The sequence below is a fragment of the Mugil cephalus genome, chromosome 8 (assembly GCF_022458985.1).
Source record: "Mugil cephalus isolate CIBA_MC_2020 chromosome 8, CIBA_Mcephalus_1.1, whole genome shotgun sequence".
NCBI lineage: Eukaryota > Metazoa > Chordata > Actinopteri > Mugiliformes > Mugilidae > Mugil > Mugil cephalus.
This window is the reverse complement of record NC_061777.1, coordinates 24555795-24842650: the sequence shown is the minus strand read 5'-3', so window position 1 is coordinate 24842650 and position 286856 is coordinate 24555795. Positions and strand designations below refer to the sequence as shown.

General features: G+C 40.0%; 17 protein-coding genes and 2 long non-coding RNA genes across 36 annotated transcripts; 8 read left to right on the top strand and 11 right to left on the bottom strand.

The window, feature by feature from the left end:
• Positions 1–15239: 15239 nt before the first annotated feature.
• LOC125012412 lies at positions 15240–25638 on the top strand. Of its 2 annotated transcripts, none has more exons than XM_047592357.1 (5): positions 15240–15390; positions 19192–19404; positions 20737–20971; positions 21837–21978; positions 24234–25638. In XM_047592357.1, exons 2-5 carry the CDS (start codon positions 19216–19218, stop codon positions 24247–24249), a joined length of 582 nt encoding a protein of 193 aa, XP_047448313.1. In that variant the 5' UTR covers positions 15240–15390; positions 19192–19215; the 3' UTR covers positions 24250–25638. The 2 variants fall into 2 exon arrangements, with proteins under 2 accessions (XP_047448313.1, XP_047448312.1); XM_047592356.1 differs by having other exon boundaries at positions 20732–20971.
• LOC125012050 lies at positions 25568–29275 on the bottom strand. Its single transcript, XM_047591654.1, has 4 exons — positions 28947–29275; positions 26929–27038; positions 26622–26840; positions 25568–25704 (listed from the first exon to the last, which is right to left on the bottom strand). Exons 1-4 carry the CDS (start codon positions 29273–29275, stop codon positions 25568–25570), a joined length of 795 nt encoding a protein of 264 aa, XP_047447610.1.
• A 1130-nt stretch (positions 29276–30405) lies between these two features.
• rpl35 (ribosomal protein L35) lies at positions 30406–32859 on the bottom strand. Its single transcript, XM_047593156.1, has 4 exons — positions 32654–32859; positions 31985–32121; positions 31494–31575; positions 30406–30595 (listed from the first exon to the last, which is right to left on the bottom strand). Exons 1-4 carry the CDS (start codon positions 32654–32656, stop codon positions 30446–30448), a joined length of 372 nt encoding a protein of 123 aa, XP_047449112.1. The 5' UTR covers positions 32657–32859; the 3' UTR covers positions 30406–30445.
• A 193-nt stretch (positions 32860–33052) lies between these two features.
• Positions 33053–50392, bottom strand: golga1 (golgin A1). Of its 4 annotated transcripts, none has more exons than XM_047592532.1 (24): positions 50209–50392; positions 48779–49079; positions 47097–47187; positions 45824–45898; positions 44242–44339; positions 44118–44150; positions 42483–42611; positions 42059–42228; positions 41650–41761; positions 41484–41567; positions 41115–41240; positions 40793–40888; positions 40408–40503; positions 40220–40315; positions 39451–39591; positions 38969–39043; positions 37797–37886; positions 37494–37596; positions 36918–37078; positions 36449–36607; positions 36254–36313; positions 35472–35696; positions 35274–35360; positions 33053–35081 (listed from the first exon to the last, which is right to left on the bottom strand). In XM_047592532.1, the coding sequence occupies exons 2-24, from the start codon at positions 48905–48907 to the stop codon at positions 35001–35003; spliced, it is 2517 nt and encodes an 838-aa protein (XP_047448488.1). In that variant the 5' UTR covers positions 48908–49079; positions 50209–50392; the 3' UTR covers positions 33053–35000. The 4 variants fall into 4 exon arrangements, with proteins under 4 accessions (XP_047448488.1, XP_047448489.1, XP_047448491.1 ...); XM_047592533.1 differs by having other exon boundaries at positions 41671–41761; XM_047592535.1 differs by lacking the exon at positions 42483–42611.
• A 1185-nt stretch (positions 50393–51577) lies between these two features.
• Positions 51578–57375, bottom strand: LOC125012589 (serine/threonine-protein phosphatase 6 catalytic subunit). Its single transcript, XM_047592600.1, has 7 exons — positions 57187–57375; positions 54542–54637; positions 54350–54415; positions 54127–54268; positions 53959–54038; positions 53350–53559; positions 51578–53019 (listed from the first exon to the last, which is right to left on the bottom strand). Exons 1-7 carry the CDS (start codon positions 57259–57261, stop codon positions 52771–52773), a joined length of 918 nt encoding a protein of 305 aa, XP_047448556.1. The 5' UTR covers positions 57262–57375; the 3' UTR covers positions 51578–52770.
• A 1349-nt stretch (positions 57376–58724) lies between these two features.
• Positions 58725–88072, top strand: LOC125011836 (multiple epidermal growth factor-like domains protein 9). Its single transcript, XM_047591249.1, has 6 exons — positions 58725–59403; positions 63363–63567; positions 74366–74505; positions 78202–78351; positions 84416–84682; positions 85983–88072. Exons 1-6 carry the CDS (start codon positions 58863–58865, stop codon positions 86501–86503), a joined length of 1824 nt encoding a protein of 607 aa, XP_047447205.1. The 5' UTR covers positions 58725–58862; the 3' UTR covers positions 86504–88072.
• Positions 88073–89138: 1066 nt separating this feature from the next.
• LOC125011837 (tumor necrosis factor-like) lies at positions 89139–93711 on the top strand. Its single transcript, XM_047591250.1, has 4 exons — positions 89139–89570; positions 90578–90608; positions 90733–90810; positions 91255–93711. The coding sequence occupies exons 1-4, from the start codon at positions 89352–89354 to the stop codon at positions 91668–91670; spliced, it is 744 nt and encodes a 247-aa protein (XP_047447206.1). The 5' UTR covers positions 89139–89351; the 3' UTR covers positions 91671–93711.
• An 18875-nt stretch (positions 93712–112586) lies between these two features.
• Positions 112587–143522, bottom strand: sh3glb2a (SH3-domain GRB2-like endophilin B2a). 6 transcript variants are annotated; one of them, XM_047590870.1, is made up of 14 exons: positions 143244–143522; positions 142631–142772; positions 139218–139229; positions 134669–134797; positions 132131–132264; positions 131154–131246; positions 131027–131038; positions 127129–127191; positions 125953–125976; positions 124835–124924; positions 123673–123773; positions 122780–122794; positions 119041–119242; positions 112587–114136 (listed from the first exon to the last, which is right to left on the bottom strand). In XM_047590870.1, the coding sequence occupies exons 1-14, from the start codon at positions 143304–143306 to the stop codon at positions 114029–114031; spliced, it is 1188 nt and encodes a 395-aa protein (XP_047446826.1). In that variant the 5' UTR covers positions 143307–143522; the 3' UTR covers positions 112587–114028. The 6 variants fall into 6 exon arrangements, with proteins under 6 accessions (XP_047446826.1, XP_047446828.1, XP_047446827.1 ...); XM_047590872.1 differs by lacking the exon at positions 139218–139229 and having other exon boundaries at positions 143244–143518; XM_047590871.1 differs by lacking the exon at positions 131027–131038 and having other exon boundaries at positions 143244–143516.
• A 317-nt stretch (positions 143523–143839) lies between these two features.
• dph7 (diphthamide biosynthesis 7) lies at positions 143840–149982 on the top strand. Of its 2 annotated transcripts, XM_047590868.1 has the most exons (10): positions 143840–143871; positions 144133–144305; positions 145113–145246; positions 145329–145416; positions 146332–146426; positions 146504–146664; positions 146856–146928; positions 147018–147083; positions 147198–147370; positions 148228–149982. In XM_047590868.1, the coding sequence occupies exons 2-10, from the start codon at positions 144174–144176 to the stop codon at positions 148626–148628; spliced, it is 1323 nt and encodes a 440-aa protein (XP_047446824.1). In that variant the 5' UTR covers positions 143840–143871; positions 144133–144173; the 3' UTR covers positions 148629–149982. The 2 variants fall into 2 exon arrangements, with proteins under 2 accessions (XP_047446824.1, XP_047446825.1); XM_047590869.1 differs by lacking the exon at positions 143840–143871 and having other exon boundaries at positions 146507–146664.
• mrpl41 (mitochondrial ribosomal protein L41) lies at positions 149960–151220 on the bottom strand. 2 transcript variants are annotated; one of them, XM_047590876.1, is made up of 2 exons: positions 151088–151220; positions 149960–150563 (listed from the first exon to the last, which is right to left on the bottom strand). In XM_047590876.1, exons 1-2 carry the CDS (start codon positions 151215–151217, stop codon positions 150145–150147), a joined length of 549 nt encoding a protein of 182 aa, XP_047446832.1. In that variant the 5' UTR covers positions 151218–151220; the 3' UTR covers positions 149960–150144. The 2 variants fall into 2 exon arrangements, with proteins under 2 accessions (XP_047446832.1, XP_047446833.1); XM_047590877.1 differs by having other exon boundaries at positions 149960–150559; positions 151088–151177.
• A 219-nt stretch (positions 151221–151439) lies between these two features.
• pnpla7b (patatin-like phospholipase domain containing 7b) lies at positions 151440–172301 on the top strand. Its single transcript, XM_047592122.1, has 35 exons — positions 151440–151537; positions 152409–152452; positions 153030–153104; positions 153362–153449; positions 153942–154021; positions 154447–154541; positions 154789–154929; positions 155659–155818; positions 156292–156372; positions 156506–156634; positions 156765–156845; positions 157236–157356; positions 157443–157523; positions 157885–157967; positions 158271–158420; positions 158615–158692; positions 159021–159226; positions 159315–159446; positions 159688–159811; positions 159925–160114; positions 162260–162409; positions 162915–162978; positions 163200–163368; positions 165209–165391; positions 165484–165602; positions 166454–166610; positions 166826–166942; positions 167216–167285; positions 167381–167497; positions 168184–168332; positions 168444–168596; positions 168700–168816; positions 169098–169182; positions 169383–169513; positions 170096–172301. The coding sequence occupies exons 2-35, from the start codon at positions 152411–152413 to the stop codon at positions 170159–170161; spliced, it is 3984 nt and encodes a 1327-aa protein (XP_047448078.1). The 5' UTR covers positions 151440–151537; positions 152409–152410; the 3' UTR covers positions 170162–172301.
• LOC125012271 lies at positions 159100–159842 on the bottom strand. Its single transcript, XR_007113255.1, has 4 exons — positions 159712–159842; positions 159564–159600; positions 159308–159475; positions 159100–159220 (listed from the first exon to the last, which is right to left on the bottom strand). It is a non-coding gene; the product is annotated as an uncharacterized LOC125012271 (long non-coding RNA).
• Positions 160300–162234, bottom strand: LOC125012270. Its single transcript, XR_007113254.1, has 2 exons — positions 161026–162234; positions 160300–160872 (listed from the first exon to the last, which is right to left on the bottom strand). It is a non-coding gene; the product is annotated as an uncharacterized LOC125012270 (long non-coding RNA).
• Positions 172302–174426: 2125 nt separating the features above from the next.
• LOC125012268 (tetraspanin-4-like) lies at positions 174427–180481 on the top strand. The gene is made up of 8 exons (XM_047592125.1): positions 174427–174598; positions 175293–175377; positions 175974–176162; positions 178367–178441; positions 178542–178649; positions 178733–178840; positions 178940–179023; positions 179969–180481. The coding sequence occupies exons 2-8, from the start codon at positions 175315–175317 to the stop codon at positions 180038–180040; spliced, it is 699 nt and encodes a 232-aa protein (XP_047448081.1). The 5' UTR covers positions 174427–174598; positions 175293–175314; the 3' UTR covers positions 180041–180481.
• Positions 180084–195911, bottom strand: araf (A-Raf proto-oncogene, serine/threonine kinase). Of its 2 annotated transcripts, none has more exons than XM_047592124.1 (16): positions 195841–195911; positions 194066–194260; positions 193117–193220; positions 192042–192144; positions 191745–191899; positions 191222–191320; positions 190990–191134; positions 190813–190846; positions 190572–190702; positions 190207–190409; positions 189065–189241; positions 188722–188768; positions 188243–188361; positions 187326–187457; positions 186695–186829; positions 180084–186331 (listed from the first exon to the last, which is right to left on the bottom strand). In XM_047592124.1, exons 2-16 carry the CDS (start codon positions 194174–194176, stop codon positions 186191–186193), a joined length of 1836 nt encoding a protein of 611 aa, XP_047448080.1. In that variant the 5' UTR covers positions 194177–194260; positions 195841–195911; the 3' UTR covers positions 180084–186190. The 2 variants fall into 2 exon arrangements, with proteins under 2 accessions (XP_047448080.1, XP_047448079.1); XM_047592123.1 differs by lacking the exon at positions 195841–195911 and adding an exon at positions 195282–195498.
• A 286-nt stretch (positions 195912–196197) lies between these two features.
• On the bottom strand, positions 196198–203402 carry imp4 (IMP U3 small nucleolar ribonucleoprotein 4). Its single transcript, XM_047590802.1, has 9 exons — positions 203274–203402; positions 200144–200252; positions 199978–200061; positions 199788–199897; positions 199017–199149; positions 197556–197710; positions 197354–197448; positions 197192–197265; positions 196198–197109 (listed from the first exon to the last, which is right to left on the bottom strand). Exons 1-9 carry the CDS (start codon positions 203274–203276, stop codon positions 196997–196999), a joined length of 876 nt encoding a protein of 291 aa, XP_047446758.1. The 5' UTR covers positions 203277–203402; the 3' UTR covers positions 196198–196996.
• Positions 203403–204088: 686 nt separating this feature from the next.
• Positions 204089–209164, top strand: si:ch211-102c2.4 (uncharacterized protein LOC568178 homolog). 2 transcript variants are annotated; one of them, XM_047591521.1, is made up of 4 exons: positions 204089–204153; positions 204473–204760; positions 205886–205976; positions 208065–209164. In XM_047591521.1, exons 1-4 carry the CDS (start codon positions 204117–204119, stop codon positions 208090–208092), a joined length of 444 nt encoding a protein of 147 aa, XP_047447477.1. In that variant the 5' UTR covers positions 204089–204116; the 3' UTR covers positions 208093–209164. The 2 variants fall into 2 exon arrangements, with proteins under 2 accessions (XP_047447477.1, XP_047447476.1); XM_047591520.1 differs by having other exon boundaries at positions 208062–209164.
• rabl6b (RAB, member RAS oncogene family-like 6b) lies at positions 208175–226675 on the bottom strand. 5 transcript variants are annotated; one of them, XM_047591515.1, is made up of 17 exons: positions 226530–226675; positions 222566–222941; positions 222317–222451; positions 221935–221982; positions 221720–221749; positions 221264–221316; positions 221014–221102; positions 219215–219355; positions 217758–217863; positions 217535–217638; positions 216578–216963; positions 214862–215015; positions 214483–214686; positions 212309–212570; positions 211977–212163; positions 211459–211517; positions 208175–211377 (listed from the first exon to the last, which is right to left on the bottom strand). In XM_047591515.1, exons 2-17 carry the CDS (start codon positions 222693–222695, stop codon positions 211186–211188), a joined length of 2280 nt encoding a protein of 759 aa, XP_047447471.1. In that variant the 5' UTR covers positions 222696–222941; positions 226530–226675; the 3' UTR covers positions 208175–211185. The 5 variants fall into 5 exon arrangements, with proteins under 5 accessions (XP_047447471.1, XP_047447472.1, XP_047447473.1 ...); XM_047591516.1 differs by having other exon boundaries at positions 226405–226652; XM_047591517.1 differs by having other exon boundaries at positions 222566–222938; positions 226405–226652.
• Positions 226676–227826: 1151 nt separating this feature from the next.
• Positions 227827–242602, top strand: LOC125012733 (TNF receptor-associated factor 2-like). Its single transcript, XM_047592850.1, has 10 exons — positions 227827–228331; positions 230148–230226; positions 230651–230749; positions 231787–231948; positions 233326–233400; positions 233537–233611; positions 235164–235649; positions 236315–236492; positions 236577–236725; positions 237967–242602. Exons 1-10 carry the CDS (start codon positions 228144–228146, stop codon positions 238183–238185), a joined length of 1710 nt encoding a protein of 569 aa, XP_047448806.1. The 5' UTR covers positions 227827–228143; the 3' UTR covers positions 238186–242602.
• The last annotated feature ends 44254 nt before the right edge of the window (positions 242603–286856 follow it).

Genomic DNA, 286856 nt, shown 5'->3' with positions numbered 1-286856 from the left:
ATACTCTTCCAAAATAGATAAAAGCAATCTTTTTAATATGTTGGCAAGGAAGCGAGCCCCAGCTGTCCCATTCTGGTGACAGGGAAATACATCTGCCATCAGTCAAGAACAATAGAACTGTGCATCTGGATGAATACTTTGTATTGCTATATTTACATTATAAATTATGAAAGTAACAGATTGAAAAATGAGCAGATAAACTGAGCATTTAGCGATGTCTTGATTGACATTTATTCTTTCAGATTCTTTCAACAAGCTGTAACCACTGTCAGTGTAGCACCAGATCCTGATTTACTGCTGCAGGTGGAGATGAAGGCATTTGTCTTCCACATTTTTCCATCAAACATACAGTACTCCTTTATTGCTTTCCAGAAGTCAGAAGCTTGGGATTGAGTCCAAGGAAATTCTAATAATAAATTTTGAGTCAGTCATTTTGTCAAGGTTTTTATTTTGTGTATACTGTGTATCTAGTTATGGCAACTATACCTGGCTTTTTATATATATATCATAACAATGGCATGCGTCAGAGTGACACATGATAAGTGAATAATACTTTCTCGTGGATGGATTCAGATTCAGGTGTATTTGTCAAGTGCAGGATTAACAAAGGGTTAACAGTGAAATGAAGTGTTGTGGATGACACAACTGGTCAGGCCAGCCATAAAAATTAAGCAAAAACAAAAAACAATAAGAGAATTAACAGCATATTTACATGGGTTACAAGTGGGATAGTCTGTTGGATGTAGGAGAAATAGGAGAATCCCCGACTTCACACTACACCAGAGGTCATGCACTTTAGAATGTTATTCCAGAATACTGCATTCATGCATTTCTCCTTAGTATGTTTTTCTGTGCATTCATGTAAAGTTAGTGTGTTCCCTTACATGTTTGAATTGTGGTTTGTTGTATGTGTAATACCCCCCACCATCCTACCCCCATCTGCTCTCAGTGTTTTGTTTTTTTGTTCTGTTCTAGCAATGACCCATGTTCCCCAGAGCAAGGGTTCAAGTTTCATTGCACATACCCCGTCATAAACTCCAGGTCTTCTCTAAGTCTAAATGTTATTTTTATCGGTGTCTCAGTTGTTGTACTGTGTAACACACACACACACACGCTGGTGCTCAGAGTGAACAAATTGGTATCTATCAGTGGGATCACATCATGCGACTCTACCAGGGCTTTTCTTCTCTTCTCTGAACAACATTGATGACTGTTTTACAAGTCGGGCGCTGACAGAGAAATCGCCTTGAAAAAAAAAGAATCGACAAATTACTGCCAGACAACGTTCACACTGGCAACACCTTCACTGCTTATTTTTGACAAACGAAATAACAAATACATAGAAAACTATATTTATATTATGTTGGCTCAGCATGAGACGGGAAAGAGAACTGAAATGTGTCGGGACAGGTAACATGATGATGGCTGTTGTGGAGGGTTCAGGAGTGACCTGAAGTTGATTTAAGGCCAACAACAATGTACTGCAGGGTTCAGTCAGCATGACGCCTAATGCAACCCACGCAGTCACTCAGTCCATCCCAACAGCTGCCCATGCCTGGTACACACAGAGCTACAACACCATAGTGACTTCAACCTCAATCAGCCCCGCCATCCGTCACACTGCCACACCCAGCACTTGTTGCCAGCTCCAGTGAAGCCAGATATCAACACCACTTTGCAGCTGTTGGGGGGTGAAGACGTGTGTACGGGTGATTAAAGAATCAAAACTGCATAACTTCAAACCCAACCTAGCTAGATTATACATATGTGGCCAAACTATGGTGTAGGTATGCTGTAGATGCAAGCTGTAGGCACAGCCTGTCATGTACCTCCCCTGCAATGTTTACAGTAGTGTGGCCGAGTGGCGCAGAATTAAGGCTCCAATCTCCATGGATACGTGGTTTCAAATCCCACCACTGCCATGTTTGTGTCAGGATGTGATGCTGTGTGTTTCGGCAAGAGTGGTAGTTAGTTAAGCAGCTTTAGGAACATAGGTTCACAGGTTGATGATGCTGAGGTACCTCAAGCAAGCATCCACCCCCTGGGTGCTACACACTCCTGTATTAATGGATGAATAGGTTAGATGAAGAGAAGCAACAGAAGAATCAATAAAAGACAATTTATTATGTCCTACTTTTAAACAACAACAACAAAAAAGTTTCACACCCATTCCCACTCTATAACACTTTAATTCCTAATTACGTCTTTCTAAAGGTTGTCATGCATTTGTATAGCTTCACTTTGTGATGTTTTTGTCAAACTGACCCTCTCTGTCCAAAGTGAAAATCAAAGCTTTGATTAAGCTTTGTTTTTTTTTTTTTTCTTGCAGTCCCAGACATATTTGACATTCAGCACAAAGCCAGTCTCTCGCCCTTGAGGAATGCTGGCTGGGTCACAGAAGCCTGAATCTAGGCAAATAAAGAATGAGACCATTGTAGTGATGATCAGATACTCCTTTTTTTGTCCAGCGCCACCGCTGCATGCACCACAGACAGCTGTTGTCTGGAGGCTAAAGGCTACGACACATATTTCTCCTGCGTGCATGTGCACACTCACAAAGACTGCATTAATCAGGCCGGACTAGAGGGGACTTCTGGGAATAGTTTTTGAATATCAATACAAAATGACGAGAAATCTTGGAGGGTGAAAGACTCCTCATCAAAGTGGTTAAGACTCAGAGGGTGAGAAAAGGGAGGCTATTGTCATGTCTGCCATCTGAGAAGAATCAGCAGGATGAAAGTCATGTGTGTGATTTAGCACTGAGTCACTCCCAGCAAAAACAAAATACTTTTTAAATTAAAGAGTGCCGTGACTTAACCAATCAACAACACATTAGACAAACAGAGCTCCATAATATTCTGTTAACCAAACTTCCTCAAGAACATGTACTGTAGTTTTCTCATCCAGTCCATGACGGTGCTTTCAGAGAGCAGCTGATAATAGTTTCCACTGCAGTAGTGTTGGATCATTTACCTAAAGCTTGATTTTTTTTAAGGCTCAAGCGACTACAAATTATGTAGATAATTTATGATTGCATGTAAATTGTGGACTGGCATATACAGTACATACAAAATCTGGTTTATTGAATCTTCTCATTAGGGGCTTTTACGAGTTAATCAACAAAAGAAGGTTGTCTAGTGCCACTCTTTACAAGGGGAAACAAGGTCAAACACCTACGTTGTGGGTAAAGACAAACTAGCATTTCAAATCGGATGATGGAAAAAGGACTCATTTACTGATGAATCCAAGTTTGACATCTGTGTCAGAAGTAAATGTTTGCGTGGAGACAAACAGGAGGAGGCAGTTATGCCACAGTGCATCAAACTCACAGTGGTGGGAACATTTAAGTCTGGCAGTGTTTTGGAGTTGGACATCTGCAATGAATCAACTCCACCCTGACCAAGGAGAAGAGGTGCTCCATTCTTCACTCCATTCTTCAGAGACGTGCTACACCCTCTGGTTAATGCCTTCGTGGAGAATGATTCATACAACAGTAGGACAATGAATCCAAGCACACCTCAAAGCTTTGAAAATTTTGAAGACAAGTGCAGACCAAGGAGTGCTGACTATCTTGGTCCCGACCTCAACACCACTGAACACCTCAAGCTTTGACTTGTGGACCACACTGTCAGAGATATGGAAACACTGCTCCTTAAATAGCGGCATTGTTAGTGCAGCTATTTTGTATCTCTGGGTAACTAACATGTGGTGCATACACCATAAAAAGTGGCAATGACCTAATCGAACAAAGTCACCAAATGGTGAGAAATAAGGCCATGTGGCAAATGAGGAAAATCTGGACTGCTGAAAAGCAGAATAAAGATAGCACAGACAAGACAAGCAGGCAGAGAATATTATTTGTTCTTCCTCAAAAATTATAATTGTTTCAGGCATGGTAAAAATTGCAGTTGACTGTCTCCTGTGATGTCAGCTTTAGACTGGGAAATGGATTCTGGCTGATTTAGAAAATAACAAAACCAGTGTGTATAATGGGGGTCAGCAGGGGCCCTAACAACTAATTTTGTCTCCTCGGAGGTTAATTGAACCATGCTGGTAGAAAAGCTTTTAAGACTGAGCCCTTCCAGCTGATGGTAACCATTTAGTCACCAGGTCACTTTTAAATGACCCACTTATGAAGAGTGCCACTACTCTGTACGAACATGGCATACTCTTGACAGTAGACATGATACATTGAGGCCAACTGCTGTTTAAATCAATTCCACTCCGGTGTCAGTGGTGAGGAGACCCTGTGTAATCCCCTCTGGCTAGTTCACATCAACACCCATCCAGCGGCGCAGATCAGTTTCACCACTGGATGTGTCGAGGTTTGGCATTTTTAATCCACTTAATGCCTTCAGATCCACAGGGACCTGCCAAATATTTAACACCTAATGGGGCCTCTAAAAGATGTCAAAGAACCAGCTCTCAAATTGTAAACATGAAAGAAAAAAAAGCTGCCTGGACAACTGACCACTGATGATTTAGAAAGACATACATTACCTCCATGGTGACTTGGAGTGCTTTGTTTAATGGATCATGTGGGCTGATGCATCTTAAAACCATTCTTGCGTCATGTTCTAAAATGAAATAATGTTTACATTTGTTTTTGTCTGTGCTCAATGTGTGGAATGTGTGGTTAATTTAATTAGTGAAGAATGTATTTGACTCCCAGAAAACACATATGGAGAGAAGAAAAACAAAAGGAATCATATTTTTCCCTTTAACATGTGGACTTATGCATTGACCTAAGAGTACGAGCATTCGGAGTAAAAGAAAGCAGCCTGTAGTCATGTCCGTGCAGAGGTCTCACAGCCCTCTAAAGGCTTACACATCTCCGCAGATACTCCTGAAATTAGTTCACATGCAAAGCCTCAGTTCAAGGGATAAAAGTGTGCTGTAATTCTTCCTCTGGAGATGAGAACAGACAAGCTCAGACTTCCTTCTTAGCGGTGATTTCACCCACTGGTTGGCTCTGCCAAACATATCAGTGAGAAGAATCTAGTTTCTGCATCCTGCCGTCCTCAGAGTCAGGGATCATGTGGCGGATCCCTGCACGCTGAATGATAAAGAGTCAAATATGAAAGCAGATTTACTGCCAGATGTTGGCAGAGCATGCTTCATTTCACTTGTAAAACAGAGACGGTGAGAGTGAAAGCTTGAATAATTCCACAACTTTCTTTTTTTCTGGGGAATTGTCTGAGTTATGGAGTTAGGATACAGAGAACCCTGCAGGTTTCAGAAAATTGCAAAAATACTTTTTGTGCTTCTGCAGAGAAAGTGAGCTACAGAAATAATCTATAGCCTCAGATCACTTTCTAACTTTTATGATACCTACCAAACATTAAATAACCTGAAGAACAGTCCTTCAGCCTGTAGTCAGCATGCTGTATGTCAGCCGTCTGATCTTCGTCTCAAAGGAAGGAAGGTTCACAGGAAGTGATGTGTTTTTGTTGAGTTTGCAGAGCCAATTTTTTTCTTTTCTTCTGGAAATATGTTAAATGTTCCTCAAGTGCAGCAGTAAAAATAAGGTTTTTCATTTTCTGCTACTTTGCAGATTCAATTTAAAGATTAATACAACAAAATATAATCATCAAATCATTTTGATGTGTTAGATTAAGATCAGGTTTCATTGATGCTGGATGTCAGTCACAAACACTGCAGTACTACATCAAATAGGGAATATTTGGTTACTCCCATCTCCGGATGTTTGTGAAAGGTGGGATTATTCATGGTCCCCAAAGGTTGAAGGTGAACTGAAAATCAGTCACTATGTTCTGATGACCCCTTCACTGGCCTCTAGCAAAACACTTACAAGCCATACGTTTAAGATGCCCTATGATGTTTTCTTGTACATAAACTAAAGTTTAGTGTTACTGAAATACAATACACTATGCATCCTTTCCTCCTAAAACACTTCCAAAGCCGGCCATGTACTTCTGTGTTTACAGGCAGTCTCCCTCTTTCCTGATTTCACTGGTGCTTTTATTTATTTAATTTCTTTATTAGCCTTTGTTTAACCAGGTCGATCCCACTGAGATACAATGACCTCTTTTCCAAGGGAAGCATGGCCAAGACAGCTGCCTAGGAAAGTTGCGACAATTAAGAACGAGCTCCAACTCACACAACGACACAAATAAAATACAGGGAAGATAAAAACAACAGGACTTATAATGAAACAATAATTTGACCCTAAAGAAAAAGACGACCAGGAAGAGGCGGAGATGGGGAGGAGGAGAGTTGCACAATAGATGACCTGAAAGCAGATTAACAGATACACAGGGAATTTAAAGCACAGTGAACTGGGATTCAGTGGCCTAAAGTGTGCGAGCGCATAGATCATTGAGACACAATGGTGACATAGAAATTGAATGTAAAGTGATTTTTCATAGAAGGAACATACTTGTAGACGAATGGAAACAGTGCGTAAGAGTTTTGCTTTGGCAAAGAGACGTTGATGATGGCTTCATCGACATCTCTTTGCCAAAGCAAAAGAAGACACTAAATGTATAGATATGAACCACTTCAGTCATTGTTCAGGAAACAAACAACACAAAACAAAAAATACAGCAAAGACACAAAAACAAATTAGATTTCACGTGTATATTAGATCTACAGTATGCATCAATAAGTGTACACATACGTTATTCAAATCATTATAAGACAATTGCACAGTATATATGTAGATGAATGCATTTTCTTCTGCATCTTATCACATCATGTGTTTAAATTGTGTTTATTTGAAAAACATTTGCACACAGTTGTAATACAATTAAAGGGGGATAATTATACATTGAAGGTACTTTCACAAGTCAAAAAATAACTGTAGTGCTTACATATCTATAGCATGGAAGAGTGTCATCATTTCAGGAGCACAAATTGTTTATTGTATGATACAGACCTGACAGTTTTGGTTAACGAACAACTGTTAAATTGTAAGGTCATTTCGGGCAACTTTTTCATGGTGTGATTTGCCACGACTGTTCTTTTCAATTCAGGACATTTAGCAGCTTTTTGCAGTCTGCTGCTTTTCCTCAGGTTTCTTCTAATGTTTGTCCCTTTACACTTACCAAGAGTTGCACACAATAGCACCAGTGTATTGTGATGAAAGATTCGGCCATATAAAAGAACATTATAGGCAGATGGTTTGATGGTTTTCATCAGGAGGCCTCAGAGGCCTTGCAGCTTTTTTTTTTTTTTTTTTTTTTTTGCACCTTGTGTTTCATTTGCAACAGACACTAATGAAAATCCCTGCATATGCTGCCAAGTCACTATTATGATAAGGGATTTATTTGCTATTATAATTATTATAAATATTGTTTGTGGTTGAGTATGTTTGCCTTAAAAATAAATAGTAACCAACAGCTGCAGGAAGTTTGTACTAGAAGAAACTCATCATTAGCATGCATTTGTGCTGGATTTCTGAGTTTTTTCTCTATGCAGGAACATACCAGACAGTACAGAAACAATGTAAAAAAATTTTTTAAAAAAAGCCATTCATGGCACTGAAATGTAAAACAAATACATCTACCGTATGTTTAGATGGTCAGGTCAACCGCTGGGTGGGCCATACCATAGATGTTTGTGTATTTTCATTTGCATCATTTCCATCGATGAATCCTTTCATTTCTCTCCTCTACTACCAAAGCATACAATAACCACACAAAAGCCTCAAAAAGCACACAAGAAAATATTTTTGACATGTATATTTCCAAGGCACCAAGAAAGAATAAGCTGTTATGATATATGAAGAATTGTAAACACCTATGTATTAACATGTACAGAAAACGAAATGAGATGCAATCCTCGTAAAACCACAGTCTTTGGAATTATCAAATTAAATGTGAAAGCAAAAATATTAAAATCAATTGCTCGCTTAAGACATCCTGTATATGTTGCAATGGCAGCTCCATACATCACAATATATTGTGGTGAGGTGCGGACAAATGACCACAAAAAACAGCTGATCAAATTTTTACATTTAAAAAGTTAAAAAAGAGTGAAGGCCAACAAGTAAATACGACTAATAGATGGAGCAAGTAAACAAAAGTCCAAGGGGAGATACGCAAACACACTGGCACACACTTGCCAAAATCCAGGAAAGCAACTGAAAGGCACAGGGAACACACGTAGCCAAGGAGGAATGCAGGAAGGAAGGTACGCCACTAAAAGCACATGGCTGAAATACACAAACAGACCAGCTGCTGAAAAGGGAAACTTCTGGACCAAAAATAGACAATGAACTGACAGGTAACAAGACACAGGGAAAAGTAAGAAGAACAGGAGCAAGAAGGTGGGAGAAGGGACAAGACAGGAAGTTAACAGTCATGGACACATGAAGAAAATGATCAGCAGCTATCGTGGTTCATTCCGTATTAGTATCAGTATTACTCCATATGGCTACGTGTTTACTTGTTATGGTAACAGGCTTGAGAGGGCCTTCAACTTTTTTGGCCACCTGGACTGAAAACACTAGTGACACTTAAACCTTCTTTATCCTTTATAAAATCAACTGCATTACATTTGATGTGACCTGATCATATACGATTCATCATACTAGTGTTGTGGTGGCACGATCAGCACGTGACATCAGACTCTGACCTTCTAATCAAAACTTACAATACATCCAGTATCTACACTTTAAGGCTAATATTTCTTTTTCTTTAGGGTTGACTGTGTATAGAGTGTTTTTCTGTGGGAGTAACTCTTTGGGCCGTGAAACCAAGGGAATAAATTGAGAAGATCCTCCCAAGAGCTGGCAAATTATTTTCATTTAACACTTTTCATTACACTAATACATAATTTGATCCACATAAAAAAAAAAATCACATCAGCATTTAAGAATATTTATATATAAAGTGTGTATGTATGTATTGTCTGCATGTGTGCAAATCCACAAGAGAGTATCAGTGGGACATGAGGAGTTTACTTTGGATTGCCGAACAGTTTCAGACCCATACACACAGTGTTGGCTCATTGTCAGAAACTGCGACCTCAAATCTCCCTAAAGACCTGACCTCACAATGAGAAATAAATCAAGACTGTGAGATTTCTGTTGGATTCTGCTAAAGGTTATTTTCTCAGAGCTTCCAAGTCATGGGCAAAAGCATTCATTGTTTCCGTTTTAAAAAGAACTACAATTCCACACACCCATTCCTTTCTGGGTCCAGAGCATATCAGGGGGTTTATAACAGTCATGATATACGGTCCACAATGACAAGAATGCGTGGAAATCCTTGTCTGCTCTGTTCCTCCCTAGAGAAATGTCTTTCTCCACTGATAAAAACTTCAATCTGTCCTCAACAAGTGCAGGTAGCAAAGAGAGGCTTGATCAGTCTCACATTCACAACACATGCATCTACACAGCTCCAAGTAAACATCTGCAGCCAAGTAACAACACGCACCAACCAGTAACATTCATGGGATTATGAAACCATTTAACAGTAACTTGGAGATATGATGCATGTAATGAGATGAGCTGAGAGCAAATGTGTCAGAACAGAGCAGATGTTTAACTTACATTTGTAGCTGTTCTTCTTCAACTTCATTAGTGGTCCCCAGCCTGGGAGACCAAAGGCTTACAAAATAAGTCTGAGGGGGATGTGGGAAGATTAAGGACAGCAAAGACAATAAAGCAAGTATTTTAGTTTATTTTATCTGTACAGATTAATAAAAAATTAAATCCTAAAAATAACTTGAAGAGACCACAACTGCTGGGAAAAATGCAACCCGTGATGAGGGCTCATAAATAAGTATTGATTTGTTTAAGACGTTACAGGTCAGAAAGACTAGGACTACTACTGGGACCACTACTTTAATGGGCACTGAATGCCAAAAAAATTAGAAAAATATGATGATCCTGTGATATAATACTACAAACAAAAGCATATGGTCCTGTACATGGATTCTTTTCTGAAATGTATGAGTGGTCCAAACCTGATATATGAAACAATCTAATCTGCATGAATCTTAAATTTAGCTGACCCAGAATAAACAGTACACTGACAAACTTAATTCAAAATGTCCAGCTTTTCCCATCCTTATCCTTTCATTACTGTCTAATCCTTCCAACTGTCTCATCATGTTTTTTTCTTTTAGTGTTTGTCATGCTTGGTCCAAAGAGACACACCTTCCGTGTCTCTCATCGCCAGCCCTGCTTCAGATTAACACCACCTTTCACGGTGCTGCCTTCACCCAAAACCTGCAGCAACTGAAAGGGCGTAACAATATAATGTTTCTCACAGCTGAAGTCACACAAGCGTACATGAGGTGTAATGAAACACCTCATCAGTACTGTGGGGATCCAAGAGGAATGGGTGGGAGTCCTGACCCAGTGAAGCTTCCACAGAGTGCAACACATCCAACATGCTGAGACTGAGAGAAATCACAATGACATCATGGTTCAGAGCAGGAAACCCCCCGAAATTATGTTTGGAAGGATAAAGCATGAAGATCATTTAGACAAGTGCAACAGTGTGATGAAATATTTCCACATTCTCACTCCTCAGCCCACACTGGGATTCTTTTCACAGAGGGGATTTCTCAGGAAGAGGGGACGTTAGGGAGAGAAAAATGTCAAAAGGGTCCGGAGTGAAACTGTGATAATTGAGGATTCACTTGGATTTTCCAGACATAAACCATTTCATTGGTGCAACAAATGCAAGAATTGCATAACTGATCATGCAAAGTACTGTGAAAAATGCTGATCTCAGAATGAGCTTCATCCAACATTACTCAAATCTGAAACAGTTGGGGGGAGAAATGTTGAGTGGCAACGTCTTTTTCCAGCGTTGCAGCTGACTTGGAGTTGCGAGGGGGCATTGCATCAAATACTGTATCTGTTTTGGAGAATGTTTGGTTTCCAAGTGTCTTTATGTCAGTGGGAAATTGGTAACATTTCCAAAGACTCAACTAACATTCAGGGAGAGGCCACATTCATCATCATCCACTGGTGACCTTTCAGTGTACATTATACAGCATTTTTAGGAACTGCCAGCAGCAAGCCAAGTGGCTAACAGTGTCCGTGGGAACATAATCTACACATTACAGTCTCAAAATAGCCATGTTTCTACTAGGCCATAGGTACTGCAGGTTTTAAAATCTCCCAGTCAAATGCATTTGCTAATCAGTAAGTATACTGGCATGCACCACTGGGCCTGAATACAGACAGAGCGAGTGGTGTTAGGTAAACCTTGATGGGCTAGTTTACTTTTTTTGTCTGTTAAATGGCTTTCATGTACAGGCCACACTAGTGATTACAGATCATACATGTTCACCGTGTTCTGATGATAACATAAGCACATCGAGGTGTTACCAGAAGTCCTGTTTCTTTAAGAACTGATTTTTCAGCTTCACAGCATTTTAATTCACATTTGCCATTAGACTCCCTGAAAACTGACAGTATCAAACTGGCAATATGTCATCCAGAGTAGGCCTCATCATCACCACACCCTTTTATCAGACAACAGTCTCTGCGTCTGAACTCCATAGACGGCCGCCGTTTACACATCCAGTTTAAATTAACAAACACTTTGCTAAAGAGTTGCTGAGTAGTTGGTTGCACCAATTATAAATCCAAAAGTGCTGAGACTTTGTCTCTGAATGGAATTATTGACAAGATCATGACAGCAATACTGGGAGGTCTTCTCATTTTATTTTCTGAAGCAGACAGAGTGGCTGGACATTTAGCTTAGAAAGTGTCTTTAGGTAATCTATCAACTGAGTAAATCATCCTGGTGGTTTCTGGTGGTTTTGTGTTGATTTTGTTTTGTACTGCTATTGTGTATTAAAGTGTATGGCACATGTAAGGGGCATGGACATGTGGCAAAACTAAAGGTCCCGGAAATGTTGGCCTGGCCTGATGTATGGCTGAAAGTACAGTAGTGTCGTACAACTACAAACTTTCATCCCAGTGTACAAATGGAAATGCTGATGCCTTATTTTTCAGTGTTGACAGAGGAAAGATTCTTTTCCCCCTCATTAAGTATCCACCCATATTAACAATCAGGGTGTTGCAGCACATTGCTGTTTTGGGACATCACTGTGTGTAACCACGGGTAACATTTTATCTAAAATCCTTATGCCATGGAAATACTACTTACTTACTCAGTATAAAATTAATGTTCACTGCACATTCATTTTCCATAACGTACTTATTCTTCACAGTAACAACAAACCGCCAAAGAGAAAGTTAAAGTAACTCCAGATTTTATTACTCTTTATTGTTTCAGATTTTCTTTCTATTCTCCTTTCTTTCTTTTCTTTTTTTTTCATTTTATTTATTTGTTTATTTATTTATTTATTTATTGTGATCAAATATCTACGTTTGACATTAGCTTCAGATAAAATTTTACCTCAGGACGAGTCTACTGGCTTCTCAGTCGCAATTCCATTAGCAACGTCCAAATCAATATCATCAATCACAGCTGTCTATTTAAAGAAGCTGACCTAAACTTTACAAAGTCAACATAATCTACCAGAACATGCTGGCATGTCATTGTGAGCATTAAGGCTCAATGCACTTCAGAGCTGAGTACATGGCTGTACCTATGATCTTTCCGAACATGACATGGTCCTGAGTAATTTATGGGGCTACGTAATAAAGCCCCTGGCTAATCTGATATGATGTCCCCTCAGAATATATAATGTATACAATATACTCTAGCACGTAGAGGTAAAGGGATACTTTTGACCAAGCCAAGAAACTATTCTTTACCTTTAGAGTGACATTTAACTGTGGGTCACCAAAATGGATACCCAGTGACGAAGCTCATACATTGTGTTTTTGCTAACAGCATTTTAGAATGGCTTTAGGTTGGAGAGGAGATAGGGTTTCCTAAAGGTTGACAAACTGAGCAGGGAAGATATGTATTTAATTTATAAATGGAAAAAATGATGAAGTGAATACAGCGAATTGTGGCTCTTGGAGGTTTAATGGGTCAAAGAGTCTGGAGGGAGAGAGAATAATGAGGGAAAACTAAAGTATTTATTGTTACTATTTATTATTGCTGAAACCCAGTTTCCCCACAGGGATAATTAGTTTCCTCTTTCAACAATACATAAAAAGAAAAAAAAATGCAGTTCCAGAAAGGAGCAGAAGACTGATGACATCTTTCCCCTCAACAAATGTTATTGAGCTGTCCTTCAGCACTGTGGAAGCTGCGCAACACTAAACTGTCCGGGCTAGTTAATAGCAGGTGAGAAACATTTCAGAGCTTTCTGCTTGCGGCCACAGTGGTGAAAGGTTGCGTAAAGTATTATCCCCAAAGGCTTGTGGAAGGCAGACACACATGGTTTCTACTATAATGTTGTAGATGAGGCTGACTTTCTAATGTACTAAACATAAACATCCTTCTGAATCAAATCTGCAAGCCTTGTTTTTAGTCGGGCAAGATTTAAGGCTAGAGATGCGCTATCACCACTGTGAGGCTACAATGTATAGTGCACTTGGCAGTATCAAGATGGAATTGTTAATAGTTTTGTTGTTCTGCCCCACCATGTAGACCTATAGCTACTGGATAAGTGAGTGAGTTACTCTGTAGCTTTTTTTAGGCACATAGAGACGGTGAGGCTGTAATGGAAAGTAACTAACTGCAGTTATGAATGTGGACCGTGACTAACCACCAGCAGTATCTTAAACAAGATGTCCGCCTGCCCCGTATATCTTGTTTGAGACTGAAGCGGGACCAGACAAACCAGCAATATCATATGTGACCCTTTTGTCTCTAATGGGACAAAAACAGAGGTGAAAGGGACAAACATAAAGCAGGTTATACTGTAGATGCACATGTCCTACAGGCAGTCCTCCTTTGGATTGCAGAACAGAACTCCTGCTCAGTGAATTGTCTGTGGATTCAAAGAATAAACACAGCCCTGTGATTTCGGTGTTTGTACTGTCAACTCAGCTTCTGTGTCGTTTGCCAGATCTCACCTGGATGTCATCAAAAAACGAGTTCTGTCCCGCCAATGTAATTTATGTGTAAATGAAAACAGACACCAGCCACTGAATGCCAGAAATCCTCCTCTGTTAGATCCAGTCCCAAGTGAAACTAAAAGTGAAGACAGGCACAGCACAGACTGTATAAATTCCTTCTGCACCTGTCCCCCTTTTAAGTTCTAACAGTATGACGTGGTGATAAAAGCACCGGAAATCCACTGAGTAATGTAAAGCTGGCTCCCCACGCATGATCTTTCAGATTTAGATCCTCACCTTTATGGATTGCTACCTTGGCTGATGAAGGCTTGGATTTGTGAAAGAGCTGCTGTCTGCAGTGGAAACGAGTTCATGTGGACCAGTGGGTATTTGAATTCCACTCATTCTAAAGACTTTGCAGTTGCTTCACACATGTCCTTGCAACAGCTGGAGCCACAGTGGAGCCTGAGATTTAGTTTTCAGAAATAGGATAGTGGCCTAATACTGTGGGAAGACAACCACAGACAGACAGACAGACAGACAGACAGACGGACCGACAGACAGACAGACAGACAGACAGACAGAGAGACAAAGCGACAGACAGACATGTGAAAGAAAAAATAAAATGTGTTAAAAAAAATGGTTCCATAGTTTGTCTCACACTGGATGAAGAAGGTGCAATATAACTGGATAACACACACACACACACACACACACACACATATATATTATCATCATTTTTACTAACATTTTTGTAACATTTCTGGATTTCAGACAGATCTACTTTGATTCCTAATAACTGTTTTCTCTGCTGTTTACATCATAATATCACAAAAAAGTAAACGAGCATCCACATATGTTTTATGTTATTATATCTGGCTCGTATGAGCATCTTCATAAACTCTTGCACTTATGGGATAGTTTATTTCAGTTGGTTTGGAGCTCATTTCTACTCTTTAACGACTATTACCACAGTTACCTTGGCAGAAGAATGACAAGCATTTCAGCATTTCTGCCATGTTCTAGCAGCACTGTTCCCACCAAATGACCTAAGGAGAAAGAGGAAACCAGAGATCAAGTAAACTGCTCAGTCTGGCCATAAACGCACACTGATTAACTCCATCAGCTGTTTTTAGCACATCACTGAACTGGACCTGCAGATGTTCGTCATGATAACCAGTCCAACAAAACCTTGTTAGAATATCAACTGCAATACCATCGTGTCATACAAACCACGGTTTGTAACTAGAAAACTATGACACCCCCTCCCCCAACTCCCCTACCAACCCCAAACAAACCCAGAGAGTGAGCTCACGGTCCCTTAGCAACAGTGGAGTGGATCTACAGTAACAGACCTGCTGGTAAAATCAGAATTTGGGTGTGGATCTTTACTCAGAGGAATATGACAAAATGGGATTTCATTCAACTCTGCACTATATGATTCCTCAGAGACAACTGCTGAAAGACCTGAATGAGGGCAGGTAAGAGCTGTCAGAGAAATATTATCAGTGCAAGAGTCTTGCTGAAAAGCAGTGTAATGAAGTGTAACCCAAACCCTAATGACACACACATGCTTCTTGTTAAAATGCAGCTGATAAGCCTGCTTGTCCAAGTCAGTGAAACCAAACGGACGAATCCGTTCCAGAGGTGTGTGCCTTCTGTTTTTCTTTAAAATGTGTCAGGCGGTTAAAATGGGCTTGTAAAACCTGTGTGAACTGTTGTGCAGAATTGTCCCAGGATAGAAGGAAACATCTGCCAGATCCTCTTAGACTTTACACAGAGCTATTCCCCAAAGAGTAAATCAATTCAATATTGTGCTGACAGTGTGACCCACGATGTTAGGTAGAAATATACAGCTAGGTCCATCTATGGGTATTTGTTAAGGTCTGTACTGGACCAGATTTATACTGGCAGTCTGAAAACAGCCAACGCTGAAAGTCAAAGAAACATTTGGAATTTACCCTTTAATTTTTCAGGTCAGGCACATTCTGCACAAACTGAAATGCAGTTTTATTGGTCATCTCTATAGGAATGTTCACATTTAATTTTTATGAGGCTAAAATTTCCCACTCAAGAGAGGGTGCAATTCAAAACTGTACCTGTATTCAGTAAAAGTAATAATCAGCAAAAAACAAAAAAGGAAGTGTACATAATGTAGAGTCATACAGTCATATGAAAAAGTATAATTGTTATTTTTTTTTTGTGACAGATGTGGTGGCAGTAATCAGAACCTCCCATGATACATCCACACCACAAGCAATTATATAAATAATATTGTAACTATTTGTCGTTCAGAAATTGTAAGTACTATTTAATTCTCTAAAGAACACCTGGATGTCAGAGATTTATATAGTGCACATCTTTCTGTGAACAAATGTAACTAACTGCCATTACAACACAGCTGAAAAGATCATTTATTTTGAAGTATTGTGATCTGTAAAGACAAAGGGCAGATTTTCACAAAACAAACCTCACACCGCCTGTGAAGCATAGTGGTGGAATTGTCAAGGGTTTGCAGGTGCTGTAGGAAATGCAGGACACCAAGAGTTAGAAACAAAAAGTATTTAATGACAACATAAGGAAAACAGAAGGCACTGTAGACATGCCAGGTAAATCCAAAACTCATTGTGTGAGGATGACAGAGAAATGAGTGGGCAGAGGGTGACGAGACACAGGTGACACTAATGAGGGTGAAGCACACACAGAGACAGGAGACTGGAGGCAACCAGACAGGAAACCAAGGAAGAACTTTCTAAAATAAGACAGGAAATTCAAAACATCTGTACATGACAGGAAATGGATTGTAAATCCAGGTTGCCTTGTTTAATTTCAACTATGAAAATAATCAATATCTCATCAAGCAATGGCTCCAAAAGAAGAAATGGAGGGTTTGAACTACTGGTGGATCTGTACAAGATTGGGATGATCCACCAAAATGAATGTCTTCAGAGCTAACGACATCCTCTGTACTCTTTTTTTTTTTTTTTGGTGCCTGTTATAGCAACACTGGGAGTGTAATACAGTAATACTCAGTAAAAGCACTGTGAAACCATTAATATTTCTCTCATAGCTTTGTGTGTGTGCTCTGTTGTGTTTACTGCAAAGCTGTACACTCTTAGACCTGCAATGTTAGTTGTTTGAGTTTTGTTGTTGGATTTTGTCCTTTAATAATATGTGTCTTTCTCAGTAAGCACATAAATAACATAATCCAGCGAGTTTCAGCAGTGGTGTCTTCAAAAATTAGCTCTAAGGAAAACACATGGTTAACATTACGGCACAACTGCTTGTTTTGCATCTGACATTACTATCAGTTAGGCAATATGCTTTTGACACACTGAAAATTGTCTGTTTTTTTGGTAGATTGTATGTAGAGGGTAGGATTGTTTTTTGCAAACACGGAGGTGTTGCAGAAAATCATTTTATGATATTTCACAAGCAAAACCGCTTAAAATGAGGTGTTCTCATGCTATGCATACAACGCACCACGGGCTACATATTATAAAAATGTCTCTTCAAATCAAAATGAGTCTGGAGGTCTTATTTGCCCCTCTCTCCTATCATAATTGTTTTCACGGCTCCGCAAATTATGTGGTTTGGCATTCACGCTGTCAGACACGTCAGTCACTTTCTTTTTCTTTGTGTGCAGCTACAGTATATGGTGTACCGTATAAGCTCATTATATTGCTTTGAATAACCTTCGTCCAGCCACATACACTGTAAACTTCATTCACCGTAAAGTTGTGGTAGTTCTCGAAGCTAGCCAGAGGGACAAAAATACAACAAGCACGCTGTTATTGCACAGGGAAAAAACAACCATCTGTGTGCAGTTTTAATTTTTTAGATGAGGTCTGTGTGTTTCGAAAACACATTGGGTTTCCACAGACAACTATGCTGACATTTATAATTGTTCTGAATAATGTTTTGGTGCATTGCTATACTTTTGGGAGTTCTCATAGCAGACAAAGACTAAGGGAGAAAGGTGGATAATGGTATTCACAATCATCAGAATCAGAATCACTTTATTGATCCCACTTTGTACTTTTCGTTACAGCAGCTCCTACTCAAAGTGTACCAGTGTTAAGAACAAAGAACAATGTAGCCAATAACAAATATATATATATATATATATATATATATATATATATATATATATATATATATATATATATATATATATATATATATATATATTCCTTAGAGCTATATATATAGATATATATATATATACACACACACAAGTATAAGTGAACCTGTGTTCCAAGTTGTTGCTCTACAGTGACGGTGATTATGGGGTACTGCCCAGCGGGGAAAAATTATTGCACATGGTGATAATATATATACAAGTATATGAAAGTAATGAAGTGAAACATATGTTATTGCACAATATCAGGATCAATATAGTTATAAACATGGGTTATTGCACATACTAAAGACCAGAGTCCCCTAGTATGCAAGGAATATGTACTGATATATGAGATGAGGTGAACATGAGTTATTGCACGTTATCAGTATAAATATGTTAATAAATAAATATGGGTTCTGCACACTCAGACTGAGGACTTGTACAGGTTGATGGCCACAGGCAGGAATGATTTCCTGTGGCGCTCTGTGGTGCATCGTGGTGTAATTAGTCTGGTGCTGAATAACTCCTGTGTCTGACCAGCACATCATGGAGTGTATTCAGCCCATTCCTAATAATCTCATTGAACACTTATTTATGAGAGATTTTGGACCTACAGTATCTGTGAGGCAGCCCTCCTTTATTCATTCACCGTCACAACCATGATGGAACAACACATCGCTGAGACACAATATGTTCTTTTGTTTGTCATCCATCTGTAATAGATCTATGAAAAAATGATAATAAAAAAAGGAAAAGCTTCCTGTTTGCAGAGTAAGAATTTTTCAGGCCAGCCATGTGGACGACACGTTATGTTGTAACATAATGCATCCAGTGTAAATTCTGGTTTCACTTAGAGGTGGTAGGTTTTTTTTTAGGAATGTTGCAGCTCTGTAACAATAAATTCAGTGCAGATTTAAAACATACTTTGAAGTACTGTTTTTATCTTTACGTATTACATTAATTCCATATTGCTGCATCAGAAAACACAGGGAACACCCATTGGTAAAATTCTATCATCTCAAGCTTTGAAATCAATATAGTATAAATTTTACTTTTGACTTTAAAAGACAAATAAACTCACTGAACACATTGCGTGTGTGTGACTCTCACGGTGTTGCTCAGTGGCCTTCCAATGACTGTGCACCATCTGTATTTGCAGATAAACATGTTAGATGCATGATGAATGACAGGACGAAGCATCAAGGAGAGTGGGATGCAGATGAAAGGATGTATGTCCACAGCTATCAGGGAAGGAACTTTGCATCCAAACACTTTAATGACAACACACCGTTCACTCTGCTTCCACCAAGACCTGGGACCTCAGGCAACAAGCAGCTTTACTCCGGAGACTCTGAACGTCTGGGTCTACAAGGTGACTATGATGTTAGTCAGTTCAACATCAGATTAAACCCTCAACACTGTGGAACCTTAAAAAGAAAAATGTCATGTTACACCAAGTCAGGACTAGACAGAAAATTTCAAACTCATTTAGTGTTGCCATTCTTATTTGTGCTGTGTAATTTAATTTCTTGGGAATCATGTCTACTTCTTTGTGTCCAAATTTATTTATGTTTGTTGAACTTTTTTGTTGTTGTGTTGTGCTACTGAATCGTGTCTTCCCCTTTTGTCTTTGGGTTGGGTCGTGTCATTTATGTTTGTGTTGCGAAATGGAATGGCAAGTTTTGTGTGCTGTTTTATGTTAAAACCCAAAAAGTTATGAGTACTCACAATTCATGTTGACTATCTAATTATACTGCTCAAGGCCAGATCTGTGATATATTAAATGGTAAGCAAGCAGTCGGTTCTCATTGCCACCGTGTTGACTGTGGAAGAAATGAGTAGGTGTAAAGACCTGAAAGACTATGACAGTGGCCAAATAGTGATGTCCAGACAATCAGACAGAAAGAAAATCTCCTAAATAGCAAGACTGAGGAGCTTCCTGTTGGCAGCACTGAGCACCTAGTAGTAGTTGTCCAAGAGGAGATAAACTTTACCTCACCCTGGGCTTCCCTCTGGCACTCATGAGAAGTGGAAGTTAAAGCAATGGAGGAAGATGAATTATTTCTTTACATTATGTAGGCAGCCTGGTACATGTGCGCTGTTCACCAAGGAAAGTGATGGAATTGTGATGAACAATGAAAAGAAGACAAGGTGATGCAGGATATGGGGTGTTCTATTAGACTGAAGCATTAATCAGTCTGTGTACTGTGCCACTCAGCTTGATGGAAACGCTAGTCCCTAACGGTAATGGTTTCTTTCATATTTCACTAGGGACAGATCAAGAGGTAGCGCAGAATGAACATTTGTTGTGGAAACATGAACAAGCAAAGTGTTTTGAGTCCAAAGAGCATCTGAGCTGAGCCCCAGACCAAGAAAGAAGATGTGACAGGACTCCTACAGAGTCTAGATGCTGATGGTGGTGAAACAGCATGGAGACAGGGAACTGAGACAGCAAGCACTGGACAAGAATAATGATGTTCAGAAGATATTGCAGTGACGTTAACAGGGCGGAAAGAGGAAAAGATGAGGAAATAGAACAGCATTTTTTATGGTTTGTCATGTAATTGATTCCTTCAGCTTCTGTCATTATTTCATTTCATTATATTTCATGTTAAGCTTAAATATGTGAAGATGCCATCCCTGGTTGTGGTGCTAAAGACTGTTCGATAAATTATTAATATGATCAACCACTGCCATAGTACAGGGGTCCTGTTGCACCCTCCAGCAGAGGCCCAGCAGTGGGAGGGCAACACAAAGGGTGAGGCAGCAGAACAAGGAGGAAGGAGATGGGAGGTCGACACTGCTAAGCTGTCTCAATGTTAGGCTGGAGAACAGGGCAAAACCACCACCAAGGACAAGGTTCAGGACTGGGAGCAGACCTGAGATGACCCCATCCAGTGGAGCTCTCACTGTAAACCACTGCAGAAAAGCAGTCACAGGTGAGTCAATCACATTATTATTGGACATTCAGTCTCAATGAATATTCAAGTATTGTTGTTAGTTGTCTTTTCTTCTGATTGCATGTTTTCCATTTCCTTTCAATAATCGTATTGTCCATCTTCTGGATCCAGAATACCTCCAAGTATGCCCGTCAGTACGGGAATGCGACTGCAAGACAATTAAAATGTAATCGACAGGATAACTGAGGAACAACCCTGCATCGAGGGCTACAGCTTTCATTTAAGATTCTAATATAAGTTGATGTTTTTGCATCAAACCAGCCTGAGGGAGGTCTTTCACCAACAAGAATGTGACTAAATGATCTAACTGTGTAACTGTGACTAATGGGTTTCTTAGAGCTGCTGTTTATTCACACTTTGAACCCACTTGAAAAGCCTTTTTGATCAATACACATGCACACAAGCACGACAGCTTCCATCTGCCTGCACATTTCTATAATCACATCCAGACAACATGTATATATGAAATTTTCTCCTGGCCATGGGCAGGAACAGCTGTGTTCATTCGTGGTGACTCAACTGAGTAACCCAATTTCTTTGCCAATTGACATGAAAGTTTCTCTGTTTCGACTTGTTTTGTGTATAATTCAGATTGGCATCGACATTATTTGGATTAGTGGCTGCTTTTCACTACAGTTTGGGTAATTGCCTTTTGGATATCCTCTAGTGATAAGCAGACACAGTTGTTCAGATGTAGTTACGCTCAATCTATCATCCAGTTCAGTCAGATCATAGTGTCTGGGTTGTTGCAAAGCTCTAAATGACATCTGCAGAGTAGATGTAATAAAATCTAAAGCAGCATCTTTGAGAGTGGTTAACTCTTATAAAAATATTATCATTCCAGAAACCCACACGACCTCCTGTGACTATAAGAATCAGGCTCGTCACGGACAATCTGGCGCCCCAAAGGTTTCACAACTCCATCTGTATCTGCCCTCATCACTTTGTGAGGATGAGGAGCAGGACTCTGAGACTCAGGAGATGAGGTACGAGCTCTTGGTGGCCGTAGGGGCTGCATCACTTTCATGAAACTTTTCTAGTATAAAAATTGTGGGTTTCACCCTCCTTTCTAAAAAATAAAGCAGGCCTCCAAAATAGGTCTCAGAAGTAATGTCAGTAAGAGGGTGGGGAAACAAAAACTATTTTCCCAAGCAATTACGACTTACGAATTACGACTGCAGTGCATGTAAAGTCATAACCGCTGGGTCTAAGTAGGTCTAAGATCTGTTATATTCATGTAGGAGTTCAGTGCAACAGAAATGTCCAAGAGGATGAAGTTATTCTATGTTCTGTTAAATATATAAAATCTGTGAAACTAAACAAAAACAAAAAGTTAGGGCAGATGGAGATACGGGGATGTTTGGGGTATTTATCATTCAAGCTGCACTTCAATAAGAAAGCTATAACAATAACAAAGCTCAAAACTCAAAGAATCCCGAATAGAAAACTATGCCAAAGTTGCTGTGTTCCAAACGCCTGCATTCTAACATCTGAACTTAAAAACATCAAACCATTCATGTTGTTGCACTGAAGCAAGCACATGGCTGGGGTTTAGTACTGTTTCAAAGATGTGGTGGTGGAAACAGGTGGACGTCTAAGTATCGTGTAAGTGTTCTTATCATTTTTCTTGCATTACAGAATCTATAACATGAATTATTTGGCATTTACTCCAGTGGTCTGCTGGGATGAGCCAGAGGTGTTCTTCATGCCATGTCAGAGATGTCAGTCATACTACTATAGTTCTATACTACTGTACTTCTCTGGATAGAGCCATAATAGAGAAAAAGTATTACCTTGGAAGCAAAAGACTTAGTTAGAGACAACGGCAGAGTGGAGCTCAGATTTTCTTTCTCAGGACTTGGTGGAGACCAAGACAGAACTGGAAGCAAAGAGACAATATTGTACTCGTAATTTCAAGGTGGACAGAAACATTTCATGCTATGTTCATGTACTTGGGACTATTGTTAAGTTAATCAAACATTTATTGAATGCACATTAAAATGTGTGCAAATTATTTCCACTTTGGACAATGTGGACGATTGTCAAGCTGCAACCTCTGAGGCTGAAAGGTGAAGCCCAGGGGTTCCACGACCCCTAGGGGGTCCGCAGCCCAACATATTTTAGTAAAGGGAAAAATGGAGGTATAAGATCCTGTCGTTCAGTTAGCACTTCTCCCCTTCAGCGATACAGGAGCTGTCTCAACAGCACACCGTTTCACACATAGTGCCTCACTAGACCTGTCAGTCTAAGCCTCCTGTGCATGTACAACACAAATGTTCACTTTTTTTAGTAATATTTTTAGTAATATGCTGTAAAACTAAGTGGAAATAGAAACACCTTGATGATAGAGGCAGCTCTCCTGTGGACTCTACACTGGTAGATGCTGGTAGTCCTCAGCAGTCTTCACCACTCTCTGCAGGGATTTGTGGTCCATGATAGTAGTCAGTTGTACCACATGTTGATGAAGCTGGTCAAGCTCCTTTCAACAATGCAGCTGTAGAAGTTGCTGAGGATCTTTGGGGGATATGCCCTCGGCCTCCCCAGGAATGGTAATTGGTCTTGCTTTTATATAGCGCTTTTCTACCTACTCAAAGATACTCAAAGCACTTTTACAGTCAGAGACACATCCACCCATTCACTCACACAAGCACCCACACATTCACACCAGTGCCACTTGCACTGGGAGCAACTGGGGGTTCAGTGTCTTGCTCCAGGACGCCTTGGCGTATGGCACACTAACCCTTCTGTTCGTGGACAACCCACTCTATCTACTTAGCCACAGCCGCCCCACAAGGGGAAATACAGCTGCTGTGGAGCCTTCCTAACCAGCTGTGTGGTGTTTAGTATCCAGGTGAGGTCCTCACTAATGTGGACACCCCAGGTACTCTCATCCACTATCATACCACTATCATCTCCTTGCTCTACACAGTTATTGCACTTATAGGTGATCACAAAGTTGTGTTTTGAGAGGCAGTGTTTCTCAGTGAACAAAGAAGTACAAAATTAAGCAATATGTGTTCGGAAACTGTGATTTAGAATGATAATTCTGGGGAAAGCTGTAATGGTAAGGTTGCTTTAAACAAAAGGTGGATGCTGACGCAGGTGTTTAGCTGTCTGCCTTGGTTTCCTTGATATATCAAAGCTGCATTAACATTAACAGTGGGTGCTGGAAGGAAATAGCCGCTGTTGTCAAATGACAGAATGTGACTCTTTGCTTATTGTGTTTCTGTGTTCATTGCAGGATTTCAGCAGACTAGAACTCAAGAATGTATGGTCAAACCGAATCGACTCAAACCTTTCACAAACCAGTGGAGACCTGAGCACCACAGCCATTCTCTGATGATATCAGACTGGAGACTGCAGAGTTCAGAGCTGAAAACAGATTGAGCACATTAAGCCCTAAAGAGCCTCCACATGGGCAGGATAAGACACAGCGATGACCAAACAGGCCTGCAGCTGTCTACAGAGACACCTCACCACACGCACATGCTAAGAACATAATGACATGTTGTAGAAACTGTGGAAAAGACATCCATTAAGACAGGAGAATAAGTGTTTATGTACCACATGGCCACTTGATAAAATTTTGAGTAATATTACTAATAGGGAACTGATGCACCACAAATGGCTTTTGGTGGAACAGGTGTATTTGTTTCAAAATAAAACTGGGATAAAGCACAGCTGTATAGACAAGATGAGGCCACATGGGAGAGAAACGACCAATATAACATTGCAGAACTATGAAATCATTGATCTGACACGAACATAATTAGAGGCTGACTTACGAGTCATGAGACGCAACGCCTGTCAATATGTTTTTGTTCTGAGTGCGTAGATGTCTCCAGCATGACATGACGCACGCACAATACCACTGACATACATCAATATTTAGATTTGCTTTAACTGGTAACACATGTGGTATGATTTTGTTTTTGATATCTGAAATTGATATGTGTGATGTATGCTTTACCATCTGCCTTTTTCCATGCACTCATAGATCTTAAAAAAGGAAAGAAAGAAAGAAAGAAAGAAAGAAAGAAAGAAAGAAAGAAAGAAAGAAAGAAAGAAAGAAAGAAAATTTGTATAAAACCACCTGTTAGGTTGTCACTTTTACTGAATCTCTCTATCTGTCTTACAATTGCTGAAGAAATAAAAAGAGGCAATGAGGAAATTGCTTCATTAACGATGTGTGGATCTTTTAGTTATTTAAACCAGCTATAATTGATATTATAATATGAATCACAGCAAACCATAAGAACAAGAAAAGTTAATTTTAAAACAGCAATTTCAACACTTAGTATTAAGGATAAATAATAAAAGCAAAACTTCTTATGCCATCTTGCTTTTTGCCGTTCACTTTCTCAAGAATAGACTGAGATTGTGTGGCAAAATACGTTCCACAGAAGGCGGCTGATGGCTTGTTGCCGTGGTCACTACTTGTCTCTGCCGCCTCCAAGTGGCCAAAACATCTCTAGTTCAATTCTCACTATTCAAACGGTAGAACAGAGCCCCACCTCCCCATACTGCCTTACAGCTTGAGTTCAAAAGGCTTCACAAGCTGCAGTCCTCCAGTGCTCAGTGGGTGACGTCTGTGTAGTGTCTTCTTGCCGGTCTTCTCTCAGTACAGAGGTAGCAAATCATGCACCACACACTGTGCTCCGGAGAGATCTGGACTCCACTGCTGCTCCGAAAAGGCCTCAGTGCACAGGAGCCTGTCAGCAGAAAGGGAACTTACTAAAGCACTGAACTAGTTTTGTTTTCAGGCATATCTGTAAGCCAGTCTGCCTTAGAATTCATAGTCAAAATGTCAGAGTTAGAATCAGTCCAAGTAATGAGATGAGACGTTTCAATGTGAATGTGATAACCAAACTATTTTTAAACTAGACATTGTTTATTACTTTAACTATTATCTAACTATGTTATCTAACAACTTGGATAATAAACATCTACAGAAATGCATGCTTCCATGATGTTCACAGCAGGTAACACACTACTACACTATATGCTAGTACAAAAAAAATAAAGGTGTTGTTAAGGAGCATTTGACTTTCTTTCTTATTATGTTTCATGATTAATTATTGATTCATTATTAATAGGTATATTAATATATAATATTAATTGTTAACTTTTTTGTGGGAACTATGTGACTTTCCTCAGTCAATGAGATTATTTTGATCTTATTTTGTCATGTTTTGTAAAAAAAAAAAAAAAAAAAGATTACATCACATCACCAACATCACCTCTTAAAAGTAAGTTCTGGGAAACTAATTCAGAAATGCAGCCATTTTCTGTATTTTTTCCCCTTCATCGTCCCTTGTACTCTGCACATGACCTGAACACAGTACAGAATGTGTACTGTCTGAAAGGTTAAAAGAAGTAAATATAATCCACAGTCGGAAAACTGTTAAGGTTAAGTAACGGGCATCCATTATATGCAGCTAAATTTCTATTAAATTGTCTGTGAATATCTATAGATACAGATATCTATAGATAAAAATTTCTCATATGTTATGGAACATCTTTTTTTTTACAGGCACTTGGAGAAAGAATAAAGAATTTTTGTTTCTTTTATTTTGATGCTTTGTTTTTCTTGGTCATACCTTGGTTCCATACAACACAGAAACATTACCGAGGATGAAGTATGCAGCAGCACTGACAGAGAGGACGATGAGGAAGATGGTGCCCAGACCCAGGTCTCCCATAGCACAGGCGTTTGGGCAAGCACAGGGGCTCTCCACCCAGATCTGGAGGGGCTCCTCTGTGCTGAAGATCTGCTCTCGGATGATGGACACCGACTGGTTTGGGTTACAGTGGTAATGCACTACTGTCAGCGGCTGTTTGTCTTGAGCTGAGACAGGATGAGAAGAAAGATACACACTGTGAGGTCATATCAAAATGATCCGTGACATGAATCGGATGTTTTCTGCTCAGCCTACCAAAGTATGAGACAGACAGCGTCTTCAGAGTGTCATTGTAGTGGAATTCATTCCCCTCATGTCTTCCATAGTTGATGTAGTGACTGGTGTACTGGTTGAGCCTGTGATGCCTGTTCACATCAGCACAATATAAAAAAAGAGCGCTATTTAAATCACGTAGTCACCAGACAGCTTAGCAAAATAAAGTTGATTGGGAATTTTTGAATTAACAATATAATTAGGAATAAACAAACTCAGTTTTTCAGACTTATCCTTGAAAATAAAAGACCATAAATAAATTGAGTATATCTCAGCAAATACAAGGTAACAAGGTAGGTGGGCCCAGAACATCATTTCTGCCTGTTACTGACCAAGCTATCATTACCTGTACCAAGAGTGATGTTAATAAAGCGAAGCAACAACTGGTTGCGTGTTATGCTCATCTAGCTTAGCTTCTAAATGTTAGGTGAGTATGCTGCAGGTATCGGCTGTGACATAGTTAGTATGCCTTTAAACAGTTCACCTCTTCTCATTCTGCTTCTTCACTGTAATATTTCCATTTTCCAGATAATGTTAAAGTAAACTTCCAATCTACTGCGTGTGCGCCACAATTAGTGTAGGAAATTGAAAACTGAGAATTGTTTCTCTGTTATGTAAAGTGCTGATTATTTAAACATTTAAATGTCAAAAGTAGTAAACACATCTCATACAAAATGAACAAAATCAACGACTGCAAATACAGTTGTGCTCAAAATATCATCAGTCCAACGTCACCAACAATTGTTTGTTTGTAGCAGAGCAGCAGAAAACCAACACACCCAACAGTCATGATGTGCCTGCTGCCGATTTTCTGTAATTGAATCATTAATTAAAAGGGGCGTGTTCAAAACAATAGCAGGGTGCAGTTCCAACTAGTGAGGTCACTCATTGTGAGGAAAAAACAGATGGTTCTAATTTAATGACAAAGGCATCATCCAGACATCGCTCAGAAGAACGACTCGTTTTGATTGAAAAGTTTATTAATGAGGGGAAAACATATAAGAGTGTAGACGTGACAGACTGCTAAGCTAAACTGATCTCATATGCTTTAATGTTACCTGCAACAACTGGAAGACCCCTATATGAAGCCAAGCTATCAGCAAGAAGCCCTGCAGAAGTTCAAATGATGTAAAAACATACATGTGCTGAAGAGGTTATAGTTTGCCAAAGAACACGCTGACTGCTCTGAAGAGAAATGGTGCAACATTTTGTGGACTGATGAAAGCAAGATTGATTGTTCTTTTTGGGTCTACGGGCTGCAGACGAGACCCAAACACCGAATTCAAGTCAGAAAGCATTTCTATCAGAAATCCCTGAAGGCACACCAACATTCAGATCAGTGCTCGTCATTCTGGAAGAAGACTAGCTAGGCTGCAACTTCTCAGGCGAATTTATGTCAAACATCCAGCCATGCCGTTATGTCTGTACATCTGTATCTCATCTTAATTGTCACGATGGAAGTGACACAGGCTGAAACCAGTGTGAACAAATAAAGCAGACACGAGTTTTGGAGCTCTACACAATCATCCTGTGGTCCAGAGAAAACAAGTTTTTATGTCCAGAAACGGGGCCTTTTATTTTCTCAGCCTAACAAGATAAATTACCCTTTGACACATGCTGTCCAAAATAATTTCATCTGAATAAGGCCAGTAGAGCATGATCAACATGCAAAATAGGACAAAAGTTCAAAGGCTGGTAATATTCAGTAGATTTTTTTGTCAACAAATAAACTTGCGGTGAAACTTTCCACAGACACTGTCTGTGTCAAAGCCGGAGATCTCCACTGCTCCAGAAACTATTCAAATTATGACTATTACTAGTGACACACACACACACAGGTTTACTTTGACTTAATGTCTTGATTTAATTTGATTTAATCTAGTGGCACAGAAAGCTCGAACAACCTAGAGTTACTAAGAAAGGATGTGAAGTGCAAATGCATAACCGTATGCAGCTGTAGGCATAAATCATAAAATAAATAAAATATCTGCTCGTTTTACCTGACAATGAGGCACGCAGCAACGTTGGTACACTCAGTTCCTATCAGGTCCTGGGGCTGTGAGAAATGCTGGCATGGGCTGAAGGACAAGAGGACCTCTGCACTGGCCGGCGTATTGTTGGTTGGCACGTGCATCAAATGTCCCAGGAAGCCATCTCCATCTCCCATAGCTTTCATGTCTATCACTCCACTGCCATCCTTCATGATGCATTTGCATTTGCTGACTTTGAAGCAGCCTGACTGCTGAGCAGAAACCAGGTGAGGGGAGAGAGACGAAGAAAACACGCTGAAACTAACGGATAGGGTGAGGAAGGCAGCCTGGAGGCTCATGGTGACAGTGAGCACCACTGCAGAGGATAGTGACAAGTTATGTGTTGTAGGAGACCTAAAGAGGCGCTGACAGCACGGTGAGGGTAGGAAAGTAATTAGAATAAAGGTGTTTGCAATTCCAGGCATTCCTGAGGACCACTGCACTCAGATCAGCATTTCAAAAACGCACAATAAACCACCGCGCAGGCCCCTAGTGGCCTGCATTGAAAATTGAAAAAGACATGAGCTTGAATATTTCCAAGGCCTATGAATATTTACAGCCATCGCTTTGGGTTGAAGACAGAAAGTGTCTGATGATAAAAACTAGATGTCAATATGGGAGATTGATTTTGTGATTGTGTTGAACTGACTCTGAGTGTGGATGGGTTTGTCTCTGTGATAAGACTGCAGACCTGTCTACCCCAACTCTCACCTGATAGACAGCTGGGATAGGCTCCAGTCTATCACAGGCCAACACGCAGACAAACAACCATTCACACTCAAGAGTCAGTTCATCACAATCACAAATTCTAAGAGGTCAAGGAGTTACAGAAAATTATATGAACTGAAACTTGAGCAAAGATTCTCTTGCCACCTTTTTTTTGCCACCTTATTTTCACTGAAGGTAAACGGTTTATTTCCTTGATTTTGATTAGATATTTGGTGGCAGGAAAAGCAAAGTTATCACAAGGGTCCGCAGAGAAAAATCCCATTTAGACCCCTAGTTATACATCATTTGTTAACTTAATGTTAGAGTCTGTGGAGGAAAAATGTTTATTGGTTCCCTTATACAGCCTTTGTACTCATTCTTTCTAAAATTGGTATGTGTTCAGTGAAGTCTGTCCAGCTGAATGTGATGGACAAGTGATAAAGAGGCAGCTAGGTTAGATATTTGATTTCAGGTACCCGATGCATTCAAATATTGCAGAAATACAGAAGATGCATCTCTCCTAAACTACTACTATTCAGACTACACTGCTACAACCTTCCACCATGTGACTAGATAAACCAAATTAACATATATATATACTTAAATGGTCAAACTATTTACAGGTCTTTAGAATGAGAAACTCCTGCAACCACATGGAATGGTAGTTTCTAGTATTAATTGATTCATGTTGTTTGAGGAGAAAATACTACACAACAAATAGTCTTTTTACACAGATTTTATTTTGTCCCTAGAAAAAGCTTTTAAGCTTTGACAGCAAATTTGCGCATGGAGTACAGGAGGTCTTTCCTCTGCTGTTTCTTTGTACGCAGACTCTCTTCATGCTTGTTGAGCCGGCGACGCAGAGCTCTGGTCTTCTTGGGTCTCAGATCCAGGGGCTTGTACTTCTTGCCCTGAAAAGAAAGGTTCAGTGGTGCTTTAAAATCCATTATACCAGAATAAAACACTTCATCTGCAATAGTTGACAAGACCTAGGATTAAATACTAAATTTATACGCAACAGTGTTGCATGCATTTTCTTCCACATGGAGAGAGCAACCAAGGCTTTGTTATTCATGTAATATTCAGTGCTAGAAATAACACTTGTTAGTAGGTGGCTGGCTCAGGACGAATGACGTCTGATGCATCAGAAAGGGAGAGCATCACACCGTCATCCACCATGCTCACGCTGACTGCAATGTTCTAATATACAACAGTGAATGAATAGGGATGTTGGCCTCTTTTTGAAGAAATTTAAGGCTGGAAAAGATAATTCAAGCTTTTTACATTTGTACACACAATAGTATCAAATGAACTTGGAGCTTTGAGGATGAACAACTTTATCACTTCCAAGTGATGCTATTTTCAAGCAAATAAGTGCAAATTCCTCCTTGCTACCATTTTATGATGTCAGATGATTAATAAAGATTGTTTGTCCTAAAAATAATAAAAAAAATACCTTCCAACAAACTGAACACAGCTGATGAAAAAGGGCAGCTGCAATTTTTTTTTCTGTAGTGTGGGAATTAATAAATTAAACTGATCTAGTTAAATTCCAAGGAGCAGACATCTCAAAACACTGTCTTAACTAGAATCATTGCAGTCCAGGTAAAGCCCATTATCAAAACTCATTCTGGTCATCAAGTCTCAGTCTTTTGGTAAGCAGTTGTGAATGCATCAGCAAAACATCAGCTCAACAAGTATCATCTTAGACGAGAAAAACCAAAGGAGAACAGTCCCAAGCAGGCACGATATTGTGTGCTGAATAACAAGCTGTACTTGACAAATTCAAAGATAGCTTTTTGAGCTCACCTTGTAGAATTTCCTCAGGTTCTCCTTTTGTGTCTGGTTGATTACAGTCAGGACTCTGGCGATGGACTTGCGAACAACGCGGCTGAAAGGAATAAAAAGCAAAGTCAGGTACTTATGCAACTGAATTTTGATTTAAGGGAAATGTAGCTGAACACAAGTCACGTTTAATCACTGTACAGCTGAAATGCTAGGAATTATTTGTCTTCTGAAGCCAATGTCAATGCATGTCTTTTTTATATAGCAATAGACGTGTAGAACCCCATCAGCAACAATACCCGAGTGTTCTTTACATATCAAAAAGCAGTAAGCTTAAAATGTCCATAGGAGTCTTGTTAGTAATATTCCGATCACAACATAGAGGCCGTCAGGCTGAAAATGAATCAACGCGCCATCAACCGTCCTCATAGCCGGCGGTCGTGATGTCAAATCTGGACCAGTCCGGCCCGCTTTAGCTATGTTAAATTATTTTCCAAAGTATGTCCACTACTTACATCTTGGAGAGCTTGGAAGCAGCTCCACCGGTAACTTTGGCCACACGGAGCTGGGACAATTCATTTTTCAGGTCGTCCAGCTGCTTTAGCAGCTCCTCCTTTTTCTTGCCCCGCAGATCTCTTGCCTTGATCTTGGCCTGGACAATTGAAGAAAGTTGTTTGTTACTGGATGCGCTGCATTTGTTTCAAAAGGCACCGCTACGGTCGACAACCGCACTTGTGCCATGAGTGGAGCCTACAACCAGTCACTGCCGACAGGAGCGGGCCTGGCCTAACCCAACTAGCTTGTTTAGGTTAAAAAACGACACATTTAAGTTTCAAGCGATTCTATCTTTAGAAAATTCACGATCCATCTAAGTTGTCGGAAACATTTTGGTACAAAGACGCGATGTATGTACATGAAATGTCAACCGTACTAGCTTGGAAGCTATCGCTAGCCTGCCATATTTTCATTAGCTTCCGATTAGCAACGCAGTACAGCAGTATCGGTCGTAACTAGCGCTCCGTCATTTAACATTTTATTCCACAACAGTAGAAGACTGCCTATCGGCGTATGCACAAACAAGCATCAGAGAAGCTTATGTGTACGTATAAAGCGGTTTGAACGCATTTGGCTGACTACTTAGCGTCAAAATAAGCAAATTTAAGAGAAGAGTGTGAGCTCCGCACCATGTTCCTCTCGCTGCCCTGTTGGAAAGGCCGGACGCACCGCGTGCTCAGAAAAAGTAGCTTCCGGAAAATTCTTCTTCGACAACTAAATTTCGCTTTGACAAAAAAGCAGACAGCGCCCCCTCGGTAAAAACCAAACCACACGTGGAACAATCGTGGACGGAAAAATAATGTATCATCAATGCGGAAGTAGAAAGTACTTTCCACTGGTAATCTAATAGAAAACACGATATACATTTAAATACTGGGAAAAGCAAGAATGTTGTATATTTCATATGTAAATCAAATGTATACTAATGAATTAATTGTAATTAAAAAAAAATTAAAATTAAATATTCTGATAACATTAGAACGCACATTATGTGAAACTGATGTGAATTTACAATTAAATATGCAGCATTTGAAGATGTGATTCAGGGTTTATTTGTAATAAATGTGGGAAAGGAAACAACAGCAGTAGGAGCAATCATTGAATCTTTAAAAGCAGAAGACAGAAAAGCTGTAGTGATTGTACCGTTGTGTTTCAGGGTTTAGTACAGCAGAATCAAACAGGTTAAAAAGTGCATTCACCCTTTCTTTCATTCTCATGGAGACAGTATATTTACCGAAAGGAGTCTGCATGACTATATCAGTCTGCTACTTGTCATTAGTAACACATGATGACAATTCTGCATCCAAAGACGTGATCCCATGCCTCAATATACAGGGAACACATTAAATAGATACGACTTCAAATGGCAGAGGAACACATGGTGTGTTATGACTGACATCAGGGTTGGAGATGGTGACTGCCGTAGTGTGAAAAGCTGAGGCAGAAACATAAAGGGTTCTGGTCTATGTTGATGATAAATACTGCAAACTGACCATGTCAAACCATTTACATCCACTGATTTATAAAGTTCTCAATGCATACAGTATGTACATATTTGTATATATAAATAGACATGTGGAATGTACTTTCATTTACATCAGCAAAGGCAGGTAAAGGTAGAACATATCCGTCATTCATCATTTACATAGCATTCACTTTTTTTATCACACTTGTTATTATTATTGTCCAACTGCACAAATACAGTTCATACATTCACACTGGTGTTAAAGGACCCCAAACAGTATAGATGTACATATTGCATTTTTTACTCAGAACAGAGCCCATGGACAGTACTTCTAAAATATGTATGATACAGAATTTCTACTAGTCAAGACATTTTAGTTGAAATGTGGTTTTGGTTGGGGCCATTCCTTGATGCTCGTTTGCCCAAACTAATTTTAAAAGACTGAATATTGTAGTAAATGAATTCAAATGTATTGCACTGAACTGAAACTGAAAAGAATATAATAAAAATAATTAAAGTTTTTGCATTTAATCTAAAATATCTACATTGAGTCTTAGGCTTAGTCAAGCTTTGTCTAGCTTTAGTTCAACCTTGTTCAAAAGCCGATATCGATCATCTAGTAGGATACATAAAAAGGCAATATTAATGTCACGGTATATGATTGTTAAGGAAATGTAAGTAGTATCACGTCTATGAAAACTTCTGGGATTTGGTAATGCTACTGGACATTAAAGCCAGTGTAGATTCTGCTGTTAGTTAAAAGACCTTTGTAATCCTGAAATAATAATAATAAAAAAAATGACTTAAATTGATATGTTTTCACAAGTAGACAATTTGGTTCCTTTGACACCAGTGTGTGCTATTTATATCTATTTGACGGGGACTATTAAATAAACTCTTATTGTCACTGAAGCCAAGGCAGCTTCAGTGTCCTGTACATCTTCCTTAAAGAACCCCTCCATGATTTTAAATTAAATAAGAACCACTTAACAAGTAAAGAGGCTCTTCAGCAATCCAAGACTGTACCATCGGTCTACTGATGATAGTCGCATCAAGTCTCAATGATGTCTGTTCTCCCAAAAAGAGAGTAGAAATGAGGCAGTCCCAAGAATAACAGTCAGATCAGCCTGTTATCTCATCCTGATGTGTCTCCTTTTCTTACATGCCAACTACTTTTCACTGACTAGAAAACATCAGATCTGTTTCATATGACAAAAAAATGGTCTGTCACAGCCACTGACAAGAAAAAAATGTCAATTTAAAACCAACAACTGATTATGAAAAAGCCTTTGTCCCTCAAAGATACAGTGCAGCCCCTTCTCCGTCCCCACGGAGCAGAAAACAACAGTCCTTCCCACACAGAATCAGAAGAGAGAAACCGTGGGAGGCTGTTCAAAGGTTCAAGTCAGAGTCCTGCTCAGTGATGGGAGCCACACAGGAAGGACTCTATCCTCCTGGAGTGGGTCCTCTCTTTAATTTCTTTCCATCTCTTCAAGTTTTTCTGCTACTCATCAGCTCCAGTTGGTTGAAGCGCCTGAGATGGAAGGCCTGATGATACCCTTTGGAGAAGGCTTGGATCCAAACCAGGACATCTAGAGCACAGAAAACAGAGCGGTAATTGTCTGAGATCAAACCATTTACCAATTGCAAAACGCTTTTGAAAGCAATTTTATTAGCAGTCATTAATATAATGCCAATAGCTGCATTTAACAAATGAGGAGATAAAGCCAGTAAAAGGTCTGCAAAGGTGAATACTGAATACAGTGAGTTTATAAAACACAAACCTTATACTCAAGCGTTTGCTTCAGCATATCCTCTTCCTCACGAGTGAAGTTCAGCAGCACAGATACAGCTCGTATTAGCTGATACGCCTGACACATGGTGACACACAACACAGATTCAGTTTGAGTTTGTAACACATGCCACACCCCTCTAGTGCTACACACAACAGAATCAGTATCAAAAGTGCACTGATGACTGACCTCAGCATCTCTGGATGACATAAACTTGAGGACGACGTGCTTCAGATACTCAAAGTTGATTTCCCGTGAGTCGTTGAGGTCTGAGGTGTTTGTAACTGTGGTGTTGGAGGTTGGAGGGCTCGGCGTAGATCTCGGTAGTGTGTCTGAATAAGCACTCTCTAGTTTTTCTGCTCGGCCCTCTGGAAACCTCTCCTTGCCTTCGGTTTCTGGTTCGGGCTTTAGTTTCTACACAACACAAAGAAGGAAAGGCAGACTTTTCTTTAAATACTGAGCTGGGGCTTTAGGCACTTCAACTGCACAAGGTAACAGATCTTTATTTAGAATTTCTTCTGTTAATATAATAATTTATAATGATAATAATAATTGGTCATATTTTCATCTTCTACTACTAGCCCCATTAAAGCTACTACATTACATTATTAACTCTACATTTAGTGTAAACATTTCACAATAAAAATCCATCTGATGTTTTAAAGAACTGCATCCATACCTTTCATTAAAAAACGTATTGCAATATATTTGGAGGTGCAATATGTAGCAAAGTCAAACCAAATGAAAGACTAAAAATAACACAATGACACTTTAGCTGAGTGATGAAGGAAAAATTATACATTGTTAAACTATTAACTGTCCACTGGTATCACTGTCCATCATCTGATGCCTGTTTTTCCTTGCATTACAATTGAAAGCAATACATCCTCCCTTTATGAAGTTTCTCATGGTGTCAAGTGAGACAGACCTGATGACAAACACAAGCACTGTAGGGAGATTCACTGTCTTACCAGTTCTTTCTGGAGAGTCCTCTTCAGTTCCGCCAGTCTCTGCTGTAGCTGCTTAATGGTCTGCAAAACAACACGTGTGTTTCATGTAGAAGAATACCTGCTTCATGTACAGCATGACTCCATCTTTAATGTAAAGTAGATTTTTTAAAAAGCCAAATGACCGACAGACTTTAAAAAAGAAAAAAGGTGACTGACCTTGTTCTTATCGCTGAGCTGCTGCTCCAGGTCTCGGTTGACTTTCTGGATGTGATCCAGATCATCCACAGTCACACTGCCATTCTGATCTTCCTCACACACTTCAGGGCTGTGAAGCTGTTCTGTCAGAGTTTCAACCTCAACCTCCAGGTACGAGATCTGGACAACCCGCAAAAGTCAACACCAACTATTAATTCACATTCAAATTTAAGCTCTTTAATGTAAGATGTGTATACAATAGAAGATTATTTAATCAAGAGTAAGCATAAAAAAAATAGGTGAAAAGCTTTGGACATTGGTTTTAGCTGCATAAATGTAACCACAAAACCAAGCAACATATTTTTCCTAACTTTCCTTGCATGATCAGTTGAGCTGACCAACATGGGAGTGTCTCTGTCATTGGTATGTTCCATGTAAAAACATGTAGGTGTACATTCAAAGGTTTCAGACTGTGTGCGTAGGTGCTGACCCGTGCTTGGCAGCTGTCTAGCTGCTGCGTCTGGCTGAGCAGCTCCTCTCTCAGGCTGCTCAACTGGGAGTTTTTATCCAGCTCCATCTGCTGCAGCTGGTCTCGCAGCTGCACAGCCTCCTCCTGAAGCTGGACCAGAGACGCCTGCCGACTCTGCACCTCTGAAACAAACACATGTAGTTTTTAAATTCAAACCGGAGACAATGGGATGAACAAAATCAACCATGTTACACAAATTCCTCCATAGTAGAGTGTCATTTCAGTTTTACAACAGAATAAATAGTATTCGTGGAGAGTTGTGTGGAATCTACTACTATTACATGCAGTAATATGTAGTCAGAAATGTCAGTAGTATCTCTCACAGCACAGACCACATCTGATTTGTGTTTAAAAGTTAAGCACATATTTAGTCTAAACTGTAGTTCGCCATTTAAGTAAAGTATTTCTCAGTTTTTTATGCCTTTCTTTTGACATGTAGTAGTAGAGAGATGATGACAAGCAACAAAGGGTGCAGATTAAAATCACACCTGCGCCCCACAGAGTATTTTGAAAATGAAGGATTTCTAGTGCGAGTACCACTTTGTAGTGTTAGGACATCCTCCTCTTTCAGTGTTAGCTTTCTAGTTGCAGTGGACAGGTCCTGCTGCGACGTTTGCAGAGCTGTGGTCAGTTCTCCAACCTGGCAGCATACAAAGACAAAAACCTTTCATCACACAATAAACTCTCCCACTCATACAAATAACGACAACCAACACCTGTGTCACAATCGCAAAATAAAGGTCTAGTTCACTGACATACATGTCCAGAGGGAGACTGCTACATTATTGGTAGAGGAACATCTATCTATTCCTGGATAGTGGCTGTGTTTAACCAACACACCTGTGTTTGCAGCTCCTCCTTCTGTCGTCTGGTTTCTTCCAGGGCTTTAGCAATTTCCGTGCTTACCGTCTGCCGGCTGCTCAATTCAGCCTGAGGGAACACATCAAGTCGGGGGTGAGGACGACAAATACATTCTTTACTCTGTTGAAAACATTCCAGGAGGGTCCTCAAGAAGTCTGTTTTTTGAGATTTTGGATCTACTGTATGCGCTAGAGCAGGGGTCAGCAACCAGCGGCTCCGGAGCCGCTTGCGGCTCTTTCGTCCCTCTGCTGCAGCTCTTTGAGGCGAGTGGTGCAGAGCAAGGATGCTGATCAACGTCGTTCACTTTTTCACGCTAATTACCTGAGCAACTATTCACTCAATAGTACTCAACGAGTGAGAGCTACACAACAACTGAATGACATTAAATGCCACGCCACACTCATGATTGTAACATCAACCAAAAACAATGAACTCCCACAGTGCAATGCAGCACACATACTCCTTGCTATCGAGTATTTAATTCAAATGTATTTTTATTTAGGTTGTTTAGTTTTTTAAATATAATTCTAAATTTGAATTGATGGTGACCTTGTAATATTAAAATAAAATGTGTTTAATTTTTATCGCTCAAAATACGTCACAACTGCCGATATGTGACACCTGCCGGCAGATCCAGCCTGCTATTATTGAACTTCTCCACCGGAGGTAAGCCAGCTATGGATAAATCCCTGTTATGTATGCCTAAATAAAATTTGTTTTTCTCTGTAGCAGTTCTTTCATTTTATAAATGCAACACACTATAGTTTTTTATACATAGGCCTAGCATAGAGGTAAACGATATATGCAGTGTTATCTTCCCTTTAGATGTCAAAGGGGTTTTGCGGCTCCCAGTGTTTTCTTTACTGTGGGAAATGGGTCCAAATGGCTCTTTGAGTGTTGCAGGTTGAGGACCCCTGCTGTAGAGCATGTGTAAGGTCATATACTTTGGTGTATGACCATTGGATTCTCATTGTTTCTCCAAACTTATACACTCTAATGCTAAATAGTTGGAACATATAAGATTTTACACCCCATGTTCCTATTAACCGAAAATGAAAAATTGAGTTGAGAATAACAGTTTTCATCTTTCAAAAGTCAAACCGAAAGGAATATGTGCTTTAAAAACGAATGTAGTGTGGTGTATTTTTTACCCTGCACTGCTCCATCTCTTCTGTCTGTGTCCTCAGAGTGGAGTTTACCTCATCCATCTGCTTGTCTAACTCGGCCTACCACACCAAAACAAGCAGAAAAAGATGAGACAGGATTGGTCCGCGTAACAAATTCATAACAATTACTAAACTTTTAATTAACTACTTAATCCATAAGCTCTTTTAGGAAAAATCTGAATTACAAATGCCGACATTTGTACAAATTAATTGAGTAACAGGTCTATAATTGTAAAAACAAAATGACTAACCAGGGAGAGACTTATTTAATATGTGTAGTCAACGACCTGACTGTAATGTGCTTAGAGTGCCTTTGGTTTTCTGTGCACCAGCACCTTGGTTCAAATTACACAACAGTCACATTACGTAGTGGAAAGCTTACCAGCATGACTGTGGTGTAAGGTTACAGACTACACAGAAATCTGATGATTAAATTAAAAGGAGGAAAAAACAGGAAGCAAACATACCACCCTCTCCAGAAGCCTCTGTTTGTCTGTTTGTAAAGAGGAGATGCTTTCTTCGAGCCGGCTGGTCTTCTCCTGACTCTGTTGGTCCAATAAACACACCTGCTGATCCAGAAAGGCTTTCTCTGCACTCCACTCTCCTTGCTGAAAAGAACATAATTAAACGTGCAGAGATTAAAATCACCATTTTCTGTCAGGGGTATATCATACACAAATATTATGTTCAGTATCTTGGTAAAGCAAACCAGAAATTTAATTTGGTAAGGGTTAGGTTTAGTTCAAGAGAGCCACACCATTTTATTGACATCTGAACTGTGCTATGACAGGAAAAAAAAAAAATAACAATTTCCCTGTACGAATACTTGTGATGAAATTACAGAAAGAGGTGAATGCCAAGCAAATACTAAAGTGTCATTCTTATTACAACCACAAGGTGGCACCAAAGTAAAGGATTTTATACCAACACACTGGATTTAATATTTAGAATTTTGTGTGGCTGTTTGTCAAGCACTTTTGTGTATTTTTTCATTCAAACAGTTTAGTTGTATAAATCTCTAAAAGGAGTTTTTATTAATGATACGTATGTATTTTATGTCTGTTACAATGACACCTTATCATTTGTATCCAAACAACCGCTGATATACTTTGTATAGAAAGCAGTGTTGTTGTTTTTTTTCCCTGAACATTTTCCCAGTTGGCTGAGGAAACATTCATATTGTGGGCAGAGAAATGAAAACACTGATTTTGTGCTCTGGTTGCAATTAGTACTCACCAGTTTATCCACGAGCTGCTGTTTTTCTGTGACCTGCTGCTCTGCACTTCTCAGTTTCTCAGTACTCTCTAGAATTTGTTGCTCCAGGGTAGCTATCTGAAACAACAAATAGGCAATGAATTTACAAATTATGAACCTGAAGATCATTCTGAGCTTCTTACAGCAGTGTCTGGTGTGTGAAAGCTTACTTGTGCGTCTGTTCTCTCTTTGTAGGCCCTTGAAGAGTCGTCTTTATGTCGTAGAAGAGTCTGCAGTTCAGTAATGGTACAGCTCATCCTGGACACCTGGGGCAGATTTGAAAGAATCATGAAACAAACAGAAATAAATAAGGTACAGAATAGGTACAGTTAATCTTGAAAGTTTAGTTCATCTATTTCAAGATGAAATGGGTGTAGTACTACTGGCTAATTTGATGTGTTATTTTTATCATTACAGAACATCCTCTATAAACCATTAGGGAGTATGTCTCATCAGGCAGGCCACAAGAATCACACATATTTGTACGGGCATGAAGGTCAGTAACATGGAGTGTAATACACCAAAGTATAGGGCTGAATGAATGCTCTGGTTCACCTGTGTCTCTAAAGAGGCGACAGTTTCGGCATGGTTTGTCCGAACAGCCAGCAGCTCTGCTCTGGTCTCTTCTAGACTTTGCTCCACGCTGGACTTCTGCAAAAGCATCAACAGCACAGGAGAAGAGGTGTTTGCCCTATGTGTAAGTGTGTGGTTATCATGAAATTCATTTCACTTAAAGTTGCTTAAAAACTGTCTGTAACACAACAGCACTGAACATACACAAATTAAACTCACTACACGAGTCAGTTAATCAAAAAACAAAACAACAAAAAAATAAAAATATCCCACAAACACCACAAACTAAAGTCCGTTTTTTCACCTCCTGCAGAAACTCCTGTAGATGCTCATCCTGGCTCAAGTTTCCTTCCAGCCGTCTCTCCAAGGAGGTTACTTTCTTCTGAAGGTCCACTAACACGCGTTCCTTATCCTCCACAGTCACAGCAGCCTGATGATAGACAAATGACACATGTAAAGTCCAGGATTTCGTATCTGTGAAGCTATCAGGATTATTCATGTTTTTTCTCCAAACACCAAAATTGCATTTAAAACATGTCGATTGTTCAGTTATATTACTGCAATGTAAGCTATTCATATTGTCTTGTAAAGAACTGATCACAGAACAGATCAAACCAAATGTCTACTGGTCACCTTCAGCTTTAATAACTTATATTGTTCTTTATGTTCTGACCTTTTGTTGCTGCAACTTCAAGGCATCGTGTTCAGTCTGTAATTCATGGAGGGACTTCTCTAAAGTTGACACCATACTCTGTGACTGAAAAACAACATTTCACAAACAATTAAAGAGTGAATGGTATAGCAGAGTGTAGCATGTGCCGCTCGTTTTGAGGGCCGACCTTCTGGAAGTCTTCAGAGACCTGCTGGATGACGGACTGCAGGTCCTGGCATCGTCCCTCCAGCTCGCTGACCTTCTTGTCTGCCTCCTCTCTTAGCAGCAGCATTTCTTCTCTGCAGAAACATTGATTTGTTGCGTTATTTCACAATAATCACAATGACAACATGACAAATGCAGATATACTTTATTTACCACAATGTAAGGTAAATTATTTTATCTTCTGATTCATTTTTGTTAACTTATTGTCATTTCTGGGCATATACTTGGTAGATTTTAAAAAAAGCCTTTAGTCCTCGGTGGAATGTCTCATACCACAGTTGACACAGGACATCCCACTCACAAAAAGCCACAATAATAGTATAACAACATAACAAATACCACATGCTGCTGCCTGTTGCATTCCTTCTTACCTCTCTATTTCAAACTCAGAGTTGAGTCTGCAGCTCTCCTCATGCTGCTCTTCCAGAGCCTTGAGTTTCCCTCGGGTCTCGGACAGGCCACGTTTTGCTGACTTAGCTTCAGCCTCCTTCTGTTGGAGCTCCCGCTCCCGCTGGCTCAGCAACTCCTCCTTCCTCAGCAACTGACAGACATAAATGGGAAATAAATCACTATCAAAGAACGGGCCATGCACTGCTATGAACCCAGGTTAACTCACATCACGCCTCAGCAAAATTCCTTCCAATACATTCAGAGAATCTCTCAGCACTATACTGCACTATGCAGTGACCCAAGTGTGCTTCTTTAAACGACTGCACAACCTTTCCGACTTATCTCCAATTTTTAGCTTGACTGCAAAATGTCAAAAATATGTTGGCAGACTCCACATGTACGCACCATGTGTTTAACTTTAGCGAGCTCCTGCTGCTGAAAGCCCTCCAGTTCATCCAAGTCATCCCTTTTCTGGAAGAGTGCTAAGCTCTGTTCCATCATCTCCTCTAGCCGAACTGACAGGGCAGTCTTCTCCTAAACAAATACAGCAACTGCATCATACCATTGTTCGTGTGCGATATATTGCATCTGTGAAGGTTTCAAAAAGCCAATTTTAAAGGCTCCCTGTGGAGTTTGACCTCTAGTGGTGCCATGGAAATATTACACTACCCATTTTGTTGTATCGGGGGATGTGATTTAAAGCTAATGGTTTAACGCAGCTGATAAGGCAGTAGTAACAGCAAGCAAAATATCCAGCAACTCTCGTAAGAGTTCGAGGACTTACATAATGCAGTAACACTGAATGTAAACAAACATTGCATTAACTCCACAGGGCACCTTTAAGTGTGCTTTCACATGTTTTCATTCATTTAGGCTTAACCATACAGTTAGGCCCAGAAACATTTGGACAGTGACACAATGGAAGAGCAGACTTTCAGGTTAAATTCAAGAGCTTAAACAAAAATATCCCATGAATCCTTAACGAACCATTTTTAAACAAAGTCTCATTTCAGGGACTCAAAAGTATTTGGACAAAATACTTTCGTTCTGTTCCAGAACTGAGCTGATGTCTTTTGATGCTTGAAAAGTCTAGTCTTTCTATTTTGGAGACTTATTAACGGTTTGCAACTTGAGGGGAATTTCTAACCCTTGCTCTAATTTGGATGTAAATACTGTCAAATTACAGTTGAAAGTCTGCACTTCAAGCCATATTGATTTCTAATAATAACTTCTATCTTTAACATGTTTTGATATATAGCAAATATAATAAAACTTGTGTCAGTGTCAAAATATATGCAGATCTAACTGTAGTGTGTACGCAGAGATGAATGACATGGCAGCTTCCTGGAAGTGAATCGAAAATATGTGATGAACGGCTTCTAACCACTGGTAATTTGCAATTAGATGCTGTGCAGTAGGAGCAGAGGGGAATAGATGGGATATCAAGTTCTTGCCTCCTGCCTGGTACCTCAATATCAACGTTAGATACAGGGGAAAAGACACTGATATGTTGCTTGCCAGCAGTTATTAATCATATAGAAAATAATAAAGATACATGACAGTCACAAGTAAATTCCTAAGGCTATGTGCACCACATGCTCACATTCTCAACTCTGGGCAGGAGGCAGACCTCAATAAAACATCTCTACCTCCACATACATGACCATGGGGTCATAAATATTCTGACTTCGGTCATGTCAGTTTGGTTTGGTGCATCTACTGCCATGTAAACCTGTGGTTGATCTGTATGTTTACACGCCCCAATTAAGCCGTGATACTGTTTCACTGGAACCAGACTAACGCCCTGCTTTTCAGGAGGTCTCAGTCCTGTTGTTAAGTCAACAGCAAATTTCAACAGACATCTCTCACCAGGCAAATATAATTGAACAAATGCACCAACTGAACCAGGCGAAGCAGGCAAGGTGTGAAAGAACTTGACCTGAGTCTGATTTAAATATTTTCTGTTATAAAATTATGTGCAGTACAGTTTTTACTAGGATGAAGTTTTAGAACTTCATCAAAGGCAGATTATTAACAAACCTTTTCTAGATCAGCCATCTTCTCCATCCATTCCTGCAAAACAAATTATGGAAAGGGGTAAGTGCACAAGACACAAATCAGCACTCACGAACACAAGAAATAAGTGAGACAGAACAGAGTTTACCTGATCCTTCTTTTCCAATGCTAAAGCCATTCCCTCTGCCATTTTGGCTTGGTTTGACTGGTGAGACTCATTCTGTTCCTGGAGTTTCTTTATGGACGCTGAACAGTGTAAGTGAGAGAGGGAGAAGAAGAAAAGGAAAGATGGAAACCATACAGAAAGGTTTGTATACAACTGAAGAAAACATAAATATTAAACAGCACAGATAGTGGTGTCGTTAGTAGCTGTGAAAAGTTACAGTCAGATTAAGAAGTGCATTCATCCACAGGCAAAAACAGGCAAGCGAAGCACAGCAAGTGAAAACTAAGACTAAGTAAAGCTAACAATAGCAATATCTTTGTGGAAGGAAATCAAATCCAGTACAGTGAAATACTAAAAACCCTAGAAGCTGTAGTCTTTACAGTAACAAACAACCGGCAGGAACCAACATCAAACAATTCTTATGCCTGAGGATAAACAACAGCCCTTAAATGTTGTTCACCTTCAACAAAAACTATTAAGCCAGCTTTGGGAAGGGGGCGGCTATATGTTCATTAAGATCACAAGGGGGTTTCCTCTAATATCAGACAAACGTCAGACAGTATTTTGAGGGGAAATCTGACATTTTGGCTCTGATGTCACAAGACTTTTGGAGTGAAAAAGATGGAAATAGCCATCGTCCATCTGCAGGTAATCCAACCCCTGGTCACAGCTATAATGCTTTCCATTTGTGTGCCCCCTCTAAAACGTGTACTTGTACCATGTCCTATGAAAAGTGTGCTAGAAACGAAGTGTCTTCAGATACGGACACAACAAACTGACATCAGACAACTACTGGGAACCAAGGTTAACTTTGACGTCTCTGTAAGTTGTTTTCGTCTGGACGAAAACTTTGCACTTGAGAATGGTATGTGAAATAATGAAACAGTCTCCTGAAGACAAAGGTATTATAGCATTAACACAACTAAAAACTAAAATACTAGATAAGATCAAATTTGTTGGAACATCGCAGGTGATTACGTGATAGAATAATTGTTGCTGCTTCAGTTTCACATTTCCAATGCTGGTTGGATTTATGAAGATATGCACAAAACAAGACAAAATGGATTAGATAGATTATGGCACTTATTGTGCAGAAATCTATATTCAAGCTTGGACTTAAGTTCTGGGAACCATTGAAAGCACTTCGACCATAATTGTAAGATATACCAATTCTTCCTCTGGCAATCTAATAGGGATGATACTATACCAAAATAATGATACCTGTTGTTAGAGAAGCTAGTAAGTCCGATGTATCTATTTTGGAATCAACACGGTTAGTAAATATAAAAGTTATTATGTAAAATTTAAATGTGGGACAAATTGAGGGGGACATAACCAACAATGTAAACATAACTCTGAAATGAAGGTGCTGAAAACAAAGATCAGCGTAAAAAGGTTAAAAAGAAAAAGCATCCAGCGCCCCCAAAGCAGACATCTTAAGCCAATGATTTTTGCATCTGCACTCTTCATAAGAGGAAGTGATGATGTGCTAGGTGAAGGTTACTACAGCTGACAGACAGATGAGAGAAAGGAAGCTGATTGGGAGGAGAGGAGAGGTACGTACAATCCTGATGCCTTTCTAATGCAATTTCAAGCTTCTCCTTGGTCTTCTGCATAATTCGTAGCTGCTCAGCGTAGTCTAGTGTTGGAAGGTAGGGTGATGGGATGGGGTTTCAACAGGACACACACGCCAACCCACAGTCACACACACACAACACAAACAAGTAGGAGAAACAGGCAGATGAAAGCCGAGAGAGGCCAGGAGAGGAGGTGAACAAAAGGAGAGGGAGAAAACAAAAGGGAAAACATGGTTGAGAAATAATGGAAGGTAAATCTGCTGATGATTTTCTGCTCTGAGAAAACCATAGTAGTGTAAAGGTCTCATGAGAATGTGCAGACTTTAGTCTTTTCTACGGGTGCCAGCTCCCTGAAACCACCCTAAGGAAAGAAGCACTATGATACTAGAGGGAATATAGAAAAGGGAGGAAAAACTAGAAATAATTTATGACTTTTTCACAGTGAATAAACACCACACAAAGACATAATGGCTTTCAGGATCAGGATCAGGATCAAGAGGATAGGCAAGTAAAAGTAATGTACATTTTTATACTATCACAATTAACTTCATACTGATATTTAAATGTGTCATTTCTAGTAAACCAGCATAGCCTCAATGTGAAACTGACTCACTTAAGATTAGCATCTGACTCTCTGCAAACTGAACTGATAGTAATGCAACAATAAGGCTCATCAAGTGTCGTGTAGCGCAAAATGATTGAATCGCAGGAAATCAGTTGCTCAGCGAGAAAGAGACTGGGCGACATGTACTTATCAAACAGGTTTCAAACGGGTTAGTGACAGGATGTAGTCACAAATCATTAAAGCTGTCACATCTAATACAGCACCCGTTGCATACAGAGAAATGGATTCTTTTGGCTTGTTTTCGTGATAGATCCTGAAGTGTTAGGCCTAAATGTCTAAGTGATTTTATACATAGTGACTGTGTTTCACAAATAATGAGTGTGTCTTGTGTGTAATGGTTCATTTTAAAGGCAGGAGGCTGCTTACTGATAATTTATCACATCATGTTACACTGTAATATATCAACATGGCATTAATATCTTTGCTTCAGCCCTCAGTGATTGTTTCAGTGAGAAACAATCCTGTGAGATAATTTGGATGCTTTTACATTAACAGTTAGGACATAGTTTATTGCTTGCTGCCTTGTGCGTCACTGGTACAAGCTACACTTGGGCTTTAATTTAACCTGAAGCTCTCACTTCAGATCAGCAAGCTGTGTGACTCCAGCTGCTTAACCTTAGTCTGGCATGTCCTACCTGATAACTTCGCCTCCAGCTTCCGGATCTGATCGTTTCTTCTGAGCAGCTGAGAGGGCAGGTCATCCCTGGAGCTGCTGCCATCAGATGCCTGCAGACACAAACACAAAACATCAACAAATTGCTTCATCAGGATCAAAAGTGAAATTAATCAGCAATTGTTTTCTTCTTATTTAAAGTTTCAAGCAAAATATTCAGTGGTTTCAGCTTGTTGTAAGACTCAAGTAACTCAACTTTCAAATTCTTCAAACTGCTCTGTTTTCACAATACTAGGAAAACCTCCAGGTCACTGGTGCTTGACCAAAAGGTTGCTGAAGAATTATGAATATATGAAATGGATAAAGAAAAAGGATGCTGCCATTATTCAGTGTTACATGCACACAAGCTGGATGCTAGACCACGTTTGTAATCATATGATGTCAAATAGTCAGCCGGATTCATTGCCACTCCACTTCACTAAATTATTTAGCCAAGTGCAACTGAGACGACACTATAGCCTCGGGAGTCTGGCCTCCATTGTGAGAGATAACCCCACACTTTTAGCTCCAGAGCTTTAACACACATATGGATTTTATTTATAAGCTACGACAGCAACATTTGTTCTCAAAAGAACATAGTAAACGACTGACAAATATCTGAACACACACTGATGAAGATAAGAGTGTGACAACAGAAAAAACGCAAGTAGGGTTAAATACTGAAGGGAGCTGAAGTCGTTGATCCTATAACAGACAGACAGTATCCTGTTTGCAAGCACTGTGTACAATAGAGACCAACCCACTCTATCATACCTGAGTTTTAGTGATGTCAGTCACAGCCGAGCCCTACCCAGAACTGCCTGACTGGTGACTATTTAAAAAGGCCAAACAGCATTACTAATATTTCATGTGACAAATGACACATGGCACGTTACAAGACAAGAAAATCCATCATTTATCTCTGTTGAAGCTGATAAAAAAAAAGTAAAGTCACGATGTGTCCTATAACTAAACTGTTGTCATGTTTCAGTTTTTCGTGACCATCGTCGAGAGGACTGATCAAAATGATGTATGATGTAGAGGTGGTGAAAGGCTTTTATCCAGCAACAGAGAGGATTACTACTGCAGCTGGACGACAGCTTGGGACAACTGGCCTAAATATCACAGTGCTGCCTTCGCTGTGTGGACAGGCCATCTCCATAAACAAATTAAGAGCTTATTAAAAGGACATGTCAGATCAAAAAAAGGATCAGGAGTAGAAAAAATGAATCAAGTATGATTAAAAAAAATTGATTTGAGAATGGTCTGTATTATATCCAGAACAGCTTAAATGAAAGGGAGAACAAGTCCTACATTTAAATACTATATCTACTATTTAGCATGTATAAATAAATGGCATTTGTGTGTGTTCAGCTTTGCTAGTGTCACATCACATTCACAGTGCAACAATAAGTTCACCTTTCTTCAGGGTTGAGGTCACTGGGTACGGAAAAACGCCAGGATTTTATGTTAGTTATAGCACAGAACTATAACTGTGTTCTCTGTACTTAATCCTTGACATCTAAAATAAGTTAGAGCAGTTAATAAGTGTCAATAAGGAGCAATCAAATATACCAATCAGCCACGACATTAAAAACACTGACCATCTCGTGACAACTCAGTGTTCGACTGGGAAACTTTTGGCAATGATGTCAGAGTACTTACAAAGTCATCCCCTGAATCTGCCCCCACTGACGTGATGGATTCCTTGCTGATGGTGCGCGGTATACGAACGCCACTGCGAGGTGCCGTGGCAGCCTCCTCTGCAATTTTCTTCTTCAACTTGGCAAACATCGTGTCCCTTTCAGCGTCTCCTTCTGAGTACAATGTGTAGTTTGCGGGGAGTACAAGACTTCAAGCAATGCATGAAGTTTACTGCTTCACGTTCCGAACGCGGAAACAGAGCCGTGTCCTTATGTAGTGCCACTTCGAAAAAGTTTGTACTGGTGTTTCCATTCTGCTACAGCTAGAAAAACAAGAGAAACAGTGTCACATTGTTGTAATGGATCTAACAGCTGGATTGAGAGCCTCTATTTTTTATCAGCATATAATAGGTAGGCTATTTTGACTATGGCAAATGCTGGCAATATATGGCTGTGGACATTTAGTCTTTTTACGATAAAACAACCTCTAGAAAAGAAAATACAGCCTTTATTCAGTATTTTTCTCAGATCTGTGATAACATCGCTGTTAAATTGATAAGACAACGTCACACGAAATGCTTGAAAAACTAATATACAGTCACGTGCCAGTTTATTAGCCAAGCTGATGAAAATGAATGCGTTCTAGTATTACAGTCCAGCACTTAGCTTCATAAAGGCTATGGTATTAAGTATTTGTTCAACTTAATTGAGAGAACTGTTGCATTTTCATTTTGGAGGATGTGGTTTGTAGAACACGTGAAGTGCATTGTTTTGTACCAACACGTGTTTTTATTATTTTTAAAAGCCTCATTTTAGTCAGTGGGTTAGACCAAATAACAGAAATACTTTTGTGATTAATTTAATGCAGTTTAACAGCACCACTAACTACATCCTCCAATATTATCGTAAAGGAATTTTTACAATTTTTCAATATAAACTGAATATGTATAAGAGTCATGAGGGGGGCTCTAGTGTAGGGCTGTCGTCTTAGGATGCATTCGTTTTCTCTAGTGCACCTAATTTGTCAAGTGAGTGTAAAACGCCTCTGTTGCAGTGCAAACTGCAGCAGAAAGGTGCTTTAAGACAGGAAATCTAACACTGGAGGAACCGAGCATTTCATCAGAAAACAACTGCATTCGAAAGCAAAACCTGATTTTAAAGGGGACTGTACGAGTTTGTAACTAAATTAGCGTCCATGGCTAAGGCTGAGGTATCTTAACTTATTTAATTCTTGTTTCATGTGGTCACACATTGCTATAAAGCAAAATCTCAGGAAGTCTAATCAGTGTTAATCGAATTAGGAAATGTGCAATTACACTGTCAGCCTATGTGTTGACAGAGAGCTAGCCAGCTAGCCCTTCAAGCCACAACAATGAGAGTTAACGTCTACCCCCACTGGGTGATGGTAGCTATAGTTAGCTTACTACTTCACTGAAGTCGCTCTTTTCTTACCATATTAACTCCGGTTAGCATTCCGCCCGTGGTGTTTTAGCTGTTCAGTGTCCGCCCTGTTCTCTGCTGACAACTAAAACTCGCTATTGCTGTAGCAGCTGTTGTGGGTGAAGTCGCTGGTACAGTATCGACTCACAGGCTAGCAGCAGCTAGCTGGAGAGCTACACGTAATCACCCCAACACAGATGACTGAGGCGTCACGGCCAGGCCTCCGTTCATTGGATAAAACCACTGAGGGGCGTGGAAATGTAGCTAGCAACACATTCCCCCTGTTGGCAGGAAAAGTCACAGCATCGAAAGCTGTGGGGTTAAAAAAAATGCATATATGCAGATATTTATATTTCCTGCTCATACATTCTTCTGCTGAGTCTGTCATTGTAGGCTGCTGTATGTTTCACAGCAGGATGTGAGACAGTATTGCACACTTCTGTATGATTTATTATCATACTGTGGAGGTGACAATAAATATGATACCATTTCCATTATCAGCTACGAAAGTGACAGTAATGAGTTGAATTTTAGGCTCTCTGGTATTTCATCAGCAGCTGGTATAAGTTTTTCAGATTTCTCTCAGCATGATGACGTATTGTTCTTCCATTCATCATATTTAGCCATGGTAACTATGTGGGTAGGTGAAGGGTAAATCAATTTCTGCATTCCAACAGTTTTGCCAGGTGCTGGAAAACAGTTTTCCACTGCTATGGAAAATAATTTTAAAAAAAGTAAAAGCGCCAGTGTACACTCAACTAAAATGCTTTCTTCCTCTCGTGTGCATAGATTTTGCCGAGGCAAATAGTGAGTTCTTTAGTTGGATTAGCTATCCCTTATGTCCAGATATTACTGCCCAAACCCACATCTACACTTCAGGTTTTTAAAGTTTAACAAGTGAGACTAGCAAGCATCAGGTAGACACTCTCCACAGATATTCTGTCACTTACACGAGAAGAATCCACTTTGCTGAGTGATGAAAAATAATCAACAACTACAAAACTCCAAGTCCAGTTGCCTTGTTCTCTACACACCATGGCCCATATGATTAAGAATCTTCACAGACTTCACGAGACAGTGTTAAGATGTTTTTATTACACAAAGACTCTGAATAAACATCTATTTCACCATCACGTCCATCGTCTGATGGCACATTAAACCAGTTGAGATTGGAATAGCTACTGTTATGTATTGTATCATATTTTTCATAGATTATATACCATAGGTGTGGGGGGAACTTGTGAACTAATGTTCAGAGAAGCAGACCTGGGATCTCATAGCCGGCCAACTGCTCCAAGTGTTCTCCTTGTGTGTTTGAATGGATGAGTTTAATACAGAGATAACACTTCCCTACTGTGGGATCAAATACAGGATCCAGTAGCTCTGTGCTTCGCATAATTTATTAAATGAAATCAACCTGGACCTAGACAAGCAGCAGAAAATGGATTAGACACCAAGAAAAAAAAATCTTTTAGAATTGAACAGATCAGTTGATAACTTGTATTTTTTTTTATGTTGATTTAACCAACAAAGTAAAGATTGTTGTCATATGCTACACAATCCTTTGACTAATGAATGAATAAAAGAAACAGCAGGAAGACTTGCACAAATTAATTTTACATTGTACAGCAAACAATTGTAACAAAACAATTTCAGGGCTTTTCACGACCTGCATTTCAAAAGCTCCTTTGGTCTTTGCACATACGCGTCACTGATGGACTAATCAGGACTAAAGGTATTCCAATCATAAACTATCCTGGCTGTTAAATGATTTATACAGTCTATCTAATGACAGGATCTGATTGTAATACTATAAATGCAAACTTTTTATTCCGATGCTATGTACACACTTCAGTCTAATGTCTTATATTCTGACTGGGCATGGTGTCATTTTTGCCTCCTCATCCAGGTATTGATGTTTAACTTTACATTTTTGGATTTCTTTATTTAAAAACAACATGGCAAGACACACACACAGACAGAAAAGAATTACACAAGCTGATTCCACATCTGTAAATTTCAGAGAATTGTGAAGGTACCACAGATTTAGCAATACTGACATCTCTAACAAGCTGGATAAGAGTAGATCTGAACATGTCGACTCTCAAGTTGATTTATTAAAGATCGCATAAGAACACTAAAACTTAACAGATGCATTGTTTGTGTTTGCATGGTGGTTTCAGACGTCCTACATTAGCAAAATAAAACAAAAACATTCTATATAACACTGTATGTGCAATTTGCTCAGCAGTGACTTATTGTATTGTAAAATAAAATGGTGCTTTATAAATATGAACATTTTACAAGGGTCAGTTCAGTTTTAGTCCTTCCTCTAATACAACAGCATGGCAATGCTCCTTAGCAAACGTCACGTTGCTTTAATGAATTTAAGCTGCAGAATAATGGCATTAAATGCACAGAGCAGGAATAACAATTGACAATTGGCACCAACAAATACTTTAAATGTATTATACAAGATTTATACGGGTTCACAAGTGCTGATGTCACTGTCTCAGTCAGTATCTGTAGCCTGAACAAAGGGCAAATGGCTGCGCTCTTTTACTTCTGATGAGCTTACAGGAAATAAGGGGTCGTTGTTCGGGGAGGAATGACTCTTTCAGAGTCAGGCACCGCTCTGAAGAGCTTTGGCTCTCTCGTATTAGCATCTTTGAAGACCATGATGGAGGCGATGTTGCCGCAGCGGTAGCAGTAGTTGGGAGCTGACCACACTGTGACCAGCTTCTCGTCAAACATGAACTTGTAGCCTTCATGGACAAGTTGATGTGCCCTGCAGATCAGCTTCAGGTTGTTGATGTGAACGAACTACAGGAGAAAGAAAGAAAATGTTAAAACCCTCAAGAGAGGAATTCACACGTCCACCTCTCCTTTACCGGAAACATATCCCTCTGATTTCTAGTCATTCCACATGTTTGCACAATATAATCTTTAGTTGCAGTGAATAAAGCAATAAATCCACTAATTATATCAAGTTTCACAGAAATATTTTCATCTGCATGGCACATTCCTTAATATGTCTCCTTCTGTACATAAAAAAACAAAACAAACCAATAAACATGCAAGACGTCTTCTTACTGTCTGTGTTTACTCCATCTAAGGAATCTTATCTAAGCTAATACCTGTGATGAAACCTACCTCATTTGTGACCTTTGCACCAAAGAGCCAGCCAGCTCCTCTGGGGCTGATGGCCCAGGTATCCACGTCTTCAGGGTCTGACCACACCAGGTCACAAAACGCTCCTTTGTGAGGGATCTCCTGGTTCCTCTCGATGGTTCGAATTTGATCTAGGGTCTTTATGTCTGGAGAGAGGCCTCCGTGGACGCACAGGATCTGCTCGTCCATCAGCTGGCAGAAACCAAGACAAAACAGCAACTGTTAGAAAACCTCACACACTATAAATCTGATGAAAGCAGGGAAAGCCCTGCGCTCTGGGTTCCAACCTGTCTTCTCTGGCAAAACAATTTAAGGCAGATAAAAGCTGATCATGCTGCTGCAAAGATTTACCAGACCAACCAAGTTGTTTAGGTGGGCTTTATGTGGTGATGGACAAAAGAGTAACAGCAGCATAGTTGAATTTATGTGCAACAAACTAGCTCCGACTGGTTGGACTATCCAGTTGAGCAGGTGCTTTTTGTCTAACCCGACATAAACATCACACATTACGTCATAACTATACACGAGCCTAATTTCAGGATTTGAATAAGTCATTCAAAATGCAAACAAATACAAAGTTGAGTAACTTACTGCTGCAACTGTCAACATGTCAAACACTTTGGTGCAATAACGCCAGGCGTTTGCATTTCCATATTTGGTCTGGCACTCATCTGTAAAACACACACATACAAAAGAGGAGGTTCAGTGATAAAGAACCTTCCAGTTGCAGATCGTCAGCATCCATGAATCACATCTCACCATAAAAACCGTAAACTTGTGTGATCTGTCTGCTCTCGTGGTTTCCACGTAGAAGAGTGATGCGGTCGGGCCATTTAGCTTTTAGCACCAGCAGGTAGGTGAACGTCTCCAGGCTGTAATATCCCCGGTCGACAAAGTCCCCCTGCAAGATGACAGAGGTTAATCACAGGCACTTTTGCCAAAAACGACAAACAGTGTTGATGCTAATTAGAAACAAACAAACCATGAAGATGTAATTTGTGTCTGGAACTTGGCCGCCAGTCCGAAACAGTTCACAGAGATCATAAAACTATGAAACCAAAGACAAAAGGAGTTTGAACATTTTATTTGAACATCAGAGCAAAAAAATAGATGCAACTGATACACAGAAAACTTAGGTGTTGCTCAGAAATATGCTTTGAGACATTGTTTTTACCTGTCCATGTATGTCTCCGCACACTGTTACTGGAGTAGAAACAGGCTGAACGTTGGACTCCTCCAGCAGAAGATCACAAACGTAGTCACATAACCTCTGTATGGAGCAAAGAGTAACACAGGTGATAAGGATTCGGTCACACAGGACTGAAAATCAGTGCTATAAAATGGCACAGATTTTCCCTAAAATCTTGTCGATTTAGAGGAAAAGTCTCTGAAATGTGAATTTCTCTGCTGACACTCCACCAGACCTTTATGCTAATCCGCTTTACCAGATCAAACGACATAGTAGGGCTGCACGATTCTGGAAGAAATGTGGATCACGATTTTTTTGCTTAGAATTGAGAGCACGGTTCTTTGGCACATTTTTTATTTCTTTTTTGATGCTTAAAAATCGTGTTTAAAAAGAGATCACGTGTATGTGTTAATCGAGATTGCGATTTTTTTAATGATTTATCGTGCAGCCCTACAACGTACCTGTACCACACTTAAAGAAAACAAAGTGCAGGATTTCTAAAAGGCCTAGATTTAGATCAATGTATGTAGCAAAGATCCCAAAACAAACAAGTGCACTTTTCAAGAACTGGAAAATATGCATGTTACATAGTCAAAAGTAACAACAACTAAATTATACAGATGCAGAAAGAAAATTGTCGCATTTTAGAAACTGCGACCAAGAAATATTTAAAGTTTTGGGCTTTTTCATTTCATTTAATTGATGAACTGATCAACAAATTCTTGGAGCACTTGCGTAGACCTGTACCACCTTCAAATGTGCTGAGCCAGAAGTTTCACTGTCCACATGGTTCTCTGTACACTACAAGTACAAGCACTTTAATACTATAGCTTTTTAAAACAACTGATAAGGTTTTGTTTTGACACTGAGCTTGTGTGCTTGTATTTGTTTAACATCTCAGATACAACTTTACCACAATGTACTACTCATAGAATCTGGGATTACAATAAATAACCAAGGTCAACCATGCAGTCACTCAATGCTAGGTGCAGTTAGCTGGCTGTTAAGAAGGGTCTATGGCTCAGAGAAGTGTTGTGACAATGGTTGCACTCGAAAATTATGACAGTAGTGCAGAACATTGTGTGTGTGTCCCTTTTGTTGCCAAAACAGTCCCGACCCACTGAAGCAGATCCTTTAGTGATGCGAGTTGAAAGGTGGAGCCTCCATGGATCAGACCTGTCTGTCCAGCACATCTCACAGATGATTGCATCCAGATCTGAGGAATGTGGAGGCCAAGTCACCACCTTAAACTCATTGTTGTGTTCCTTAAACTGTTCCTAAACCATTTTTGCTGTTGGGCATGGAGCATTACAATGCTGAAAGAGGCCCCAGTCATCGGAGAATACTCTCATGAAAGAGTCTCTTCCCGAGCTCCACGGCCCAGTTCTCATGGTTACGTGCCAGGATTCAGTGCCCTGTTTATTCATAGCCCAGAGGATCAATAGCAGTTAAGAGTAATGAGCGTTATGTATTCGAATAATATCTTACGTTCAATTTTGTCTCTCGTAAAGGGAAACACAAACTCACCAACATCTGGCTAAAACCTAAGCTAAAAACAAAGGTTTCTGGACTTGTTTAAGTTTACTGAGGACGTTTCAGTGCTCATCCAAGTGGTTTCCTGAGCTCTCAGTGACTGGTAGGTGGCTCAAACCAAAAGGGACAGTTCTTCAGGTCAGTCCACCTACAACTTAGAGGTCAGGGGACAGTCTTCTGCCCACAGAAACAGACACATTTTATCCAAGGAGGACAGATGTTTTGGAAGAGAAGTAAAGAAAGTCATCTGTTTAGAATTGGAGAATGAATCACATGTTTTTGGACATGAGACATGGACTGAGACATGATTACTCAGACACTTTCAGACCAATCCACTGATTGTGAAGAAGAGAGGACACCACCCAGGTTAATCTGAACAACTTTGTCTCATTGTCTCCCCACCAGTCATTCAGAACTTGCCTGTTGCTTTATCTTTGTTTTTAGATACATCATGGCCTGGGTGACTGAGAATCTTCACAGATACAGCTCATAGCCAAATATATTCACAAATATGACCATAGTAACTGAAGCGTCTTCCTAGAGGAACTGAACGTTATTCCCACAATTTACTGAGACACTTGTGGTCAAGAGTTAAATTTGGCTTCATGAGTTTATGCCCACAACAAACAGACATGCAGACAAAAAACAACAAACACGCAAACAAACGGGAAACAATGAGCATGCGGACGTGTAACAACAAACACACACGGCGATAACAACAAACACACAAAAAGTAAACAACAAACAAACAGTAGTCAACCCAACATCATAGCAACCAGCATCACCAGGTTACTACAGGCACGTATCACGTATATCATGTTATATCACATGGTGACAACATGTTAAAGGAGCTCATCCTCATCCCAGTTTCCATAACAGCTGACACGAGAGGAGAGACTGAGTTTATGTCGCGACAGTTCACCCAAACAATCACTGTGTGAGTCATGACTTCCCACCCAGGCCAGCATCCCTGGCTAGCTAAAGCTAACGTCGGCTAATAACGGTGTTACTACACTGACGCAGCGGTGAGCTCACGCTGACATCTTTATGACGCCACATGTCTTCCTTAGAAAACATTTGTACGGAGTCGGACTTACCTTGAGGTCATTTTCCGGGAGATATTTACACTGTTTTGCAATCTCCGCATATTTATCCAAATCTAGAGGCGCCATTGTACCAAGGTAGTTGTCCTGCGCAACTTCCTGCAAAACACCTCGACGCCTGATGCCTACCCTCCAACGCCACCTAACGCCCGTGTGGACGAACAGAACTTTACTATTTTACCTTTTAAAGACAAATCGTTGAATAGAAAGATGATGCTACAGATTAAACAACGTCAGGATTAACGTTTCGACCATTTTAAACTCCAAGCAATGATTATATCAGGACAGCGTGTTTTCGTTTTATTTTGAATTGTGTTAACCGGAAGTTTTATTGTGATATTATTTTGTCTGACTTAATCATTTTTTGTGCATTGGGATATTTATGCCCTCTAGTGTTCACAAGCAGTTACTACAGCTGCACATAAGAAGGTGTACTGTATTTCCTTATCTACAGTACTGTGTGTATAAATATACTGCCACCTGTATTTATGAATATATGTATTTATATTCCCAATACCCGCACATAAATCCATATCTTGTATGTAATATTCCTGTTAAACCAGTGAAACCGTGTTAAATTGACTTGTAGTTCCAAAATAATACCAGCAGAGGGCAATAAACACTCACAATTTTCAAAATCAAGCCTCGATTTAACAAGCGTCAAAGTCAAGATAGACGTCATAGCATACTCTTACTTCCTTATGGGGCATTTCAAAATAAAGGTTTCAAAACCAGAGGCGTCCTTTTCCAATGTGATGTTGAAATAACAGTCGCTCACAGAGTCGCATTCGCACAGTTAAAATACTAAAATAGAGCGATAGCTAATATATCGTAAAACTATTTAAACGGAGGGCAATATGATGGGGTGGCAGGGGCTATCTTATTCGTGGTTATTTATCTCATCGTGCCCGATGAGATAAATAAATACTTAATAAGGCAGACTTTCACCCGCAGATAGTTTTGCATTATTTAACATTATTTACCCATCGACTTAGATTGATCTGTACTACATAGGCCGGCGCTGCATTTTTTCAGGAAAGGCTATTTGAAGATGGGTTCATGCATATAAATACATTTGAATCAATTAATATTCAAGCTTATTTAACGAGCTCAAAGAGAAATAAAATAAGTGGAATTTCACTATAATAGTGTTATTTTGAAAGCAAAAAAAAATAGGCACCACCGGGCATTTTTATGAGATATGGAGGAGCACCTGAGCTGCTTATGACAAATAAACAACGTAAAAAAAAAATAATCATATAGGCATTGGTGAAAGTATCTTTATAAAATACAGCATCTTTACAAGATATGTCTTAATAGGCGGTTGGGTTTATGAATGAAAACATTAATGTTTTGATCATTTTCCTAAGACTGGAGACGTTAGGCAATTTTCAACCTAACCCGGTGTCAAAAAAACGATTGTCCAATCATCGAATGAACGTGCACCCCGGACACGTTTTTCAAGGCCTTCCATTGGCTGAATGACACGTACATCACGTGCGCCTCGCGCTTGGTTGCAGTGCAGGTGAAGTGTTGACTGCGGTTCATAGGGCAACAAACAGCAGCGTAGTACACCAGCCGGGACACACCGATGGTGGAGTACGCGTCCATTCAGGGAACGGTCTGAGAGAGACCATTACTGGGGCTTACATGGAGAGCTGAAAGTGAATATGAGGTTAACGTCCTTAATGATGTACATATCTCCGGCCCTGATATTTATTTTGTATGTATGTATTGGATTTTCCGAAGCTGCACCCCGCATCAGTGCCTACGATGCGTCGCCTATCTCCAGGAAGCTCGGCTCAGCCTCCGACCCCTGGGAGACCTTCCACACCGATATGCCTCGTCCTGTCGGGCCTCCGGCCGGACTCTCGCCGTCGCCTGGCATCGTTTCACCCGGATCGAGCCCCGTCTCTAAACCTGCAACCACCTCCCAGCCTCCAGCAGCGGACCCGATCACTACAACCACCACCACCACCACCACCGCCACCCCTGACACTGGAATAATCTCAGACACTAAGGAACAAACAACAGCGCCCGTTTCTAGATTAACCGGCGCACGCAAACGGTCCACGGATGCACAAACATCACTTTTCACCCCGGAGAAAATGCTGCAGACCATGGTCTCCATGGTCTCCCAGCGTTCAGCAAACGATGCCTGGGCTGCAGATAACACGGGCACATCTGTTACCTCAGTAGAGAATATTCAAGGTGAGCACCACAGCCCATTTCTGCTCCGTATTTCTCACATCTCCCTGGTTAGATCATGCATTTCCCTGTTGGTTTCTGTTGCACGGTCTTGATCACGCAAAAAAAAAAAAGAAAGAAAAGAAAACAAGACAACCACGTCTGATGTAGGTTGCTGGATGGTGGCACTGTGCTTTTGACGCAGAGAGCTACCGAATAAACCAACAATGGGCAGACTCTCGGATTGCACAGTGCCCCCTTTAAATATCAAAAATCAAGACATAATAAATTATATATTTATATTTTTAATGTGCAGTTTCCTTAACTCAGGTTCTGTTTTTATTATATGATGAGTGTATTATATGGGGGAGGGGGAGGGGGGTAATAAGGTTTATTCTGTTGTTGTTCAGTCAATTTATCCACATATAATCAGTCCCGACCTGTGATCATGTGCTATTAGATCAGCCGTGTCTGCTGCTGAATTGCAGGAGAAGCTGCTCAGATAGCAGCCTCGTCCCCTCTATTGTTGTATTGGCATATTCAGAAACAAGGCCAACCAACCAAAATGGCCAGGCGGACCAAGCCATGAATGAGCAGTGACAGTGGGGGCCCCTCCTCTCTCACACCTCTCGCACACACCCCATTATCCATGTGGATGTGTTGCTCTCCTTCCAGTCAACACGGCAGCACAGGCTGAGGGATCTTATCCAAAATGGTTCTGCGCTGTTTCTCATTAAGGAGAGCTCCCCAAGTTTAAATCCTCACCCTGTTGTTTGGGAAATCATTACGCTCCGTTATTGTCTGCAAAGCTTCATCATCCAGCTCCCCCCAGAGCGTTGTGTGTTCTTTGTTGTGCTCCTGAGCTTCACATCTCGAGTACTCTATTTTGTATTCTGACTGATATTCGCCCCTCACATCAGGGGTCCAGTCTAGGCATTATTATTATTATTTTTTTTTACGTTGAACCTTTGTTCTCTCCACTCCCTGACTGTCAGCACTCATCCCAGTGATGGAGGAGGATTTGAGAAGCTGGTCGTGGGTGCGTGTGGTGTGCCAATGTCAGAAATGGCTTTAGGGTTGACTCTGGAGTTTAATCGACGTAATTTTGGAGGAAAGATACAGGACCGTGGTTGTGGCTGGTTAAAGACACACACTCACCTGCCAAAACATTAGGTACGCAAGAGAAAAAGAAGAATCCAATGTGAGCTGCATGGCTGCTCTAATGTACAGTTTATGCTGAAATGGCGTCACAAACTTGACAATTCAGCTAGATGATCTATTTAGAGGTTTTAGTTTGCAGTGCTGTTAAACTGGATTCAATTAAACAGCAAAAGTGTTTCTGTTATTTAGCCTACCACACTGACTAAATACACATGTCAAACCACAGCCTCCAAACTGAAAACACAGTTAATTCAACAGCTGTCTCAGTTATTTTAAACCGATGCTGAATAACGTAGCCTTGACGAGGCTAAAGAGCGGGACTGGTACATCGAATGCATCTGTTTTCTCTAGTATACCGAATAAACTGGCAAGTGGATTGTAAAGGTATTTTTGAATAACTCAGTTTGAAATGATCTTTGAATCCTTTCACAGAATTCATAATTCGTAAATTCATCCATCCCTTGCCTTGTAAATGACTGAAAAAATGGCAAACGTGACATTTTCGAGGTTCCTGGTTTTGAAAATTCGCTGTCAATTGGACAAAGGGGATAGATAGGTGTAGATTATTTAGCTTGCTGTCAGTCTGTCTACAATCCTCTGACGTGTTTGAGATGAAGAGAGCTCGGCTGTGGCCTGTTTAGCTCTTTCCCCTCGTAAATCTCGCTGCCTGTCGTTATTTGAACCCTGAGGACGAAGTGAAATCTGCACCCCTGCATGAGGTCATACACGAAAGCATCACCTGGCCTTGTTCAGATCATCTCATCTCAAGAACCTCAGCAGCCTCCATTGTTCTAGTGTAAAGGCCACTCACATGATAATGTCACTTCAACAAAGGCATCACCTGGCCTCTCCCAACTTCCTCTGTACATTTTGTGCCCTGCCCTGTAACAGGGCAGAGGCAGATGTGTTTTCACGTGTTTCAGATTTACTTCACCTTGACATGAATCTCTGTGCTTTCTGACAGCGGATAATGTGGTCTGACGCTCGAAACTAAACTGGAAGCGCCACAGTTATTTTCACTATGGCGTGTTTTGCATTGGACAAGCGAGGAGCTTTCGAGACCTGCTGCTGCTTGTGTCTGAATACCAGTCTTACCGCTTCACTGTCAGCTAGATAGAAAGGGAGCTGAACCCTTCCCCACATTTTCCCCACCACATACATATCCAGTCCAATCTACATCAAACCTGTTTTGTGGCTTTGCCGAGTCACACCACTGGGCCCCTATCCTATACCTGGAGGACATTTAAAGAATGAGCTGTAATGTGTGTGTCAGAGAGAAAGAGGTGATGTTCATTCACTGGATTTCACACATTCTCAGATGTGATCAGGGCCGACATTTCTTCAGTGGACGTTGCTGTAGCAGAGGCCATGGCGGTCCTACTCCACAGGCTTGCATAACCACATCCCTTTCTTATTTACATAAAGGTCCAAGCAGCGGGGGAAAGGAGTCTGCCTGGATGGGAATAAACTAAAAATACAGCGGTTGTTTCCTCTATTGTGTGCACGTCACGTATGAAGAAAGCGTGCTTGTTTTGCCCTCTTATTCATTTGTTTTCTTTGTCTGACTGGCCAGAAGAGTGAGAGACATGAAGCCGAGCCTTCAGGCGCCACACCTAACCTGAGATCAGATGAATAATAGATTACCACTCTGTAGTCTACGGGGTCATCCATGTGTCTGTCATTATTTCCTCTGGTTTTGGGAAGACCACCAGTTTGAACTGAACGAAACCAGCACATTGAGCGCAGCAGGACTCATTTAACAGGGGTTACCCGGCTTTGTTTTTGCACAAATTGTGCACAAAAAAAGATTTACAACACAGGTTATAGAAGCAGGCTAAGCAATGACAATGTTGCATTTTTAGAATTCCTGGATTGGAATTGGCAGCCTTTAGCACGTTGTCTTGGGCAGCTCTCGGGGGCCAGTGACAGCAGAAGACTGTTAATGGACGAGCAGTGTTGAGGGAAAGGTGGGACAGCTCCAAGTGTTGCTGTTTTGCCTTGAAAATTAGCATTTCAAAGTGGTTCCTATGTCATGTTGGACTAAAAAGGTTTATGACATATGTTAGAATAATGACTTGACTGTTTCCAAAATTCACTGTATTGCTGTCCGATGGGATGGGGGGTATTTATGCGGGTCAACACTGGCTGTTGCCTGTTTTTGTTTTATGGAGGCATGACTGATCGACCACAACTAGAAGTGCCATTAAAGCTGGGCCACCATATTGTGTAATGTGTTTAATAACAATACAGGCTCACGGTTCCAATGCAGACCTACACGAAAGCAGCACTCACAGCTCAACAATTCCTGTGAATTCTACTAACTAAATTCAAATGACTTATGATGTTGGAGATAAGGGGTGCCTTCACATGGCGCTGCCTTTCACGAAGTTCACGAGTTGTGACGTGCCTCAGGAGCTTGTTGATATTCCCAGCAACGTAATCTTTAAATTACTCCACTGCATTCCTTGCTTTATCTTGGCCACATGTTAGCGAACTAACAGTTAGACTCGGTGGCTTCTAGATGCTCACAATTGCCGAGCCGTAGTGTTCTCATGACTGATGTAACTGCTTAAACGCCAAACACTTTGTATACACAACTTACCGTGTGTCGTAACAACGAGCTAACAAGTTCCATCTGAAGGTAGCAGCAGTGCATTACCAACTCAGTAGTGTTTTTAAACAGATATAAGCAAGTGAACACACTGTAAAAGTTGAAATTATAATGTATATAATATATGCTTGTTAATCAGTTATTTTTAAAGTTGTTGACTCTCATATAATATTTTAATCTTTGTCTTTCCCTTTCATTGTGATACCCTCAGAGGGTCTTTGTAACTGCAGCAGTGGTGTAGAGGGGATTATGGACCCAGACGAGTGCGACCATAACACCGGTCAGTGTTCCTGTTTGATGGGCTACACTGGTCTGCAGTGTGAGGACTGCGAGGAGGGATACTACACCAACGGCACCAGCGGCTGCCAGCCCTGCGGCTGCGACTCATTCGGTGCAGTGAGCCACCTCTGCGACAGGTCAGCTGGCTTTTCCTAATACCTCTGGCTTTCAGATAACCACAACATGATGATTGAGATGTGTATTTATTTTACCAACATAACTGAAGAAAAGGGACATCACAAATATATGTGTCGCCAGACTAAAGGTGCAACATGTGAAATAGCTATTGTAGAAAATGGGTAACTCCATACATGAACAAAGGGAATTGTTGCCCAGCTCACAGCAGAAATAGACCGATGATTTTTGTACCCAGGACAATTAAAGTAGGTGGAGAATAGAGTGGAGCAAACAGCAGCTAAAGCCAGGTATTATTCTTGTTAGTGGTGACCAGACAGAGCCAGGGGGTGAGTAAATATTGAACTTGCATTTTTGTTGTGGCCTAAAACTTAGGACATAGGACCATGTGTATCTATGTATGTGTGTACCTTTGTCCTCAGTGGTAAAAAAAAAAAATCAATTAATGCAGCTTTAATAGCTTAGATGTTTCTGGATCCATTATTATTTGATACTCAGCCAAAATCATGTTGCGTCAATCCTAAATTGTTTTGGACTGTGGCTAGGAAGGTCACATGGGCTCTATGCATGTTCACAATCAATGTGATGAAATATAAGTATGAAAACTGGGTGGCAGGAAGGCATTGGTTCGTCATAATGCTACTAGGGGTGTTTTTTTGTCCAAAATCAAACAAATCAAATATATTGTTACACGATCGTCAATAGAAGCGCATAGGTGAATAAGCCCAAGTCATGTTCAGGAAATCCCACCGAGGAATCTTGATACGAACTGCGCCTGTGTGTTTACCTTGTTGTGTTCCGGCATACTGAAATGTGTAATGACATATGAGAGGGAGGAAAACAACAGGCATGCACCTCTCACAGCGGGAGGTCAGAGTCCGAACTGCTGGCAGTGTGACAGACCACCAAAGGTGGGTCACCCCGGGTCTGAAACTCCTTTGTCGCCCCAAGATTTTCGATGTGAGAGGGGTAAAAGTTAGAGATGGATTACAGTGTTGCAGTGACGATGACACTAGTAGCCCACATCAGAGGGTGACAAGCCCTTGGATTTGAACATGATTTGCATAAAAGGAGGGGATTGCACTCATTTGCGTGTTAGTGCAGAATTGGACAAACGTCACTTTTATCTACCGACTGTTTGTCAGTTAGAACTAGACTTGATGACTAACAGCCCACCACTGTACACAATGCGGGGAGAAACAAGACCACTAACTGTCTCTGTAATTTGAGTTTAGAAACATATTTTCTTTATGAGTTTTATATCACATGTGACTGAGTAATCTGAGCTAAACTCAAACAGACTTTCTGCAGTGAATTAGTGCGTTCTGCTAAAGACTGGGACGAGATATTCAGGGACACAGCTATGCTCTAACATTATGGTCACGATTACCCAGCAGATTCGTTATTCTTGACATTGATTCAGGCCATCATCTCACTGGCCTCACTGAAAACAGCAGAATGTCCTGACCCTGCTTGCACATTAAGTTCTGCACAAGACTTGTGACGGAGACTTGTGACGGAGAAAACAAGCTGTGTGCATGTGGGTTAGGAAGGTGGTAAAAATAGTGGTTGTACTTTCTGCCTCTGACCATGAGCAGGAATGCTGCTGCTTTTCAGAAGCTTGAGTCAGTGTCGACAGGGTGTGTGTGCGGAGGATTTGTTGTCATTCTCTGAAAGTCATTCTCTGAAAACACGTCACTGTATAGGCTTACATAAGCTAAAACCTTTGAAACATGGGGTGTGATTTATATGTATATGCACCCTGAAGTGTTGTGTCTACAGCACAGCGTTATGTAGGTGAAAGCGAAGGCAGGATGGTTATTTCAGGACTCTGGGCTTTCACATAGTCACACACCTAACGCAGTCCTTCTCAGACTGAGCTTGGCCTCTGCTAACCCCGCTAACGTAGCCTAGACTCCTCCTGGAGCTTATCGCTGTAAATTACACAGATTATCCAGCTTTCAGACCCCCCAGTCTGCTCCTGTAGGTATCTTACCCATTAAGTAATGAGCTACGATGGAGCCGGTCTGCTTAAGTTGTGTTCACTGCTCAAGGAACATTTCAGTGATAGTCAAAGCGAAATATTTTGAACAGTGATTTTGACACATGATTTCTTATATTCAGACACAGCCTGTAGATCACATTAATATTTACCATATTAATTTTAAATTCATTTTTATCATCAACATTCACAGTCAACTGAGCAAAGTATAGGATACAGACATTGGTCTGTATACATGGTGATATTTGAGGACATATGTTTACTCTCACATAGCCTCCAGCTATCTTAACTTGGCTAAGTGAGTGGCCAGTCAAGTTCCAGACCAGCTTCCTAAACACAAAACTAGGAAAACTATTGCTTAATAGAGCTTGTGCTGCGAAAAAGCAGTATTAATGAAAATACTTTTCTTTGTTAGAGCAGTAAGATTCCCCTTCAGTAGAAGTAGCACCAACTTCAAGCCAAAAGCATGCATGTATTCACAGAGCGAGCTATGTTGGATACATACAGATATCCTATCTTGCTACAGCAGCAGTGCTAGTCTCTAGCAGCCTCCTGTGTTTAGCTTTTCTTCAGCTGTGTTTTCCTGATGTGATTGTGTCAGTGACAGATGTTTTCACAAATTAACTTACAGCTCTTTATGCCACAGGGAGATACCCCTCTAGCAGATCACCTCTGGTGAACTGATTGACCTCCTACACCAAACAGCCATAACAGCCATACCATAATGAAAGGTGAAGTGGAATAACACTGATTAGGAAAAATGAACAAGTGGAAGGATTTGAAACGGGACATATTGTGATGACTGGGTGAGAGTATCTCCAGAACTGCACCTCTTATGGGGTGTTCCTGTCCAGCAGTGGTCAGAACCTATTGAAAGTGGTTCAACTAAGGAAAAGCAGTGAACCAGAAACAGGATCATGGGCAGCCAGGGCTCATTGAAGCATGTGGAGAGTGAAGACTGCCGCAATCCAACAGTCACCTTCAGAGGTCTAGTGGCGTGTATGCCTTGACAGGTCAGGGCTGTTTTGGTGGCGAAATAGAGACCTACACAAAAATAGGCAGGGGGGCCATAATGTTATGCTTGACCATTGTAGCAGACTTACATGATGTGTGCTTTATTTTATACAAAACAATTACACATGTGCAGCAAAATCTGAGCTGCGTTTGCTCTGAAGAAGCAGTCCCACTGTTTGTCTGAGGCAGCATTATATAACTGCAGTACATCACACAGCTCAAAGCCAGGGCACAGACAGAGCTCTCTTCTATGAGGCTCTGTTTTCAGAATGAGAAACACTGTATTGATTTCAGAGGGAATGTTGGATTATGTTACATTTGCTGTTATGTTAGAAGAGATAGATATATTCTGCATATGAAAATGGAAAATACATATATATCCAAGTCGCACATATTTTTCGGCATTAGATGGGATTAAAAAATGTGACTGGTTATGATGTGATACTGACATACAAATACTGTGCATTTATGGATGTCCTCTGCATTTTTGAGTCACTGCTGTTGCTTGCTGTTGCCTTTATCTTGCCAGATATAACAGCATCACAAGGAGATATTTACAGTTTCTAAGACTGAATGTAATAAAATACCTATTTTCAGCAGTCTAAACCGTCAGTTTAAATGTAAGAATTGCCCATTATTTCCTAGGAATCAAAGAACAGGAGCTTCTTTCGAGAGCATCTATTTTTCAGTATCCTACAGGGAGAAATGTCTCATGGAAAGTCAGTCTGCTTCTTTATAGCTTCAAAGAATCAGAATGCACAGCAGCAGCCAGCCATGATGTATACTGAATAAATATCACACAGTATCCTCAGACTCTGGGTCACAATTGATCAAACTAACGAGTTTGTAAAGTGACAGCTGCAGCCCAGAGCATAGCTAATGTCTAGAAGAGTGCAGTTTTATCAAAAAGCTGTGTCATAGCACTACATTTGAAGTGGGCAGAATCCCTCCTTGTACATGTTGTACTTTACTTTACCTTCAGCTGATGCAATTTGTTCCCAGCGTTGGGACATATATTTGTTGCTACTAGTCTACCTGCTGTGGCCTTTAACTGCGTAGGTCCCAGTGCGTGTATCCAATGGGGAAATGGTAATCCATCAGCACAAACAAGCACTGAGCTCTTTTTTAGGGCTTCAGGTTGTTGATTAACTCACCGCTCACCAGGGTTGCTGATAACGAAGTGACCTCTATAAGTTCTCCTTTTGTTTGCATTTCAACTATAGTGCAGGATTCTAGCGTGACGATTCTGGGATATGTCTGTCTACATGTCTAAGGTCTAAGTTATGCTGTAGAAGAGTGTCCATAGCTGTTCTGCAAAGCCACACTGGAAGGCAGGTTGTAAAGCTCACTGTCAGAGAGAGGCAGCAGAACTCAAGTTAATGACACCAGTTCTAATCTGTCTAAACCTCTGCACAGCTTTATAAGGCACATTCAGAAACGGCAAGCGTTCCAAACATTCAAAAAATGTAAAAACACATGAACACAACATGAAATCAAAGACAAAGAAGAGGAGAACGTCACAAATGTTAACCATCCAACAAGCACCTGTAATGGAGGATATTGACGTAAGTACAGTGATGCTGTGAGGCACATGTGCATGCCAACAGTAACGTTGACACACTGATTTTCCTGTGAAGTTTATCGTGTAGCCAATGAGTTTTCCCATGACGGCGTGCTAAAACTTGCGCAACAGCACTAAACATAAAGTGCACCTGAGGTTCATAGTAATGATTTTCCAGTATTTGGTTACAAATCTGCCCAGATACTAGTGCATCAAAATCATGAAGCCATTCAGAATCATAAAGGTAGATAGATACGGTAGTTTGGAAAGTTATGGATCAGCTGGGCCTGTTCAAGTGTTCCCTGGATATGAAATGTTCTTGGTAAATCACCTATCAGTGGTAGTTGTTTATGGAAAGCTAAATGTTGCTATCCAATTTGTAAGTTCTTAAACTGACTCTATCCTGGGACACTTAACTGGACTGAAACCCAGTGTAATGAAATTCCTTAAGGGTTAGCAGCCCCTAAAGCCGGGTGACTGCTCTAATTGAGTCCTTATTCAATGTTCTTAACAGCCCTAATGAGATTTCCTCATCTTGCTCGCTTCTAATGTGCCGTTCTATTTGCAGTGGTTCTAGAAAGCATGTGACATAAAAGGTACGCACACTGTTACCCAATTTATTGAGTTAGTTTGTGTCAATATTTCACAAAAGGGCTGTACCAACCACTTAAATCTGTCAAAACCGTTCTATCAGTAGTGTATTTGGGTCAGCTCCTGTGGGCACTGTCTGTATTTCTTTTTACAATACCGTATGAAAAGGCACCACAGTCTGTAATGAAATATTGATTGTGGTTGCAGATGTTTCCGTCTCTGCATAATGTCACGCTAAAGTGGATGCATCAGTGTTGCCAGTGTGTATTAACGCTGCATTGATTGCAAGGGTGATATTATTTTAGTCTATTTGATGAACATTAATTAGAGTACTGCTGGCACATTTGTATATAATGCTTTATTTCAAGTTGTTCCTGCAGTATACACTAAAATATAATGAATTCACCATTTTCTACTTTTGGTCTGATGCCAGTAAAAATCCATGGAGATCAAACATAGTGCATGTCTGGTTTCAGTAACTGGTCTGTCTACAGTGCAGCTTCCGTTTTCACTCTAGCATATGACTGAATGTGTGTTGCTGCCTAATGAAGTGGAATCATTGAGCTGATTCTCGGCATGCTGCTGTGTAAAGACAGAAGCAGGATGTCAGGGTGGAGGCTGAGTCCTGACTGATGACCACCCTAAACTTCACTCCATTCTGCCTTACATGGCTGCAGGCGTTTGATAAAATATCTCAGCATCCTCCAAAGATATGGGAATTAAAACGCAAAAGCAAGTCTTTACTTATGCGTCAAGTGTTATGATGTTAATGTTGCCAAATTGACGGTTTCACTTTCGCTGTTGTTAACATAATTTTACATGGGCAATTAGTTTCTGTATGTTTATCTAATTAATCACTCATTTAAAGGTTGTAATATTTTGTTGTATTGTTATTCTCACATGCTGTAAGCTCAAGCTGTAATATATAGATAAAATCAACGTCTGACTGCCTAAGATGTTATACAAGTATGTGTCCCAAAGGTTTGGCCACGTTAATATTGACAATAACCCAATTGCCCAAGGTTTCAGTGGAGTGCTTTGTGAGCTGTGCCCAATTAAATGTTAAGCATCTTGGCCCGGTTGCTTAACCTTGTTAAATGCCTTGTATTTAATGTTTGGCCACACCCCTGTTCATGAATCCATTATGTAATCCTACTAAACAAGCTCAAACCTTAAAGAGTACTTTACACGACTTGGAATGCCGTCTTCTCCAATAAAGAGTTGGACGTGTCCATGCTTGTGTTGAGGGCAGCCGGCGTTGACATGAGCCAGGACAGTGAAAAGGAAAGGAAAGATCACAAGTCCTGCTGCTCTTCCGCTAAACACACCCTTTCAGGACTTGGCTGCACACCCAACAATGCTGCTAAACCTGCCTAATGTAGTTCCCTGTTTATTTGTGCCAGCCGTTCGCCTCCTGATGATTAAACTGGCAATCACTTCTCTGTTGCAGGAAGGATGTTTGCTTCTGTCTCCCCTGATCCGACACATGTAAGAAGTGATAGCCAGTGCTGCCTGCAGGCACAGAATGGGGTTAAGCTTGGTCGCCCATGTAATACTGACCTACTTAACGTGCAGATCTGACGCGGAGCGACTGGGCCAGCCATCAGTAAATGGAAATCACACCAAAACAATAACAAACCCCTCCTCCTTGCCAAGAGGGCATCAATTATCACCAGGATTACCAAGCACTGAGAGAGAAGGTCTTCACAAGCTATTCATTTATGTCCATCTCAGAGCCCCCTAGTTCATCCTCTGCTTTTTCCATTAGTGTGCCTCATGAGCTTGGTGGCTGCTAATTTGATGACAAACCCCCTAATAAAGTGAGAATTTGAATTTTCAGCTGATTACAGCGTCACATGAAGGCTCACTAGAAGCTGATGACAGATTTTGCTGCACTGCTACAGCTCAGTGACTCACTGACTGCCAGCCAGTCAAACCAGAGAATGGTCGTTCGTTAAAGGACAGCTCCACCATGTTGGGTTGGGTTTTTGTTCATTGATTGCATTGCCCAATTGATTTACATCACAATGGCTTATCTTCTGACGCCTGCCACATGTAATAATTGTTACATGATAGCTAACTACAAGGCATATTCTGTTCTGGTGGTTGCGCATTTTAGTTCGAATTGATTTGGGATCTTTCTGCCCATGTTTCGTAAGACTTTTTTCTCCTTTTCTTCCCTCCTCTTTCATACCTCTAATTGGAGGAATACACAGGTGTGATCAGCATGGTTAAAGCTTGTGATTGGTACAAGATGACACAGAAATCAAAGGCAGTGAACAAGCCTTCTTCCATCTTTGTCAGCTAATGGTGGCTTAATAAACCAGGGACACAAATAGTTTTTTCTCTATGAAGGTATTAATTGTCAAAAAAATCACTGGCAAATCACAGTTTATCCTAAAGACCAGCATAATGTTTTCACTTTGATTGACATTGGTAGTTTTGCTGGAACACGGTGTGAGAGATATTATTTTCCTTATTAATCGGCACATTTTGTCCACTGTAATGGGATTACACACAGAATAATAGGCATGAGGGGAAAAAATGATTGCAACTTTGAGGGGTGAAATGTGATAGCTTCAAAGCTGCAGCTACGGGATGTATTCACATGCCATGACAGAAAAAAAAGAAAAGGAAACGCATGCATGGCAGGTAGTGTGGCTGAAAGGGCTTCCTGGAGATGTGTTTTATCCGTATGTAATAAAAACGAGTCGATATCAGCCAAGACCGTATGCTAACAATGTCAAACATGCTGTGTCCGACCATCCTGCTTGTCCTTACGCAGCGTGAGTCTCAGTACAGTACAGAAGCATATTTTCCTCTGTGTTGCCTGGTACACGTGGTTCTTTGTTTTCTTGTCACACAAGTCGTCGATGAGCACACGAGACATGTGCCGTTTGTATGCTGAATAGAAATGATGCAGAAGCCCCACCCATCTGGCACAACCCAGTGACGTGCCTTGCAGGGTTTAGAGCACACCCAGACATAAAGGAAGTAAATCAGTGCCACTACTAACAAAATGATGTCGGTGTTCTCGCGCCCTTCTTGCTCCCACAGTACTTAGATTGCATGGTCTATAGTCCGAAAAACATGCCACTGGCTTATTCAGATTTCATCTGCGGAGCGAGTTTCAGGCTGATAGAGACGTTTTAAAAGCTGAAAGGCCCCAGTTGAATGGTTTTAATTATGCAGAACTGTAAATCAGCCACAAACCGTCTATCATGAAGAAATTTATTTCAGTCACACAGCAAGGATAATTAGGGCAATAACCACTTCCAGATGTTGTGTATTTTATCATGTCAGTAACGAGACCTGGTTAAATATGGAAACTTAAAATCTTTTATGGCAATCAAATGCACAGTCAGTGCTTTAGTTTTTCCTTGTTTATTGTGTGAAAATCCCCTTTTGCTTAAACACAAAACAAAATCTGTTGGGTCATTAGCAAATATCTTCTTAGCTACACAGAAATGTACGAGATTAGATTTTGTTTGTGAATTAAAGCAGGCAAAAGATGATTAGGAGAAAATAGCATTACATTGGGAAAAGGTGGCAGTTGTAGGATTACAGATGTCCTTTACTGCAGTGGCTGTGAGGACAATTGAAAAATAAGTACTTGATGAAGACGGAGTTTTTGCTCACTTTCTCTGTGGCAGTTGGACGTAATCTCTCTGACTACACTGTATTAGGGTCATGATGGTGCACGTGGCTATTGTAGTTGTTATGTGTGTTTTGAGCCGGAGGAATGAGAACTGTTGGTCTCCAATCCTCGTCCTCAGCTTTGCCTACGCCCTGCTAAGCATCGCTATGGGCCTCTTCATTTGCATTAAGTGCAGTTGTCTTAACAAAGCCCTGTTTGTATGAAGACCTACACACGCTCATGGAAAGTGCTCCATGTCACTCTTGATTTACTTCAGTTGTTTTGAAGTCATTGTCTTGAGATTATGTTTTGAGTCTATTGTCTGGGTTTGAGAGCTGATCAGGCTTAGCGTTGTACTCTTCAGAGGAAATGATCTTAAGTGTTGGTGGGCTTGGAGAGAGATTATTTATGTGTATAGATATATCGTTTAATTGTCATTGTGAGAATAAAACAACAAAATTTTGTTTGAGCATTAATACACTGCATAGCAAATGGCGGCAAATCTAACAAAGTGCCTGGGTGCCTTGGTGTAGATGGCACTGATCTCTGGCAGAGTAGTCCCAATAATATTCCCCGCTGTGTTCACCACTTGCTGGAGTGCTTCCTGTTCAGCTTTAGTGCAGCCGGAAAACCAGACTAAAAATCCATCAACACTGCTGATGGCGCAGTTGCAAAAGTTCACCATCAGCTGCTTTGGGATTTGGGCACTCCTCAACATTCTTAGATAATACAGGCCCTTTCCCCACAGCTGAGGAGATGTTAGTGCTCCAGGACAGGTCCTCTGGTGTGGTTACTCCCAAGTGTTTAAAGTTAGACACTCTCTCCACCACCTCACCTCAAATGGAGAGTGGAGTGTGGTATTGTTGGCTTTTTGTGGAAGTCCACGATCATTTCCTCGGTCTTCTTGATGTTGAGAATCAAGTTATTGTTATCACACCATGATGTCAGATGTTGCACCTCCATCCTGTTTGGTGTTTCATTCTTATTGTTTTGTGGTGTCATACACCTTACGCTGTTCTTCATATTTTTTTGTTAGTTAGCTTCTTGTTAGTTAAAAGATGTCCGTTACTTCTCCTGTCAGTGGTTTTAATGTTGTGGCTTATTACTGTACATATGAGGATACACCTACTTTATATAAACAGCCAGACCCACGTGATGGTGAAAGCTCTCAGATCCAGAAAAAGACAAATGATATAACTAGTTTATGGATGGGTTATTGCTGAAGTGCTCAAATGTAATTAGATTTAACTTTGGTGAAACATTCTTGGAGGCATTACCCACTGAAGATTTCTCAGCTGAGAACAATCATTTAAGGTTATATAAAACGCATGAAGTCAATAAAGCTTGCCTGCTCAGAGCTCTGATTTCTTGTGTTTAGTTCTGTTTATAGTCTGACTTATACTGAGCCTGATGATGAAGTCAATACTTTGGGGTTAGAGAAAATATATAGACATGTTAGCTGATAATAATTTTATGCCATTTGATATGGATCCATTTGGTTTCTTTAAGGGTACATATTAGACTAGATTACATGTGAGTGTACACTGATTAATAATGCCCTCTAAAGGATTATTTCTGTACAGCAATTGTAGAGCTGAGTTATAGCAAAGGAATTGGGGGCCCATTTACATTAACTATTACAATTGTCTATTTTTCAGATAAAATAGTGAATTGAGGAGAGAACGGTTCATTCCATTACTTGCCCAGCACAACATACCAAACATGTTAGTGGAGAAACTGATACGAGGATTCTGGACAGAGGAGTCTTTGAGTGTTTCCCTTTATACCTAGAGCACACTCATTCAAAGCAGATGGATGAATGCAAAAATCTGCAGGAGTCTGCAACAGTCTGGACATCAGCTGCCTTGACTGCAATCCAAAAAGCACACACAGAGCTCCACAGACATCCCCAGCTCGGAGTTCTGTTCCATTGCAATGCTTTCTCAGACTCTATTTTGTTTTATTGATTTTTGTCTTCTACTCTGTCCCCTCCAGCTCAGGGATATGCGTGTGCAAGACGGGAGTATACGGACCCAAGTGTGATGAATGCCACCCAGGTTTTTTCCACTTCAGCAGCACAGGATGTCGGCCCTGCCAGTGTAACAACCGCACAAACTACTGCCATCCCCAGTCTGGTGAGTTTGCCAAGGACAAATGAAATGCTGCAGTTGGACTTGGTCTTGTAATAACTGTTTTGTAGTGATCATCCCAGTTGAACTTTCTCTTTTGTGTAATACCTTTTGGTTTCAGGATTGCTGGTGCCATTTGTGACTGGTTTGTTTGTATGTGTGTAGTTGTTTTGAATTTATTATAGTCGTCACTTTGATTTTGTCTGGGGCTAGGTTTAAGAATATAAAAAGTATTTTGACCTCAGTTCTAGATCTCATTTAATCTTTTTTGGAGAACAGTATACACGAGTACTTGCTCCTTTTCAGGTTGTAAATACACACTCATTCAATACTGGTGTCAGTTTATTAAATTGAACGGCCTGGGGCCCTCGAGGGTCGCAACATAAAACGGAAACTACATGAGAGTTACAAAAATGAACAGTTCATGAATGATATATACAGACTGAATACATGCAGCTGTAGAGAGTGGTGTCTTTCTCTCTGGCCTCTTTAACCCTGCCTTTTATCTCCCCCTACACAAGTAAGTTGAAATATTTAAACTAACCACAAGTATGTATGTCTGAATACTTCTCCCATGCCATGACTTGTTTAAAATTAAACTCTTAGGTCAAGTCCCAGACAGTTTGCATGGTGATAGTTTATGATAGTAGCCTGACTATTGGAGTCCGAGGTTCCATGCACAGTTTACAAGTTACAGTTGCACATCTACAAGTGTCTTTAAGCCAAACACTGCAGCCCATTACTTATAAAACCTACTTTTAACAAATGAATCAAATGTATTCTTATTTTATTAGAGACTTTGAATTTATTTCTATAACTAAATCTTAACCACTGAAAAAAAAGAGGCTCATTGGGATTTCTCAATAGACTGTAGTTTCTCTACTAAAACCCGTACAATGGCGACACTGACCTACTGGTGCCTGTAATGAAAGGAGCAGCTGTATCTGCTCCTTTCAGCAAGCAACTCCTTTGCAATTGGACATTGCATTAGAAAGCTAAAGCATAGCCATCCCATTTTCGCCAAAGAAATGCTCATGTAGTGGTCAAAGAAAACCAAACTCTTTCAGGCTAACACTTTGGTACTATGCACAGAGGTTAATCTGCTGTGTTTAAATAGAGACTTGGCAGTACACTAACAGTTTCTCTAAAGTAAATATTTACTGTGCAGCCGCAGCAGAAAATCATATCGCTGAGAAGGACTGTGTAAGCTGCTGCATTACATTCAAGCCAAGTGTAAAGTGTAAAACATGTAGAATCCACAAATCCAGATTTAATTTGTGTGGGCTTAAAGGTGTACTTTATCTCTGTGTCCTTGGTCACATGCAGTCAGGCTTTGAGATGTAGAAAACCACCCGCTAGTGACCAGCTAAGCTTAGGAGAGAGTAAAGGTAGAGGGGGACCATGAGGAAGGGGGAGGGCAGTTTTAGAAGCCATATGTCTTTCCCTTATAATGCAGGGGCAGATGGAGTGCTGTAGCCTTTGCCTGGTCTCTGTGTTCAAAGTGCTGTGGATTAACATAACTCAGGTTTGACGGCTCCCTTTAGAGACTGGCTCTAAGTCTGCTTACACAAGAGCACATTGTGCAAATGCAAATTTTACAGTATCCCAAACACTGCCTGGTTCGAATAAACTCAACAGGGACTTGCTATTTCGAACAGGACATTGTCTCCATTCTGACCTATTGTTCTTAACTGAAAAAGTTAAAGTATGTTCTCACCTTTTTCAAGAATAACTGCTGAATGACAAATACGGATATTTAAATGACATGTTTCATCAAGCATGATAAATATTAGATTTTATTTGGTGTAATTTCACTTAAAAACCCATCCCTTTTCAACAGATTCTGTGTAATACCTGTTATTTGTCTTCCCCTGTCCACTGTTTAGTGTGATGAATTACTCGTTCCACATGTTCCCTCTTCATCCAACAGTTTAGCCTGTAACGTACAGGGCGTGTCACAGTGACTGGTAAATTTCACCACCACGTGGTTGAAACCAACATCACGGAAATATATAGCAGGGGCATTTGAACAGGTTGAGTCATGTCTACATAACCTGTATTTCTGATCATTGAGCCACAATAGTGATAACATCTTTACATGAAATATTTACATGAACAACAAGTCTTTTAAGGGGTTAGTATTCGTTTTTGTCTATGTGATGAAATAAAAAGCAAATGTAATGTATAAATACATAAAAACATTTAATCATGCTAACTGTGTGATCTATGAAGGCAGAAATAGGTATGGCATGAATGTCCTTGAACACACCAACAAAAATTAGTATTTTCACCTGTCAACTTAAATGGAGGTTAATCTTGTTGATGAGTGCTGTGTGGAGCCTGAAAGGACAATTTGTAGACAAAACTGCTATAAAAAAAAAGTATCCCACATAGCCTGAATGTTTTGAATAATATGTAATCCTGTCTCTTTGTGGCATTATTTCTTATCTGCTTGTGTACAGATATGCGATTGGTTCATATTTCCTCTTACTGCTAAATCAGTGCCTTTTTGGGAAACAAATAACTTGATGCAGTTCTGCAGCGCTACTGATAAGCAATAGAACGTGGCAACGTATGCAGAACCTGATGAGGTTTAGGTGAAGAACACAACAGCACAGAGAGTTCTTGCAGCCTAACATACTTTGGCACGTACCATGCTAAGCTGTAAAAACATACTTTAAATGGCTTTACACAGTTTGGTTCTCTTTATCATAAACACACGGAAGTATTAAGTACTGGCACTTTCAGGACAGTCACACCATTCTCCTGTTACACAAGCAATATTGCATGCTTTATTTTAAAGAAGTATGTAATACAAAATACTTATACTTTTCTGTGACATATCTTTTAAAGTTGTTTTTTTTTAACAATTTTGTTTTTGACTTTAGACTCAGAAGGTCCACAAAAAGTGTTTTAGTTTCTCCACTTCTGTCCTTGACCTTCTGCAGCACATTGATAAAAACGTAGCCTACATGACATTGCACGATACAAATGCAACGTGTGTATATGCAGGTTTAAAAAAACAACTTTAATATGCATTTAATATAGTTTTCGATAGAAGGCTGTGTGTCAGGAAATGTTATTGCAGTGTATTGTGCTGCATCAGTTACAGTGTGCTGATCAATCTTTTTGTGGATTTTCAGTCTGCACCATGTTCCTTTATCAAACAGCCATGACATAGGAAGCAACAGCTCAGAGTGAACCCATCAAGATTTTAACCAGCAATTAGACACGCTTCAATGAGACAGTCGTTTTAAATTAGCTCCCTTCTCAGTGATTGATATTTAATACCACAAATACCAATTATTTTATTGTACAATTACTAGATTAGTATAAATGATACTTTTATAAAGTTGGGACCAAATTAAAAGCTGTAAAATCAGTCAATTAAAATGAATTGTTCGTAATAAATTATTACTGTTATATATTGTTAAAACGTGATAGATTCCCCCTATCCTAAATGCTATGTGGTTCATCATAAAGTACAAGGACTTCCTTGTGTGCTTTTGGGAAACTCTTAAGTCACACAGCTGGATTCATATGAATGTCTGGTTGCATAATAAATTCGCATGTTGTCTTTTGTATGTAAAATAGGCTCTGCCTTTGTGTGCAGTTACAGTGATGACACATACTAATCTCACTTTCTGATGTAAGTAGATCCAAGAAGAAAGCTAATCATGTGATCTTTGTTCTGCCCTCCAGGAGTGTGTCTGAACTGTGAGGGCAACACCCAAGGATCAAACTGTGAGGAGTGTAAGCCTGGTTTCTACCACAGCAACGGAGCTGCCCTGACCGAAGCCTGTGCACCTTGCCCCTGCTCCAACTCCACCTCCACCGGCACATGTCGCAACGGTCAGTCCCTGCTGACACATTTAGCTCAGTTACTCATTCAGTGCGTTGTCACAGTGGTTGAACATCACTGGCTTTGTAGACACCATGAATCTTGGAGACTCTGACAGCAAAATGTGTTGATGTCCTCCAAAACATTTAAAAATATCAAACTAGAAAACACATGAAATGGCTGAATAATAGCTATGAACCGTACACATAACTCTCAGGAATCAAGTTGACCTTTCTTCGAAGGAGTAATTTTAACGACTGCTAGGTAATCACATGAGATTGAGATTGAACTATGGCACACAATGTACGACACCTTTTTTCAGTTTTATGTACCGGTCTTTCTTTCTTTCTTTTTTATTTCAGATCGTTTATGCTGTTAACGTGATTGTCTGTTAACTCAGAATGCTGTCTAAAAAGTAAATTTCTCTTTCTGTAATGAATGCCTGTAGAAGTAGTCTTAAAACCTTGCCAGCGCATATTTGTAAGCATACAGTGAGATCACTGCAGTTGTGAAGACACTGGGTTAGAACATTCTAGTTTTAATCCTGTTCTTTTAAACCCATACTTTAGATACTTCAAACATTACTTTAAACCCTTCACATCTTAGAGCCATGACAAACTTAGCTTAACTTAGATGACATTAGCCAGACACCTGTCGCCAGGGGAAATCTTCAACGGAACAAATCAGCGCGAGAGATCACTCTGATTGTCTGTTCATCTTAGAGAATCGGTGTGAGAGGAGAAACAGAAGTGACGAAAGCAAGCAGAGTTTTTTTTTCCCCGTTTACATAACATACGTGCCTCCATCAGCATGAGGTGACGTCGTTGCCAGTATTTCTTTGTTGTTGGCTTGTTTTGTTCATTACCTTTAATTTTATTGTTCTGATATTTGACAGTTGGCCTTCTCGTTTTGTCTTTTTGCTCTGGCATTATTCGTCTTCAGATCATTAAGTACTAAGCTGAAGTTGAAGGTTCGAATCTCTCAAAAATGAGAATTGTATGTCTAAACAAATGCCAGTAAAGAATTCGCAAGCTTTTACTTTAAAAGCTTGCGAAGGGAATCCATTATGTCAATCGTATTTGACAGTGGAATGTTTAAAACCAAATTTTGAATATCAAAACACTTCTCCAGCTTATTAAATATTTTTGATGATGTTTTTTAAATGTCAGATATAACACGCACAAATTTTCATTTCATATAAAGTCAGACTAGCTGTTGACTCATTTCCAATCATGGTGTCAGTTAGCATGCTTCTTAATTTATTTTATTTTGAAAAGACAAATTGAGTGTGCGGTCAGTGTTCTGTACTTTGCGCTAGAAAGTGAATACGTAGTATATCAAATATTAACCCATAGTCCAACAGTTTCTAAATCAGTCTCTTAAAAGTGACTACACAGCTTTGATGTCCGTACACCCACAGGCACAAAACTGACTGTACCACTCCAACATGAGTAGTAGCAACACATATCCAGAGGCTTACCATTGTGGTGAAATTTATCTCTCCAAATGTTTCTAAAAAGATTTTTTTTTAAAAAAGAGCTGCCAAGTTCAGCCATTAGTTCCATGTTTTATTGGGAGAGCAATGAACTTTAATACTTGTCTCACCATCAGCATTGATTTGGGGATCAATTCTACATGGCATTCCCTAATCTGACTAAACTGACTATAGATGACTGCATGTTGGGTTGCCTACTGTGCATATGACCATAAAAGTCTTGTATTATATGTTTTAACTTCTGTTTCTTGACATATTTTCTGCCTACATGAAGCTTACTATACTGCCAATTATGGGCTATGTGATTATAATCTATTTGCACCCTATTCAATCTATAACATTTCCTAAATTTTAAAACAATGTATTAAATAATCTCCATCTGTAAAGTGCTTAGCATCTCTGTTTCCAGACAGTCTAGGATTAATATTGACCTCTCTATATGACCCCACTTCTTTCACCTCCAGGCTGCTACTGTCCTACTTAACACAACACACCCAAAGGTCTCTGTTGAGTTGAGATCTGGGTTGAACTATAGTCATGTTCCTAATCCAGCTCAGTTATTCCTGAAATTTAATAGTATGGCAGCAGCTTAAAAAGCCTGAAGGGAAGCACCAGGTCAGAAAAAGGCACGCAGGATTTTAATTTGAGTCAAAAGAACACTTCCTCCATGAGTAAAACTGTAAACCCTCTTCTACGTGGACTTGGGGGGATTTTTTGAAGTCATGTTACTACCTGCGGTTTGCATGTCATAACTCAGAGTAGAACACAGAGTATTATCCAATGTAATCTCAAGACCCCGGTGAGAAAATGTTGTCAAGCTTCCGCCAGCTGTTTGAGCAATGCCCCTCTGCATCTAATTAAACAGCTGAGCTAGTGCTGAAATCAGGATCAACAACATCTTTTCATTAACCTAGTGGTTTTGGTTAGAACACACCGTCCCTAGATACCGACTACACTTCAATGCCTGAAGAATTCCCTTCCTAATCATCTGCAGTAACCCAGTTAAGTTTGTCCTCTAATTAAAAGAAGTCTGGTTAAAATTTCTAATTACTTTTTTAATAGCTCATCTGCATTATAATTTAATCGACTTTTTAAAATTCATTTTATGATTATTTGAGAAATATTTAACAAATCTCTAAATGGTCAAATCTACCCAAAGTTAAACCCATTCTGTAACAGTTAACTGAAGAAAATTACATTTTGCAAAGCTACAGCCATAGTTATTGCTACGTAAAAGTAAAATTAGTCAGCTAAATATCAAATAAATTGTCACTGGGAAACTCTGGATCCATATGCTAAATAATAATCCTAAAAGCAATGGAAAAGTTGAAAATAATTGGTTCAAAGAATGGATACATTGGGTAATGGAAAGATGATTAAAATAGTCTTTTTAATGTAATAAATGAATGGCTGAAATGCCTTGGGTCTGGCTCCAAATCATAGTACCTTTTAGATAATTAATATTCATTTCAATTAAACTAATTCATATTTATATTGTGTTGATATCAACGCAAATTGATGATGGGGGTTGCTGTAGAGCCCTGCGGGTTATTCCGGATGAAAAGATTGGATCATAAAAGTTAACTGCAAAAGATTTCTGCTCGTGGAAAGGACACCAAACCTGGAAAAGAATATGTAGCCAACTGGATCACGTGTTTATAGGAGGACCAGTTAATAGGCGATTACTCCATCTCCAAAACCATAATTATATGATGGCCAGGAGCCATCTTTCGTGGATTGTGTGTTATCAGCCTTAACTGGTGTCACTTCATCTAGCTCTAACATCACTTGGGCCCAGTGGCTATGACCACAGCTTATTCACGTCAGCACTTGACGTCTACACTTGAACCCTTTCTGCAAACGGCCTATTAGAGGTTTTTATTCAGCATTGCATCGCTGTGTTCACGCTACGCTCTTATTAATGTTCTCTGACTATGCCCTTCCCCTTTTTGGACCAGTCATTCACATCTTTTCCACATCCTGCTCCCCGCCCACTGGAAGTGGCCTACATGGCAACAGCCATGTATAGATGCAGTTCGGCTGTCAGGTTATGTTTTCCCCTGCCAGGGGCCGCAGCAGAGGTTGCACTGCGTAGGAGGGTAAGGGACATGAACCAGGCTGAGCTGAGCTAGGACAGCATGAGCACAGCTGGGCCATTTCAGCGCCAGTCAGGCAGGAACAGACACTGTGGGGGGGGATGGGATGGGAAGCATCACGTTCTCTGTTTAGACAGCATCACCTTAAGAAGAGCAGGAAGGAATCAGAAATATGCTCCAGACGGTGCACTGGGAGAGCTGCTCTCATGTTAACTGTGTGTGTAGCTGTTGCGGATGTATTAGCCTCAATATTGGAGCTGGAAAGAAGTACACTCTAGGTAGAGGTTGCCCCAGCAACAGTGGCAAATTAGAAGATGCCACAATGCAATATCATGGCTGCACACTGGGGGGGTCGATGCTTCCTAAATGTGCTGATGAGGCCTGTAGCAGTACACTAATGTCTCTCCATACTGACACATAGAGAGGTGAAATGGAGCATTGCACCAGTTTAGAATGTGGGTCACACATACTAAATCATCCATGTATGATTGTATCTTTACTCAGTAGTATAGTATGGCTGGACTCTTTCAGTTTCAGTTCCATCATGTATTCATTTGTTTTAATACTTTTCTTTTCATCTTCACCTTATCTTCCTCTACCTCTAATTGTTTTGTAAGACACATCATCCCTGGTCTACTATTACCAGACCTCTGCAAAGCGGAAGATAATGGTAAACAGGCAGGTCAGGTCCTTTGGCCTTGTTCAGCACAGCACAGTATAGAGCAGCTCTAGTTTCCTCTTGGTTATATAACCGTGCAGGCCAACTGCCTTTGAACCCCCAGCAGAGGTTAAATTAAATTAAGCTTATCAGGAGCATCCTGCTCAGTGCAGGAACACAACATGACTACACTAGCAATAGGCCAACATCTAGGCCATTGGAAGGCACTTATCTGTGTCTGAATCATTAAATACTGACACTCTGCTGTGATGAGTGGTGTTTGAAAGCAGACTATCCAGTGGTTCACCTTTGGGTCACTATTTCACTTCTCATAGCCAGGGTTCAGTTCACTATTGTATGTTCCTGCACCTTGTTTTTTTAATCTAGGTAAGGCGAAAGTAAAGGTCATTAAAAGTTTTGTTGATGATTGGAAAACAGTTTACAGGAGAAACTGTCAGGGAAGGAGACCACATGACAAACATGCTGGAGGAAATAGAGACCTTATTTGACCTGTGGATACATTTAAATCCAAAAGAGTGTGCAGGAGGTCATGGAAACATCTTGAATGCATGTTTTTATTTAAACTTTGCATACGTGTATAATTTATAAAACATGTACAGAAAATTAAATGATCTAAATAACAGAACCTACTTACTTAATCAGTGCCTGTCCTCAGAATTAAATAGAATTCTGTATCAAAACAACTCTTACAGATTTGCGGGCTCCTGAATACAAATACTCAAAAAAATTGTTTCATTCATAAGATGTGGGAATACATTTTTCATTAAGTTTTCTCCTGAACATTTTCCAACGTACAGTCTAATTTATATGTAATATGTTTAGTTCACCTTGATCTAATGAGCATTTTTGCTTGAAAATTAGCAAACAAATGGTTGCTGCTAAACTTTCTTACTGTTCCTCACAATTATTTAATGTACAGCTGTGATTATACGTTTAAAGATGTTAAGAAGATATAACATAACCAGACTCTGCAAAGATTTCTAGAAAATATCAGACACTTAATTGTTGTAAATAAGAAAAAATAAATAAGGACTTTCCCTTTGGGAACACAGTATTGTTGAGGATAGTGTACTAATGCTGCAGTTCCGGTTCGACATGCCAGAAGGTGTCATTGTATCATATTACTAGGGGCCAGAGGCTGCTCAAGAAAGCTGACACTTAAAAAAGACATACACTTGTTGCCACTGAACAATGATGGTCCTCATGTAGAGGTGAACTTAAAACTCAACTCAAACAGATAATAATGCCACTAGATTCAACTGTGAATATTTGAAGGTGTTAAGCAGATAGAAACAACCACACCAGACGGGTTTTCCTCCAGTTTAGGTGGCCTACACAGGGTATTAATGTTAAGGCCCAGGATGTCACATGACCCATGTCTGGGATTCAACAGCATTTATACTGAGGGCAAATATGAAGACTTTAATAGAACATGTCTCTCTCCCATGGCCATATACTGTTGAGTTGAGCCATCTAGTGGCACAATGCCAGGTGTTACACTTGGAATTGTTCAGCTGAAGAGAAGAGCATTAATATTTAGCAGATTTAGTGTTGTATAGGTGCTATACGTAAGAGTAAATCAGTGAATCAGAGTCTGTGATATTCCTTCCAAGCTTGGCTCTAGAGGGGTTTCAGAAATACTGGGTTAAACCTTCAGTTCAAGCTGTTCATATTCCTGCAAAACAAGGCTCCAGGTCCTGGTGATATCCTGGCAAATAAATTTTACTTAAAAGTTGTTTCGTCTTGTAGCTATGTCATTGGCAAAGATCATCAGCTGACATGCACATTTGTTTTTCTCTGTGTAGATAATGGCTCTGCAGTGTGTGACAAGTGCCTTCACCGGTACAGCGGCCCACACTGTGACGAGTGCAGTGCTGGGTTCTACAAAGCCTCTGGAGCTTGTGTCCCATGTGACTGCAGTGGAAATGCAGACCCTCAGGATCCTGCCAAGCTCTGTCACCCCGACACTGGCCACTGTCTCAGCTGCATCAACAACACAGCTGGACCCCAGTGCCAGCTCTGTGCTCCCGGCTTCGTAGGGGATGCTAGAGCTCATAACTGCACCCGTCCATGTAAGACCAAGTTACAATATACTGTGACATGCGTTATCATTGCCTTTGTGAAGAAAGAAATCACACATGGTCATCATGGATAGAGTATAGATACATACATACATACATAGATATTGTACATTCATATATCTGACCTCTTATGAGATGATACAATTCTTTTTGTATGCTTCTAGGCATTTTCTACATATCTTTTATATGTAGGCAGAATGGTCATGTATTGACTTTTACTTGGGTAATTATTTTAAACCTTCTGGTGGTTCACTGTTAGTTTTGCACCACATTTAGCAAGTCAAAACACAGACGTGATGCTCTGATCCATGTATACCATAGATCATAGCAATAGAAGAAGATAGAAGTTGGAAACAGTAGATTTACGCAAGCTCCGCTTCCCATCTTTTGTCTGAGCTTTAAACTGACTCACAAAAGCTCAGATGATGGTGTTTGTTCAGCTGTCACAGTGGAGGGAGCTGTTGACAAGGTTGGACATTCAACTCATTCACTGTTGTTAATACTTAATACTAATTACACAAGCAGTATGTTTCCACTCCATTCATTGTCAAATAAAAGTAATATAAGACAGGGCAGGAAACTCACAGGTGGAAATAATGTTTCTTTTAATTGCCCCCATGAACCGCTGTGCAAAGTACAGAGGTCCCAAAACAAGCTTAAGTAAACAGACTGTAGCATTTGGTGTACACTATTTTAGTTCAGAGACTGAATCCTAAGTGTGAAATTACAGTCCAAAAATGTAAAGTAGTTTAGACAGTGGTCAATGAGAAAGTGTCGGAAATCTAAATCAAATGCTCACTATCGTGTAAAGTGTTTAGAGTCAGTTAAATAAAATGTAGTGAATGAATTCTTTTGAACAATGCCTACAAATAATGGCAAATGACACTGGCAGACACACGGGGTTATCTTATTCAGAATACAAAACTACAAATAAAAGAAGGTACCTTTAATGAATTTCTGGCACGATAACTGCAATGTCAACATGACATGCAGCACTACAGGATACCATATTGTTATTGCATTAAAAAGAAACCACAAGCCCAGGAAGCAGAAGTGGTGCCAAACAGTCAGGCATTATGCCACATTCTGGTTTACACAACTGGTTATCAGAAACCCACACTTTCTGACACGACATACACAAATCAGTACTTATGAGCTTTTAACTGTTAAGAAGAAAAATGGAATATCTGTAGTTATGTATTTTTGCCACAAGGTGTCACTAGTTAATTTCCTAAAAAGTTTGTAAACAAAGTCACTCACAACTTATTTGTGGCATTTTTTTTCTCCTCAGCAACCCGGCTCAGTCCCACCCAAGCAGTTACAACCACAACCGAAGTCCCTACATCCAGTACATCATCCACATCTCACACCAGCACCACTTTTACTTCCAACACAGCTGTAGGGATTCCAGCCTCCACATCCAGCAGCAACACTAGCACCACTCTGCGCACTGCCACCACCACCCAGGCCCTACTGACAAGCCTGAACAGCCCCACTGACAACACCACGGCAGCCCTGACCGAAGTCTCCTGGACACAGTTCAACATCATCATCCTGGCCGTGATCATTCTGGTTGTGGTGCTGCTGCTGGGCTTTGTGGGAGGCGTGTACACCTACAGGGAGTACCAGAACCGCAAGCTCAATGCGCCCTTCTGGACCATCGAACTGAAAGAGGACAACATCAGCTTCAGCAGCTACCATGACAGTATCCCCAATGCTGACGTGTCAGGCCTGCTGGAGGATGAGGCAAACGAGGTGGCACCCAATGGTCAGCTTGCACTCAACACGCAGGGAAATTGCTACAAGGCTTAACGCTCCATCAGCCCCCCGAACCAGACATCTAAATTTACCCATGACACAAAAGCTGCTGGAAAGGATCAAATCCAAAGCTCTTTCATGTATGACTGCTTATTGTTACCCTGCTTGTCTGCGGCATTCGCAACACTTGGCACACTGACAGAGAAGAAGCAGATTTGATCAAAGATGTGGAAAAGAGACGCAGAGTTTCCACTTGAAACGTTTTCCTTTTTATATATGATTTTGTGTGGAATGGGCGATCAGTGAGACGGGATCCAAAGAAAAGTTTTGTTTTGAGTTGTGCAGATTAGTTAGGGTAATTGGCATGGCGTAAGACGGGTGCAAACCATACACCCGTTTACTGAAACAATGATCCTGACACAAGTTAGAGGACTTACTGGTGCAAAGCATTTCAGATATTTTTTAAATGGACGTGACTGTTTAAGTTAACTGGATCACTACTACAGTGATCTTAATCTGAGACAATGATTGTTATTTAATGAATTTTTATTCTGTTCTTATTTATTGATTGACGTTTCATTCTCGAGAGAAATGCTGCACATGTATGACGTGTTTATTCATGGTGTTTTGTGCTGTTGAATGGTAATTTAAATTGGCCAATAGATTTTCCTGTATAGTTTGTGTGTTTGCGGAGGGAGTCAAAGGGGAAGCTGAGGACTGCTGACACAAGCATTTTAATGACCTCATCTTTTGTTGATAGCTTCCTGTCTTTTGTTAAAGCGTGCCAGCTCACCTGAAGTATTTAAGAGGAGTGTTTCTGTCAAAGAAACAGAAACTGTTATTTGTAAACTCTCACCACTTGTCACTACTGCAGTGACACATTCTTGGCTTGCATAAATACTGTATTCTCATCATTTAACCTGCTCTTTGCTGACTACCTCAGCAAAATTTGAACATACCATTTGTGAAATAGCTCCCATATATGCAGAGGGTGAGTTCTGTGACTCCTACAATAAGACCATTTGACCTCTAAAATGATATTAGTGTTGATACTGTTGTTATGGAGAAGAAATGGCAGATAGTAAAATAATAATGATAATAATAATAATAATAATCAGCTTTCCGGTTGCTCTTATTACCTATACTGAAATTGCATCAGCTACACCACTGAGTTGTTGTAAAATCAGTGCACATCACAACTGATCCTGGATACAGATCCCATGTTTTCTGTGTTATTTAGGCTACCACTGGTTGGGTGCGCTTCTTTTTACAACGGTGAATGAGTAAAGCTAATTATGGAACTAACTCCTCAGGTACTGGCTCTTTCCCTAATGTGATCACCTGTAAATATTATTATTGTACAGATGAATGTGAATAGTAGCACTATTATTGTACAGGTAGAATACTGTGTGTCACTCAGCCAACTCTCTCACTCTCCAGGGTGTGATGTTGCAGTCAGCCCACAGCTTTTTGTATTTTTTTTTTTTTCTTATCCGCAGTGGACAAATATACGCAGCTGCAGGACTAAGATGCACCCTTGACTCATAACAGTGGATAAAAACAATGTAAATAATTCCCCCAAAGTCAGAGCTCAACTCTCAAATAAAAATGGGTTTAACTGTTGTCTCTCTCTGTGTCTTACGTATCACCTACATATCTCACATATAGCTGGTCTTCAGTTTTGAAGAGCCATAGCGGCCAGCAGCAACATGCACTGAATAACAAATGGACAAGTGGAAGGATTTGAGCAACTTTGGATGTATGGATGTTATTTTGATAAGTGACACCTGTCTAATGTTCACCCTTTGCTCCCTAAACTGCAGGTTCTCTGTATTGATGTCTTAATCCAGCACTTTCGAATGCTTCTGCTACAATTTAAACCCTCTCAGCACACAAATGCGTAATGTCTTGCTGACAGTGCCCATCGGTTTGACCACTAATTGCACCACATCTTATGAAAGAAGAATATTTGCTTATTCCCTTTTTTGTTGTTTCGGGCATTTCCCAAAGATGTCATGTGAATATTTTAAATTGTGTTTAAGTTTTTTTAAGTTGTGCTTTCGGAGCATGGAGGACGTGTTCTGTACACTTTTTACTACATAATATGAACACATTTTATGCAAACATTACATGATCAAGTAGTTATATGGGGCAGTTTTGAATGGATGATGGAGCTATAGATCCTATTTCCAGTGTGTAGAGGTGGTGGGGAGAAGTTTGATGAATCACCTGCCCTTGCTGTCTGTTGCTTGATTCTCAATGGTAGGATTTGACAACCAAAAGGCGTGTGGATGTTTTTACATGATGTGGTGATGTTTAGATTGGTAATCTGTGACTTAATCTGAGACTGTGGCACACATTATAGATAGATCAGATGTCTAAACCACAGTGTCTAAACTCAAAAATGACCCTGGCTGGTGTGGGCATTGGTGTGTGAATGTGTGTGTGCTTGTGTGAGCGAATGGGTGGATGTGTCTCTGACTGTAAAAGCGCTTTGATTACCTTTGAGTAGATAGAAAAGCGCTATATAAGAGCAAGACCATTTACCATTTAGTCCTTACGTGGAGGTGTTTCTGATTGTATCTACACCCGTTCAATTCTGGGGGGGATTCTTAGCTGTATAGGTCCAATTATTAATACGTAATGACGTAAAAAGAGACATGCTAACCAAACTATTTCAAGCGAGGGTGTGAGAGCCACGATATGTCTTATAATAAAGACGATTCGTTTGCATTCTATGGAAAATTAACCCCTATGATGAGGAAGTTCGTGTCTGAGTCTCGGCACTCGGCGAAACTCGTTTAAACCGAGACTCCCTGCCAGTGCCGTGGTTTTCAACGTGGGCGAAGCCAAGCTGATAAATGGAGATGCTGGCCAGCTGAGGCGCAAATGGGAAGCCAGCATGGAATCAAACAGCTGCTGTCGCTGCTGCGAGGGAGGAGTGGAGGCAGGGCTCCAAGGGCACGACACTTTTATTCAGTTTCTCCGCCGGAAAGAAAAGCGACTTCAACGAATGGCTCAGTTCATAGCCGTGGCGGCTATTTTGCTCGTTTCGGGAGCTCTTGCTTTGGTGATCACGGTGGGACTCGGAGGACGATGCCCCCAGTCACCGGACTGCCAGGTAATCTTTAACGTTACACCCGTAAATACTGCGTGTATAAATCCGTACAGCTCTCTTTTCGGTGCTTCGGTGAAAAGGTGCTGATTGCGAAATATGGATTGTATTTGAGTGCACCATAGTTCTGCATCAACCTGCGTGGTTTATTAAACTACACAACAGGTCGATAAGCCCTTATTTTATTATGTTTTGGTTATGATATTTGCGGTCATATGTGCTTTCTAAGTGAGGGAGGTCAAAGTATATTTCCTCTATCCACAGGCGTTTGCAAAAAAATCTGGCTACAACTTTGACCAAAGTACGGAAGTTCAACGAAATGTTCCGCAGCTTCTGGCAATCATGCGCAGCTCGCGTGAAAACCCAGAACCATAACTTGTTAAAGATTTATAATATATGAGGTGCAGAATTACAAATGAGCGCTAAATGTTCCCACCGCCACCAGCATAGCTGCTTTGTAGTTTAACAAGAATATGCTTACGTTTTTTTTTATTATGAATTATTGCGTGTGACAGTTGTCTTTGAGGGGGTGAAAGTAGCAGCGATGTCAGTCTTGAAATGAAATGGCTGTTAGTTTCGTTGCTTAGTAACAGATCGGCCCCCAGTGTTCCCGCTGTCTTCTTCTTCTTTTGTTTGTTTGTTTAAGTTTTTAAAAGAAAGTCCTGTAATTGCGATTACATGTTGTACATCAGTCAATCATTTTTATTTTATTTATATGGCGTCAAAAGGCTGTTATTATTGATATTGCACGTTTTCTTTAAAATTTGTTGTCAAATTATTCCCGTGGATATGTTCTACAGATGTTCCCTTATGTATGATGTGGTAGCTGCATTCGTTGTAAATGCCGTATAATTACTTATGGAAGTGAAACAGTCAGTAACATAATTTTTCATTATGTTGTTTTATTCTGCATTTATTGTAGTTTGCGTACTTTTTCATCCGTGTTACGTTTGATTCTTTTTGTTCCGTTGCTGTTCGTCATAACAAATGTTGTTGACGCTGCTTTTTTACAGGTGAAGATGCAGCCTGACACCATTCCATCAGGTAAATATCTTGCTCAGTGATCTGGAGACAGTGAAAGCTATATTGATTTATTGCCAGGAAATAAGAAAGAAAAAAAAGGCCTGTGTAAAAGTGTACAACAACATTTGTCTTTAATTTCTTGTAGATATCAGCGTTAACAGTAAGCAAACTTCAAAATCTCAAGACCAGGAAGACCTCAAATATCCAAGCGCCATGCTAACAGGTAAAACACAGAGATTTTTTTTTATACTTTTCTTCAAAGGCACCAAATGCATTCAAGGTTTGTAGAGGAAAACCACCAAATGTACTACTGACTGTTTCACATATAAACCACAAAGCCACAGAGCATTACAGTGTGAAAGCATTACATTTCTGAATCATTTTGGAAAAATGACTCATGACTTGGTCATAGAAGAAAAAGGAAAAGCTCTCTTTAAACTTGTTTGTTTTGTTGAGTTGGTTGATGGTCACTGATTCGATTTGTTGTAGTTTTTTTCTATTCAGTTCACTTTGTATAAAGCAAATTCAAGTAAAAACTTTTTATATTTCCTAAAGTATTTTTATAAATATAAATTTTATAAATATGTTCTCAGCTCTACTTAAATATGACATATGATAAGCGTCAACATTCAAAACCTCACTTTTCCATTTCTGTTGTATTCCGTAGCTCCTAGAGGCAATAACACCAATGGGGAATATCTTCAGTGGGATAATAATACTGGACACGCTCACTGTAGTGGAGGTTTCCGCTGCGACCAAGGAGACCTTGTGGTTCCCAGAAAAGGCCTCTATAGAGTCTTCCTGCAGATAACCTACGAGTTCGGGGATGAAACGTGTGAAGAAAGTCAGCTAAAACTCAACAGCAAGGTGATACTCTACGCAAGCAACTACCGGCGCGAGGTCCCGATCCTCTCAGCTATTGACACCGTACAGTGCAAGCACGGTCTAAGTAAATCCCTATACACATCTGGCTTGTTCTCCCTGGGAACCAATGACAGACTGCGCGTGCGCTCATCTTATCGAAAATATATTGCGAAGAATGAATACCAGGTTTTCTTCGGTGCAGAACTTCTTCCTCAATAATGTGATGAGGCAGTCGCAGTCACACTGATCTGATCTCAAGTTTGCTTGTAGTACTACCAGTGTAGTTTTATGGCTGAATTATACTATTACAGCTCTTGAAAAGTACACACTCGCCAATGAATTCGCAACAGCCAGAAGCTACAAAAGAAGCTAGTGTCTGCTCAACAGCAGGTTTGCTTTATCACAGAAGTTATAAGCTGCATTGTTTTTAATTCAGTGACAACAGCTGACGCAGACAGCTGACACAGATATACTATGTAAATTATTATTGTACTATAATATACTATACTACATACATTTAACAGCATAAATAGTTTCTTACTTGCACCTTACATCTGTAAAAACACAGCTCATTAAATATATCCTGCTACTTATTTTAATAAATATTTGCATTTTTATCATAATCTTTCTATAGAAAGAGCTGATTACTGTATTGTCAGAAAATTAGAAGTGAGTTTATCATTAAATGTGCACGTCTATAGACTCTAGTGATGGGCCTTTTTAAAATGTTTTCTGACAGTCTGGTCCAATGTGTATGCAACAGAAAAGATAGAGCCGAAAGCTCTTGTTAAGCGAACTGTGATCAAAGAGATGATCAAGGAGGAATTTTGTATTATAGGCATGGTTGTTTCCTTGCAGTGAAGGTTTAATCTTTTGAAACATGGGCCCTGCGGGAGATGAGTACCCAGAAGGCTTTCTTCTGACAACATGGGGAAGCAGAAAGGAAAGAATTAACAGGAAGTTCAGAAATAGCTTATTCAGGTGATTCATACACTGAGTAATTTTTACGGTAGCACTGTCTAAACTGTATTCCCGTGAACGAGATTGAAACTGCTGTGCTTATTCAGTGTGCATTATTACAGTAACTTCAGCACTAATGGAGTATAAAAGCCTCTCCAGAGGGCTCCATACAAGACTGTTGTAGAGTTTTCACTTGTGTGTGCCTTCATGTGTTGTCATAGCCACCTGAGGTTGATAAGGCAGGTTTGAGGAATAGTAAAAACAATTCAGAGTTACTGGCAGTCACACAATAAACCCATCCCACACCCACACTGTTCTGCTGTGGGCCTCTCACTGTGTCATTAATATGGAATGCCTACAAATGTGTTGAAGTAATATTTGAAAATGTTGCTGGCTATGTGCTTCATCACGTTTAAAACAGCAGCGTGTCAGTGTTAGCAGAATGCAACTGACTCATGCGTGGAGTCAGTCTATGGATGGGGGAGATTATTTTCCAAGATCTGCACTCACTTCATTGCTAATGTCTCAAAGTTGTTGTGAAACTAATTTATTAAAACTGGATGTACTGGAAAAGAGAGTGCATAGCACTTTGGTAATGTCTACCACAGTGTCTTCTGCTTTGTCTGAAAGCAGAGCGCCACATGTGACTCAACATGTAGTAGTCTGCTCAAGATCTGGTGATGGAAAGGGGGAGGATAATTTTTCCACTGCCATATTTATATGCAGCCCAGTTTCACATTTTTTTCCCATGGGGTTTACTTTAAATGCATTAAAATAAATGTTTTCTCTTTAATTTTTTACATCCAATGTTCTGTTATTTTATCTATGCCTATGTATACCTATTTAACAAGCTTAAAGATACTCTCTTTTTGTTTTTAATTTAATAATTTAATTAACTGCTTGCAGGACATAGTGTAGTCCTAAAATGGTGCTAATGCGATTGGATTTTTCACTAATTTGTACAAAAAATATCATATAAATTGTGAACTTTTATATCTGTGTATGTTTGTGTGGGTCTGACTGATGCTATTTTTAGGGGCACACTAAGCTCAAGACTAGGAAACTGGAGACAGGTGGTGCAATTCCCAATTAGGGAAACACTGATTTTGGAGTGGTTAGGGTTAAAATGGGATCAGGGTTAGGCACTAAGTTGAGATGGTTAATGCCAGGGTTAAGGGCTAGGAAATGCATTATGTTAATGTATAGTCTCAGAAAGATATAAGCCATACGAACATGTATGTGTGCTGGGCTGTAGGTCATCTTTTTGGTACAATAAAAAACCTGAATGAAAAGACAAAAAGTTGTATGGTTTTCTTGTCCATAATAAAAATGTATTGTTTCGTTTTTTCACTCTTGAGCCTATACCTCCAATTTTCCATTTGGCAATTCTTAGCAGGCATCTGTGATTTAAAAAAAAATAAACAAATGTAAAAATCTGTGAGTTTTTGTTCCCACTGTTGAAGAGGAACAGTCAAGTTGTGATGCAGCCATTGATTCACCAGACTGGTTGCAGGCATAATATGGTTGTAGTAAGGTTTCCTGTAGGCACAGTTCCTGTGGACTGCTGGTAAGCATTGACCTGTTAGTCATAAAATGACTAAGCTGTGCTTTTGGTTTTCTCTCTTATTTTGCTCCACCTATCCTGACTGCAGACAGAGACATTTTTCCATAGTCGTCCAAAGTTTGTCAGTATATCCAGGATGATTCAGGTCTATTGGCCATGATGTGTAATTTGCTCTTACTCGTTTTAATTTGCGAAGCTCTGAAGGTTTAATACAAGAACTGTTGTTCTTTCCATTGTGTGAGATCTATTGACTCAATATTTTGAGGCAAGTGTCGTGATTGTCACTTGAATTATAGCTAATTACATTGTTTCTGTTGAGATGGACTTCAAGGAAAGGTTGCTGGACATGAGAAAGATCAAAAGCTGGAATTAAAGGGGAATTTATATATATATATATTATTATTAATTTATAACACACTTGTTGAAAATAGTCAGAAAGAAACAAAGGCCAATACCATTTTGAGTGTGTTAAGAATTCATGTAAGCAAAGCAGTCAGTTTAAAGACCACACTCAGAAGCTTAAGTGGAAGTGGGGTGCATTTGTTTTACCACAGCCATAATCGTAGGTCTTATGACTATGACATGAGAAATGGCATTCACTTGCGTCAGACAACTCTCATGTGACAGATTTCAACATCTTGATCCATTCAACTTGAAATTGCTTTGTACAAGTTGGTCACGTCTGCATATGTAGTTGATGAGCGGAGTAACAAAGAGGAAGTGAGAAGAAAGTGATGAAGATGAAGTGAAAAGGCCCAAGTGAAAACCCAGCAGAGGTCATCTTTATTTACAGTGCATATATACAGTATACTGGTCGATGTGGATGGTCTATGTTTTCTAGCTTGGGACCTTGAGGGTCCTACACAATGTCTTAACAGTTTCTAGTACTACAGTCTTGTGGACAGAGGCCTCAAATGTTGTTCCTGGAGTCTACTGGAGATACTCTTCCAGTTTGGTGGTCACTGCAAATGCGAGTGGTCCGATCACCACAGGGACCACTGTTTCCTTCACCCGACATATCTTTCATAGTTCCTCTTTCAGCCCTTGGTATTTTTTCTAATGTTCCTTCTTCCAGATGTTGCAATCACTTGAGATTGCTAGATCTGTCTCAAGGGCCTCTTCTGTCTGGCTGGTTTGCCATCACCTGCTTGTCAGTCTGTATCTGGAAGTCCCACATGATCTTGGCTCGACCATCTCTACCACCTTTCCCATTTTGGCACAGATGTTTTTGTCTTTTCAAGCAAATTGGTCAAGGTGTATATGCCCTGGCGGCTAGCATATGATACTCTGCTGTTATATGCTGTATAGTTTCTGCGGCATCTTTGCAGAGCATGCACCGATGGGCACATCTGATGCAGTAGATCCAGCTTCTAATGCTATTGTACTTAGAGCCTGTTCCCGTGCTGCCATAATTCATGTCTCTGTGCTGTCTATCATTCCTGCCTTCTCCAAAACTTTAACTTAAAATGACTCCTAGAAGAAGAATGCAGGATTAAAAAAGGGGGTACAAATCACTGGTTTCAGGTTTCCCAAAAATTCTTGTACTGTGTTACCTACACTGATTTGTTACACTGACACACCACACCATTATTCATTGTGCACATTGAGCATGTCTTTGGAGGTGTGAGGAAACCGAAGTACCTGGTCAAAACCCACGCAGACACAGGGAGAACATGCCTGAACAGACATAAATCTTTACCTTTTTTAATATCTAAAGGTATAAACCTTTTTCCTCTCTCTCTCTCTCTCTCTCTCTCTGAATTGGAGGATTATCTTATCTTTCATTTGTACTTTCTCTCTTAGTTCAGTTTTTTTTTCAGTTTTTTGAAGCACATGTCAACATTGTTTGTTTTACTTTCTTAAGTGTCTAATGATGTGCTCAAGAGACACTTAGCAGTCTTTAACATAGCTCTGATGTGTCAATTGTAGATTGTTCAAGATTAGGCATGTTTGGAACTGCAGACTAGTGTTTGTCTTTCAAGGAATGAATCACATTCAAGCACTAATGTCATCAGTGTAGAATTGACAGGAGGCAGTGCTACACATTAGGCCAGAGCGTCAGCAATGCTTTTACATTATCCATTACAATTTCTACAGCTTTGGGGCAGATGTGATATTTGTGATTGATAATAAACAATCTTTTTAGCAGTTGGAGCGTTTGACCATTAGACCAACAACAACATATGTGCTGCAATATCCTGTTTCATGTACAATATTCCTCCTTATCCACTACTGCACTGTTTTGTATTCAGCTACATGTACATATACATATATTTATATGTGGTGTTTTGCACTGTCTGTATCACTCCCAACTTTTATATTTTTTATACTCTCATTTTTATTCTTTACTCCACCCAAATGTTTGGTGGGCACACTGTCTGTGTGAGTGCTGAATATCTCTCCTGGTGTTAACAGTGAGAATTTCCCCATTGTGGGATGTTAAAGGCACATCTTTCCTTATATCATCTCATCTTCCGTACCACTTAACCCTGCACTAGGGTCGCTGGGGTTGCTGGAGTCTATCCCAGCTGGCATCGGGCGAGAGGCGGGGTACACCCTGGACAAGTCGACAGCATATCGCAGGGCGATCTTTCATTATCTCTTATCTTATACAAACGAATGACACAGAATACATGGGTGCTTGGTTTAATCTCTGTGTTTGATCTCACTCTAAAGTCAGAAGAAAGGAATTTGTGCAGCAGAGGATTTGTGCCTTTTTTCTCTTCTCATGTTGCAATGTCTGAAAGTTGTGTTTGTGATCAGTGTAGGATAAAAGTGCTAGGAAATGTCGGCCTGTACTCTGCCCAAACACAGTTCCACCCTGTCTAATTTTTCAAGAGGAGTCCGTACCCTCTACTGTTGTTGTTGTTATCTTGATTCGTGGTAAACAGGAAAAAGTAGAAGAATAAGAAAAAGTAGAAGAATGAGAACATGTCAGTAATGTTCTCCTCCACTACAGGCCTGATGCCGTCACTGTAACTCATACCAGAGCAGGTTTAAATATTTTCTGTAAAATTGCAAATTTGGCACACTAAGCTTTTTTCAGTATATTACATTTACTGTAGCGATTCAGAATCCTCTTCCACTTGGACCACTAGTGCCAGCATGGCCCAACTTTTTAATCACAATGGGAAAAAGTATGTTTTGCTGCCCTCAGAATTCTGTGACCTGCGGAATTAAACGGTAACTACAAGTGTCGTCAAGTCAACCAGGGCTTTATAGGGGTTATACCGACTAGTCTGCTTTGCGACTGTACCAAGACGCCGATCACATGACAATCACAACATGGACGCCTCCTAGAATACAGGGTTAGAGCCCAGTGGGTCATTATAGAAAAATCGATCAAATTCAAGCGGTTCACCAAGTGAGTGGAAATACAAAAGACGGAGCCCATTCTGTCGTGACATGCAGAATAAGTAAGTCAGTCCTGAAATACAACAAAAGTACTACCGCAATGTACACTCATCTGAATGCTAACACAATGTCACCAAATGACCTGTGGTAACAGAGAAAGGTAGGCTTCACATCAACATTTTGCTGGTGAATTTCATTATCTAAAATGATTAGACCTTTAGATGCTATACATGGAAAAGGCTTCGGAGAGATACCGATTTTTTTTTTTTTTTTTTTTTTTTTTCAATCCTGGCCTAAATATAGGCTAAATATATCTGTGGCACACAGAATTGAAAAACGCATGTGTTTATGTTCAGTGTTGTTGCTCTTTGTTGACATTATAGCTGTGGTTGTAGAATGTGTTATTTTTTGCTTGTTTGTTTGTTTTTCCTGAGCGAGAGCCACATATTAGAGGAAGTGTCAGACTGGCGGTGTTTAGGTGTTAATGGTGTTGCTATGGACAACAGTAGCCTGTGTTCAAGCTTCAGTTACCCTGTAGAAAGCCTCCATGGATTCCTTTGTGTGAAACACGACATGTATTCAGGTCAACAGATTTCCTTGTTGAAAAGAACTATTTCCTAATCTTGTTCTAAACTGTGTTCTGACGAAGATGTGGTTTTACGTTACTGACTACTCAATGTCACTTGACTTCCTCGACATATTAGAACACTTTAAAAGTTCCAAAGTTGTTCAACCCTAGTGTCTTTACAAATGTATCTACATTATTTTTGCATTTGTATGATATTTTGTCACAATTAACAAGTGACATATTGAATAAAGACCAAACATTTGATTGGAGTCACTGTGTCCTTGGTCTTTGATCTGTGACTAAATTCCATCACGGAGTTATATTTATGTCAAATGACATAAGGCTATAGTGTGTAAGTAGTTTTCTAATGTGTATTTATCATTATATTTGTTGTAAATAACAATACTGCACCAGTCTTTCAGGAAAAGACAGAATTATAATTTCTTCCATTGGGTGTATTCGGTAAACCCATGTCGACACAGTATTTGAGGTTTATGACCTTCTCACAATGGGTTTGAGACAGTATTTGTTTGATAATCCACATGAATCCGTAACCCAAGTGGGAGGGAGGGAATATATTGCAACAGGAAGAGATATTTCAGTCTCTGATCTTTATAAATAATAATAAAAAAATAAAATAAAATAAGTATTTTTCCTCATGGCTGTGTGTATTTTTAATGATTTCATTTCATTTTCATTAATTAAATCCATGTAAGGACAGGTTCAAATAAGTCTATGGTATAATCAGGTTTTTGTTTATAAATTGAAACAGATTTCAATACAACTGTTGAAAGGTGCGTTCTCAAAACGTTTCCACTGTAAGTCAAGCTACTATATCAAACAATCAAACTTTTTTTCTTTGCAGTAATTCCTTACAGACAGTCTGTTACAAACAGGCAAAGAATCTGATTTGAGAATGTCTCACTTTGTGGGTTGTGGAGGGAGCGTCTGGAGAAGGAGATATCCCGAAGTGAGTGATAATCAGTATTTGTGGTGCGTTCAGCCTTGTGAAACTGAAGTCAACCTGTGTCTGCATCCTCTGTATCACAGTTTATGAATGGTGTTATTCGTAACCACTGTCTGTAACCGACACAGCTGTAATCATTCTCAGATGATCAGATTTAACATATCTTGGATGAGTCAGGCTCATTCAACATGTTCTGTCACAGTCTCACAGTCTACACCACACCACACTTTTAGATTTCTCTCTCTCTCTCTTTTTTTTTTTTTTCATGACCACTGATTTACAGGAATCTCAGCCAGCTGTCTGGGAACTCTAATGTCATGATGTCTCTCCTGAGCAACCTTTTTTTTTTTTGCTTTTTTTGCTTTTTACTTTTTTCTTTTACCAAAACTCTAAACAAAATTGTCTGTGAAGGTTCTCAGTCATCCAGGTCATGGTAATCCAAAAATATGCACAATTATTTTCCGCACTATAAGGCGCACCGGATTATAAGGCGCACCTTCAATGAATGGCCTATTTTAAAACTTTGTTCATATATAAGGCGCACCGCATTATAAGGCGCATAGAATAGACGCTACAGTAGAGGCTGGGGTTACGTTATGCATCCATTAGATGGAACTGCGCTAAAGGGAATGTCAACAAAGCAGTCAGATAGGCCAGTCAAACTTTATTAATAGATTACAAACCAGCGTTCTGACAACTCCGTTCACTCATCTCGCTTTGTTCCCTCGGAAACTCTTTTTAGTCTTCTTTACTTGGCGCAGGTCATCTTGTTGCTTCCTCCACTTCCGCACCATTAATTCGTTAATGTTAAATTCTCTCGCTGCTGCTCTTTTCCCGTATTTTACTACGTGACTGATCGCCTTGAGGTTAAACTCTGCGTCGTAAGCGTGTCTCTTAATAGGAGCCATTTTGGGGTCTTTACATAAACACACAAATGGAAATGAAACGTCCCGCCTCGCACAGTCATATATCCCAGCGTGCACCGCGCGCTTTTTCTTCTACGGGGGAAAATGAAGTCGGCGGCTGCTTACCGTAGTTGCGAGACCTGTTGTGGCTCAATATTGGTCCATATATAAGGCGCACCGGATTATAAGGCGCACTGTCAGCTTTTGAGAAAATTGGAGGTTTTTAGGTGCGCCTTATAGTGCGGAAAATACGGTACTATGGTAGTGTACGCTGTTCAGTGTAGTGAGGAATGTACAGACTTGTACATTGGGGAAACAAAACAACCCATCCACAAGCGCATGGCCCAACACATGAGAGCCTTAGAGGATACCAATGTCAAAGTCCATATATCTAGGAATCTATCTGAATCAAATAGACAGCCAAAACCATGAAACTCAGAACTCAGACCACATAGAGACTGTGCAGACCATCAACATTCTAAAAACCAACATGAGAGGAGTTATGTGGAAGAAGCAAATAAATCATTAGAGACAACACACAGCACAGAACATTGACCCTGTTGTTCAATCACCACCTTCTGTGGCTAGCATCTTACACCCTGCTACTATGTGCTGGACTGTGTCAGGGGCATTTTTGTACAGTCTGTACCTTGGGTCTGATCTGCTCTGGTAGATCTTGGCCTCTATGGTTCTTGTACTTATGGCCTGTTCTTGTGCTTCCATTATTAGTGCCTCTGTGCTGTATGTCAGTCCAGCATTTTCCAGTGATTGGTAGGTTTTCACGCTATCGGCCATGTCTTTAATTCAACGTTGGTACATGTCATGTGGGGGCTTGTCCCTCTAGGTTGTCTGTTCCTCTTCTTCTGCACACACATTGGGTTTCCGTTGTCTGAGACGTTCTCTTAGCGTTTCATCATGTGGGGCCATTTTCTTGATGTGCTCATGGATTTTTGATGTTTCTTTGATGCTCACCAGTCCTCGGCCTCCCTCTTTCTTCTTAGTGTAGAGTCTTAGGGTGTTGAACTTGGGATGAAAACCTCTGTGCATGGAGAGGAGGTTTCCTGTCTTCATATCTGTGGCTTCTATCTCCTCCTTTGGCCAGCTTATGATCCCAGCGGGGTATCTGATGACTGGTAGTGCGTACATGTTGATCGCTGTTGTTGGCCTTGTTCTTCCCATTCAGCTGACTTTTCAGCACTTACTTTACTCTCTGCAGGTATTTGGTGGTGGTTGACTTCCTTGTGGCCTCCTCATGGTTTCCATTAGCCTGTAGGATACCAAGGTACTTGTTGCTGACTTTATGTTGATTTGAGCAGTCGGCTTTGAGTTGGCCTCTAAGGTTGTCTTCCACATTCCTATGGAGTTTGGGATAAAGGCCCTTAGGTTCCTGTTAATCTTATACAGTTCCAGACATTCCAGTATCCATGTGTGTGGTATTAAATCATAGACTTTCTTGCAGTCATTCCAGGTGGTGCTCAGGTTGGTCTGTCTGCTCTTACAGTCTCAGACAACTGCTCTATCGACCAGTAGCTGTGTTATGACCGTAGTGGTCATAATTTGCATGTTTTGTTCTTTCTGTTGTGTTGTCCCTCCCTGTCCAGGGGGGGAGCTGTGCATATATTGGATATTGGAGGTATCCAGTCTTGATCTCTGTTGGTTGATTATCTAATAACGAACCTCCAATTAGTCTGTTTTGTCATATTAAAACCTGTCTCTGAAGGGAAGAATATACCAGTCTGAATGAGTCACGCACCACCCCCATTCACTATAATGAAGTACTCAGCATTTGTGAAAAGGTTTCACTTCAGTGTGTATCCACCACATTTACTGCGACAAAATTTAAGGACACGATTCCTTGGTTGTATATTTCAATGCCACAAGCTAATACACTGCAGGGCAGCTACCAAAACTGCTTTCTGAACAGCCAGTCAGACTGATGTCTGATTCATCATGTTGCATTATCTGAAAAGCTGACAACAGAGGACCAACTAGTTATTTTTGGAGTTTAGAGTTCTTTTGCTAACATTGTCTGTGTTTTGCAAGCTTGCTGCCAGGGAAGTACTAAACTGACCGGATTAGCTTTGCCAGAATCAGTATCTGCTCTCTGTAAGTCATTTAAAAAAAAAAAAAAAAAAAGACCTGTGGGAATTTTCTTCCTCATTAACTATTGTGCTTAGTTGGATCACATTGTGTCAATGGAATTTACTACAACTTCCTGCTGTTCAACATTGACTGTCCTGTTTTCCTGATATCCTGATACTCAGTTCAGAGTATCGATCAGTGAGCAATACCACTCTCTTTTGGTCCCTTCTATTTATTTTTAAACATGTAGCCTTTCACCAAAGGCAACATCTTTTTTCCACTTGGTTGTACTTTCTCACTGGTCAGGGCCAGTAGATTTGTGTATAAATCTTTTGCCTGATATAAACACATCGCAAAGCCAGTCTGAAAACCACCACTTACTGTTGTGTATTTTGTAAATTTAGATGTATTTCTGTTTAAACTGCTGCTGTTTATAGCAATTATCTACTCTTTATAAAAGGAAACAGATACATTACAGGTTTAACTGCTTTACAGAGTATTTGAATGCCATTTTGCATAATTGCTGCATATAGAGAGTGATACCACAGATTATGTTATGATACCGCTGGGTACTATTAGTGGGATCAGCCCTTTGATTGCCATGGATTTACAGAGAAATTCTTCACACTGATCACTAGGTTTCACTTGACACCTACACCTTGACTCCACTATTTCAGGCACGTACAGCACATACCTGTGCTGTACATGGGCTGACCCACACATTAAGTCTGTTGCGTCACACAATACAATGAAAATTTCAGGTTCCTCTGTTCATCACATAACGGCTGTGTTGATGTACTTTAACAAGTATCTGTAAGTGTAAGAATACAACAAGTTTTTATACAGACAACTGACAGGGACAACTAAGTTAATTCTCATGCTGACATGGAATTGTGCAGAATCTTAAATATTTCCTCTCATTGCATATGTCTTCTTGTGTTTTCAAATTTTTTTAAATCTTCCCACGGTCGGATTCTTTCCAGGTTTCCATTTCTAGTCTTTCATCTTCCGAAATGTTTGGAGTTCTCTTTCGATGATGCAAAGAACAGGATCATTGTAATCTCACCGCCAACGCTCAGTCAAACTACACGTTATCTGTGTCATCACAATGGTTGGAATGTACATGGCCTTGTTTGCTGGTTGTTCAGAAAAGTGCTGCAGCAATTATATTTGAGTTGTTGTGAATTCCTTCACAGACGGGTAGCTTATGCAAATATGTAAACCAAAACTGAGAATAGAAGTTGTTTACTTACACTGGCAGTGAATCTTCAATGACCGAACTGTGTTGAGGAGGAAGGAGATTTCTATGGAAATATAGTAGGTTTAATGTTTTTATGACTCGGCCCAAATATGGACATGGGATGCTCAGTTTGAAAGACATGCTGCAGTATCAAATAATCAGACTTTGCAAATAAATCTCTGCCATGTTGAATCCCATTATTCACTATCTTACCTAACTTATCTTATCTAACTTATTCATTAACTGCTGCTGAAAAATCATTTCAGAGCAGTTTATATTCTACAGACATTAACAGATTCTTGGTTAGCAAAATCCTTCTTCTTTTGTGTGTGACTTCCTGAAAGGTGAAGGTGAATGCTGACTCACAGTGATATTTTGCCAGCTCTGAAGCTTCAAGGCCTTATCAATACACACTTCTTGAAAAAGACAAAGAGAAATACTTCCCCCACAAAGAGATGGGACTTTTTAAAAAGACACACATCTATTTGCACCCTAAAGAGAGTTACTTTTGCCTTTGTTAGTTGAAAAAAAATAAAAGAAAAATAAATAGAGTGAAATTAAAATAAATAGTCATTGTACTAATACAAAAGAGTCCGTTTTAGTTTTTTTTGTTTTGTTTTTTTTTTGAGATTTCAACACCATTGAATCATTCTCCTGTTTTCAAACAGAACCCTTCACCCACAACGTCATATTCCCTTACAAAGGGGAAATGAAACACCGGTGAAATACTGCTTTGCTGAGCTTGTACAAAATTGTTGCTCTTAAGGCCTCAGTGATACACTGCTGTCATCCAAAGGTCATAATCCCTTCCTGTACAGTTAAGCCAGAGCAGTGACATGTACATTAAGTAAAATGATTGATGCCCCATTATCAGCACTTCATAAAATAGGTAGACTACTTCATGAAAAGCTGGTAAAATAGTGCCACTCATTAGTTCTTATAAAACCAAGACTCCTGCAGCTGTGGCTCATTAGGCAGAACAGGATGTCTGTGATCCAGAGGGTTAGTGGTTTGACACACCAAAGTGAGTGTCCTTGTGTGTGTGAATGGGTAGATGATGCCTTGAATACAAACAGGTGAAAAAGTATATAAAAACAAGATCATGCTCTATACTTAGCAAGACAATAAACCTTTCCAGGTATCTCTCATGCAGGTGACCCTGAGCCATCCCTATGTGTCCCTCTCTCCATCCTGTTCTTCCTGTTGTCCTCTTGTCCTCTCTTTTTCTGTGTCTCTGCCTACTTGACCTCAAATAGATGGATCGTGTGATATGTGCTGGGCTTCAGCTCAATGTCTCCAGGGAGCTTAACACCCTCAACTTAGTGCTTGCTCTGGAGGTCTCAGACTCTGGGTTCTGTAAAAAGCCTTGAGAAGATCTGCATTGTTACTGACGCTATATAGTATAAGTAAAACAATGTCACAAAACATTAATTAATAGTACAATTCTTCACTGTGAAATGCCCAAAATATGAATGTTTTTGAAATACAGCATCCACAAACGTGAGTTTTTGTTAAATAAGTGAATTGTGCATAGTTTTCATTCAGATGGTGTTGTTTTGACACTCTTGTCTAGTCATCCCGAGGAGCCACGTTGTGAAAGCAGAATGGGGGATGTGGGATTCAGAGAAGCAAGCTGGATCCTCACTCATTCACTCTTTCTTTCCACTTCTTGAATCAGCTGATTGTGGGGCTTTCCAGCTTAACTACTTTTTGTTTTGTTTTGCGTTTTTTTTTGGATGATTTCTGCTCTGTTTACCTACAGGCTTCAGGTACAGGGACCAAGTTGTCTTTATCAGGGTTTGTTCACATGTTCAGTAATTAACTCCTTACATTTGATGCTATATAAGTTGATATATATACATTTCATGGAGGTGCTAATGTAACATTCAGTGGTCACAGAAAACTTTGTATTTCATCTTCCACAGGCTTTAGTGTATGCATCATATATTCTTTTAGATATTTTAGTTGGGTCTGAATGAAACCTGGCACAACCACTAAAGTCTTATTTCTTAAAAGTGAAATAGCACATTAACCACCAACATTTGTTTTCATATTTTTTCATATTTATATATTCATATTTAATATTTTTTCATATTTTTTCATTGTTTTCATATCCTGGCCCAGTAAATTCATATTGGACTACTTGCACACATACATTTGACAGGATGAATGTGTCATTAAAGTGTGTGTATGACAAATCTAAACATAAGCATACGGGTAGTTTATCTGGTTTATCTTCATTCCAACAGCAGGCAGAGAAATCCATGAATGGGGCGCTGCTTGAGGGGAAATCCATGGGAGGGACCACCTGGGTTTGTAATACAAAGATAGGCAAAGTGATGTCTAGGAAACCCACAACCAAATGAGTTCTGGGACAATCACGGGGCTGGGTAGAAGGAAGAGGGGGTGGAGGTGTTTGTGTCTAGGAAACGTGTATCATATCCTGTTCCTTTCTTTATCAGGATTCGGAACTCCGCTGTTGCTCATGTGGTTACTCATCAAGAACGTGTGCTCTGAGACACTGTTTTGTATACAGTCCAGACTTAACAAGGTTGTACACCAGTCTTGTGGAGGCCCTCTGTGAGGGTATGCTAATAAGACACAGCAGCACTTTGAGTTACATGAAAACATCAGCTTGCTTACAATACAACTACCATATTCCCGATATCATTTTAAATCCATTTTTACTTACATAGTGTGAATAAAGATTATCTCTAGACGATTTGTTATGGTTATGATTTGTCCTGTGAGCTCCCTCATGTCAACATTTACCTGAGGAGACTCACTACTACTCACCCTTTGGTTGGATAATGATTCCTGGAATGTGCAACACGCCGAAGTGTGGTTGGAGTTTCCTATTTAAATGTCGTACTGACATCACTCTGGGTAACTGGAAGATCTCCTACAGTTAGCCTGACACTGGTGTGCCCAACAATGTAACTGAAGCTGTGTTTATCGTTAGTTTGAATTATCTCCAAATTTATTTACTTAACGTAACGTAACTGTGCACAGCTACACCACTGATTTTAACTGAAAATGTTGATATATGAATTGTAACCCAATTTAATGCAAACACAAACAAAGCTACGATAGTGAATGTCTGCATCTTATGGAACAAAGGTGGAATATGGTAAATAAATATTAAACAAGCATGATTAATTGAAATGGTCAATGGGACAAAAGGTATTTTCTCACCCACTTTGTCACAGAAAGCTTTGTTGATTAAGCTCTCTGTTTTGTTGACAAAGAGCCGGACTCTTCATTTAAACACTCTTTGGTTCACTCTGGTTAGAAAATGCTAGTATAGTCACATGTGGGATTGGGGTGATGTTTATCGATGTGTTTTTGATTTTGGTCAGGGCTTGGGGTTTTCTTTTGAGATTTCATTTTTAGCAGGGACTCAGTCTATATGCTTAGCTTCACTTATTTTACTCATTTCTTTGGTCGCCCCCCTGAGTGGCGACCAAGGTTACAAAACATAGCCAAATGTATTAGTAAATACAGCGAGGCCAGGGAAAATGTGGATTATCAGATCAAATTAAGGACAATTGGAATTGACAATGATCCATACAAACTAGTATGGATTTGGAAAAGCGGATCAGCCTCAGTTTCAGTTAGTTCTTCACCTTTTTTTTTTCTTTTTTTTTAATTTTACAATTTAATTGCTTTTAAAGCCTGTGATTCAAACTAATGCGGCTAATCTCCATGCTGTCACTTTTTGCCACTCAGTGGCTGTAACCATGGAGACTTTGTTTGCTGTGACGTCACGTGCATACCCTCTATTCAGATGGAGAGTAGTTAAGTTCACCACTTTATATAGTTTCTGCAACATTTACCTGTACTTTTTGTACACTGAGCTGCACAGCACACAATCTGAACTTTCCACCACTTAGAAAACTAGCCGCTAATGTAGTATGAAAGAGTTTATCAACTACAAGTGAAGCTCAGAATTACGTTCAGTCAGGAAGACTACACCGACTACATCGTCACTCATTGACATCCTCTTCCTGCTGCTGTGATCAGCTGACTATGGGAGTTTCCACTGAAACAGTTCACATTTTAGCATGACCTCAGTCAGTCACGTCGCCACTGTCAAAGTTAGATGAGTTTCTCTTCTGATGTCATTGCTGCTGGTTTATTATCCTCATCATTAAATGGATCCACATAAATATTTGCATGGTAAAAAGACGGCAACGGGGCGTTCTTAAGAAACCTAAAAAAGTGTTTGGGGTGAACAAGTTTCTGACTCAGTTACACATCCTTTTTCAAGTTTGAGTTTCCCTGATGCTCCAGCTGTATGTGGGGCGATGACACTATTCTTCATTCCTCTTGTTGTTCATTTCCTCTCCATCTGTTCTCTCCATTTATTTGTTTTCATTTATTGCTTTTTTCCTGGACTATGTGTGTGTGTGTGTGTGTGTGTGTTGGGATCAGGGTTATAAATAAGTAGCTGGTTGTTAACAAGCCTTAGTCATGAGAGTTTCAGGTTGCCGACACAACCATACATTTTCCGTATTTCAAAATGGAGGAAGCTTGGATTAAGCATCTTTGATGCTTTGATGAAGCCTTTATGTCCAGTTGGTCTGGTTTCACTTTGCTTTTTAGATGTAGCATTGTCTGACCTTTTCCCTTTACCTCATGTGTCAATAGTTGGTAGATCTTAGATGATCCCTCCTCTTAGAAACATATTATTTCCAGACAGAATATGGTAATTGTGACAATATTGTATTTATTAGTATAGGCAACAAAAATCGATATAACTTCATAGTAACACGTTATATTGTCATGGTAGTCTTATTCATAAGGTTTATTACGTTGTTTCCTGAGATTATTCTGGAGCAGTCACCGTGATTCACTTCCTTATTTTTTTATTTTTTTTCCTCCTGTGATTAATTCTTTCATTTCCTACTCCCTCCCCTAAGCACTCCCTTGTGGGTGAACAACAGCCACACCAGGCAAAACTATTTTGACAAATGGAATATGAAACAATATGAGCCCAGAAAAAGTACGTCAATACATAATGAGTCTGTCCGTTTCTCTCTCTCGAGAGAAAACACAGGGATGCTGATGCATGCTTTTATCTCCAGTCGTATTGACTATTGTAATGTTCTCCTTTCTGGTCTTCCCAAAAAACATAAATCCTTTACAGTTACTTCAAAACCCAGCAGCAAGTGTGCTGACAAAGACCAGAAAGAGAGAACATATTACACCTGTTTTAAGATCGCTGCACCCACCTTTTTAGCTTAGCTTTTAGCCAATCTTAAATGTCTATTTTAGCTTTATTTTAGCTATTTTAGCTTGATTTATATACGCTGGACTAACACTATATTTATTTAGTTTATTCATGTATTTAATGTTTTTATTGGTCTATCCAGCGTATATTTTTATTATTATTATTATTATTATTATTATTATTATTATTTTTATTATTTTTATTGTCGTTTAATCTTTTCCTCCAACTCTAGTGTTTCCTCACTGAGGACCGTCCTCTCTGGGAGCTGTGATGACGCGGTGGGGATGGTCCTGGCCCAGTGGGATGGGGGGGCCCGGTCACTGCCTGTGGTTGTGGCATGGACTCCTCCGTCTGCCTGGGCTGGGGTTGTCCCTGCCGTGTTGTCCCTTCTCTCAGGGGATGTGATCGACTTCTAGTGTGGACGGTCTTCTGTGATGCCGTCTCCTCACTAGTCTGTCCGTGCTCAACCATGTTATTCCTTTTATCTGTGCTTTTTATGTCCCTGTGCTCCTTTGTGTGTGTGTGTGTGCGTGGGGGTGGGAGGTTTCTGTGGGCTTGTTTTATATATGTTTGTTTGATGTGTATAGCACCTTGTTTTGCAATACATTTGTATGGAAGGTGCTATATAGATAAAGTCGATTTGATTTGATACCTGGGTGACATTTGAATCAACGGGAATCAAGCAGAACTCTACATACATGAAGGCTGCTTTTTGAATTTGGAGAGGTGTACACCTGAAACTAAAGCCATTAAAACTTTGTCTAGTCTTTTATCACTTTCTGTAATGTTTACAGACCAGTCATGTTGCAGTGAAAGGCTATTTGACTTGTATAACTAAATTTTTCATAAAGAAGTGGAAATGTGGGAACCAAAAGAGAGTTGGCAACTTCGCAATAATGTTCTGTTTTTGTATGCTGAGCGTGTGCCCTGTCTCTAGCTAAGAATACATGAGGATAATGAAAATGTAATGTGTTTTAGAGCTTAAAAACAGGAAGTTATTACAATTCTACCTTTATTGGCAAAAGCAGGCAAAACATGTCAACGTCATTGTTGATCAAGAAGAAAAGGTTATTAGGTTTAGACTATAGTGGTGGATCAGCAGATTTTAACAATCCTACATCCATGAAATCAGCTTAAACATGTGGACAGTGGACGTGCTCCAGGGATATCACTGGGTTACTAGTTGTTTTTCACTTCATACCTTACCTGAATAAGTCACAGAAAAACACAAGAATCTTGTACTAGGTGTAACTGCTCGCTCTAATGCTGGAGCCAAAAATAAATTCAGTTCAATTCAATTATATTTATATAGCGCCAATAACAATACAAACTGTCTCAAGATGCTTTACAAAAACCAGCCTGCAACCTCCAGAGCAGCATGAAGGAAACATTCTCTTCTAACAGGAAGAAACCTTGAGCAGAACCCAGCTCATATGGAGGGACCGATCTGCTGAAGGCCAGCCGGGTAGAAACAGAGAAGATAGGGAGAAAAGAGCAGGAGAAACATGATAAACAAACTTCTGTCATAGATACATATATCAAGCTGAAGGAAACACATAGAATCTAATAATACAACATATAGCTGATGACACAGTGGTTACTAATAGAAAATAAATTATAAGAGATTAGAGAACAGGAGCTTGGTACCAGAGAGGGGAAGGTTAACTCCAGCCCTAACTATAAGCTTTTTCAAAAAGGAAAGTCTTAAGCCTGACCTTAAACGTAGAGACTGTGTCTGCCTCCCGAACCCTAACTGGGAGCTGGTTCCATAGGAGAGGAGCCTGATAGCTGAAGGCTCTACCTCCCATTCTAGTTTTAGAAACTCTAGGAACCACAAGCAGACCTGCACTTAGAGATCATAGTGATCTGTTGGGACAGTATGGTACTATGAGGTCTTTCATATATGATGGAGCTAGGCCTGTCAGGGCCTTGTATGTAAGGAGGAGGATTTTAAATTCAATTCTAGATTTTAAAGGGAGCCAATGAAGAGAAGCTAATACTGGAGTAATATGATCTCTCTTGCTAATTCCTGTCACTGCTCTTGCTGCAGAGTTTTGAATCAATTGGAGGCTTTTCAAAGAGCTATTTGGACAGCCAGACAGTAACGAGTTACAATAATCCAACCCGGAAGACACAAATGCATGAACTAGTTTTTCCACATCACTCTGAGAAATGAGGTTCCTACTTTTGACATTATTACCCAGGTGACAGAAAGCAGTCCTAGTCACCTGCTTTATGTAAGAATTAAAGAACATATCCTGGTCAAACATAACACCAAGGGTTTTCACAGTAGTACTGGAGGCCAAGGTAATGCCATCCAACGAAACCAGGTTATTAGATAATAAATCTCTGCCATGTTTAGGGCCAAATACAATGATTTCTGTTTTGTCTGAAAATTACAGGTCATCCAAGCCTTTATGTCTTCAAGGCATGCTTGGAGTTTAATCAGCTGATATGTTTCATCTGGTTTAAAGTTGCCTACCATAATGACTTTATCTGTTCTAAGTGCAGAATCACCTAGAAACTCAGAGAATTCTGCTAAAAAAAATCTGAGTAAGGAGCAGGTGGGGAAACACCACAACAAAGAGAAGAGGTTTTAGTGTTTTCCAGTCTGGATGAGCAGGACTAAGAGTAAGGCTTTCAAATGAATTAAAGCTTTGCTTAGGTCTAGGATTAATACATAAATCAGAGTGGAAGATTGCTGCCACTCCTCCTCCTCGGCCTGTACCTCGAGGAATGTGATAGTTACTATGACTGGGTGGCGTAGACTCATTTGACCTGACATATTCATTATCCTGCAGCAAACTAAATAAATCAATCTGATCATTAGTTATTAAATCAGTCACTAAAAGAGATTAATACGGTGATCTGACATTTAAAAGACCATTTTGTGCTGATTTGTATAAGGTTCCTATGAATAACTCCTGTTTGTTTTTTAATTAAAAACATCTGGGAGCAGACAGCACATCTATGGAGTTTGGGGGATTTCTGGGTGTGAGACAGTACTAGAGAATTGTCAGAGAGGCGTGTAAGACTGCAACTCTGCCAGCTGGGCTGAACTCTGGGTTGTCATGGTGTTGGGGGCTTAATAAAATTGGCCAAAATCCTAGATAAGAGAATCACCCGCCAAGGTGGGGTGAACTCTATCTCCTCTAATCAGACCAGAAAGAGTTCCAATTCTCAACGTAGGCAACATCGTTGGCTGGACACCACCTAGATGACCAGCGGTGGAATAACTACATGCGACTATACATGGTCTATGGCTATATATGGTCTGGGGGGCAGCTAGCAGGAGCTATGCTAACGAGAGCTGCGCTCTGTCGGCGCACACCGGCTACAGGGCGCTGGCTAGCTATTTGGGTTTTCCATGGTGCGGAGCCGTGCTTCCAATTCAGAGAGCCTCGCCTCCAAAGCTACAAATAAATTAAATTTATTACAAGTATGATTACCTCTAAAAGAGGCAGAGGAGTAACTAAACATGTAGCACGAGAGAAGGAGAAGCAGAGGGAGACAGAGTAACCATAGCTTACCGCTAAATACACCAAAGCAGATTAAATTGAGGTGAAATGTAAGATTTACAAGGAGCTATAGATGACAGGTGGTTGGATAAAGTGAAAAGAAGAGTTTCATTGCTTGTACACAAAACGTTTTTGTGATTTTAACGAAGCTAGAACAGTGCAAGCACACAGCAGTGGCGCAGAATCATGAAGTGACGCAATACGCACCCACGTGACGAACGTAGGACCCAAAAATAAATCATGGCTTGATTATAGACACCTAACAAGCAGCACAGACTTTCCTTCATGGAAGGGTGTCTCAAACAGCAGCACATCTTTCAGCAACAGAAGCATAAACTATCCTACAGAAAAAACGCATCGGCCTCCGTTGTTGATTTTTGCAGCTATTTAGAGGAACTGCACTTTAAACCAGTGGCTTCAGCTTTCGGTCTTTGTGGGCTTTGAGATGGTTTCTAACATGAAAACCAGTGACCGGTGAAGTGAATCATCGTGATGCTTACAGGAAAGCTGGGTCCTGGCATTTATCCTCATAGTAACAGTGAGTAACCTCTTGATACTGACACTGCAGACTGAGAACACCCTACGAGAGTCATCTACCCACTACATCTGGGAACATCCTCTTGCTCCCTCATATATCCCACCCCCTGACAGGTGCCATGGGGTGCCATTGAGTTGATCATAATGTTTTGGCTGATCGCTGCATAAGGTAGCTGCAAAATAATAAATAAAGGAAAAAGATGTGAATCAGTTGGACTTTTTTTTATTAAATCCCACACACTTCCTTCATTCAGCAGGGAAACAGGCAATAAAATATTTAGACAAAATAATAATGAAAGATGAGGTACAGTTGTTTAGAAAAAAGCAAACAAAAAAATTGTGTAATGAGCACAAGATGATACATGATGTGGATGTCATTTCTCTGCCAAGAATTATTCATGTGTGTCCTGTGGGTAAAATACTCATGCTCATTTCACAAGAACTCATGAGACTAAGCTGGATACAAAAAAGACAGTGCATGCATGTACAGATTTCAGACTTGCAGACTCATATACACACACCTACACATCCAGAAGGACAGGCTACAAGGTGTAGCACATGCAGCGCTAAGACTGTAGACATTTTAAAGTATTAACAAATCGACAGGAACGCTGTAAAACCAAAAGACAATTAAGGGCAAACCACACAAACACTTGTATAATTAGAGGAGATTACAGTGTGCCATGCTGGCTGTGACGCACATTAAGTTGTATTGAATGAATTTCTGCAGTGTGAGTAACACATTCTGTTATTTATAGTAGATATTCTTAGCAGCTCCCTCCCATCTTTTTTTTAAGGCAGTTAGATGGGAGTGTTCCTATTTATTTGCTGTGTGTGTCTGCAAAGATGTGGGAGGAAGAACACAAAACTCAAAGACACAAAATTATTTCTAGTTAACGTTCAATCTGACCCTCCCCAAAATTGATGTCCCTTGAAACCACTTCACTTCAATTACATTCATTTGAATTAGCAGTTAAGGCAGATCCTTCCGAGAGTCAAAAATGGAAAAGCATCCATGATTAACTATTTTGTAGGTCTCTAGGGTACGCTACAATTTATATGTATATGTTTATACTGCTGCCTTCTGAAGAAAAACTCTCAACATATTTCACGACATTACACTCATCAATGCAAGCTTACAAACTTCAAACCAAGACACAAGGTTAAACAAAATAGAAACACGTCATATTGTAGACTTTCAGGAACTCCTGTGCCTCCATTCAAGTTCTACAGTTATTTTATGAGGAAAATCATCTTTTAAACACAATAAAGACACTTAACATAAAAACGTAACATAAATAAACTCCAATCAAGCATGAAAATGTCTGCCTGAACCTTTGGGCATGCACACAAATAAATAGGAAAAAAAAATAAAAATTGGCTAACAATTAATCACCAAGCTAATCAAAAAGGAATGTTGGACATGTTCCACAGGAATTTCTGGGATTGTAACAACTATTTCCACTCTCGTCAGCGTGGTGTGAATATTTCACTGTGTTACACCCATAAGAAAGCTCTTGTTTTAGCATCTTGTGGAGGAGTGTGATTTGGGGTAGTGGTTATTGTTTACTGTGTTAAAGTAAAATAAATATCCTCATGGCTTCAGTTGTGCCCACTCACACTCATGCCCATGCACGCTTATTTGCTCTCTAGCTGAGAAGTTCCAGGTATGTGACGGGCACTTTGCCTTTCTGGTTTCCTCTCTCTCCAATCAGCCAGTCAGAGTCCATTCCTGGTACAGTGTAAACCGTAATGAGCTGGAAAAACAGGAGACAGAGATACTTTTAAACCAAAGGCCAAGCCAAGGTGAAACAAATAAAATGTGACTTATACGCACATAACATACATAATACACAGAGCCACTGATTCAACTGAGTCTTCAACTGAGCAAATATGCACAAAAAAGGCTTTGTCTGAGTGAATAATTTTCCAAGTTTTTCCAAGGGAAAATTGGCTGGTCTCTTGTGGTAATGTCCTGTTTTGCTGAATCTAGGCAAGGACAGCATGGAACCATTGATGGACCAATGAATTCAGAATTATTCCTGCCAAGTCTAAAATGTGAAGACATGTTCATGAGCTGAATCTTAAGAGAGACCGGTTCACACTGAGAAACGACAATCACAAGCACACAAGTCATTCTACAAAAGAATGGTTAAAGAAGAACTAAATGAATACTTTGCAATGGACAAGTCAAATTTTGACATTTATCCAATAGAAATGATGCAGAAGAAATGAAATCACCAACATCTCAGAGCTGACGTGGTTCTGGACTGGGAAATTTGGTTACATCTCTTTCATATATTCAAGAAGTTAGCAGAGACGCATAATTGCTTTTTGTGTAGTATAAATGTGAATTTTATATACTTAATGTTTAATTTTGAACATTTTCAGAAGCAGTTAAAACCTTATCTATTTGGTGTCATTTGTTTTGTTACTGGTAGTACAGTGTGATTTTTATGTATTCTTTGCATATAAATAAACAGGATGAAGAAATGGATGGTTTAAAATCAGTCATGCTCTGGTCCAGCACCACTCTGAGACTCTGAAGACAAAACTACATAAAATGTGTCTGCTCCACATTATACACACTTTCCTCTTCATGCCTTTGTTTCTTTGTTTCGTGGTTTCAGTCCGTTTCTATTTGCATGTCTGTGCGTGTTTCCACTGACTGACGATGTTCATGGTTCCCATACTGGCATAAAACCTACTCTCTGTAGTTGTTTGTTCAGCTATATACACCTTAGCAGAGCTAGATGTTCACCTCCAAAAGGCCAAGGATCCACAGGAGGAGCAACCAGGATGGGCACTGCAGCTTAAGCTGGCACAAACAACCAACACCTCCATTCACCAACAGATCAATCTGGTGGACAACACTGGAGCAGCTCATGTCAGCAGGAAGGAGCTACACTGAACGCTTCCTCACTGCTGTCTCCAGAATGACTGTGGATGCTACACCCAAAGTATGGTGGACCAGTGAGTCAGTTCAACAAACTGACTTGTTAAGGTTCAGAGATGCATTAATTCATTATTCATTCTGAATGAAATCTTCAATGCTCCTCAGACACCATGGACAGATGGTCCTCGAGGAACTGGCTTTACACAAGGACTTTCTGAACCTGTGGACAAAGATTGTCCCTCAGAAGGACAGATGTTTTCTGGACAAGATCTTGAAAAACAAAGCACAGAGAACCCTTTGTGTCTTGTTTCATCAGATGTTCTCTTGATTCACTTTAAGTTTGTAATCATGCCCATTCACATAATTTAAAAAGACTTTTCTGAATGTGTGTTGTGGCATCTGGCATCAAGCAGATCCATGGATCGCACTTGTTTGTCAAGTACAATTTTTGCTTTAAGACAGGGATGACTGTGTGTTCTGACCATTTCATTACCATTTCCCAATATTTGACCTACAGCAGCTCATCAGTTGGATAGGACCCCACATGCATCAGTGACCCATGACCCTGTCACTGGATCAACACATTTTTTTCTTTGGACCACTTTTGATAAATACTAACAACTGCAGACTGCAGACCCCACAAGAGCTGCAATTTTGAAGATGCTATGACCCAGCAATCTAGCTATCAAAATCTACCCATTTGACAAAGTTGATTAAATCATCAGAATGAAATAATCAGTGTTATTCATTTACCCATCAGTTGTGATAATGTTGTGACTGGTGGTGTGCATAGCATGAAAGCCACACTGAGTAACCTTTGAGGAATGCGAAGTGGGAGTTGGTTTAATTTCTCAAAACATAGCAATGTGCCAGAAACAGCTGGAAATAAAGGATGGTTTTGTGCAATGTGGGATTTTAGCAAATATTTTGTAGGGCAGGAAATCGCTGTTTTTAAACTTAATTTATATATAGAGAACGTTCCCCACTCTTCCCAAAAATGCACCCAAAGTGCTTCACACAAATAAAGACAAGATTACAACAAGAAACTAAATCAAGAACACCTACCCCATATTGACACATATATACACACACACACTACACATACACAGATGCACACATGCACATCCTTGTACTTCTATCTTAGCAAGGACACTCCTCGGCATAATGCATTCCCTAGCCTCTTACCCTAACCATAACCATCTCCACTAAATGCCTGACCCTAAGCCTAACCGTAATCATAACCTAATTGTAACCTGTACCCTAAAACTGAGTTTTAACCTTCAAAACAGCCAAAAAAGTGAGGCCAGAAAAGTGAGGTTCGGCAAAAATGTTGTCACTTTCCAAAAACTGACACCGGCCCTCGGTATGTAGCAAGTACAAGAACACACACACTCACACCAATATGTATACACATTAAGAAGCAAAGACTTTAAAACTGGTGTTCCCACCCTCTGGTCCTCATCAGCACACAAGTGGCTGAATTTTGTAATAGTTGTAGATTGGAAATGCTTTTTTTGGGAAGACCAGAGAGCAGAGCATTACAATAATCCAGATAACAGGAGAAAAAAAGCATTCATCAGCATCTCCGTGTTAGCCTAAGAGAGAAACGTGTGGACTCTGACAATATTCTTGAGATGGTAAAAACCTATCTTTATTATATTATTTTTATGTTGAATAATACTAATCTCAGAGTAAAAACATACACCCATATTTTTTACAGATTGTGAGATCTTTTAGTACCAACTTTTAGTAAAAGTTTCTCCCTCTGGCATTTAGGACCAATGACTAAAACCTCTATTTTGTCCTGGTTGAGCTGCAGGAAGTTATCTGCCATTCATGACTGGATATCTAAGGGCATATTCACACAAGGCTCGTTTAATCCACTTGAAACGGACTTTTCCTCTGGTGTGAACCTCTTGGGTAGTTGTGAATACAAATCAGCGGACGCTGGTGCGGACCAAACACGTAAACCGAGGCCACCTCTGCAGCTGGGACTCAGTTCACTTGTTTGGTGTGCACCAGAGTCCGTAAGGAACCCTGGAATGCTTTGTTTGTCCTGTGAATGCAATCTGGACCTTTTCCGAACCAAATACAAAATCTGAGAGCCCTTTTGGCTTCTGTTGTTATTGTGAAATACGAAAATTTTCTGAAGAAGATTGCGGAAGTCATCGTCATTTCATTCATTCATTTATTCGTTTCTCTTTTATACCAATAATGAGCTGTGGGTCAACATGGGGCACAGAAGAGACGCACTGCCTCCTCGATATATGGTCGGAGGAGAGCATATATCAGCTGCTTGACGCACAAAAATGCCGACGTCTATGGCCAAATCGCCAAGAGAATCTGTGAGGCAGGCTTTACCCGTGTTTACCCGAGTTTATTGCCAATCTAAAGGTTAAAAAGAGTTGGGCCTAGAACCTGGACCCCACACTCAAGCTCATGGGTTCCTGAGGAACAGGTATCCAGACTTTTAAAGAAGCTTTGATGAGAGAGGTATGAGATAAACCAGTCAAGAACAGTACCAGAGAGATCAACCAGGTGCCTCAGTCTGTTTATTAAAATGCGATGGTCTACTGTATCGAATGCGACGGTTATCTAAATTACACCTGATATCATTTAAAATCTTTAGGGCTATCTCTGTACTGTGGTCCATCCTAAAACCACATGGATGTTTCTTTAAGATGTTGTTTTTACTCATTTACTATCAAATCATTTACTTGAATAAAAACATTTTTTTTTCTAAAATTTTACTTAAAAATGGTAAGTTGGATACTATTAAAAATTATTATTAAAGTTATTAAAATTGCTGGGGTCTAAATTGCTGTTCTTCAGAAGGGGCCTCACCACTGCTGTCTTAAAGGAGGAGGGAAAGGCACCTGACTGAAGGGAGAAATTCACCATACAACTCCCCAAGAGTAGTCCACAGAGCACTGTTAAGACTAATAAACTAAGACTACTGTGTTGTGACTCCATTGCATCATTCATTGTGAGAAGAGTACACTGTGTATTAGAACATGAACAATCCAGACACAAGGAACCAAAACCTGGAAAAGAGGAAGGAAACCCTTTGTCATCAAAAAAAATGCACAGGATATAATAGAGTGCACAAAAAACCTATGAGTTTTGAACAGATTCGAAAGTAATCACATTGGGTGGCTTTCGGTCACCACATCTGAAAGTCAACATCAGGGGGAAATACACCTCCTCCACTTCTTTTCAATTCAGTTCAATTCAGGTTTATTTATATAGCGCCAATAACAATGGCAAGGAAAAACTCCCTTTTAACAGGAAGAAACCTTGAGCAGAACCCAGCTCATATGGAGGGACCCATCTGCTGAAGGTCAGCCAGGTAGAAACAGAGAAGATAGAGAGAAAAGAAGAACAGGAGAAACTTCTGTCATAGATACATACATCAAGCTGAAGCCTTTAAACACTGACACAATGTTTTACATTGTATACAACTGCAAAAAATGTTTGTGTATGTGACTATGGGGTTCAAACTGAAGCAGCCTATCACACACACAAAATGTTTACTAGAACCTGTCCGGACGCGACTTTTAATAACTTAGTCCCAGAAATTCCCAAGAAGCGCAACACTGATGTGTCGGAATCATTAATCAGGAAAAATGTAAGGTTAGAAAATAAAATTTCTGTTCAGAAAAAGTGTCATTTTCTGCAAATGTCACATGATGTACCTTGACCTAGAGGGATCCCTGGCCAATAGCCAACAGTCTAGCTGGCTGCAGGTACATGATAAAACCTCACCTCATCAGCAAGAAGGGAGAGCTCACTAGAGTCAGCAGCATCATAATCGTAAAGCACTTTGGCCTTGCGGGTTCCTGTGGCTGGTGCCTGGACTTCCTCAATCTTAAGCGTGTCTGTCTCCACAGGGCTGCTGATGGCTTCTGACACAGAGCTGGGAGTAGCCATGGAGTGGGTGGAGTTCAGTGTAAAAGCATTGGGTAGCCTGAGGAACAGTAGGTGCATATAGATATGACTAGTCAGAATATTCAGTACATATAACACACAAACATAGAATAACAAGAAGAAAAACTGAAAAACATTGAAAGCACACAACTGGACTGAAAACATGATTTGTTGGGTATCTTAAAAAAATTATTAAATAAATTCAAACCTTTAGAGTTTGATTGTATCTACTACTGTATATTTACACTCCACAGAGAAAGGGACTGACTGTAATGGAAAATAAAGCATGATTCATCATGATTCATACATCAGCCACCTCATCCCTGCCCTCAAAAACAGCTGTTCAAAAATATTTTCTTCAGATAATTACACTGTTTTCATTAAGTTACAGAGCAGCACAACCACAGCACACACAGTAGTAGTAGAGTTTGGACAAAAAACAAATAATAAAAACATTGTGGCTGTTTATAATCCATGTATCATTCGTTCTTTCTATTTTCAATTGTCAATCAAACGTCAAAAAATGAAAAAGTGACAGATTGTTTTGTTTTTTGTTTTTTAATCCAACACAAAAAAAATGAAAAAATACCTCGTTCTTCATATTTCAATTTTAGACTCAGATCAAAAATACGAAATGGAAAAATGAGGCCACAGAACTGAATCTGATTTTAATATTTAATTGGTTGGGTTTACGTGACCCAGAAGACTCATATATAGATCACACCAAAGTGCTCTCCAGCCCTGCACAGAATCTTCTGACGCTCATTTCTGAGCATTGCAGGATACCCATTTGCTGCATAGTGCAGGAAATTTGGGCGTGTGTCCAACTGAACAAGTCCTTTATCAAAGTACTGTGTGGTTCCAGCACTGCCATTGTAGCCTACTACATTACCCCATAGACATATTCAGCTTTCACATTGAAAATCGACTCACCTTTGGCAAAAGTCCGGCTCGGACCTCCCACTGTTGGAGCTGCGTGCCTGTTTTTTCCTCCCCGATCCCCGCATTCCCCGATCGGTGCAATTTCCCGAATGACTAATTCGTGTAACAACACATTTTATTTGTTTGATTGAAAAAAAAATCAACAAAAATCTCTGCCCTTCAGAGATTGGTCTTCATGGGAGTAGACCAAAACTTGTTTTTAAGCTGAAGCTTCTACAATTGATACATTGATATAGTCTGTCAGGCCGAGTGCCAATATCAGAATGTAACAGGCAGATACATCCACACCAGAGCGAAAAACCCGGTCAACGCAGCATTCCTGTTCATGCCAAAGCTGCGTCGAGCCAAGCTGATAAAATTCCGGGTTGGCGCGGGTCTCAAACCCGATCAATTAAATATTAAAATCAAATTCAGTCCTATGGCCCCATTTTTCCATTCCCTATTTTTGATCTGAGTCGAAATTGAAATATGAAAAACCAGGCTTTTTTCATTTTTTGTGTTAGATTAAAAAAACGAAAAAACAAAATAATCCATCACTTTTTAACTTTTTGATTTTTGATTGACAGTTATAAATAGAAAGAACAAATGATACACAGATTGTTTATGACTGTATGTTTTCCAATCTGTGCCAAGTTGAAATGGATGTGAAACGACAACAACAAAAAAGGAGGTCAAGACTAACAACACTGACGGCTGATGGTGTCTGATAGAAACTGATCTTCCTAATGTGTGTGATCATGGAGTGTGTGGTAATTTGCATGTGATTTATTGATTTACTTCTTGATTTGAAATGGTAAACGTCTGCTGGGCCAATCAGACTGTGTATGCAGTGATGGTCAGAACCAGGACATGACATTAACTTTTTTGTTCACCAGCCACTGTGGCTAGTTGTTTTCCAAAGTTACTAGCCACTCAGCATCTTCACTAGCTCCATATTTGGGAAATTATGGTCCTCATTGCAGTGTGGGTTTCATTCCTGCCTTTCTTCAATTGTCCCCATCTAATACAGGTGCAAAAGGCCCAAAAATATCTTTAAAAAAAGATTTACAAACTTTTTAAATGTAAATGACCCTTGCAGGTCATTATCAAGTATTCAGCCCCGATAAAGTTCTGGGTAACACTTTCTATGAAGGATGTATTTATAATGCCCTATGAATGTACTCATAATACTATTAACCAGTTGTCATAATGCATCATGAAGTTGGTTATGACGACTTGTGAATACGTATAGATGGTAATAATGACCATTATAATGCTTTATAGACACCTTATACAATATTATGAGTGCATTCATAGGGCATTATAGATACAACCTTCATAGAAAGTGTTACCAAGTTCTGCAAGTTCAAGAGAGCCGTGTTCTAATTTTCCTTCAACAGCTTGTTTTTTCTTTGTCTCCCCATTTTGCGTTTCATCTCCAGCTTTTCTTTTGTTTGTCCCCTCCACGGTTTTCACAACCATGTTCGCAGTTGTGAAGAGAACACCTGACTACAGTGATGTCGGTCACGAATGGACCAATGAGCAAACACTGTGTGCACACAGTGTCTGATTTCTTTCTAAATGTTTCAGATCATCAACTAATTTAAATATTAGATAGAGATAACGCAAGTAAAAACACATAGTTCTTACATTAAGGTTGTTATTATTAAGCGAACACTAAATCCAACCCTACATGGCCCTGTGTGAAAAAGTGCCCCCAAACCTAACATCTTTGCACAATAGTTGTAATTCTGCCACAGTGGAGGGTTTTCCAGCATGAACTGCCTTTAAGGTCATGCCACAGCATCTCAATAGGATTTAGATTGGGACTTCGACTAGGCCACTCCAAAGTCTTCATATAGTTTTTTTTTTTTACTGTTCTGTTTCTGAAATGCTTTGTTACTTTTTCCACCAGATGTAATGGGACACACACCTTCCAAAAAGTTTTTTTGTCCTGTCAGTCCACAGAGGATTTTCAACAAGATATTTTCTGGTAACACTGGGATGAGCCTTCATGTTCTTTTTGCTTAGCAGAAGTTTTGGTCTTGAACTGTCATACAGGCCGTTTCAGCCCAGTCTCTTTCTTATGGAGGAGTCATGAACACTGACCTGGCCACTCCTGGTAAAGTTCACCACTGTTCTATGTTTTCACCATTTGTGGATAATGACTTTCACCTTTTCCAGACTGATGGATCTCAGTTAGTTTCTTTCTCATTTGTTCCTGAATGTCTTTTGATCTCTGCCTGAAGTCTAGCTTTTGTGGATCTTTAGGTCAGGCAGGTCCTACAGTATGTAAGTGATTTGTCGATTGAGAACAGGTGTGGCAGTAATCAGTCCTGGGTGTGGCTAGGGAAATTGAACTCAGGTGTGATAAACCACAGTTAAGTTATGTTTTAACAGGAGGGGAAAACACTTTTTCACACATCGTGTAGGTTTGGATTTTTCACCCCCATTATAATAAAAACCTTTATTTATAAACAGCCTTTTGCGTTTACTTATGTTGCCTTTGTCTTGTATTTAAAACTGTTTGACGATCTGAAACATTTAGGTGTGACAAACATGCAAAAAGAAATCAGGAAGGGTTCAAACACCCTGTCACACCAGTCTACACTGGAATAGCATACAGGATGATAAACATGTTATGAATCATACTCACACATCCTCATCAGAGCTGAGCGCATAAGACAGTGAAAATGATCTGTCATGATTTGATAAAACCAAAATCAGCATAACTGGACTTGCAAATGATCTTAGAGATATGGAGGTTTTTGGACATTTTTGTTTTAAAAATAGAATTTTTGTATTCATCAAATAGAAAACCCTTTAATGCCTGAAGCGTAGAGTATTTTGGTACATCAATATGTCCCTAAGTATTTTTTTCTTGATTGATCTTATTTAACGCAATTGAAATAGAGCAATTTCAAGCATTTAGCAACATAAGCCAAATAATAAAAAATCAAGAATCCATTTATAGATTTCTATCAATTAGTACTCCTGTTATGCTGTTACATAACAAAGGTAATTGTGATTCTTGAGGTGAACAGAAATTAGATTAAACAGGAGCGGTGCGTTTACTATAATGCCTCAATAAGCAGCATTTTGCATTATCTTAATAGTCATATCACAAATCTGATCTGCTAAGACGACAAGAAAAATAAACAGTTGCTGTAGTGAGCTGGTTAAGGAAATATTCTTGATTGTAGGTTCTTTAGAGTGCATTCCAGTAGAAAACTTTTTTTTTTAATAAACACCTGTTCTGTCAGGTGGAAACCCACTTGACCTGTTCCCGACCCATTATGGTTCTGAGAATGTTTCACTGATCAATTGACGTACCCTGGACAAAAAATTCCACTGAGTAATTTCAAGCACTGTCACTTACAGTAACACAGTCTTATGAGCAACTAATTAGAGGAACTCACTAATTGGCTTAAAGACCTATAGCTTTGTAATCAGGGCCCTAGCTGAAGGCTAGTTTCTCAATGCTGATGAAGAGGTATAGCTACTCCTCAAGAGCATCTCACTCATATCATTATACCATTTGTCTCTCACCTTGCCAGCTCTTTCTGTAGTTCTTGCATGTGGAAGTGGCACTGCTTATAATAAGCTGCTTGGGCCTCCACAAACTCATGCAGGCAACGCAGGTGGTTCACCTGAGCAAAACAAAACAACAGTTACTTTTAAAGGCACCCGGATCAATTAATCTGATCATCATAAAGAAGTCCACAGATCCCTTACTCAACAGTTTCTTAATTATTGTCAACAAAATGTGTTTTAAGTGTAGATTCTTTGATGGAATTTATTGGATCTATTATTGACACCAGCGAGTTCTGTAGAAATACACTAAAATCTGTGTCTCTTTAGACGTTGGGCCAGTAATTAACATGCCAAAATGTTTATTAAGAACAGAAACACACACTGTGGTCAATTAAATACTTCAACTTGTTAATTTTTGTTACAAGGACAGAATATTTTGGAACACTATCATTACTAAAGAATAAATATCACCATTGGGTCTTCTTTTCAGGCGATCAGTTAAAATAATGTTTTTTTTTTTCCAAATGAATGAGACAAAACACCAGTGGCACAAGAACACCCTTGATGAAAAGGCAGCCCTTAATGTGAGCTCATTGTGTGGAATACAAAGCCTGCAAAATCACCACAAAACTCACTTGAGATTTGATTTTCCAGGACGATTGTCAATGCCAGATCAGGTGGGGTTTTGTGGGAGTTGGGGACTTACAATGAATTTGTAATCATTTGGTTACCACACTGTATACAGCAATTTGGAATATATTGGAATATAATATGAATGTCACAAGACCTGTTCACAACATAAATAAATATGAGCACACAAAGCCAGTTTGTATTTCATTAGAAGTGATTTGTTATCACATGAACTCATTGGGATTTAAACATCCACACATCTAAAGAGGATCATGATTCTTATCAAAGAATTCACTGCAGTAAACTGTAGTAAAAATTTTATTACAGGCAAAGAGCTTGTTAAAAGCTTGTTAGTCTCATGATACATGTCACCGAAGGTTGCACTGTAGCCTCCCCAGCTTTAATAAGACTTTGTTAAAGTGACAAGATACTAAAATGTATAAGAACAACTACATTGGATAATTTATATCAAGTCTATAACTCTATACAAAATAAAAGGTTGTTTTGTGGATGTGAGGAGTGGGGGCAGTATGAGCAGCTCACATACATGTGTACTACTGATGCCCTCCAAAAGCAACCGTGTGACCTCTCCTTGGCGATCAAACTCCGTCTGGGCAACGCGGAGCTCATGTTCAGCCTGCAATTATAAGTATAATATTAATGGTATTTTTCCATGACAGTCCTGCACAAATCTAAATTTAGACTTAAATCCATTAACACATGGAAAAATAATAAAATAATGTGACAGACTACATGTTGTGGTTGGTACACAGACACACTTTTAATTCGTGGTGGATAATTTACTTTAAGTTGCTTTGAATTCTTTAATTGCTAATGTGGTCTATATTAGGGCTGAACGATATGTCGTTATCGTATCTATATCTCGATATGAACATTTAAGATATTAATATCGGAAAAAGCGACGATATAGATTTCCCCGCGCTCGCCCCGCATGCACAGCTCTCGCAGTCACAACAAACATAATTTTTACGATTGCCCTTGAATGCTATGCCCGCCAAGGCCAGCCAATCACAAACCTTATTTCATACTTGCTGTGATTGACAGCAGAAGCCAACCATTGACAAACATATGAGGGCGGGGGTGAGGGAGACGGAGATACGCTACAGACACAGCGGGGAAATTAAAAAGACAGAAAGAAAATGAGTGCAGAACATGATGCGGCCGCTGGTGGTGCGGAATCTGACTTGGTGCCAAAACATAAATCATCCTCCATTATTTGAAAGTATTTTGGATTCAGAAAGGACGATGTTAACGAGTGAGGCGAGTGACGAGCGATGTATTGTGCAGGTCGTGCTTAGAAAAAAATGCGACGAAGCAAGGTAGCACAACAAACATGTTTCACCACCTGAAACAACACCATCGCATAATGCATGTACATAATTTATCTATTCGTATTTTATGTTAATGTGGATGACTGGCAGTGAGTTCTTAAAAATAAAACTGCACTTTACACATTTTTTTTTTTGTATAATGATATTTGTATTTTTCTGAAAATGCTTGGTTTTCACGGAACCCGTAGTCATATCGTATCAATATCGTGATATCTGACATGAATATCGAGATATGAACTTTTTTCCATATTGTTCAGCCTTTGTCTACATTTTATACAGATATAAGATTGCCAACCAAAGCCCCAGTACTTACTTTCTCCACTTCCTCAGTCCAAAGCTGACAGGCCAAATCATAAAGCAAAACAAGAAAAGGAAAGTGCAAGTCAACACAAACAATATCAAGAAAGCTTTGACCAGTGTGATGTAGTGGTTATAAAGCTCAGTCATGAAATATATATTCTATTCATTGTCTAAGTTTAAGGTGTATAGAATATATTTTGGTTGTAAAGCTTGGTTTTAGGATTGTTGTGAGTAATCTCCATACTGATGTTTTCCATTTCATTGCTGCTCTATTATTCAGTCTGACGATGTGTTCACTTTTTTTAATGAGATAAGTCATTAAAACAGTAGACGAACCTCCAGCACACATCCCCCAGAAAATGTCCTCTGACTCCAGTTCAACTACCTTCACCCTTATTCCCATTCTCATGTCTCAATTTTGGTAGTGCTTCCAGTGTCCATAATACATATACATTGCCATGATATTGTTTATTAACTTTACATTTGTGTATCTTTGGCATTTAATGAGTAATTTAACACAAATCTGGTTTTGCCTGACTTCTATTCGTTTAAGTGATGTACAGGAGTACTTTAAGACATCGGTGTCTGGCGATGTCACTGTTTGGTGTGGTGCAACAACACAGACACACAGCAAGGTGAAATGGGTGTGGCTCTCAAAAGTCAGATGGTTGTTGCACACTGTTATTCATCCTGGTGTTAAGTTCTTAATATTTTTTTTTTTTTTCATGCACATAGAACAAAGTGTGATCCATCAAATGGAAAGCTTAATAAATGTCACCTAAATGGGTTAAAGATGCCATGAAGCAATAAAAAGTACATATAAACTGAAACAAGTTCATGACCAACAAAATTGTGCCGGAAGCCTGTTATCAGTGGTGTGGTGTGTATTTTCAATCACACAAGTCATGACGCATAGGTTAGGTATATAAACTCTAAGCCCATAATCACCACTCTGTTCAGGTGGAAACACCCTCTGTTAAACATTAATGAATTATAGATACAGACAAAGGCCGTACTGTATTGCCACACACCACTACTAGCCAGTGACTTGTGCATTGGTCATAATTTGTGCTATCTAAGAGCTAATTCAGTGACCCCAAGGAACCGAAACATGACCCGGTTACATTGTTTTTAGTGGGGTATACGCACATGTTCAATTTGTTTTAGTAAAGCAGCAATGTGTCCTTACCGCAGAGGCACTGGCAGACAGCACATAGTTGCGGGGTCTGGTTTCCTGAAAATCTGGAGCCATCTACAAAAAATATTAGAGTTATTGAACATTTGTCCTATTGTACACATGGCTGTACTTAACTTGCTGGGGCCCGAGCTCTTGTTTAATATGCATTTTTAATTTCTTCAGTGTATTTGGGATTAGTAGGACCTAAGAACTACGACAAATAATCATCATCTTTGAACAAGGTTTTTTTTTTTCTTTTTTTAAATGTGGACACATTTTTTTTGTGTAATACAAAAATACATATTTTTCTGTGTAATACAATAAATTCATGAGTGTTTAAGAAATTAGATAACTATTTATTTCGATTCCTGAACATGGCTGAGCAAAAACAGAACTGCAAACATGACACATAAGCACATTTCAGCCATAACATTTGATGAGGTTTTGTATCAGATTTTGTCTGGTGATCAGCTGTAGAACGAATCAGCCCACTATTATGTTCTTACCCCAACTGTATTGACCCTTTGCTACCTATAGATAGCAGACTAAAGCGTCCACTTAAGAGGACAACAGGTCTAAATGAAGCAGAATAAACTGACACAGGGTCTCGGGAGGTTAATCTAGAATGACTCCAACAAATGCAGGCAAACAATCAGAAAAACACGGCAGAATTACAACCACAATCTCGATGAGTAACAGTGTAATCTAACTGTAGTATTAGTGACAGACAATTAAAATGTATCGGTAACACTTTCTATGAAGGTTGTATTTATAATGCCCTATGATTACACTCATAATGTTTTATAAGGCTTATCTGCTTATGTGTTTTCAATCAAACCTTTCTGCATAAAAAAGCAAACCCAGCTAGAGCAGTAAAGATTTGCCTCTGTTCTTCTTGTAGTTGCTGTCAAACCATCTCCTGACCTCTGACCCTGAATCACGTCACCAACCCAAAGGCACTTTTAAGATCCACATCTCTAGGACCACGCCGTGCCACTTTTGTGGCCTGTTTCATGTGTTTGTGTAATGTGCTCAGAGCGTTGATAATCATTCTGATTATGTGTGTTGGTTTAAATGAAAATAAAGTGAACTAAATGCATTCCTTTTGTCTTTACTGTCCAGGCATTTCATTTGCTCTAATTTACCTAAAGCTGACAAATAACACCTATGATATTAACACTGTGCATATGGGGTAAAGATGCCAGACTCAGGACTTAGTTCATTGCACCTTTTAATTACTCATAGTAACTTATATCTGTTAATAATAGTGTCATATTCTTGTCACTTTACTTAGCGCTGACAAATAGCACTTATGATATTGCATAGCTGTTTATAACAGTGTGCTGTAGGGAGATGTATACATTATTATAACTTTATTACATATACTTATAATTACAGACATAAAGCACTGTAGGCGAAGTCAAAAGTCATTATGCATCACTATACACATTTAGCAAAGCAAAGTAGTTATGATGCATTATAAAACTAACAAGTGACTAGGCAGATATTGACATATTTATAATGCACTATTCAGATTAAAATTATAATCATTCATAACCAGTTGTCATAATGCATCATGAAGTTAGTTATAACGACTTGTGAATATGTATAGATGGTAATAATGACCATTATAATGCTTTATAGACACCTTATAAAACATTATGAGTGCATTCATAGAGCATTATAAATACAAGCTTCATAGAAAGTGTTACCAATGTATCTTTATCTAATTTATATCTGTCTATATATCTATATATTCCATTCAAAGTGTATGTCTCTTATTTTCCAAGTCTGCAAAACAGGAACTTGAATTTTATTTTCTTTGCCCCTTTTCTTTTAGTTTAAATTTGTTAAATAAATGTGCAACATAGTATTTGAAAGGACAGTTTTATGTCACAGATGTTGCCCTGCCAATCACTGGGTTGGTAGATGTGGCTGGCAGTTAAAGCCAACTGCGCAAATGTCTTGATGGTTAAACCGTCATCAACCGTCATTAAACGTCATTAAACGTCACCACAAAATACCCACTTGGACAACAGGCCAACCTTTGTGTTATGATTCAGCCAATTAGACTTTGTGGAGACAACAGGGGCAACGCTGGGTCGGCCCACACCAGCTAAAGCTCATGGAGTGTTTTCCTTTGTATGAACTTTGTCACTTTCAGTTTGGTAAGTGTCACCCACAGTTCCACTGCATTCAATATAAATGCCATTATCGAAAAGAGGAAAGGAAAACACTCAACGACATTAAGTAGCAGAGAGAAGAAGAAGAAGATGGAGAAACAGACACTGACTTAGAGGAAATTAGCATGTAATAAAATTAGGATTGAACTTTGTAATATAACCACGCTGAGTAGATCTAGCATCTGTTGAAATTTAACTTCTTCTTTATTCTGTATATACTAAGAGAGGTTCTGCATTAGCAGTAGAAAGTTTCCCTGAATCTCTTGTATGCCTCTTTTATATGATATAATATGCTTACGACAGCGCCAGATGCCAGTTCATTGTTTCATTGTCAGTGTTTGAATTTGCTTGTTTGTTTTATGAGTAATTCATTGACGCTTCACTGCTTAAACACAAAACCAGCAGAATTTAATGGACCCGAAAGCTGGAATTTCCCCTTTGTGTCAGCCGTTGTTACCACTACTCAACATAAATTACTGCTTTGGCAACATACTTTCACATTAGGTGTGTCTGAACTCATAAAAGAAAGGTGCAGAGAGATGATGCAACACCGTGCGACAATGCAACTGTTTGTAAACAACCTCTAAGACATCACTGAAACCAGTGACTAATTCACTGACCTGACTAATACCTGGAAAGTCAGTAATATATTTAGCTTTAAGGTCTATCAAGTGAGATTTATCATGCACATGCTGACATGCCCACAGGTTGCAAAAGTCTGCCTTTTTCAGTTGTGTGTAGACTTTCAGTTTTTTATCACCATACTGAAAACGAAATCTTGATAAAAGCCAGACTTTTTTTATTCTGTCAATTATAAAACAAGACAGCAGAAGGAGCTTCCCGAGTCATGGTGAAATGGTAAAAGCAACATGACAAATTAGGGCTTGGTTTGCGGTAATGTAGCATAAACCATAAACCTAACGGTTTTTGTTCAGAATTTATAAAGATGTAAGAGGAGGTTAGACTTATGTCTTATGTCTAAACCTCTGAAATGCACAGCCACCTGCTGTACTATCAGTTTGAAGGCTCAAGAATTAGTAGGACACAGTTTAAATATTTTTCCTGGCTTGCAAGTCCAAATGTATTTGCGCACAATATTTCTGTTCCATTAATATCTGCCAAAAGCTCCAGTGCATAGAACAAAGACAGACACATAAAAAATGAAGCCCTGGTCACTCTCACACGCAATCCTGCATTGACATACTTATCATATCATGTTCAATGAAAACATCAGCATTAATCAGAACAAGGCAGCACAATGTGAAGTGCATGCATGCAAGCCAAAAACAAGGTTAGGTTAACAGCTACATAGTTCAGCTGTCAACCTAAATCATATTTATCTGAATTTAGACTAGACGTTTTGTACGTTGTGTAACTTTTCAAGAAAAACTTCAGATGAGTTGAAACAGGTGCAATATGTTTAAAAGAGAACATTAGTAGTATTTAGTGAGTTTTGAATGGGCCATCTGTTTGCCCCATGTTTTTCTTCATAAATCAGCCAATCACAGTTGTCTGCATTTAATATATTCAGTTAGCAGGGAAAGATAAATCCGAATCTCAAAAACTTACGTAAGGGGATAAAAGGGGATAAACGGTTGCAGTGTTTTGCTTTTTTTTTTTGCTAATGATAGTGGTAGTTCTATGAGGAATGATGAAAAGTACATAAAACCAAGTCAGGCAGGGAAAATCAACTCAAGTGTGCATCAAGAAATATTTGTTATACTCACTTCACCCTCACACTGCAAAGGTTGTGAATATACAGAGAATTAGTCATAGTTAATGTCAGCACCAGCAAAAGTCATCATGATATTTGTCTGAATGAGTGTAAGGAGGCGAATGTGGCGAGGGACTCACTGCGGCCTTGGCTTCAGCCGTCTTCGCCTTTTTCACACGTGCTTTACAAGCGTCCAGGTCCAAGCGAAGATTTTCCAGAAGACGTCGTTCTTTCTACAAAATGACACAACCAATGAGCAGTTAAGCTTAGTGGAGGGTGATGGCAACATGTACAACATGCAGTACAGTCACTGGAAACAACCATGCTGACCCCTTGTGGCCAATACCACATCTTGACAGATAAACAGCTTGACTGCTCACTGAGGATTTGTACCGTACACTGAAAAAAGCAGTATTTTTTAAATATTCTGTTATATGCAGTGCAGAATGTTGGGTAATCACATCTTTAAAGGTGCATCTATACTATACAGTGTAAGGTCTGCAGTGTAGATCTATTAGTCGGATGGATTTCACTAATATATCCACATAGCAGTGGTCAGAAGTTTAAATACACAGAGATGAATGTACTTTTAAAACTTTTACTTTTTAAACCATGCCATCACATGATCCATGCTGCTGTTGCTATGCAACTGATCAAACAACCTCAGACACTGTTTTGACAACTATTTCTGTATACTTGCTCATGATACTAATTCTGTCAGTTTTTTTGACACTTTTTATTTTACTTTAATCTAATCTGGTTTTATTTTATTATTCCATAAGTCCATATATGTGATCTCTTTAAATTCAGCTTCACTCTATGCTGACTATCTGTGTATTATTACCAACTCGTATTGTGCAGCTAAGTGTTGTTCCAACCTACAAAACTTCTAATACAGAGCCTAACATTTGTTGAGACAATGCATACATGGTATAATGCACAAATATCTTAAACGCGTAACGGTCACTGACATATCTGCTCAGTTTATGGTTATAAAAGTGTTAACTATCAAAAATATATCTTGCCATTTTCTGAAACACTTATGATGATCTATGTGGGCTTTATGAATGGCCATTTTAAGCATAGTAGTAGGGTGGATGTGTTGTTGCAGACTCACAGAAATGGTCCTCCAGTCTCCTTCCAGAAAGTTCCTGAGAGGGGTAAGAAAACTAATGGCTGATGTCTGAAGGAAATCTCTCTCTGCTGCTCCTAATCTTCTCTCACAGTCCCCCACCTTGATTAAAGTGCTTCCTGCAAGAACGGGAAGAAATCAAAAAAACTTGAACACGTTTACAGTTTGTATATACAAACCCTTGATCACACATAAGGCCGATCTGCTGTTCAAGACTGAAATTTAAATTTACTATGTTGGTTGTGAAGATACTCTCAAGATGCAGGGCGGCATCACCAAAACAGTCCACTTAGTGAGTTATTGTGAATCTGTGTGACGCCACATTGTACATGTTAACTTTTTAAAATGCAGTATGGACACTATGGGCTAAGAAAGCAGCAAACGTGGAGTTTTCCTGAAGTTTGCGCTGCTGTAGATCTGGGACCACAGCACAAAGTAAATGTGTTAAAATGAATCTGGAGTTCCTGATAGAATGAGACCTCAGAATTTATATGTTTGTACTGTGGCCATAAGATACAAACTACTGCTAGCATTTAAGTTGGAAATGATGTCACTCATCACTTGTAGATTGATAAAAGAGGGCAGATGCTGTACATTTGATTGTATGAAACATTCTTAATAAAATTATTTATTTTTTAGTTACACTGGTGCAATTTCTGTTCTTTCAATTATTTTTATCTGTAGTAAAAAACAAAACAAAACAAAAAAACCAGAAAAAGTATGTGTTCACATTCAATTGATTATTCAGAGCGACTCGTTTCACACATGATAAAAGCCTGACCTATAAATTATCCACAACCCCTTTTTCACAAGTACCATTTATTCAACTGAAAGCAGTACTAATGAAAGCTGTGAGGACAAAGTGACCTTTGGATAAAGAAGAGAATTGTTAAATGTTAGATATATTTCTCTATGTAGGATTCATTTCTGTATGTAGGATAATGCTTGCTCCGCTTTTGAGCTTTGAATCAACACGGGCAGAAACTTTTTCTTGGTAGCATGCTGCTCGTCGGAGGAGGGCGAATATTGTTCTGACTGTCACATCATGCCAACATCACTAATGTAGTGTGGAATGCATTAGCTGCATTGTGATCCATTGATTAACATAGTGAAGGTTATGTATGGTGAGCATTCATTTTCCATCTAAATTAGCAAGTGCTGAGTATGAAGTGTATTTTTGTAGTTTGTGTGAATACACCTCTTACAACTCTGCCTCAAACTGCCGACACTTCACTGAGGATGTTGTTTAGCTGTATAATGAAGATGGCAATGATTTTCAATCTTTATGGTGATCAGACTTTCACAGATGAGAGTAAGAACAGAGTCTTGCCTACAGAAAATAGTTCACAATTAAATGAAATTATAAGAGACAGCATATCAATAGACACATTCTGGGATAGAAACTCCAAAGAATCCCTGTAGAGGTCATAAAGAAGACAAGCTACCACTAGTGCTGCCAAACGCTTGCATAAATCTGATTCTTTTATTGGGTTATTGAACTATGGATTTCCCTTGTGACATCTTTACGGATGCCCTGACTACTGACACTGCACCAGAACACAGGGTGCAGATAAGCTCATTCAAAGCAGTATTGATCCTTAGAGGTCCACAGAGGGAGCTGGATCTGATTTACTGGCCTGACATGTGCTATTCCTGTGCTATGTGGGGTGAAGGTGAGGGAGAATAGCGTGCTATGTAATAACACTTTGGGATTTTCACTGCAAACTACTTAATTTCCTTCTATGTATGCCACCTCCATCGGATGACTAACTGGTATTTCAGGCAGTTAGCTTATTCCCAGAACAAGGAAAAAAAATAAGAAAAACTTAGCCCATAGCTATTTGTGTTTTGCGCATTGGTTTCAGTTGCCTCCAGCATGCGAATCCATGGTTTGTCTGCAGACACATCTCACACAACAAATCATGCTCCCTTTTTTTTATGAAACGACAGGAGATTTGAGAGTAATTGCTCATAAATGGCAGTCATGACCAAAGAATTAACAACCAAAATGCCTGACTGAATTTGGAAAGAAGGGGTCTATAAAGACACACTAAATATTGAAACATTTTTATGATCTATTGTGTGGACTGTATGTGAACAGTTGTTAGCTTACTTGTATTAACTGGGTACACCTAAATAAAATAAATGCAGTCTGATACAATAGCTACACATGTTTTGTTGTATTGAGGTATACAGTATCATAGCAGACCTGACAGCAGCACATACATTAGCACGGCTAATCTCTTTATTTTTTGCAGACAGAAGAATTGTCTGCAGCTATTTGAAAGCCAGTTTGAGATGGTAGGAGGGTGTGGGTGGATTTAATTCTGAACCTGATTAAGGTGAAGAAAAAATGAAATGTGGACCAACTTGACCAATTTAATGACATTTCAAAAGAGCACACAAATGTGCTGATGTGCATTTTTTTTCCTGATCCAAATGCAGTTCTGATACCGACATGGCGTCTAAATCACGTCATAATGTGGGGTTGGATTTACTGTTTTAAGGTGGCTCCATACTCACCATATGGAGTAGCAGCCCCAAATTCTTTTGCTGCATCCTGCATATATTGGCCCAGCAGCTCCCCGTTGGTAAGCCTGGAAGGAGCCTTCATGTCCAACTTTTCATAAAAAAACTCTTCAATTCTAGCACCTGCAGAGAAATTCAAAGAAGAGTTTAATTCATGACACGCACAAAACAAGTACTTTAAAGTTTTAGTTCAGTATTACCCCTCACACTGATTAAATGAAAAGTATACCCAAAAAGAACAACTTGAATGTATTTCAACCACTGTAGATGATATGAAAGCTAACAAGGACACCCTACTCAGCATAGCGGTAAAACAGAATTACTGAGTGTGCAGGGAGGAGTAGAGCCAATGACACGAGAAGCCGCTGCTTATTTATTTAAGACGGTAAAGACAGAAATATAATTGAATTTTGGATATTACTTCATGAGGTGTGTATCCTGGTTAAGGAAAAACACTGTTCGACTACCTGCCTGTAAGACTTTAGAAACTGGTGATAGGTCTCAAACATTATTACATACAATAAAAGTACCTATACGTGACTATAAAGCACACTGTTAAAAGGCTATACTGTACTGCAGTAAATGTGCACATTTAATGAAAGCATGATTTCAGTCTCGTAGCTGTTCCAGGTTCTGCTGGGTGAAATCATTCCCAAAAAATTAGGAACAGCAGTGAAAATGAATGCATTATGATATTCAGCATTTGTTTAAAATAGCTGATATTAATTCAACTGTATTTTCAGTTTGGAGGCTGTGGTTTGTAGTGCTATTGAACTGTACTGTGTTGTACGGACACATTTCACACATTAGCCTATTTCAGTCAGCGGACTAGGCTAAATACCGGAAACACTTTAGTGTTTAATTCAATCCAGTTTAACAGCACCACAAACTACTTCCTCCAAAATGATCATCAAGTTGAATTACCACCTGCTGTTTCAACATTAACTGAACATTAGAACAGTTCTGAAGGGGATTTAGTGAAAGTCTGTTGTTTCAATTTGTGTACCTATTGATTGATTTATAAACTCAGTACATAGTGGATGGGCATTTTGGCATATTTCAAACAATACATTAATTATTAATCAAGTAGCTAATAATGGATTAAGTAGTCATACAAGATTTGGCAACACTGCACGGAGTGTGATGTTTAGCATTTTACAAAGCACCATTTTAAATGTATATACAGTTGCTGGATAGCTTATGTTCAGCAGTTGAGGTATTTATTTGTATCTAGACCTATTTGCAAAAAGAAAGCAAAATATTTGTAGTGGGGGAAATGTTTAAGCACAACTCACATAATCACTTTTGTATTTAAACATAACACGTGATCTACTTTCTACTTCCTATGTTCTACTTTCTAGTTCTGGATTACCTGATGAAAAGGTCTCTCCTGATAAGTCACTGCAAACTGGTAGCCAATGACAATGCAGCAGGAGAGCATTAACAGAATGACTTTGGCAAACACCTCACATCCTTGCACAAAATAACCCTTTCCAAGGTGTAACAGGCCATTGGTTTAAACAATGCGTTGCAAGGAAAAACTTTGACCATGAGGCATTACACTTTACATGAAATCATTTTTGGGTGTAGTAATTATTTAATCAGTACATGAGAGGGTTCTTTATCCAGTTGCAGCATCTGTAAATGAAACGTTGTTTTGAATGAATGAAACTTTTACTTGTACAGAAAAACCCAGGTGGACAAAATAACATGAGTACCTTGCAATACTGAACAAGTGGAATAACAAGTGACAGATGCCACAAGACGACCTTCACAATAAATGAATAAAAGACATAAAGGATTTCTTCAAAAAGACAGTCTGCATTTAAAAAAAAAACCAACAACACAGATTTGAAGCAATGCTTCTGAAAGTCTGAGGAGAAATGTTTGTAAGGTTTCTGTTATTTTGTCCACAAACTGTAATAAACATTACATTGAGATGGAGCCAACATTAGAAGTATTTGAAATCCAAACCTTATCATATGTCAAATACGATTAAAACTAACCTGAGTTTTGATTAGGCTTGGGTGGTGACCTTGTTTTCATACCAAACCATCCTTGAATGTGATTTTTCCTCTTAATACTTGCTAAATTATTACATGATTGAATGGCCTTTTGATTAGTCTACAGACTCTTTGTTGAGTCCCAACTTCCCATGTTACTGTTGCGAGGTTTGACAAACAGTGATGCAGGGCTCCATCCCCGAAGAAAAACATTGGAAACCTACTGACTTAGTTACCATTCAAAACTTGTAACTGGTAACCGCAAAAGACACTGATCAGCCACAACATTAAAACCACCAACAGGTCAATGATCTCAATGCACCCATTGCAACAGCAAAGGGAATCCTTGCATTCTGGTGCTATAACGTGCCCAGCTAAGTGATGCATAGGTGCCCGGATGTCGACACGATGTAACAAAAACTTCGTTCATCAGACTCGGCCACCTGATGCTCACTTGGCCATTGGATTATCTTTAGTGGACAGGGGTCAGCATGGACACACAGACTGGTCTGCAGCTACACAGCTCAATATAAAACAAGCTGTAAGTTCTGACACCCAAGCTACAGTAGCTCGTCTATTGTTTTGGATCACATGGGCCTGCCTTCACAAACTACCTGCACCAGTTAGCCTTGGCTACCTACGACCCTGTCACCAGTTCCATCAGTTGCCGTTTTGGAGGTGCTCTGTCCAACTGCCTACCCATCAACATTTGGCCCATGTCAAAGTCCCTCAAACCCCTCCCCTGGCTGATTTAACCTGTTCCAACACGACGCTGTATATTTCCCACCCCAGCCAAGAAGGTGGCCTTATGAGGCAGTACTAGAGGCTGTCTTTTAAGTGCACCCATCCTGTTTAGTGAAACTAAAAAGAACAGATCTCAACAGCAGGATCTCACATTCACAAAGCATGGCGGCCAGTCAGGCCCTATCAAAAATAATTCTGAAAATCATATACTGAAATAATTGACAACACCACCCAAGCCTAATTTCTGTACAATATACTTAAACATGTTTTCCACAATTACACGACGACTCTAATGAGAAAATACATTTAGGCAAAAAGCTCCACAAGGAAAAATATATATGTGTCAAACTAGCTCCAGTTTGGTGTTTTTTCAGGAGGGAAACATCTGTGAAATTCATTGATCAAATAAAACAGCCCCCTTGACATGTATCCTTATTACTGACACAGCTGGATAACAAGTCATCTGTATTTGTGGAAAACTCTGTATATCAAAATAAAACCCAGCAGCCTGCAAACTACGTACAGGAAAACTAAAAAAAATAGTTTAGTACTCCACAAACACACACATCACTACTCACTAACACCGATTACTATATGAATCTGGAGAAATGAAGTAAGAGATGACACGAGGAGTATGTGAAAATGCCATAATGAGTGTGAAAATGGTAAAAACGAGGAGCCAAATGTCAAAGCTGAAATCTGGCCTTGTTTCTGAATTAGCAGCTCTTCCACTGGCTTTCATCACTAGTCATCCACTATGGAGAGTTTATCAGCCTGTGACATATAATCATCACAGGTGTGCTTTTCTGTTGACATTATGTTGGCTTTTACGTGAGATTTACAAATTGACGTCCTACGTCTGAATATATCTGAATAAACGTTTTGAAAAAATAGAAGTCAGTACAACTTTTAATAACACCTTTAAAATACGAATGGTGCAAATTTTGTGAGCAGAAGTCAGTTTATGTGTCAGGAGCAATCTGCGAACAGTGTCCTACAGCATCAAGCATACGGTGTCATATCATTTGCACTGGTGGTAGTACAATTTTTATTAAGATTCTGAAGTAATGTTTTGTCTGCTATTATTTTATTTATTTCATTCAAATATGTAGAATCAAATGTCTCTTCAGTCAACATCTTTAACCAATATCTCCTACTTTGAGGCTTTTCATAAACATTTTTTAATTTATTGCACACGTTTTTGTGTCTGTGGCCAGCTTTCATCTTAAAGACCATGTTTAAGGTTTCTTGAACTTAGTGAAAGCAACAAAGCAATTGGAGCCTTTGTTGTTATGTGATATTAATTATCTTTTGCTTGCTGTGTTGACTTATAAAAGGTAAGAAGTGCGTGGGTTCCACAGTCTCTTCGATGCATGTCACGCTCAGGCTGCTCCAGGACATAACGCTCAAACCTGACAAGCCAAACCAGTAACAGATCCTCTTTTATCTTTGAAGTTTGGTTTTATAGCAGGGTGAAGACGGAAAAACAAACTCTCCATAACAGAATATACCGTGTGAATGAAGCCAGGGAAATAGAGGTTACATTTATGGAGCAGGACTCAAACATTCAATTAGCACAGCTGTGCAAGAATATGATGACACCCTTCTTTAAAAGTCCTGCTGTTGATCAGAACCTGAGTCACACTGACACTCTGAGAATGAAAGATGTGTTTTATAGCTTACTTTGACACCAAAGAACATTTGGTCCTGTTTATCGACTACTTCTCTCGACTAAGAATTCAAAGGCATGAAAGGTTTCCACAGCAGGGCACGGAGTACGGAGGCAGAATACTCACCAGTATGGTCAACTGTGGCATGGAGAATCAAAAAGTCACAAGTTAGAGCCCCCTATTCTCCCATATGTAATACCATATCATTATAAATCTACAAATGATCCTAATAATCTACATTTTGAAGAATGTCTTTGACACTGAACTCTTACATAATTTTTCACAGCTGAATTTGGTGTGAAGTTATTAAAGGAAAGTTACTGTGCAAGGCTGAATATTCAGACAAGAGTATTATTTATTCATCAGAGTTATTCCTGTTATTATCACTATGAGGGTATGTTTTAGTCCCCAGAAGGTCACAGCAAGAATTTCACTTGGGGACAACATTTGGGTTACCTCACAATATTGGAAGCATTTGTACTTCCTCTGACTCATGTAGAAAGGCTGAGTTGTACACACACTTGTCAGCTCATTAGGTACACAAGTGAAATCAAATGCATTCTAAGATAACACTGAAATAGCATAAGGAGGTGCTTGTTCAACTGCATGAATTTTAGAGCAGGTAGTTTGTGGCAGTGTTTAACTTTATTTAACTAATAAGTTATTAAGTAATACTTGTGTTTGATTCAGGATTCAAGTTGTGCTTATTGTCACTTCATGATATGTTAATGACGATACATACAAAAGTCTGAATTACAGTTTGTCTTAGTCCCACTGTGCTACGTGTATTCCGACAAGACACTGACAAAAACTAATTCTACCACTACTGCCACACTACTTTCTACAGAAATTACACTACAGAATATATAAACAGAAGACGTGGGATCTGATATATACAACTATACTGGATAACTGTAAGTGAAAAGACTAACTATACAATGCATGGCTATTGTTGCCAAAAGATCCAACTGCTCAGGATAACTGTACGTAAAACCGTGTAATTACAAAACAGATGAACATCATCACTGATATATACAGCACCTCAAACTACATCCTCTAAAGGTCTCATACAGTTGAAAGACCAGCTTTCTGAAAACGTTTCAACGTACACCGAACATTATAACAGTTATGAAGGAGAATCTAATGCCATTGCCAGACTTTTACATTTGAATACATTCATTCTCACTAAGGTACCTAATAAACTGGCAAGTGAGTGAAATATTGAAAGTGCTTGATGTGGGCTGCAGGCTGTCTGCTGTCTACCAACCCTTAGATTTACTAGGAAAACTAGAGGAGCAGGTTCTCTCTCACTGAACTCCTCATAGACAGATTGTACCTGTGATTATCTCTGCTATCATAAGAGTGACACAGTAGTCACTGAATAATTAACCAGTGGTTGTGCTTTGGTTGTTTTTGTGACACATTTGTCTTAATGCACACAACAGTGACTACATGCAGTGGTTGTGTGCTGTGGTGGCTGGTCTGAATGTGTATTCTATTGAAGCTGCTGTACACCTGAAGTCCAGTGGTGTGTTAGCAACTGTCTGAGACACACCACAGGTTTCACCAGTAACAGATGGGCATATGAATAGGAGTATTGACTGAACCACAGCCAAAGTCTAAATCTAAACCCATCACGTCACAGCCAGGCAGAGTTCTGCCACAGTGTACAGTCAGATATGTGTCTTTTAAAATGTGTAAACACTGTTCACACAAAGCAACACACCATCTCTTTGTCAGCTGTAACTGCAAACTGTTATTCTTAAATGGCAGTGGATTATAACTGCACAAACTCACCAACTCCTAATGAATGAGAAGTATAATAAACTCAAAAGTAGTTCAAAAGGATAAATTCTTGCCATGACATTTGTGCATGTTTCAGCCTTTCTACAACAAATTGAAATTTTATCACCCTGTGGAGATTCGAGGACCAGTAGTTGTGTTGTGCGTCAATATTTTATGTGGGTCCCCTTTTAAATTATAGTGTGTGCGTGGGCACAAATAAGAGGAAACACGAGACGCATTCTCGCAGCCAATTTCAGTGACGGCTATTCTGCTAATCGGCAGCAATGTGACAACAACATTCCATCACATTTGTTGGACGTCAAGGATGTATATTCATTGCCTTTAGGTGGGAAACAGTGAATGTACACGTAACATTTACTTTTCCTCCATTGTCTACAAACATTGAAAGATAAAAAAAAAGAAATGTTCTTTTCTCCTTGATTATCCTCCTGCAAACGAACTCAGGGCGAGAAGGACAGGACGTGTTAGACAAATGAGGCTGTCTGCCCTCGGGACATGCGTTAAAAGTTAACTGAAGTTAAACAACCGGTGTGTGAGCAAACGACTCTATTTTGTAGCGATTAGAATGGATGAATTGTTGGAACGACACTAAGAAGGTTTTACAGGATTAACTGACCCAATGCAATTCCCAAATATGAAATATCCCTGTTCAACTGTCAACTTCTAAGATGTTATATCTATGACTTACAATCTTCACAGATGCGTAGGATGTTCTTGAATACTTAACTAAGAAGAATATATAAAGTATTTTCATTTGAATGTGAGGAAATATACATCTTAACAAGTCACAAATACTTGCAGTTGACTAAGGAGTAGACATGCTTAGGAATAGGGCCCTGACGTGCCGTTTCACCAGTGTAGTCCTGCTTACTCAAGTACTGTATGGCCTACTGTGTTATTACTGCAATACTGTATGATGTGCATGCACTAAATTACTGTTTTGTATGACATTATTGTCTGATTGTACACTGTAAATAAAAGGCTAGGAATAACATGAGTGAGTTATGCCAGATATAAACTGTAAAATAAATACATTTTTTCACAGTAAAATTGACAGTCCTGCGGTGCATTGGTCTGTTACGTCATTTCATATTTCATTTTACATGCTGTCAGTTAAGGTTTCTTATATTATTGTACATATTATATTACTAATACACAATAAATGTGTACAATAATAACAAAGACAAACTCTGAGTAATATCTTGTAAATTATATGAATTACATATAATATAAATAATAAATCTGATGTTTATCCTCTGTATTATGTGAACAAAAAAGTATATAGATAATGAACTCTCAGAGGAAGGTAGGGATAGCTTCGTAATTTCATTTGGTTGTCAACTAGCAGCCTTGTAGATGCCACAGCCAGCCTGACCGTTCATCCAGACTGTAATTCATCAACTGGATTAACATTTAGACTTGCAAATAACTTCCTAATTTATTTAGGACTGGGACCACTTTTTTTTCATAATTCTGTTATTGTCTTTATAATATTAATGATATATAATAGAATGATATATTGTTAGGGGGAAATTATATGATATGTAAATAAAATATTCTGGAAATTCTTTAAAAAGTCATATTTTCATTAAAGTATTATTAATAGTCTATACAGCATATGAGCTGTGAATAATTGCTTTAATATTCGTCTAAAAAACAAAAACAAAAACAAAAAGACAGCCCAGATACTATGCAGTCTACTCTTTCCACCTCTAATGACATGGGTGTCGTACTTGGGTTGGGCTGCAGCAGGATCTCCGTCTGCCTGTAGATTTTCTCCGTCCAGTGCTTGGTGCAGTCTGCGCGGCTCATCAGGTTCTCAAAGTGAGCGTCCAACTCGGTTTTCTCCGCCTGGCCCAACTTCTCCTCGGTGAACTGAGTCAGACCCCACGGATAAAACAAACAAACGAACACAGGTTAACCACTATAACACTGTCTGGGGTTTTAACCGATTATTAGAAAAGAATCTAACTAATGGATCAGTAGGATTTGCTGAGGGTCATGGAGGGTCCACGACCTTCCCTGTCCTCCTGAAACATATCCAAATACATTAAAGCTGATGCATTCTCATTTGATAACCTCTTTCGGCTAAATCAATAATTAATACGAGCTAGCATTAGCATGCTCTGACAGATAGAGGCTAGCAACACTCCTGCCACTTCAAACATTTTATGCAGTCATGTTCATGAATAAAAACGGCCTAAACTACGGCCAAGACCGATTGTTGATAAGTTTTGACTGCATCATTTAGCACAGCAGTAACAGCTGGCTGTCAAAAAATGAAAGGAAGCGTCAGCAAGAGCCAGATAGTTACTTTGTAGCTCCATAACGCGGATCTTTAATTACCTGGACGGCGCGTGTGAAAAACAGACCGGCTCCAGAGGCTAATTTCTTTACGTTGAAGTCCATATCTGCTAGCTGGTGAATTTTTCCACACTGAAAATAATAAGAGTGCTCCACACAAGCAGGTTAAACGTTATGGCACACGCCAAACATCACGTGATCGTAACAGACGGGGCCTTGTTACGTAAAAAGCATCACTCCACAAAAAAAAGACGTAGAGTTTTATTATTAAATGTAACCACTTACACCGCGTAAATGATACTAGAAGTAACCTATTTAATTGCTATGTGTTTTTTTTTTTTTTTTAAATATCCACGAATTAAATATACATGTTTTGACCAACAGATGTCGCCATTTTAACTGTAACGAATGCATCAGATAAGAAAAGACATGGACAACAACCACTATTATACTCTTAAGAAAGACGAAAACATCAAAACAAAGCATGCGATTCACACTGCAGGCCTTTTTTCCAAGTGACTCGCATCCCATTTTTTTTTTATCACTAGTGCCTGTCCAGAGTGAATGTTTTTGTTCTTTGTCTGTGGTACCTGAAGGCTCCACTACGTACTGCAGTGATGATGACGGAATCACGCACGGAGCGTCATCTCGCGTCAGGGCTGGCACACGTGTGAGTTTTGTTGATAATGGTTTTGCTCTAACGATATTAATCCTGAAACAAAAATAACAATTTATACATTTAATTTATTCACTGTGAGTGTAAGCGCACTTGTGAGACTGCACTGAGTTAATCATAGCTTGCTAGCTAGCTGTTAAACAGAAGATTATCTAGTTAGCTCGTGACAGTTAGCTATCTCTGCCAACGTACTACTTAACTGCCGTAGCTGACTTCACGTGGTTTTTACTTATTTTTTATTTTACATTCCTTTAGCTACTGGCCCAGCAAAGGTACGTTATGCAGAGCAGGCGGCCATGGCTTGGAAGTCGAGGACCCGCAGTCTACAGGTGTTTGACACGGAGCTGAGTGCTGACACGGTAGAGTGGTGTCCCGTTCCCTCGAGCCATGACATCCTGGCCTGCGGCACCTATCAACTACAGAGAGAGGTAAGATTACACACGTATAGCCTTTCCTGACACATCCACATTACCTTTCGAAGTAACAAAACCATACTGACTATCGCTGATCTACTCCGTCTCCATTCTTGGTTTATTCCAAAAGAAGAGGGGTCGGTGATTCCAGTTGGTGTAAATCAGTCTAAACAGAATCTGTTGTAGTATATTATTGTATGCATGGAAACACTGTTTCCTTTCAGTGCATTGTCATTAATGTATATTTCATTTGATATTCTGTTTAGTTGATGCAGATTTTCAAATTAAATGCATACTTGAGGAGTTGATATCCATGTTCTCCGTATCTTGTTTAAATGATTGGTGAGAAACCAGCAAAAATAAATAAAATGGATCACTACTGTTACTCTAGACAACGTTGTTACACATACTGATATATGTTATTGGAACCAGAGGATTTACAACTTGCTTTCATTTTTGTATTTCAATGTGCTGTAGACAATTGTCCTTGTGCCAGTTCCCCCACTTTTCCTTCTTTTGACCGCTTTTGATCAGTACTGACCACTGTAGACTGGGAACACCTAACAAAAGCTGCAATTGTGGAGATCGTCAGATGGTCATCACTTTTTTTGGCCCCTTTCAAAGCCACTTACAAACTCTCCATTGGCCTATTTTTCCTGATTTAGACACTTACTACCCAGGACATACCACCCACTGACAGGTGCCATGTTAACAAGATAATCAGTGACATTCACTTGACAAATTGTGATGTTCTTAAAGCTCATCGTAATGTTATGCTACACTACTCATGCTTCTCTTGATGTCCACCATATGTCATTGCAGGGAGGGGAAGAGGATGCTACCCCGACACGAACTGGCCGTTTGTACCTTTTTGAATTTAAGCGAGAAGGACCAATGAGCCCCCCACTCACTGAGCTGCAGCGCATGGACACAGCTGCCATTTTAGATTTGAAATGGTGAGAAATCAGGTTTGACCAGAATAGCTGTAGTTGTTGAGGTCTTTTTTTCCTTCCTGTTAATTGTTTTCCATGTCTCTAGGTGCCATGTTCCAGTATCAGAGAAAGCACTGCTAGGAATGGCAGCTGCTACAGGGGAACTGCAGTTGTACACACTGTCAGGTAGTCAGGTGAGAAATGTGGCATCAAAAGACTGAAAGATACTGACATGTTACATTTGTAACTTATGTCCACTTATCAGATTCAGTGTGAGTTTTTTTTTTTTTTTTTTTTACAAGTGACAGTGTTGACCTATGGAAATCAAACCAGTGCTTTGACTGTGGGGATTTATAAAAACTTAAAAAAAAAAAACCTTAACATTATGACACCAGAAAGCACTGTATCGCTTTTTTAATTCTCTGTTATATCAGATGGAAAGCACTCCAAACCACCAGCACGGATTAAACATGATAAATTGCCCTGTCATGTTTTGCTGTTTGAACGTAGGTGTTCAGTGAGAATTGACACAAAACTCAAAAACATTTCAAGTTTTGCATATGTAGGTTTAATTGCAGTGTTCAATTGTATTGCACACAAAGAAATTCACAAGTTTCATTAGGTACATTAGTGAAAACAAATGCATTTTAATACAACAGTCCTGTTATAAATCTCAGCTTCATGAAGGCTCTGGCATTGATCATTTGTTTCAAATACCAGAGAGAGCTGTTATTTGAGCTATGTTTTCATTTTGGAGTCTGTGATTTATAGTACTAGTACATTTTTAGTCAGTGGACTATATCTCCCAAAACGATCATTCAGTTGAATCGCCACCTTTGCATTCATTTGTATTACATTGAACTGGCAAATGAGCATGTAGCGTGTCTCATATGTCTGTTTAGAGTAGAGGGATGTACTTATTGTGTGTCAACTAATTGTGATATTATAGTAGTTAAGAGAAATGCTAAATAATCAATTCACTGGCCATTGAAATGTATCAGTCTAGGTTGACCATTTTGCTCTCACTGTCACTGTGCATTCATTTAGATTTGGTGCAACTTGTGGGCTTGATGTGGGAGTCTCCCATCATGAATGTGTGTATCCAGTAGGAAGGGGGTCGCAGTCTGCAGGCTCTGAGTAGTTTGGAGGTTGGAGCTGAACGGCTGGCTCTGTCATTAGACTGGTCCACTGGAAGAAAGGACAGGTAACACCAGAAAACCTACAGCTAATGTTAAATGTCAACTATCATATGAAACTCACATGAATGTCCCCCTGTGTCAGCAGCAGTGATGTGCGTGTGGTTTGCAGCGACTCTGCAGGCTGCGTCAGTGTGCTGTCTCTCGCTGAAGGCGCTCTAATGGCTCTGTCTCAGTGGAAAGCCCACGACTTTGAGGCCTGGATTTCAGCTTTCTCCTACTGGGACACACAACTGGTTTATTCTGGTAACCTTTCATATTGTTATCTGCCACACTTTCACATGAGTTGATGGAAGACTGCCTTTTAGTGTTTGGGGAGACTGATCAGAAATTTAATTTGGAGCTCCACCTCTTCATGCCTCGACATCGGCAGCAGCAGTTTTGTTTTTGGGTTTGGTGTCCGTCCCATTATGAATTACTTCAAATTTTCTACCCAGGTGGTGATGACTGCAAACTTAAAGGCTGGGATCTCAGGGTTGGTCCCTCCAGCCCCACATTCACCAGTAAAAGGTAATGAGATTACTGTTAGCATGTCAGCTATTATGTTATGATCCATTCTATTAAATTGCAGTGACTAATTCTGGTGGTTTCTTTTGAAGGCACTCAATGGGTGTGTGCAGCATTCACAGCAACCCACATCGAGAACACATTCTGGCTACAGGCAGGTAAATGTCTTGTGTTTAGTTGTTGGCATTGTGTGAGAATTATTTGATTATGATTACCATTTTGTTCTCACTCGTTCAGTCATGTGTTTGTATTCTGATCTCTTCCTTCTGCAGCTACGATGAGCAGATTTTGCTGTGGGACGGCAGGAATATGCGGCAGCCCCTTAGTGAGAATCATGTGGGGGGCGGAGTGTGGAGGCTGAAGTGGCATCCAGCCCATCAGCACCTGCTGCTAGCAGCCTGCATGCACAATGATTTCCATATCCTTCACTGCCAGCAGGCATTAGGTGGGTTTGAAGGACAGATGGACCCACTTTGGATTCTTAACACTTTACTTTTTCTTTTCTGTGATGGCTTGTTGGTTATCTTGGCTACAAATCATCAGCTTCACCTTCCACATGAGTTTGACCGAGTCCTGAAACAATTAGTTGCTCAACAGCAAACTAATCAGGAGCTATTTTAATCATTTATTAGCTATGCGCATCAGCTGACTGATTAATGCTGGGGTTGCCTCTATGAAAGTACTATGAACACTTCTTCAGTATTTCCTTACATTTCACAGAGTGAATTGTCAAACAAGAACAAACCTGACCATGTAGCAGATTTATTTATTTTATTCCCAAGAAATATGGGATTAGTCATTAGTTGCCATCCTATCTGACATCCAAGTACAATTACACACAACTTCTATTAACATCTAACAATTCCTGACAGATATTATCAAAAAATAATAACAATACAAGTTGTTTTGCCAAATAACAACCTTTAACTACCCATAAATATCCCATTTATAATACCACCAAACAGGACAGCTGAAAATTCTCGCACATGAGAAGTGCGTGGCATGAGAATATCTAGAATGTGATGTTTAAAAATGCCTGAAATTATATAAGTTTCTGTTAATTAATTAGAATCAATTACTTGATTCAGGCTCTGGCTAGATGTTCATTCCAAAGTAAGAAGATGAATATTAGAATTACTCTTTATCCACCAGGTTCCTTTATCATTGCAGATGGAAATGATTATTTTTACATTAGTATAACTAAGTATACCTCACATTGTGCATATTCAAGGGATATACAAGTAATGTTTCTTCTGTATTTTGTTATAATAACACTGTTATTTGAATTGTTTCATTGTTCAGAGGGCAGTGAAGGTGCGTGTCCTGTTGTAGCCTCTTATATCCTCCACAACTCCCTGGCATATGGAGCAGACTGGTCTAATGTGTCCCTGGAGGACCCTGCTCCCTGTTCCCCTCCCGCCACAGAACCAAAGGAAAGCCGCACAGAGAGCGGAGGACACTTAAGGATTCAGTATGAATCTCCCACTGCCAGCTTTGACACTTCCCTGGAGGATGATGCCGGAAGATACATACCAGAGGGAACTGCAGCGCCCTCTCCCACCCCTGCTGCCGTTTCTGCTCTCAACCCTGACGGGGACGCTCCCTCCATGTCTTGTCTGCTGGCGAGCTGTTCGTTCTATGACCACATGCTCCATGTGTGGCGCTGGGACTGGACTCCAGATGAGGCTCAACAGGAATCCTGACCAAGTTGGAGCACTGCCTGAGATGACACTATAGAATTACCTATCAAATTATAACACGTCTCGACGTAAAGCATGATAAACAACCTAATTACAACATGGGCATGATTTGAAGTTATTCCAGTCACTGTCCCATACACTCTGTAATAACATATCACAGAATATGCAATTAGTAAAACCCTTTATTTTCATAATGACACTTATTTTTATAAACTTGAATTTAAGCACACATTATTTATAATCCTTATACTCTGTATGTTCTGTAGCAATACAACTGAAACACCTTTTTTATATATATGTGTGTGTGTGTGTGTGTATATATATATACACACACATACATACACACAAACATATTAGAGTGTGACAAAACCACCTTGCTTGAAGATCCACAGATGCATAGGGAATTTGTGCATTATATGTGAATTTGTCCTCAATCCAAATTTTTGCTTTTTACACAACTATATTGTTGGGAGCTCAAGGGTTTGATTTAAGTCCAGAGTCACAGGTTGAAGGTTGATAACTTCTAGGCAAAATGCTATGCCAGTATCTGCTTAAACACAATATGAGGTGTATAAACATCCACTGGCCAATTTATTAGGTACACTAGTAAAGCCGATTGCATTCTTATATAACAAGTCTGCACTCATTCTCATCTTCATGAAGTTATGATATTTAGGATTTGTTTCAAGTAACAGAGCAGCTGATTCAGCTGTGGTTTGTATTACTGTTGAATCGTCTTCTACCAACACATCTTAATCAGTGGGCTAGACTTAATAACAGAAATGCTTTTGTGTTAAATTCAATCCAGTTTAACAGTACCACAATATAAAGTTCTCCAGAATAATCATGAAGCTGAATTACCACCATCTGATGCCATTTTCACATAAACTGAACACTGCAATAGTCATGAGGGGAGGACTTAAAGCAGGCCTCTTATTAGGATGCATCCATTTTCATTAGTGTATCTAAAGAATTGGCCTGTGAGTGTACTTTAACATATGAGAATTCCATATTATGTCTTAGGAAATTTACCAGTTAAATTTGTTTATCACCAATAAATTTTCACTGAGAATTGTATGTTCATTGTTCATGTCTCGGCTTGGACACAAGAGAAGACTTCTTTAAAATCAAATAGTTTGGAACGTGTAACTACCAGCAACTTCATCACCTCTGTATTTAGTTGTTATACAAAATCTCCTGCCCACATGTGATTTTTTTCTGCAGCAAACACGAATGAACCCTTGGTTTTGTAAATCAGTCATTTTAATGTGTAAATGATGATCCGCTTAAACTGTTTATGCAATCTTTAGAAACATAAATGTGCACTTCTGAAGTATGGATTATACACTTGACGATTTATTTTGTCAGTATTAACAGTTATTTTGTTATCAAAAAACAGAATTGCTTTGAAGAAGCAGATTGTAATTGACAGTGTCTTTTACATCTTATCTGCTCATCTGCAGCTTTCAGTCTCAGCAGTGTCATTTCTTGGTAAATGCATCACACACTGGGACCATCATTAACGCACATAGTTCTTGGGATACAGCTTGAAGAGCTTCCCCTCCTGCGTAGGCTCAAATCCATACTTCTCCAGCTGGTCTTTGCTGAATTTGCCCTCTTCAAAGTCTGCCTTGATCTGAGGAGCCACGGCCTCATCAAACAGACTTTGTACTGTGACTGGAGGTTCCGTCCCTCTTGGGGAACGATATGAAACGTACGGTTTGAGTTTAAATCCTTCCAACGAAGGCACCACAAATTCAGGAATCATGGCTCGAATGGCTATGAATTTTCCGCTGGAAAGGTTCAGTCCAGCAGGTCTTGATCCCCTGCCTTTATAATGAGTGTTTGATCCTCGCTTACTGGTGAACTCAGACATTCTGTCAGCGCCTCGGACGAGTCCCCTCATCAGCGTGGATAACACACCCATGCTGCCACTTTCTTCCAGGGCAGGGACAACATGCAGAGAAGAAATAAAAGATTGCTTTAAATAGACGTTTTTTTATTATTATTATTATTATTACAATGTAAATACAACATAAATAAGTAACCAGCATGTCAGCTGTCAGCTGCTACTGTTGCCTTAACTGACTAATGTTTTACATCCATGTTAATACACCTTTAATTTGGTTAATTTTATTTCACATCTAGCTAACTGACCCTTTACTGGATCTATTAAAATGTGTCAGCCTTAACTGATCATCACATAAATAAAACCGGTTAAGCTATCAACAACCAGCGTGTAATTTATAACTTGGGTTAAAAAAACGTAGCTGCGATGTCGGTTTAGCTGGTTAGCTTACTAGCTAGCTTAATGTTGCGTCGCCCGCTTACAAGCTAATTGACCTACACTAAAAGTCCACGTGCCGTTTAAAAAGTTTATAAATCTAGATTAGAATTACGTTTCAAAATTGTTTAATTCATACGTATGATATCATCTTGAACACAAAATCGACTCATCTCACCTTGAGTCCACAATCCAGTATTAGTCCAATGGACGTAACGTGCCTCACTGCCGAATGAAACGCTCAGTGATAGGCTGAAAGAGAAAAACAACCACCAATCACAATACGAGATACTAAAACGTACGTACATACGTCAAGTCACCAAAAACGCAAATGACTCAGCCTTCAAAATAAAATTGTTATTGTGGGAACGAGGCACACATTTTCCTTTTAATGGCAAAATTAACACTGGGTATACATTGTTTCAAAAAAGTACAACTATAAGTGAAATTGCACTCTAAATATTCTTTAAAAACAGTTAATATAAAAACATTGCGGCTAGCATTGTCTGCTTCTTGTCTAGGAGTATTTTATTTTGGTAGATGTAACTACACTTGGATTGCACAGATTGCGTACTGGGAATGGTCTCTATACTATTGTAAAGCTTTAACAAAAACGGACGCAAGAAAGGTAAGTGGTAAATTTGCCCGAATTTGTCGAAAACGATTTGCTTAAATTGTGTTTGCTCGTTTTGTACTTGCTATGGTGCAGACGCCAGTCAGTTTTTCGCTTGCATTTGGGTGTTCTGTTGTTGTGCTGTGCTGTGGAAGTTGCAGCGCAGTCCGGGGGCACCAGTCTGTTGGAATTACAACAAACTTTAAGTTTATGTAAACTAATTTAATTGTTTAATTGTTTTTATTCTGACACCAGGTAAAGGTAAATAACAATGAGCCACATATCAATTTATTTTGCTTTTTTGGATGTAGCCTCATTATGCACGGTGTTCATTGCTTCTCACTTAAAGTTTGATCACTTCGACAGAATTATTTAAAATTCCCATTTTGTATTCGGCTTCTGCTTTGTGACCGACCACAAATGAATTAAAAAAAAAAAAAAAACTGAATGAAACTGAGATCGAAAAAAAAGACCCAGGCAAAGTCAACAAGGAACGTAAATAAACCAGAGAGGTGACCCTCCATAGATGGTAAACAAATTCAACAGGAGAGTCAGTTCTCTTTTCCCACGGACGAGCTTTGTACCCTTTTCTGTTGTGACAGCCTGACTGTTTATAGAGGGAATGCGCGTGAATAAGTGAAGGGGGGAGTGTCTGATTACAAACACTGAAGTGAGAAGGGTAGGTGATCTTTGACCCAGATTTCTGAGGCACTAATGTTGCTGCGGAGGTCAGTTCACGGGTTCAAGTCCCAGGCGGTTATTAATATATACAAGCAAACCTCTTTCTAAATGTGTATGAATTAAAAAAAAGAGCTATTTATAATTTTAATTTCAATTGATCCTTAAAGATGTTTCTGTGTTATTTTATTTTATTTTTTTTCAACAGGCATGGATGACAATGAAGAAGAAGAGAGCTGCAGTATATACCCAGTATGTCATTCTCCTTTATCCATAATTAAAAGTCTGGAGACCTTGTTCTTACAGTGCATTTAGTTACAATTCTTAGGTGATAACAATGGCTATGCTTTATGTCTGTGTTGAGTGAAACAGTAATTTATAATCCAATTTTTTCCTCTCGAAATGGAAAGAATAAATGTTATTTTAGTTATTAAGAGTGGACCATCCCAACAGTGAACCCTCTGTGGGGTGCTCTTGTAAGGGTGATAGAGTCTGTTGACTGACAAGAGGGCAGATCGTCCTGGCATATTTTGACCTGATGATTGCATCAAAGTAAACAACTCATTTTTGGCAACTATGAACATTTTGTGGCACTCATTGCAGGGATACACTCACTTGGAAGTTCATTGGGTACACTAGTGAAAATAATAAATAAGCCACTTAGCTCAGAGTTAAGGACTGCTGAAGTGTCTTTCAGCTTACAAGTGTCAACTGATCCTGTTTTTGCAGTCATTTGTTCTGCACTTTCACTGTGCTTTCACTTTTGAATGCATCCCATACACTGTATGTATTGGTTTCATTGGTGTTATTTGGTTGCCTAATGTTTCAGAGACTCCTTCCACTTGGTAGTGAGCTCAAAGCCAGGATGGAGCCGTTTGTGGAGGAAAAAACTGAAGTCAATATGGTAACAACTGGCACCGAATTCCTAATGCTTTAGCTGTATAATTGTTTACACCTTTGTTTTAACATTAATCTGCAATTTCGTAAATTGTGCAAAAAGTGATTCGAATTCTTTTTGATACAACATAGACATGGATTAATGACTTTTCAGCTTCCACTTTTTTATGTAATCAAGTGTACAATTGAGAAAACAGCTGGAATCGTGGAATAAATTAGTTTGATATGAGATATGGCTAATTTCTTTGTCTGTTTTTCTTCCAGTGGACAGCTGTGTTGATTGGAGCTGTGATGACTGTGTCGGTTGTTGGAGTTTCTGTGTTCCTTCTTTACAGAAGATACAAACTATCAAGTCAGTGGCCGTCACACTGTGCTCCCTATATTGTTTTAAAGTACATTAAAAGTACACCTACATAATCTCCACTATGCTGAGATGGAAATACACCCAAATACATTGTAAATATGCATCAGTGTTAGTTTTTCTTTTGTGAACTGAGTATTGTATCACTCTTTCACACTTCATACATATGTGCATTTTATTAGCCAGGGTTAAGTTCCTCATTATTTGGTAAACTGTAAAACTTTATTTTTTTTATATCTTGATAAAGATAGAATACGTTAGCAGTTTCCCATTCAATATTGGTTAAATGCTGTTTGTTATATTATCCATTTTGTGTGTCCACGTTCATTCAAGTGGTAAGGCAAGTTTATTTGCACCAAACATAAACAAGGTTTCATAATGTAATAATAGATCAGAAAGGTATTTTACACACCAGTCAGATCTTATCTGTTTAACGAGCACAGAGAGATTGGTGGCCTAACAGAAAATGTCTGGTTGTTTCAGAGGAGGAGGCTGGCGTCCCTCACTATCGTTTCAGGAAGAGAGACAAGGTGATGTTCTACGGCCGAAAGATCATGAGAAAGGTTTGTGTATTCTTAAACATCCCAGCCTGCATTTCCCCTCTCTAAAGATACATTGCACGCTTTGCAGTGGCCACAACCATTCAGTCTGCAGTTTGCAAACATATGCAAACACAAGTCTGACATAGTGAAGTGAAAGTGTGTTGCAATCATAGAAAAACAAACACTGTAGAGTTTGATACATGTACAGTATATCACCATGTTTTAGTAGTTACTTCATTGTTTTTCACCGAAGGTATGTTCCATTTATTTAACAAAATATAAACAAGATGTAACCATTCTTTTGCCACCATTAATTATGATACCAGATTTCATGGCCTGCAGACAGCAGTTCTACAACTACACAGATACCTTCCAGTGTATCTATATTAGTATTTTTTGAAATTTTCAGAAACAAGAAACATCGAATTTCTTTCTTTCTGTTTCAGGTTCAGACATTGTCTTCTGTTCCTGCTTCTAACTCAAACTCAGCCACTCGGCAGAGAGTTAGGAAGAGGACCAAAGTCCTGTCTATAGCTCGCAAGTGAGTCCTTTAGCTTCAGCATTTAGTGTTGACGGAAGATAACCTTTGATTGTCTGAAAAGTTCACTGTTCTCCTTGGAAAGAAGGGAAGAAGGGGGAAAAAACATTATAAGAGTGCTGTACCATTAAATATTGACTCTGCTGATATGAATATTTAGTAAAGTCAGCTCAGTAGGATGAGTTCAGACTTTGCTCAGTCAAATTACTGAAACAGTATCAAGAGTGTGTTTATGCTGTGTGTGTTTAAGGATCTTGCGTATCCGGAGGGAGCCCCCCACCCTGCAGCCTAAAGAGCCTCCTCCCTCCCTACTGGAGGCTGACCTGACTGAGTTTGATGTGCAGAACTCCCATCTGCCCTCTGAGGTGCTGTACATGTTGAAAAATGTCAGGTCAGTGAAATGGCACAATTTAATTCTCCTCATGACAACATACAAGGCAGTAAAGTGATCTCTGGGGCTGTGAAATAAACGTGCAGTTATTTTTATTTGAATGCTTTTGTCCTTTTCGTTGGACAAAACAAGCTAATTGAAGATGTTGCTGTTTATGTCTATATAACTTCTGTTGTTGGAGTTTACATTGAAGCCATTCAAGATGACAAGCAAAATGCAGCATTGGAAGTGTGCTATTGTCTGTTGTTCATCTGGTAAAAAGTGGTTACATACTTCAGGAATGGTAGATTTTGGAGACAATCTTACGTGTTACAATCCAATTTAAACTGTGCCACAGCAGGTCCTTCCCCTATAGTCTTTTTACCTCTGGTTACTACTTGTGATAAATATATAGCACCTGCATTATTTATTAGTTAGACCTCCCTATTTGCGATTGGCTCATGATTATACTAGGGTTGACTCAACTGCAGTAGGTAACCTTAAATGTAGCTTCTGAAGCGACTTGCTGTAAGATCTAAACTAATTTTGGTGTGACAAACGTTTAAAATCCCATGGCATATTAAAAAAACTTCTTAGTCTTTCCACTTAATGTGTGTTTGCTTCCCTCTAGTGGTCAGTACGTGTGGTTTGATAGGAAATTTTGGGAGATGAGGTGACATGTTGCCTGAGTGCTGTGTTTGAATGAGAGCACGGTTATTACCACTGTTCATGCATGACCTGTGCGTCCAGGGTGCTCGGCCACTTCGAGAAGCCCGTCTTCCTGGAGCTGTGCCGTCACATGGTGCTGATCCCGCTGCACCAGGGAGAGGGACTCTTCCGACCCGGTGACACAGATGACAGCATCTACGTGGTCCAAGATGGCCGCCTGGAGCTGTGCATACATGAGAATGTAAGACGACACACCTGGTCAGAAATCCTAAAAATGGTGACCATGAATTAGAGCTCTTTGCTGCGGTGCGCATACAGTGGAAAATCGAGCGGGGTTGTACACATGAAACAGTTTCTGATTATCTGAGTCTTGACTTAGTTGAAAGACAAAATGAAATTCACACTGAAAACGTGTGTTGTTTCAGATTCTCAAAGTAAATTCTTATTTTGTTTAGTTTTTTAAATACTGCGAAGCAGAATTAAGCTCTTTTGAACTCTATATAGTCATTTGTGATGCAGCTTATGATACAGTAGAATATGGCCAGCAAACATGTCAAAGAAAGGATCAAAGTCAAGAGGAGAAATACAGTATGCAAAGGAGGAAAGGTAATAAACGTGAAAGCATATTTACCCTTAATTATTGTTTAACTGTAAGGCTTTAGATGACACGTGTTCATTCAACATTTTGACATCTGATTGTGTTTCTTACTGCAGGATGGGACAGACGCAGTAGTGAAGGAGGTGTTACCAGGAGACAGTGTCCACAGTTTGCTCAGTATTCTGGACGTCATCACTGTACGTGTGCCTCCCCACTTATGTCTGCATTTGTTGACTGTTCTTCATCCTTCTATGTCTTATTCTATGTAATTTCGCTTTACCATTTAATAGCTTCTCCTTTTTGCCACATAATGTGTTTTCTATATTTCAGGGCTACCCGGCTCCTTACAAGACAGTATCTGCGAGGGCTGCAATTCCCTCCTCCATCTTGCGTCTTCCGGCCGTGGCGTTCCTATCCGTGTTCGAAAAATATCCTGAAACTCTGGTCCGTGTTATTCAGGTAAATGCAACCAGTGCATGAAATGTGACAGGGTCAGGTCCAGAAAAGGTTTGCATTACGTAGAGATTTTCAGGCATTTAAAGTATCTGCATTCTGCATTTTGTCATCATGTTTCCTTCTTGTCCCGTAGATAATAATGGTCCGTCTACAGAGAGTGACCTTCCTTGCCTTACACAACTACCTTGGCCTAACAACTGAGCTCTTCAACCCGGTACGTGTATTTCGCAAAGTTTAACTTGTCAGTACAAATAGTCTGAAATGATTTTGGATATAAACTTCTCTGATAAGACGTACTTTTTCAAGGTCAAAAAATAGAATTGCCCAGAAGTATTCATAAATAGTCAAGTTGAGACAGATATCTATATTTAACATTTAAATGCAGGGTTTCTTTCTTAAGAAAGTATTTCTTAATTATAAGTGTGACTTACTGATTCTCTATAAACTGCAGCCACGTCGCTGCATGTCATTACTCATTACTTCCTGTCTCTCTCCACTGATAACTATCAAATAAAGGTTTCAATTTAACCATGGTCAGCATTTAATTAGCAACAAATGTAAGGCTCACTTATCATAAGCTGATCATTATGTGTGTGTGGAACAGGAGAGCCAAGCGATCTCCTTGGTGTCAGTGGCAAATGTTTTGGGTGAGGCTCATCCACACAAAGGCCTCCGCAGGCAGCCGTCCCACTCCGATGATACGGCTCCTGAAAAAGCTGATGCAGGTCAGAAACCACGGTATTCTCTCTCTGGGGTGCTTATGTAGTAGCATCTGTCTCAAATTCTATTTTTTCTTTTTGATAACCTATAGCAGAAAAGTCCAGCCTGTCTGACGTGTCCATATCGAAGTGCAAGAAATCTCGCTCACACTCCAGCCCTCTCGCTGTTACAGGTACACACACATGATTGTGTACATATGGATGTATGGAAAAAAAATTAAATACAAATGATAACACGTTTGCAGAACTATCTTTCTAATGAGCTAGTTTTTGCAAGACTATTATGCTGTTATAAATCTTACTAGTAACTAACTTTTGAGGCTAATGTTACCAGTATGCAAAGCTTATATAGGCGTTTAAGGATCACCATGGTGGCAATATTTTACAAACAAGAATACGAGCAATCTGAATTTTTAACCAGCAAACCTGCAATGAAAGGCAAGAATATCTGAACTGCAAACATTCATGAAAAAGACATCTTGTTACGAAGATTCTTGTCAATGATCAACATAACTGGAACCTGTGTGTTTTCAGGTGAAATGTCAGACGACCTCAACAGAGTATATGAGCGAGCTCGAGTTGCCAAAGAGGAGACGATGACTCACATTCCTGTAAAGGTCCGTGGATAACAGGTTTCTTACTTAGGCTTTTAGGGGTTTGGTGGTCTGACTCCAGATGTGGAATATCAGGGATACAGGGACTAAGTATGGGAGTTTTTACAGACGACTCTTGGACCTGAGACCAATCTAACGAAGAAGAACATACATGTATTTCTAGAGCTTTGCATGATGATAGCTGCATTTATTACATTGGTGACAATAGGAACTGATCAAGTGGATTATTTGTGTATGCCATGGTTCTTTAGAGTAATCGTGTTCCTTATTGGCATTTTGTTTTTTTATGTATTCTTTTCTTCACAGTCAATTCTAAAGAAGAGTGTGACAATGCAGCACACACCATCTGCTATTTACCACTACAATGATGATGGAGGAGGAAATGTCCACCATAATAAAGTCAACGCCATTTTCCAAGCAGCTAAAAAGGATCTGCTGCAGGTCATCCACATGGAGGTAGCTTACAGTGTAAACCACTATCAAAACAAGACAGCAGTACAGTTCAGCTACATATTCAGATAGACGGTGGAGGACAGTTTGAACCAAAATAGAAGAAATACTAATCACACACCTTTTATTGTTTATATGTCTGGTACGGTGGTTTAAACTGGTAAGAATCTTTTGTTTTTTTTTTCCTTCAATGTCACCAGGACCCCAGTCTGCTGGAGGGCAGGGTGAATCTTCGCCAGGTCAAAGCTGGCTCTGTTGTGGCACACCAGGGGGACCAGGTCAGTCTGCTGGGCCAACATGAACACAAAGAGACACTTCTCATGATTTTGCTCTTTGAACTGGATGCATGTGTTTCTTTTCACAAACTCTGAAATCCATAAAGTCAGAAGTGATTTGCTTGTGACTATCTCAGTCTTACAAATTCTGTTTAGAGAGAGTAACATTGAGAGAAAACGCTGGATAAACTTTAATATTTGAAGGGATAATGTGGAGATTTTTATTGTTAATTGGCTGCTTAATTCCTGCAAATCACTCCACTTTATTGCTGAGGAAAAACTCCAGCAATCAGCCCTTCTTTATTGCTTTCTTTCTCCACATGATTTACAGGATGTGAGCATTGCATTTATCATCTCCGGGACGCTCCACGTGTACCAGCGTATGATCGATCGTGAGGAGGAGAGCCTGCTCTTCGTCACCCACCCAGGAGAGTTGGTGGGCCATTTGGCCGTCCTCACGGGGGAGCCCCTCATCTTCACAGTGCGTGCGCACCGAGACTGCACCTTCCTCTACATATCCAAGGCCCACTTCTACGAGTAAGACCAAGCACACATTTAAGACATTCTGTCGCTTCGCTGGAAGCCAGTAGGATGTAAAAACACGTCTGTGTTACGAACTTTGCAGAATGATGCGCGAGGAGCCTCGGGTTGTGCTGAACGTAGCTCACACTGTGGTGAAAAGGGTGTCACCGTTTGTGAGACAGATTGACTTCGCCCTGGACTGGATGGCTGTGGAGGCTGGCCGTGCCGTCTACAGGTATTCCTCCTAACACTATTTATGCACTGCTGTAAGAAACGGTTATAAAGTTCAGCCTGATACTTTCATTTTGCTCAGTGTAAAGTGTAATTTGTGTAGCTACATCCTATAATTTACCTCCAGTTCTCTTGTCATCCTGTCAGTTGTTCATAATCTAAATGTGACAACAACAGTAATGCAACACAAATGTATAAATGAAAACCTAATTACAATTACATATGTTGTTCCTTCATGTTTTTAGACAAGGAGACAAGTCAGACAGCACCTTCATCGTCCTCAGTGGCCGACTGCGCTCTGTCATTGCAAAGGATGATGGGAAGAAGGAGCTGGCGGGGGAGTATGGCCGTGGGGATCTGATTGGTGTGGTGAGTTGTCAAGAGTGAAATGAATGAACTGTAAAAAAAATGCATGTTTTAGAACAGAAAGATGTGGAAAGATTGAATTTCGTACTCCAACGCCTGTGTTGTGGATTGGTTAGGTGGAGGCCCTGACGCACATGAACCGTGCCACCACAGTCCATGCTGTCAGGGACTCGGAGCTAGCCAAGCTACCTGAGGGAGCCCTGAACTCCATCAAGAGGAGGTATCCTCAGGTTGTCACCAGGCTGATTCACCTGCTGGGACAGAAGATCCTGGGAAACATGCAGCAGGTCAACGGTCCTCTGGCAGGTAAAGACGACAGATGGCGCAGCAATTACGGCCAGAGAACAACATCGACACTTAAATGTACTGTATTGTAAGCTGATAAATACTCGAGTACTGTACAGAACTCCTGTATTTAAAAATTAGGTGGAAGTCTTGCTTCATCCTTTCACTAGTTAATAACTATTACATTGCAAAAATGTAAAACCATGTTACATTATTTATATTACATTTTATTAACATTTGAATATCATACAGTGGCATACAACTTTGAAAACTTAAAGCCAAGCAGCTCACCTCCCCATTTCATTTTAGTTTCACTAATACGCATTTGTACGGCAATACAAGTATGTAGATATGAAAAATTGGATTAACTGTAATTTTTCAATCAAACACCACAAATATGCAATACCAGTCTCTAAACTCAACAAGTGCAGTTGCTTTTTTTAAATATGTTTTTAAAGACCAGTCTTAAAACTGAAGAATTGTAAATAATGCAGGAAAAGAGTAGCTACTTGTCAAAGTAGCTGCTTTTGCTTTGATGACAGCTTTTCACTGCTGGTATGAGGTAGTCACCTGGATTGGTGCATTGAAGTGTTCCCAGAGGGATTGAGCACTTGTTGGCTGCTTTGCCTTCACTCTGCCTCCAACTCATCCCAAACCATCACAGTTGGGTTTAGGTCACATGACTGTGGAGGTTAGGTCACCTGACACAGCGCTCCATCAGTCTCCTTCTTGGTCAAAGAGCTGCTGCAGAGCCTGGAGGTGTGTTTTGGGTCATTGTCCTGTTGAAAAACAGATGGCAGTTCAACAAGTGCAAACCAGCTGGGGCTGCTGTGGTAACCACGCTGGTTAAGTGACTTGATTTTTGAATAAATCACCAACAGTGTCACCACCACCATCACACAAATTTGAACTTATCAGTCCGAAGTACAGACTTTCACTGGTTTCATGTGTTTCTCGTGTTTCTTGGATCAAGCGGTTCTCCTCTTCCTCTTGGTCTTCAGGATGATCTTGTTGGTCAAGTCGATCATGAATACCTGATTCACGCAGTCTCCTCTGAACAGTTGATGTTGAGATGTGTCTGGCACTGGAACTCTTTGAAGCATTAATGTGGGCTTTAATCAGAGGTGCTGGTAATATACGGTTCCTGATGCTGGTGACTCTAATGAACGTATCCTCAGCAGCAGAGGTGACTCTTGGTCTTCCCTTCCTGGGGCGATCCTCATGAGAGCCAGTTTCATCAAAGCGTTTGATGGTTTTCGCCACTGCACTCGAGGATACATTCAAAGTTCTTGAAATTTCCCGGATTGACCGACCTTCCTGTCTTAAAGTAATGATAAACTGACGTTTCTCTTTACTTAGCTGACTGGTTCTCGCCATAATATGGATTACAAGAGCAGTCTAGTTTAGTCTGGACAATTTACCGCAGAAAACTGTTTACTAACCCCGTCTCTGCTCAATTCAACTGATAACAAGATGGCGGCCGCCTGTTCTGCTGCGGCGTTACTGGATCACGACAGCATCGCAGCCCTGAGGCAGAATAAACCACTTAGTCTGAAAGTTCATCTGTAAATCTGTAGTGGAGTCTTGTCAGACGCTTATACCCGATCGTAAGTTCATACTGGAACTGTGGACACACCGAGGAGGTTGGATGGAAAGCGGAAGATGGGGTTTCGTCTTTTTCTTACTATTTTATTTTATAATGGTGGTTGACAACCCAGCTAAAGCTGCATTACTGCCACCAACTGGACAGGAGTGAGAAGTAAGCGAGTAAAAACGAATAAAAAGGAAAGCTGTCTTTTATTTAACTGCTCTGTCTATTGGTACATTTAATTCTTCTTCTTCTTTTGCTCTCTACAGGATGGAATGGTGGCTCTTAATATATACGGTTTAGTTTTGTTTATCCACAATGTTTCCCATTCCCTTTTTGAATATTGTAGTCTCACTTTCAATTGGCCTAACACACAGTCTGAAAGATAGATACTTTATTTATCCTGTGAGAAATTTGGTATAAATTAGAGTATAAATGGATTTTTATGTCTCATAGGCAGTCTGTGATTAATAAGTACCACATGAAGCGTAGAAGCAGGTTTGACACATCTTAAACAGCCAGGAAATCCTGTTTACTCTGCTTCATTGTTTTTGTGACAATCGTCTTCTGCCTTGCAGCTCGTAGTCTGGCTCTGCACACACCTACCAGTAAATGGGATGCTGGGAACCCAGCCTCTAACTTGTCCACTGTTGCCATCCTGCCTGTGTCGGAGGAGGTTCCCCTAACCGCCTTCACTCTTGAGCTGCAGCATGCACTCAGCGGCATTGGTATGTTCACACACACACACACACACACACACACACACGTACACCTTGCACTTTATGTAGGGCTGCTATTAATTTTCATAAACTCTTACCTGCATATACTGAATGTTTCTGTATCAGTCACACACATTTGCAAAATGTGAAACTGCCTCTCAATCTCTGGTTGCCCAATTTTATAATATGTAAGGTGTATTTTTTAATTAAATTAATTTTAATAGAAAAATGTATGAATGTTGAATTTAGGATTTAAATTGCACATTTGTAAACGAATCTGAAAATGTGTGTACTCAAAAAGACAGTGAATCACCTTTTATTCTGAGTAAGATAATGTGCTGCTTCATACTGAGAGAAAATGCCCTTTGACAACACATACCTGTCTCCTTTTAGGATCTTCTTAAATCTGTGCCACGGTACAGTTATACGAAGTGCAACACTGCAGTCACAACTAATTCACAAGTTATTTCTTACTACTTTAAGAAATTTACTTTCAAAACTTTTTTTCCTGCAGGCCCCACTCTACTCCTGACCAGCGACATAATCAAACAGAGACTGGGCTCTGCTGCTCTGGACAGGTAGACTCAGTGTTTTACACATACACGTTTCTTCTCCTGGTCAAGACACATTTGTAGCGAGCAAAGCATACCAACTAAAAAGTAGAAAACATTCTGTGTGTGCAACTGATTTTGATTTTACAGTTCATGAAGCACAGAGATAAGAGTGTCGTTTGCCAGTTGTAGATGCATTTCAGTTGATTCAGTTCACAGGTTGATCTTCTTTGTCTTCTCTTTTGCAGTGTCCATGAGTACCGCCTGTCCAGTTGGCTCGGCCAGCAGGAGGACATCCATCGAATCGTCCTCTACCAGTCAGACCCCGGCCTCACCCCTTGGACCCAGCGCTGCATTCGCCAGGCCGACTGCATCATCATTGTGGGACTGGGAGAGCAGGAGCCCACTGTGGGTGAGGTCAGTGAAAACTCACACCTGATCAAAGGCCTGGAAATCTGCCATTGTTACCCCTGTCTTTAAATCTGGTGACCCAACATCTCTGCATAACTACCGCCCAATAAGCATTCTTCCAGCCATTTCCAAAATCGCAGAAAAATGGGTGTCACAGCAGATTGTCCATCATTTAAACAGCAGCTCCCCCTCTCTCCATGCCATGCAGTTTGGTTTCAGATCCAAGCATTCCACTGAGATGGCTACTTGCTTCCTTATTGAGAAAATAAAAAAATTTCTCGATAAGGGTGGAGTTGTAGGGGCGGTGTTTTTGGACCTCAGGAAAGCTTTTGATACAGTAAATCACTCTGTTCTTCTAACCAAACTCTCAAAATTTAACTTCTCTCAAAACGCTGTGGGATGGATTGAATCATATCTGCATGATCGAACACAATCTGTATCTGTTAACAACTGCATATCTGACTCTCTTAGGCTAACCTCTGGAGTCCCTCAGGGATCAATATTAGGCCCCCTTTTATTTAGTCTTTATATTAATGATTTGCCCACTGTCTGTCCAGAAGCTGAATGCGTAATGTATGCAGACGATACGGTTTTCTTTGTTCATGGTCACACCAAAGACATTGTTGCCGCTCAACTCATCAAAGCAATGTCCTGTGTTACAAGTTGGTTGCAGGAGTGCTGTCTACAGCTAAATGTTTCTAAAACTGTAGGCATGTATTTCACTAAAACAAACAAAGTATCACTTGACCCCGACATACATGTTAATGGAGAAAAAATACAAATTGTCAACTAATATACTGTAAATATCTTGGGATAATAATCGATTCTGAGCTTTCCTTTAAAGCCCATATTGGCAAATTGTGTAAAAAAATCAAGTTAAACCTCGTTAATTTTCGTGCAATTCGAAATGAAATGTCTACTGAAGCCGCAAAAATGTACTTGCATTCGATGATTTTCAGTCATTTCAACTACTGCCTAACTAGCTGGTCCCAGGCTGGTCAGAGCTCAAAAAAACCATTGGAAATTTTGTACAAACAAGCAATTAAAGTTATGGATAAAAAACCTAGGCACTATCATCACTGTGAAATTTTAAAAAATTATAGTATTTTAAATTGGGACAGTCTTCACACATTTGCAGACCTAAAACTGACCTACAAAGTGCTCCATAAATTGGCTCCAGATCCTCTGGCAGAGTTCATCAGCCAAAGAAACAGCCTTGAGCGTGTCACTCGAGGCTCTGTCAGAGGTGACTGTTATATTCCTTTGCGCAGGAGCACTTTCAGTAAGTCGGCCTGGTCAGTAAGGAGTGCAAGTGTGTGGAACTCAATACCTGAGGAGATTAAACTGCTCACGACATACAAGGGCTTTACAAAAAAACTGAAAACGTGGCTTATCAACACCTATAGCTGCCAACACTAAAATATGTTGTAATGCTCTGATGTTTTGATGTTATGATAAAATGTTGTGTTGTATTTTGATTGTTTTTTTTTTGTTTTGTTTTTTTTAATTATACAGTAAGTGTTTATGTATCTGTATTATATTGTACATGTATTGTATGCTTATTGCCTTTTTTACATCAAGGCCAGGGGACTACAGATGAAAACTAGCCTTCTGGCTAATTCTGGCTTTTTTAACCATGGGTAATCATGTGTTCTATGAAATTGCACTGTCCCTTTCTTAAATAAACAGTAAACATCATCTGCACATGTTTGCTCATGAAAATGATTAAAGCCACAGATATGTCTGTAACGGGTGATAACAAATCATCTGTCCTGGCATTTATAACTTTACCCTCATACAGCTGATCTTGATAATAAGCGAAGGAATACCTCTTCTCTGCCCGTAGCTGGAGCGAATGTTGGAGGGTAGTTCAGTCCGAGCTCAGAAGCAGCTGGTGTTGCTGCACAGGGAGGATGGTCCCCCGCCCAGAGGGACGGCAGAGTGGCTCAACATGCGAAGCTGGATCTCCAGACACCATCACCTGTCCTGCCCCCGCAGAGTGTTCTCTAAGAGGAGTTTACCCAAGCTGGTACAAAACCACTGAGCCTTTTTACAAGCAGATCTGCACCGGTTAGCAACTGCTTCATACCTATTCCTGTGTTCATGCGTGTCCATTTATAGAGGGAGTTGTACCAGCGGGTGTTTGAGAAATGTCCAGATCGTCATTCCGACTTCTCCCGTCTTGCCAGGATATTGACAGGAAACAGCATTGCCCTGGTGCTGGGTGGAGGGGGTGCCAGGTAATGTTGCTTTACAGTACACACTACATCACTTTCAGGGCCAACCACATTAACCTCTCACTCACAAGCTCTGTTTATGTGTAACAATGTTGTAGTCACTTGAGTCAGCCTGAGGATTGAGAGGGATTTAATGACCCACTAATTCTTTATTTTAATTCTTGATTGTTTTCCGAGTTATATGGTCTCATGTGATATGAAATGAAGGATGAATGATGTTGGTAACGTCTCGTCTTTGTGTCAAAACAGATGTCAAAAATTGGACCCTCCTCTTGTCTGTACTTTTACTTCAAATGTAACTAATCATAATACATTCTCCACCAGTGCTGATAAACTGTGTTAACGCCATTCGTCTGTCTTTTTTGTCTTATAATTTTTTTTTATTGATTATTACTTCATATTATATATAATTACTGTTTCTTATCTGATTAACCTGTTTCTTTCTCTCACTGCTCTGGCTTGTCCTGGAGCTTTGACAAGGTAGGGACTGTATTCCTCTCAGCTTCAACCTGAGACACCTGGTGGACACATGCCTACAGCGGTCACACGCTGCAATGCTTTTACATGTGCCTCCTCCTCCCATATGAGCCTTCACTTCTGACTGCGGTCGTAGATTTAGTCGTAGCCTCAGCTGTTGGGCTTGTGTGATTCTGTTTCTCTCTCCCTGTAGCTTGTAGAAGCTGAAACTGTTCCACTATTATTTTTTGAGTATTTTTGAATTTTCAAAATCATACTACGTTATCATGACAGTTTCCTAAAACAAAATCACAAATGTGTTTTAGTTATGAGACCCCAGGACGTTTTAAAATGAACATTTTGTCATTGTTTGAACAAACAAATGAATCTCTTTTCAGAGGCTGCTCCCAGGTCGGCATCTTGCGGGCGCTGAACGAGGCGGGGATCCCTGTCGACATGGTGGGTGGCACCTCCATTGGCTCCTTCATGGGAGCGTTGTACGCTGAGGAGAAGAGCATCAGTCGAATGAGGGTCCGGGCTCGCGAGTGGGCAATGGTGTGTGGACCTCTCTCTCTGAAAAATGTTCCTATAGTCATGGCATCCGTTCTCATATTTATCAAGACTACATTTAGTCCTCTTGGCACCAGTTTTTTGTTTAGTTTATAGTCCCAAGAAAACATTCTAGGAAAGCCAGGTTAGTTCCTTATTCATCCACGCACACTTTTTTCCCCATTTTTTTTATTTACTTTGCATTTTCCTTTCCTCTTCAGGATATGACTTCTTACTTTAAGAAGATCTTGGATCTGACCTACCCTGTCACCTCCATGTTTTCTGGAGCTTCCTTTAATTACAGCATTAGTTCTGTCTTCAAGGACAAACAGATAGAGGTAAGTTTGGGCTGTTTATAAAACCAGTTGAAGCCATTGATAAGCTACTTAACAGAGTTACTGGATTAATGAATCTATTTAATTAATCAGATTTTGCCAAGAAAGTGTGAGCAGCTTCCCACCTGTGGCCTCTGATGTACATGTTTGTCAGAGTAATATTGTGTATGATTCATTTGCTGAAAGATGAAGAAAGACGCTTTATAGCAACCGCACTTGTGTGGATGTGATGCTAATGTTGTTTTTTTTCTTCTTTCGTCACCTTTTTGTTGATAGGACTTGTGGTTACCATACTTCAACATAACAACAGATATCACAGCTTCTTCCATGAGAGTTCACACTGATGGTGTGTGAAATACCGTTGTCCTTCTATTTTACAAATGTACTACTGTCTTTGTACAGGTTCTGTTGTCTGTAACTGTTTGTCTCCTCCCTCTTCAGGTTCATTGTGGCGGTATGTACGGGCCAGTATGTCTCTGTCTGGTTACCTGCCGCCTCTCTGCGATCCCAAAGATGGACACTTACTCATGGATGGAGGGTACATCAACAACCTTCCTGGTGAGAAAAACTGAGTGGGGACTTGACTTCTCTCACGATATATGTACGAGTAGGAGTGTAGTAATAGAGCTGGATGGCCTTCTGTGTGACCAAAATCCCCCAAAACCTGCCTTATATCCTTAAAATGTCTAATCATTTGCTAATCATTTCATTTTTGAATTTATACTTAATTGAAAAATCACATATGTTGATTTCAAATTTGACTTCATGTTACTGACCTGCTACAAATGACCAGTAAATGGTCTTGCTTTTATATAGCGCTTTTCTACCTATTGGTACTCAAAGCACTTTTACAGTCACAGATTTCCGAGGATCGAACCACTAACCCTTCGGTTCATGGACAACCCGCTCTACCTACCTACTGAGCCACAGCCGCTCCTGTTCTTCCAGCAGAGTCAGTGTCACAGGCTGGAAGAGCTGTACTTTTAACTTATTTATCTTCTTTGATAGGGAAACCTGACCTGAAAATAATTAATTTTATAGTGTAACTATACACTACATGGCACATTTGATGGCATCTGTTAAAACTGGTGCCACTACCTCTGGATCCGTGTTTAAAGTCTGTGTTCACGTGATCTTTTTTTGACTAAATAGCAAAGTTGAGGCTTAAAAGCTGATCAGTTATAGGAAGAATCTGGATGAGAAAACAGATTATGAACATGTGTTTCTCTTATGTTGGCATGTAGCTGATGTGGCCCGCTCCATGGGTGCCAAGGTCGTGATTGCAATTGATGTTGGAACCCGGGATGAAACTGACCTGACCAACTATGGTGACAGTCTGAACGGCTGGTGGCTGCTGTGGAAGCGATTCAATCCACTGGCTGAGAAGGTCAAGGTATGCGGACGATTATCATAGATGTCCTTTGTATAGTTATTGCCATTCACTTAAAACTATTGCTTTGAGTGAATGGTATTGTGTTAAGAGGGAGCAATTTCTGCTCTCCAGGTCCTGAACATGGCAGAGATCCAGACCCGGCTCGCTTACGTGTGCTGTGTGCGGCAGCTGGAACTGGTCAAAGACAGTGAATATTGCGAGTACATCCGGCCTCCCATCGACCGCTACGGCACGCTGGACTTTGCCAAGTTCGACGAGATCGCTGTGAGCTTCCCATCTGTTCCACTATGCTTTTTTTCCTCCCTCTCTCTTTGAATTTGGTTTTGGCTTCAAATTTCACACTGACCTTCGTTGGCTGTGGATGTAGGAGGTGGGATACCAGCATGGAAATACGCTGTTTGACGTGTGGCAGCGCAGCACCGTGGTGGACAGCATGCTGAAGGACAGACATCAGGAGGAGTTCCACAAAACCAAAACCGGCCATGTGAGTTCACATTACTTTGTTATGAACACATTTTGTTTTTGGAATTTGTAGTCTTCTCCAGTTTTCCCAAACTGTAGCCATGTCTGTTCACTGAGTTGTAAAAATTATACTTAAGAAGAAAAAGAAGTCAAAGTGCTATTTTTTGTTTTCGGGGCCTTCCAGAAGCTAGGCTCGTTGGATGGTGCGCCTTAAAGAGACAGTCACTCTTATTAAATCTTCAGGCAAAGGCATCATGAAGACACTGAACCTGTTCACTACATTTCTACATCATGTCTTTTCAGGTGGTCACATGTCCGAATGCCTCCTTCACTGACCTGGCAGAGATTGTGTCGAGAATCGAACCTGTCAAGAATGCCATAGTCGATGGTTAGTAAAACAATAAAATCCAAATATTATTACCTGCTTGTCACGCACAGCATCAATGTCAGGACCCAGGGTAAAGTCTGAGGTGTTCATAACCTAACTATCTTGTCTAAAACTGTCTTGTCTAAAATTTTTCACTTTATTTTCCAGACTTCATTCCATAACCTGTGTAATTTCTTGTCTCTTGTGTCATCCGTCTCCAGAGGAACTCTCTGATGAATACCAGACAGACTATGACGAAGAGATGGTGGAAAGCGCAGTGTCTGACTTTGAAGCATTCACCCCAGGCAGTGAACACACAGAGGAAGAGGAGACAGCTGACACTGCGGAAACTGTGTGTATAAAACTGGCAACCGCAACAAACTGGACTAGACTATTAAAATATTTAAAAATAAAACACAAATTAAACACATTTGTGAATCTAAATGTACCTTAAATGTATAAGCTGTACCGTTTTTAATATGCTTTATGCATAAATGTGTTATTTTGTGCACAAATTCAACACAAAGACACATACTATCCAAAATATTCTCCAGAATAACCTCCAAGTTATGCTCTCTGCATCACTTGTGTGTGTGGGTGATGTATGGGATTCACTGTGCTTGGGTGGTGGCTCATTTCTCATCAAGAGTAAATGCAGGTGGCTTTTTTCCTGAGAACCATCTGGTGAGACTTCAGGCCTTCACAGGACTCTATTCTACTTGTGCATCTTTGTTTCAGTTTGTCATGCATGTGTCTTCTGCAGCACTTCCTCATTTCCCAGAATACCACTCAGGACAGGGGTCAAATCTCAGAACATGCGTGGGTTAATCGCACGTCAACAAAAAATAGCGAGGTTAATTTTCACGGCCTGTGATGAAGACATCCAAATGAGACACATTAGCGATCATTTAAAAAATGTAATCTTTTTTTGCAGGATGAGGAAACTCCCATCACTATTCGACACCGACTGAAGAACGGCGGACAAGATACGCGACTGTGAATCCCATGAAAGCTGAGGATGCCTGTCCGGGCAGCTGCTGCGCCTGTCGACCACAGTGCCTACTTCTGAATGCGGCGCTCGCTCCGATCCAGTGAGTAGCTAGTACTGTGTACTGCAGCTGGACGAATGCGGAGACTCGAGCTGCTTTCAGATAATAAGCAGTTGCTGTCACGGCATCTTATTTTATCTGCTTGTAAACCACATGCTGCTGCTATGTGCCATGATGTCATCACACAGTAACACAGAGCATAGATTAGAATAGCTGAATGGTTTTAATGTGATATTATAAATAATTGCGCTTCTGTTCTCTCTTTTGATCCGTCCTCTCTCTGCTGATGAAAATGTGTTGTACACAACAATGCATTGCATATAAATTCACAGTCAGGGACCAGCAGAGAATCTTACAAAGGGCTAATATACTGGAATACAGTATATTTTTTTCACCCTATTTCACAGTATGCGTCGGCCCTTGTTTCGTAGCATAGCTACTTCCTTCCATTGTGAGATCCATCTAGTGTTAGATTACCTTTCGTAACGTTTACATGTAAGTTAAAACACTAAATATATTTTATGAGCTGATCATGTACAGTGTTATTCTCATTTTTGTCCAAGTAATGAAGGGACTTTTGTGAGCGGTTACTACAACTACAATAAGCTTTATTACATTAGAGGTACAGTACACGTGTCAAAGGAAGTTTGGAAACTTACTATACATGTGCGCCCTTCATTGCATTTCAGCCTTTATATCTTATACTGGTCACATTTTGTGTCTGCATGCTTGATGCTTGAGCGTGCTGCGGATTTACAGACCTGTTTCTCAGCAGACATTTTTCCATGTCACAGCTCATAGCTCAGTAAAAGCTCTGCCGTGTTGATGGTGGCTGCTGTTCACTGTCACGGTTTACTGGGAGAGTGAATGGAACCAAAGCTGCCTTCAAATGTGGCCGTGTTTACAGTGTTCACTAAAACAGAACGTGTTTTATATATTCACAAGCTCGGGCGTTTTCACTTGAACTCTATGACATGTTGACAGACGTTTTAAGAAATGGCAAAGATGCATAATGAGTTAATATACTGTGATTTCCTTCATAACTTTATAATGTGTCTGAGTACAATGTTGTATGTCACAACCAAATGTGTAAAACAGAATTAATGCTGCCTTCAATTGGGGCTGTGATCACTATGCTCACAACAGCCTGAACTGTTCATTTAGTAGTTCACTAGTTCCATTTGAAGGCAGTTTCAGTCACCCCTAACGTTACCTGTGCTTCTCCTGTTGTGACAATTCTAAATATCTGCAATGACAAAGGTCTGTTGCTCCTTAAGGAAATAACAGTCAGTGGTGATCTAAAATCAGTTCATCACCATAAAGTGTGCTGAGATCTCTGCCCAGAAAAGGCATTTGATATTTGTCATAGCAGGGAAAGTGCGGGTAATATTTTAAATAGGAATGGACACTTTGTAGTATGGCCATTACAGAGAAAGGTCTTCCTGTTTTCACATCAGTCATCAATTGGCAAAATGACACATTTGTGTTTGAGCGCCAGTGCAGTGTTACTGAACCTGACAGTTATTTATGAAGAAGTGCTACATGCATGACTTGTCCTAGGTTCCCTTATGTAAGCTGTGATAGAATGAGATTCATAGATGATTTAGAAAAAAACTACCTACTACTGGCAGACTAATGCAGCTGCCCTTGGTCCGTTTTAATCAAGGCGGTTCTTATCAAATGTGGTATTGACTCATATTAACTGACTTGAAGTGTGTGTTGAGGATGTTGATAGTTTTGTGTTTCATAGGGAATAACTTGCATATTATCACTGAAAACCTGAAGTCCTTATTTTTGCACAGGGCATTGAAGAATGATTTAGATGTGTGGGTAATATCATTGTGCACTATTTGACGGTTGTTGTTGTTGTTGTTGTTTTTTATCTGTATCTCGTTTATGACAACCTTTGAAACTAGCTGTCACCATGATTAAAGTGACACTTCTTCATATCTGTTCCAAATGAGCCGCTGTGTGTCTTGGGCCAGACTTGACGAGCTGATGTGTACTTTTATAAGATTGCAAAACCTGTTTTGTGTTGGAAATAGGAAATAATACCTGCATTAAAGAAGAATAAAAACCTCACTAAAAAAACTATCTGATTGAATTTTGATTTTTATCTCACAAATTTACAAATTGGAAATTTGTATCATGTAGCATGGGCAAAATTGGGCAAAGTGTGAAGTCTCAGAACGTATTGAGGATCAAATGTTAATCAAATCGTGTCGTCTAACAACCATTGAATCCAGTTGTCCAAGCACGTGACTGGAAATGGAGCAAACTGAGGCCTACAACACGGCTATAAAAAGACATCCAGAGGCTTACAAGACCAGTCTGTAACTTCCTCTGTCCAATATGTGATGAAGAAATGGCAGCTAAAGGGAACAGCGGAAGTCACAAGAATAAACAAACGTTAGTGACCGAGGGTTCAGCTGACCACTGTGTAGTAATGAAGAACAGGGGGAAGTTCTGTTCACAAGTTCTGGCTATTCCTCCGATTTATGTTGTGCTGTTCTCTCTGTGTTATCACCTCTGGGTTCTGCTCAAAGTATCTTCCTGGTAAAAAATATTTTTTCCTCACCACTGGTGCATGACTTTTTGCTTAGGGGTTTTCAGGCTGCTATAACCATCTAGACAGGCGAAGTAATGAAGACGATAGCTTTAAATGAGTACTTATGAAATGCTCCAGAGCAAGATATGATAGCTTCTACTGCTCGTTCAGAGGTATTGCCACCAGATGCTGGAACCTGGCTGTGGGGATTTGGTCCACAAGGAACGAGAGGTCCAGTAGACAGGTCCAGTACTGGTGTAGGAACATATGGTCAAGTTCATTACAAAGCTAATGGATAAGAGGTATGATTTCTCTGGAGCTCTCTTTGTGCACAGAGCTCCATGTGCAGTATAAAACAAATGTAAAAGAACATATTTGTGTAAAATATGACTATAGATTAGGATCTCTCTCGATAAATCCATTACACACCTGGAGAAAACATCCCCAGTCTAATATGTCAGCAGGCTTGTTTTTCTTCAGGTTAAATAGGATACCTCTGTGTATGTCAATAGGTTGATTTCAGTTTAGCAGCCTATTTTCACACTTTACCATATGGTCCACCCAGTGTAGGTGTGGTTCAGTTTCGCACCGAAACCCGTTCAGTCAAACGCTCTGCTCACTGGTCTGTGGTAAACTCACGCGGATGCATCAACACAGATTAAGGCTTGGCTTCCGAGTTACGATAACAACTTGCAGCATCTTATAGAAACTGTTTTATTAGATCTGTATTCAACTCGGTTCAGTTTCATTTAGCGTTAGTATCCATTCAAACACCTCACAGAATCCAGACAGTGAAACCCCTAGAGCGGGGAAGGGAAAGTAGATGTTTACGTGATACAGTGGTAACGCATGAATGCATGGATGGAGAGAGGGAAGAACGTAGAGGACAGGAAGTCCCCCTTGCTAGACCTACAGCAGCCTGACTAAAGGATGGTTGAGGGTAACCTGAGCCAGCGCTGACAAAAAGCTTTACTAAACCTTTAAAGTAGAGAGGGCGTCGGCTCACCAACCTGGGAGCTGGTTCCCTATTCTACTCTACTGTATCAGGACCACCGAAGTCTTAATACCTTGTCTGACATGGGACCAAAATGATCTGTTGATCCGATTTGTGGATTGGAAGTTCTTCTCCTATTAATCACTTCTTGATGTGTTGATATATCGAGGCTCAGTTGCTAAAACAAAGTCAGCTGGCCTAAAAAATGTTAGTCATTTCTGCCTAAGTGTAAATTCCCAGGATTTCTCCCACCACTGTGCATGTGTAAACAAAACTTAAGGGCAACCGATGGTCTCAGACTCATTAGGAAGGCAGGAAGTAGCGTTTGCTCTGAACAGCCGAACATATGACGCATATTTAGCTGTTTTAGCATTTCCTCTATGTTGTTCTATGACAACCACAGGAAATCCTCTGAATATTCAGGGTTTTCTAACTGCGTTTTGTATGCTCCAACATTGTTCCAACATTCTGCTTTTATATGGTAACAACATGTCTCCCTCTGATGAGCTTTTTGAGCTTCCTAGCTGCTGGCACAGTTTTACCGTGGGATTTTTTTTTTTTTTTTTTTTTTGTCTAAATATAATCAGTGTGTCACAGACATCCTCCTTCTGCCTGCACAGTCCTATTAGTTGTTCCCCGAAGAACTTTCTCAGTCATAGATTTTCCATGTTGCTGATGATGACGATGAGAAGGAGGAAGTGAGACAGGTTCCTGAAAGCCCCATGAGGCGCTCTGCTCTCAACCCACAGCAGTATGATATGTGGAAGTGAAAGCAGCAGCAGCAGCTGAACCGACTAAACCTAAGGCTGAAAACAAAGACAAGCGGATTGTAATTTCTCCGGACAGGTAAAACCTAAACTTTGTTTCTTCACTTCTATGTGTCACTTGTTAATGTTGGAAAGAGAGCTTCAAATTTTAATGATGTTGTAAAAGAACATACTTGAGTGACGCTGATTTCCTCTTTATCACACAGAAATGTGATGACGTTAAAAAAAAAAGGGTTCCGTGTAGGAGGGATAAACTAAGAATTTGTTTTAAAAGTTATTTTGGCATCATCAGTAATCCAACTAAGGATCAGATGTGTCAAAGTTGAGAAAAAAATATGTTGTCGTGGTTTAGTAGCTTCAAAAGACAAAAACATCCATCATATATGATTAAATGATTAAATACAATTCTGCCATCAGTAGTGCTAAGTCTTCAGTAATCAGTCTTAGAGCGAAGGACCCACACACCGCGTTTTAATACTTTTATGCCAAATAGGAAGAGCTTTTTTACCAAGAAGTATTTTTTATTTTTTGGGGAAGTTGGGGCATTTCCACAGCGCACTAGAGACCTGTGATGTAACCAGTAACAGGCTGCCATAATGTCAGGCTAAAGTCATATTTAATAAAACAAATTCCTTCCTGTAAACTGCACACACAAAGGAAGTGAGGCGTTTCGGCTTCACTTCACTAACAGCGAAACTTTGTCAGTATAAGAGACAGGAAAATCAGGCAGAATAACATTAGACTGAATTTAATGCGATTGTTTGTCTTTGCAGGTCGGTTCGAAGACGTCACACCATGGCTCAAGGCTGCCTCAAGTGTTTGAAATACACCATGTGTGTCGCCAACCTCCTCTGCTTTGTAAGTACTTCTCAATCGTCGAGTGTCTTGGTGTCTCCCAGTTAGAGTACCACGACAGTCCAGGTGGAATTCAGGTTTGATAAACACCGCCTGCTTTGTTTGAGGGTCTGAACTCATTAGAAAGCTAAAGGACTTCCACATTCAAGTGCTTCCAAATGTTCATTTTCCTCTGAATGCTTAAATTAATCAGACTTATTACAAAGACAAAACCAACCTGTCAGCATTATATAACATATAATAATATAAGTATTATTATGAGGATGCATTCATGTATTTTTTGTAACAGCAGGTTGAAAGTAGTGTAATGTTTGGCATATTAACTTGTTGTGTAGTCTAAACTCATCATAGGTTTCTGAAGAGGCCTTCATCTAGGAAGTAATTAAATCAAAGGAAGTAAATAGCTAAAAGTCTGGCTTTGAAATGTGGAAATGTGCCCTGTAAAAACTGCCTCTAACAAGTCAGAAGCAAATTCTAAATAAAATACATTTAAACTATCAGTCATCTTATTTCAATTCAATGAAAATTAAAAAAAAAAAAATGAAGTGTAGGGATGTGTAGTGTGGACCTGGCTGCAATTTTGTTTTGCCTCCTGACAGTTGTGTGGCGTGGGGGTGCTGGGCCTTGGCGCGTACATGATGGTGAACTTCAAGTTGGCTTCGCTCACTCCGACCCTGGCCAGCTTCAACATAGCCAACATGCTGCTGATCAGCGGCATCATCATCACCTGTGTGTCCTTCCTGGGCTTCCTGGGTGCTCTAAAAGAAAACCGGTGTCTCCTCCTGACGGTGAGACACACACACACACACACACACACACACACACACACACTAACCTGTGTTGATATCTTTGCTTTGCCACTAACCCTACCTTAACCCTAACCCTCACTGGATCATCATAACTTTTACTCTAAACCACGTCTTGGCAGGTTTGAATCATCAAAAGGTTTTGCGGCCAAACCAAATCCTCTTCTCAAAGAGAGAGTGGCCTGCCAATGTTATCTTCTTCACCCCTGTTCATAATCTAGCAAAGGGGTATCAAACTAATTTTAGTTCGGGGACCACATACAGCCCAACTTGATCTCAAGCAGGACAGAACAGAATAATAACCTATAAATAACCACATCTCCAGACTTTTCCCACCAGTTTAAGCGCTTAGAAGAACAAGTAAATTAGGAGAATGTTTTCATTTAATAAACTATGCTTTGAAAAAGTGCGTTTTGGGCTCATTGCTGTCTACTGTTCAGTCCTGGGTCTCAGTGTTGTGTTCTCTACACTTCTCTTTCTAAAAAAAAAAAAGTGGACAAATTAGGGCCACGGCTATTTTCATTGAAATATTTCAGTGTTCTATGTAATTTTCACATTTTGCAAATACATGTTGCGGGACAGTGTTTGACCCCTGTGATCTAGTCCAATCATCATTTACCCTTTTCATTTTAACCAATTTCAATTTCACCACCCAAAATAGGCTGGGGTCCACACAATGATGATAATATGATATGTCTGACCTTTTTGGATCTATCGTCTCTCTGCTTCTTATTATAGTATTTATCTATTGAATTTGGATGAAATGGATGTGACTCACTACATATATATATATATACAGCGATTTGAGACAATTAAAAAATGAGAGTTTTTCTTCAGCGCAGTTACCGCAGTGAGCTGAAAACAAAACCAATCTGTGAGGCGAGATGTCACCAGTAAAAAAAAAAAAAAAAAAGAAAAAGAAAAGATGTAATGTCAGTAAGCGGGCAGTCTAAGACCTTCTACATAGTTTTATTTTTCTGTAGCCACAAATTATTTTTACCACTTCTACATTATGCCATTTAGAAAGAACACCCCTTCATTAAAATCCCCCACATGAGTTTAGAGTGAAAGCACAAGTTCCTGTTTCACATCACCGTTAAATATTTTTTATGACTGATGTAACATTTCTTCACATTTTAATGTGTCACCATATTGTTGGCCATGAGAAACTTTGGACATCGCTCCGTAGGCGTCAGAGACTTTAAAGAACCAATCCCTCTGAAGCTTTCACACACACTGAGCCCATGGTCGGCCACTTTCTGACGTTGGGACGTTGGCTTTTCAGTGGATCCCACATGATGAATCCTCTGATTAGCTGTTTAGTTTAGGGGAGCGAAGCATGAGAAGAGATAGAGAAGGGACAGAAGTTTTACATTTTCATCCCATCTGAACATTCAAATACAAAAAAAAAACACGTCCACAACATCATGATCATCTAGAATTAAAAAAACTCAGTTTGACCCATTGATCAGCACGATTCAGTAAACACTTTGTAGGTCTTCCTGGATTCTTAGCCCTCTCAGCTAAAAATAAGTCTTTGCGATGCGTTCAGGTACAACCCTTTTTGGCAAAAACGCAGGATGTGAGGCAACATCGCAGTCATCCTTTCCTGACAGTAGTCTGTTGACATCAGTTTGGTGATGTAAAGATGCTATTAATCTGAGGTAGAGGTTAGAGGTAGTTTGACCTGTGTAGATACGAAGTGCTAAGCTAAGCCAACAAAAAAACAATTCCAATTTGCACTGCTTGATTTGTCTTAAGTCACACTCCCTGTTCCTCTAGCATCATCTTGAGGTGGATGTTCAGAGATGTTTTCAAACAACCTCAGTCAACATATCTTACGCCACCAGCAGGTCAAACTTTGTTAAATACTGTGTTTTCTAACCAATTCAGCCACTTGCCATGCTCCTGACAACCCTCTGAGCACCAAGTGTACATCACAGTGACCTCACGGCCATCCCATTCTTACGAATGCGAGATCTCGGGAACACCTTGAGAGAATTTCAAATTTGGCAAAAATCCAAAGTCCAAAATAAAGCCAGTATATCTGAGCAACTACATGGATTATTTGTATATTTTTTTGTCTAAAAGCAAACGTTACACTTACTGGGTGAATTAAATGTTACTATTATTGGTAGGAATCATTGGCCAAAAGGAATAAGCTGAAACTATCCTTTAATTTCCAGTTCTTTCTACTGCTCTTCCTCCTGATGTTGGTCGAGCTGGCTGCAGCTTGCCTGCTGCTCGTGTACGACGGAGAGGTAGGTTTGGCCTCCATCAACACTCACACCGCGTCGAGCTAACAAAGGCAACGTATACAAACTGTGTAGTCTGCTAATCTCACCTCTTTCTACTATTCAGATATCTAAATGGGTGGAAAGTGACCTCAAAAAAGGTTTGAATAATGCAAAAGGAGGCACAAGCAATACAACTGAGCTGATGAGCGACTGGGCTCTGATTCAGAAGACGGTAAGTGTGTCAGGGCACAGACAGCTTCCATTATGTATTGACACTAATCGTGGCGGTTACATTTTCACTCTGGTTTGTTTCAGTTCCATTGCTGTGGAGTCTATAATATCACAGACTGGGGACAGAACATACCTGCGTCCTGCTGCAGATCTGACCCATGTAGCACAGGTCCCGACAAGTACTATCATGAGGTAGCGACAATGTTACCAGTGAACATCTCATCCCTTATAACTGCCACATTTCAACGTTGTATAACTGCAGGTCATCTCACATGTATGTACTGTTTCCAGGGCTGCTTGAGTGGGCTGAAGAATTTCTTTGAGCAACATTTCCTAACCACTGGGATTGGTGTCATTGTCCTCTGCATAATTGAGGTAAGGAGATGATGGAATATTAAAATATTGCTGCAAATACATGGTAGCTTGTGTGGTAGAGCCATGAATACAAGTTAAGTGACCAGGAGAGGAGCTCAGACATCTGGAGGAGGCGCTGCTCCCTCAGGTCCAAAGAGGCCAGTTCAGGTGGTTCAGCCATCTAGTGAGGATACTTGACAGTTAGGATGAGAACCCTGATGGCCCCAGAATCAACTGGGTTTATCGTGTATCTCATGGGCCGGGAATGCCTCATTTCAGGCAACTGGAGGGTGTCCCACTACGGGACAATGGGAGGAAGTGACACATAAAGCGACGCATGAAAAATATATTTGGAATTCTGTGGACTTTCTTTTAGCCTTTTCTAGCTAATTGTTTTGGTTGTCTGGCCCCAGTCAGCTTCATTAGATGTTCAGCTAAACGGTTCTGAAAGACCTGAGTCATTAGCATTAGCCCTCAGTAGTTTCTAATTTTTAGTTTTGTGATCCAAAATCTCAATTGAGAACTCATGGTGTTGTTTTTATTTATTTATTAAATCTGACTAAATAAATGAAATAAAACCTTATTATACAGCTCAATTTCTCATTCAAGTCTTACCTTGGCCTCAAAGATAACACCCTAAGAAATGCATTGTACATTTTGTGTATAGTTCAACCCTTTCACATGATTGGTTGAACTGTTAGAAAATGTTGCTACTTGGAATACATGTCCACAAATACTGACTTGGAACAGTAACATACGTCACGTGTGAGTGTTCCTAATACAAACCTAAGCTCTCCACCAGCCGTTACAAACAAGTAGAAGCTACCTGGATGAAACATCTTTGGCAAAACTCAGACAAGTGCAGTTGCTTTAGTTTAAGCTGCAGAGAATATTCAGAGGAAGTTGAATTTTACAATGTAATGTTTTTTATTATTATTTATTTATTTCTGTCCTGTTTGTTTACAGGTCTTGGGAATGTGCTTTGCCATGACACTCTTCTGCCACATCAGTAGATCTGGACTGGGCTATAAGATATGAACACCATTCTTGCAAATTCATCTTCTATCTTTGTGTTTTAGAGTTAATGTCATTGTACAGTTCTGTAAAAAAAAAAAAAAAAAAAAAAAAAATCAAAAAAAAAAAATCAGGTGTGTAGACAACTTTTTGTAAAGGTATCCAGACCTACCTGTTTAAATCAGAATTATTTGTTTTTGTGCTTTTTTCACACACCTGATTGTTTCATTTATGGCCACTTTGGTCTTCTGAACTCAAGCTATGTACAATGCTATTTCAGTCAGAGCAGTATGCATGACTTGCTTGTTTCCGAGTTCATCCAGCTGTCTTTAAAGGGTACATTTTTCAAAGAGAATTCCTTTTTAAATGTTTCTGTAAAATAAATATTTACCATTTACTGCAATTGTCTTTCACCAACATCAGATATTAAAGTATGGCAATAGAGTATTGGTTATGGTAAACAGTACAGTATTGTCAGCAGACTTCATGTTGTCAGGTCTATGTTTCCTGTCTGTTGCATGCAGCTCATCTGTGGTGGAGCCTTAAAATAACCACTTCCTCTTTTGACCCTGTTCAGCCAACCAATTCCCCTAAAAGCTCACAGTTCGTGTTTCTCTATTTAAAAAGGCTGTGAGACGCTTTGTGTTCAGTTACAGGTCAATAGAAATCTTTAGTTCTTGCCATTTTTCAAAAAAAGAAGCAATTACAACAGTACTGGAGACAGAAAGCAGAAAAGTAACACAGATGAATTTATTTATTTAAAGAATAAATCCTGCAACAATATTTCAAGACAAAAAAAAAAAAAAACTAAAAAAATACTAAGATTTCCTTTACACTTTAAAATAACTTTGTTCTTTTTGAAACCATCACACAAAAAAATAGAAACAAATACAATTTTTTGTAATTAAAAAAAAAAAATGTAACTGTACACAGCAGAATATACCATTTATTGCAAACTGGACACACCCCTGACACCTCAGAAACTATAGACACAAGTATTGCAATTCACCTACAGATATGAAAAGACAAAAATAAAATAAAGAAACTACTCTGATACAGCTCTCTCGTATTTTTTTTTTCTTTCCTTCTGTGAAACGAACAGATGTGTCAAGTCGGGTTTCCCCCAGGTCTGGCACCCCCGTTAAATCTCCAGACGCAGCACAGTTATCTTGCAATCTGTCATGAAGCTGTTCAGGTCCATTTGAACAGGGCCTTCCAGTAACTGGCACTTGTTCCCTCCTCCTTTAGACCAAGTTGTCTTTGGGGAGATACCACACAAATTCCAAAAAGGATTTAACATGTTATTTTGAACAGGGGGATTTAAAGTCGCCAAGTCTCTCTGAGTGGTGTTGCACGTTTTTCCACTGATTCACAGAAATCCGACATCATTATAATAAGCATGCTAAATCTTTTTTTTCTTTTTTAATTCATTACTGTTGCTAAACAGGTTATAAAAAGCAGCTCATTTAGAAAAAGACTTTATTCACCAGCCTTAGGCCATTCATTCACTTAAGCTACACTTAATATCACTAGACAGTGATAAGTTCCTGCCCACCACATATTTAAAATCATTTTATTTGTGTGTTGCTATTAACAAACGCTATTGTAGTGAAACCCTATGAACAAAATCTTTCTAAAAAAGTTTGATAACCAGCATGGTTATTCCAGCTCTGGGTGATTTAGAGATAAAAAGCCACTACAAATGCCCCTACAGTTGAGAGTATCAGAATAAAAATTACTTGTGGGAGCAGACAGTACCGTGCCTAAAAGAACATTCTTGTTATAGAAAGAGGGAGCAAGCGCCCGCGATGACGAATGTTTCAGAGACCGAAACATTCTCGGTAAACATCGAATCCACCTCAGAGCCACAGTCGCAGACTAGAGCGTCTGCAAAGACAACAATAAATAAGAGAAAGACAGAAACAGAGTCTTTCCCAACCCTGGTTCACAAATCCCCACCCCAACCACGATCCACCGAAATAAATGGAATGAGTACGAACAGTAAGGGTACCCAGCCCCTACTTTCACAACATTAAAATATCAAAACCTCTGATCCAAAGTCAGTTCGTTAGTGACCAACGCAGGCAACATCTGTTTAATGCTCAGTCACTTCAACATGGAGGATACACAGAAGCCAGAACACCACACACACCACCACCCCCCACAGAGTGCCACCCTAAAACGCTTAAGACTATTATAAAGTTAACACCTCAGAGATTTCCAATGACACCAGTTGCACTGCAACGGAACAATAAACTGTTGATGAAAGAGATTGAAACCGTGATCCAGAAAACCGTTTAGAAAAGCATCTTTGATTGAAACCCCTAAAACTGACACAATATCAACGTGTGCTGCTCTTCCTTCACTTAGTAGCTGCAAGTAACCCCACCAGCCCCCACAAAGGGGCTTCTTTTTGAGCTGTGCTTTGGACTACAGTCGCACTTCTACATGAGACTGCTGATGTTTCACAGGGAAAAACTGATACACGACAGCTGTCGAGAGCAAAAACTTAAATCTGTTGAGAAAACAACCACGCCCTCACCTTTTATTCAGATTTCTGCCAAATGTAAAATAAAATAAAATAAGATGGACAAACCATAGAGCTATTCAAATTCAAACATGTGGTCTGTGAGCAGGTCAGCCCAATTTGTGTTGAGGTTCAGCAGAGGGACCTACTGAGCTATGAAATTAAACTAAGCCATAAAAATGTAGGACAGCACTTAGCCAGGCTGCTAATGTGCTGAAGGAAGGAGGCAGCCAAGGCACCTGAAAGGAGAGAACGTCAGCTATAAACTTCAGCCGACCGTCTCCCATTAACCTCACCAATACTAAAACCACCATGGACCTTTGTGATGGGAGTGCTTTTTCAGTTGATCCGAGACAGACAACCTGAAAATCTGTTTGAAAAAGAGTAGACTGAAAGTATTACTAACATCCTTATATCTTGAAAGAAAGACACTACAGTGGTATCATCTGGAAACATTTCACTTTTCCTACAGCAGTCATTTAGTTTTCAGAAAGTCGACTGTGCTCAGATGACGCGTACAACCGTGCTGATGTCACACTTCTGTCCATCACCGCATCAACTCTCCCAAACGATGTGATTAGCCCAGCAGACCTCTGCTGCCACATGGAGTCCTGCCTATGTGTGCTTTGAGAGAGCACATCAACAACCTGAGCCACAGCACAGATGTGTTGACTACACTGACTGGATATCAGGTATGAATCCACGAGATCGGGAACCGTTTAGCAACCGGTACACAACACACCACCCAACTGATGATAGTCACAGTGACTTTGACCTGTCAAACATGAGATAATAAAGCAGAAATCACATGACGGGCCCAACCTGGATCATTAATGTTGTCAGCAGAGGTGCCAATGCCAACACAGCTTTTGAGAAATACAGTACTTCCCCACTAGTGTCACGAATCACAGAGGCCAACAGCTAAAGCAGCTGTGGATTCGGTTCAAGTAAACAAGCCGAAGTCCCACCACCTGTACCAGACACCTCCTTCCCTGCGATGACCTACGTCCTTCCTACATTTTGTTCTTGATTAGAGCAGTGTTTCTTAAACCGACATGGTGCAGGCACTCTTCTTTCTCAAACTAGAAAAGCACAGTGACGTGAGTTGAATCGTGAGGAGCACAGAGCTCAACAAACACCCGCAGCAGAGTCACCATCGCAGACCTGGCGTCATTAGTGAGGAAGCTTTCGTGCAGCTACAACCTCCATCGACAGGTGGGAAGGGCAGCTTGTTTTAACCACCTCAGCTCCGGAGGGTTTTTGTTTTGTTTTTTTAACACGTTTGCGTCATGGAGCCGAGTACACCTGAGAACAGCCTAGCGCGTCAAATATCATTCTGAACAAAAGAGGAAGATGAAGGTTAAGTTATTGTTTCAGAGATCACACCATGAGCGACGTCTGCAAGTCCTGCAGAATACAGGCCGACAGGACTGGCCAAGCAACACTGGGATGTATTCAGATGACTACATGCTATTTCAGAGTGTTGCACTAGTGAAACATTCTTGGTAGAGGCTCCATTATAGTGATGCAACACGTTCGTATCTACATACTGATTCAACAATGAGAAGGAGTTCTCCGACACCAAACGGTCAGATTCTCACGGATTAAAAAGCCCGTCTGTCAAAGGCGCTCACTTCTCACAGTGACTGGCCTGATGAGAGGAAGCAGGTTCTTAGCTTCTGTTTTTGCTTCCATTGCGTTTTATGTGCGAGACAGAGAGCAGCATCATCTGTCTTCGAGGGCTGACCATATAAAACATGCACCACAACCTAGTTTAGCTTCTCATGTCAACACCATGAGATTAGAAAAAGACCTGTCTTGAAGAGAGACTATTACAGCTGGGGTTTCACCTCTGGCTTTAGATGTGGTCGCATGAAACATCTTTAAAGTGTACTCAAACTCATACCTCACCAACTAATTAACCAAGTCAGTCACAGTGTTAACACACACCCAACACTTACAGTAGTAGTTTAGGAAGTGAAGTATTGACCAGGGACTAACACATGTTGCAGCATTTGAGATTGACGTAAATATTAAACCTCTAAGGAAGCCTATGAAAGTTGTTTCTGTTGAAGCCGTGTACCATGTGGGTGCACTTAAGTTCTATCTCTGAGGCGTGAGAAACACTGAACAGAAAACTCACTGTGTGTAGCAGCAATACAACTAGCCATTTACATCAAAACAGTATCTTACCAAACTCTGGCAATTCCTAGTTGAATTCAAAACAGAAAACTCTCTACGAAAAACACATGTCATCGACATGAGCGCGATGCCATTCTCATTCTGAAAACTGATTAAAGAAGAAAAGTTCAGTGTTCCTTGAACTTGGTGCTGTGCTCTGCAGAGCTGAAAGGTGTGTGTCTCGGCATGGAAATGCGGTTTTACCACTGAGTATCATGGTTACACCTTTGAACAGCTCAACGGCCATAAAAGTTAACAGATTAGTGGGACAATCTGTCAGCAATAAGGTGGATGTCAAGAAAGCCCCTAAAAACACTAAATGATTTTACACTTGACAACTTGATGTGTTCAGACTGGACATGACTTTTTTTTTTTCATACAAATTTAGTGAAATCAGTTCAAGTTGAGCTGGTGTGCTGTAAGACTAAATAGAGGACTACATGATGTGAATAACTCTCTACCCCTCAACCAGTAGTGTGGTGTTTTATATTTTAGTTTTGATTAGAATCTGTTACTAACTTTGAATCTCAGCTGATCAGGCTCAGCTGGGTCAGCTGCCACTGTGCCACATGTCAATGTTTGACATTCTACAGTTTAATGCAACATCAATGGAAGCCTGGCCTCCAGAGGAATTTAGGGACATCTACCCATCAAGCCATGTTTGTACTTGTGGAAGGTGGGGTCGTTTGATTCGTTTTGTTTTGCAGCACTTATTCTGTTGTATGCTCAGAGACGATTTCAACAAGGTGCTGATAATACTTTAATCTTTCACTTCACTCATACTTCAGTGTCTTAAGTTACCTGTTCCTGTCCAAAGCCTCTAAAATTGAAGACATCACTGCTTACAAGATGTCTACTGTGGAAGATTTGCAGAAGGGGCAAATATTTGAGGTCCCATTGAGACAAAATCACTGGTCTCTCATCTCAGGGCCCCGATCCCATTTATGTTGCATTGCACTGAAAGGGCCACATGACAAGCGAGCATGAGTAAGCTGATCAGGTGACCTCAACCAGAAAGCCCCAGCTTCATGGCTGTTGAACTGATTTCAATTGTTGGCGGATCACAGTGCTGTTCAGAGCTCCGACTAATTTCCTTCTTAAAACACTTTTTGCAGTTCACTCACACAAAACAACTGAACATACCTCTGAGTGTCAAAGTCAGCCTGTTTGATTCTCAGAGTCGGTGTAATGACATATGAACGTACTTTAACGTACTTTAAGATACACTTTTTTTACATTTGATGCGTAGGTGTCTCTTGTACAAAAGGGGGAAAAAAAAAAGAGTCACTGTCAGACTTAGCAACACATTAGGGTTATTTCTACGGTGTGTACGGTCAGCTCCAGGGCTCTGCGGGGTGGAGAGTGAATTGGGCCTGTCAGGACAGCTGGCTGTGGCCTCTCTGACGCACGGGAATGCTGTGGTTTTGCACAGGGAGACAGCCTCTTTTCTTTGTGCTTCGGGGAGCTTAGAGCGGCACCAGCCTGGTGGTGTGAAACAGGAGCGGGTTCAGGTCCTCGGCGTGAACGGCCCGATGGAGCGACGGCTCTGAGCGACTCCGCTCGATTTTTGGCAGTAAGTCCTGCACCTGCTCGATGGCTACCAGGATCTGATGGAGGAGATCACATTTAAAAACACCTGTTACCACCAATGATTAATTCAGGTTCATACATTTGGTTGTCATTCTTAAGACACCTGGTCGTTGTTAAACTCAAATCAATATATGAAGGGATCATGAATCTCTGCTGTAAGATAAGACAGATGAAAGTCCAGGACACAATGACAGCTAAGGCGGAAAACAACCTCTCATACTGGATTAATGGCACCTTGAGGAAATTTTTTCAATTGGTGGCTTAAATAAAAATATTCTGGTGTCAACTTATATAATGAGACTGTTTGTGTGAGTAGACCCTGTGCTAATTTTAATGTTGTTAATATTTCTTGGTACAATGGTAACTTATGTGCTACGCACCTGTGGAAACAGGGGCCTCTCATCACGTTTGAACTTCAGGCAATCAACAATTAGCCTCTTCATTGACTTGGGTGAGGTACTATACAGCTTAGTGAGGTCTGGAGACAAGTAACCGCGTCCGACCATGAAGATTATCTGAAAAAGAGAACAAAGACTAGAGTTGAAAATAAAATAACGATGTGAACTTACCCAGACATTTCCTTTAGCTTTCAGATGGGAAAACATAAACTTTCAACTGGGAAAGTCGATACAGCAAGTATTCTGCAGTCTGCTTCAAACTGACTCCTTTAGTTTTTACAGTGTCCAGACTGGTGCGTATCATCTGCTTGTCATCAGTGCATCCTATCCTTTAGTATTGCTGCATTTTCAATTTTACAAAGGCCCAGTTTGATTGAAAAGATTCAATAATCATTTAGAGATATTTCAGCTTCTAAACAAGTTTACTTAGTTATGAAATAGATTTTTGCCAAATCGATGTCACGCGAAATTTATCTACTGGCCTTTATTACGTGGTGTACTTTATTAAGTGTACAACTGTAATACACTGGTGCTAATAACAGAAGTACATCATGTTCATGTTTCACTTTCCTTTCGAAGGGTCAGTGTTGTGTTTGTCATAAAGAAAAATAACCTGGTCTCTGTTGTTGATATTGGTGTAAGGCAGGGTCCCCGACATCAGCTCAAACAGCACTACTCCGTAGCCATACACGTCAGACTGAAACGTATATGGGTTGCTTTCCTGCATTCGTATCACCTCAGGTGCCTTGTGGAGAAAGGAGAAAATTAAATTATTATTAAACAATAATGGTTCCACTTTTCTAGCTTCTTTGAAGAGAAGAGAACGTTTACAGAGAAGATTACAGATGGTGAACTGCTTTTTTGGCTTTGTAACAGCCAAACCGCTCAGTATCGAGGCCGATCAAGACATTTTTAAAATGATCCAGTCAAACACGTAGCCACATCTGATATTTAGTATTTAGGTTATATTTAGTATTTAGGTTGTCCTTCTGGAACTAAGCTTGAACTTGTCTGCGTGGAAGTACTCCAGACTGTGTTTCTGGCCGAACCTTTCCTTTAAGGAAGTGGCCTTGTGTGCAACATGTGCGTGATGCAGGTGACTGTGTAGTTGTTGTTTAGTGTGTGAGAGCCAACACAAAGCTATCCATATGAAACCGACACTGCTGTGTGTACTCAGTAGGGGTTATACCGACCAGCTGATGACTAGCTGATGCAGGAAGTCGACTAGTCTCTGATCACATGACAATAACAACATGGACGCATCTTAGTTGTTATTGATGAACCCAGTGGATCATGGCAGCAAAACAGCAGCGGTTCAGCAAGTGAAGACCATTCTACTGTAACATGTCAGTCATGAAAAACAACACAAGTCCTAGTGGAATGGACACTCGGACACAACGACGAACGATCCAAATCCTCTCAATGGCAGAAAAAGCTCATGTTTATGTTCAGAGCTGTTCTCTTATTTGACATTGTAAAGTAAAGATTTTAGTGGATTTGACTTCGCCGAATCAAATACAGTGCACATACCATCCAGAGAATAGATCCACTGGGCTGTTCCACCTGTTGAGAGCCGGTCCATCGAGATTTCACCGTGGCCAGGCCGAAGTCACCAATCTTAACAGTCCAGCCCTCGTGGAGGAAAATATCTGACAGCAGAGCTTAGGAAATAGCACAACAGACCGTCGGTGTACATGTTCACACTGATGATTACCCCAAATACAAGCATGCACACAAATGTTTGGGCTAAGCATCATCTACAGTCGTCTAGTCAGTAGAGTTTCTACTTCTAGTTCAATGCTGTCTATTAAAAAACATGTTTTTTGTGGTCTTTAACAACTCCACACCACAGTGTTCCAATTGGCCTGCGTGCATTTTTCAGACCTACAGTTACCTCAGCTCGGAAACTCAACAACTCAACACACACACGCACGCACACACACACACACTCACACTCACAAACAATTACTGGAAGTTTTAAAATACCACTTGCCACAAGAAAAGGATACTGTTTGACTTCAGATCTCGATGAATTATGTTCTTCGCATGAAGATAACTGAAAGAAAGGGATGAAAAATCCAGGGGAAAGTCAGAGAACCTCATTTTGATACACACTGACAACACAAATCTATGAAACTACTCCTTCAAGCCCCCTAGTGTTACTTTTGTAATTACAGCAAGAATTCTGTGTGCATGGTTAGTTTCACAGTAAGTAAGACCGGTTAATATAGTTCTTCTAGACTTAACTGAGTGTACTGGGAAAAATATTTGACACCTGAAGTCTTGCAATTCAACAAGTGTCAGAAGTGAGTAAGTGATAATGGTGAAATGGAACTTTGCGGCAGGTCTTACTCCATGCCTTGCGCCGTCTGTCTGGCCACATCAATGCGACGCATAGTGTCAAACTTGGTTTCTGTGACATGCAGATGGCGATACAGGCTGCTGCCTTCACACCACTGAGTGATGATGGCAAAGTTGGGCTTAGTCATGTAGCCCATGAACAGCAGGATGTTGACGTGGCGGGTCTTCCTGCAGAGAACCCAAATGGATAAATTGTTAGAAGTTCCACTATCTACCCACAGATTTATCACAATGTCCCTCCAAAGCAGTGGTGTCCAACTCAGTCAGAGAGGGGGCCAAAACTAAGGCACGACTCCAAATTACTGGTCAACCATAATGGCTATTTATTTACAGTGACACACAATTTGTCTTTTCAGGTGTATTATCAGAAATCATTCATACAGAAATATCCACATAACCTTTTTCAAGCCATAATAAAGAAAACTAAGGCCACTGATTTAACAAGTAATAAGAACAAATTTCAGATAAAAGACACATCTTTGGCGTTTTTTGTTTATCGAACGTGGTGGTTACTATACGTTGGAGTGGAAATAACCACAGAGCTAACCAAGATAGCATGCTAAGGCCATGTTTAACATGTTGCTGACGGACTTTTTTTCAGTGTGTCTGTGTGTTAGTATGTATGTTTAGTATGCTGTTTTCCTCTATATTTTAATAAGTTTTAGGTTGTACTGTGTGTGCTACCATGAACGGCAGGCTACACTATTAAGCCCATTGTCTGCTAACCTGTACAGCGTTACTACGTCTCTGTTCACATGTTAGTATTTAGTGTTCTAATGCTTGTGGCTTGAGCTTTTATGGCTCAACAATATAGACTGATTGAGCTTCAGAGTGCTGTGCTGCCCTACTCTACTGATATGCTGAATGGTTGCCATAGCAACCATGAGACTCTAATGAGTTTGTCAATAAAGATGAGCAGGGTGGCAAACCTGCCTGATGCAAACGTTCAGCTATTGCACTGTAGTATCAATGGTGTGCACACAAAATACCTCTGGGCCAATTCTGATAGATATAAAATATTATTTTGTGAGCTGGATACAATTGTTCTGCAGGCCACTTGTACCTGGGCTACCTGGGAACTATTGAAAAAAGATTGAAAGTCCATTGATGAAGAGGGTGAAGGCACTGCTCACCTTAAGACCTGCATTTCATTTTTGAAAGCCTGTAACTGCTCAGGTGTTGGCTCTTTGACTTTGAGGATCTTGATTGCCACGTCTCCGTGCCATTTGCCCTTGAAGACCGTTCCAAAGGACCCAGCACCTATTCTCTTCATCATGTTAACTTCTCGAGATTGGACCTCCCAGTAGTAACTTGAGTCTCTGTAGCCTCCTCGGTGCTGAAACAACGCGTTGATTATTATTGATAAGTGTAGGTCACCATAAGCAAGTTCCTCCACTTTGTCTTTTTACAAAACTACCAATGAATGAATCTTGAGGGAGTTTTTATTTCCCTATGAACTGTCAACATACTCCTGTGAATACAGTTAAAGGTGACCTACCACTTTCTTTTTGTCATCAGATGAAGAGGGCTTGCGTTCCTTGTGATCTGAAGGTGACTTTGGCGGTCTCCTCCCTGGAGAGCCAATATTAGAGGGTGGACTGGTCGAGGGTTTCGGTGAGGGCTCAGGACCTGTAGAGAGGTAGCACAATGACAAATGGGCCAAAGATAGGAAAACAATATGTGTAAGATAACAAAACGTTGGCAAGTATAGGAGAAGGGAAGAAAATGTGAAATCTTACCAATTATGTTGTTGTACTTTTGTTGTACCGCCTCCTAAAAGGATGAGACACGCATTATGCTTAATGTTATCACTTCGCACAAAGGTTATTAAGTGCATAACTGTAAGAGCGGATAGATCAGATAAAGTAGATTTAACTCAGTCCTCTCCTAGCGTGGACCAAGGAGCCAACACTGACCTCAATAATGATGGCACTAGCAGGGCCCACAGTGCTGATCATATGAACATTGGGAGTAGAAGTGGAGCGATGCCTCTGTAGCGACTGGCCATCTCCACCCGAAATGGGGAAGTGAAAGGTGGAGGTCGGGGACAGGAGGTCCATTCTGAGTAAAGAAGAAAAAAAGATCAGTTTCACAGATCCAAGTAGGACCTTTAAATTTACATGTAATTAGTTTAGTTTGGGAGCTTACCCAGAAGGCTCTGGTGTTAGGTTGCTCTGCGACAGGGAATTATCTGGCAATAGCATTTGTGGGCATTCATCTAGGTAGGGAGTTGGCAGGAGGGTGTCTCTTTTTTTTAAAAAAAAAAGGTGTCATTTTAGTCATTAAGAATCATGTTTAGCAACAAAATAAAAAAACATAATGAAGTCAGTCTGGGATTACAGAACAGACAGCAAGCACAGCTGACTAAATCAACAGAAGAAATGCATCAAAATACTGAAGAGGCAGAGAATTTTGCGATGAGTAAAATATGAAAAAATGAAGTTATCCATTGACTTAACTGTGCTCTCACTTTACTGTAGGACCTTTAGTAAGAAAATGTCATAGTTGAGCAAATAATGCTGGTTTCTGCCTTAAACCCGAGGCTTTGTAAAAAAAAAAAATAAATAAATAAATAAACAGTAGCACGTTGTAATATAATATCTTGCCGGTGGTGGGATGGCCAGAAAGGCACCCAGTACATCAAAACGAATGGTTTCCTTCTCCAACTCACCGTTTGCTCACTGTATCCATGTCCACACATACAGTTGGGACCTTGCTACTGCAGTGCTGGTGAAATTTGTAGCCGCATGTCTGACATCTGAAGCCGTTAAAAAGAAACTTGTGGCAAAAATCACAGTAAGCCAACTTGAAGAAAGTCTTCCGTACCTGCACAGATAAAGAGGCCAGGACATTGACTCCAGCAGCAGCCATGCTCAAGAACACGGAGGCGAAAATATTATTAAGAATTGACATATAGGATGTTTTTTTCCAAGCTAAACAAAGGTATGCGTGTTTGACAGTTACTTACAAAGTTGTGCATGGTGAGGGGAATATCGTCCAGGATCTCAACTAAAAGCTCCTCTCCAACCAGAGGAGTAATGTCTGTCTCCCAGTCTGTCAGTCTCTTACGACTGGAATGGCAAAGACATAAAAAAGAAAAACTTCAATGACAAAAAAAATTCTTAAGGTAATATGAGAAGAAATATTACTTTTTCCATCAGCTGGTTATGACAAATACTACAGGACAAACTCATCACTAATCCATCCAGGCTAACCAAGCATTTACTAAAAGAATAGTAGTCTACCAACACTGTCTGATTAACAAAACTGTGTCAGCCTATTTATGACATGTGTGGATGTATAAAATGTAAATAAAGGACCTGTGACTAGGCCTGTTGTGATAATTACATCATCATCTTATCACATAATTTATGGACAACCTACAGATTTGGCGTCCACTGACCTCTATACTTCCAATTATGTTTCATATGCCTGCTTATTTACACAGAAATGTGGTTTAATTCAATTTACGTTGTATTTATTTAGGACATTTTAAAAAGGTACAGTGTATACTATGGATGTCTATAATGCACTCTCTCTTTTTCAAAACGCATTTGTCTGTTGATGTCTATCTATTTAAGACAGTCATCCTTCCTGTTAACACAACAAACTTCTTTAAAAATGTTCTGAACACACAGGCTCTGCCACACCCCAAGTTGTTGTAGCCTACTGAGTCGCCACGTGCCCTTACCTCTTCAACTCAGTACAGGAATATCACTTGACTAGGCTCCAGATTTAAATATACTATGAGATTTACCAGGCACTAATAGACTTAATCAGCATTATGTGAACTTTTTTGGCAAATGCTTGAATGTAATATGTGTCCATTTATATGTAAAACTTCTGTACTTTATATTATTATTATTATTATTACTATATCAGTGGTAAAAAATAAAGTTTAATAAACTGACAACAAAATAATTTTTAAAATGATTTGTAACAGTTGTGTGTTGTTGCGTCTCAGTCTTTTATGAAGGCACTGAGAAATGCAATAATCCCTATAGATGTGGGAGGACATTCATCAGACAACAGAGCAATCTTACCCTCCTAGAAGGCGAAATACAGCACAGCACTCCTGGCACAGGCCTCTCACTTTGAGTGCTTTATCTAGACTCTCGTGCACAGTCTGTCCTTGGCGGACATTCACCTGAGAACAGAAATCCATATCTGAACAAGTGTGACATTCAAGGGGCAATCATTGTCAAGTCACATGAAGGCACACTGAAAGCATTGTTGAGGCAGCATGTTCAGTTCACATAGACACTACAGATTATCCATAGTGTGACAGAACTTCTATGCATTGTAAATGTCCCTTTTTCCATCCAATAATATGCTGCATTCCCATTCTGACTACAACAAAGCTCTTACAGATGACAATGTGGGACGTTGGTCAGCCACAACTGCCGGTTCCATTGTGATATTATCGTACAAGATGTTTCACAACTTTTTGTGCACTTCTAACAATGTAATACAAAACACTGCATCTCTTCACTTTACATAAAAAGCCAAAGAGGAAATAAGAACTCATTCAATTTTTGGTTTGGCAGAACCTTGTTTGGCCAGTTCCCCTGACTGGATTAAGTAGAGATTTCAGTGTCCTCCAAACTGCCATGCACACTTATGTGGTTATTTTGAACAAAGACGCTGTCACAGGACAATTTAACAGTTATTTGTATGAGTATGAAATCACGACATCCATCTCTGACAGGAATTGCAAGTCAAATAACTGAAGATGGTGGCAGGCACCATCTGTGAAACCTGACACCAGCTGTCCACTGGTTTACTCATTACCGTGCTGCGAAAGATGTCAAATTTTGTGTGAGTAATTACACTTACAACCAGCCATGCTGGTGTTATTTTTTTCATTGAGATCAACATGGCTGACAATCACCCCTTAAAGAAATATTTTCTATTTAGTGAATGTAAAAATTCCTCCCTTACAAAAGCAGTTTTATCTTTGGGCAAGATAAGGTATAGAGCCAATCATCTCACCACTGTCCTCTGTTTGTTGGGTAGATAGACCCGGATGGTACCCCCACCTCGGGGTACATCCTCCGGACTAGTCTCTCCTGAGGAGGAATAGGAGGAGGAGGTGGATGACATGGTGACAGGCGACTTAAACCACCACAACCTCAGCGGAGCTTCATGCACAGTAGGGTCCAGAGGAGTTAGCCCTTCACTTAAAATCTGTAACACAGACATAACAGATATATTTCAATTTACACAGTCTTACAGTGCACAGGGGCTGAGGACATAGATGTCCATCCTTTTTTTTCTACAGCAGTACAGCAGTTTAGTATTTCCAGCTGCTTCTCCATCTCTGCAATTTTCAAACTGTTAGTTTTGGATCAATAAAGAGTTGGTAAGGTTAACTGAGGAGGTTTGGAAACACAGACATCTGTATGACTTAGGTTCAGTGAAATTTCAGGTAATTTGGGCCAAACGTTTCAGTCGCCATTGTTGACAGTGAAGCAGAAACTGGACTAACTAACTAACCGGACTGGCAGAAAAGACACAGCACCGACTAGCGTTTGGGTGGCGATTTTACAGCGCGAGCCAGGTTAACGAGGCACAAGTATAAATGTCCCACACCTACGTAGGCTCCGTGCGTAAATTACTGCGTCTAAATCCCACAGTAGTATAAAAGCGCCTTCAATGTGCAGCGGTAGTATAAATCAAGCTTAAGTAATCAACAGTACACATAGCTTGTCCCTACAAACAATGTGAATTACTGCCCCCACTAACACTGTTCGGTATATTAATAACACACCCGGCTTAGCCACAAGTTATCCTAACAAGATAAAGCAGCATTTGTAGAATTTAGTCGTTTATAGCTACTGAACTATAAGTAAGGATTAAAGAAAGGAGTGTGGAGTTAATGTATTTCTGCTGCTTCTCAACATTGTCCGTATGTATATGGTTGAATGGTGATGCCAAACATTTATTACAAAACTGCCGATCTGAGAAACTTGGACATTTCACGTAACACGGATAAGTAACATGACGATAACTAGAAAGATAGATTTTGCCAGTAACGCCGAAAGGACACAATCTCACAGAAAAAACAACTGTTTCGCGATTTAACCCAGAATGGCACGCAGGTTGTTAGCTTACATCTGTGGAACTTGGCGGCGATATAACAGCAACATGACGCCAAAGGTAAGTGTGTTTAAAGATATAATGACAACGGGAACGAACGTTAACGTACCCTAAATACGAAAAACCAAACGCGTGCTGGGTCGTGCGTGGAACTGATGGTGAAATGAAGCGCTGACAGTCAAAGTTGCAGACTTGTTAACTACTCGCACGGCGCTAATGCTAGCTGCCATTAGCCCGTTAGCCTAGCCTGTTCAACATGACATTTAGAGTTTGGGGAGGCCACGCTCCTCCCGCTGCGAAAGTTAACAGATCCAAACACAAACCAGCAAAAAACCTTTAAAAGTAGTTAGCAGTGTGTATCTAAAAAGTTCCATAATGACAACATAATGCCGATGGTGTACATATGTGAAAGCGTTTGATAATAGCTAAAATAGCTAAGTGCTAGCTGGAGTAGGAGAGGAGATTATGGGGGGAAGGGGAGGGGGGTTACCACGGCCGCCAGCTTGTTGGCTACTTCTGGTGTTTTCCTGTGACACAATGACTTATTTAACTGACATGCTTAACGCGGCACCATCACGTTATTGCTTTACATGAGCTCACAATCCACACAAAGACCTCCTTCCGCACTAGCGTTTTAAAACAGTTTGCATAAAAGTTAAAACTCTTACCTGTAGCAGCCATCTTGAATTCTCTCAATCTGAAGTCGGATCTGTCAAGAACTTCAGGGAAAGCGGAAAACGTCCATAATGCTCCACCCTGATTGGTTGATTCTCGTGGCTGTGCTTCCTCATTGGACAATACCGACTGTCCACGTAAGTAAGGGGGAGCTGCGATTACTGTCATGTAAATGAACAATAAGCATTTTGCAGATTGTACAACTACTATATTTACTGCCACGAGTAATAAATACGTATAACGTAAAGCAGATTAAAACAGAGGTGTAGGACTATTCATACACTTAATATATATATTTGTATACATTGTCCCTTTCCTTATGAGCCAAATAAAACACAATGGAGTCAATGCAGATGCATAAAAACTCATTTTATCATAATAAAAATCCCAAACAGTTCGACACAGACAATACAGTATTGTGAAAAAGTAGTTTAATTTTAGATGAGCTTTACTCATCTGTTACAATGTTTTCGGTGTCACTGACAATATGCTGGGGGTTCACTCATTAAACCATTAAAGTGATTATAAATCTCTTCTCGTATGTGATATTCTACTCTGGGCTATCCTCACTTATCATTCAGACATACTGTAATCCAAAAAGGAGTTTTTTGTTAACACATACACAGATCAGTCATAACTGACGGCTCCATATTCACGTTTTGTATGTGGAGCAGTGCAAGTGATTGGGTGAACACATGGCACAAGGATGTATTGGAAGAAGGCACGTCACAGTAGGTGGGTCCAACCATGGCTACCCTTTAATGGAAACTGTATTATTCTGATAGCAGTGTTGTCTTACAGCAGGATAATGCCCCTTACCACAAAGCAAAAATGATTCAGGAATGGTTTGAAGGAGTTGTCTTGGCCTCTAATTTCCCCAGATCTCAACTGAATCAAGACAAAAAAAAGTCTGCTTTATGTGGCCACTCACAGCTTGCAGGACCTAAAGGATTTGCATCTAAGATTCCAGAGCACATGTTCAAATATAGTGGAGTCCATGCTTCAATTCATCAGGCAGGTGTTCATGATGTTATGGCTGATCAGTGTACATCTTTCAAATGTGTTACTCTTCTCACTTATATTCAGGAATACCGTAAACCAAAAAGCACAACTTTTATACATATGCTTTATTAGTTCATTTTTTATTTTCTATTGCACGCTGAGGAACCTCCTCTTCTTTGATGTGTGTGTGTACGCATGGTGACGCCACTCGACATCTGCGGTGCTCTCATTCTCCAGGGTGCCCAGTTTGATCATGTACACTAAAGTAAAAGAGAAATGCATGTCAACATATTACACATACCCTCCAACACTTAAACATCAAGTGTATCTGTCCATACTTACATTTCATTTCAAATCTGGGGCCCACTTCTGTTAGCTCTACATTCTTGTGGTCTGTTTTCTTGTAGGTGTGATGTCTGTGAATGAATGAATAAATAAATATAGTTTGTGCCAAATAACTTAATTTTTAGGACATTTTAACTGAAGGAATTCTTCCACACTGACCTGAAAGAGATGAAGTCCTCTTGGTTGGCAAAGGTGATTACCCGCCTACTGTCATCCTTTGGTACTGGAAAAAGATACTTGAGGATATTCGATACCTATTTGAAGAGAATTAATTAGTTGTACCCACAAACAAGTGGCGGTGAAAGAGAATATCGGCATAACGGCATGTGTACGGTGCATGGTCCAGCACTCGTTCGCTCACCCTCTTGCCAAGCCGTGAGGTGAAGTTGTGAAATATGAGGTGGGGGTAGGCCTCAGACATGGTGCCTATGTCAGGAACATCGTGCCTCATTACCACGTTGTAAAGTGTGAAATAAGCAGTGGGTCCGAATGGCAAGTGGCACACAACCAGGCCATCTGAAAATATACAGGAACCAAAAAGAAATAACGGTCAGACATGTACACACTGGTTACAATCTGCTTGAAATGACATTTGAATCTTGTTTACCAGTGTAAGTGGCATCAACGGAAAGATAAGGAAAGGCAATTTAATATCTGATTTATTGTGCCATGCTAGTACCTCTACTGGGGCTGTACTAATAAGTAATGAGGCTTTTTTTCTTACAAAAATTGTAACCTTCAGACTGTTTATAAGATCCTTATTTAGGATTTGTAAAAAATAAATAAATAAATAAAAATCAGTTTTATAGTGCTACATGAAGTACTGACATAGGTTTCTAATATTTTGACAATCCTGTTTTAGGCTTAAGTGTTTAATTCAATCCAGTTTAAAATCACTATAAACTGCAGCCTCCAAAATGATCACACAGTTAAATTATCCTCTGACAGTTTCTCAACATTGTAACAGTCATTAGACTTTATTAACAGGGGCTTTAGTACAGGACTGTTATGGTGGCACTCATTAGTTTTAGCAGTACACCTAATGCTTTGGCAAGTGGGTGTATTTTAAGAAAACTTGTGATCAGTCGCGTCAGTCTAGCTCAGTGGTCGCTGTGGTATTGAAAAAAAAATCCCCTGCAGTCCAAAAAAAACATATTCCTGCAGAACTCCAACTGCAAAGAATGTTTTCTCTTATGAATTTATAATGTGAAGAACATGGCCCGAGCAGGAACCTGTGACACCCTAATGCACATGTGTAGAGAACATACTACCAAGCTTGAGCTTTTTGGCTCATACAACTGGGGAGTCATTTTTCACTCAAGTGGCTAGACGCCATCTCTGAGTCCGTTCTTGAGCCACATCGTTTGTGATACAGGATATAAACATTAATTCATTTTCTATAACCACTTATCCTGCACTAGGGTCACAGAGATTGCTAGAGCCTATCCCAGCTGTCATCAGGCAAGAGGAGGGATACACCCTGTTCATACCATTCATACCCATGGCCAATTTAGAGTCACTAATAAATCTAACGAGCATGTCTTTGGATGGTGGAAGGAAGCCAATGTACCCGGAGAAAACCCATACAGACACAGGGAGAACATGCATGTTTGATGATGAAGGAAATACACAGAGGAATTTTATTAAACCCCTGTGAATAATACTGTATATAATGAGACACTCTGTTTACAAGAAAACTTTTTTTTTTCCCCCATTACTAAACCGCACAATATAAGAAATGCTATTGTGTGGTTTGATGGTGACACAGCCTAAATAGGTTCATATAAATACATAACCATAACAAGGTCATCATGTCACAAACCTGGCTGTCCTCTTGTTTCGTGCAGGATGACGAGGTCGGTAACACTGTTGGCTTTGCAGGCTCCCACCAGCGCAGCAATCTCATGGTTTCCTCTGTTCATGCGCTGGGCTCCAGGGAACATCAACTTAACCTCCTGGAACGAGACATGTTCGACACATGTTATTGTGTTGCTGATGGTCATCGCTGATGTTATTAAGACAGTCACAAGTTATCTGTTTGGCCCTTTTCTGCGACATATATCTTGACTGGATTGGAGGGATTAGAATACATAGGCCAAGACTCTGAACCCCAAAGGTAAGCATCTTAAGTTGCAGCTTCACCACAATGAATGTGCATTTATGTGTGTAAATCAAAGGCACCCAGCATTCCTTGTTCTGTGTTTTGTTCTTTTTTTAACACCAGCAATTTAATCATCTTTGTGGAACTGTAATGATAGCCGCAAAGAGCAACCTAAAACTGGCTCTAAACAATAATGCAGAATTATACACGTGGGCTACAGCCTGTGAGAGACATGTGCCGGTCTCCCTGTCAATTAAAAAACTCTTATGCAATGTAGTAAGATTCATACTGTGGATGTCCAACCACATGCTATGGCAAGTAAAGCTCTCCTAGCAGACAATGTTTCACTACCCTCCTCAGAGACAGTTAAACAATACGCTAAGAGTTTCTGTAGCTGCAAAGCATGAACCATCAGGTGGCTTGTTTTTATCTGGCCTACACCATTTCCCCCTGTCCTCAGTTTTACAGTCTCTAGGACAGGTCCTCACTGACCTTGGCAAACATTTTGAGCCTGGAGCTCGGGTCTCTGGATGTGGTGACCATGACTTTGGGATCTTCCACTCCAGCCCATTTGTACTCATCGTCCACATGAGAGCTGACACCTGCACGAACAAAATAAATGATCACTGAACTGAATGGGACAGTTGGTGATAGGACACGGTTGGGGATAACAGTCACTTGCCTTCTGCCCCTTCATCATCAAACTCCAGTAGTTTCTGTAGCTGCAACGCATCTTTGCGCACCTCAGTCGGAAGCAAACGATTTTCTGCAAAGACGAAGAATAAGCATTTGTTACAGCAGAATCACACAATGCAACAAGAAAAGTTCATCCTAAAAGGTCATCCTACCTTCAAGTGCGCCTTTAAGCTTCTGTTTCTTTTCCTCTATTGTGCGGAGCCTGTCCTCCTGTGCCTTCCTGTACAGGTACTCCCGCCTCAGTCTGACCTCTCGACGGAGCTAGAACAACGTCACAATAAAACATCTCAAACAATGATACTGTGAATGTGCTGATATCACTACTGATACTGATATATAAAGGCAGCACTGCCACCGACATCTCCCTCGGCCTATGGTAAAGCATCTTTACAACACGTGATTCAGTCAGTGGAGGAAGCCCGCCTGCAGTTGAGTGTGTGGAAATGGGAGAGAAGCAGAGAGAAGTCAGCGGTAAAGAGAGTTAAATGGATGGCACCCAGAGTCACCCACAGACCTCGACCGAACTCATGCCCAAAAACGTATGCGCCACATTCTAAGGAAATCTCAATGTTTGGTCTACTTGAATGAATATTTGAATGTTTTTTTTTTCTTTGGTTAAAGTTCATCAGTGCGATAAACATTTTGTAAAAACTAAATTTTGCCAAAGAATCGTGATCTCAATTCCTTCAGCTTGTCCAGGTTAATGTTAAAACCTTGGCTCTTGACTTCAGCCCAGAGTTTGTTGAACAGCCTCTGGTGCATGGTGTCTAGGGTTTCTGCAGCGCAGGTCCTCTTGGACTTTTTAAGGGCCCAGGAAATTAGGTTCTCTACAACGCTGCTTACAAATATTTCTTCCAATGTTGTGTCTAGTTCTGGTAGACTCTTCTTGGTCTTCAGTGTGTCTCATGTCTTTATCCAGGCTGAGTTCCAGCTGCAGCGGTGGATGTTTGTTCATCAGTTTCTTTTTCTCGGTGCACTTTTGTAGCATTTTAATGGTGCAAGCAACCATTTCATCCGATGTTAGGATGGCTGTGGGTCTATATGGAGTCACAGGGTAAATGCCACGGTAAATGGAGTTCACACACATTGCTCCTATTTCTGTGAACATGATGCTCCTTAAAGAGTTTGAGGTCTCCCAGCAAACCTCGTCCAAGCTTGAGAAAAAGCTCGAGGTAGTGCGTCCTCCAAACTGGTCAACAGGTCTTCCCAAGGCTTGACTCCTCTCCTTGAGACTTCTGCCAGCGTTGATTTTGTGAAGAGCGCCATGATGTCTGTTAGGAGCTCTGCCAGCATGTACCTGGTTTCATCATCAGGGATTCCTGAGAGCAAACGTGCCCACTGCTTGGGTTCAATCCATCTGAAGAAAGAATCCATGACGGGGCGAATTGTGTCCACTGTAGTTGGAGGAGTGTCCTCTTCCTTTGGACTGCTTGTTTGGTCCACGGTGGTGGTGGTTGTCTTCGTTGCCATATCACTCAAACTAGGATTGCGTCTTGAAAATATCTTTTCAGAACAAGCTTTAGTTATCACCAACTGTCTTCTCTGGGTCTGTCAGTGAGCTATACAAATTCCATGTTGCTGTCCCCTCTTAAACGCTTAACAGGCATATTAACTAGGGCTGCATGATAAATCGTTAAAAAATCATGATCTCGATTCACACATACACATGATCTCATTTTAAATCACAATGGTTCTTAAGCATTTTATTTCACGAGCAGCATCACAAACAAATGCTCCCATTTCTTCACAGATGTTTTCAAGCGCCTCTAAAGGCAGCACTGACTCCTCCCTCGACCTATGATAAAGTGTATTTACTGATTTAGTCAATGATTCCGAAGAAATATACCCTAGGTCCTTCCTTCCTGCTGCAGTTAAATTCTTACACCAAGCTTGCTCTCAGTAGACCACAGGCACATTAAAACGTAATCACTCTTTCGTGTCCAGACACCTTCACTGTGCAATAAAAACAAGTTAAAACATACGTTGTAATCTATGAGTAACATCTCCAATGTGCACTGTACAGTTACCATTCATTGTTTGAGCTTTTACTAACTTTCTACTAATGTCACCAGAGTGTACTCAGTTTATTTTGTGGGTAATAATAGAATTGATCCAATGAAAGCAATTTAGGCTGGTTTGGGATCATTTCAGCAGTTTTTCTACGTATCTTTTTTTTTTTAAGGTGACTTGAAACAAACTTTCACCCTTCCCTTGACAGTGTGCGTGAGTGTGCAGAATGTGCAATACTTGTTCCTCTGTCTAAAGAGTGGAGAAGCGCTCCATTGGCCTGTCAGAGGACAACATAATGGCATAAATTGTTACTAGCAGTTGTGGTGGTTGGCTGCTGCAGCTGGAGGGTTTCTATACTTTCACTGCGTTATTTTGTTCATGATAGGCTACACCAGTGTAAGTAACCTGACTGGTCAAAGTAGTGAACAAAATATCGATCTAATACTCGACGATCTTTAAACAAGTTTTGGGCTGGAAACCATTGACTTTATCTGGGAACACTAAATTATAATTTAGTACTGTAAATAGTTATTTTGCAGTATTTATATTGTGTGTGGCTGATCACTACCCTGCTTTCCTGTAATACCCCAGATTACACTACAGTAGGATGAATAAGACATGATTTGGTCTTCTCTTGTCAAAAAAAAATATGCAAAATGTCAACAATTGAATCTATAGATGTCTTTGAGTTGCCACCTGTTTGAACAAAGTGCTGCTTGGATCGAATGAACAACCGAGTGCAAGTGCAGAATATCTACACTGTATATTCATTAATCACGTTTTAAAATAATAAAAAATATCTAAGTGTGAAAAATTATTGAACATGATCAGATGCAATTTCACTCCCAAACGAGACAAAGTTAGCTCTATTCATTTGTCACTCACCAATACATAATCGACTCATTCACCTTTAACAAGCTAATGTTGAATATGAATTTGATGTTTAACGTTATATCCCCGTTTTGTGTCCACTCCCACTTTGGTCACAGAACCAACTACCAAATATATACGTTGTGATAATTTAAACAAACCATAACAGTCTTCATGTACATATAAATACATTTGTGAATGAATTTAAGTAAAGGTGAGAAAAACCTGTGGTTATCCCTACGACCAGAATGTGTGCTAAGACACGAGGGGCTACAACTGGGGCTAAAGTAACGCAGTATTTACCGTCAGTCAGGTTGCTAAGTACCCTTCCTGGTCCGCCATGATTATATTTACAAGAAACCGCTCCACTAGTCATACAAATGTTCAAAATGTTCAACTTACCATGATGTTTTACAGTCAGTAGCTAACCAAGGTAGAGAAACACCGCTCACGTTGAAAACAGAGAGACCTGCGTACAACCGTTTCTGTCATTGGCTGAAGGACGGGCCAATGAGAGCGCTCGATACTGACTGACCAGCTTTTCAAAATAAAGGTCCAAGAAAAAGTTAACTTGGCACAGAATATGGACCTGTGTTACCAGTGTTGAGAAGGGCTGCCTTTAAGCTGCCACAAACAAAACCCACATTTCATTCATCTTTTCACATATAAAGAAGAGCTGCCGTCTTTCTACCAGTCTGTTGTGCCCTGTTCTTTGCTGTGGTTTGTTGTGGAAGTAGTACCAGCAAAAAAGCCATCAGTAGGATCAACAAATTGATCCGTAGGTAGGGAGATGGAGTCATTTTGTCTCAGTAAGGGATAGGAGGACATTGGATAAACTGCTCTCCATTGTGGATAATCCATCCCATCCACTGCACCAAATATTTAGAGGGACAGAGGAGCTCATTCTCCAGCAGAATGATTCTGATCCGCTGCCATAGTGAACACTACAGAACTTCCTTTATTCTTTATTCTATTAAACTCTATAACAGTTCATCCTTTTCTATCAATTTAGCTAATATGATCAGTTAATTTCCCTAGTGGATCATTAAAGTCTGTCTAAGTCTATAAAAGTAGTATTTTACTTAAAAAAAAAATTATTGTGATACCATTACCCACTCAGCGTGAAGACAGATAGTCTGTGTGGTTAGGCATTTCCTGCATCTCAGTTACTTCAAAAAAAGTCTTGTCTTCCTCATTACTTCCTCAATAACCTTGAGCATTAGTCATCCATTCGAAGCTTGGATTATGTATCTTCTAATTTTAATGTTGCTTTTGGCTGTAGGTAAGTGCGGACATCACCATAAGCCTATACTAAACTCAAATTCATATTTTTAGTTCAGAATCATAAAAAAACTGCTTTAGTACTTTAAACATGTAAACCTACGTGACCTATAGGAAAATGTGATAACATGAAAACAATTTAATTTGGGACCGAAATGTCTTCTAAATCGAATTGCATTTATTTCTTGATTAATTTTCAGTAACTTGGTAGTAATATACATTTTCATGGGATTAAGCGCATATCACCCAATTGTACCGATTGTGATGTAGAGTTTATACTGTTCACCAACAGTTTTATACACGACAATGATTGTGTGCAGGTGAGAGTGGAACTCTGCACTGGCGGAAGCTGACATGTCCTCAGGATCTAAAGACAGAGAGCACGCTGAGGGTTTGGTGCCGGCAGAGCTCCAAAGAGTGCTGCATCGGCCTCCCTTTCAGCCAGGATGCCCAGTCGCCGTATGGGGGCAAACTGAGGGTCACTCAGGACTCGCAGTCCTTCACTGTGGAGGTGCTGGAGCTGATCCAGGGAGAAGGAATGTACTGGTGCGGTGTGCTGAGTGGAAACAAGACCTTCACCAAACTGGCTGAAGGCTACTTCTACAGCTGTAAGTAGAAGATGATGTTTAAAAGTTCACAGGAAGTTCACAAAACTTGTGGTTGGGTCCTTACTCGCTGTAGCTTCACACTTTTAAAAGAAAAATCATGATAAACTGGCCAAATGACTGGCTGCCAAAAAAATACCTTAAGATTAAAGTAAAATAATGGAATTCAAATGAGGAGAAGAAAGAATAAATTTACAGAAACACAATCGCTTGATAAAAGGATGACATTAAAATGTCTTAAGAAACACACAGTTGTCCTACAGGAAAAAAAAAAACGTTTTAAATGTATTTCACCAGAATTATTACAAAAAAAAAAGAATGAGAGAATGCTCAAAAGTGGTAAAATATCAGTTTTATTTTAGGGGGAAAACTAATTAAAAACACATAAAGGGTACAGCTCAAACATATTATAACAATCTTCACAACAAAGAATTTGAATATAGATAATTTTTGAGCGTTCTGAATCTTTAAAGCTGCACTAAGCTACTTATGAATAGATCAAATGAATATGTTTAATGTGTGATGCAGCTCCTTTCATGTCTCACTGCTGTAAAAAAAAAAAAATCCTCTCAGAAAACAATGGCGCCCTGTGCCAGCTGGATCTGGAAAGTACAGAGATGTGGAAATATGTGGTGTTTGTCTGCGAAAAGGACCACAGCAACTTTATGACGTTTACTTTGTTGCCACCAAGTGGACAAAAAATGAAGATGATGATCTTAAATTGAGCTATATTTTAAATACATTGTTACACACATCAGTTTTATAAAACAACAACTAAACAATAGGTGCAGTTATATTACTGTGGTTTCTGCAAGCTTTATTGATATATATTTTATTATTTAAATAAGACTGGCTTCTTGTGGGTTGATTTTAAAGAGACAAACCAATGAGCTAAAAAGGAAACTTGTTCCGTCACCACAAACGATGCCTCTCACATTATATTGAATAATGTTCTAGATCATACATACAATATGACTTAGTGCAGCTTTAATTCAGGTTGTGGGTGTTTATACATAAATGTGTGTGTCCCTAAACTATCTAAACATGAGCGTGTTATTATTCTTAAAAGCTTGGGACTCGTGCTTTGCGCAACCAATCCAATTTCATTTCCTTTACCACCCCATGCAGCGCCCATTTCTTACGTCTGGAGTTTCTCTCGCTGGATTGTGCTGCTCCTGCTGCCCCTCGTGACCATAATCACCTCTATGTGTTTGCCCAAGTAAGTTGTTGTTGCTACTCCACCAGCACGGACAGACACACACAGTACAGGACATTTATTTTAGAAGGTGACAAGTTCAGAGGGGATTCAAATGCTTTGGATGTACAGCAACAAAAACTATATAAATGAAAAACTTAAATACATTTAGACACACTACATTTAAAAATAAATAAAACAAAAGGGAATATGTATTATTTACCACAACATATGTTGTGTTTTCAATCTGTCCTGTTTGCGTTAGCAGCTTTAATGTGTGTGATGTAACATCAGTGAAGACCAGTTGAAGCCTGAGTCAGTCAGTGTTTTTTCAGCGGTATAATATGAGGTTTAGCTTTTGTGCCATTTATAGATATCAACAGACTCAGTTAGGGCGGCGCAGTGGTGTGGTGGTCAGCACTGATAACTCACAGCGAGAACATTCCGGTTTCACTGCCTTCGCGTTAGTTTCGTAGAGTTTGCACGTTGGCGGCGATGATTTATTGGTGATTCTAAATTAGATGTCTCTCTGTGTTAGACTGAGATCATATTTATATATAGTATGATGGAATATTCGTCACTCAGCTCTACCCAGACTTGCAGTTGTTGCAGCTGCTGTGGAAAACTTTTTTTGTTTTAATGTTCTTGTACATTATTTTCTCCTCTAACTGAAACCAATACAACTTCACAAATACCGTTCACTCACAAGATGTTAATTTCCAATTAGCATTAATTAGTTCCTTATTAAGAGCTCTGGTGAAAAGTGCTGAAGTCAAACCATAGAAAGAGCCAGGAGCCTCTGCTCCGTGTCCTGTTTCAGATTCTGCATCCAGCACTGATACAGAACTGTAACACGGCGCAACAGAGAACACACTGATAGCTTTTAAGAGTTTGTAAATTTGTGCTGGCCTAAGTGGGGGTGCAGCGTAGGACGCGAACATGGGAAGACATGGAACAGTCCCAGGTTAATTTTGCAGAGAGGACTGTGGGGACAGGGCAGTATTCCTGATGTTCAGGCACCAGAAAACTGATCTGCTTACGTTTGTTAGAAATGTAGATTAACAACATGTTATGAATCTCATGTTATGTTCAGATATACTGAAAGCTGTGAACACACACACAGGTTTGCTAAAAAAAAAATAGTAAAAATAAATTGAATTTGGTTTCAGTTCTCATTAAATTGTAATTTAATGGTGCTATTACTTAGTAAATTGTCTTCAGTGTTTGCTTGTGTTGTATAGGCAGCCTTTCCACTCTTTATTCTGGCGTCTTGTTGTCAGCGTGTGTCGACATGTGTGACATGAGGGTGTTAAACTTGCTTTGTAAGGTAAAACACTGTCCATTTTACATACACTGAGATCACTCAGACTGAATTCGAACACAGTGGATTTCCTGTAGAGTAACACACGGAGCTCAGCATTAGATGAGGAATGACACGGAGCCAGGCTCGGCTGAGGCTTCTCATTTCTGATCTGCGTCATTCTACTCACCGATGTTGCTCAACAAGCCATTTTGCAGTAAAGTCGTGCTTGCTTACTCCCCCTTGGTTTTTTTTTTTTTCTTTTCACTGACCACACTTACAGGAAAGAGACAGGATAGAACAGCAACAAAATATGACGTCATGTACTCTGTGTGCGGGTGTGTGCGGGTGCACTGTGTTGTGTAGTTCTACAGTCAGTCTAGAAGGATGCATGTGGGGGAGGAAAGAACATTGTTAATTTGTTATTTTATGTCAGTTATGATATGTTGGTAGTAGTATAGTGACATATGATACAATATAAAAGCTGTCACTGCCATCAATATGCTATTAATGTAATGATGACAAACAGGTAGGTGACAGGTGACTTATGTGGTACACACAAAGAAACCACCTTTCATTTTATGTTAGTCATGCTGCCTTTTGTATATATTGTGTATTGTTGTCCCCCAGGGAAAAATAAAGGGTTCTGGATCTGAATTATTGATGTCCATTTCAGTAATGCTTGATCTGATCTGAGCTTTCCACATGTACGATCAAGGGCAGATAAGTCCCATAAAAGTGATTCACTGCAATTCAGATGAGGTTGTTTGACTGAAGTGGGCCCGACTGACATTTTCCTTTTCTTTCAGCAGAAAGCGCAAGAGTCCTAAGATAAAGTAGCTGAGACTGATCCACGGTGACGCTGCCTCCATGAGGGAAGACGCACAAAACCCATCCAGGCGGAAAGAAACGACGCAGGATGTTTTTTTTTTATGAAGAAATAAGTTTGCATTTATTGGACAAACCAAACATGGGCAAACTCACACATAGTGTAAAGATGGAACATGTCATGGGGTGAAAAATAACTGAAGGGGTTCATTCCAAATACATTTTGTACGTCCATTTGGAAAAAATAACCTGAAACACACTTCTTCTAAAGTGCACATCATTCTCACAAATGTTATTACTTTAGTCATCGACGTTTCACAATAACTTCCACTGTTGGATATTACTTTGAATTATTGAATTTGTTACATTTCAGTGGAATCGTTTCCACATGGTGTACGCGTCCTTTTGGAACAAAGCTCTTCATGTATATATATTTTTATTCTTTATACATTCTTTTCTTGCTGTACATTTAAGTCTCATGCTTTGCTTGAAACTGTGCTGTCAGCATTTATCCTCAATCACATGACACAAAAGTTAAAAGAAAAGAGAGCAAACAGTATTCAGGATCAATGCTGCATAGTTTCAACTTTGGAATATCAAACATTATTTCTTTGTAAACCAACAGAGTGTTACTGTGTGTGTGTGTGTGTGTGTGTGTGTGTGCGGCAGATGGAAAACTGTATGAAATCTGTCAAAATGCGTCTAAAAATACACATCTTTTCTCTTCTTTGAAACTGTTTGTCTTTAAGCGAGTTGTGGAAGATGCTCACCTTCTATCCTAAACAGGCAGTTTGAGGCGTTCGGGAAAAAGAAGCAACGCGTGAAGAGTTAAGCAGTCCGTATCACTGTGTATGCTTTGTTAAAAAGCTGAGGAATTAAACTGCAGGACTGTGTTTTTAAAGAAGTCCAGAAATGTGAATAGCTGTAACCCAGAGAAAGCTGCGTGATAGGTTTGACAGGTGGGCACACAAACAGAGAGATCACACAAACAAAACCCTGACATTCAAAAAAACGAGAAAAAAAAAACAGCAGCAATAAATAACACACGGATAAAACAAGGACAGAAATGTGGAGATAATATTAACATAGCACTCCTTTAGCAGGGTTGCTGTTCAATGAGAATCAAACAAAAGCAACAGACAGATAAATGCACAGATTCACGGCAACACAGGCTTCAATGATGATGCATATCCACCGATAAAAGTCTAGGACAACTTTCTAAACCCAACTGAGCTACCTAACACTTTACAGTAAGAACACTTAAAATGGTTCATGGGACAGCTGCACCTCATTCCCTTGTAGTAACCTCCATTAAGGCAATCGCAGAAAACGTGAAGAGAAATTCGTTAGTAGCCTTGATAGCGAAGCAGAGATGGGCGGGCAGGGAAATATCTTGATATCAAAAGTTACTTGCTTGTTCACTGTCGAAGCAGCTTTAGGAGGTGACGAAAGCAAAACCCCCGGCTTGTGGCTGTTGCCACCTTCACACCAAGAGTACGTCCACGCTGAGTCAGCTAACTCTGAGAACTGCAAGCAGGAGTTTTTGTAAAAGATTTTTTTTTTTTTTTTTTTTTTTTTTGAGGAAAAAAAAGTGGCCTCATGAAGTCCTGGCCTCTGTCTTTTTGCTACCTGTCAGTTGATCAGGGTGAGTGTGGGACGAGCAGCAGCATAGCTCCTGACCTGAGGCTGACAGGCCAAAGGTTTCAGGTTCACTGAAATCTGAAAGTTCTCGGCCTCTCTGCATTGTGTCTGCAGAAGATCCATGGTCCATAGACCATGTTTTACATGACACGAGACAAGTAATGTCTGAAATTTATATCTCTGCTGACAACCCATGTACCTCATGTTGTTGTGATGCTTTCAGAATTCCATCTGTCTTTTCAAGTCAGGCCAGACTATGTCAGATAACTTTTATCTTACGATATGATAGAGAACAGACCACATGGTGTTTTAGTTTTTGCCTTTAGTGGACAGTGAAGAGTTGAGTTTCAGACAGGAAACATGAAGTGAGACAGGGACCTATGGCTTTTTTTGGGTTATGTGGTAAACACTGCAACAATTCAGCTACCCCAGTTCTACCCTAATTTAATTTTTAAGAGGACGCTCATAGTTTATTTATTCTTACTGTCAGATTTTCTCAAAATGAACCGTGACAAACTGTAGTGTGTTGCAGACACTGGGGTATAGTGTAACTGGATAGTCCTACGACCATTCAGAGCAACAAACAAAATAAACAGCGGTCAGATGATATATATGACTACGTCCCTGTTAACCTTCTGTCCATCGCCACATGAAGTTCACCCAAATGATTGAATCCAGCAGTTTGACAGCCACTAAAATTTTGGACCAGGAAAAGTTTGGACTGGCTTCCAAACACACAAACAAAACAAACAAAAACTTAAAGACTTATTTAATTTGGAGGCTCTTAAGTCTGTTCAGTCGGCCAACACAAGGAAAAATAGATTTTCAGATTTAAATGACTGAGTGTGGATGATATACTCCAGGAGTGAAGGAAGGAGAAGTCATTCTGAAATCAGCTCACTCTGACTAACGTCTTTCTCAGTGATCATGATTAGACACGAGACTATATCTGCCATTAACCATTTAAGCCAACAAGAAGGAAAGAAAGAAAGCAGACTATACTAGTCTTTATGGAGTCAGTCGTCACTTCGAGCATGCTCTCAATTATCACACCAACCACACAAACATTCGGACCAAATGTTAACCTTATTTACAGCAGCTGATACCGAGTGGATCACTTGAAGAGTGTATCAAATCAAAGAAAATGTTCAGCCAACATATTCATTCGTGTTCAAAGAGCCGAGAGTCCACACCGATCATTAGATTTTATGTCTCTACAGTACACGTAGGTCTCCCCTCCTTTTCTTATTGGTTGGAGTGGAAGTGAGAGCAGTAGTGCAGATACGGAAAATAATCAGAAGGAACATACATGTACCAGAGTCCTTTGGGGTTTTACCTGGGTGCCATTGGTAGCCTTGCGTAGAGTGTATGGCTTGGAGATGCTGCTTTATGCACATACAAGTCAAGGAACCAGGAGGTTTTACTGCTGTTCTACGGCTCCGTTTCCTAGCAAAACAGGACGTCTTATAGTTCTTCATAATCACCATCATCTCTTTTGATCGATCCTGCTCCTCCGCCCAGAAAATCCTCCAACTCATCCACTTCTGTTTTCTTGGTCCGGGATTTCTTTTTCTTTTTCTCCTTCTCGTCTGCAGCAGGGACTTCGTCTTTTTCCTTTTTCTTGTGTTTGTGTTTCTTCTTATTCTTTTCTTCCTCCTGTGAGAGACATGACACAAAATGAATGACATGCGTAGGCGTAACAGTTTGAGTGTGGAGTACGTAGAAACGCAGCCCTACCTCTTTGCTCTTCTTCTTCTTCTTCTTCTTGTCTTTGGAGGAGTGTTTGCTTTCTTTCTCTGAAAGAGGAGGAGATGAATACAGGAGATCTATGATGATGATGATGCACGACTGAAGTTTAGGATCGATTAATGTCGCCTTCAAATGGAACTCGTTAAGTTGTAGTTACAACAAAAAAAGTCATATACAGCAAATCCTGGCATCTAAAGCCACCAGTGTTAATTAACTTAATGTAGGAAATGTAAAGGCGTCAGAAGTTTTAATGATACTTTTAGTTAAAAAGGAAATCAGCCCTGTAAAGACGTTAATAACCACTGCTTTAGAGGACAGTATAACATGATTTTTTCCCCCATCTATTCACGACACTTCCTTGGCCTGAACAATAGCTGACATGAAAGGGTTTGGACAGCACTGGTAGATGTGGGTGTGCATTGACGTGATGACTGCAGCTTGAAAAATAGCAGTATCTAAAGATGATGCTAATGTTTAGTTTGACAACAGATCAACAGACGACTCACCTTCCTGATCCTCACTGCTGTCCTTGGTCACAGGAGGCTCTTCGTGGATCCCGAGGCCAAACAGGTCGGTATCGTCCTTGGGTTTGAAGGAGATCACAGTGGGCTTCAGGGGCTCTGCCACCTTCACTAACTGCATGTCGTCGTCAGAGAGGTCGGACAGCAGCTCATCCCTGACTGGAAATGAATCCTGTGGCAGAGAAATAAAACTGACCATGTAGAAATATTCTGACTCAAATTTGACGCATGCTGAAAGCTCAAGAAAAAAAAAGACCAGCGAGCCGAGTTAACCTCAGAATGAATCTACTATTCCATGAACAATCTCTCATCTTTACCTTTGCTATTTTTGGTGTGTCTGATGCCTCAGACTCAAAGTCGGGGTCGTCCATGACAAAAGAGAGCATCTGCTGGGCTACAGGCGCCTCTGGGTCTGTGTCGGAGTCATCTGCTTTGGGGGTGTTTCCCTTCTTCTTTCCTTGGTGTCGGCCCGGCTGCTCCGCTGCTGGAGTCAGAGTCAGGGAGATGGGGGCTGTGGTCTGGCCACTGGGCTCTGGAGGTTTAGATGCCACCTTTGGTTTTGTGATGTGGACCACAGGCCTGAAACCACGTGATATGGAACGTCTCATTACTCATGATCAATTTCTTTCCAACCTGGTCTGATCCTGCTCTATTAATATTAAGTCTCGCTCCAATCCTAAATAAACAATATTTCCTTGCACTGCCTGGAAAAGGCTTGTCTTATCTTATCTCATACTATCCTAGATCCCATGTGCAACATTGGTTTGACGCTACAGGAACATAGTTTTAGAGCTGCCATAAACCAAAACTAATAAATACAAAAGAACAGGCTTGGAAACCGCTCGGCACCAGTACCAATCAGGACTAAATATTCCAATTTAAAAAACAAACACAATGCAAATACTTTACACCTACTTTTTTTTCTTGTCATGTTTTTCACTTGTCAACTTCAACTCCAAATTTCCTCTTCTTATCAGTACGCTTGTTATCGCCTTGTGCTTAAATGCCTCAAATGGCTGTTAAGATCCATGTCTGTCCAAACTTTTAAGATTTTAAGAAATTCAATAAGTCTCTTGAGTCAAATTTCAGATTTTCACTTGACTTTGTTGTAAGATCACCAGAACACAATCCTTCAAAAATATAGACAGAACATTATTCTGTCACAACAGAGCTGAATTTGGACCTTTTCATTCAAATTGTCATCACTTTATTTTATTCTATAAAACATTTGTACAAATGATTAGCATATGAATGCTTAAGTTGTGGCAAATAAGTGATGTCTGACAATGGAAACACTCAACCAGAGAACTCTTGAGTCCAGTAAACAGCCATAGATACAAAGATATTACCCCGGAAACTAGCATTATTCTGAAACATCTATGTGGCAGATTTAAATGATTCACGTCCGGCCAGGCGCTGTTTACAGGAAATCACACCCTAACTTCTGCATGATATGGACACAATGGACAGAAGGTTAAAAGAGGCCTTCACATAGCATTCATGGTACAGCAGGGCGTAACAAGACTCTGTTCGACCACCAAGAAGAAAAAAGAAGCTGACACGATTAAACGTGTGCTGAAGCTTTTCTTTCTTTTTTTGGAATGAAAAAGATGGTGAAAATATAGTGATGTATAGCTGTAGACTAGGGGCGGGCGATATGGCAAAAATATCATACCACGATTTTTTAAAAATAAAATCACGATTTCGATTTTATCCTGATCTTAAATTGAAAAATTAAAAACAGACAATTTAGTCCAAAGAACCTTTCCTAATACATTTTATTTTAAGTAGTCACAGTTTTGCCTGCATGTGCAAACAATCAAGTTTAAGGTAAACAACAACAACATTCTAATAAAGTGCACTCTTGCAAAAGTAGTAGCAGAAAGTTTTCTACCGGCGTGAAAGGTAACATATCTTTTGCAAAATAAAAGGTAACTGCTTCTGATACCTTTTTCCATCCTCTTTGCTTCCTCTTCAAATGATTGAACAGGTTCGTCGTGTTGCCACCCGACGTTCTAACATGTTTTGTGCAAATTTTGCACAAAACATTTACCTGCGCATCATTAGTTGAGGAAAATCCAAACCAATTCCATATGATGGAAGTGGAATGTTTTTTAGTGACTAACTCCGTTTGGCTTTCAACCATGTCTCTCCATGCGGCTACCGCTACACACATAAACAAGAAAGCGCGTCACTGCCCGTAATTTGCTATGATTGGTCGGGCAGGTTGACGACGTAATATAATACGTCTGGTGCGACGGCGCATCGGCATAGAGCTGCAGTTTATAGAATGTGCCGTCGACGATCCCACGATCTTTGCAGTTTGACAGATCGTCTTCACGTTGCAATCGTTCACGATTTAATATCAATATATCGCCCACCCCTACTGTAGACGAAGGAGTTTTCAGGAGTTCAGTGTGAGATTAGATTCACGCCATTTATCTTTACCTCTACTCAAAGTCGCAATTTTTTATTTTATTTAACTACTTACGGTTTGAGCTCGGGTTCACTGTCCAGGTCTTGGTCCTGTATGATTAAGGGTGCTTCTGTTACTCCCTCCTCCTCATCACTGGTTAAGGTGATGTCTTTACTGGGGGGCAGGGTCTTAGCTTGGGGAAGGCTGGACTGAGTGTCATCAGGATCAAGCTCATCTTGGAAACCGGACACCATGGGGTTTCCTCTGTCCTCACCCTCACTGGGACAGAGAAAGCACAGGAGGAAGCACTGGTCACAAAAGTTTGATACAAATAATAAGTGTAATAAGTCAGAAACAAAGAATACAACAAATACAGCTTTTTTCATACACATCAAAAAAGACGAACTACATCCAAAAGTCTTAAGAAACACAAAGGGATTTGTGAACGTCTCACCTGTCGCTGTCCACAGCCGGAGCTGGTGCACGCTGCTGCCCCTTGCTCTTTGAGGGCAGGCTGTCCTCCAGGAAACTCTTGTCCAGTCTCTCATCGGGCACAAAATCATCCACACTCTGGACATTAGCAGGACACGCTGGTGCAGGAGGGTCCTCTGAGGAAAACATGGAGACGGCTTTATAAGCGACAACCAAGTAACTCTGATCAAATATCTGCTTTAACATTAAAACTCTCCAACTGCAGCGCTGCCATGCGTTGTTAACTGCACAGTCTGAAACAGTCCAATCACATGACATTCCAACACCAGCCAGTCCGTGGCTCCTTTGAAAAGCTCTCCATTTCTCAGCCGCTAAGTCTTGCATCTCGTGACTGCATTCTATGGACTAAGTCTCAGCTATGGTTAAATGGTCCATTCAAACAAACACACAAACCCACCTCTCATTGAGAAACCTTATACAACACATGAAACACAGTTATTATGATTATTACTAATGACAAAATGTGAACCCATCCAGACCAGGCGCATATTACATTGCTGGCTGCATCTATCAGTTAAATTATAACTAATTAGAACAGTTTACTTCAGCTTGGCATTTCTGAGGCATATTATATTGTATCCAGTATGACCTTCACATCATGTTCCCTTAACATTTATTCGTCTTAATGAAAAGAGCCCTGAAGACTTCACCTCTCACAGCACTGTAAGGGACGTTTCTTTGAGCATAGGAAACGAGGAGGATGTAATAGATTAGGTTCATTATTATCTCCATGAATCAGGTCACTTTCCACGTAATATGGCTTTGGTTAGTTAACTGATAACTGCAGCCTTCACATTTATCTGATGGCTTGAACTATGTTTACAAAAAGTCATCAGTTACCGACGTGTCAAATGATTTAACTTGTGCTTATGCCGCCCACAGTGCATTTGTTGCATTTCTGTAAAACAAATATTCCTCAAGATATTCTCTGAAATAGAATATCACCATCACAACAGCGTTGCACAAATGTTACCGTCCAGCAGTCAGTGCAGGAGCTTGGCTGCACGCGCTAAAACACTCAAGGACAGTTTCTACCACCAGACACTGTTCTCTGGACACTGAACATACACCCTGTCTGCCGGCACAATAGGACAATAAGGACAGTACAAGACTGCCACTTGTCGCCTTTGTAAAAATGTAAATTCAATAATTTTCATTAAAATCTTAGTAAAATATATACAGTATATACAGTCTGCACAATCAATCCTGTTTTGTGTCATATGAACATCACTTTAACATAGTTAAAGGAGTTCAGTGTGACCAGATTCAACTATGTTAAGTGGAACAGGAAAGAGGAGAAAAGAAATCAGAGGTGGGTGAAATTCATCATAAACGATTACATTACTAAACAGCTAACTGAATTCTGGTCGTCTAGTCCAGTCTTTACTGTGGGAGGGAGACGTTTGACTAAAATACATTTCATAGGTCTTTCTTTGATAGTTAGCATTAGTTAACTTGACCCTGACCACGTCTAGTGTGCACACCGCCAGCTGAGACAGTGCGGGGGATAAGAGTTTATGATCTGCTTACTTTCTCTGAGCACACACTACAGTGGGAGACCCCAGTACCAAATCCTACATGGCATTTCTGATAATGCACACTGTGACCATGTGATGCTATTTGTGTAAAGACTGCGTGGAACACTCTACTGCTTGAGCAATGTGTAGAAGGGACTCACCTGCTGCTGAAGCAGGAGCATCGGCGGCAGGAGATGAGCCAAACCAGCGGGACATGAAGCCGCGTTTCTGTGGGGCCGATGCTCCGGACGCGGCCGAGGACTGGAGGTGTTCTGGAGACTGTGCCGATGCCTTGATTTCAGTCGTGGGTGAAGCTGCTACACCAGTCGCTGCTGCGGCAGGTGGAAGCGAGGACGCGGACACAGACGGAGACTGAGGGACAGCCTGGGAGGGCGCGGGGGGCTGAGGGGTGCTCGGACTGGAGCTGCCTGTGGAGGCTCCACTGGGAGGGACGATGGGGGACTGAGAGCCAGAGGAGGGACTCTGACCGTTAGCTGGACCCGGGGAGCCCAGGCCCTTGCTGCGAGACTCCAAGTTCTCCAAGAAACTGCAGAAAACACAACAGGACTGTAAATTAAGCACCTGCAACAATGAGCACATGAGGCCAGTGGCACAGTGCCGTGAAATGCCTCAATCAATATTTAAATCGTCTGGATATTTCAATCATGGTGGAAAATAACTGCACAAATCCAAAAATTGTGTTTTAACTGGTCAAATTGTCTAGAACTAACAGCAACAACTATCCACCATCTTCTTATGTCTGAATTATGAAGGGGCTGTTTAAGGAGCTGAATTATAGAATTGAATTATAACTTATAATCGTTAAAAGAGCCAGATACAGCTTTTTGTACGAGAAGATAACAAACGAAACAAATCCAAATGGTACAAATGTAATATCATCTATGTGAAATCTGACGTCTGAATAATGGAGCACAGCTACAGTCTGTGGTGTGTTCCAGCCTCAGCAGTACAGAGCCCCTTAGTGGACATGAGCGCCACAACAGACATTTTGCAGAAGGTTGCATTGTGCGTGGGGTGCAGCAGGAACTTGTGCAAGATAAAACCTTTGCTCACTCTAGAATACACAGGCAGAGAGAGGAAATATAAGCAAATATTACATCTCATAGTTCTGATCTTCAGTCTCCTGCTGGACACAGAGCTCCTCCAGAGTAGCGTCAATGTCCAGCTGGTTGGTCTCCAGCTGCCTCAGGAGGGTCTCTCTCTATTCACACAAACACATACGTGACATGAATAACCAGGGGCTGAGACGATGCAGACACTTTTTCTCTGTCATTTAAATAAATGTATAGCCCGGCAACTGTGTAAGAAAGAAAACGTCACCTGTAGCTGAAGGAAGGGGATGTTGAAAAACCTGTGCAGATACTTCAAACCAAAGCCGTTCTTCATAGAGGACTCAGCGTAGTGGATGTAAGATGATCCCATTGGTCTATAAAGAGACAAGAATTAATGGTTAACTACAGCAGGTATTTCATTCTAACTATGCAAATGCATGACAGTTAGTGATACACTGTATGCTTTTATATTTGCACGGTGCAAATATATTATCTCATCAAGCAAGCGCAGAACAACATCATCTATCATTAGAAGTCACGATTCAACACACCCACTCAGTGTTTCCCCCACACAGCGACGCTTGATTGAAAGAGAAGTATTTAGAATCTCCCCCGCTGGAGGAGACCACTGAAGATGCAGGCGCAACTAGTATTTATCAAAGAAAAAACGGCAGCAAAGGCTGAGTGTGATGTCCAGTAAGAGCTGGAGGCCGTCGTACAGAGACGGCTCTGGATGAAGATGGAAACGAGGAGCGTTCAGGGTGCTGTTGAACGTTGTTGTTTACTGTGGTTTGTATGTACTCGCCATCCTTCCAAAAATGCATGTCTCTGGGAGTTTCTGCCATGTTGCTGCTCAGGGGGTTCTTCTACTGGCTCTGTTTACTTTCTTCTGCGACCAGCTTTCTTATATGGTTTTGTTCCGGGGTTAATACGTCAGCACAGCTGTTGTGGAGAATGCGCTCACGCGTTGTCTAGTTTAACTCCGACTAAGGCTTATACATGGCAGTGAAAAGTGATTTGCAATCCCATTATCTGGGCGTCTGAGTCGGATAAGGAGAACTCCAATATTAGTTGGAGTAACGTCTTGTCACATGCGCTTAAGTTGTTCAGTTAAAGTCGGATTAAGGCAAAAATGAGTTTGTTCATGTGCATGTAAACGTACTGAATGACAGGGATTGATGCAGAGACACACATACTCAACCAACACCAACATAAAACACAATGAATAAATATTCAAAGACAGGGATTCATACTCAAAATGCTCAAAACCATCACACAAAATCAGGATCAACTTTGCCTCTAGCTAAGTTTGCACGCAGTAAAAACAACAACTGTCAAGAAGAGGCAACAAGCAACCTCTTAACTTAACACAGTAATTAGATCTGAAATATTGAGTTGCATAGCAATAACATTTTTGTAGGGAAACTATGCTCCAAAATAAAATATAATTTAACACAGGGACCACATTATAGTACAGTGAAACTTATTTTTAACAATCGGGCTAAAGAATTGTACCCTAATAGAGGTGTTTCTTCACAATCACCCAAGTTCCTCACAATGACTTGTTTTGTTCCTTTTTCTCTCAACCCTCTGACTTCCTCCTTATTCTTGCGTCTCTTTCATCTCACACATCTGACTGTGCAAACTTTATTACACAGTGCAACACAGTTTTATTATTTGCTGACGCATCATCATGTCATCAGAGTTGACTTCTTGTTTATCTACCTGTTGAGTCCAGCGATCAGGTCTCTAATATCATCGGGGAGGATGACACGGTGCTCTCCCATGTCCCGGTGGTTTCCCAGCACACACACCGGCACATGGGTGGGTACTTTAGGAAGCTCCCTCAGGATGTAGTTAAATGTCCTGTCACGACAGAACCACAACACAACATTGGTATGTATGTATGCGGGCGAAGAAAACTACTGGACATTTCAAATAAACGATGGAAAACTTCATGAATGTACCTCGAGAAACAACATCTCGTGCACTTACATCTTATGCATAATGAGAAAACTTCAGTTCAATGCTTTCTGACTCACCTTGCTGGTGAAACTGATCCATATCTAAGATTAGCGCTGGGTTTAAATAAATAAATAAACAGATCTGCTATTTCAAATCACTTGAGAAATCCATAAAATTGATTCATTAAATTCCCGGAAGAATTTTTTATTTATTTTTCTTAAAAAACGTATGCCACTTTCTGCACCCTTTCGTTAGAAAGGACATAGGCCCATCTGTGAGGAAGAACCAATTATGACAGAAGGTTCAACTGTGAGAGCGTCGTCAGCCTTTAAAGCTGATATGGCAGCATTTTAGATTTTAAAAGTACAGAAAAGGGCAGACGAAAAGCAAAGACACAGTAAAATGGAGTGGAAATACCACAAATCCATATTCACCAAAACCATAGTGAATCAAATCAGGAGCTTCTGAATCAAAATTGAACTGATTAAAAAATTCAGGAAAGTAATGGCATTATTTTTGAGCTTCACTGAAGATACGGTACATTTTTATCCAAGAATTTGAATTAGATAATGGTTCTAATGCATCATAAGTTCCAAGATATCTAATTTCTCCAGAGCTTATGTCCAGAAACTTTCCTTCAGATAAAAGTGCAGTGTTGTTTGCCCCAGGAAGAAACGGCTAAATTGGTTCATCTGACCATTCAACAAAAGATGAATGGTCTACCTGTCTGTGGGCTGCTCCATCGCGATTACTGTTATTCCAAAATATATGTAAAACGTGTTTGCAGTTGTTTTTAAAATGCCTGTGCACTGCAGACCTGACCCAGACTGCCACCTCATCTAAAGGGACTCGTATGGAGGTAAAACTATCTCCGTGGAACTTAAATCCAATTATTATTGCTCTGCTGAAATCGTTCCCGGGGGAAATGTGCTTAAATTTGTTGGCTGCATTTTTTTTTTTCTAACCAAACACTATGAAATGGTGCATCATAATCTACACTGCATGCACTGCCAGGAGCAGGGCTGTGTGTGTCTGTGTGTAACACTGATAAACTAATTTACACTGACTGTGTGGTCACTATGATAAATGAACAGGTTAGTGTAGGGTTAGCAGATCAGCCAGTGTAGTGCAGCTCACTCATGTCTTTAATTGTGTGTAGATAACAATAGAGCTCTACAACACAAAGGAGTAAGATCAGGCTTTAAACAGACAGTTACCTAATAGTGTATTTCTGGATTGATCTATTCACTTGAGTTGTTGCCAGAAAATTGGCTAATCCACGGTACACCTGAAGACAAACTGAAACTGATGTTACTTTGAGGAAAGTAACAGGAGCACACATTTAAAAACCTCCTGTGCAGCACGTCAGTGTACATCTTTTCCCTAAGGACGTGCAAAACAACAATACGTAAAGGCCTTTTAGGGTTCTGCACAGAAGCTCTCAGCCTCGCAGGAACATGCAGACAAGGCTGAAACCTAATCTGCCCATGCATATTGTAGCATTCGAGTTAGTCTGACGACGCAGTGTTGGAACAACAACACACACAGAGGGCTCTTACCACTGCTTGGTGATGTCAAACATCATGATGACTCCATTGCAGTTCTTGTACACGTCCAGGAACTCTGCATCCAGGGCCACTTCATCCGACTACAACACACACATTATTATTAAACCACACACAGTAATATTTTTTTTTTAATTGTTTCTTCACAGTAAGACATCTTGGGTCAATGAAGCTGCTGACCCACATACTATAAGAAAGCAGCAGCATTTTATTCTTGAGCACATGACGGCCATGTGATAATCACCTCTTGGGGCTCATTCTCTAGTTTCAAATTGTCCCCGCGCCTTTTGCCTTTGCCTGCAAGAACAGCAAATCACAAGTTTAGACGAGCTGAAAAGAAATAAAATAAAAAAGAATTGTAACAGCACGTCACAATCTACAGCTTAATTTGTTGCTTTACGTTTCTTTGTGGTGAGTAAAGCAAGCAGAGAAGCACGACTGCTTTTCTTATGGAAAAGCTTCTTGCAGGCCTTTAAATACACGCCGCTGGCATCACGTCAAGGCTCACACGGTGCAGATGCTCAGGCTCTAGATACACGTAGCAGAAAAAAATCAGCCAAACTCTGAGATGTAGCCACGCAGCAAACCTGAGGATAGCCAAACCCTGAACATATTTACATTCAGATAAGAGTGGAAGGAGGCGGGCCAAACCCACGGCACACAAGCGACTTTACTTTCTACACACTGTAGTAGTGCTCACCTACACCTTCAGGAAGAGGATATTTTTGGCCTGAGATGAGTGCAAGAGAAGTGCACAAAAAAAAAAAAGACAAAATGAACACTGAGGACAGAAAAAACAAACACGCAACCGGACGGAGGAGCCTCTGCTCCTCAACATACTGCAGCGGAGAGACAAGAAAAAGTTTTCACAGCGAGGTTAGACTCTGTCTGACTGGCAGGTGTGTCAACACTCACCTTTGTCTACCACGTCCCACACCTCAACCTTCACCACATCATCAGTAGCTGAGACAAACACAAAGAGACGATTCATTATTCATGTTCTTGAGCCGCAGAAGGGAAAGAAGTCAAACGTACAGTGACTCTAACATAGATCTAGTAACTACGTGGTAGTGGTGGAAGAGGCCCTGCTGGGTATAAAGATACGAACACGAGTACAGGACACCTACTCTAAAATTCAGTTAGCTGGAACTACATCTAAATATGTCCTCGTTTACCTTGATATGGAGCCACTGGAATAAATCATGAGGCACAAATGTCAAATAAACACGGAAACAGAAAAAAGAACAGTGGTAAGAAGATGAAATAAGCTTTAATGATAAGAGACGACACGACTCACTTTTGTAATTCCAGTGGATGCTTGTGGCTTGGATCTCCTGAGTGGGTATGTACTCCTCCACAAACTTCTTGCCCTGTAGTCGATGCCATAAAGTACTCTTTCCAGTGTTCCTGTCTCCCCGGATGACTATTTTCACTGGGGTGGGAGAGACATGAAGACATTACAAAGGAGTAACATTTGACATATATAAAGAGGTGGGTACATTTTACTGCAGAAGCTGTACTCGTTTTGATGGTCTGGAGTACTTACTGTTATACTGGACCCCCTTGGCGAAGCGTCTCTGCAAACTTTGGTTCATGGACTGGAGGCCGGCGGGAATGTTCTTGTCCCTGAGCTGCCCTGGCTCAGATCCCACCAGCTTCTTCAGCGCTGAAAACATCCTGACAAGGCTTCACAAACTCGTACGGTGACACGGGGTAGTAGAATGGAACTCTGCCTGACGACTCCTCGCGGCTCAAGGACAAATTAAACTGTGTTTGCTGATGTTAAAGGGAGTTAAGGATCCATACTTGAAGGTGAATATGTTGCCAAATGACTCAATAATTACGGTGCAATTCTTTTAAATCTGCCTGGATGTTCTTCCTTGTCGGTCAGTAGAGGAGGTCATGTTGTTTTTGAGCATCTTCTGAAAAACAAATAAAGAGAGAACGACTGGGAGTCAATACCTATTTACAGGTAGATGATGAAAAAGAAAGAAAGAAAGAAGCCAGATTTATTACACGTGATCCTGTAACATCAGGATCAGTATCATTACAGGATGGTTATTTAATTTGATAAGTGTCAGGAATAACATACATCACAAAGCATTAAAGCTCATGTTTTGAATTAAAGTGCATTTTTTCGTGCATGATAAATACCTGTGGATCGTTTCAAAAAATGCCAAAACTGCCTTTACCCTTCTGTTCTGACACAACGTGTTTTAATAAGAACCAAAGACTCTTTGAACCCTCTGGATGAATTAATAGTCCAGAAAGTGCAGAAAATTTGAACCCCTTTCGCAGCTGCACTACGGTTTCCTATTCAACACAAGACAGCAGCCAGTCACCTGAAAATTATCCAGTGAAATGAAAACACTTGATGATTTCCTCCATTACTGCTTATTTGTTTTAAGCTATTTCCAAATTTCCTGTTTGACTCTGTTGGCTCAGGACAGGCTGCCGATATGGATGAACCTGAGTCACTATTTACTATGAGAGCAGTGGTGAAACAGATGAATTAAACCATACTTTTTATTACAATTTAATACTTTTTGTATATATGCCAATACTTGTATATGGTTTATTCTATTTTTTTAATCTTATTATTTACTTTTTACATACATTATTTTTCTGCCCCTATGTATGCTGTTGCAAACTGTAATTTCCCCATTGTGGGACAAATAAAGGTTTTTCTAATTCTAATTGTTGTTCAGGAAAAGCCCCCGAGTCCTTTTGCAGGTCTGCTTCAAATGCAGCATCTGAAAGAATATTCTGCAAGTACGGACACAGTCACGCTGCATTACTCCCAAGTAAAGCAGGATGAGACAATACTCGGAAAACGCCTGCATATTGGTACAATCAGGTCGGCACTGAACAAAAGGATGAATTGCCAAACATCGGCTAGTTTCGACTTGTAAGCTAAGGATTTCACTGGGAGTACAGAACAGTTTTTCCTTCTCCTGGTTCAGGTTAAACTCTGAAAATTCTATCTTGAAGTGAACGTGAGCAATAAGACTGTTGCAAAAACACTGGAAGAGGAGAAATACATGTACAATATTGACATATACACTAACATGCCAGTTCATTAGGTATGTTAGTAAAAACAAATGCACTCTAATTCAATGGTCCTGCACTTAATCCTCCATCATGACTGTTATGATGTTCAGTTTATGTTGAAAGAGTTCAGAAAGGTGATCATTTAACTACATGATTAGACTGAATTAAAATTAGACTGAATTAAACCAAGTGTTTCTGTTATTTAGACTCATCCACTGACTACAATGGGGTTTTAAAATTATACAAACACGTCTCAACACAATGCAATCCTCCAAAATGGAGACTGGATTTATCATCTGGATGGTAAAATGAGTCTTTCAGAGAATTCCCTAAGGAGTTATCAAAGACCAGCAGTCATCCACAGACTTCCAGTGCTCTGTGTGGCCTCCGAGCGTCTCCTCATGTCACCAAATTCACTAAATTCTTTGTAGCAAACTGGGTCATGCTTACAAACAACAATGCAAAGATAACAGATCTCCCCATTGCAAATGTATCAGAGGTCTATAATAAGGCCATCACACTTGCATTGCAATCATAATAGAAATCTCCACTCTACTGTCCTGCCCACTGGATGCAGGTACAGGAGCCTGAGGTTCAGAAAGCCTTAGTTTTGGTAAAAGCCTGGTACCTGCAGCACTAAACAAGGTGATTCACGTTATGTTGTACTTTAAATGTAGTTGTACAATAACCTTAGCTCTCTGCTTGTTATTAAAACGCAAAGTATGTTCGGGCCGATCTAAACATTTTTTTTTTCCAAAAACATTTTTAAAATGGTCGGCTCTGCCAAGCCCAACCTTTTGTAGTTATTTATATTAGATCCACCATAAATCAAAACCACGTTTTCAAACGGTCTTCTCCCTCTTCCGTTTTAATGACAGCTTGCTAGAGCCAAAGCTGCCAACAAATCGAAGAAGAGGAACCAAAGTCACGTGACTAAACATGTCTGCTGTGTGGAAGCACTTTATGCTGTGAAACGAAGTCAGCCAGACAGCAATTTGTATATTATGCAAGTTAGATGTTTCACAAGGTATTAGTAGACTGTCACAAACTACATGTAGGCTGCACAAAGGTACACAAAGGGAACCCATTGGTTATTTAAAATCGGATCGCTCAACACTAAATATTAAAAGATTTGTATTGGACCAGGGGCAAAATAACCTGATAAGGAAATCTCTAACGTAAAGTAAATATTTGGGGAAAATGATTTCTCCCGAGGGACGATAAAATCTAAATGACTTACTAACTTAATGTAATCAGAACAGCCATATAAAACCCAATAAACAGCTGATTAATTCTTCTTATATGAGATCAGATGATTAGTTCCGTGACACAAATGCAATGGCAACATGACAGGGACAGAGAGGAGCCTGACTCCACGATGATTTGGTCAAGTGACTCTTTTTTGAAGCAGGGTCCATTGGCAGCGAACCAGCAGCTGGCACATAGGCTAACGTGACAAAATATAAGAGGCGAATATCCAGAAAGCGGAAACAAAAAAACTCGTAGAGAACACAGGATTATAACAGGACTGGTGGGAGATTTGAGGTATAAATAGGAAACTCTGAGGGTAAAAACCCATCAGAAATTTGCTTGACCAGAAACTGGTGTAATTAATTAAGGGTTAGACAGTTATCTGTGGTTGAGGGTTATGGACTCTTTGTCCCTGTCCTCTTTCCTTATGAATGGTGCTCTAACAAAGCCATTGTCAGCCATAGGCTCCAGTCTCAATGTGTGAATTGGGTTTAAACTTCTTGTGGACAGGATTGTAAATTGATGGCAGATTATATCTCAGTCCACATCCTATGTTTAGAGGAGGTTTTTCCAATCTGACAAAGATGGCTTCCTTAATTCCTCTTTCAAACCACCTGTCTCCCCTATAAGTCCCGTTACTTTTTTGGATATACCATGACCTGGATGATTGAGATCCTACACAGACATTTTAGAGGTATTACATAAACGAGGCTGTGCACCGAAGCATGTCCCTGTGAAGTCCAAGCTGTCACTGCGTCCCGCGGGGAAATACATTATTCACTATAAGGATCAGCTTCGGGATTTGTTGACATTATCGTCGCAGTGTGTGTATCCTCTTCCCCTAAAGGGGTTCAAATCCAAAACCGAGAAGAACAACAGTGAATTGATTCTGGTTACGTTTTTCCCCCTTATCGTTACCCTGCTAGCATTAGCTTCCCGTGCTATTCGCTCGGCTAATAGGAGGTTTTGTACCGAATATATTAAGAAAAGTGCTAGAAATTATCAAAGCTAAAAATTCTAAAGGGTATGCCAAGGTCAGGAAATGCCTCCCCGAGTGATGAGGCAGTCCGGTTTGCTACCTACCGTCCCCCTGGCTAAACGGTACCGTTCTCCATGGGCTCCGTCTCAGCTAGCTGAGCTTAGGCTTCTCCCACCGACACTACAGCGAGACCTGGTCTGGTCTCTTCTTCAATACTGCAAATACTCACGGTTCATTTGCAAGTTAACAACTGGCAGCGCCTGCATGTTTTCCTCAAAACATCTGCCAGACCTCCATCCCGACAGACACACAGATAGCAAGAAGCGACATTCCTTTGCAAAAAAAGGAAAAAGGAGAGCGAGCTGGCAGAAAAGGAGCGCGACTTCCGGTAACCTTTCAAAATAAAGCAGACTGCTCTTTTTTTTGTAACTGTACAAAACATTGTTCATCTTTTATAATTTTTGAATTGATATTATTATTATTATTATTATTTTAATTTATTTTAAATATCATTGTAAATCTTACCACCCCCTGGGGTGCCTTCAAGTACCCCCAGGGGTACACGTACCCCCATTTGAGAACCACTAATTTAAATTATGAAGTATGCTTTCTATTTTGACTGCTATTAAGGTATATATTGCCTTAGATTTACATCAAAATTAAATTTTGGTGCAATGGCTCCAAGCACAGCAGAAATACTGACAGAAACAATATACACAAGAATAAACATATATGTAAAAAGTTTTGTATAAAAAGATAAATAAAAGATAAATACATTGGACCGTCTAATCACAGCATATTGTGCAGATCTTGTCTCTCATTGTGCAAATGTCACATATGTCTCATATCTATTTTTGCAAATGCACTACAAATGACTAGGTGAATGTTGTCAATCTAACTGGTTTGAATGTGTTTCTTATAGGTACCAGAAATGATGACTTTTCTCAATTAAAAAATATGAATATTTTTTGGTAGGATCTTTTAGGCTTGGCTGTTGATCTGAAAAAATAAATAAGCAAATACGCTGACTTAGGTTTCAAGAAACAACTGTGTTCATGTTCAGTGTTAACTGAAAAATCAGTGACAGTTGCTTAAGAAATTAACTGTCACATTGTAATTGTTGGTTGGCTGCAGCCACTAGCTAGCCCGTGATCCACAGCTCATACATAACATGCATATATCTTGTAACCTTGTTTCTAACATATTTAAATTGGTGCTTTATGGACACACACACACACACATTTTTACTCTTGTTTTATTTTTGTGTTATTTATGTGTGTGCCCTTTAAGCCGGGAGTCTGCAAAATTTCGTTATGTTCTCACCATGACAATAAAGACTTTTGATTCTTGCAATTTCAGAAAGCTCTAGAGCAGCACGAGATTTTCTATTCTGCACATCCAATTATGGACTAATACGACTACCTCTATTTTATTATGAAAACACAACGTGTCTACCTCCGAGTTTAAGTGCAGCCAGCTTGCTGACGGTTGCTTGCGGTCCAGTCCATATTGTCGCAGCCTGCTTCCTGATGATGCTCGGCCTAGATGCTCTTCTCCCGGGCTTGCGCCCCCTAGCGGCCTACGTAATAACCTACAGCTGATGCCAGCATCTCCAGCTGTCACTTTTATCACATGAAAACGCCTGCTCCTGTTTGTCTGTCCACGTCGAGGGGCGTATATCGTCATGGGTTTGTAACATAAGCAGGTGTTTGCACGCTTTAATAAATCGCTAAAGAAGCAATGAGTCGCTGCTGGCGCTTATTTCTAAAAATACATTCAGCCGTGTTTGCTATCTTGAACACACCCCGCTGAGTACCCCCCGATATATTGTTCAAGGGGAATAATGGCTGCACAGGAGCCGTCTCCACCATCTTCCCTGGAAGGAAACAAACCTGGCTTCCCAAAGAAAATTTTGGCCAACAGCCTCGAAGACAAGCACTTGTGCAACTCGTGTCAGAAAATCCTGAGAAGGCCTTTGCAAGCCCAGTGCGGACACCGCTTTTGTTCGTTCTGTTTCAACAAAATTGTGAGGTGAGTGGTGTCATGGTTGCTAGCAGGCTAAGCTATACGTGTGTAGCCCCATATGAGCGTCCTTTGCTCACCACCAACCCCAATTCTAATATCTCACACATTTAGCCTCGCATACTGTTACAAGTAACGCGACGTACGACTAAATAATTACCATAAAAATTGAGATTCGAGATTTTAAATCAGTGGCTACTTTTATCTGAAAAAAACAAAACAAAAAAAATCTCAACTTGTCGCTCCGTTGATGGGCTGGCCAGGTGTCCTGTCCGTTGAGGTTTACCTGTAAATTTCACGAAGTTGACCCCGGCGTCGTGTTACTATTAAGTCAGTATATATGCCGAATTAAGCGAGAGGTCTTCTTTTTGTTAAAGTTTGGACTTTTGTATCCCAATCATTGTTTATCTTTTGTTTAAAAGCACAAAAAAACATAAAACCTGACATTTCCGTTCGGGGTTTCGGATGACCTTTATCCATGTGGTAAATAAGGGGAACTCGGATGAGAAGGATTCATCCAACCTATATATTATAGTAGTTTTCTTACGATTTTCCTTCTATTAAAGCAACAGAAATAAGAACAAGAATAGCATTTGCATTAGTTTTATTTCATTAATATAGAGAGTTTTTTTGTTTTTTTGTTTTTTTTTAAACACAGAAACACGTAATATTCCCGTACATCATTATCCTTTTTGGATAAAAGGGCGCAGTGAGATGAAGCTTGGTAGTGAGATCACCGATTTGCTTTTCTTGCAGTGCGCATGTGTGCGATGGAGACTGACTTTTTTTATTTATTTATTTTTCAGGTTGTATTTTACTGGATTACTTATGTATTTGTTAATGCCACTGGAAAAATAAAACGGTCTTAATTGTTTATAGTAATAGTTACAGTGGCTATCTGGGTAGAAAAGAAGTAAGTCAAATAAAATCAGAAACAAATCGGAAGTTGTTTAGGTCACAATTTTTATGACCAACTTGTGAAGTGCATAACATTGATCATCCCCTTGGATTTAATGCTCTTCGGGAAAAGCTGGGTCCTGGAATGTGTCTATATGGACAATCCTGACTGCAGCAAAGCAAACTGTGATGCACTGGTTGCTCTGTTGTATTTCTGTCAGAGCCAGCATTAAACTTTTCAGCAGTTTAAGCTCCAGTGGGCATTGCATGTGCGTCAGTGAGCCTTGGCCGCCTGTGACCCTGTTAATGGTTTGACACTGTTCCTTCTTTGGGCCACTTTTGATAGACTGACCACTGCAGACCGTAAACACTTCATAAGATCTGCAGTTTTGAAGCCAGCATAATTTGTTTGAGACGCTCAAATCCTTCCAACTGCAGACTTTTCCTGCTTCTAACATCCAGCTTGAGGACAAAATGTTTACTTGCTGCATAATACATTCCATTGGCACATTGACAGGTGCCAGGAAATCAGGTTTATTCACTGCACATTTAGTGAAATCCTCTGTATTGTAGAGTGGCTATCTGTCAACATCTAGATGTTCACCGTGCATTTGTAAATATATTAAATGTCATGAAATTCCCACAGACACAGAAAATTTGACGTTTAAAGTAATTGCGGCCTTCACAGTCAACATAAACTTACTATTGTTGTGCCTTGTAAGTTGTAAAATTATTGCAATAGAATTTTTTTTTATATCTAATTTTCTATTGATCAGTGTTGCTCCAACAACAGTCCAAATCTCAAAGACTTAAGCCTGAACTAATGGCATTTGAACTATGGTAATATCAAGTATGTATATTGTCTGACAAGGATAGGTGGTAATTTAACAGCACCACAACATATTCATGTATGTTTCCTTTCTTTAAGTTCTGGACCGCAGAAATGCAGTGCATGCATCAAAGAAGACTTGTTTGAGGAACCCACCTCCATTCTCAAGCAAGGTGGTGTAAGTACATTTTCACCAAACCTTAGTTACATTCAGTTAAGCATTGCTATGCACTTAGTGCCATTATGAGTCATTTAGAGCAGAGTTCTGCCAGATTTGGTATTTTTGGCTCGCAGGTGATGAGAGCCAAAAAACAATCCCGGGAGTCCTGATAGATCGAGTGTGCCACACTGTAGATGCAACACAACAAAAATTTGTGACTGCTCTATAATTCTATAATCATTGGCAGCACTGGCACTAGATTGGGCTGCAGAGTCCTGCTTTGCTGTGACCATATGTTTTGGAGGAATTAGAGCCAGGAGAGAAAAGTGAGCATCCTGGCCATCAGTAAACTGATGCAGAGCGCTCGTAACACTACACTTCAGACTGTAACTGAAGACTCAAACCAGACAACATTAACAACTACCTCCATGTTTCCATCCAGGCTTTCCCAGACAATGCAGCTCGAAGAGAAGTGGAGGCCCTGGCGGCTGTGTGTCCCAATGAAGGATGCACATGGACGGGAACGGTCAAAGAATTTGAGGTGAGCGAGTGAAAAACTTAACGACCAAACAAAACAATGCTGATTCAATTTGAATCATCATTCACTGCTGCTCAAGATGTAAACTTGAAGGAAGTCATTCAAAGTTTTTGATAAAATCTTATGCACTGCTCAAAGGAATTTCACAAACTCTTTTTAATCAGAGTAAAGCATGAAGTCAGTTCAGCTAATGTGATATTGATCTGGTCAGTTAAATAGCAGAGGGGGTTGTTAATCAGTTTCAGCTGCTTTGGTGATAATGTAATTACCAACAGGTGCACCAGAGGGGCAACAATGAGATGAACCCCAAACAGGAGCAGTTTTACAGATGGAGGCCACTGACATTGCTTCCCTCCTCATCCTTTCTGACAATTTGTCACTAGTTGATTGATTTGGCTAGGGCCAGTGTCATTACCAGAAGGTTTGCTGTGTCTCCCAGCACATTGTCAAGTGGAAGAGATTCCAGGAGACCGGGGCTTACTCTAGGAGAGGTGGACAGGACTGGAAGGTCCTAAACCCATCAGCAGGATGGGTATCTGCTCCTTTATGCAAGGAGGACAGTCAGAACCCTATGAAATGACCTCCAGCAGTTCACTGGTGTGAATGTCTCTGACCAAACAACCAGAAGCAGCCTGAGGGCCTGATGTCCTCTAGCGGCCCTGTGCTCACTGCCCTGCACCACAGAGCTTAACTCTTTTCACAGATGAGAGCAGGTTCACCATGAGCACATGTCACTAATGTGAAAGGATCTGGAGAACCAGTGGAGAAGTTTATCCTGCATGGAGGGACGCACAGACCACCACATGGTGGACACCAGTCACCGTCCCATCAGGAGCATGCCCTGACCTTACTACTGAAGACAATTTTGAGTTGCTGCAATGACATTTCAGCAGAACAAACAAAGCATGATTTTTGTTCTTATATATAAAGTATTTATACACACTCCCTGGTTCAGTATGCAGTGGGTGCCCTCATCATGTCATTCCCACACTGATTGTATAATCGCACTTTTTATAAAAAGTCTTGTTTGTTAACTGCAGGCCAGCCACGAGGGTAACTGTGACTTCATGATCATCCTGTGTCCTTCCTGCAAAGAGCTGATGAGAGCCAACGAACAGGAACGCCACAATGAGCGAGAATGTCCAGAGAGGACGCTGAACTGTAAATATTGCAAAGAACCCTTCCTGTTAAAGAACATCAAGGTCAGGCTTCTCTCACGTTATTATAATCCACGAACATTGCCCGTGTTTTGTGCTTACGTTTGACTTGACTGATATGTAAAATCCCAGCAGCGTCAGCGAATCTGTATTTATGTTATGTTAAACAAATTCTTTTAAATACTGTAAACTCAAGAATCAATTTTAAGCTTTTCCAAAGCATTCAGCTATATCAATTTATTGAATACTGTGAAGGAATTGCCTACTACTTGTAATCACGCGTTCAATTATTGTGCTATTATACACTGCTATCTGCATTTACATTAAATTTCATGCTCATCCTTTCAGTCAGAGCTCAATCTGAACGCACAAACACTTTGTGTCTTTTTTTAGTTTCACTTTGATAGAGACTTGACAAGGATAGCTTGATCTCTGAAGTGTGTTGCACACATTTCTAAATCATGAAAAAAATATTCTTACCTTGAAATCAAGTTTTCTCTACAGCACTAACTCCATAGCAACATCTTATTGACATCCCCCAAGCCTTGTGGTAGCAAATACACTGATCAGCTACAACATTGAAACCTACCTACAACCTCAAGTGAATCACTTATAAGGTTCTTTACCTGGGCCCTGGCATCTGTGTACATTGATTTTGTACCACAGCCTGAATATTGTTGTGGACCAAGCACCGACTGCAATAGAGATGGGCTGTTCTTGCATCCTGGTGCCATATGTTCCCCGGGGAAGTGATGCACACACACTTTACTATATGATGAAAAAGAAAACAAGCCACCTTCATCCATTTCTTTGTGTTCTAGTTCTGATGTTCACTTGCCCATTATAGGTGTATTTGGCACGTCAGCACAGTCGCCCCGTCTGAGCTGCAGCTACACAGCCCCATAGTCAGGATCAACGTTAACCTTCTAGCCTACGTTAAGTCTTCTAGCTGTCACAGTTTGGCCCTCGTCAGAGCTTCTAAAATTCTTCCACACAGCAACTTAAAATAAGAATATGGCTGTGAAGAAATAGTCTGGAAATTTGTTTAACATTTTTTTATTGTGAGATCAATTTGTCATTATTTCAATTGTTCAGTCTCAGTGTGGTTAAACCGTAAAATATGGACAAAAAAGTGTAGACGTGAATGTTTTGTATATATCCATTATTCTCTCGTCACTAATAAATCCCACCCACTGACAGGTGTCATTATTATAACACAATCAGTGTTATTACCTGTCACCTAAAAACCCATAGATCACTGGAGCAGTGAGACAACTATGAATTTAAAGTGGTTTATCACTGATTACTGGTACAGTGCAAGAAGATGAAGTATGATTTAAAAGAAATGTAACAAAAGTGAAGGAGGCTGAGTTTTTCCTAACTGTGATATTGTTATAATTGTGTCTTTTCTTGTCGTTTTAGGCTCATGATGAAATCTGTCCAAAGTACCCGATGATTTGTGAAGGTTGCGCCAAGAAAAAGATCCCCAGAGAAAAGGTATTCAGATATTTAAGTGACTTATTTTTTTCATAATTCTGTCAGATTGATCCCATTTACCATTATATATGTAAGGCTCTAATTCTGCAACATACACCTTTTGGTCATTAGCTTCTTTCATCTTTTTGTTTTGCAGTATGTGGACCATATTAAGTTCTGCAGTAAATTTAAAGCACCATGCAGATTTCATGTTGTTGGCTGCGATACGTCTGTAAGTAGACATTTTTTGTCATAATTTGCATTGTGTATCAGTGGCTAATTTCTCAACTACTGGATCTTTTAATAACTTGGCAAAATAAGACTATGTCTATGATGTAGTGGATAGAATACGAGACAAAGCAAATCAATTTATTGGATAATATTTGAACAAATAACTTGATGTTCCCTGCTTTATATGTGACATAAAGTATATGTACATTTATTTTCCTTTTGACCAATTTAGAGGAAAACTGCCAAGGTATTTCATTATTCAGCAGTTATTACAGAGATGGTTGCTGTATGCCTGTGAACTAATACTATGTGGTTGATTATGATGACCATGTTTGTACATTTGCACAATGTCTATATAAAGTATTCACCTAACTTGGACCTTTTCATGCACGGCCAATACATATCTTTATTTATTTATTTATTTATTTTTTAAACCAACAGGAAGTGAAAATAAGCCTTAAAATTGTTTCATACAGATATGAGACATGCATTTGATTGTCAATATTTAGTGGGGAAACATATATGCAACCTGTGTACACTCACACTAGATGCACAAGGACAAGGAAAGTGTATTATTTTTTAGTTTATGCCTTTGTTCTTCCTTTACAAAATCTTACACTACCTACAACAGAACAAGGGTTTTGATTGGAGATCCAGATGAGAGGCAGCGAGAATTTGTGGTGACACCGTGGTTTACTGATGAGTGTCATTCTGGTGGAGAGATGTGCAAGTGGAAAAAATGTCAAAGTCATTGTTTTAGTTTATCTTTACTTAAATGATCAAACCAAAATACTAAAATGCACACTAATGTGACGCAGCATCATGAACATACTTCCTGCCTAATGTGCTGATGATCCTTCACATAATGGAGTCCCTAATAAGGGCGTAGTCAAGGATCATACCTGCTCCCTGCATCCCCCCCACACCTTCTTCCCACCTCAGGCTACAGTCACTTATGACAAACCTTGCAGTTCTGGAGATTTTCCAGCTGAGCCACAATCATTTAGTCTTAGTTTCACTTTCTCAGGTCTTTAATCCTTGATATGTAGAAATGTTAAAGAGATACATCAGTAGGATTTGCACAGTTTTTTAGTGGTTGGAATGCTATGACTTAGAAGTGTACATATTAATTAAAAGGTTAAAGCTCAAACTAAATCCAGATTACATTAAAACATTAACAGTAGGCTCGATGTTGTTTGTTGTTTTGCACTATACTATATTATTATTATTATTGTATTTTTTCCTAATATTTGATCATTTTTATATTTTCTTGTATTGTTCCCATATTATTAATTATACCATATTATTAATAACACTTTATCATAAAATATTTTTTTTTCTTTTTTTTGTCTTAGTGAGGTTAAATTCAAAAACATTACAAATTGAGATGTGAATGCTTTGTATATATTCATTAATATCTCAATCATTTTCATTGCTGTATGTTTGTACTAGTTTCTTCTGTAGTGTTTCACATGGATACATCATCAATAATGAAGGTTTTACATTTATAAATGCGTTCCTTGTTGTATTTTTTATTTTATTTTGACTCCAAGGTCGAGAAAGAAAAGATCCATGACCACGAGCGTCAGTGTTCATATGAGCACCTCAATCTGCTTCTGCATTTCATCATGGGCATCAAGGTGAGTCTGGAGAGCCTGCAGCCCCAGAGCCTGGAGGTGGCCAGTCAGAAGCTGCAGGAGCTCCACCAGTCTCTTAGGGACCTGGAGTTGAAGATGAGCCAGTTCGGTGGGGTTGGTGCAGCTCCCGTGCAGGGCGCGTGTGCTCCCCCGACACTGGCCACCTCCTTCACACCGCTGCCCAGCGCTGTGGGGGCCGCGCTGGAGCTGCAACTCCAGAGTGAAAAGACCAAGGTGGCTGAGCTGAGCCGGCGCTGCCAGGAGCTGGAGCTCAAAGTGAGCACGTTCGAAAACATCGTGTGCGTTCTCAATAGAGAGATGGAGCGCTCCTGCACCACCATGGAGGCCTATAACCGCCAACACCGACTAGACCAGGACAAGATAGAGATCCTCAACAACAAGGTGACAGATTCAAGCTTTAAGAAGTTTACTGTCATACATACACAACACAAGTTACACCAAGCAAGGAAAATCTTACTTTGTCAGTTCCTTTCACACAACTAAAATAATAATTTAATAATAATGATCATTTTCGCCTTTACTTCATAAGCAGTGCTGAGTAAAACTACAATAACACTTTGAAACCATGTGATTGTCACATACAAATCCATTCATTTTTGCATGGCAACCTCTTACACTTCCTATGCTGGTTTTACTTTCACCTTGTTTAACTCCAGATGATCGCCTCTCCACTTGAAACACCTCAACCGTAACCTGCCCTATATTTGTGATGCATGTCACTTCTCAACATTTCACACACTTGGGCTGCTGGAGACACCAGATGTGCTGTTGTTTGTGTTTTGCCATCACCCTCTGTCCAAAGAAGTTCATCCCAGGTGATGCTTCTTGTTTCATTCTGGGTAGTGACTCTCAATAATCTTTGCCATCCCTCTTCCCAGTGCTCATACAAACTGCTGTTCTATTGAGACAATTTCTCAAAAATGACTCTTTTTTTTCCCATGTCACCTCACACACCATTGGCAAAACATCTTGCAATACATTATTTTTGTTCATTATTATTCTTCTATGATATAAAGTCTCTTCACAGTCTTTTTACTGTACTGCAGGTTCGTCAGCTGGAGAGGACAGTGAGCCTGAGGGACCTGTCCATCGTGGAGATGGAGGGGAAAATGAGGGAGATGTCTGCAGCCACGTACGACGGCATCTTTGTCTGGAAGATCTCTGATTTCACCAAGAAGAGGCAGGATGCCGTGGCTGGCCGCGCCCCTGCGATGTTCTCTCCTGGTAACCACACGGTCAATGTCTGATTAAAGATTTCCACTTCTTGCCTGGGACAGCGGCCATCATGGCACTTGTTATGTTTTCCAGCCTTTTATACCAGTAAATACGGCTACAAGATGTGCTTGCGGATCTACCTGAATGGAGACGGGACAGGCCGCGGCACACACTTGTCTCTGTTCTTTGTGGTGATGAGAGGACACAGCGACGCACTCCTCAAGTGGCCTTTTAATCAGAAGGTAAAAAACATGACAATTAGGTTAAATAATTCTACGGTACAATAGTGCTTACTTTCAATGACTTAAACATAAATAAAACGAATAGGACCAGTATGAGCAAGGGTCTACTAGTTTAATGTAGTGCCCATTATTACTGTGCACACAGTGAAATACTTTTAACAGGAAGGGCTGTACATATTTCGTCAAGTGTAATTTGTCCTCTTACAACGCTTCAAATATTTCTTCCTTATCTTAATGATGTCATATGACTTTGATATGGCTTAATTAAGGCACATATTTTAGTTTAAATCCAGCCCTTTTTGTCTATTTTCACTTTACATTTGCAACTGGATAAAGATAATATAACACTTACTAGTAAATTCATAGGCATTGTCCACTGTGAAATATGTCTTGTCTCTCATAATTTTCAAGAAGCTACGACTTATGTTGTAGTTTAATTAATTAAAAAAAAAAAGGCTGACATAGATGTCATCTTCTACCTTTCCAGAGCTGCAGATAATAAATCTAGCATGGAAACCTCTTAGTTTAGGCTAAGGGTCTTTACCTTAGCCTGTCTCGTTATCCAATAGCCTTTATTGTATTAATTGTTTATTGTGTTAATGTTGCATGAACTGTAACTTGTTTTCCTTTAATCTTAATCACCTAAGCACCTAAGCCACAGTTTGGATGACTACTATCAATGACTACTAATTTCTACAGGCTACTTACGTCTGACCCATGTTAAATAAAGGTTCGCCATAAGGTCACTTTCCTTAAAAGGATGTGACTAGCTCACGCTTGCGTTGAAAATTTGACACACTCCAGAATGAACACACACTAAATCAGTCTGGTGTACTTCGGTGAATTTGTGTTCTGCAGTTCGTCTACTCATAGACTACTTAAAGGGCTCAACCTCACTCCCTGATGCAGTAAAACAAGCAAGAAAGGTGCAGCTGATAGTCACCAGTTTCGTTCGTTAAGCCGCGATTGCATGAACCCCTCCTGCCAAGTTAAAGAAGCTATAACTGCCGTTCTCTGGAGGCTTCAGTAGTCACATTGAAATCTTGTGAAATCTGTTTTTGTGTTTCTTTGCACCAGTGTAATTGGATAATATAACATTTTCTGATCAAGTTAAGTAGTTAATCATACTATTTGCAGCACCCTAAAGTGTTTTTCTAACACTGGAACTGCATTAATGGATCAGTTCCCGTTTTTCTATCAGAGTAGATGTAAGTCCACACTTACATAACGTCTGTACCCAGGTCACCCTCATGCTGCTCGACCAGAACAACAGGGAGCACATAATTGATGCCTTCCGGCCCGACATCTCGTCCTCGTCCTTCCAGAGGCCTGTCAGTGATATGAACATCGCCAGCGGTTGCCCACTCTTCTGTCCCCTCTCCAAGCTGGACTCTAAAAACTCCTACATACGCGACGACACGATCTTCATCAAGGCCATTGTCGACCTCACCGGGCTCTAGACAAGAGTCGAGGGCATAAATCCAGCCTTGCCTTTTGTTGCTACTAACCTGTTTGAGTCAACAGGCTTTTGTATCGTGAGTAACTGGCATTTCTCTTTAGGGTTTGTCTAGTTCTTTCGGTTTTGATATGTTGGCGGCAATATTCAAGACCAGAACATTGACTACTGGCTGCAGTGGATGTTGGTTTTCAGAACTTCGTTAGCCATTGTTACAGTTTTACCAGTCAAACTGAGGTTTCAGTCAGTAATTACCTACCAAAGCGACTGGAGGAGTTTCCATAACATATGAAGGGTGTAACGATACGCAACTTTCATGGTTCAGTATAATCTTTGGCTTTAGGTGCAGCAGGGTGAAAAATAGTTTTCATTTTTTTCATTTATGGAGATGTCTAAAGGTGCCTCATGGCCACACTGGTTGTCAAAGCTGGTTGATAGTGTGACTGACTCAGTTAGAACCCACTCAGCTTGAACAAGGCTTAGCATAACACAGTGCTAACTTGATAATGGTTTAGAGCTTAAAGGGATAGTTTGGTTTATCTGGGGTTTTGCTGCTGACAATTTCCACAGCAGTCCATTACTTTGTTTCTCCAAGCCCCTTCTACTGCTGGTATTACATTGACTACAAGCATGCTTCTTGACTTCAAAGAAACTGAACTATCCCTTTAAACTTTCTGTGTGGATCCTACGCCTGTGAAATATGTTTCCGCTCATTATCGTTATACCTCGTGTTTCACCATACGACTGCATGCACTGAGCCGTGACACTGAGTCTAAAACACGCACTGTTACACCCATTTAACATCTATACCAGATTTTGGCACATAACATGCCATTTTCCAACTTCCCAGAGGGCCCTCAAGAGCTTTTTAACTTATAGAAACATTCCAAGAACTATGTTGAACTTACTGCTTGTGAAATAACTACACAAATATGGCACTGTCCTGTTTCTAATGTCCAGTTATCTTGCTATGGCTTCTTGTACCATAGATGAGGCTCATCATGTTCGGTTTACATAGAAATCCAAAATATGACACTGAAAAATGCTGTAGTAGCTGCAATTACTGAGACTCATCAGCCACTAACATAGCTAGCTCATCTATCTTAACTTCAGTCCCTCAAAAATTGCATTATCGAGATAGTGTTTCAGTCTACGTCAAGGTCCACTGTTCTTCCCCTTGAAACTCAGTTTTGGTCTCCACCAGCAAATACAATCTTTTTTTCTTATTGTATAGCTCTATTGTAGCTATTGTAAATCCTCTTCTGTGTTCACCAACTTCATGTGTCTGCAGACAGTGTACAGTGGATTTATCAGTAGGGTTGTAAAACCAAAACAGTTAGCTAAAAGAGGCTGAGACGCTCTGCAGAGCTGAGGGAACTATAGAGTCTGCTTATAATCCTGTCTTCATACATCAACATGAGAAAACAGCTGCGTAGCCCCCTGTTAATAGTACTGCTAGTGTAGCTTTAAAAAAAAAGTCTCGTACTACAAACTGAAAATAACGAGCCTTGGAGCAGTGACAAAGTAGCTATGTAGAATAAACAACCTACCAACTAAGCAATAGATCACGCAGGTCTAGACGCTTGTGTTCACCGTCTCCACGTCAAGCCTGACATTTTGTGGACTGATAATGTTTTCTATTATTTTACTTTTTCTTTCACTTTCATTGACAAAGGTGAGGTTCCAATAACAGTGTGACGCCCTTATAGCCTTCAGAATATCGCTCAGCTTTGCACACGGTTTGTAGTGTGGTTGGGATTTCAAACTCGTTTACGGTTTCTTAACATCTATGCCTTCAACTCTAGAGTCTGGTGTTCATTTGTAGTCATTTGTGGTGGTGGACATTGCTTGAATTCCATGAATTCTGAGTGCAGTATTTCCGTTGTGAATGTTTTTGTGTACGTGTGCGTGTGTGCTCTGTTCCATTTGTTTGCTCTTAGCTGCAGTGTTAGTTTCATGTTGGATCTGTGGAAGATGCACCGTAGCTTTCAACAGTTTCTGGGTTGTTTGCCTGGGAAACATTAACAGCGATGGTAGTCGAGCTGATTTTCCCAAATGGAAATATGACATATTTTATTAGAAATAAACATATATTTGCATACAAGTACTAATAATTTCTATAAATGGCTTTTGATTGTAAACTTTGGCTTTTTTCACTATTTGTTGAAATGTTCCATTGAAGTGTTCAATGGTGGACTGGAAACACTGAGAGACACTTATGTGAACGGTACTGATATACAGTACGTTATGAAGCATGATGGCTCCGTTCTTAATACGCCTTTGAGATTGAGGCTTCAGAACAACTTCTGTTGGCCACTGCATCTGTGATACTTGGGATTCACTGGAAAAAATATTCTTATACCATGCTTTCAGGACTAGGACTAACAAATGAAAGCTAAGCTAACCTCTTAGCGATTCTGAGATGCCCATGGAACCACCAGAGCAGGAAGATAATTGGTTTGTTAGTATCTTCTATGTGGACAGTACCTGGAAAGTCATTCAGAAGACTACATAAAACCACAAACAGACCAAGAGATGCAAAATTACCACAATGACATTTAAAACAACTGGCGCAAAACGACTGGAAAGACACACATGGATGCAAATTAACCTCTACAAAGATGCAATCATAATGAGACAACACTACTACTAAGAGACAAATAAGTACTGTGATGCAAAAAGACCCAAGATGTGTGCGTACCACATTGACACATCACTTAGTAACTATGTGTCCCCTTGAGTCTGGGTGTTTTGTGTCAGTGTCTCAGTGGGGCCCTTGTCTCACAATATGTCTACAACTTTAGATTCTTTTGAGTTACTAACAGCTTGATTCTACTAAACATGGTTAAAAATGAGCCACTTAGAGAGAAGTTATATTTCCATATGGGTGCAGGCTGTGGTCGTGCTTAGAGGCTGGAGCTTTGGGATGGAAGCAGAGCTGAGGCATCAAAAGAGGAGACGGTTGACGTCGTCGTGATTTACTCCTACTTTTGTGTTTCCTCGCAGCTTTGACTGACCTACTCTTTTTTACAGAAAAAGAAGTGCCTCTACCTTTTCATTTATGGATCCATGAGCCCGTTGAGTTGTGGATGTGCTTACTTATGAGTTTGAAACTTACCAAAATGTGAAACTTGATTTGTGCAGTGTATTTTTTTACATCATTATTTTTTACTGTCGTCCTTTATGAAACCCCTTTACTAGATAGATGTGATAAGTGACTACGAATGTTTTGCATACATAAAACTAGTGAATGTCAACAGTCTTATTTTATTAAAAATGAGGTCAGAACGCCGTGAACACGCAGCTTTTTGGCATCTTCAACCAGACACATCCACCGTGTTTTTAAACCTCTCAATGAGCGCTGACACCTCTCTGTGCACGAGACGTTTCAGTAGGAAAACGTATATCAAGCACTGGTTTATACTGTAGACCATTTTATTTATTTTTTATTATTCCATGATCAATATAATATACAGCACATGAGCGTGTGAAATCCTTTTGGACCTGTGCTCAAGTTTGAAGTGTGCCTGAGAAAGTTAAACATATCTAAATAATAAATAGATTGTATTTATTGAAAAAAAAACGTTGTACGTTGAAACGGTTTCTAAGCATGTGTTGGTCTGTTTGGCTGATTCTGACATGATGCCTCCAAAGTCTGACCTCGGTAGGTTGCAACTTTTCACTTTCTTGTTCCAGAAAACATTTTATTCTCTTGAATTTGTTGATATTGTTGCACATCGTGTGGACTACATTTTGCATGTGTGACTGCAGCCTCAAATAAATTAGCTGCTACGTTTACTCACCCCTAGAGTGTACGCAGAATTGTGCTCATAGACGCAGCCTCGCCGCGCTACTCCGATGTTCATCCTTACTCTTTCTCGTCCAACGTGTGGCCTGATGTGTGCCAGGATTTCACAATTATTCCATAACAAAAGGGCTTCACATTTCGTTTTCACCTGCTAAATGTCACACGCACGGACACGCATACAGCACATGTCGTTTTTGTTTTTGGCCCTGCTTCTATTGTAGCTTGCCCTGTTTAATAGACTCCAGCTGGGGGACGACATTGCATTCGAGTCGGATGATGACTTGTAGGAAATGCCACACTGCCTCACTGTTATTTCAACAGAATCAAATGTTGTTTGATGTGTGTATTTCAAATAGCACTTCAGAACTCTCAAACTGAAACATATGAGTTTGATGGATTAACATATCTATTACTGTTTGTGGAGCTCTCTAAAGCCCATGTTGAGATTAAGATGAAGAGCTTTCATCTGTAGCAATGACACCGGTCATTCTTGTTGTTCTCTCTGCTACATTGTGTGGATAGCACGTCGTTGTGTGTTAGTAAACTCTTTGTACTACAGGAAATTTGTTCCATATTTGTATTTAATTTATTAAAGGTTTTAAGATGCCCTCTATGCAAAGAAGTTAAATGTCTCTCAATTTTTGTAACCTTCTGCAGGCATGTATACATCTGATGCACAGCACACTGGAGTTTTTCATGAACTTTTACCACATGGGGGCGCCCATTGCAAATGCATGTCCGCAAAGCAGCAAGACATGGTCTGTTCCGAAGATGGGTCTTTGTCGTGGAACATGCATGTCACAGTTGAAGGACAAGTACGCTTCTACACTTGCTAAGTAGAGAACTTATTTTTAGTCCCATTTAATATCGAATGTGTTCTCATATAAAGTTTATCAGACAGTACATGCAACAACTTATTTAAATTTATGTCAAAATCATAGAAAAGATTTTACCTTATCTTCGTGCTGTTTAATAGGGAACAACAATATTAAATTATTGTAAGGCAGATCCAAATTACAAGTTGATATGCCTGTTATTTATTTACACATCTGCAGGGTAACATACCCCGTCCCTAGCAGTCTAATTAATACTGTTCAGGTAATGTACCTTTTTAACTTTGTTTTGGTCTCCACCAGCCCATTATTCGGATTAGGGTGTGGATAACATGGTACTGGGCCACTATTCCTCTGTTTTAAATTTTTTTTAACAGAAGTTGAAGTTAAGATGAAAAATCTCATTGCAAAAAATGACCCAAGAAAATCAGTTGCATGAGTTCGTTATGGATATCCAGACAAGCCAAGAATATGCACTCTCTTGTTAAAACATTACATACACTACACATGTAGCAGTCCTGTACTAATCCTCCTTCATGACTGTTATAGTGTTCAGATATACAGAAACGGTGTAAGAAAGGTGGTAATTCAACTGTATGATTATTCTGGAGGATGTGCTCTGTGGAGCTGTGAACCTTAATTAAATTAAACACTAACATGTGTCTTATTTAGTCTAGCCCACTAACTACAATCAGGTTGTCGAAATAATAGAAACCTGTGTCAGTACAACGCAATACAATTCAATAGTGCTGAAGTCTCCAAAATGAAAACACACGTTGAATCAGCAACTCTCTGTTATTTTAAACAGATGCTGAACACTAGAACCTTCATGAGGCTAAAATCTAAAGGACTTGCATACCTAATGAACTGGCAAGTACACAATGGTTAGTAAAATGTTTGTAAAATGTTTCCATTGTTTCCTCAATATTAAATTCTGTGGTTCCCAGCACAAACAGTAACTTGAACCGCCACTAGAATGGTTCTGGTCCAGTACAAACATGCTCTAAGGGGCATTTTTTGGAAATGGTTTTTAGGTTCATTTAGAGTGAAGAGTCAATACAAAAAAACAGTGTTTTATGAGTGGCCTTCTCAGTTCAGTGTACTAATAGAAGAATTAATGGGATAATTAGAAGGACTAGTGTCATTGTAAATCTTAAGGTGCCAGAAGGTGAAAACAACATGTAGCAAGTTGTACGTAATGAAGGCTCATAATGTAATAAAATCATGAGCGCATAGTGTAACAGCTACGTGCATAATGCGATAAACATTACAACCGCTCATAATGTAATAACGGCTCATAATGTGATAACAGTTCATAGTGTAATAATGGCTCATGCTGTGAGACAAGTGCTATCATTATTGCTGTAGGGGTGAAAGGAAATGCTTTCACCGTTGTCTCTCTATCAGTCAGGATCACAAATTCCTGCAAAACATAGTGGCCAAATGGCTAACTTGGATTCCATATACCTCTGTCCCCAAGAGAGAAGGAGAAAAGGGTAAATTAGGACAGGGGGAGACTGCAGTTCATTTAGCTTAAAGGAACATTGTCTTTGTTAACTGTTGCTACAATAAATGCGAGACACAATGACAAGTGAACACTCCACTCCATACCACCTGATGAAGACCTTCCAGTTGCTGTTATTTTATTGTTGGTCTTAATGCCAATTTTATAAAGACTTTTAAGCATTGTTTTCATACTAGTTACATTAAATTCACAAGAGCAGCCTGACGTATTAATTCAGTTTACTTTATTTTGTGAACTTGTGCAAGAATGAAAAGAGCATTTTAGAACCATGAAACAACAAAGAACCAGCTCAACAGTTCTTGTACGTGAACTCAGCCTGTCAGGACACCAGAGTAAAAACAAGTCCAACTAAATTTGATTTAACAAATAATACATGACCATAAATTATAGCTGCCAACAAAAATCCCAGCATGTGATGAATATGAAGTCCTGGAAGGAATGGCAGGGTTACCTCTCTGATCAAGTTGGAAACTCTACCAGGGAACTCTAACAGGGAATACTGGATAATGGATGACAATATGAGCAGAGGCAAGTTAGGACTAGCAGCCAACAGTGTTAAGGTCAGCAAGAAAAATACATTTTGGTGCTGTAGGACCTTCAAGGACCTTCAGAAGGAACAACATCTGGGTCAGTGTGGCATACTGTGTTGGAGTGAGAGGGGTGGTCAGTCAGGGTTTGAATGGTGGTCAGAGTCAGGAACTGCTTAAGAGACAGTATTATAAACAAGCACACACTGCTTTTCTTTTTCCTGAACTCTCTGAATGACTGGCCTGACTGATCCATCAAGGCTAACATAATGGTACCCATGACCTTCAGCAAAATGGCCTAAGAACAGCAATGGCAGGCTTTCATCAGACTGACCATGTGGGGATAGTTATCCCATTGTCCTTCCACAAAATTACTGCATTCTGCATCTCTTTGAACCTGTAAGATGTAAACTGATGATGGTGGATTCTCACTTGATTTAGCCATAGGTCTCATGCAACGATTTAGTGCCTTCTTTCATATCTTCTGGCAGGTTTCCTCAAACAGACTCATGTTCTAAGTCTTCAAGAACTAAGTCAGGAACCGAAGGGCCTAGCATCACCTGTTTTGATGTTATTCTTCCACCCAAAATAAACTTCGAAAGGAGACATCCAGTTGAGGACATTTTTTGTCCAGATTCATAACTCTTGCATAAACTGTTATATGTGCTGCCCAGTTAATACCTCCTTGTTTGAAATTAATGATTTTTCAACGAAGCACTTGATGTGTCACCTTTACCTTGGTTAAGCTTTACCTTGGCTCTCGGGGTGATATGGAGAGCTCTGAATGACTTTGATCTGATGTGATTCCATCAGCTTCTGAACTGCACCTTTGATTTCTTTGCTCTGATCGTGCAAAATCTTAGGTGGGCCATGTTCAGTGTGTATTTCAATGAGCAATCTCTTTGCTTGTTTTGCTCTTCGAAGGGCATAGACAGATGTATCTGCTAAATACATCAAGGACAGTTAGGATGTACCTATATCCAACGTTTCTATGCTTGGCTGCCCATTTCCCCATGTCGAGAAGGTCTATTTGATGACGCTCTTGCCTTCACAATACCTTTAAGACTGGTCTTTTTTGCCACCAATTTCTCATTATACATCAGTGAATAACATTAATGGTTATTCCTCCAAAGATGAACAAGGGCAAAGCATTGGACCCTTGATTTTTCTTTAACAGGATTGTGAAATTCCCCTCTCAGTGCTTTAACAATGACATCATATGTCTCATCATCCATAACGTGATTTCCACATCACTAACCCAAAGGGCCAATGTGAACAGGACAAAGATTGTTATGCCCAGTCTTATTGTGACTTTTCTGTGTGAAATAAAATTCTCTGATACAGCTGATATAAAGTTGGATTAAAAGTTGAAATGTTGCCACAGTGCTGAGCCTATGTTTTCCTCAACATGAGGAAAACATGGGTCAAACTCTACCGTATCCCCAGTGGACAAAAACGGTAGCAGAAGATTAAAAGGAAGAACTGGATGTCAATTGATTTCTACCTGTCATGTGAGGTAAATGTCAGTTTCTCTCTTTGATGTTTGTTAAGATTTTATATAAAAAAAATAAAGTCATACCATCATTAATATGAACCTTGATCACCGCTTTACAAATGAATAATGTTTGAAGTTAACAAACCTTATGCTAGCCTTATGCTAGCTAGTTATCTAGACTAAAGGCTTAGAAAAATAGCAGCTATCATCATATATACTGTGAAACCCACATATGCATGTAATTTATGTCAATGTCATAGCCAAATTTAATTGTCACGTAACTTTGCCTCGTGACTACTAAGTTATTATGACCAGGGTGCTAATGTCAATGATAATACTAAATAATAACTAGTTTAATTTTCACCATTTCTGAGTACTTATAATTTTTCTGTGTAATTTTAAACTTTTCTCTGCGATGGGTGAACACGGAAGACTGAGGAGAAGGTAAACACAGCTCCATGAAGCGATTGAACTACAAAGCATAAAATTTACTGGCTCATTTAAGGTATTTAAAGTAGACGCTGGTATATTTAAGTGGGGGTCCTTTTATTTAAGTGGGTGGCAGTAATATTTATAGGACCGTTAATGGTGATAAACTATTTATTTCAACATAGCACATCCGCCCTGTAGGGTTACACTGTAGAGTGTTTCCTCCAATGTATCTAACATGGTGCCCATGATTTGAGTTGTCCAGACTCTCTCTAATATATGGCTCTGTATAACTAGCATAGGCGCCACCGAGTGGCTAAACATTATACATAATAAAATGTGAGAATGTAATTGATATTAAATAATTCTTGCTTTAACAAATTTAGCTTAATAATGCGCTCAAACCCATGCCGTTTGCTTTGTTTCCACTTTTAACCGAAAGTCTGTCCATTGTGCCACTGGGAAGGTACTTAACCCACCTTGCTCCCAGTGTGAATTGGTGTATGATTGCGAGTGAGTGATGTTTGGTGGTGGTTAGAGAGGCTGTAGATGCAGATTGGCAGCCACGTTTCTGCCCCGGGCCAGCTGTGACTACTAAGGTAGTTCACCACCACCCAACAGGGTGACTATGAGCATTCGCTCCTCTCAGTATAATATAATAATGTATCCAGTGTAAAGCAACTTTGAGTGTCTTTGATAAAGTGCTGTATAAACCCAATGTTTTATGATAATGTGCAAAGTCATTATTACATTATGCATAATATTTGCATGATATACAACGATAAGGAATAACATGACCACTGACAGTAGTGAATGACGTTGACCATTTCAGTGTTCTGCTTGGAAAACATTTGGGCCTGGCATTCATTAGTGTGGATGTTACCTAGCCTGACACAGACACACACACAAAAAAGCTTTTGGAACAAAACGAAAAAAAAAATTAAAAAATGAAGAACAGCACAAGGTGTTGACCTGGCCTCCAAATTCATTCACAGTATAATACTATATAATTTTTCACTATATAATATTAGGAAGGTGGTCATAATCTTATGCCAGATGGTGTAAATATTAAAGCAATGGTTTGCAGTTATTTAGGCTACTCTGCACAACACACTTAGATGCCCACATTACCACAAAATTAACTGTGTGTCTCAGCATTTGTAGCTAATTTCTCATTGTCTCTACCATATAAATAATACTGATGTGTCACCGTATAAACACTCTACTGCTGTTAAGTCTTTTGGAAGCAGAGCTACTGCTTTTTGCTGTATAAATGTTGGTCCAATGGACTCCATCCTAGAGGTCTGCTCCCTCCAAATGGTCCCAAGAAAATATGAGTACATCTACCATAACTATGTCGTAGGAAAAAGGTAAGTTGGTTTAAAGCTGCTAAATGAAAATGTTTAAATGATAAATATCTCTATTCAGACATGGCATTTGACACAGGGCCTACCACCAGGCAGATTTTTGCTGGTGGTAACGAGCCAAAACTGTTGGGAACCATTTGTTAAGGCCTTATATTTATGCACTGATGAGACTATGGGCTGTTGGTCCGTCACGTAATCCTAAAACAGCCAAGGAAAGGACTTCGATGGCATCTGTCAAGGCTATCTGGCTGCAGGTCTCTTGGGTCTTTCCGTTTGACAATGTCCAGATTGGATTGTTCCAGTACGTCCCCCATACCGTTGGGTCCTGGATTGTCCCTTCTCTCACTTCTGTGAGTAAGTGCTCACCACTCGTGCCTGGGAGCAGTTCATCCACTTTTTTAAGCTTTTATAAATATTATGGTAAACATCTGAGTAAATTGCCTTAAGGAGGAAGTTCACCAATATTTATAGTGGATGGAAATCATATAACTAAAGCCTATAAAAAGCCTACATACTTTTATATTTCACAGATAATCTGTATAGTTTAATGGCTCCATTTTTGTTTTCCTGCTGATCATTCTGTGGGAAAGTCAATATGACAGACATTACCACATACAAAGGAGGACTTTTTGACCTCCTCCCAGATGAGACCTACCATAAGTTAGTAATGCGTATGACTCACTGGCTCCCCATTACGCCATCCTGCTGGTAGCGGGCTCTTAGTTGATCCCCTGAAAGTCTTAATGCTAAGCTAATGTCTTCCACACATCTGGTAAAGATATCACTGCATTCCTCTGACAGACTCCCTCACGCATGCATGATTGACGACCAGGCAGTAAATCATCTGTTTCGTTCAGCATGACCGGGGATGACGTCTTTTCACAAATAATGTGTAAGATGATTTTTAAATCTGGATGCTTGGTAAAACTAAAAAGCAACTTGTTACTTTCACTGGATATACATTTAAATCTTAAATAAATGACAGCATGCTCATTGAACTGTCTTCATACACAAAGAAACAAGAAGGTACACATAAACATACACATGAACATACACGAACTTACACGAACTTACACATGAAACTAGAGCTCCCTAAAGAACATATAATCGCTGTGGTCTCAACTTTAGTAGTTAAGTAAGAAGTAGCCTAGTACAAAGATCCATTTTTTGGTTTAGTCCTTGGGCAGGTTGGAAACTCAAATTCAAATGCATAGCTTCAAAGACAGATCGTGTGGGGAAGCCAGTACACTTGGAAAATAGGAAATCACCACTGACAGGCTCTCAGGAAAATGGTGAGATCGTCTTAAGGGGGAGGAAACATTACCTGCCGTTTCTATGAATGAGGCTATGGTTGTCCACACAGGCAGATCTTTGTGAGATGTGCCCTCCATTTATCCCCAGACCCAGGTTAATCTGCTGCCTTAAACCGTTCAAGCTGGGGAGAGAATTGAAAAAGCACGGTGCAGAACCATTGTCAGAAAAAAAGACCAGTCGCAGTAATGTGGGTTTAATATATAATAGATTCCTCTTAGGCAGAAACTTCCCTTACAGTCTCACCATAAGACACTGTATTTATTGAACTTGAAGTATAATTTTTTTAAAGTTAGATATCCAATTCAATTTGAAACCAAAATGGAAGTGCTTGTCCAATACTGTCAAAAAGAACAAGTGGCTTTAGTCAATTTTAGAATAAGGAAGTAGGCGCAACGTTATGAATGCCTTCAACCAACAGAAAGTGTGCTCCACTAGAACAATGATCATCAGTCATCAGTCCAGATTACCACCCTTAAAGTCCCTTAACCAGACTACAGCCGGCAGCTTTGTAAGGCTATACTTAAGCTCAGCAGGGCTATAAAACAGTTAGTTTCAAATGTTAGCATGTTAATGTACAAAGTATCAAGTGCTGTTACAACTGATCAGTTTAGAAGGACAATCTACTACACCGTTTAAAAGTTTGACATGATGCTAGTGACTTTAACGTATGAATTCAATTTAATGACAGTAGATTTAATAATACAGATAACATCAGCACCATTGTGGGATTGGATACACACTTTAAAATGGTTCAGAAGATGCTCACCACTGTCCAGACTGTTCAGTTAAGACCGAGAGTCTGATGTACGTCACAACGTATCATTATCAGGAGTCAGGTCAGGGTGGGTTAAAGTGTCACTTGCTGTTTCCAGTATAATTGCACAGTGCATTAGGGTTTTCATAATTCTGCTGTCAGTGAGCTGAGCAGGGGCATGCGGTCTAATGTGGGGATTAGAGACTAGCGTTATCCTTGAGGGATCATTTGCTCTGTATACCCAGATGCATTGTGGGACCTTCTTAACTGTAAACCTTGCCAGTTCAAGGGCAGAGTAAATTCCTGCTATCAACCGATCAGTGTCCTTGTGAAAGCAGTGCTCAAGGACAAGAAATGCTCTGCAATTTGCAACAGAGACTAAAATGAATAGTGTTAGCCAACTCCGCCTCTCCGGATATTTGTCGGTGAAAAGGCTGAATTGGTTTCAACATATCAGGTTTCATTAACCTGCAGGTAGGTGATGATTTCTAGGTTTTCCAATACGTGAATGAGGGCTTATAAAGCTTTCTGAAAGTAAGGTGTTTACACAACCAGCACACAACCTGGAAACCTGTTCACAACCTGTTCACAACCAGGATACATGTGCCTATTTAAGTTAGTGCAAGCCAGTTCAGTTTGGTAACATTATACTGCAAGAAAGAGTCTGACCTCCAGTCAAATATGATTTTATTTCTTTTTATCATGGCATTTTTTGTTCTAAACTTAGTGTCCTTTAAAAGTGCTGTGAAACGCTGCTTTTTAATATTAAATATGCTGCATGTACGCTTTGTCCACTTGCATGAATGAATTTATCTGCTTGCATGTGCATCTCTTTTCTCGCCCTCTTCTGTCCCACCTCCCTCTTTTTTTCTGTCTCTGTAACCGGCCAACCTTAAACAGATGGGTCTTTCCACATGAGCTGGGTTTTTCTCAAGGTTTCTTCCTGTTAAAAGGGAGATTTTCCTTGCCACTGCTGCCTCAGTGTTTGCTCTGGGGGTTTCAGGCTCTGGGTTCTCTAGGTTCTGTAAAGCGTCTTAAGACAAGACACATATTGACTCTATATAAATAAAACTGAACCAGATTGAATTAAAAAATGTTCACCTATCCACCTAACTTAGATTAAAGACATTGTTGATTTAATAAACTGATGGAATAAGACTTGATCCCCGTCCTGTGTAAATGTTAAAACTGTTGCTCAGTAGAGGGCAGACTTGTCCTAGGTTTATTCACAATACAAAGCCAGACTATGTACGTGATACAAATCTTCAGTCTGTCTCGTGTGTCTAAAAGAAATGTTTGAAACTATGGCTGTGTGATTCACTACACTGTGTGTTGTATTAGAGATACACGTGGAAAAGATAAACCAGTGACAGGTGAGGAGAATGATTAATGGTGTCTGACACATTTTGTTCTATGCATCAATCCGTCCATCTAAGCATGTATCCTCCTCCTCAGCATGGTCTCAGTTTCCGAGAGTGTTCAGGTCCCATGGGCAGGAGCACTCATCCGTTTTTGCCTCCATATCATTTTAACCACTTCCACTCATCCTTTAGGTCTATAGTTTCCAACCCACAGATTTGTCCCTAAACCCCTCACAATGGTAAGGAGTCCTACTATGAGGAGTTTCCTCCCATTAGGTACACAAGCAGCTATTCTCCACTGGAATAGTAAATGTGGGTGGCCATCATGGAATCTCCATTCTGGGTTCATTTACATTGCAGGATGTGACCCCATCATTATATGCTTTTCAGTATTTGCTTGGCTGGATTTGATATTTCATCATTTAGAAAATACACATATATCTAATAGATCCATTATAAATGAAATATAACTAAAAGCTCTGAAAAAAAGTATTGTTAATCTAGATCTTAAGCTTCTGCATTAGGGCTATGTAGAGCCTCTTTCATTGCCTATGGCATTTGTACTGTGTCTAGTGTGTCTGCACTAGTCCGTAGTCACTAAAACACTGGTGGGTGGTGGGATTTCTGTGCCGCTGTCTTGAGTTTCTTTATGCATTTCGCTCACGTTGGAGTTGGATCTAATAAATGTTGAACAGCTTTTACTGAAATCACTGCAATGCAGAAAAGTGAAAAGACGCCTGAGTAGATGGTGTGTGGGAGGCAAAGGTGGGCTGAATTTTCTGTGCTTGTCCGGTCGCTGATGATGGAAAGAAATTTCAAACCGGTCACGGAACTTGTGGTCAGTGTCGTTTAGTTGCATTTCCTGGGAAGGGAAGGTACACATTAAGGATAGGCGTGTGGAACTACTTCATAAGCTGCAGATCTGACAAAGAAAACTAAATTTAACTTTATATTTATGTTCAAATGTGCAGCCAGCTATAATCCAGTCAACAAGTAAGAGGGTGTTCTCTATGAACCAAAGAGTCAGTGGTTGGATCCATGGTACAGCCCTTGAGCTGGACAATGTGTCATTGTTGGCTATAAAGGGCTTTGAGTACCAATAGGTAGAAAAGACCATTTACAATGGGACGTGTGTCATGGCTGGGATTCATGGACACAGAAAACAGCAGGTAGCAGTTGTCTTTGTAAAAGGTTTTTGAACATAACTAGAACCTTGAAGCACATAGATACGGACAGACAAACTGAGGACCTCTGGTGGAAAACAGACTAGTTAGCATGTCTTGAAGCAGACAAGACAGACTGCGTCAACTTACGCGAGGAATACCATTATTTTTTATTATTTAACATAAACACTACATTTAGTTGTTTGTGTTCGGGCACATGTCCATGCTTGCTACAATACATTCGAAATAGAAAACCACTGAAGGCCTTAACATGACATAAAATTACCGTGTTAAAAACGTTCTTTATAGTTACTCAGTTCTCTTAATAAATTGTGGCTTCTTCTCAATTCTTTAATGAAACAAAGTGAAAAGACAGAAAAACAGAAGCTTTTCATCCGAATACGTACCGTCTCCAAGGGGATTGAACTTAAAAACAAAGAGTTGGTCCTATTTTCCCCTAAGTGTTGACAGCAAGTTGACAAAAACTAGTTAGGGCCACTCAATTTTACAGTGTATGCCTACTTTTATCATTGTGCATCACTTCTGTTTAGTGGGGAACAGTTTCAGCTTAAGTGTTGTCTCTAGCTTTGTGAAGCTCCCTGAAGTTAAGTAAATTGCCTCAAGTGGTTTCTTCGCAAAGTCACTACAACTTATTGCCCAGCACAGTCCAGCTTGACCCAAAATCTCCAGCCAAACTTTGAGCGCTCAAATTGCATTGTGAGTAATGTATGCGCGAGAGTTTATGGAAAAAGCTGTGATATATAGAATGCAATATCTCAGGTTTTGTTGCAATCATTATACCCTTGTCGTAAAAGTGAAATGCACTTTTTTAAGAGTTTGTCCCTCCTCCACTGAAATCGACCTTCCCAGGAAGAAAATCAATAGTCTAGCAAAAAATACAGGCACTCTTACTTGAAAACAACTTCTTTCTTTTTTTTTTTTTATTCCAAGACCAGCAAGAATGATCAACAGAGCTGCTATGAAAAATGTATCTGCAAATTTTATCTGCAGTGAGAGTGTTGCTATTGCCTCTGTGAAAAATTGTATAGTGAAGTTTTTTGGAAAAGAAGTTATTATTTTTTAAGAAGCCATATCTATTGAGTTTTACTGCCTCTTCCCCCCTGGTATCTATCTTGGCAGAGATATACTGGACTCTGCACAGTTCTTATGTTTGTCTTAGATCACCCTGTGCCAGACAATCACTTATTGTTATTGCTTTTGGGGACTCTTGAGAAGACACGCCGCACTGTGTGTTCTCTGCTCTATTCGTCCTCAGGCCAGCGGCTGTTTTACTACTCAGTGGAAATAGTGAATGGCATTTAGGAGATGCTGCTGGGCTCCCAGAGTTTCTACCTGCTGTGTCCTTCATCGTTACAGTAAAGAGTTACCTACTGAGCGGCAAGGTTACTTCTGAATGCGCCTCATGTAGCCTTGCTTTGAACTGAACCTTGATATGCCTGTTAACCAGAACCAGTTTTCTTTCCAGCCGAGATGGAAAAGTTGCTTCACCTCCTTTTCAGCTCACCGGAGACACTTTAGTTAATTTCCAACTTGTGTTTCGCTCTGCATGCCAGAGTTCATCTAGGTATAATTTTCAGCTTAATGAGCATGTCATCTCACCTCACTTCACGCTTACCTGTTAATTATGGGGCTACATCTCTTCTTGAATGTCGTCTCTGTAAAGTGTACGGAGGTACTGACTGCCAGTGCACAGTGAACAGTAGCAGATTTGCCATATTCATGTATCTCTAAGCAACACTTTTAACCCATGATTATCATGAAGCCCGTGGCTGGAAAACTTCTGCAGGAAAAAAAAAGAATCACAGATTCCCACAAAACCCAGAGGAGTCTCTTTCATGTGGTGTTTTAACAGTGTAACCCACATTCTGGTCGGCTGAGCTCACTTCCATATTTCATCTCATGAGTCTGCTTCCCCCTGCTGATGTGGTGAGTACACTCATTCTCGTAATGTCCTTCATTAGTTCTTGTGAATACGCACACTTTGAAACGGATGCAGTCAGCAACCAGCAAGGATGGAACAAACTGGAGACGACTGGAGGTCAGACTCCTTCACATCGAAAGACGGCTAAACTGTCTGCCTCCGGTGCCATGGCAACGGCATCAGGAACATCAAGAAAGCTTCCTGGGTCCCCTTGTGAATGACTTTTTCCATAAACACTCAGTGGGCAGGCATTGTTCAAACATCTGGATGCAGGCTGTCAGATGCGGATGTGCTGTATTTATTTAGGTTTGCCTAAATCTCCATGACATCGAAACATTGTGTAGACTGCCAGATCTTCTTATCCTGTTGGCTGTCGGTTCAGTGTGGTATAGCATCATTCTAGAACTACCAGAATTCCCCATTTGGGCCACCCAGCTAAAGATAAACCACTTTGGGTAAATGTCTCCACCAAAACTTCAGATGCCAATGGCATACACATGCAAAGTCAGCATGTGATCACCTCAAGAGGCAAGCATGCAGCCAGCCGGTTTAAGCAGAATGTGGAGTTTTAAACCAAAGTCATATTAGGGTTTACCTCCATGGACGCGGAGAAAATGGTGCTTGGTTTACTGCACATGTACACCATTAAAAAAAAACAAAAAAAAACACAGGCTGTTGGCTATGAGGCTGTTCTATGTGCCAATGTTTCTGAATGCTGGGTAATTTGGGCAACATGATGGTAGTGATAAAATGAGTTTCAGACGTGAAAGTCTGGTAAAGTTGGATATTGGCATTACGTCTTTTGGGAATGGGATGATAAAGCAGCTGTCTGTAGACACTCCGTGGAGGCGATTTTTCATTTATAACAAGGAAAATTCTCCAGTGTCCAACTGACAACCCTGGATTTACTGTATGTTGTTAGAAATGCAATATACCTGGAATAATAAATCTACAAGAGGTTTTATGATAATAATAATAATAGGGACAATAAGAATAGATTTAATTTAGAGAATGAATGAGAATAATATCTGGTCAAAACATTGAAATCCGGTAACTGAGATGGATGCATGAAAAGAAATGGATGATTGATGCTTTTGATTTGTGGTTAGAGATAATTTGTTCTTGGATAAAGCAAGCAAATGCTTGTTAGACCAATGGGAAGCCTTTCTGCATATTAAAAGGCTTGTAATGAGACTATAGCCACGTATTCCTCCTAACAGACAAAACTTTTGAACTCCTGCTGATCCTCATGTTTCTGGTTATTTCCCTAGGTACTAATCTGTACTTAGTACATACTTTTTTATAAACAAAAATGATAGTTTCCAATTGGAGCCAACTTTTTAGATCCCGAAATTCTTAATTTGGAGTTCAAATTTGAGTTTATGAACCAGATGGACACTGATTCTTTGTTAGTGGAACTGCAGCTCCCTCAGTGGTCAAACAAATTTCCCCTTTAATCACATTACACAGCCTCAAACAATGTGGAGTAAACCCATGGATTTTGGGGGGCCTTGGACCGTTGCCTCTGCCTGATTCTGCCAATTCAGCCTTGGAGGAGAAAAACAGTGACAAAAAAAGCATATCCAGTCTTTGCTGGAATCTAGTATTCCATTCCCATTTCCCACTTCCACATCATTTTTACGTTGGTAGGTAGATGTGGGAGATCTCTGATGAAGACTTTCCGAGATAAACGTGGAAAGGTGGAGATGTTGGGGAGCGTTGTTCAACAGACAGCCTGCGGATGGAGAGACAGAATGATGTGGATGAGGAGGAAATAGTAACATAGCAATTGATGATGGACTGATAGTGAAAAAAAATGGAAATAGAGCAACAACCCACATTTGCCAGAGGGGAACACATCATGAAGGGACAGATCTTCCTTATCGAACTTAAGCTTCATTTGTGTAGATACGTTACAAACATAAAAAAGAAGTTCTCATAAGTTTGACAATATTATTCGTAAAACTCTATTAGCTACAGGATGTGTTGTTTAGAACATAGAGCTATGGATACTTGAATTGTTTAGCTGCTAGAATTTATGCTACAGCATAAAAATTCTGTATCTTACTGTGTACTTAAGGAAGAAACAGGGTAGCATTTTAGCATGTTATTGTTCATCATATCATTCAAGTTCAAGTCTGATGGGACTATTTCATTTCATTTCAGTATTTTACATTTTCTACTTTTTTTTCTTTTTTTTTTTTTTTACAAGTGGCAGCCAGCTACCTGGTCCAAGAACTGCTCCGTATACTTAGCAAGGCTGTATAAAAAAATGAGTAGGGCATTGATGAAGGTTCTTTTCTGTGAAAAGCCACGGAGTATCTGCAGTGCCAGAAAGCTATTCAGCACCTCACCTCTGAGGAAGTGAGTCTGGAGTCTGGTATTTTGAGCAACCATAAAGTCAGAAAGTGGAAATACGCATTTTCCGCACAGTCAATCTTCATGTACTGCCTCACAAGGTAGAAAAAAGAAAGAAAACAAAAACTTTAAAAATAAATCAAATGTGTGTATTAAATTACTAAATCCTGCAAAAAAAAAAAAAAAAAAAAAAAACTTAATCAGGGATTCTGGGGGGGCCTTGGATGGAACCCAGAAAATGTCTAATAAGCACATGCATGAAGTAAGGCCCAGTCATGACCTGAGAAATGTTGACAAGTTGTTAGTTACAACGTCTTAAAGCAACCAGTGTTTCTGTATTATGCTTCTGGACAATATTCATTATTATAGCTCTGTTTTGGTCACCACCTGTTTTATGCTCACCGATTTATTGCAAACTATGTGTGTCAGTTGTTTGGAGAAGACGCATATGAGCACATGAACCTTAACATTCTATGATATTATGCTAATGCAACCCCACTCCTCTCTGTAGTTTAAAGACAAACGGTTTAATTTTAACCGCTCAACTGTTCCGCAGATATGTTCTTAAACCCATAATGTACATTCTCCTCATGCTGGTGGTGAGCTGGCAGTGACGTTCTCACAAAGCCTCTATTCTTTGGATAGTTTTATAACCGTTACAGCATTCATCCTTTCCAGATCGCCTTGCGGTTGGCTTCTGAGAGGCTTCAGTCTGTTTGTCTCTTACTTACAGGAGGCTTTATTTTCATTACTGGAAGCTGTAGTCTCAGATGCGTTGAGGCCTTTCAACAGGGGCGTATTTTCCTTGACAGTGGCTACTGTTTTCTTTTGAAACCCCTCACTCTCTCTGGTAGAGCTGCAGTAGCTGAAAGCGAACGGTTTCCCTCGCTGACTGACATTTCAGTAGCAATAAAATAAAATTAAACAAAAATCCCTGGTCGTGGAAGAAAATCCCGGCATGGTTCTCATTATCACTTGTGCTCTGCTGAACCTTTAATTTATGAGTCCAGCTTAGCTCTGAATGGACTGCTACACAGATGTTGCTGTTTTGTGAAAATGAATGCCTGTTGCATGTGATGTAGAGGGATGTAAATCATGTTCGGTGGCCTAAGTCGTCTAGTTCAGCCTCAAGTGGCTCAGCGAAGTGTCTAATTTCCTGCAGATGTGTGTAACCTATTTTAAAAATTAAGATACATGTCTTTAGTGAAGTGGGAAAATGGGTCACAAACTCATCCACCTTTGCCCCCATTACCTCTTTTACTCTGATTCAGGCTGTCTGTTTTTTATGGAACGGCACCTTTTTGTTCTTAAAAAATGATGGGAACTGTTTGGGCTGTTTGTCTCAGAAGAGTCGTCTGTAACTCAACTGGAACACCAGAGTTTCAGATCCAGTAACTGAAGCAGAGTTCAAAATGGTTAATGAGCATAAAACTATTGTGTGTTCAATCCATCTGTACTCAATTATTAAACGAAACGTAATGCCTATCATAATTAATATTATTAGCATTAATCTAGCTGTAGTACAAATAAAGGTAACTGTAGAATTGCGATAAAATTGCTCTGGACTGAAGACAATGTGCATGAACCAATGAACTAATGACCTGGATTTTTTCTCCTATTTGTACTAAAAGCAATGCTTTTCATTGGAGAGCCACAACTATGTCTAATTAGTGATTCTGGAGAGCCTCCAAACAGAGCTGGACTGTTTCCAATCTTTATTCCCAAATACTGTCTCAGTTTTTTTTTAACTATAAATCTTTATTATATTCTTTGGTGGACCAAACCTCTCTGATTAGTAAAACAATTTGGCAACTTGTCTGCTTTGGATTATGCTTCTTCCCTAATTTAAAACACGCGTTTAAACATAGTAATTTTCCTTTAGGGAAATTCTTTAGATCTGTGAAATAAATATCTGCATTTCCCTTAGTGCTACTAGTTAATAATGAATGGGAAAATAAACACTAATACTACACCCTTAACAGGTAGCCGTGTCTTCAGCAAAAAGTTAAAGTGTGAACTGCATGAACTGCTAAATTAAAACTGAATGGCTTTTTTAGACTGATGATGATGCTCCAAAAAGTAACTTCTTTCCTCTATAACTCAATTTAGTTGCTGAATTATTTGTGTGAGATAACAAATTACATTTATGAGATGTTCAATGTCCAAATATAGGGCAGAAAAATCACCTATTAGTTTCAACATAGTCAGGTATCTACTTGACTGCACCCTGTTTGGATTGTTTTTTACTTGTTACTCTTACTTCTACTCTTTTTTTATTATTATAACACGCTCATTAAAATTTTAAAATATGTTGAAAAAAAAAATTAAAAAGTCTGATTCTGTTTTGAATGCTGCAGTATTTTTGCTTTAAACAGAAGATATCATTTTCATACAGTTCCATGCAGTTTAGAAGCACAGGGCCGGTGAATTTATTGAGGTTGCCAAGCTCCCAAGACAGATGCACGGGACATGCATCTCTTAGGTGGTGTTCTGGTTTACATAGTGGAAGAAGGCAAGTAATAGAGTAAAAAAGGCTGGTTCACTTTCAGCGCCTGCCTCTAAATAACTGTCCTGTGGCTGTCCAACTAGCTTTAAGTAGTCACTCATTAGAAATGCTACTACTACTTACGTGACTTTTACCTCTCAGTGTTGCAAATCTAGATGGGTGTTTTTTTGCTTTTGCTTGCTATATGAATATGGTGTTTGTGCTTTTCAGACCCTCCCTAAAAGGCTTTGATCGTTCGCGTTCAAAGGCCAGTGCCCTTGGAGCACCTGGATCTTCCTCATGGTTTACGAGATTTAACTATGTGGCAGCAATGTTAATAATGGTTATTATTGGCTCGGAATGGGGGCATGTGAACATGGCCATTAGCTGCAAAACAGACATGGCAGAGAGGATTCCTGAGAGGTTAAGAGAGATGTGATAAAAAGCAAACTGTTTATTTGTGCTGCTTTCGAGGCATCAGATGCAAAAAAAAAAAGTGGAATTAATCTGCAATACTAATGGCTTCATATGTTACCACTTATCTCACTTTGTACTGGTGTTCCCACAAAATGTCAGAATGCAATCCTTATTCCTTGTGTGTCAGAAAATGAGTGATTTAGTAGCTCAGCGCCTATGGCAACTGACCTGACAAAACAAACACCGGTTGTTCCAGTAGTCAAAACGTCAGCAGCACCGTCTTGGCTTCCTGCCTCTTCTTTCTGCATCTAAATGGTAAAAACTTGTGTGATGGCCGAGCGGTCCCAGTGCAGGCTACCACTTTCACAGACTGATACATTTTAAAACTGTGCGGAACAGATTCCTGCCACATATTCAAGGAGTCGACCATATTAAACGTCTCTAATGACCCAGCTTAAACTTTGCTGTGTGGCAGTTTTGTAAGCGTGGCCCCTCCGGGTGCATTTTATTGCCACTGTAAAGTTGTTGCAGTTTCAGCTAATTGCATTTACTCGCTGAAACACATATTTCAAACATGGAGGACAGCACACTTCTACAGATGTTTATTTCGGTAATTAAAAGATCTTTGACACTGGCCCCTCTTGGTCAGATCTATTTATGGGGGTGAGACTCTGTAAATTGCAGTCATTCCAGAGATTCCCTGGAGGTCCATGACATTTGTCTTGAAAGAGAAGAGGCAGTGACAGATTTACATTCCAACTGGGATATGTAACAGGTTTGATGCAGATCATTTCTTTAAATGATCATAGTTTTTTTTTTATATTTTAATCACTGTGAACAAAGTTTGAGAGAGAAAGCCTTCTATGAGGGCCGCCGTGACTTAAGTGCTCGTTAAATTCTTTCATTCTGTGCTCAGCATCAAATTCAACACACTTATAGACAAAAAAACAAAAACAAAAAATGACAAGGCATCCCACTAGTGCCAAAGGTGCAAATTTAGGGCAACACTAGTAATGCATACTGATGTACAGTATGATGTAAACTGAAATATTAACAACTGAAATGGATATTATTAAGTAGCTTGTACAACAATAATGAAACTACACAGAAGTTTGTTGAATACATTCTTTAGCAAGTATTGGACATTATATTATTTTTCGAACTAATAGAGTTTTGGCGTTTCATATCAAGAAAAATGCTATTAACAAGAATGATTACTGCTTGACTTAATATGAAGAGCAAATTAGTTTTGTCTATGCCCTGAGTAGGTTCTTAGCAACATTAGCAATTATGTTCGGGGCAGTAAAATCAAAACAATGAGTTGAAAAATGCTATAATTGCTCAACAGAGCTGAGAGAAACTGCGGAATTGGGTGATTTTTCTCTGTGGGTTCATTATTATCAGTAGCCTCCATTTTGCAATAGAAACTCAATCGATTGTTAATATAAAAATATTGATTATAGGACACCTGAAAAGAGTTCTAACAACTATTTTGCAATTTTGTTCAACAAATTACTTTCTCTTGGCTGGTTTGATTAGGTGTTTAGGTTTACCAAGGCGTCGATCCACCGAAAAGAATTTAATTAGATTTTTAATTAAAAACTGTTTCAGCGTTACTTGAGTGAACAAATGCGATTACAGCAGCTTTTCCGCTCAGCTAAGAACACAACTGAAGACATCAGGTGTATGGGATTAAATGGAAACCATGGGCAGCCAATGTCTAATACAAGGCATCAGTCCAATAGTATTGTTGGACACAACTTCTGGTGTAGGAGTGATTTATGGTTACAGTGGAAGTTAAAAAGCGGTGACATGGCACATTGCGCTATATAAACATACAGTGAGTGGCAACACGATTCAGCTCACCTCTGCTACATTTCTGTGGCACACCACAGGACCAAGAGGTCAGCAGTTTGGCTTGAGCACAAAGATTCCCTGTTCTCTGAGATTTTCTATCCTCTCTGCCAAGATGACCTCTTCAGACCTATGACTGACTGTTGACTTTTTAACGTCGCTAGGCTTGCCCCTGCTGGGTAACTCGGCCTGACAGAGACCGTCTTTTAGCCTTTGACCACACATTATGACATAACGCCAAGTAATTTCCCTTCAGGGGCACATCACATTTCTGACACAATGGCTCTTTTGAGATTTAGGGGGAAAAATTCAACATTTACTGGTACAAATGAAGTGCAGGAGGTAGTCATAATAATAAACTCTCCAAAGAATCACATGCAGCTCAGTGGAGAGACATGAACCAGCAGAGTGGAGGTTTCCCGTAGGCGAGTCATCAGACTCCCCAAACCTCATGAGAAATGTGAGTGGGGGTAAGTGACTTACATTTTCCCCTCTTCTCATCAGCTACTGTTCAAGTACCGTTAAACAACTCATCCAGTAATTTAACCCTCATCTGCACTGGTGGAGCCTAGACCACAGGTAGAGTCTGGTTCTAGTGGAAAGTTGTGTAAACATGTGAACCCTGAACATTTGTCTTCAGGAACTCACTGCTACAGTCTTTTCACAGTTTCCTCTCACAGAGGAACTGCTTGCATGACATCGTTTTCTTTCCGTTTTACTACAAAGGTCCATGTGCTGATTCAAACCCCTTTGTGGAGTGGTAGCATAGTGGTTGCAACTTAGTTTACATTTTATCAGGTGTGTCAGTGAGTCACAATGAGTGTCCACCCGCTAGTCAGCCCACCAGATCTATTTGTCACCAACAAAGTGGATGTGAAGTGTCCTTGCATTGGTCGTAGAAACTATACCTGTTAAACTATATGCTATATATGTATTTGAAGGGAGTACAGTTCAGCTTTGGTGAAGGGGGATAGTTCTTCTTCTTATAGTCATTTACCTCCATTTATTTTCACACAATTATGCTTTGCCAAATACTCGACATCCATGGATGTAAATGGGTTGGATTCAGTCATTTTCTCAATTCATTCAACATTTGGATGAATTGATGAATCCAACATTTGGAGTAACAGCCCATTTGCTATACCACCACTCTAAATAATTTGTGTTATACTATTTGTATGAAAAACAAACTGCAACAATATTCATTCTTAGCTGTTTACATAGCTAATAAAAAGGAATATTGCAGTGGTATTCCTGTTTACATGCAGCTTTGTGTATTCTGTGGTTAAAACAGAAGAATTGTTTCATTCCTTCAACCACCTATTCGTTCATATTCACAAACTGTAGTCACACACCTCAAAGAGGCAAAAGGAAATAAGAATGGGTGCACTTCAGCTAAAAGAGAGTGGAGACTTTTCAGACCTTTCCAGCTATGCCCGCTAAGGTATTGCTGATTAGTGGTAATTAGCTAAAGACATTTCTACTGCAAAGGACATTTTTCAATTTACAAACACAAAGCACCACTGGCAACCAAACTATGAAGGAGCACAAGTCTTGTGAAGCACCCCACTGACTAAAATTTCTAGTCTCAGCAGGTAGACATTCAGCTGACATCACCGTTAAACTATGCTGATGACCCTGAAGGGGGTCTCCTGGTGGGATGATTGAGAAGGAGTTGAAGTAACTTCTGGCATCCTGCTTCCTCTGAGGCCATGTGTGATGACCTGTAGCTGCCCCACCGTCTGTCTGGGGAGGAGATCACATGAAGTGAAAAGAAACACACAGAGCAGCAGAATGAATAATTCCTGCCTATGACCCAGTCCTCCAAATCTCGGGATATTTTCCCATTGGATCCAGTGCCCCTGGGGAAAGGGCTAATCCTCTGAAGATTGATATGATTCTGGTTTCCTACGCTTCCGCTGCATTTCAGATCAAAGAGCCATTGAGTTAATGCTAGTGACATTCAGTTGCAATACTGAATCAGTGTTGTACTTTTCCTACAATATCTCTTGTGTTTCCAGCTATTTAACAGATTTTTCCTTGCACACAAATTGAGTTCTCATCAGGCTCAATTAAACCAACATATGGCAGTTATTACTGATTAGTATCTCCCTTTGGCTGGGCTAATTGGGGAGGTCTGATGGCACTCTACATTGGCCATTAGTGTTCAATAGGATTCAACGGGGCTAAAGCCTAACCTAAGCCTCTGCAGTGATTTATGCTATCAAATTAAGAGCGCCGGGCACTGGGACCAGTCTCAAAGCCTCCCTATACACTCTGGACTAAAGGCTGATAGATTCATTAGGCGCCAGTTCTTTTCATCTGTTTAATTGCCACCATTAATCAAAATTAAACCCCCACCACTGAGCGGAACCAGAAGGCAAAAGCGCTCACTTACGACTCCGCTTACAGCTTCTGTAAGAGTCTTCAGTCTCAGCACACCTAGACTGACCAAGGCTTCAGTTGCTTTAGACGTCCCCGTAATTGTTCCCTCTGGATTTTGCTGAAGTTGCTAATGGTCAGATAAGTGTTCAAATGTGTCTTTAGAGGATGAAGTCATGTATTTTCTCTGTGCTCCAGAGGTCACACTAGTGTGGTTGACAGAGTGGGGGTGTTGTTTTGGATGTCATGTCTGGAGTCTGCAATCCAGTCCTTCAGTCCTTCTGTCTTTCTGTGTCTGCCACTGAAGTTTAAAATACTGTTGCAAAACTGTGAGTGGATTTTCTTTAAGTCTGCTGGGAACATAGAAGGTCCTGAAAAGTAATAATGATGCTGCAGGCTGGAATAAGATGTAAGCGCACAGTTGACCTGACCTGTATGTCATTTATCATCGGTTTCTAAAGTATTATATACACCGATCAGTCACAACTTTAAAACTACTAACAGGAGACGTAAATAACATTTACTTCTTGAGTTGCCAAATTAGCCAGATCCCAAACTGATCAAATATCTGTGGGATTGTCCACAGAGACCCCTCCCCTCAACCCGTAGGAGCCAAAGGCCACCACTAACAACATTCTGTTGCCAGACACCACAGGACACCCTCACTCCCTGTGCATTCTCACTTTTTAAAAAACGTTTTAGTCCTTTTTAAATTAACAGTGGTTTGTTTCACTCCATTGGGGCAATTTGTTTTGGGATGTGTAACTCTGTTGTTACATTTTTGTTAAAGGTTAATTTTAGTTTCATTTAATTTTTCAGTTTTGAAATATTCCCCAAAGTCAGTAGAATCAATTCTTTAGGGCCTTTCAATATCTTGAAAATGTGCGTGGCAATCTGTGTAATACTTGTAGGCTGACTTGGTTGAAAAAGAAACATGATACATACAACAATCAGCCACATCATTAAATCCACTAACCGGTGGCGTGAATAACATTGATGATCTCATTAAGGTGTACTAGTCTGTGGGAAAACCTGTGTTCTATGTTACTTGCTTTTGTACAACCATCTGAACATTGATCCAGACCACCCAATGACAACAGCAAGGGGTTGTTCCTTGTAACCAGGTGCCATATGTTCCCTAAAGCCCCTTTGACACTGCACAAAAATCCAGCGTTGTCCCAGGTCGTTGTGGGTTCTTTTTGGCAGTGTGAAAAGGTTGACCCTGCACTTCTTCCCTGGTCAAATGACGTGGCAAGCGACCTGGGATTTTAGTGGCTCAGTTCGCCTGCCTGTAGTGTAAAAAACATCCAGTGTCCTGCTGAATTATCCAATGACATTACCTGATTTTGTCACTGGACAGCCTGTCAGACTGTCACTGTAAAAGCTCCAGGGCTGCGAGCAGCTAAAAAACAGTGCAAACTCCCATAAGATCAGTCTTCCTGTTGACCTCCCCGAGACTGATCTCTGAAGGCCAGAGAATTTCTTTTCCATTTTTTTCAATCAAACAAACCAAATGTGTAGTTACGTGATCTTTAATGGAAGTGCATATGGGAATTAGCCCTAGGTCATTTTCAGGAGTCATGTATAACTGTGACGTTGTCAACGCAATGATGTAATAGAGGGAGGAAAAAAAAACAGGTGCGCAGCTTTCACAGCTAAAAGTCAGACCCGGGACTGATGGCAGTGTGAAAGCACCCAAAGCGAGGAGGGTATGATCCTCGCTTTGGGTGCGAGAGGTCCTGGGGTTCAAATCCTGGACGAGCCCGTTGCTTATGGGCTATTAAATTGGGGGCCTGTGGTGAGAGACACAGCTTGGGATTTGGAGGGTCACAGGTTACCTGTCCATGGCTGTGGTGTAACCACAGCCATTTTTTTTTATTATTTATTTTTTTTATTTTTAATATGCAATCAAATCAGCCATCGGTTGGATGGTTGTGCAACTCACCCCTGAGGACAAATTGTGTCAACTTGTATCCACTGGCCTTTTTCCTTCAGGTCAATATTTCAATTAATCAGTTTAAAACTTCATCAGTAAATACCTGAAAATCTAACTCTCCTTCAAATCAGCTACCCCTGCTTTCATAGTAGTAATCAGTGGTAGCATGCTGACACTCTTTGATTAACAGAGAAACATATTACTGCATGCTAACATTGCTACATGTAATGCATGCTCATTATCATTTAACTAAAAGCACACTTTGCCTCATTGAGTAACTAGTATGACTAGAGCTTTTGTCATGAAGAATTGAAGTTTGTTCCAAAATATCTTTTATACCTAGGTTCAGTTAGCGTACCTTTTTATTAATCTCAGAATATACTGTATGTTCACGTTTGAATTGTTTTATTAATTGTACAACTCAATGATTTCAGTATAAATGTACATATTCATACACACCTTGTTACAAATAACATATTTCATCAGTCAGACACTCTGATCACACAAGCAAAAAAAATCTCTCCAACGGTTCTCAGCACAGAAGAAGCAGAGTATGAGATTTATCGATCTCACCTCACCTCATTTCCCTCTGTGTGTAGGTAATATAAGATGAATAGGACTGCTCTACTGCTAGCCTTGTGCTTAACCTTCTGTTAATGTATGTAGGAGAGGGAGGAACAGCTTCAGGTACAGGCTTTTTATGAGATATCAAAACTGGAGCACTCCAATTCTGCCAGCTAGCTCAGTTGACTAGATGTCACCAAGGCCTGAATCTTAGCTTGTGTAACATCCAGGTTGTTTTATATTGCATTGACATGCTATGGAAATTTTCACCTCATTCTAGAGAACAGAGGAATAAGCAGGTAGCCAATTCTTCATTTTATCATAGCCACAGACAGCAGAGCCATAACGCTTCTACTTTTTGACAGTAAGCCAACGAAGTAACTATAGTAGTAGATTACAAAGATACTGTATTTTGTTCCTGCTCCATTACATGAGTATCTTTTCTTAGGAAATTTACGATTTGAGGTGCATAGGTCTTTCCGAGAAGCAGTGAGAGTCTACACTAAATAAACCTCACAATCAAGTTTTAATCGTTGTGTATAAAAGCAACAGTAAGATTCTTAAGGCTGATCCCTGTGGAACACCTGTTGTAATACCTAGATCTACTAGATCTGAAAGCATCAATAACTTATCAACACAACAAATAAAATTACATATGTAACTGTTTAGATAAACAGGGAGTATTGTGGATTTGCTCAATGATCTGTAGTTGTTCATGTGCACAACCACTGTCATCAGAAATGTCTGCTTTGCTGATTGTATTGATGGTAATCCATGTTGCACAGCCAAAAGTTAAGAAGCAAATAAAACGTGTCCTCTGAGAGCAAGGAACCTCTGTACCAAACTGAAATTACATTTTTTTTGTCTGCATTTGTCTACATAGTTAAACACTGCAGGGTGTCAGCATTATATGAGATTGATGCAGTTATATGCAATATATTTTTGAGCTTTGGTACACTATTTGTGTCCTCCCTCTACTGACTCCTGAATGATTTAATGCTATTTAAGAATTGGTGCCAGTACAGTGCACAAATGGACTGCAATAAGCAGCTTTTGGACATCACACATGTAGGTAGACATGCACGACTGTGGTTTTTGTGCAGAAAACCTTCAGGCTGCAGGTGTTTGCACTATGACAGGTTCCATTTTAATGCTCTCAAAGCTTATATTTTTTGCATTTTTTTCCCTCCTTTTTAAGTTTTGCAATGCAATGTTTGGCCTCGAGGTCCAGCACAGAAGTCTGAAGCAGTGGAATCGTGGCACTCATTCATTGTTTATAAATAGAAGGCATCCTTTTTGTACAGGATCCTTTGTGCCTCCTATCAGCTGGGCAGTGATGTCACAGAGGTTTGGGGAAGCCCTGGGTCTGCTGCGGTCTAAGCTGATGGAACAAAGCCATGTCAGCAGGGGCTGGCAGGGGGGGAGGAGAGATGGGGGAGGAAACCCAGCTGTCTGCCTCACAGTGCCACTATTGTCTCCCTGCCACTGTACCCAGGCATGCTCTGAACTCCCCAAGCATGAACAGGATTACTGAATTTGGTCTGTCTATGGGCTTCCGGCCACAGACTCATCATTCTGTTAACCATCTCAGAGAAACAAATGCAGCAATGGAAGAAGCTGAGTGGACACATCTAGTCTGTCTGGTGCCATAGGTTCTAGACTTCCATGTATTCCTTCAAGACCACTTATCATGAGATTAAAGTATATAAGGATTTTCCCAATAGCACACATCTTTGGGATTAAACGAGATTCTAAACCATTACTGTGCTAAATACCGGAGAACCTTCCTGCCTCCTCCCCATGCACATTCCAATTCATTTTGTGAAATGTTTTCCTTGGCAACAGTGGATAGAGTTAGTATTTACTGATATAAATAATCAACTTGGATGTGTTTTAACTCCAACAAGCTTTGCCATCCCCTCATCCAGCTCCCCCAGGTCACAGTTCTTATGTTTCCACTGCTTTGGTTTGTGATCAAATACCGGAAACTGTAGAAAAGTGGACGCCATGACAGCTCTTCAAAAGTAAAGCCAAATCATATGGAGCTCCCCCTGGTGGCTGGCTGCTGTACATGTCATAAGTCCTATGCCATATTAGTGGACTTGGGCCAAACTAAATAACTAAACAATTTTCAAAGATAGACATTTTATAGACATCCAAAGTTTTAAGTAGTTATGATAAGGCTGAATTATGTTTGAGTGTCAGTTTTAATGAGTTATTGGCTGGCTATTGGCTATTTGAAACCTACCAAATGAGATGTTGTGCCGTAAACTGTGCTAACTGACCTCAAGGATTGGAAAGATCTTTAATAAATTTAACTTTTGTTTTGTGATACTGTAAGTGAATGATTTAATTAAATAGCTCACTACAACACACTGCAGTGTAAGTGAGGTGAAAAAGTCATCAATTGATAGCATTTATAAAGTCTGAATCTATATACAGTCTATGCCAAATACCATCATACTATGTAGGTATTTGGCATATATTAATATATTGGTCTATGAGTGTCTGTTACTACATGTCCTACATAGTGTGTAATGTCCTAATGTATTAATGTAGGACATACTAGAAGACACTCCTACCGTCATTGGACTGTATTTGGTGTTTTGTTTCATCGTAACATGTTAAACAAAACATTATACAATAATAATTTAACACTATTGTTTTATTTGTTTTTTGTCATTTCACAAAAGCATTTTACAAGTACCGTGTCCTGATGTTGTACCTAAGCAGCTCACCAACAGCCAAACTCCTTGTATAGCTCCCTAAATCCAGCACATATTTACAAATTAATCTTGTGCGTACTTTTCTCTGTTGCCACATGAATGTGAAAACAGCCTATTAGTTGCAACATACTCCAAAGTGAAGGTCAAACATTCGTGCAACAGGTGCTGTCAACAAGGCCCACTGCTAATTATGTCGTATATTACTTTCTGTGACTTCTAACCTAGAGCTGCCAGTGTTTTTTCATGTATAATATAAATCAAACTGACCACTACCTGTTCTGATATTTGCAACCAGCAGTTCTTGGTATTGCTCCATTCCAGCCCTCTTTCTCTGGTTTGGGCTCAGTGGGACATTGGTTGTTTGCATCCTGCCAGAGTTCTGGTCCAGTTATTATCTGTGCACCCAGCCTGCTGTAAATCGCTCCCTGCTACCTCGCCTTGAGATCGCGGTTCCTAGGAGCATATATAAAGTAATACACACATGTCTGGGCTGTGGAAGAAGCAAAAGAGTGGGTCAGCCATCAAGGGAGACACCACTGTTATGTAAGACCTGTTCCCAGCATTCTGACTGTGAGTCGATAGTAAATCCACATGGAAAGGACATTTTTACCCCTTGTACCTGCAGATATAGAGCTGGCAACATGCTGCAGTGCACAGATGGTAAAATACTGCTGATATTTGGCAGTCATTTTTGGTTTAACTGTGGAGATGATATTTTATACTTAATCTATAGTTTAGCTGTGGTTGATACAACCTAAAATTAGAGGCTTTTTTATGGCGATGGTATTATAACATGATAAAATATAAATTAAAAGTATAGATGAATCAGTAAATGGTATTGTACTCTATTACAGTTACTCAGCATCTTTGGTTACTTGTTACTTTGCAGATATTAGATTTTTATTAGATTACAAGTCAAGTCAAATCAAGTACCTTAAAAGTTGTTACAGGTATAATTATAAGTAGAAATACAACAACGTACAATACTACAGACTTATTTTTAGAATCAGACTCTAAAGGTCGGCTAATTTGTTTGTGTCTGGAATATTTCACAACCTACTCCTACAAGTGGGATGGAAATCTTTGCACAGACATTGATCTTGGTGTCCTCAAAATAAGGCCCAGGTGACAGGTATGATGGCAAATTATAGGTTTAAAAGTCATGCTAGCCTTTCAGGAATTGGGAGAATCAGCAACGTTTCTCTGAGGAGAATCAAAGGCTTTGAATTACTGTGAGGGACCTGCAGGATGACCTCATGAAGGCAGCAACAACCACATCAGAACAGACTATAAGAATAACTCAGCGAGAACTTTATGCCCCAGAAAACTGTGAGTGGATTTTTGGTCATCTGAACTGTTTGGACACATGGATCAATATGATCAGCATCTGACATAAGATGACTTACAAACTGTATTTCAGCAGTCACTCGTGGATGTGGATTTGTCCTGTTGAAGACAGACAAGCTTCCAAATGAAGGGGTAAACTATGAAGTACCGGGGCATTTTAAAGGAAAGGCTGATGCCTTCAGTGCATATATTACAAACTTGACAATTTGTTTGATTATTTGACTAATCAACATGTCACTGACCCAACTCAATCAAAGCTTGGTTCAGGAATTATATTTTGTACCTGTGACATGGAAACCAGAGACTACTGACCTTCAGATAATTTCTTGAGAAAATATGGCTTCACTACCACTTTACTACTGTTACATACTTAAAATTGGTAACCACGACATTATTTTCTCAAAAAATGTTCTTATATGCATTAACATTACGTAGACAACCATGCAACAAACCCAGTTTTTTATTCATTTTAGGTACTTGCTCATAGCATCTTAGCTGAGGACACAAGATTAGAGATCAAACTAGTGACCCCAGAGTCTCAAAGCGGACTCTTGATCCATGTGTTCCACAGTTGAAACATTATGTGTGAAAAAATATTTTCATTACATTTTATTCACATTACTGGAATGTCTTGCAGGATAGGAAGGTGGAAACATCTGAATTGCAACTGGCTGAACTTTAGTTTCTCAAGGACTATTCAGATGAGATGTACTCTAATTGTGTGCTGAGTACACGAGTTACATTCATTGCCCTGCCTTCGTCAGTCAGCTGTGCTTTGTCCTTACCAGTATTGTACGTTAACAAATGCTGACAGCCATCATGTAGCCACTGACTAGAACTTATGGCTTGTTTCCCGTCCATCAGACTGAACGATATAAATTAAAACGTGCTGCAGTCTGTGGGAGTTTTCCACACTGGTGTGGGCAGTGCAGCAGAGGGCAGCACGATCTGCAGCAGAGCGATGTCAACGGCTTACGATGCTGGATCGCAGCAATAATCTGACCCTTCTTATTGTAAGTCACGGACCCGTAGCTAATGGGATTCCAGCTATCGGAGGATTATGATGATCTAGTTTCCTTTGTACACCAGCGCTGCCATTTTACATACATTCTTTATCAATTTGACACACACTTTGTCAGCACCATTTGATAATGTGCCTCCCCAGCACCCCTAAAAAATCCACAGTATAAGGAACATAATATGATTAATGGTTAGAAAAGTAAAAGGGATTTGAGTTGTCAGAGTTTTTTCTTCTTTTTGAAGACAGTCTCATCACTGAGAATATTACTTTGTGTAATGCTTCAGAGGATTCCCGTCCATAACACTTTCCCAATGTTGACAGGGGATTAGTCCAAATGACAGCCAGTATGGGATAGGCAGGGGGTCGCCTCTAGTCTGGACAATATATTTCTTGATTACCCATCAAGTCTTCAGCGCAGGAATAATAGGATGCTTTATCACAAACATTGCCATATGACTGAGGAGTGATGAGACTTTCAAATAACGTGAGAAGCTCACACACCTCACTGGCAAAGAGAACCTTTCTTCATTAAATCACTTCATATTACACCTTTTGACAGGCTGGTGTTAGATATGATGACAACGTGCGGGGGTATGTACTGTATAAGGGGTGCTCATACACTCAGAGCCCACTCAGCCTCACAATGTCCTTAGACTGGAAGAAGGTCGTGCCTCCTGTACTGCTGCACTTGATTTTCACAACACATCCCTTACAGCTGGCCAGAGCTTTGAAGATGAAGCCAGGCGTGACGAACTAGAGCGACCCCTCTCTCGTGTGAGTCCTCCCATGCTGCCATTATCGAGCCGATAGTTTCCCGTGCTTGCTTACACGTCTGTCCCTCTGCATCTTTTGGAAGTGAATGAGCGAGGCAGTGAGTGAAGGGATCGAGACATGGGAGGCACAGCGGCGCGCTGGGAAGCTCAATAAGAATTAGGTCATTACCCGGGGCAAGTTCAATAGATGATTTGAAGGAAATGCCAAAAAGTGGGCCGGGCCCCTATTTTCCTGATGCCACTGCTGCGAGACCCACACAAGACTCATGCCTCAAGTAAAAAAAAAAAAAAAAAATGTCTTGCTGATCCCTGCTGAGTGCACACCAGAGATACTCATATTTTACTCAGCAATTTTCTTTGGGAAAATGTTCATCTGTCTAACAGGTCAGAACCCAAAGGAAATTGCAACTCCTTTGCTCAGTATTTATTGGAACTAGCTCTTTTCCCCCAGAGTTTGAACTGCTTCAACTCTTTTTGAAAAAAATAAAACATCCACATGTCCGTTACCATAGCAACAGTGTCTTTCCTCCAGTCATTCCAGGAAGTTGAGTGTGTTGCTTTCCTAAGCTGATTGAGCAAGGGAGACCACATCGACCATTTTCTTCTTCCCACGAGACAAAGAGTGCAGCTTAATGAGGAATGACATCTATGCATTGCCGCGGCTCGTTTTAATTGAACACATAGACATGCAAATTGATTCGCCACATGCCTTGCTGCATGCTTTTCACTTGGTCTGCGTTGTGTTTTTCTTGACTCTGGGTTTGAGTGAGGAGGATAGTAGCATGCAAAGCACTTCCTTCCTTTGCTCCATCCTGTTTGATCATCAATAACCACTCTGTGCGCGGCCCTCTCTTTACAGGCTGACCTTGTGCCGTAATAGATTTTCCATGGAAAGCTCATGAAGCCTTGCGACATGCCGAGAAAATTCTGCAGGTACCGAAAGTCACAGCATACTGATATTTTCTCAGATTACCCAGTTTGTATTATACGCATCACAGGCTGTGTTGCGACGTTGTTTCATACTGCACTAAACTTAAGTGACGGTTAGCATTTTAATTCTGCCTTTTGGTTCAGTTCTTTTCAGTACACACCTCAGTAGGGAGTCTGCATGTTATACCTGTGCTTGCATGCCTCTTCTCCAGATGCTTCCTCCCACCAAAAGACATGGATGTTAGGTCAATTGGTGTGTCTTTATGTTAGCCCTGTAATGGACTGGCAACCTGTCCAGGGAGTACCCACTTCTCAACCAGTGACAGCTGGGATAGGTTCCTGCTGAGCCACTACATGACTGCATAGATGATGCTGTATATCAAGTTCCTCTAATTGAGCCATGTTCTCACTTCTTTATGTAAATTTTACAATAATAAGACTTCTTTGCATCTGAAGAGCCTAACATCACCCATTTTGCCTCATTAACCTCTCTTTGGCAAGGAACTATGTATGGTCACACATTTTAAATTGTGTTTCTGTGCCTCTCAGAGAGGTTTAGAAGCATGTGGGTTTAATTCAGCCAGTCAGAGAATATCACTGAAACATTCTCAGGTCAAATCCTTATCCTTTGTGTTCTAGGTCCACCTCTGCATGAATGCTGAGCATAGCTGCTTTATTAGCTACTACAAAGGGGCCTAATGTTGCCTAACGTGATAATGTGTATGTTAACAAGCTCCTGGTTCAGCACTTATGTTCTAATGGTCTAAATACATGTTTACATTTGTTTACCACTTAAGGGCAAGGATTCATATATGCTGAATGGGTTAATCTTGATTTTCACCATGAAAATTAAAACAAGACTGAAAATTTTCACAAGAGTAAAAAAGTGTTCTTATGTCTTACAAAAGCACTCTGGGGTTGAATTTCCAAGTATGAGTATCAGTGCCCTATGAAGAGTTAATATTAGTTTAGTTAGCCACATTTTGGTGAGAGCATAATCACAGAAGAGAGAGTTAACCTTTTCTTGGTGTTAATAGCAGCACAACCTCTAGGGAATGCAAGGAATACTAATTAGAAACTTTGCCTTGTGTACATCATAAAAGAAAAACCTCTCACAGATGCAGGACTAGACGGTAATCGGGTTACGCTAATCCATCCCTTCACCAGTGTATCAGAATGCTAAATGAAAGCTTAGTTGAATGACAAAGCTTTGAAATTCACAAATCTGAAGGATTAGATGACTTTCAAGAATCAGACATTTGGAGAGCAGGGATTCAGCATCTGCAGATGTGGATATCATCTTAGTCGCAAAAAGAATATTATATGAAAAGACTGACACCGGGGGGAAAACTGTACTAAGCAAAAACCTAAGCAAAGACAAAAAGACACAGTGACTTTTGCTGACTTTGACGTTACGTAAATGCACTGAGAGATGGATTTCTCTAATGAGTAGTAGCACATTTAGGTTGGTTTCAGATACTGCTTAAGTAGGAAAGGATGTACGGGGAGACGTTTGTATGTTGAAGTTTGCCATCTTTAGGATGAAAGCTCATATTGCTCTCCCAGGAGACCCCCTATGTGTCCATATGTGCCTATAATGCAGCTTTGCAGAACTAGCAGTCTGTCTTGAACTCACATTCACAGTTCATTCCGCAGCGTTCCCTTACTGAGACAGCCTGATTACAGGCTGCTGAATCAAATCCAGGAGAAGTAAAAATAGGTGCCTACTATTGCATATGTGCAATGATATTCAGCGCTTGATTTATATTCATCCAAGTGTCAGACACTTTTTTCTGCTTTTTTCTTGCTTAGATATGTAGTTCAAAGATGTTTTTTTTCCCCACTTAAATTTAATCCAATCTTACACACAAATGTCACATTCATGTTGGAGCAGAAGTTCAATCATTTTTGGGGGAAATGGGAATATTTATCCTAATTTCTATATGAGACATCACCTACAAGACTCTAACAATACTGCAAAAGTGCCACTTTTTGAGTTTTAGATTTCATGCACAGTGTCAACGGAGAACATTTTACATGAGTTGTTATTTCTGTGTGTTGCATGCTACAAGTAGTAATTTCAGACTGCACCAAGGATTTCCCTTGTTACTGAGAATTTGTTGTCAAGATGTAGCACCTGAATTCTGGTGTTTTGCTGTAAATATATTCAATACCTGTGTGTTTCTGAGGCACATCCAGTGGAATTTGGATGTTTTATTCAGATATGTCATGCTCAGGGATTTTATCTCGTAAATGACACAGTGTAAGTGTCAAAAAAGCATGTAATAACAGGAAAGTGCACTTTTCTCTCATTGAAAACTTACCTGCCACGCGTCTCAGCTGCCCGGCCATCTGGCAGTGGAAACATATTAGAACAAACACAGTGATTTGTAGCTACTATCTGACCCAGTTCCTCACGGTCTCCTCCTGTTTCTGGTCCTCCTGCCAGATGTTAACACAGCTCCTGTCATTTATCATGCAAGAGAGAAGCGCTTAAGTTCTCAGAGGTACGTGTAACTCCTCGACATCCTCTCTCAATTTTGGATGGCTGAGGTCACAAATTAGTTACAGTCACACACGCTGGATAAATAATGAGGGCAGATGAGACATGCGTTGTAAAACGTCGGGTCTCCGGGTGACGGGTTGAGGGTTGTTGACTGGTAATGGAAACCTCCTTTGCAGTTTCTGCACTGGTGCGGCTGAAGACACGTCTCTCTGTGAGGCATCATGCAGGAGTGGGTCATGACTTGATATATCTCTCCTATAAAACACTTCATTAGAGATGAAATCATTCATAAAATCTATTGTGTTTTTCCCTCTTTCAAGTTGTTTGTCAGCTCACATGAGACCTGACCTTCCCCACAAACAGCATTTTTAATTACAACTATCCAAAAATCTAAGACCACCTCTTAAGGATGCTTTTATTATGTAGTTTTTATGTGGAAATACCAGTGTCTTTCAAGATATATGTCTGTATCCTGGACTGAATCAACTCCAAATGTTTGTTCAGACTTGTTAACCAAAGACATCCCAGCATGATCTCACAATGTTTCAAATAACTTGTGATGTTAGGATTTTTGGTTGCATCTGTCTTCAGTTGCTCCATAAATGTTCAGTGGTGTTGATGTCATTTGCCGAAAGTCATTCAGTGACGTTGAGCTGTCCTTTTCAAGCAGTTGTTTGAATTTGAGCGGTGTTTTAGGGCTTACTGTCCTGCCGCAGTGTGAATCCTTCCTCCACAAAGATCCCAACCCAACAGTAGAGTATGTTTCTGAGGAATGGATCATTATGTCGTCTTGGTCAGGGTGGAGTCACTTCATTGCAGATGTACAACTCCAGAGTGGTAAAAACACCTCCAGACATGAATAATGGGTGTTAACACACCATGGTATCATTCTCTCTCGTTACCTGCGGCTTTCTACCACAACTCTCTAAATAGGATTAATCAGTAGCTAAGACTTTTTCCCGATCCTCCACAGTGATCCTCAGTTCTGATGCCAGATGGTCTGTTGGAATCTGTAGACACACCATATTTATACATTTAAATAACTTGTGCCTACAAATAGTTCATTTTACATTCATTTTTAAAAATCTTTATTATTCATTGAGATGCTCATTTCCAGGTTTATGTTAAGTTTAACATACAGAGCTTGCACCCAGATATCTCATCTCATCCCATCTTCTACTACTGCTTATCCTCACTAGGGTCGCAGGGGTTGCTGGAGTCTATCCCAGCTGTCATCGGGCGAGAGGCAGGGTACACCCTGGACAGGTCACAAGTCAATCGCAGGGCTAACACATAGACAAGCAACCATTCGCACCCAGTCTCACACTCACACCTAGGATCAGCATGTCTTCTGAGGTGGGAGGAAACTGGAGTACCTGGAAAAAAACCCACACAAACACAGGGAGAACATGCAAACTCCACCTGGAAAGGCCTGAGCTGGACTCTTGCTGGGAGGCTTCGGTGCCAACCACCAAGCCGGTCTTTCACAGTCGGATGGCCTCTTTCAAGTGACACAGTTGAAACTGATCAAGTCTGGCTTGAGTTTAGGTAGTCATCAGGATAGTCAATGGCATCAGTAGAATCGCACATCAATACGCATCCACAGTGTAGACATTTTTCCACTAAGGGCTAGCAGTTCGGTCCCTGAATGTGCTGCATGCTGAAGTGTCCTTGGGCAAGAACCCCAGTTGCACCTGGTGTGTGCTTGTGTGAGTACCAATAGGTAGAAAGGTGCTATATAAAAACAAGAGCAGTAGCTAATCCCACAACAGATGATGTCCACTATGGTCTCACCCAGGACTTAATACTAATTGGAGATAAGGAAAGATTTTCAATGTAGTCTTTTGGAGTTTTGGACTCAACAGATTATCATGTGGACACAGCATCATTATTATTAATTTCACAATCATGTCTATTTTACATTATTTGTCAACCTTGTAATGAATCTTTCTTGCCTTGTCTGACAAGTTGAAAAAGCAATAGCCAGGACAATGTGAATTATGTTGCTTTGGTTTGTTTATTAGCCTCAAAACCATGTGAGTGACAGAATGATACACATTTTATCAATTGCTACTATATACACTGTTTGGCAGCTTACCCTTAGTTCACCTGAGTCTTTTTCTCTTCCTGTCACCCATCCAGGCTACCCCTACTTCCTCTATCTCTGGCTTTAATCAGCCTCTCAGTGTCCAGATGGAGAGTTATGTTCAGCCTGGTAACTTGAGGATGACGACCTCCCCAGGGCCTCGGTACTCCTTCGTTGGGCTTTCCACTCTGGCACGGTCATTTTTTCTCTGTGTTCTCTGACAGGTGTGCGCACTAAATGAGAAAAACATTTGACAAAGAGACAGACATTAGGTGTTCAAAGAAATGCTGACGTAACAGGGGAAAGATAGTCTCCGGGCTTCTTGGGTAAATAGTCATACAGTGACTTCAGCAATTCATAAAGTAATGCTCACTTGTAAGGTTGCAAGGAAAGGGAATCCAATTAGCAAATGCACACATGGCCGTTATATCTTAGTTAAATTATCATAGCATCATAGCAAATGGACAAAAACCCAACAAAAAAATCACAAGAACAGCCCAGTTATCTGGACTTCCTAGATCAGGCATCCAAGGTCCCAAAAAAAGATAGGCCACACGACTTTGGTGATCCCTCTGCTTTCCCTCTAGATTCAACCTCAAGTTACTTTGGACTCAGATGCTGCACCAATTCATTGGAGAGATTACCAAGAAATGTGGGACAGATAATCCCTTTAGGGAAGGGTGATCCACTGATTTTCCACCAAGCGTCACCATAAGGTCACACTTATGATCAGTTATAACAATCAGTCCTTGCTGTACTTTGTGTGCTTACACGCCAAACATTAGGCCCATTAGGTGAATCTTAGCATGGCAACATTAGCATTTAGCTCATCTACATAGCAACGATCAGTAATCAATTTCATATGTGTATTGTTGATTGAAAGGGCCATTTATATGCTGTAATGTCTACTCCTATTACAGCTGACACATTTCATCCTTGTACAAAGACATGGTTGCCTATTATGGCTAATAGGAAATCAGCATAATTATGTATCACTGTCTGTGATGCAATAATTATAATATATTAAGATAATTAGAGGTTTCTGTAGCCTTGATGGGAATGTCAGAAGCTGGAAAATTTGAAACACATGCATTTTATCGGTTTAACTGTCAGTAGAGGCATGTCATGCACTCCTTACAAGTTCAAGACGTGAAAATGTATTTTTAGGCAGAAGCACATAGTAAATCTGTCTTTTCTGAGAAACATGTCAATGTGCATGGTTTAAGACGGAAAAAGCATGAATGATCTTGAAATATGAGCTGTGGTTGGTGGTTGGACATGTGTGCTCTGTGTGAGTCAGACTATGCAGTCATCATACATGAATCATACTGTCTATACGAGCTGAATTACTGCAGAGTTGCTGCGGTGTATCAGACGGCTCTGACATAGCAGATGGAAAGCGTGAGCGTCGTATTACCTGTTGAAAGACTGGACTGAAGAAAAGAAGAGTGCGTGGGTTTATCATTTTGAAAGCTGACCTAATTCCTCAGTCTCCATGACAAGGACTTTGGGTTTTCTGTGTTTTTACGGACCTAGCTGGGGGTCATCTTTTTATCGTGATGCCTTTGATATTTGTTCTTACACAACAGGATCTCTTTAATCAAATTGTCATAGAACAATAAAACATCTTAAGTTCCATCTCTCCAAAGGGCTCATATTAACCACAGTATGCTACATGTGGTTTCTGTCACAATAAATGCGTCTGTTGTTCTGCAGAATCTGGGGGAACATTTTTAAGTTCAATGTTTTCAGTGATAAATTAATTTATAAATTATGGCCATTATTATTACTATCAAGCTTAGAGAAGAAAGGGAGCTGTTATCAATCATTTTTATTTGGAAAATGGTATGGTGCAAGGTTAAAGTGCATACAGTGTTGGTGTTAGCTCAAGGCAGATGCGGTTGCATCGACTTGATTACACAAAGTTCAGGCGTAGTCCATTTTAATATACAGTCTAAGTCTGTAACCTTCCGCAAGTCAATACATGAAACATAAATGTTTCTAGATAAAGTTATTTTTTGCACCCCTTTTTGCCACAGCCATTGGTCGACAGCCAACTGCAAAATGAGCACCATCAACTGTCTCAATGTACCATCAATAGTTGCTAATAGATAATTGCCAGCTTTCTTGTGTTCCGTGCTAAATGTGCCTGCTGGCTAGTTAGCTTAACCGCAACGCCAACAAAAAAGAAATAGTGTGCTCAAGAAAACTGAGCTCATTCTTCTGAAGCTCCAACTGTCTGTGCTTTGATGTTGAGAATATAACCCCCAAGGGACTACAGCTAAAGACAAGACATTTTACTGTGTCCCAGTAACCTAAATTTGTTACAAAAAACTCTACCTTACTATATTTGGACTATATTCCCTTTTCTTTGCAATGTTAATGAATGGATCAACCCCCACATCACACAGTGCTTTTCAGATATGTTTTTCTTTGTTTGAGGTCTGGACTGTATAAAGCACATTACTACAAAATATCCTGCTGCTATGTACTGAAACCACTGAGTAAAACTGGATCGAAAATCTTAGGATTCAATATAAATCATAAAGGTCATTACACTCATTATGGCTAGAAATAAACACGATGCCATGCACCATGGAGTGTGATTGACAGCACAGACTATTCAAAGTAAAGGTGGTCTAATCGAGAGATGAATGATTACCTTACTTCTCTTTCATTCAGGATCAGTGAGCATTAGTAATATTTAATGGGAGTGATTGACAGCAGCTATAAATCTCACAATGACGAGAGTTGTGTGATGTGGCAGAGGTCGACACAGATGCAAAATGTAGAACCTGGCAGGTGTGGACAAAGGAAAAGACCGTGCCACAGATTTTTTTTTTTTTTTTTACTTATTAATCCCATCATGCGGGCTACTCAGAAATACAACTTCTATAAATCATTGTCTTTCAGTGGACCATAATTAAATTCCACTCTTTAGTTTTTTTCTTTTTTTAAGAATAAGCAACAAAGGACTTAATATCTGTGAATGAAAATGAAATTTCTGGTGTCAGCAAAGCCACCAGTGAGGTGTCTATCAAAGGCACAAAATGCCAATAATTTTCATTTGAGCCTCAATTCTCTGAGCATGTTCAATCAATTTGAAATTCCCATTGGCTACAGATAAAAACATTTGACCCAATCTGGTGCACCTCATTCATTTTAATGAGTTTCTGAAATGATACTCCTCTGTGAGCATCTGTCACCGCTCGTTTCTCTTCACCGAGCGGCCACCTTGTTTGGCATTGAACGGAGAATGGCATCACTTTCTTTTCAATACAGTTTAATTCATCTGGAAGGGAATAGAAGGGAAAAAACACAATTACCGTGGGTTTGTTCTGCAATATTTCTGTTACCAGGTCAAATAGCTCCATTACGAGGGGGTGCAAGTGAGAGTCTGATGTTTCCATTGCACGCCCACAACCTCTAATCTTTACTTGAGAGGTGGAGCACAGTGTTGGATTTGGAGTCTGTAACCCACCGTTGGATCTTTTGATGTTCATAAAAACACATTATTTTACCAGTAGAGAAGGAGGTTCAAAGAACATACAGATTCTGATTTGTGCTTTGGATATTTTCATTGCTCCTCATATTATCTCAATTATACAGTATAATGATATGTTGTACAACCACTGTTATACCCAGTGTTTTAATATTTGGTGTTGTGTGTTGGCCAAGGGTCTAAAAACTATAGAAAAAACAACAACATGGATTTTAACAAATGCCAGTACTTGCATGAATCGTCACATATCGGCAGTATATATATCCAGACACACTGGCATCCATGTCAGTCAAAGTTACCTGTAACTGGAACCGTACTGATTGCAAAATGATTTCAGTTTGTCTAAGGTTTATGAAGTTTTATATTGGAGACACAGCTGTTCTCACTCATGGTATTAATATGCTATGTCTCAACCAAATGTGTTAGGTTGGATCACACAACCATTTCACAGGTATGTAGACTACTTTCAGTGTAAATTCTGAATATCAAAGGCATCTAGTGCTCTTTCTCTTAGCCATACTTCTTTTTTTGCATTTTAACTGGTCCTGCATTCAGCATTTCTCCTTCACATATATTTCAACCCTACATACTATAAGTCATACATGCAAAACATTTGGTTTTTGTGACGTGTTTGTGACATAGTTAGAACTAGGCACTGGTAAGAATGCCGTGGCCACTGGCATTCTCATTTATTTTAACAAATGCCCATTTGTTTGGCCAGGTTGACCGAAGAGACCAATGACCTACAATCCAAAGGTTGAGCAACAAACCAACATGCACATTTCACACATAGTGGATGGGATTTCAGGATAGACTTAACATCTTAGGACTGCTCGTGAAGATCACAAATTTGGTTTTCTAAATTTAATCTTGTTATAAAATGCATACGCCTTTAAAGGACTTGGCTTATAGGGATTTATTTATGGGAACCGATGGTAAATAGCTCAATCCCAGTCAAAGGCACTCAGCACAAGGGCACGGTGTCTGACTTTTATTTCTGCCAGAGGTGTGCTGTACATGTGTGATGCAGATGGAAATGGGAGGAATACATTTTTGCTAGGTGTTATGATCCTGACATTAGTCCTGACTGATATAATCATCTCTTTTTTCTCAGACAAAAGAAAAGTGTCCTTGTGTGGCAGATGCAAATATAAGTCAATATAAGATATCTCAGAAAAAGTGAGACTTGAGATACAAATGTGGTTCAGTTCAATCAGGCACCGATCCAAACAGAAGTCAATTATTTTGACTGAGGGGGCGCTTTCCAACTTTCAACCTTTGACATGTATGGCACATGTGGCTCCTTCTGCAATCCACATCAGGTTGATGGTTTACACTGGATGGATCATTTAAACCACTGCCACATGTGCATACAGTGTTCACAGTGTACGAGCAGAATGACAAAATGCTGGACGGCTCTTGCACAAGGGACGTCTTTATCAAACTAACTCACCAGTGCTCTCTTCTGATGTCTCATTTTACACTTTCTATTCGTAATATGAAGACTTTGCTCCTCTCTGTCCTGCGGTTCTTATAGACATGCATGGACAGATTATGAGACAAGGGGCCCCTTGGCTCAGACTAGTAAAAGGCTTCCACACATATAACTAGACACAAGACACCCAGACTGAAAGAGACACAACTAACTTGTGTCTGGTGTGTCTTACTTTTTCCTGTGGTCCTTGCACATCAATTTATTTCTCTCCCCTCATCTTTTTCTTGTAATTTTGCATGTTAGAGTGGTCTTTTTGTTTCTCCTTTGAGTCATTGTGGTGCTTTGTGTCACTATGCTACAATCTCTTTCTGTAATGAGAGACTGTGAAGTTTTTCCATCTGTTTGTGTTAATTTGTTCCCGTTTACTGGGTTCCATCTTTCTGTGGCCTTTGTGGTCATTTTATGGTTTCTTTCAAGAGCATATCGGGTCTCTTTGTATTTGCTTATATGACCTACCAAAAAGACCATTATTATAACCATTATTTCAAACAGAAGCTTTGGAAAAGGAGCCTTTTGACTCCTTGCCCAGCCGTACTTCCTTGCAGACATGTCTGAATTAATAATGGCACATTTACTTTATCACGGAAATAAGTATTTAAGTACTTTAACCTTGCACCTTACCATTTTTCATAACGATTATGTTTAGTTTCCAAAATGTATTAGTTTATTATCAGCCCTAGATAGCGAAGAAGGGTACAATCACAGAAAAAAAAGTACATGTACAAGTACATGTAAAGGATCTCGTTGACCTTCCTCCTGTTGAGGGTACAACATATGAGGTGTGTCAGCTTATTTCTGTTCTTGTCTCCCTGCAATCGATTAGGTGCAGAAAGAGCCTTAAAATTCCAGTTAGTTGAAACCAGCAGTTTGTACACTTCCGTTAGCATGTGTGCGCTTGTGTGTGTGCACCTCCGAGTGAAATCTGACCTTGGCTTTTTGGTGAAGAACAGCAGTGCAGGTGTATAACGTGACAGATGTGATCCCTTTACCAGTACGCCTACAGATTAGCCGGGCCTTTTAGACAGCCAGATTTCTGTTGTAATGACTGTGGAGATGAATGAACCTGCTCAGTAATTTGTCACGTCCAGAGGAAAAAAATAGCCCTATGTGGTTTACCATGATCCACGGGTGGAGTCATAAAGGTTGAAAGCAACAGCAAAACCCTATCAAAGTACCAGACATATTGTCTTACAACAATGTGAGCTAGGATTTTGTTACTTGATTTACTTATATTCTATGTAGTTTTTTAGGACACACATTAAACCCATTTCCCAAGTAAAATGATGCCAGTAGTCTACAAATGACAGTATACTGTATCCATTACGGATGTGTTTTTTTTTTTTTTTTTTTTTTTTTTAATAAGTTGAAAGCAGCTTTATGCCTATGCTTTAAAGCCTCTGTGTGTCTAACACAGATAAATCTGAATAATAATGTTAGCATGTAGGGTGGAGTCTATGATTAAACATTACTGACATAACGTAATGTATTTACTTAAAGTCCTTATCTTTTGGTGACTTGTAGTGTCCAAATTAGTTTCGTGTGTTAGAGGAACTTTAAAGTGGGATGTTGGATTAAGACCTCTGTTATTTCAGGTCAGTGCTTGCTAGGTATGTATGTATAAGTTGGTATCTGACTCTTCACAGAATCTTGTGGTACTCCATCTAAAATGGAAAAGCACTATAAAAACTAATGCATTATTAAATACATTTGGAGTTAATTAAGTGACCACAAAACAAATTGACTCAAATTTCCCTGAGGAAATGATTTGATGTAGTAATGCCTATTTGATTCTTTATGTAGAAAAATGTGCTTTTCAGGCCAGAGTGCATCACCCAATGAATGCAGAATTTACACTAATATGGCTTGACAGGCAAGTTCAATTCTATTTGATTCAGTATGGTGTTGTGAGGTAAATTTATTTGTAAGGAGAAGGACTTCCCATTGATGCATAAACTGATGCATAAAATAACAGCTGTATTGACAGCTTTGTTAGCTTTGAGACACAATATTTCTTGTTGATAAAGTTGCACAGATGAAGGAAGACAGTCCTAGTCCAAGTACAAATAGGAAATTACAGGTCATTACATCTTTGTGTCTTCAAAGCACAACTGAAGTGTTATGGTTCATCCAACTTCATAGATGAATATCGTTGTGTGTCCATCAGCAAAGCAATGGAAGTTTATGCAGCAGAATCTCGTGGTACTCCATTACTAATGTTGTGTGCATGGTAGAATCTTCATTACTGCGAACCAACTACAAAATGTCGTCTCCACTGGTCAAATGCAATTCTACTGCGATAACTCCATCATTGAAGAATATGGTAACTTCCTGTGGTGGTGATTGTGTGCTATTATGTAGGATAATCTAAATCCTGACTGTGAATCTTCAAACTAATTTCCTGCTCCGGTCCAAATGGCCACACAACTGACACAACTAGTGCACGGTTTGCTAAAGCTTAATAAGAATTTTATAAATGAAGAGAAGTTTGGAAATAGGTCTTCAGATGGCCAAAACAATAGGACCAAGTGTTCGCTTTTTAAGTAGAACTTTATTTACAGCTCCCTCAAAAGATTGAAGACTGAAAAAGTAAGCCCACATGGAAGTGCCAAAGAAAGTTTTCAAATGGCCAAATGACCAAAGCAAGTCTATTTCCATTGACACACACATGTTAAAATGACCTCCATTGCAACAGAAATAATAACAATACTATAGTTAATTTCTACAATTTTCATTCACGATAAGTCAACGAAGATTGTCTGTTCACACGCACACTCACACACCAATGGCAGTAGAGCTGCCACGCAAAGGGCCCACCTGGGAACAATGTTAGGTGTAGTGTCGTGCTCATAGATGCCTCTAAGCCACGAACTGTCCCATCATCTGAGCCATAGTTCTCTGTGGAATTGTTGGTAACTGTGGTGTTAACAGTGGCACATTCCAATCAAACTGATACAGATGGTTATGACTGTGAAGATATTACCTGTGGATAGAACAGAGTAAAGAAGGATCAAACTACAGGTCTCTACCAATATTTTAGAACTGAGGAAGCTACTTGAATGACTGACATCTTCAATAAACTCTGCATGTCCAGTTTTTGACGATCCAGATTCATGATTCTAGAACGGTAGAGCAAATAAATTGACTCCTGTGTCTCTAATCTATCTGTCTAATCTGCAACTAAATTTGCACGATGAGTTTAAACGCGAGGCAGTAAGGCCAGAGGACTGTGAAAGCGTGCCACCGCACGAACAGAAAGCTCATATTCCCAGATAGTCTTCTTTGCTGCTCCAGAAGTTGTGTGGCGTGCAGCTGTAATCACTAAAGAATGAGCACACACTACTAGTCTGCAGCAAAGACACTGGGGACATCTGTCATTCAGATGAGGACGAATGTAGGTCACTGTTCCTCGTGTCTTTGCTGAGCAGGGCATGATTGAAGCAGCAACCTACGACCTAAGAACCCCGCTCACCCGTCCTTATCCGTCATTGCCGAGTTACACAACATTTGACTTCTTTGTCAGTTGTGAATTCCGTGTGATTTGATGTCCTTAGTCACAGAGGACCATGGCCATGTGCCACTCAAACTCCCGCTTAGAACAGCAAGGATTGGATTACGCAACTGTCAATCAATCATACAGGCGTTGATGTAAGTCCACTATGAAACATTCCCAAACAGATGGCCAGCCACCACCACACGCGTGCTCCCCCACCCTCCCTTCGTAAAACACTGTAAGCTCCTTAGATTTTTTTTCCATGCTTAACACTAATTTAACTCT

Bases quoted from the DNA above. Each gene is read 5' to 3' on its own strand.
- LOC125012412 (XM_047592356.1), top strand. The intron at 19,405-20,731 runs GTGACTATGATG...CCACTGCCATAG, and splicing joins TGAACGTCTGGGTCTACAAG to TACAGGGGTCCTGTTGCACC. The intron at 20,972-21,836 runs GTGAGTCAATCA...TTATCATTCCAG, and splicing joins CTGCAGAAAAGCAGTCACAG to AAACCCACACGACCTCCTGT.
- LOC125012050 (XM_047591654.1), bottom strand. From the start codon at position 29,275: ATGAGCCTCCAGGCTGCCTTCCTCACCCTATCCGTTAGTTTCAGCGTG. The intron at 27,039-28,946 runs GTAAAACGAGCA...TGATGTGAACAG, and splicing joins GCTGCGTGCCTCATTGTCAG to GCATCACAGGCTCAACCAGT. The intron at 25,705-26,621 runs GTAATGTTTCTG...TTCTGCTGACAG, and splicing joins TGCTGCATACTTCATCCTCG to GCTCCTGTGCACTGAGGCCT.
- rpl35 (XM_047593156.1), bottom strand. The intron at 31,576-31,984 runs GTAAGTAGTGGA...TATTCCTTTCAG, and splicing joins GCTTCCAAGCTCTCCAAGAT to CCGCGTTGTTCGCAAGTCCA. The intron at 30,596-31,493 runs GTGAGCTCAAAA...CTTTCTTTTCAG, and splicing joins ACCTGAGGAAATTCTACAAG to GGCAAGAAGTACAAGCCCCT.
- golga1 (XM_047592532.1), bottom strand. From the start codon at position 48,907: ATGTTTGCCAAGTTGAAGAAGAAAATTGCAGAGGAGGCTGCCACGGCA. The intron at 44,340-45,823 runs GTACGTACCTCT...TACACTGTTCAG, and splicing joins ATTAGAAAGGCATCAGGATT to CGTCCATAAAGAAACTCCAG. The intron at 40,889-41,114 runs GTGAAAAAACGG...ATGCTTTTGCAG, and splicing joins TACAGGAGTTTCTGCAGGAG to AAGTCCAGCGTGGAGCAAAG.
- LOC125012589 (XM_047592600.1), bottom strand. From the start codon at position 57,261: ATGGCGCCTCTAGATTTGGATAAATATGCGGAGATTGCAAAACAGTGT. The intron at 54,416-54,541 runs GTAAAAACAATG...TTGGTTTCATAG, and splicing joins GCGGAGACATACATGGACAG to TTTTATGATCTCTGTGAACT. The intron at 53,560-53,958 runs GTAAGTTACTCA...GGTTTCTGCCAG, and splicing joins ACATGTTGACAGTTGCAGCA to CTGATGGACGAGCAGATCCT.
- LOC125011836 (XM_047591249.1), top strand. From the start codon at position 58,863: ATGAGGTTAACGTCCTTAATGATGTACATATCTCCGGCCCTGATATTT. The intron at 59,404-63,362 runs GTGAGCACCACA...TGATACCCTCAG, and splicing joins CTCAGTAGAGAATATTCAAG to AGGGTCTTTGTAACTGCAGC. The intron at 74,506-78,201 runs GTGAGTTTGCCA...TCTGCCCTCCAG, and splicing joins CTACTGCCATCCCCAGTCTG to GAGTGTGTCTGAACTGTGAG.
- LOC125011837 (XM_047591250.1), top strand. From the start codon at position 89,352: ATGGAATCAAACAGCTGCTGTCGCTGCTGCGAGGGAGGAGTGGAGGCA. The intron at 89,571-90,577 runs GTAATCTTTAAC...GCTTTTTTACAG, and splicing joins CCCAGTCACCGGACTGCCAG to GTGAAGATGCAGCCTGACAC. The intron at 90,811-91,254 runs GTAAAACACAGA...TGTATTCCGTAG, and splicing joins TCCAAGCGCCATGCTAACAG to CTCCTAGAGGCAATAACACC.
- sh3glb2a (XM_047590870.1), bottom strand. From the start codon at position 143,306: ATGGACTTCAACGTAAAGAAATTAGCCTCTGGAGCCGGTCTGTTTTTC. The intron at 125,977-127,128 runs GTAAGGACACAT...TTGGCCTGTCAG, and splicing joins TGTCTGCCAGTGCCTCTGCG to CTTTGGACTGAGGAAGTGGA. The intron at 124,925-125,952 runs GTAAGTACTGGG...TTATAATTGCAG, and splicing joins GGACTGAGGAAGTGGAGAAA to GCTGAACATGAGCTCCGCGT.
- dph7 (XM_047590868.1), top strand. From the start codon at position 144,174: ATGGCTTGGAAGTCGAGGACCCGCAGTCTACAGGTGTTTGACACGGAG. The intron at 146,427-146,503 runs GTAACACCAGAA...CCCCTGTGTCAG, and splicing joins TCCACTGGAAGAAAGGACAG to CAGCAGTGATGTGCGTGTGG. The intron at 147,371-148,227 runs GTGGGTTTGAAG...TTCATTGTTCAG, and splicing joins TCACTGCCAGCAGGCATTAG to AGGGCAGTGAAGGTGCGTGT.
- mrpl41 (XM_047590876.1), bottom strand. From the start codon at position 151,217: ATGTACGTACGTTTTAGTATCTCGTATTGTGATTGGTGGTTGTTTTTC. The intron at 150,564-151,087 runs GTGAGATGAGTC...CTGCCCTGGAAG, and splicing joins TACTGGATTGTGGACTCAAG to AAAGTGGCAGCATGGGTGTG.
- pnpla7b (XM_047592122.1), top strand. From the start codon at position 152,411: ATGGATGACAATGAAGAAGAAGAGAGCTGCAGTATATACCCA. The intron at 154,542-154,788 runs GTGAGTCCTTTA...TGTGTGTTTAAG, and splicing joins GTCCTGTCTATAGCTCGCAA to GATCTTGCGTATCCGGAGGG. The intron at 168,333-168,443 runs GTATGCGGACGA...TCTGCTCTCCAG, and splicing joins CACTGGCTGAGAAGGTCAAG to GTCCTGAACATGGCAGAGAT.
- LOC125012268 (XM_047592125.1), top strand. From the start codon at position 175,315: ATGGCTCAAGGCTGCCTCAAGTGTTTGAAATACACCATGTGTGTCGCC. The intron at 178,650-178,732 runs GTAAGTGTGTCA...GGTTTGTTTCAG, and splicing joins GGGCTCTGATTCAGAAGACG to TTCCATTGCTGTGGAGTCTA. The intron at 179,024-179,968 runs GTAAGGAGATGA...GTTTGTTTACAG, and splicing joins TTGTCCTCTGCATAATTGAG to GTCTTGGGAATGTGCTTTGC.
- araf (XM_047592124.1), bottom strand. From the start codon at position 194,176: ATGTCATCCACCTCCTCCTCCTATTCCTCCTCAGGAGAGACTAGTCCG. The intron at 191,321-191,744 runs GTGAGTTGGAGA...TTTAAAAAAAAG, and splicing joins ATGGATACAGTGAGCAAACG to AGACACCCTCCTGCCAACTC. The intron at 186,830-187,325 runs GTTATTTTTCTT...TCTCTTTTTCAG, and splicing joins ATATCAACAACAGAGACCAG to ATAATCTTCATGGTCGGACG.
- imp4 (XM_047590802.1), bottom strand. The intron at 199,150-199,787 runs GTCAGTGAGGAC...GTCTCGTTCCAG, and splicing joins GGCTCAAAATGTTTGCCAAG to GAGGTTAAGTTGATGTTCCC. The intron at 197,110-197,191 runs GTAAGTATGGAC...CTTTTACTTTAG, and splicing joins CCCCAGATTTGAAATGAAAT to TGTACATGATCAAACTGGGC.
- si:ch211-102c2.4 (XM_047591520.1), top strand. From the start codon at position 204,117: ATGTATCTTCTAATTTTAATGTTGCTTTTGGCTGTAG. The intron at 204,154-204,472 runs GTAAGTGCGGAC...GATTGTGTGCAG, and splicing joins AATGTTGCTTTTGGCTGTAG to GTGAGAGTGGAACTCTGCAC. The intron at 205,977-208,061 runs GTAAGTTGTTGT...CTTTTCTTTCAG, and splicing joins ACCTCTATGTGTTTGCCCAA to CAGAAAGCGCAAGAGTCCTA.
- rabl6b (XM_047591515.1), bottom strand. From the start codon at position 222,695: ATGTTTTCAGCGCTGAAGAAGCTGGTGGGATCTGAGCCAGGGCAGCTC. The intron at 221,750-221,934 runs GTGAGTGTTGAC...CACTCATCTCAG, and splicing joins GTGGGACGTGGTAGACAAAG to GCCAAAAATATCCTCTTCCT. The intron at 221,103-221,263 runs GTGATTATCACA...TGTGTGTTGTAG, and splicing joins TAGAGAATGAGCCCCAAGAG to TCGGATGAAGTGGCCCTGGA.
- LOC125012733 (XM_047592850.1), top strand. From the start codon at position 228,144: ATGGCTGCACAGGAGCCGTCTCCACCATCTTCCCTGGAAGGAAACAAA. The intron at 228,332-230,147 runs GTGAGTGGTGTC...CCTTTCTTTAAG, and splicing joins TGTTTCAACAAAATTGTGAG to TTCTGGACCGCAGAAATGCA. The intron at 236,726-237,966 runs GTAAAAAACATG...GTCTGTACCCAG, and splicing joins AGTGGCCTTTTAATCAGAAG to GTCACCCTCATGCTGCTCGA.